Source organism: Ambystoma mexicanum, chromosome 6p (assembly GCF_040938575.1).
Source record: "Ambystoma mexicanum isolate Mex_15411 chromosome 6p, UKY_AmexF1_1, whole genome shotgun sequence".
NCBI classification, from domain to species: domain Eukaryota; kingdom Metazoa; phylum Chordata; class Amphibia; order Caudata; family Ambystomatidae; genus Ambystoma; species Ambystoma mexicanum.
The window spans coordinates 1,128,108,494-1,128,396,851 of NC_090935.1; the positions used below are offsets into that span (position 1 = coordinate 1,128,108,494).

A 288,358-nucleotide genomic window follows, 5' to 3' on the forward strand; every position below is an offset into this window, starting at 1 on the left:
TGCCCCAAGTGTTCCTGAACTATGTTGCGCATTTCTGCCTGACTCTGTTCCATCCGGTCCATATGATCCCATATGGCCTGGATTGTGGGGGCAGGCACTGGCAGTGGTGTAAGCCTTTCAACATGTTCCTCATGCTGGCCATGACGCTGAGCATGCCTGCCCTGATTGTCTTGTGAGTTGTCTGCATAGCGCAGGGCACGGCGGACATCTCGCTGGGATGGTGGTGTGTGCAATGGTGAGAGGCTGCACGGGGGGAGGACTCAGGGGAGACATTGCAGGCAGGGGAATGTAGGTGGCTGAATGCAGGGGAGGCACACTCATACTGATCTACATCTGTGCCTGCTTGGACTTGCTCTGATAGCTGACTTTCATCCTCACCCTGACCCACCTGTGCGTCGGTGGTCGGGACTCCTGTGGCACTGTCCTGGGCTCTTCTTGGTGGCACACATTGCACACCTGGGGTCTGTGCTTGCCCCATGGTCTTGTCTGTTGGGATGGCAGGTGTGTCTGTCGATGGCCTGGTGGACTGGTGCCTCTTCTTGGGTGGCACACTCCCACTCCCTGAACTGCCTTGGCCTGGCTGCTTGCTGCCAGTGGTTGTTGCTTGTGTCCTGGATGGTCCAGCCTCCGGGCCTTTCCTGGATGTCTTGGGTTCCTGTTGGGACAAATTGACATGTGCGTTAACACATTGTTGCTGATGAGCTTTGGAAAACAACATTCACTGTCACTTGTACATTGTCATCACTGTGTTGTGCCTCCTGGAGGAGTGGCATCATCTCTCGGCCACTGTGTACATGGCATCCATTGCATTTGGATGGTCAGGTGTGGGTTGGCCTGCTAGATTTGGAGGTGCATCAAAGGGATTAGTTGGTGTGCGTATGGACTCTTGGTGGCAGCTATCTGGTGGTGCTGTCAGGTGGGTGGAGTGCATTTGGTTGTGGGTGGACCAGGTGGGCATGTTGTCAGATGTGTACTCCTCAATGTCCCTCTACATGTGCCATGGTGGCCTGGGTGCATGTGGCTGGGACGCAACTATCAACAGTTGTGCATCTATGGGCAGTGACAAGTTGCATGATGGCTATGTTGGCAGTGCATGGGTCTCATCTGAGGGGGGCAGTGGTCAATGGTTGCTGTCAATGGGGCCTGGTGCCTCACACGGGTGGTGATTGCTTTCTGCCTGCCTGGTTGTGCAGTCACCATTGCATGTGTCACTGTGGTATTCACCACACTCCGCTTGGCTGCTGCCTCCTAGCTTGCCCTGCCCACGCCCTCAATCCCGACCATGTGCATGATGCCACTGACCATATCCTCCCATGGTATCAGTAGCAGGGGCACCACTGTGCCAACTCCAGTGGCAGTGGTCTCCCGGCGGTGATTGGCGATGAGGGTCCTGACCCTGGACTTGAGGTCATTCCACATCTTCTTCATGGCCTCTACGTCACGTTGGACGTGCCCTCGAGCCACCACATTGTACCTGATTTCTGCCTATATGTGGTTTTTGCACTGTTGGCAGGTCTTCCTGTGAAATGGCCCTTATAGCTCATCTGAGTTGGCAACCACTTTCTCTGCCAACACTGTGAGCTCCTGCTCGCTAAATTTTGGCTTCCATTGCCTCACATCAGGCACCCTGGATTTGCCCTTCCTTGTGGACATGTTTGCACTTAGTTGGGTGTCTGGATGGCACTCCTATCATGAGATATTTGACGGATTTCTTTTTTTTAATGGCCACCATGCAACTTCCTTTTATAGCAATGACGCATAATTACCACTGGTGGAATTTCCGCGGACCGGCATGGCGTTAACGCAAATTCTGCAGAATATAGACAGATTTATGTCGCACTACAGGGTTTTCGGTGGTAACTTTGCGATGTGGATTTACCGTTACCTGTCAGGTTGTAATTCGATGGAGTTGCCACCCCAATGCGTGGCAGTAGTGGTAAATCCGTATCAGCAGATTTACCACTGATTTTTCCCCAAACTTGTAATGAGGCCCTAAATATTTTAAATCTTCTTGTTATTGTCTAGATAGCTCTTGAGGAATGAATTCAAAGTTATCTATTTCTTTGGGTACCAAACAGCATAGTATTGTGGCTTTGGTCGGACTAAGGATTTTCCTTCCGCTCTTTTAAGAGATTTACGTGGTAGAGATGGGTCTTTTGTTTACTGTCAGGTTGTGCTACCTTATAGGTACATGTTCCTGTTCGTTCTAATATGTAATACGGCCCATGCCACTTACAGACAAGTTTGTTTTCCGAGGTGGATAAGAGGACTAATACTTTTTGCCCTAGGGAAAATGATCTTAGGTTTACCTTTTTGTCATAGGTGGACTTTTGTTGTACTTGAGCTTTTTCCATATGAGTATAGACTAGATTTCGAACAAGTTTCATATGCTCTGGCAATCTGGTAGCGATTTGCGAGAGGGGAATGGGTGCCTCCTCTCTTTCTTCCCAGGTCTCTTCGAGCATGTCCAGGACATTTCTAAGTTATCTACCATAAAGCAGTTAAAAAGAGGGAATCCAGTGGATGCTTGAGGGTTTTTTCTAACTGTAAATAGTGCAATGGGGATCATACGGTCCCAGTCCTTCCCGTCCTTATCTACAAACTTTCTTAGGATCCTTTTAAGGGTTTTATTGAGTCTCTCTACCAAACCATCTGTTTGGGGATGCTAAACTGAAGTTCGCATGGTAGTAATATGGAGCAGCTCCTTGACTTCACCCATGAGCTTGCTCATAAAATGTGATCCTTGAACTGTCAGGATTTCCTTAGGAAAGCCAACCCTGGAAAAATATGGTAGGAGGTGTTTTAGAATTTGCCGGGTGGTGTTGTTCCGCAAAGGGAATGCCTCAGGGTATCTGGTTGCGTAGTCAACAATTACGAGGACATATTTGTTACCCAGTCTAGACGTTTCTAAAGGTCCAATGATGTCCATCCCAATTCTTGAGAAAGGTACTTCTTTTATTGGTAATGGATTCAGTGGGGCAGGAAATGGGATGTGAGTACTGTTTTTCAGACATATTTCACACATCTCAATAAATGTTTTTATATCAGCATACCTGGCCAGTAAAACTTCCCACTGATGTGTGCCTGGGTTTTGGATTGTCCTGTGTCCCCCTGTCAGATGGGAATGCGCCATCGCTAGTACGATCTTCTGGTGGGTTTTGGGGATTACTAACTGAGCTTTACTTAAGCCTTCTGTGGATGTTTCTTTTCTATATAGACATCTCTGTTTTAAGAAGAAGAAAGGACTTCCCTTCTCTGTACCCTCTCCTTTGGGTACTGCTTGTAATAAAGCCTCAGCAAGGACTGGGTCATTTTGCTGGGTGATGGCCAAGTTGGGATAGATGGTAAGCTCTTATGCCTTTTTCTCTTCAGCGGTAGATGGTTCTTCAGCTTCCCCAAAGCCTAAGGTACCTCTCTCTGTTTCTTCTGGTTCACTTTCTTTAAAACGAGGAAACAGAGCCTTTTCAAGAATCCCTTGGGCAATTTTGTCCCCACAATGTACTTCCAATGGGATTTCAGCATGGTTATGTAAGTGAACCTTTATATCTCCCCGGAAGTCGGGATCAAGGACGCCTGCTAGAACGTCTATACTGAACTTCCAAGCCAGGCCAGATTTTGGGGCCAATCTTATATAACACCCAGGAAGGGGTATGTCTGTAGGAATCATTCCTCTTTTCCCAGGAGGGATAGTAGCCTCTCTGTTGCTACAGATATCAAAGCCTATTAATTATTTCACAGAAATCAAGGGGTTGGAGGCTCTAAGACTAAGCTTCTGGAATTGTAGGGTTCCCCATTTTGTTTCAATTGAGTCACATCCCAATGCTGACACCACATGTAATGAAGGCATGGCATCAACGGTAAGACAGATACAAGTGACCACAGTTCAAGTGTGTTTATTGAACTTCAAATAAGGATGAGATAAACACCTATCTAATCCTGAATCTACAGATGGGAGCAAGCTAAGACCATCAAATAATAATAATGCAGTCCTAGTGGTGTCTTGTCAAAAAGGGCCTATACTAAAAAACATATTGCCAATCCTTAACATTAAATACAAATTTAGTGGGAAATCTTGTTATAAAAAAGAAAGTAGTGTTCAAAAATTATATGTCAGGTTTTCAGGCTGTTTATTTTTAAATTTCTTTATTGGCATTTGTGATGAGTACAACAGCAGTGCATTACAAAATATATTGTCTGAGTATGCCGGTATTTCAATAAACAAAGGAAAGAAACACAATTATACATAAACCTTCAACAAAAACAACAAATGTCTCCAATTGTCCTGCAATGTACTTCTCTGAAGGGTAGAGGCGGGGAGGTAAGGAGGTAGGTGGGAAAGAAAGGAGGGAGGCCATGAAGAGGAAGAGGGGGGGCCCAAGCGCCACAAGGCGATAGTGTATATAAAGTTCGGCAATGGATAGGTTGACGAACTCGAGGGGGGATTTGTTCAAGGGGGTTTGTCGTTATTGGGAGGGTGGAGTAGTTCCCACGTGAGTGCCTTCCAAGCTTCAAGGGCCAAGCTCGCATTCTCAGGGGAATTGGCAATGCCTTCTTCCCAGGCCGAAGTCTCTGCCCCCACCCAGCGTTCCAGCTCGTTGCACCATACAAGGAAACGTGGTTCATCAGGTCGCTTCCAAGCCATGGCAATAGTTCTTTTGGTGAGGATGCAGGCCAAATCCATAAGCTTCACTGTATGCTTCAATTTAGCCAATCTGGGATAACTACCCAAAAGGCACTCTCCGGGAGTCCAGTCATATCTGGTCATGCCAACCCTCCTGCAGGTCTGCTCGACTGCGGCCCAGAGTTGTCAGGCCTTAGTGCACTCCCAAAACATGTGCATGAGGTCAGCATTATCTCTGTTGCACCAAGGGCAGTTATGTTGGGGTTGCTCATAAATCTGTGATATTCTATGCAGAGTTAGGTACGAGCGGTACAGTACATTGAGCTGAATCAATCTGAATCTGGAGTTCCTGGAAACCTCCTTGGGGAACGCCAGTGCCCTTTCCCATTCTCCATCTGACAACACTTGGCCCAGATCATTGTCCCATTTGAGTCTTAGGTCAGGACTGCGGGGGTTAGGTTTATCTGCAAGGTGTCGATATATTTGAGACACTAGTCGCTGCTCCCCATCCAAGTTATATAGAAGTGTCACGAAGGGGTTAGCTTCGGGCTCCTCAGGCCACACGTCCCACTTGGCACGCGCTAGTTTCCAGATTTTCAGATACCAAAGGAATTGGCCAGCGGGGACACCATCTTCCAATTGCAAGGAGGAAAAGTCACGAAAGGAGCCCTCGCTATACAAGTCCCCCCAGGTATATACTCCTAGCCGTTCCCAATATCTAATGGTTGCTAGATCAACTGTGTCTTGGCACAAGTCGGAGAGGAGTGGGATATCTGGGGTATATGCATTCTGCAGGTGGAAGAGCGACTTTGCTCTGTGCCATATCTGCCTTCCCAAGGTAGCCAAAAAGGGGGTCTTACCTATAAGATGCCGGTGAGTCCAAATGAGTTCGTTCAGTCGGATTGGGGTAATTGAGTGTTGCAGCAGGTCCGTTTCAGGGGTAACTTCGTCGGCCAACCACCTTGCTACGAAGCTAAGCTGGGCTGCCAAATAGTACCTCTCGAGGTCGGGGAGCTGGATGCTGCCCCGGCAGTATGGGAGGACTAACGTGGCTAATGCTAGTTTATGTCTGCCTTTCCCCCATAAGAAATCCTTGAGCAGCCTCTCCAGTAGTCGGAAAAAGGAAGCCTTGATATAGTAAAACACATTTTGAAACCCATAGAGAAATCTGGGGAGCACAATCATTTTGATGATGGAGGCCCTTCCCATCATGGAAAGGGGAAGTCGTGACCAAAACCCTATTGACTTGCGTAGAGGAGGCAATGCCGCCGCTGTGTTGTTCTCGTGCATGAGTTCCGGCGTGTGATAAATGTTGACTCCTAAATAGCGAAATGTGGTGGGGTGCCAGGTCACATTCAGTGATGGTAGGTCATCGAAGTGTATGTTCCTGAGGCCACTTAGAGGGAAGAGGCAGGATTTACTTCTGCTAAATTGTATGCCTGATACTTTGGCAAAATTGTTGAGGACGTCCATCATGGTCGGGACATTCATGTGGGGGTCTCTAATGTTAAGGAGGACATCGTCCGCATATAAAGATATTATGTGGTCGATTCCGTCTAGTCGAATGCCAGCATCAAAGAATTGGTTCCTGAAATACATGGCAATGGGCTCCAGCCCAAGAATGTAAAGCATGGGGAGAGTGGGCAACCCTGCCGAGTGCCCCTTTGTATGTCCCATGCTGCAGAGATAAGCCGTCCGGATTTCAATCTTGCCTTAGGTTTAGTATACAAGACCTTGACCCATCTGATGAATTTTTCTCTAAAGCCAAATTCCCTGAGCACTGCTAAGAGCCACTTCCAGTAGATAGAATCAAATGCCTTGATGGCATCCAGTGAAAGTAAAGCGTATGAGCCATTGTCCAGATTGGTTTGAGCCAAAACGTGTTGGAGCCTGCGCAGATTGGCAGTGGTGTTACAGCCCGGTACAAAGCCATTTTGATCAGGATGCAACAACTCCCCTATCATCCTGGCGAGCCGTTTGGCTAGGTTTTCAGGCTGTTGGCCTCCCTTCCCAAGGTTTTTAGCACGGGATAAGGCAGTTCATCCAAGCATAACACAGTCTCTTGCTTCGTTAGCACGAGGTTACAGTTCACTCATCAGCATCAGGGCCTCCGAAGCGTAAGTCTTCCTGCTTCTCAAAGTATCTTCACTTAAAGGGCCTGACGCAACCAAACAAAAAAAAATACTATTCTTTTCCTCCTTGGAATTTCACAAGTATTCACTTTTAGGTGATTCACTAATCACCCGGATCCCCCGAAGTTGGGCTAAGATTTTTTTAATGCAAACAGTTCCAAACAGACTTCCTCCTGCCGGGCTCGAGCCTGTCTTTTCACCTTTGACTTTTACACAATGTTTGTAGGTTCTTCCTTTTCGGGTGACTCGCGGTTCACCCCGGATGCCCCCCTGTCGGGCTCAGATCCCTTCTACACATTAGTCTCCCTCAGCCGGGCTCAGACCAATGTATACAATATGTATCAAAGACCTTCAAATGTGCAAGGGAGGGTCTTCCTGTTCGGGTGGAAATCTGACAGAGACCTTCGAATGAGCACCCATGTGATGCCAGACAACTCTGTCTACAGTATGGTATTTTAACTTCAAAGTTCATTCCTTCATCAGCTGTTTTAATAATCTTCTTCATACAATGTTGCTGCTCGCAACCTTGATTTCTGCACAGACCGGTGTGGTATCAGTCTCCCCAATTTACCGGCTATGCTGCTTTGATTTGGGAGCCAAGGGCTGTACCACAGCGACAACCACTTCACCTTCACTATCAGCGCGGGAGAGCCCTGGGTACCTTCAACACACAATGCAGAATTCTTTTGCTTCAATTCCGGGTCTTAGCTTTCTACTTTTGAAGGCTCATGAAACATGCGGTTTGTCGGTAAAAAGGTCAAGGGTATTTCCCTCCTTTCAATCCTCTTTCAATCATCTACGGTCTTGCCGCCTTCCACCTTATTTTAAACTGCCATCTTGGAACTGCTCCTTCCTTAAGTGTGCTTTCGCGCTCCCCCATTTATCTCTGTGGCTTAGTGTGACGGAGGTCAGTTGTGTTTAATGATCAGTAATTGCCTGACCTTGCCTGACCACTGTATTGGGACATGTAAGGCTCTGTTGTTAGTATGTTTTTGCTCACAGTGAGCTGTCCGTGAGGAAGTGTTCGTGTCGGGAAAGGGGGGAGGGGTTGAATGTCCTGGCCACCTGGATGACAGATCCCCGGGGACTATCGGGTGAGACATCTTCAGGTTTCTCACAGATGTGGCATAAGATTCTGGCTCATCAGGGAGAAAGTCAGTACACCAGCCAGGGAAAAAAACAAAAGGATTTCGATGGACGATGGATAAGTTCACTTTAGAAACCATTAAGAATTTTACCCACCTAGGCTTTACGATCTTTGGTAACGTGAATAAATCGGCCATGATGGCTTAGTCGCGAGCAGAATCAGATACCCTGATACCAAAAATGAAACAAATAGCAAATATGAGAGATATTTAATTCTACTAATCATTCACTTCTATAAGGCCAAAGTAGTATAAAAAAAAATGTATGGTATGGAAACTATACTCTCTTCTAATCCTAACAATCTGAAACTGTTGGAAGCTAGAATTTGGAGGGGTGTTTTGCACTTACCAAACTGTCTACATACATTAGTGATTCGCTTTGAACTTGGTCTGCTATCCTTGAAAGTTAGAGTAGAGTGGAGTATTTAGGAAAGTGTTACTCCAACCGCCTAATTCATTATTTGTAGAGATAAATACATTTTATTCGGAAAACAGATGCGATTACTTGAAAGGATGGGCATCAAAATGTATTTTTTTTTACTGGGAGAATTGGGTTTCACCCCAGAACAATTGGTGCAGACTTCATCCATGATAAAACAGAGACTATGGCATTACGACTTCATTATTACTTGTACTACAATCACTAAGTATAAACGCTATCTGGACTTGGCGCAGTAACCTAACAAAAGGGGAACCTTCCCTTCCTACTTGCTGAAATTTCCTAACGCAAAGTGGAGACATCTATTTATGAGACTTGGGTTCAACCTATTTTTAACTAAAGAACTCTTAAACTCAAGAAATAAGGTGGACCTCCCCGGTCTTTTGTGCCATTTCTGTAGTCAACCAGATGTAATTGAAACTTTGAAACACCTTTTTATACACTTCCCATCCCTCTATGGACCTTGCATCTTGTTTTTTGGAAAATGTATATATAATGACGATTTTGTTGAAACTGAATTGTTTTGGTCAAGTGTCCTTTCGGTGTAAATTTGAACAGATCTTATTGGTAAAGCCAAATGCCTCTTGATGTGAGGATGTGAACGACTCTTAAGATCAATGCTCTGATTGTTTTCAGGGCAGGGAAAAGGTATTGCTGTATTATGCTCTGATGATTAAAGATCTGCGCACTCATGAAACAATGCATGCAAATTCCACCCAAACGATGCAGGATGGTTTTAAAAAGAGCAATAATCCCAGGTGGGACTGATACTGGCAATTTCACCAAAGCCGATACCAAGTCAAGTCTATTTCATGCAAGAAATCAAAGAATGATCAGTCAGATATGTCAATGTTCGGCATGACCAAAGCATCCGTTACGTCAAAAAGTTTTCAATGGACCCGATTTCAAACCATCCAGCATCGTTTGGGTGGAATTTCCATGCATTGTTTCATGATTGCGCAGATCTTTAATCATCAGAGCGTAATACAGCAATACTTTTTCCCTGCCGTGCAAACAATCAGAGCATTGATCTTTAGAGTGGTTTACATCCTCACATCAAGAGGCATTTGGCTTTACCAATAAGATCTGTTCAAATTTGTATTGTTTGAGTGTTTTTGTGCCTTGATGAAGACCCAAAGGGTCGAAACACGTGTTGGCAGTGGCACCATTGCTCAGTTTTCTAGGGCACCTATGTGTATTAGCACTTTTACTCAGTGAATTAGACACTATCGGTGTTTGAACTGTTTGTATCAATAAATATTACCGATTAATACTACATTCCTTTCACCTTCATTACCAAATGTCAGCGCAATTTAGGTGATCCACGAGTCTCTCTTTCATTACACTAGTCCAGGGGGGCCTGGGGATTCACCTACTGCAGCAGACTAAGACCCATCTGTTAGAGTGCCCAATTCACCTGGTTACTCCTACTCTTATTTCCTTTTGGGTAAAACCGTGTGTTTGCCAATTGCGGTTTTAAGATTTTTGCAATATTTAAATCTGATTGATCTATGATTTGGGATGAGTGCAAGATGATCATGTGTAAGTGTGCCTGACCTTGCCTTGTATAACATTTATGAACTGTATTTAGCGATTTTACCTTTAGTACTATTTGTTCATGTTTTTACTCACTAAGACATTTTAAATTTGATATTGTATGAAATCACATTTTTATCAATATTTATACTTGTGAAAAGTGTAATACAAACCAATGCAGAATAAACAAAAGGCAGAGAACAACAAGAGGTACAATGTAGGTCTTTTGACCTCATAGCAGGTATCTTTAGTAAGCTTTCCTTGACCTCTCACAAGCATTTGATAAACGTTTTTCATGTAATGATCTTTCTGGAGGGTTCCCCTTTATCTGTTTGTTTTAATTGTAGAAACAAGTGAAATGGGGGACACAGAGGCAACTTACCCCATCAATTGCAGGTACTAAAGAAAGTTAGACATTGTTGTGAAGTAATTCGCGCACAGCCCATAAGTTCAATAATGAGATCTTCGTATACTTTGGTCATCATTAAAGTATGTCAACAGAGTTAATTCAAAGTTGTGCAAATTGGTTTATTCTTATGTTCAGCCGACACGTGTTTCGACGCTAGGTCGTTTTCAAGGCTGGACAACAGTAAATGAATTCCATTCGTGGAATTATCAGCATATATTACAAATACATACAAGTGTGATAGATTATGTCCACATGATTAGGTAAACAAGTGGAATAGTAAGTGATGGGTCTTGTTGTACTGCTCGTATCACGGATAATTATCTTGTAAGAGTACAATGCATATTGTAACTCGCTTTACTCAATTTAAGATTGCAGTAGTGGCTGCATCATTAGTTGCATGATCAAGTGTTTGCTAGACTTGTAAATGACTGAGCCATTAAATGGCTTCCCCATCTCGCTTACCAGATAAAGTCTGAATGTCCCTGGGTTGGATCCCTGGTCCCGCTCTTCTCGTTTCACGCGGAATCCATGTCAGGCTTGTGTTTATATTCAGTTTCACTCTGTCTTGCTCTTTTGACAGTAATGCCAGTGCATGTGATGTCACAATGTCGTGATGCGATACAATTGGCCTCATTATAAGTTTGCCGGTCCGGTACCAACAGTACCAGTAAGCTTGCCAGTGCCGTTGTTACCGGACTGGCAAACTACGAGTTCTGCTTGTCGGTGCCTTCTCGCCCGCCAGGTGTTATCTGGCGGGCATACCTGCACCCACGAGCAGAGAATGTTGCATGCACCAGCACCATTCACGAGTGGTGCCGGTGCATCCGACCTCCCCATTGGGGCTCAAATGGGAATGGGGAGCATTTTATTCCGGCGCTCGCAAATGGACAATAACCGGGTCTGGTGTGCCAGAAAAATTAGTAAGTTCGGCGGCAGCCTCTGTTATGACCCGGTCTGGGTCATAGTGATATAAACAGGATACAGTTGCAGGTATGCTTGATGGTTGCTTTATTCAGATTCTTCAGTTACAGGTACAAATCAGGTCTCATCAAGTCTATAAGGAGATAGGAGGAAATCATGAGAGAAACCCACTGGCTCCCACCACCCAGGCTTCCTTAGATCAACTGCCTGGGTTAGAACCCATTCATACACAAACACTCCAAGCTAGCTCATGCATTCCACAAATGACATCACCACATACATACAGCATTCAGAAGGTGAACCATAGAAAGGAAGGATAATCCTAACACCTCCTTCCCTTACAAACCATACAGGGGAAGGCTAATCCTAACACCTCCTTCCCTTACAATCCCAAACAAACCAGTCTCACGCCTCAAGCACACCGTGACCTAAAGCCGTCATCACACCTAACCATCAGAGGGGCCTCAAACACCAATACCCTGCCAGTCCCTCTAAAAGACCGAGAAATTAACAGCTGGACAAACAGGCGTAACTAACAATCCGGTAACGGCACCACACCAACTAAACAACAAAAACTTCTGTCCTTCAAGAAATCGCGCATCACCTTCCACCCGTCACCACCACCAACGGGTCACCAGCCTGCCACGCCGGAGCACAGACCTGCCCCTCTGGGCTACTAACCAACACTCCATACACAACCTGGGGAAAACAAGACACCTCCTGTCCACCACTGCCACTGGTAGACCTCAGGGCTGCCACACCTGAGCACAAACGGCCACCTATATGGGCTGGCACGAAGTCCGCTACACACCTACAAGGAACATGTCTAACCTACTACACCAGACCGTAGACTCATGGCAACTAAAGAGACAGGCGCCTCCAATCAACCAAAACACACTCACTTGACTCATCCTCAACCACTCAACATCCATAGCAACACGGAGGACAGAGGCAACCAGTGGAGAACCAGTCAACCATACCACCATACTTCCTCCAGGAGTTGGCCAGACACCTCGAGCCCTCATGGCTACTAAGAGCAACCAGGTAACCCCACTACCAAGATGTTCTGTTGCCATGCTCCCAGAACCACCCAGAACAAAATCCAGAATGACCCCAGAAGCAACACTTCAAGTAAAAACAATAATAATCAATCACTCACCATCATGGCTCAGCACAAGACACTATCCTGACTCCTCTGAGCCACACAAATCACTACCCTGACTCCTCTGAGCCACGCAATTTACCATCATGACCCCGCAAAGCCACACAAATTACTATCATGACTCCGCAGAGCCGCACAAATTACTAACATGACTCCACAGAGCCGCTTGACCAGACTACCACTAGTCACACAAATCACTAACATGACTCCGCAGAGCCGCTTGACCAGACTACCACTAGTCACACAATTCACTATCATGACTCCGCAGAGCCGCTTGACCAGAGTCCCATTAGTCACACAAATCACTATCAAGACTCCTCTGAGCCACTTGACTAGACTACCACTAGTCACACAAATCACTATCAAGACTCCTCTGAGCCACTTGACTAGACTACCATTAGTCACATACACAATGACTCTGCAGAGTCACTAGATTAGCCACAACCAGTCAGCGCACAGACACTTCACACTGGTTACATGCATGCCATGCATCTTCAAACAGTTTTGCAACATAACCACTCAACACTTAAGAAAAGACATGTTGATACTAACAGGTGGAAATAGTGGGGTGTGGGCAGGGCCCTACCCACACTCCACAGCAAAGAACATGTCCTTAAAATACTTTTGGCAAAACTAAACACATGAATATGACATTACTCAGAAATTATATCTATGGTGTCAAAATCTATAAGTCCATGTTGTCCATTGCAGGAAACAACGCTACAAGCTGCAAAATCCTCAAAATGGTTAAAAACTAGAGAGATCATGGAACATAGGATTAACAGACATGGATTGCAACATAACTCATTACTCACATACTGCATACTGCAAAATTCTCAACATTGTTATGAATGTTAGTGAGATATGTCAAACTAACTCTCCATGCCTAAAACTAAACAGTATTAATGCAACCTTTTCTGAAAAATTCCTGGTGACATATTAAAAGTTCACGTTGCCACCTTTGCCACGAATCCTAGCTGCAAAGCCTCAGAAACTGTTAAACTCATTCCACGTTAAACTACAGAGCTGTAAAACTTAAAAGGCATCCATCTCAGTCATGCACACAAGGCAACTCTAATAACATCCTTGCATTCCATAAGTAACGTTACATTGGAATTCCGGAAAGGTAAACAAACACTTCCGATCCGAGCTAACTGCATAGCGACTGAAAAACCATGTGCATGTCAACTATCTCACATGGCCACTCTCACTTGATCACGGAGCGGTTGGCAACTTTAACAGCCGCTCAACAACTGTACCTCACTGAATTCAGTTGTATCCTGGGAACACAGCCTCGAGGCACATACAACTCCAGCTGTTGTCCATTGCAGATTAATTGCGCCGCTAACCACAGACACGTCACCGTCTGTAGCTAAGAATGGACGACAACAGGATTGCTTCCTGAACAACGCCCATGGACGCTATGATTGGTCCACTGCTTGCTTCCTGGTCACGTAGGGACGCATATGGGTGCTTTATTCTGATAATCAATGCCGAAACACGGCAGCTCAAATGGTTTCGGAAGCGATCACCGGGTAAGCGCCCAACATTCCATGGTAAGGCCAGCTCGCGCAGAATGCCGCGAAGCCACACAATCAGAAAGTTCCAAACGATTGCTAGCTCCCACACCAGCTGCGCTGATGTCATCAGTCTCACTGAAGCGCAGAGCTGCTCTGAGCTCTGCTCACCAACCGTCACACAGCTGACGAAAAAACTGCTTTTACTGTGTCCAACTAATTTTATGAAAGTCTTAAACACGGGACTGATCTCTTTTCGCTCGGAGCTTGCTGAGGTTTCCTTGCTGAGGTCCTCCATTTCTCGTACCATTTTAAAGCGCTTTCATGACAGAACTGCGCCATTATCTTGGCTGCAAGCAGTCTACGACACCACGGGGAGCTGGGAACTCGCTCCCTCTCTTCTGTTTACCTCTTCAGCTTGCTAACCTGTCTCTGGCTAGTGGGCACATCCACTCACTGGCGCCGTGGGCAGATGGAGTTTAGCACTCTCTCTTATGTTTACCAACTAAAAACTGCCTCTGCAGCCCAGGCTTTATTCCCAGTGTATAAGAACAATCCATTTGCAGCTGGGTGCTTACTAGGGCCGCCTGCTTTACTCCGCCCAGGGTGCCTACCGGGACTTCCAGTACTTCTGAGCCCTGCTCAGTGCACAAACACTTCCTTAGCCCTGGGTGCCTGTCCTTGCGCCTACCAAGGCACTGTCACTTTCTCAGCCCTGGGTGCCTGTGTTTGCGCCTACCAAGGCACTGTCACTTTCTCAGCCCTGGGTGGTGGGACTCTTCCTGGACCGTGGGGGCAGTGGGTTCCCTCTCCTTGTACAGTCTCTCACTTGAGCTTCCCTCCTGCTCTGCACCCCCCGCAGCAGTATCTCCTTTCTCCTTATCCTGGACCACACACACAGGTACCTGTTGCCTTGTAGCCTTCAGGGTCCATCCAACCAGTCCTGTTGGAGACCAGTCCTCGTCGCCAATTGTTATGACCCGGTCTGGGTCATAGTGATATAAACAGGATACAGTTGCAGGTATGCTTGATGGTTGCTTTATTCAGATTCTTCAGTTACAGGTACAAATCAGGTCTCATCAAGTCTATAAGGAGATAGGAGGAAATCATGAGAGAAACCCACTGGCTCCCACCACCCAGGCTTCCTTAGATCAACTGCCTGGGTTAGAACCCATTCATACACAAACACTCCAAGCTAGCTCATGCATTCCACAAATGACATCACCACATACATACAGCATTCAGAAGGTGAACCATAGAAAGGAAGGATAATCCTAACAGCCTCCTGGGTTTTACCGGCAAGGCTACCGCCGAACATGGAATGAGGTCCAATGTGCGTAAAAGTGATGACGTTTACATTTGTTATGTGTAGTAATAGAACTAACAGATAGACTTGTGGACACGTTATACCCCCTGAACCAGTAATACTTGCATGATTGCAATAACGTCTGCCATAACACTTGTCTGATATAAGGAACGGATCACAGTGTATGGCCAATGTTGGCCGGTTGTTTGTACATGGGTCTGTGCCCGTGAGGTAATAATTCAACCGCTGCTATACCGCTGCTATGCCAGTGTGTCAGCCTTTCATTGGTGGCGTGGCTGTTGGTCATATGAATGTTTTCTCAGTAAAATTCTAAATGCACAGGTTTAATATAAAGTTAATATCCACTACACTTTCTCGTACTCTTACTCATTTAGCATTAACGTCAATGAGTGTGACGTCACAGTGCCATGATATAATACATATTGTTGCAGGAGTGGTGGGATTCTACCGCCCGGTGAAAGTAACACTGCCAGCCTAGCTAACAGATTAAAGGGCTTGAGCGCACCCACCTTACGGTGATACCCTTTCCTATGCTTAACCAGTTACTAAAGACGTTTGTAAGTTTGCCTGTTAGCCCTACTTTTTTGTTCTTTTGGCGGCAGTCATTTATAAAGTCCTGTCTGTGTTGGGAGGGTCATACCCAAATTAAGTGCGATTTCTTATCCATGGGCCTCATTACGACCCAGGCGGTAAGTTACACCATGGTGGATGGCGGATTTACCGCCCCATTCCAAGGTGAGTGGGGCGGTAAATCCCCATTTCCCATTTTACCCTTCCCCATTCCCATTTTTGCCCCATAGGGCATAATGGGAGTGGGGAAGGCGCTAATAACGCCACCGTAAATTACGGTGGCGTAATTAGCACCAAGGTCCCTTTGCGGCATGGGTTTTAACGCCTGCAAAAAGCAGGCGTTAAAATCACCATCCCGCAAAGGGACCTTGGAATCAGGCGTTAAGGGTCGGCGCCGTTTACGCTGCCGTAAACCCCTTAACGCCTGGGTCCTAATGAGGGCCATCATGTCTGCTATATGCTAACAATATGGCAAATTACAAGTATGCAGATGTGTCTTCTTGTGGTAGGCAGAACAAATTAGAATGTGCGCACAATTGCTTCCCCTCTCTTCGTTTGGCTTGCAACATGATGAAAACCCATGGAGTTGTATTTTTACAGGTGCAACGTTTGCTGTAATTTATGCATCAATGTTCTTATGGTAGGATATGGCGGGTGCCCACGTATACACAACATACACTTAATTTTATGTTCATGGTGGACCTAAATGAAGAGATCTGCCAGCTGTTAAGTGTTTTTAGAGGATTTTACCACATACATGGTGTTGAGATTCTTGATCCGTTGCTTGAAGTCGCTGTGTCAAAACAACCAGAATACGCTCTGCAAATCACCATTCACTGGAAACTCCCTTGAATAGATATCAAAGAACAGTACTCCATCAAGGGACATATTAAAACCCTGGCTGAAGCAGCACTTCCACCTTTTCTCTGCTTCCCAGCCACAAGGCCAGCACATGGATACACCAGCAGGTGTGGTCGTCATGCCACCAACTGCGTACTATAGGCATGATCGTCCTGGTTCCACCAGGTGCATTACCCGCTTTGGGTACATCAGTGGACAATTTGTCCACTGTGGGTGGCAGTGGACCCTCCTCCCACCTTCATGTGCCTGGCCTTCGGAGATCATAGACACCCCCAATGCTTGGCCATGGAAGCATAGCCAACGATGGGAATCGCTTTTGGTTCCCTAACGGATGGGAAGAGGGTGCAAGGGGGCTATCACCGGTCAGTAGTACAGCAGAGGTTTCCACTGCTCAGCTTCCTGAGGGCAAAACAGGGGTCATGACAGAGGCATGAGGCAGGTGGAGGTAGCCCCAGCAAAGCAAAGATGGAGATAGCTCCATCTCAGAATTAAGTGTTGCTGGTATTTTGTTGGGGAGTGCTGGTGGAACGAGGGAGTAGCCTCCTTCAATGTAACCATTAATCGGGGCCTCGATGCCTTAATGCTTGCTTCTTGTTCATGGGTTTTGCAATTTCGTAATTGCACACAGAAGTCTGAGGCACAAAACTAGTGTGCTAAGGACAGCAGGAGTTCTACACACACGGCTAGGGAAGTGATGAAGGACCTGTGCGACGCACACACAGCTCTTCTGGGTCTTGCATGACGGAGCAGGTGGCAGTACCCAACCACCAGAGTCAACCATCCCTTAGCTTCAGGGCTGTGACTCTGTCACAGAACCAAGGGCTGATACTTGGAAAAGGAACATACATGCGTGATGTTACATGAATAACTGATGGTCACTTTTGATCATGAACATTGTTTGATAATCACATTTATTTTGTTTCTTATAATGAAGAATTCGAAATAAGCATTTAGGTATTTAAAATGTACTGGAATTGAAATAAATAGTTAATGTTCATTATTATATGGATGTATTTTACAAGTTGTAACATGAATGGAAATTATACACATTGTAGTTATAACTAATTATATTCTCTGCCCTTTTTTCTCAAATAAAACCTTGCACATGGCCAATGATCGGATAGGACTTGAAGGTATGATGTAGAGATGTTCCACCTGTAAGCATCATATGCAGCAGTAATACAGCAGAAAAGACCCTGAGAAGTAGCATGGAATCCCTCGGACGCTAGGTGAAAGAAATCTTTTTTATGGGATTCTGTAGAGGGATAAAGTTATCGTTTAACTTTAGAAGATGCTAATTTGCAATACTAGTCAGTGCGTTTTGGGATGTGGTCCACACACTGGTAAGCTTCAAGTAATCTGGTTTAAATTACTCCAGAGATGTATTTTGAAAATGTCTGATAAACCGTTTCATCCTAAGGTTCTTGGGAACGGCTCTTTCCAACACAACATCCCAATGTGCCGAAGAATGTCACTAGTGTCTTTGTCTCGGGAGATGATGGGCAGGGCCGCCAGCACAGCACTGGGAAAACTTCTGCATGGCTCTTCCCGCAAAGTCCACTTTTCCTCTTTTCTTCCGTATTGTTGTGTACTCATAGGACTTCAGTTTAGTGTAGTAATCTGAGAATTTGTTGTAAAGTATTGAGATGGGCATTCCATTTAATATTATCCCAAAAGAAATGCAGAGGAATGCAAAGAGCCTGCCAAGGTGCGTCTCTGGGTATGTGTCGCCGTAGCCCACAGTAGAGATGCTGACCTGCAAGGAAACCAGAATTGAGATGTGTTACTCAGCCAGCAGAACAAAGACATGCCTTGTCAATCAACCACACTTTACAGTGGAAACAAAAGGCACAGCGTGTATGGGGATGCTGTTCTCCATTGGGTTCACCTCTGTAGTCAGTCTTTCCACTGAAGGCATATGTTTTCAAGCTGAACCTCTAACATTGCCAAATTTAAGACCTCAAATTCCTATTGCATTCAGGCCATTCTCCTGCATATCAAATAAAAATGGCTGCCACATGACCAGCTCCGGAGATGCTTTGTGGACAATTTTGTGCGTCATTTGCAATGGAGTGCTAATTTTTATTTTAATCATCTTTTATTTTTAAATGTTCAATTAACCTCAAACTTAGTATCAACTTGCTATATAATACCAAAGGTCTGCCTGTTAGGATCATTGTAGGCCACTATGCTCCAGTAGGCTTTAATAGCCCTTATTTTTAGTTTTGGCTATTGGGCTGCACTCTATCACCACATATAAGTCAAAACCATTGGCATAGGAGTACAGATAGGAGGGAGATGGTATTCGGGGTGGGGCACACAGACTGTGGGTGTTGTTTTGCTTTTCACCTTCCCATTGACCGCTCATGGCTGTACTAATTCCTTTGGCCATTCTGACCCACTACCATCCCTCCCAGCCCAAAACAGACACCCATGGAATCTCTTAGAGTTATCTCATTCACACCCCAAGATCAAACTAAGGGGTGCTATGGGGCTGACATTGTCATTTTAACTGAGACTTCTGAAAGTTAATGGTTGAATTGCAGATGTCAATCATGTCCTCTTGTAATAAAAATGTCTTAACCAAGTGTGCCTTCAGTCACTGGATTTAAGCAATGATCTCTTGGAGTAGTTTACATTTAATAAACCTCCAATGTTCTTTTATTGGATCGCAGCTGGCTACTGTTTAATGATAGAATACAGATGGTAGGCGGGCAGCTGTGGGACATGTGGATGTCATCTTCCACCACATAATAGTTTTATCTTTCACATAGGCCAATGACATTTGTTCAGCACATCTCACTACAAGACTTTCAGTTTCACATCCAAAGTTACTAACAAGTATACCTTATAACTGAGTTTAGACAGGTACGGAAGCAGCAACTTGAGAACATCAGCATTAACTGTCCATGTAAAGTCCACCAGCTACACTTGCTATTAATGTCTGTGGCTTCACGCAAAATGTGGCAAACGCTGTATGCACATACACGCACCGTTTAGCGGTAAGTGCTTAATGAAGCCATGACACACACATAGATGTTTCTGTTTCTTTTCCTCAGGTTTAAAGAGTTCTAAATGTGTAGGTGGGTCTTATTTTGCCACAGCTCTAAACACCCACATTGTGGACGATCAAAGCTCGAAGGTGGCCACCTGAGCCAGTCCATGCTTTTCAACCAACATCCCTTTGCATTCTGGGACTTGCAATTTAGTTATTTTCGTAATAAATGTGTGCCTACTCCCAGCATGTACAGCACTGTTGGCAAAAACGCCAGCACCGGTTTAAAGTGTCACGTGACTTGGGTCAACTTACCAGCCATCACAATATGAAAAACAGTTTTTAGTTTTTTCTAAGAACAGTGCTGTTCATACCGTTATTTCAAAAGAATTTGGCACAATGCCTGGCTCCACGGGGTCATTCTTTTCTGGGTTTAAACACAGCTTTAACATTGTCCCTTTGGGACAGAGAACGCTGCTCTGTGTTTGTCCTGTTCCCTTTACACAGAGTGACTCCGGGCAATAGGACTCTGCGTCCATACTATTCTTCTAGCATACCCATCCATTTATTTGGCAAACTCTTCTGCAGCCTTTTACTGTGTTGTGCACATTCTCCCTTCTCCTCCCAGCTCGGTCTCTCTTCCTCTTTTACCTCTCCTCTCTATCTTCTGGCCTCCTACCTCTCCCACCTTAACCCACATCTCCTCCCATGCCCTCCACCTTACACCTCTCTACTAGTGTTTGTCACTCAGAATCCTTATTGTCCGAAAAACATTTTTACGGCGGGTAAACCATCTATACATTGTCTGCAAATGGGAATTGGGTTGGGAGGCATGACTGCAATACACTGGTGTGCCATGTCTGTTGCTGTCAGACCGGTCACCCTTTTCTTACACATTTCACCGAATGTAAGAATGTTTACACTTTGCCTATTCTCTAGAGTCAAAGCGGGCTCTTGAAGTGATGTGCCAGACACGATTGCTCAACGGATTCTATGTCTATAGAATTCCGCCCTTCCTGGTCCACTAAGAATTCTGTGTTTCACTTTTAGACCAACATTAGAGTTTAGTCAAGGACACACGCAGCACCATAAGTGTGTCAGTGTTAACTGCTTGTGAAACCATCATCTACACTTTCTTATTAGTGCTCATACCTCTGGCCAAATGTGTGTACTTGCTGTATGAACACAGACATCATTTTAAAGGTTTACACAAAATTTAGCACCACAACTATAGCTTTCTCTGTTACTTTTTCTAATTATGTAGTGATCTAAATCTACATTTTATTTTGGAGGAAATACTTGGCAAGTGATCATCAAACCTGCAAAATGGCCAACCACAGGCTTTTTGCACTTGTACTTCATGCGGTATGCAGTAATAATATTGCGGCGAAATTTTGCCTGTGCTAAAAATCGTGGCAAAAATGCTGTGGTTTGACCTGGTAAAGGTTTACCCTGTTATATCATTTAAGGGGAACGGGGGTTGTGGGGTGTCCCCCACGCCCCTTAAATGGTATAATGGGTTTGGCGGTTGTGGGGTTGTCCCCCGCAACCTTTACATGGATTGCAGCGGCAAAACCACTGCCTTTTTGCAGCGCTTTCTTGTGTAAACGGCCATTTTTGCCGTGATTTTAACACATGGAACCCTTCGTGCATCCTCATAATAACTAGTATGTGGTGCGATGAAGCCCCCTGCCTGGCTCAGCAGACAGGTGGGCCACTGGCCTGCGGGTCCCTTCCTTTCGGAGCCAGCGGATGATGATTTTGGGTGTGGAATGTGGACTCAGTGTCCCGATTGCACAGCAGGGGTCGGTCATGATGACTTCCATACATCCTCCCTAATGTGGGCCAGACCTTACTGGGCTGCTTCTTCTCAACCGTCTCACTGACCCACCCACAAACACAGAGCAACATAAAATCTATCTTTGTGCATTTCATGAGTTTTGGGGACCCGTGCAAAATGTCAGTGAATCCACAAACCCACAAATAGAGCACAAACGCCCAATAAACGCAGGAACAGTGTGTGAAACACCATTGTGCTCCTAAAGTGTGCTTACATCCCCAAACTCCAAAATAGGCTGGTCCCAGGCACAGGCAGTTCTCCCTGACAAACTAGTTGCACACAAGAATTCCAAAATGCCCACCAGACTCTATATAGACTTATGCCGGTCCCCACAGTCTCATTCAGAAACACAATGTAAAGGACCACAGCCAATCACAGCACACAGCCCCTCAGTGGAAGTCCCATCCAATGGGAGGAGGGAGAACCCTATATAACCAGACAGCTCGGTGAGCTTTGCAGGAGCTAGAGGCTTGGGTTTGGTGAAGGCTCGAGACTGGAAAGCAGTTTTGTTTGGAGCAACTTTGGCAGAGACTGTTGAGTGGGAAGAGTTGGAGATGAAGGTGAACTGAGAAGTAGCGAGAGATGGAAAGATGGCGCCATGGCAGAAGGGGACAGTACATCTACAGGGGAGGAGGTGGTGGTAGGATTAGAAGGGGAAGAGGTGCTGAGACCAAAAGGGTGAAAGGTGTTGGTAGTAATCAGAGTGGCGAAGGAGCTAACAGCTGAGGAGGACATGGTTAAGGAGGTGGTAGTGAATATATTGGAGGGGAGCCTTCTTGGTAGACTCGAGATGGTGGTGAGGAGAAGTTCCTAATTGGTTGACATAAAGTGGTTATGAAGAGAACAGACCAAGGTGATAGGGAGGAGGTGGTGGCGAAGAGAACAATGCAAACTTGTAGAGATGAGATGGAGACAAGACGTGGCCAAAGTGGTAGAGCAGCATTGGTGGTGACAAGAACAACCCAAGGGGATAGAGAGAAGGTGTGGAGATAAGAGCCCAAGGTGGTATTGAGGTGGTGTTTCAGAGGTAGGCAGTGACAATGAGGTGATAACCCTGATGGAAGATAGGTGGGATACAGCTGAGAGTTAGGAAGAACAGTGCACATCCAAGAATAGCAGGCAGGTTGCAGTGAGCCAGGTCGGTTCTAGACAGGACCAGGAGGTGGGTGGAGGAACGTCATTGTGTCAGGGAGGGCAGAACAGGATTTGAGGGAAAAGTAGAAATAGGAGAAGGTCGGGAAAAAATCTCACCCATGGGACCTCTCCTTGTCTGCCTAGGTGTCACCACAAAGACTTCTTTCACTGACTAGGTGCTCATAGGATTTATTGATAAAACTGTCTTGGCGTTCGGGATTCTAGAAATGCAAAAAAACACCCATTGGAATAGGACAAATTCCTAAAGAAAATTTGCAGATGAAGGCAGAGGGCCACCGTCACACCACAAACTGAGCAAGAACCTTTTTGAGTGGGTCCCAAGATGGGAAAGCCTGATATCCTGAGGTGCTTGGGAGGACATCGTGGGACCATCCAGGACTGGAGAGAACCAGACAGAATCTGGGATAACCGTCCTGACATTTCTTTTGTTTGGTTGAGTTTGAGGCTGTTTAAAATGTGCCCCATTTTGTATCCACCACCTGAAGTAAAATCCTTGAAAGTGACTCTGAGCTCTTGGTGCCTTTCTTGATCCGTGTGGCAACCATGCCACCGCGCCTACAGTGGGTTTATGCATCTACTGAAGAGATCCGTGTGCACCAAAGGTCAGAACTTTGATTGAGCTACACGAGCAAAGCCTCTACCCGTCTTATTTGTGTAGTGTAACATGGCAGGCGTTCTCACATGCATTTATAGATCTAAGGCGTTATAAGGAACATTTCAAGGATCTACGAGGTTACTTTGAATTAAGGTTTCATCAACCTTTGAAATTTTATTTTCTGCACTGTTCTCTAACTCAGCATCTCTGCGCCTTTATGGGTAGGATGCCTCCATACACTCTCTGAACACCCCCTACTCCCACATCCTCTAGTTCTGACCCCAGACACCCATGTCATTTTTCCCCACTTTCGAACTTGGATGTAGTGGTACATTTTTGACATAAGAGAGTGTTTGCCCTAGCATTTCCAAAGAAACGATACATCACCATCCAATTCCTAATGCTCCATAACGCAACAGAGGTAGGTATCTGTTAATTGCTTGAAACGTGGGCACCCCACTGTTTACACTATATGCATATCTCCCCCAAATGTGGCAATAAGATTCATTGCCTTTTCGTCCCTCTTCCTCGTCACAGTCCTATATTCTTTGAGGGTGGGCGGCCGTGGACACACCCTACTTTGTTTATCCTTTTTACCTGATCCCACGACTCCCTCCCTGGGGCTGGACTATGAGGAATCCTCCCGGCTGGCAGCACTTCGTTTTCTTCTGTCTGTCTTATGGACATGACGCAGCAAGTATTGGGAGTAATCTTTTCCATGAAAGATAAGATTTGGAAAAGCACTCAGTGCTGAACTTGCACACATGCATAACTTTGTACTGGTGCGTCCTGAATAAAAGAAAGCACCCACAATACACTGCGACATGTGCCATCCTGTGAAAAGAATGCGGGAGACAAATGCAGATCGGCACATAAATGAATCCATATCAGGTAAGACTGCATTTCAGTTGAATTTACGATCTTTCCTGAAATGTAACTGTTGTGGCCTGAATGTAAGACAGGACGCGGTAGGGTTTCTAACAGTCTTTATTGACTGAGAACAAGGGAGAATGCCTTAAGGCGGACTGGTGGCGTAGGGCGCTTACTCACTGTTCGCTGACCAAGTCCTGTGCTTCCCCAGTTACTTCACTGTGGAAGGGTTGTGCTCACCGGTGGCACGCCGTAAGCTCATAGGGCCCCCATGAAGCCTCCAGTGGCTGTGGTGTTATGCCCTATGAGCTGTAGTGATGGTTCTGGAGTTGATTCTCCTTTTTCTGTAATCAGGAGCAGCGCTCCTGTACGACCGCTCTAGCTGGCAGGGCGCCAACTCTGAAGCGGGAACGTTTTCCCGCGGAGCGTGGGCTCGCGAGATCCCGTGTATCGAGATCTCGCGAGAACACGCTCCCGCGATCACGTGATGTCCCCACAGTAACCCGTGGGAAAACAAGTTTTCTGTGGACAAGGGAAAGGGAAAAAGAAGAGGAAACTACTTCAAAATTCCACTTCATATAGAAGTCAGAAACATAGACATGGCACCAATCCCCTGCAAGTCTACTACTGCCCATTCAACCCCGGATCCTGTTCCACACTTTCCTGTAACTCCAGCACTGTCCCTCCCTTCACTCTTGCACCCTTGCCATTAACTGGGGACCTTCTCCTGTGGCTCCAGCACCTCCTCCTGTGGCTCCAGCAGCTCTGATTCTGAGATTGCCAATGTTATAGCTCTCAACCTTTCCAGTCGGGTTGTTGAGAGTCCATTGAAGTTAATGGCCAGATAAGGAGCTTGGCGGGTGAGTGAACGCGTTTCCTTGCGGGCGACACCCGCTAAACGCGTGAGTTGAGAGGTATGCAATACCTGATTTCTAGAAACGACTCAAAAACACTTGCGAGAACGTCCTAAACCTTTCCAAGTGGCGACCGTGGTTGTAGAAGATGACGACCCAAAAGAGTTAACTGGGGAAATACATCAAATCTGTCCTTGCGGACTTCTGACCACACTTACAGGCCAACCCGAGTCTTGAAGATCGTGAAAAACCTTCCACATCCAATTGCATTTGCGTACACCAGATTCAGACACTAGTTATAGTAAAACTGTCCGTCATACAGGTCGTACATGACATCTTTACTAAAGTATTCCAAGAGCCAGACAAAACTGGGATTCCTATATATCCGACCAAAGTGTAACTGCTATAAAACTCCTTGCTTACTTCACTCATTCTCTACGCACAACCATGGTGACCTCAGAGGATGCCTCACCATTAGAGGTTGCAGTTAGAAAGCTGGAATCCTTTCTTCTATGTTTCTTTGCCTGAATATCTGCCACTCAAGCTACTTGCAAAGCGCACTCACTCCTGGAGGACGTCACTGCCATTTGAGCCATGGAAGATGATGGTTCAGATTGCGCTGATGGATCAGTGATGATGCACAAGCAAGTGCCGTTTCGCGCGGCGGTCATTTCCTATGGTGGACTAAAAGCAGCAGCATCTGCATCTTCTTCAGTAGGTGCTAGGAGACGAGGTTAGCTCTGCTAGCTGAAAACAGATGCTTGCCAGAAACCCTCCCTTCTGCAGGGACCATTTTCAGACCAGAAACTGTGTGGATGCGAACTGGGTGTGTCGAAGAAACAAGCGGCAGAAGGCAAAATTGTCTATCCCTGTTCAGCCTAGACTTTTAGTAGAATCTTGGAGACGACCTATGAAACAACGACTTAAAAGGACAATCATTTTTCAGTCAATATGGGCCTCTGTCGAGGGGCAGGGATAGAGGTAGACGGACCTGCACCAACTGCATGTAAACCGAACACACACCGTCCGCGGCAATCCAAACAATAGAGAGGGGCGCCTGCTACCTTTTTTGCATTTTGCAAGGAACTTGGGGTTGGTCACCCTAAATCATCTGGGGTAACCCAGACGTGGACACCTTGCTCACTGTGCTCAGGGAGGCACAGCTCCACCTCACTGATGAGGCCCAACAAAGCTGAAATACGTGTCTGGGGTTGCTGTTGGTACTCTTGTTCAAAGGAGGCTATCCTGGCATTTTGGTGCTGGACTGCCCTTGTGGGCGGGACAAAGACTGATATGCAAATGGATATTCCTCCTTTGTGAAAGGTACAGAGAGCAAAAAGCGATTCTCAAAGCGGGAAAAAAACACAGAACAGTTCTTTGTAGAAAAGGGTGCCTGCTACCTTTTTTGTAAATAACTGGGTGACATCCAGAACTGGAATGGAAGTTAAGGAGGCAGAATTCAGCTCTTTTTCTAAAAAATGGCAACAGTCGATCTCTGATCAATGGGTCCAGAACACTGTCAATCATGGTTATGCCACAGAATTCAGGAACATCCCTCCAACTCCTTCCCATTTGGATTGTCTATTGCCAGGAATTCAGCAAAAATCCTCAGCCTTGGTGTCACTCATACGGGTCCTACTGAGCTATCACTTAGGTTCCAGTGGAAGACCAACCCACAGGTTTATATTCCCTTCCCTTCTCTTGCTCGTGGCCAAAGTGTCAGCTGGTGTCCATCTTACACTATCTTGGACATCAAGAACATCAAAACGTATGTGATATCAGCATCCTTCAGGATAGAATCCATAACATCAGCATCTTCAAAGGCCCTTCATTGCCTCCCTGGACCTAGAAGGTGCATTCTTTCATATCCCTATCAGGTTGCCAGACTTGGCGGGTCTCCTCCATGATGACGAAGTCCAGTGGTATCCCTTCCTGGGCGACTGGCTGCTACATGATCAAACAGGTCATCTGCCTATCCAACAAGTTCAACCAGTTTGCTTCACCCTGGCAGAATATGCTCTGTCATGTTCTTCTATGGCCTGATAATCAACCTCTCAAAATCTCATCTGTCACCAGCTCAAGACCTCGACTCAAACAAGTGCAAGGAGACGTGGTGGCAAGCATAGTCTCAGTGCCAGGGCCAAGATCACATCCAATGTCCCCAGTTTGTCACGTTCTGAAGCACTGGCCACCGGACTTGGAATTCCAGAGCCCCAGTCACTACAAGAAAATCTCCACAGGTGGACTCAAGATGCGCATCCATTCAAGGGTAAAATCCTTCATGCCCAGAGGCCATTGGTCATCACAACTGGTACCAGCAATAAAGGCTTGGGAGCAACATTGGACGCAATATTATTTCAAGATTATTCGCCCCACCTTTAACCAAGTTGACCCTCGTTCTCTCCTCAAAGTAGGCAGCGCCAAAAATGTATTTCTGGACAGAATGTACGACTTCGAAAAGTTAAAGGCATTGTTTATCCTGTATTCCTCGAGCCAGAAAGGTCTCATCAACAGGTGGTTTAGGAAATGCATTGTTACAGTGCATGTAAAGCAGCAAATCCCTTTAACTTTCCAGGTTCTTCAACCAGCGCAGTGGCTATTTCTTGGGCAGATGGTAAAGATGCTTCTATCTCGGATATGTGTAGGTCTACAACGTGGGGTACCCCTTTCACATTTGCGATCCACTCCAAACTGAACGTTGACCCGCCTGCTGGATTCTGATCTGGTGGTCTTTTGCAATCAAATTACATTGTTTTTCGTTTTTTTCAAAGTCTGGTAGCTTGCTTTATATATCTTTAAAGAGTATTGAATTAATAAATACCGGGGTAACTTACTGATAATCATCATTATTCTGAGTCGTCCTCTTCCTCGTCACAGTCCTCCCGAGAATGGGACCCGATTTTGTATCTGTTGCCTTGGAATCACAGGTACAGGGAGTGCTGCTGGAGGGGAGGAGCAATGTGGGTAACGAGGACAAGCCAACAACTTAACCAAAATAGTGTCTCTACAGGGTCGCTCATCCTCAAAGAATATAGGACTGGGGTGTGGAAGAGTAGGACTCAATTAAGACCTGTAAATAATCCAGGCATTTTCGGGCAACAAAGCCATAAGGCCATGACCACTAATGGAGCCCTTATGGAATACACCCGGGCCACTTACTCAAAGAGAATACATTTTTCAGAAGCAATTGTAGATGGGGCATCCGTGATCAACTGTCAACCCCCAAAACGTGTCTCCACAACAAAAAAGCTGAATAGTGTATGCTAACAGTTATACTGTCTTTTGGTAGGAAGCAGTGTGGATTTGAAACAAGGGGTACTAATACAACCTGAACTAGGAAGCATGTACATAAGTATGTTGGGACAAGCCGCTGGCCTCTAGGTAAGTCCAGAATGGATTGTCGGATATCACACCTGCCTGCCAAGTTCAGGGGTCTTCCATCTCCACCCAGGCCCAGTTGAAATAGGACCAGTTATTGTGGGTTGTGCCAGGCACCTTCACAGCTGTCCAGAGTAATGGAAATATACTTTGTTTCCTCTGATTGTTCTGTTGCACTAATCTCCAATGTGGGAAGCATTTTTAGAATGGAAACCACTTTCCAGATGCTGTGGAATTATGCTGTATATGTGTTTCTCTCTCCTTGGTGCACGCCATCTCCTGCTCTACCAAACACCTGTCCGATTGTGTGTTATGTTTTGCGACAGAGTGTATGACTGCTGGTGGACGCAAAAGGCGGTCATATGGGCACCACAGGCTTCCCCCTCCGATAGAAAGATGTGATCATTCTGACAACTCATGTTAAACAGTCATGCCTTGGGTGAGTAATCACACAGTAATCATTCTTGCAGCAACATGTCAAGCCCCCTCCAACAGACACCGTTGTAGTAGTAAGTGCCATTGGCAGCCAGTGTCATAACACAAACATAACATATAATTTTAGGATTCCCAAGGCATTGATTGTCATGAAATACAACTGTTAAAGTGTGCTACAACCGCACCAAGTGCGCCCCGGAGTGTGACTCACAGCACACGCCTCTGCAGTGCTTATTCCTTTGCAGGAAACAAAATGGTGTAGGTTTGTATTAAAGCGCAAATGGAATTTAATTTTTCACCAATGACCATATTTCCCAATGGAGCAAAACATCTTGAAGCATTTCGGAGGAAAATCAAGCTCTTGTTTGAAGTTTTGAAAGGGTGGTCAGTTTAGATTTAGCCTTTGGCCCTGGCTACTGTATATTGTACAACATCACCAAGCCACTAACCATGGCCTTTGGCCGTGCCCACTGTAGGTCCACTGTATATTTTATAACATCACCAATCCACTAGCCATGGCGTCCTCTGTAGGAAACAAGATGGTGTAGGTTTGTATTAAAGCTCAAATGGAATAACATTTTCTCATTTTTCACCAATGATCATGTTTCACCAATGAAAGAAAAAAAAACAAGACTTGATAAGCACCTACATATTGGAATGCATCATGTTGGCAAGTATGCATGTACTGCCAACATATGAAACTTCTACGCACCAAGTGACACTTAAAATTGTTCTACAAATCTTTTCCATCTGCTTTTCTTTTTTTTAACAAAAAGTTAGACACAGTGCTGCCATAAATGCACATATGCATTTTTTTTAACTTTCATGAAAATGCTCCTAAAAAAATATTTTTTAAACGCTCAGCATTTTCCATTTTTCATTCCATATAAATGTCACACTTTCCAACCTCACTCATTACATCCCTTACACTGACACCATTCTCATCTGCTCACACATATGTGTATACCGCCAAAGTATCTATACACAGCACTACACCTTACATATAAAGTACTCTTCTTTACCAACCTCTACTATAAGACACCAAACACTGTTGCAACAACAATCCGCCATTGCATTAGCACTAGGCCACAGTTTGCCTATTCTTTATAATCAATGCAACACATTACAAATACACTGCACCACACACAGCACTTCTTTTATTAAAATCAGCTGCACAAAAATAACCTAGAAATGTTCTGACACCCATTTTTGCACTGTTCCTCCTAATGTCCCAAACAGCACTTCTCATACTCCAACTGTTCAAACGACATAGTTAACATACTTTAGTACACCACCCATAACACAACTTTATTAACTATTTTTCCCAACAACTCCTCCCTCCTTTATAAATAACAACCTCTCTTACTAAAAATAAACTTTTTTTTTATAATTACAGGAAAGAAGATTGCTGAATACAGCTACTGAAAAAAGAACTCTTCACTTCCAACAAAGTACATTAACATAGCATGTATATCTCTCCAATTGTAACAACGTACTTTCACTATATATTAGCCTAGATTATTATTTTTGAATCAACAACATTTATTTCATTCTTACTCATTATATTGCAACATTCATATTCTTTCTATTCCCGTCTAAACACTACCATTATAACGCCCACTGTTTTCCTCAAAATATCACATTTTCCCTACTGATTCAATCACATCACTACTCCCTTACTCACTAACCCAAGCCCATTACACCTGTACAGACTCTTATAACCTTCCCAACCACACCTATTATCCCACTACACAATCAAACAGCAATCTATTCATCTCTACAATCACACTCACACACCCATGCACAATACATGCATATACATTCCTCAACTTTCTAACTCAAACTTTCTTTTTTTTCAACAGACAGAACAGAATGCCTACTAAAAAGCAACTCTGCAGCAAACAAAGAAAAAATAGAGCAGATAAGAATAAAAGCAAGCCATATAGCCATACACCTCTAAAACAATGTATAGAGAACATTAAAACAAAAACCGCTAGTAACCTCACTCAACAAAATGAAACCACCCACCATTAAAAAAGTAAGGCCCCTCTTGTAAAAACTAAAAGTAAAAAAACATGTACAAACAAAAGCAGACCTACTAATGAACCTAAAACTATATCCACCAGTGTTAACGTAGCCACAGCAAAGCATTCCAAAACATTTCTTTTTTTTACAAAAACTGTTTCACCGTACAGTTCTTCACAAACTTATAAAGACAGCTAAAAAGTCACGATCCACCCTTAAAAACGACTGCAGAAGATTAATCCTGAAGTTCTAATTGACAGCACATTTCTACTAAAGAGAAAGTTGTTTATATTGATTTTAAACAGAATAAAACCGCTAACTAAATTAATTGATAAATTACAAAAAAAAGTACTTCTAAACATATGCAATGTCAATATAGATTTCTTTTCAAACTTCTGTGAAGATGAATGGATTCACACAAGCAGCACAGAAGCATATTTCAACAAAGAGGCTTGTAAACAAGAACAAAAAAAAACAATTGCCATAGACAGTAATGACCAGGGGTATGAAATAGTAGGAAATACCATTATGGCAAAAGAAACCCTTATAGAAAAACCTCCCCAACAAACTTTCAAGCAAATGTTCCTTTTACCCAAACAAACCGTCCATTGTACAAATGGACATGCAGCTCAATATGTAACATACGCCAACAATCCTTCAAATCATTACGACAATTCCTTGAACACTATGTAAAACTAAAAGACAAATGTAGAATGAAAACTTTACAAACCATAGAGACCTGCTCAGTGCACAGCCACACTGGACTGCAAAGACATTTATTTACCTGCATTTCAGGAACAACTTGCAAAAGCACCTTCCACCACATCAAAATATTAGTAATACACCATTCTGCCATACAAAATCTTATGCATAGATTGTACTATGCCAACATTTAAATAACATTCTCCTACATGGAACAGCCAAAGAACTCCTTTGAGAAATAGAGCACATCCAAAGTAAATATTATGGAACTGAAGTTGAGTTACAAAATTCAGTAACTTCAGAAAACATTAGCAAAAGCCTCACAAACTCCAACCTCCTCACAAGCACATACAAAAAAGAAACAGCTAAGTTTCAAAACACATCTGCTTAAATACCAGAACAAGTATGTGTCTGTTGTCAACAAACTTTTTGAAAAAGTCAAAAAAATAGTAGATAAGGCTTACAAAATAGAGGACAATGAGGAATCCCAATGTTTCCAATTAGCTTTATATCTAACAACAGACAATAAATACAAAATAACTGACCCCTCAATAGTTTGCACATGCTGCAATATAAAGCTTGACAATAACCAAATACCATCACATGCTGTTACTAACAACTTAGAAATCTTCCCACTCCCAAAGTCTCTCCAGCAACTTAACTTGTATGAGAGCATTATAATACAAACAGTACACCCATTTCAAGTTATAACATGCCTTCAACCGAAAATGGCCAAATTGCCTCCATCTGAGTTACTAAAAGAGATTTGTGCCAAAGTAGTATATTTGCCATTAGATCTTAATGAAACTGTAGAAACTCTAGGAGTACAACGGCCAATAGATCAATCATTGATTGCACTAGTTAATGGTGTACCAACAAAAGACAAAAAAAATATGTGGCAACAACTAGTCGATTTAAACAATGTTAGATAAGCTCTACAATATCTCGCAGAAAATAATGAATACTACAAATATATAAACATAGAGGATAACTTAAGCGAAACCACCCAAATAATTCAACATTCACCACCAACTGGCCAAATTGAACGTGTAGATCCTTTTACTGCAGCAAGCAGTTTAGACCAGTATACAATTCAACCACTACACTCCAAAGACACCATAGGAGATGCATTAGAAACATATCAAATGTGTCAAGTCAAAGGATCTTCTATAAGCATATGGTGGAAAAGTATAGAAGCACATTCTTTTCCTCTACTCTTTCCTATAGGAAAAGGAGGAAGATATGATGAAAGATCAATACAAACTAGTGCATCAGAATATCACTCTTTACGAATGTACCCCAGATTCAGATAAATGTAGAATACATTTTCCACCTCCTGTTCGAAAATGAACTAGCAACTCTATGTTATGGAGTTGCACACACATTAAAAACAGGCTCTAATTTTTTAAACATGTCCGCTACCCATCTGGTTCAAAAGATAAAAGACAAAGATGAAGTTTTGCAGTCAAGTATCACAAATCTCTCGGCAAACATGCGTGGTACAAAAGAATATTGGTTCTGATGTCATGCTGATGTACGTTTTATGCTAAGGGATCTAGGCCCACCCACATGGTTTGTTATTGTGCAGAATATGAATGGGATGACTTGCACAACTTCTTACGAACTGCAAACCAAAATAAAGTGGCAATAGATATAAAAACACCAGGAGAACTTTGTTCTCTTGACCCTGTCAATGTATCCAGGTACTTTCACCATCGCTTCATTGCCATGCTGCACTTCATCTGCAATAAAACTACTCCTCCACTCAGAGAAGTGGAACACTTCTTTTAGAGAAAAAAATATCAATCCAGAGGAGCACAATACATCCACATGCTTTTGTGGATAAAAGATGCTCCCAAATTTGGCCATGACAGTGATACAACTATTCTACAGTTTATTGAAAAATACATTACCTGTGACATCCCTTCAGAATCCACACATAGTGACCTACGTACACAAATCTTACACTTCCAAAAACATAAATGTGTCAAATACTGCCGACGTAGATATACAAACAAAGGTAAATGCTATACCAAAAGTACATCTATGATTACAATGCCATAATGTCCCTCATGTGGAATGCAAATATACACAAACAATACATTGCAGACATTTCCACTGCAGTTGCAAAATATGTCACAGCCTGTCTCACCAAAGCTGAGAAAGCTCTGGGATGACATATCATCTGACAAAACACTGTCACAAAAGTTGTACAGCTTTGGTATAAAAATGCTCTTGCATAGAAAATGCCTTATATGGCATATCTGAACACATTGGGCCTCATCACAGATCCGGCAGTAAGCCTGCCAACACTACTGGCGGGTTGCCGCCCGACCCGTAGAAAATGACAGGCGCCTGACTTCCCGGTGCCAACGGGCTATTACAGGTGTCCGGCAGCCGGGAATTCAGGCGCCAGTCATTTTGTCAATCTCCATTCCCATTGATTCCCATAGGACTCTATGGGAGTGGGGACATGGAAGCACTGGCCCTGTTGTTAACGGTGCTGGTGCTTCAGTGACGACATTGCCTACCATGACCGCTGTGCGCAGCAGGGTCAGACCTGTCGGGCACAGCGGCTCCTGCAGGCAAACCAGTAGTTTGCCGGTTTGGAAACAAGGGTGCCGGTGAGCTTACCGGCATCCTTATTTCCAGATTGGCAAACTCAGCATGAGGCTTATTGTCTGGCTAAACCTTGATCCAGCTTCATCCCGAAAAAGAGTACTAAAATCCTACCAAGAAATAGAAACAATAGCCGCAATTGATCCCAACAGTCAGGACATTTTGAAAAACACTTTAATGCACACATACTACCCAAACATAAGTACTGCTTTCGAAAACATGTGCCTTTAGACATAGCCCAAAACTACTCCTACAAAAACAATGTCACAGCAGATGAGACAACTGGCAAATATTCAGTCTCAACTTGTGAAGGAAGCCTAGTAAAACTTACGAAACCCAGCCTAATTAATCATATAAAGTTATCATTTAAATCTCTGCAACATCGAGCACTTTATTACATGGCCCTACTGCAACTTTTACTGCAAATTACTAGGTGACATAGGTGGTCAATCCAAGCTTGGTGCTAAGGGAACAACAATGCCGGTAAAGTAATACCGGCATTGATTTCCGCTACGGGCTATTCTTACCAGCCCGACCGCTATTAGCGGCATCGTAAAGTACGATGCCGTTAATAACGGTTTGGGCGCGGGCACTAGACCCACCATGCCAGCATTAGCGCCATGCCGTAAACTGGAGTAGATCACAAGTAAAGCGGACATGTAAATAACGGCTTCATGAAGGCGGAAAAAGTGGTTACCGGCATGCCGTAAATACTCAAATAGTAATAGCATAACTGGACCTGGAGGACATGCTTGCATTGCCACAGCATCAACAACAACAACAACAACAGCCGCCACCACAGAGGAGAAGGAGGGTGGGACAGGGCCAGCATGCCCAACCAGTGCAGCCACCGTTACCACGCCGGCAGCCCCCAATCCCTCGCATCAGAGCCATTCCTTTCAACCCAACCCCTGAGCAGATCCACACCCTGTACCGTCTGGACCGGGACACCATCACCACCATAGTGGACCTGATACACGACGACATAGTGAGCCTCATTGAAATACGCACCACCATCCCTCCTCTTCTGAAGGTGGTTTCTGTGCTCCACTTCCTTGCCACAGGCACCTACCAGCACACCGTGAGGCACATGCATGGCATATCACAACCCTTATTTTCCTGGATACTGACCCAAGTGCTGGATGCCCTCCTCAAGCACACAAGGGACTACATATCCCTACCACGGACTCCCCAGGACATATTTGATACAAAAGTTGGCTTCCATGCACTGGCAGGCATGCCAAATGGTGTAGGTGCCCTCGACTGCACCCACGTGGAGTTGGTGGTCCCGCATGCCATGGAGGTGGTGTACCGCAACTGCAAGCAATACCACTCTATCAATGTGCAGATGGTATGCGACGCCAGCAAGATCATCACACATTGTTGTGCCCGATATCTTGGATCAACTCATGACTCTATGGTCCTGCGGAACTCCACGCTACCACGCTTCATGGAGCGACATGCTGGACGACGTGCCTGGCTGCCTGGTAAGTTGCATGACTGGCACATGACATTGAACTGGGGGGAGAGATGCACACACCGCCATGCTGACAATGTTGATGTGACTGCACGATGTGCACATCACAGAACACTGTGCCCCAAAGCATCACAAACGGTACATGACACCCAAATCCCATAGGAATGAGGTAAGGTTGACACCTATCACTACATGACTAACAGGAAACTACCCCACATCCCACAACACGTGCACCACTCATCAGTGGCCCACACCCTCCGTAACGCCATCCTGCACCATGCAGTGCTTATGCACTATGTTGCTGTCTCCAGCATATCACCACACAAGACAAACATCCGTGTGAGTGTATCAAACTGAACCTACTAGGGAATCCACTGTCTGGCACAGGGCCCGCACACTCACAGGAGTGCTGCATGTCACCATGGGAATGATCAGCGCTGATTGCCCAATATTTGTAACGTTCACCTGGTATCCACGGGGACGTCACTCAGCCTGTTCTGACCTCTTACGACCTCAAACCCTTCCCTGGAGTCTACTCGACTGGAGACTGGGCCTGAAACACAGGATTGGTAGAGTTTAACTCCCTATTGTCTCTGTGTGCTTGAACCCCTTCTTCCCCGGGGTCTAACCCTTCCCTTTGATCCACAGCTCACCTTGTTTTTTTGGAAAGTGTGCTCTCCGTCCTGCTTTCAGCGCAGGGGCACGTTGATTGATGTGGGCTCGTTGCTGCCTAGTTACTTCACTGGCAAGCGTCCGACAGGTAAGTATAATGAGTCTTTTGAACAGTTCTCTAATTTCATTCCTTTCCTTCCTTAGATGATGGCCGGCGTCCGGGGATGGCGACATGCTGCTGAGATGAGTAGCGCTGAAGGTGAGTGAGAGCGCGATGAGTGATGCGACCCTTTCATATTTGTATTGAACTGAATTATTTTTCTGTGTCTTTTAGGTGCTGCAACGTTTTCAGCGTGGATGCCGGTTATGAAGAAGAAATGCAGTGAGTAAGCGCGTTATGCGGCACCTCTAGATGTTTCCACGCTAACCTGGAATGTCTTTTCCCTCTTGCAGATGGATGAGAAGTCCCAGAGACAGAGTTCCCCCAGAGCGGCTGGGATTCAGGTAAGCGTTTAAAGCTCGTAAAGTCTTTAAAAATAAGCAAAGATTTGCTGAATGCTTTCTATTGCCTTTTTTCTGTTCTTTTCCCTTTTCCTTAGGAAACGGCGTGCTGGGATGGGAATGACACCGCCGAAGATGCCCGCAGACAGAAGAAGCGATGAATGATGGGCAGAAGCGCCGCAAGGTAAGGCTGTTCCTAACGGTGTTCTTGTTCTTGCAGGAGCTGAGCACAGAAGGAAGATGCAGGCCTACTGGAGACCGATCCGAACACGGTGAGTGTCACGCTGCAGGTGCAGAAAACACAAAGCCTGTTTCTCAGCCTGGGCGTGGCTTAAATAGTCCCAGGTGTCTCTGGGTTGAACCACGCCCAAAAGACTAGACCGCACATGCAGTTCTGGGAACCAAAATATGTGGGGGCATCCATCTTGTCCCCATCAATGCACTACAAGTCCAATCCCCAATGTTATCCTATGGGAGTGAGTGAGTCTGGTGCCAGAAGCGCCAAGTCTGACTCCAAGTGGGTCTTTGGAGGGATGGAGAGGCCCTTGAGGGCCATGTAGGTGGTTGTGGCCTGGCTCCAGCCTTACATCTTGGAGGGCTGGGGACATGAGGGGCAGGAATCATGACAATATTGCACAGACTACTGCCAATGCTCCATCTAAGTAAATCTCACAGAACAAACACCTCACTAATTTGACACTAACACAGCTGTATGCGTACATGATGCATGTGCAACAAGATGTCAGTGCACACCATGTATCATCTTGAAGATGCAACCCACACCATCAGTCCATGGCACAGTACACATTGAGGGACTGAAAAAGGCGTCAATACATCCAGGGACATGTGCATGTGGCCAACGTAAACCTGCAGGCATTTGTGACTAGTACAGCTGCCCATCATGATTCACCTGACATTTACCTGTTGCCTCTCATGCAGGTGATAGTGGCTATCCCTTGAAGCCGTGGCTCCTCACCCCTGTCCGAAATCCACAGAACAGGCACGAGGTGGACTACAATCGTTGCCATACCCGTACCTGTGTGGTCATCGAGCAGACCTTTGGCCTGTTGAAGGCACGATTTTGCTGCCTCAGCCGGTCGGGTGGGGCACTCCTCTACAGGCATGAGAAGGTGGCCAAGATCATCATGCCATGTGTCATGCTGCACAATATGTGCATCCGCTGGAACGTGCCCCTGCCCCCTGACATTGAACTGCTACCACCTGGTGATGATGAAGGGGAAGAAGAAGATGTGGCTGGACATCATCGCGGTGCTGATGCACAGGAGGGACGTGCTGTGCGCCAGTCAGTGATTGCACAATATTACTGACACACATGGCAGCAGAGGGTGACATGATGGTTAGACAGAGGGCACTGGGTGTGGGGGTACATTTACGCTATGCACTGCAAATGAATCAATGATACATGCGCAATGATGAATATCCACTCAAATCTTGTTTTTCACACAACCGTGTATTCAATGTAACAATGTAAACGTAAGTGCAAAATCCCTCCACCACCCTCAATCCCCTCCCCCTCCCCCCACAACTCCCCCACACACCCTCACCCCTCTCCCCCTCCCCCCACAACTCCCCCACACACCCTCGCCCCCCCTCCACCTCCCCCCACAACCTCCCCCTCCTCCCCCTCCCCCCACAACTCCCCCACACATGTCCCATTGAGTCTCCAAAGCCTACATGAGGCTGCCCTGATGATTAATTGGCACTCCCTGGGCCAAGGGGTGGCATGTCTTGCCGGCGCAGGGTATGTGCCGACCTGCGGAGTGGGCTTGTTTGTGTAGAACTGGAGGAAGACGGTGTGGCTGCCTGCTGTGATTGTGTAGCGGGATGCCCTACCTCCATGGCATCCGCTATGCGGCCTAACACCTGCCGGAGGGCCGAGACCTCCTCGCAGAGGTGGCTGGTGTTGTCAGTGAATGATTTGGCCATGGAGGCAGTGTTGTCCGTGATGGACCTGCCTAGAGCGGCTACATCCTGACGCCACTCATGTCTGGCCAGTCTATTGTCCTGGTTAAACAACCGCACAGGGCAGTAAGCAGGTCAGACCGCTGCGGCCCTGTGGGTGCACCTGTGGAGGTAGTCGACCCCCGGCTGTCCTTCCCAGCCTGCTCAGCCTTCCTAGTTGTGAAAATTGGACTGAAGTGTCCCTCCGTCTGCTCCTGACCAGACTGCTCCGGGGTGGTGGCGTGCTCTGTATCGAGGGACAATGCTTGGGGGAATGCCGGTGGAGTTGGGGTATGGACCACTTCTGAAACATCGTCCTCCATGGGCACCCATATGTCGTCCTGTGTGTTCTCCACAGCCAGAGGTGCCGTGGCTGCCACCTCCTCAGCTAAACTCGACTCCTCGGATTGTCGTGCCTCGCATGAATCATCAGGATGGCCAATGGGTGGTGGTGGTGCTTCGCCCTCTACGGGCCTTGGTGGCACCAGTGTAATGGGTACCTGGGGTGGCTTGCCTGTTGGTACACAGCACCCCCTGGGTTGTCCCCTCGAGGTCGAAGGGTGGTTGTTGTCATCCCGGGACCTCTTCCGGGGTGTGGCCTGTGCAGAGGTTGCGTCCTGGCCATCGCTGTCATGGTCAGTGCCTGTGGGGGTCGGAGAGAGGGACGGCATAAGTGATGTTTTGATAGGCATCATACATAAATAAGGACAATTGCTCATCCACACAATTGGGGGTAATAGGCATTTGTGTTTGGATGAGCACGTTCTTTGATACATGGGTGGTTTATGCAGGCATACGTCAGCGTCACTCATGTTGCCCAAGAGCAGTGCTATCTGACATGCATAGTATTTTGGCCATGCACGCTGTGTGACTCATGGCATTTACATCTTTGTGTGGTATGTGTCATGTACGATATTGCCTTGCACCAGGCATCTGAATGTGTCTGTAATGCGTCAGCCTACTTTGCTGGGAGTGTGTGTGTGTATGGGACCATGGCTTGACTCTTTGAACTAACATATTGGTTGACTTTCATCAGATTTGCCATTGCAGTATTTACTTTGGACACTCACCTCCATCGCCTGATGTTGTGGCGCCACACTCCATCTCGCCAACACCTTCGATCCCTTCCATCCCTATCATGCTGGCGCAGATGTCCTCCCATGGGGTGAGCTTGATCGGGGAACTGGGACCTCCTCCTGTTCCAATGGCCTGGCTGCGGTTCACTGAGAGGATGTTTCGTACCCTTAGTCGCAGGTCGCCCCAGCGCTTGCAACAGTCCTTATTCATGCGTGGGGTGTTCCCCACAGCACTGATCTTCTGGGCAACAAGTGCCCAGGTCTGTTTCTTCTTAAGTACTCCCTCTATCTTCATGTTATTGAAAACACTATGGCAGCACCCTCCTGCAGTGTGTCTACCAACATCTGCAGCTCATCCTCATTGAACCTTTCTTTCCGCTGGCGGGCAGCTCCCTTCTTCAGGGCCTTCGGCATAGTGGTGTTAGAGGTGGATCTTTTCCAAAAATCAGCAAAGTCCCAGGGGTCCTCTGTGGTGAGGATGGCAATGGATTGCGTTTTGGCCACCGTGCTCCTTCCCGTTCCTGTGCGATGACGCTACTTCCGGTTCCGCGTATTAGCGGTGACCGTAAATAGTGGTGACCATTATTAGCGGTCACCGCTATTTACAGTCACTGCTAATGCCGCATTGGACAATGTCGGTAGTGTTATCTGTGCTATGCTTGATGCCGCTAAGGGCATTTTGGGTGCCTTTAATGGCATGGCGCAAATGACCTTACCGGCATGGCGTAAAGCTTGTGCCCGCAAAGTCATAATAGTCCTCTATTAGTGCACTGGTGACAGCCCGGACACGCTATTTACGCCATGCCGGTAAGGAACGTTACTTACTTCCAAACGCGGAATGAGGGCCACCGACTCATTTGAAGCTACATTCAAAGCAAATCAAAGCAGTTTAACAAATGTCAATTTCAAACAATACAAACAAATGTTGGACAATGAATATCAACAAGAGGAAGACATTGAAACTCTACTAGACACTCCTGAGGGCAGCCAACCTTCCCTTACAGGAAGCCAAGAACCACTCTTTCTAAATGAAGCAGAAATAGCCATGAATAAGGTAGAAAATACTATGCAGCTTTCTAAACAATCTGAAGAATACTTGACAGTGATCAAAACACAGCTAAATGATGAACAACTCACCATTTATCTTGAAGTCACAGAAGAAATTGAACATGGTTTTAAACATGAAACTAAAACTTGTAGCTGTAAAAATGATAAATGTCTGCTTCTTTATGTAAGCTAGTTCTGGTAAAATGTTCTTAATTGAATTAATCTGCAGATTTCTACAAGATTTAACAAACAACAACCTTTCAGCTGTTGTAAAAGCCCCCAAAGTTATAGCTGCCTACAGCATAGGAGGTGTAACTTTACACCGGCTACTGCTCCTCCCAGTAGAACACCAAAAATAAATTAGAATGCTACAAATTATCAGCAGAAGATGTTACTTAAGTATGCTGACTTCTGAAAGAAATGAAAGTGCTCTTGATAGATGAAGTAAGCATGGTTTCCAACCTCATGTTGGCTTCAATTCATCTCAGAATGTAAGACGTCCTCAAAACTGACTTGGAAGAATTGTTTGGAGGAAAACACGTTATTGTTTTCCGAGATCCTGCTACAGTTAACACCAGTAAAAGGTAAACCTATTTTCAAAACATTAGGACACAAACAATGCCATAACACACTCGGCAGCATTGGAAATGTAAATCTCTGGCAACATTTTTGCTGCAGAGAACTAATTCAAAACATGCATCAGTATGCAGATGTCATGATCTATGCTTCCAAAAGGTCAGGGTTTTCCCAACTCCCTTGGAAGCAGATCCATAACCCAGGTTCCGAGGGCCAACCAGTCCCAATTGGGACCTTTTGGACCCAGTCCTGGCGCCAGTGGCACCAGGCTCATAAATGTGCCCAGTCCCAGCGCTGGAAGCGCCGGGCTCATAATGCTTGGGTGGACTTACCTGTAGCAGACCATGCTGCTTACTTGCCTGCCAGCTGAGCCTCTGATCCTCTTCTGTTTGGAACTACTTTTCCTGTTGGGTGGGGCAGGAGCCACTCCCTAGATTCAGAACACTGGAACTCTTCTGGAAAGCAGGAACTCTTTTCTTACCTAGGCGTGGCTGTGGAAGGAGACACCTAAGCACTACAGGAGGCTATTTAAACCACACCCGGTGGATGAATCTTGCTTTGCGTTATTCTGCATCCTCTGAAGCAGAACGCTCATCGTGTCTTCTGCATCGGATCCTGGGCCTAAGGGAAAAGGCTTACCATCCTGAATCCAGTCTTCAGCAACACCTATAAAGACAAGAAAGAACAGGTTAGCATTCCGGCATCTGAAAGACAAAGGCTTACCTACTCTTCGTGCCTTCCGGAGGTCTTCACACTGCATTCCGGCATCTGAAAGACAAAAGTTTACCGACTCTTCGCACGCTCCGGAGGCCTTCGGCGCTGCATCCTGCATCTGAAAGACAAAACAAGGTGCGTTTAAAGACATTGGGGAACTTTGATACTCACGTGCCATTACTCCTTTCCACACCAACCCCAGTGGGTATTTCGGCACCCTGCAACCGCTCTGAACTCGTACCTGCAAAATAAAAGACAGTTAGAGCGCATCGTGAAGCAGGCAACAAGCGCTTACTTACGTGCTTCCAGGCGCTTCTATTCATCATACGGACTCCATCTTCAACTCACTTCAGCCCGTCATCCGCCATCGCCGGAACCTGCAAAACAAGAGACATCATTTCTAAAGACTTTAAAGACAATAGGATTACTCGAAACTTACCGTTCGTGCAGTAAACGACGGACAGCAGTCCTCTGAAGTCAAGAGGCCTGGGCTGCCGATCCAGTGAAGAAACTGGTTACAGCACCCTGCCCCGAGGCAGATGGAGAGCTCGGCATTCACTTACCTAAGGTGAGTGCGTTAACCTTTGGGGGTCTACAGGAGAGCAAAAAAGGGAAGAGATAGGGACACCCTAATAACCCCAGTTCATTAATCCCATATTTTCTGTCTGCAGACATCTTACTCTTGAAGTCAGGCATACAGTGCACAGAGGTCCAGCCCAAAGAGCCAACCGGGTGCTACACATCACCTTTGAAGATACGGTAGTCGCCCAGTCAAGACCGGCGCCTCTGCGAGAATCAGGTGAGCGTTACAGAACGCAAAGCCTACCGCAAAACTCTCGCCCAGGCGCTATGGAAACCTCGGATACTGACCACCTAGCCCGGTTACTTGGGGAACTAAGGGCAGAAGTGCATGCAGCTCGCCAGGAAACGAATGCTCTAAGAAGGGAACTAATTATTTCCAAGGAGAGAACAGACGGTCTTGCTAGACAATTGCTACAGTCACAAGCCGGACAAACCCCGTTACCCGCATCAGGGGCAAATCTTCCTTCAACATCCTCTATGAATCCAGTGCAGATCAACCTACCTGGGAATGTACCTCTGGCTCCACCCGAACGATTTTCTGGTGACCCAAAGATGTTTGCAGTATTTATCAATCAGTGCCGGTTGCACTTCTTATGCCGGCCAGCAGCCTTTCCAACTGATCAAGCTAAAGTAGCTTTTGTACTTTCGTACCTTAGTGGCAATGCGGCAGACTGGTCGATCCCTCTAGTTAATCAAGATGATCCGGTTCTCCATGATTTTCAAGCCTTTCAGCTTAGTATGGAAAAACTGTTCGCAAGACATTCACAGGGGCAGGCCTTGGACAATGAGCTTCTTTCGTTGCGACAGGGTAATCAAGACCTTTTGGCTTATATTGCATCTTTCAATAGACTAATAGTGGAAACTCAATGGCCTGAGGACAAAAGGATTACGCTGTTTTACAGAGGTCTATGTGGAGAGCTCAAAGACGTTTTAGCCCAAGTAGTGAACCCCCCACAAGACTGTTCGGATTATATAGACTTGGTCGTTCAAATAGATCATAGACTGCAGAACAGGAAGGCCGACCGTTCCAAGTTTGATGTTCGAGTATTTTCCAAACCGCCAACTCCTTCCAAAGGAGTAGACTCCGGGGAACCCATGCAAATCGGGGGTCTGAAAGGTCCTCTAACTCAAAAGGAGCGGGAAAGGAGAAAACAGTTGCAATTATGCCTATATTGCGGAAACTCAGGGCACTTTCTTCGAGACTGTCCGGTGAAACCTGCCAAGAAGGCAGTAGGAGCTGCAGTTACCAAAGTTACAAACTCTGAGCAGGGAAACGACCTCGCCCGACAAGAATAGAGGTCCTCTTGCCGAGCGTGAAAACCAGTTCCGTGACCTCGCATTTCGTGATACCTATGGTCCTCATTAGCCCTGATAATCCGGATCGATTACATGCAATTGAAGCTTACGTCGACAGCGGTGCCATCGGCAATTATGTGGATCATGAAATGGTTTTGAGGATGAATCTAACTCTTTGTCCCAAGGCTGTAAAGGACGTCATTACTACAGTGGATGGTACGGAGATAGCCTCCGGGCCAGTAACGCATACCACTCAAGCGGTGATGCTAGTAAGTCAAGATGGACACCATGAGAAGATCGTGTTCGATGTGATCAAGGCCCCTCAGTTTCAGATTATTCTAGGAATACCTTGGTTAGAGAAACACAATCCTCTGATCGATTGGCGAGCAAGAACGGTCCAGTTTCCAGAATGTGTCTCTACTTGTCACCCTCCACCTGGTGTTGCACTGGCAGCAATTTCTTCAGAGACTCCCCAGTTACCCCCCGAATACCTTGAATACCAAGATGTTTTCCGGAAGGATCAGGCTAACACTCTACCTCCTCATAGGTCTTATGACTGCCAGATAGACCTGATACCTGGATCTACTCCTCCTTGTAGTAGAATTTATGCCCTCACCGAGCCTGAGAACCTTCACCTTCGACAATACCTGGATCAATACCTGGCGAATGGGTTTATTCGTCCTTCCAAGTCCCCTGCTTCTTCAGCTTTGTTCTTCGTTCCAAAAAAGGAAGGAGACCTTAGAACTTGTATCGATTATCGCTCCCTGAACCAGATCACCGTTAAGAATAGATATCCGTTACCTTTGATCCCTGAACTCCTGGACCAAGTCAGAAAAGCATGCATATATACAAAGCTGGATCTTAGAGGAGCTTACCACTTGGTACGAGTAAAAGAGGGTGATGAATGGAAGACTGCCTTCCGCACCAAGTATGGGCTATTTGAATATCAGGTCATGCCCTTCGGACTTTGCAATGCCCCGGCCGCCTTTCAATATTTTATGAACGATGTCCTCAGAGAGCTCATAGATGTGTGTGTTGTTGTTTACATTGACGACATCCTCGTTTATTCTTCATCGGAATCTGAACATCGGAAACACGTGAAAATGGTCCTCGAAAGATTGCGTCAACACAAACTTTTCGCTAAGTTGGAAAAATGTGTTTTCAACGTGACTGCAGTTGAATTCTTGGGATTCATATTATCACCTGGCGGAGTGCGTATGGATTCAAAGAAGGTCGATGCAGTTCTCAAATGGCCATCACCATCCTCCGTAAAAGGTGTGCAAAGCATGTTAGGCTTCGCTAACTTTTACTGCAGGTTTATCCCTGAATTCTCTCGAATAGTCCAGCCCATCACTGCCTTGTTAAAGAAAAACAAACGTTTTGAATGGTCTACCGAGGCGGAACAAGCTTTCCAGGATTTGAAGACTAAATTTATCTCTGCACCAATCTTAAAACACCCTCGCCCCGAACTCCCCTACATCGTGGAAACTGATGCTTCAAGCCTTGCCATGGGGGCAGTTCTATCACAAAAGGACCCGGTAACCAATCAGTTGCATCCCGTGGCATTTTGGTCCCGCAAATTCTCGCCTCCTGAAATCAATTACACGATTACGGACAAGGAACTTCTGGCTATCAAGTCTGCCTTTAAGGCTTGGCGGCATTATCTGCTGGGGGCCCGACACACCGTTACTGTGATTACGGATCACCGAAACCTGCAATATTTGAAAACCGCAAAAGCCCAATCCTCTAGACAACTCCGTTGGGCATTATTCTTTGCCGAGTTTGACTTCATAATTACCTATCGACCTGGTACAAAGAACGGTAAAGCTGATGCCCTTTCTCGGATGGGAGTGGAAGAACACTTGATCAACCCTAAACCTGTACCAATCATTCCCGAACAAAGAATTCTGGGTGTAATCACCACAGAATCCATAGAGGAAGTTAAGGATAAAGCCAGGCAACTTGTAACTCCAGCAGACATACAGAATTGGCATCTGCAGGGAAAGGACTTTGCAGTAAAGGACAACTTATTGTATTTCCAAGAACGATTATACCTACCCAGCACAGATTTACAGAAAAAAGTAATCTCCTGTTATCACGATTCTTTAATCGAAGGTCATCCCGGTATGGCCAAGACCTCAGAAAAGATCAAGCGCTACTTCTGGTGGCCGTCTTGGAAAAAAGATATCAGAGACTTTATAATGTCTTGTGGAGTATGCGCCCAAAACAAGAGTCAAAAGGAAAGACCAGCAGGCCTCTTACGCCCTATTGACATCCCACCTCGCCCTTGGCATACGCTTTCTATGGACTTCATCACCGATCTACCTCCATGCTCCGGATACAATACGATTCTAGTAATCGTGGACTTATTCTCCAAGATGGCGCATTTCATTCCGCTCAAAGGCTTGCCAACAGCAGCAACTCTGGCCCGAGAATTTCTCGAAAACATCGTCCGACTACACGGTTTTCCTTCGGTTCTAATTTCGGATCGAGGTAGTCAATTTATTTCTCATTTTTGGCGAAGTTGCTGTCGGTCGGCTCAAATTGATGTGAGACTATCGACCAGTCACCACCCTCAGACCGACGGACAAACCGAGAGGACCAATCAAACTCTGGAACAGTATTTACGCTGCATGCTGCAACAAACTGAAAAAACTTGGAAAGACATCCTTTGGATAGCCGAATATGCCTACAATAACTCTGTCCATTCGGGAACTGGGAAAACACCGTTTTTTCTTTTGTACGGCAGTCACCCTCGAACCTCGGAGTTGGATCCCCTCCAAGATCTTGAAACACCAGCAGTAGACTACCTGCATTCTACAATCACCCAAGCCTTTAAGGAAGCTGTTTCTCACCTTCAAAGGGCTAAAGAACAATACAAGAAAGGAGCAGATCAACATCGGAAGGAAGCCCCTCAATATCAAGTAGGGGACCAAGTCTGGTTATCCACCAAATATCTACCTCTAAAAGGGCCACGCACATTCAACCCAAGATACCTTGGTCCCTATTCCATCACTACCATAGTAAACCCAGTAGCGGTCAAGTTGGACTTGCCACCTCACATGAAGATACATCCGGTCTTCCACGTCTCTCTATTAAAACCCGTGCAACCTCAAACCCGACTAACTAAATCTCCAAAACCCATCCTAGTTGATGGAGAACTCGAGTTTGAAGTCAAAAGCATTTTGGACTCCAAGATCTCCAAATCTAAACTATTTTACCTAATTGACTGGAAAGGCTACGGCCCCCAAGAGAGATCCTGGGAACCTGCTGAATATGTCCACGCTCCTCGCCTAATCAAAAGATTTCACCGAACATTTCCTGACAAGCCAAAGCCCCCGGAGAAGCCCGGTTTGGGAGGGGCCTTGAGGGGGGGTACTGTCATGATCTCTGCTTCCAAAAGGTCAGGGTTTTCCCAACTCCCTTGGAAGCAGATCCATAACCCAGGTTCCGAGGGCCAACCAGTCCCAATTGGGACCTTTTGGACCCAGTCCTGGCGCCAGTGGCACCAGGCTCATAAATGTGCCCAGTCCCAGCGCTGGAAGCGCCGGGCTCATAATGCTTGGGTGGACTTACCTGTAGCAGACCATGCTGCTTACTTGCCTGCCAGCTGAGCCTCTGATCCTCTTCTGTTTGGAACTACTTTTCCTGTTGGGTGGGGCAGGAGCCACTCCCTAGATTCAGAACACTGGAACTCTTCTGGAAAGCAGGAACTCTTTTCTTACCTAGGCGTGGCTGTGGAAGGAGACACCTAAGCACTACAGGAGGCTATTTAAACCACACCCGGTGGATGAATCTTGCTTTGCGTTATTCTGCATCCTCTGCAGCAGAACGCTCATCGTGTCTTCTGCATCGGATCCTGGGCCTAAGGGAAAAGGCTTACCATCCTGAATCCAGTCTTCAGCAACACCTATAAAGACAAGAAAGAACAGGTTAGCATTCCGGCATCTGAAAGACAAAGGCTTACCTACTCTTCGTGCCTTCCGGAGGTCTTCACACTGCATTCCGGCATCTGAAAGACAAAAGTTTACCGACTCTTCGCACGCTCCGGAGGCCTTCGGCGCTGCATCCTGCATCTGAAAGACAAAACAAGGTGCGTTTAAAGACATTGGGGAACTTTGATACTCACGTGCCATTACTCCTTTCCACACCAACCCCAGTGGATATTTCGGCACCCTGCAACCGCTCCGAACTCGTACCTGCAAAATAAAAGACAGTTAGAGCGCATCGTGAAGCAGGCAACAAGCGCTTACTTACGTGCTTCCAGGCGCTTCTATTCATCATACGGACTCCATCTTCAACTCACTTCAGCCCGTCATCCGCCATCGCCGGAACCTGCAAAACAAGAGACATCATTGCTAAAGACTTTAAAGACAATAGGATTACTCGAAACTTACCGTTCGTGCAGTAAACGACGGACAGCAGTCCTCTGAAGTCAAGAGGCCTGCGCTGCCGATCCAGTGAAGAAACTGGTTACAGCACCCTGCCCCGAGGCAGATGGAGAGCTCGGCATTCACTTACCTAAGGTGAGAGCGTTAACCTTTGGGGGTCTACAGGAGAGCAAAAAAGGGAAGAGATAGGGACACCCTAATAACCCCAGTTCATTAATCCCATATTTTCTGTCTGCAGACATCTTACTCTTGAAGTCAGGCATACAGTGCACAGAGGTCCAGCCCAAAGAGCCAACCGGGTGCTACACATCACCTTTGAAGATACGGTAGTCGCCCAGTCAAGACCGGCGCCTCTGCGAGAATCAGGTGAGCGTTACAGCAGATCTCACTTATGCTAGCATTTTAAAAAGCATTAGAACTGGTCTGCTTACTAAAGATGCAAAATCCATCTTAAATAGTAGATTAATCCATGAGCTATATGGACAAAACAAATCTGCTCCTGATGTCATGGACCAATTAATGCAGCAAAATATAACATGCATATCCTTAATGCCAACCCTTGCAAGCTGCAGTCAGTTCAATCATACAATGTTGAAAAAAGAAATGAAACCCATACTGCATGTCAGCTCCACAGACAAAATAGAAGTGCGCGGCATGACACACCCTATGTGTCAACAAGCAACAGCACAATTAAATAGCTTAAAATATGTATCTCCAACACAGCTGGATTAGAAAAAGTATTAGCTCTGTGTCTAAACTGCAGAGTAATTCTAAAACATAACCTTGCCGTAGAACAAGGTTTAGTAAATGGAACAATTAGTACAGTTGTTGGCTTCCAAACATATCCACATGACAACAACATTCAGTTTTTCAACATCCACTTTGACGAACTTTCAGAAGTTTAACAAATAGGCAGCACAATAGCATGTTTCCTTCTTTTCAAAGACAATTAGGTACACACAGTACAATTCTCTCTATCTCTTGGATATGCTGTCTCAATTCACAAATCGCAAGGTCTAACCCTAGATCACGCATTGATTGACATTGGCAGCACAGTCTTTAAAGAAGGTATGACTTACATAGCACTTTCCCACCTGCGCACACTCAATGGCCTATTCCTAGTTAACTTTGATGCAAACATTCCTTGCATCCTAGAATACAACAGGTTACATGCACCGTACACCCACTATCTAGATATGTACCCTGTACCTCAAAAAAGAAAACCTTTGAAATGAAAATGAATACAAACAGAACCTATACCAGATCTCCCAACAATACTGCTGAAGACACGAAGACCAACTGCTGCTCCATCAAATAATACAACCACAAAACTGTCCAGTACAAAATCAATTGCATGTCCATCAGAATACAAAGAGACAAACACATTTCTCATCTCAAAAAACAACTGCAGGCCCATGAAAGGATGCAGAGGCACACCTCTCTGGTCCATTTAAATTCAGCAACACAACTGGAGTAAATTGCTGTGGAAATGTAGCAATCAATCTTCTCTTCCAATTGCCACCAATTTTTCACAGCATTTACTTAAACAGCTTGGACCAATTGTGTTTGCAAATGCTCGTCCTGCATAGAAATGCCACAAATAATCCTGACAGCACTTAGTGTCTCAGGTATAAGGCAATAATTGGACTACTGTACGGGATTACAGGAATGGAAAAATTCACCATAAACATACAGGAATATCCACAGGAATTCCTAATGTACTTCATACAAGTACTGGAAACCAAAACATCCCTATAAATGAAATCTCCCAGATTTCATACACGTGGAAACATACATGCACTCTCTGAAACCATGTTTCACAAGAGCACATACCTGATGAACTATTTGTCTATGTATCCATACGAAATTCTGAATCCATTCCATTTCTCCAGCTTCTGCATAATGCAAATGATAGTATATTATGCCCTTTTTGTAATTCAGACAATGGGTCCAACATACAAATAAACTCACATGACCAATATGTAATACTAATTCTTCTAAGGTACAATGAAAATGATACCAAAAACAACTGTAAGCCTACTAGCTTCACACACGGCACAGTATCTCTTTGCAAGAAAACCTTCACAACAGTGGGCATAATCTACCACACTGGTACTACAACCACTTCTGGCTACTATACTGCACATGTCATAAGTGGTTGCTTTAAAAGTAACAACACTTCTATTACTCCAAAACATAGGTTACCAGCAAATCTAACAAATGCCTACTTAACATTCCTTCAACCCAAATGTAGTCACTAAACTGTAGTTTAGAGATATACTTTTGAAAAAACGTGTGTCTCACATTGCCAACAACCCAGAGACTGTGAACCCATATTGAAAGACTGATGTGGAGAATTTTGTAATCAATATTGCCATCAAGTTTGAAGTTAGTGGTATGAGTTTTCTCCCTGGCAGGCGAGTATACCAGGAAAGGGCTTATAGTGGTTAGTCCTAGCAGGCGAGTGGATCAGGAAAGAAGATTGTCGTTTGATATCTTTGTGGCAGAAAGATATTTGGCAAGAGCCTGTTTTGAATGAAGAGAATGAATGTAATGTATCATTTGTGTGACAGGCAGTAGCATCACTGAGACAAGATGCTTTTTGCTATCCTGACAAAAGTGTTTTATAAAGAGGAAGTATTGAGAAAGATTTAAGTGCTATCTTGACAAGAAGTAGTTTCTTTGAAGAAAGTGGTTCATGATAACGGAACAATTGTATTTGGTTTTGAACCTATGTTTTGGGGAGAAAATCAATCATCCTTTCAAGCGGGATATTGTGGAAGACATTGACTTGTTTTGAGTTATCAAGCAACTGTGGTGAAAACGACATTTGTGTTATCTCTGAGAAAGACAAAGTGGTAAAAAAAAAGACTTTTCTACATCCTTGAACAGAACTTTGTTGAATCAGAACTGTAATCTAAGTACTCCTGAATTGATCCAGGGGAAGGGAATAAAACCTGATTGCAAGGAGTGCTTTCAAGAACATTTGCGTTTGTATTACAAAACTGTTTTGTAGAGGCAAAGGTCAGCCATATTTTCCTTGTATAGTTTAATTGCATGTATTAGTGTGAGGGCCAAAGATATTTTGGACACTAGGTCTTTTTTCTTTAGTTTGAGTTTGTTAGGCAGTAATCTCTCTATTAGGATAGGGAAAGTTAGATGTTTATCCAAACCCTTTTTTTATTTTGAATAAATAGCAAACCTTGAGAAAACCTTACCTTTGTGTCTGTCTTGCATCTCTGACCCCTCATATATGGTGTCTGGCGTGGGATCGGATTCAATTTAAACTAATTGGGGAACCCTTACATTTGAGAAACTTAGTAGGAGAGCCTCCCATTCCACCTTTGCTACTGAACAATCTATCTGTTTTGATATATATAGTAGTAGAGGTAAATTGTTGCAACCCGGAGACAGAGCATTAATATCTACAGACTTGGTTCTCACCCCTCCGCCGATACCTACATCAGACTCACCTTTAAGTCAGGCCTAGCCTGGCACTATTGCTCAGACGTATTACCTTGAGTAATTGACTATGATTACAGGGAGACATCAAAGTATTAATGCATAATAATGGTAAAAAGCCATACCAAATTAAAGCAAGGGAAATGATAGCGGAAGGGATATTGGAGAAGGCTCTGCTCCCAAAACCTCAAGAAAATAAGACCCGTGATAACACTAAAAGAGGGAATCGAGGTTTTGGAGAAGCCGATGTAGAACTGCCCCCTGGCCCAGTAATAAAACCTAACCCTGCTTTTGGTGAAGAAACTGAGGTTACTGCAGACTTGGATTTTGCACAAAAAAATTATCCTTTGCTAACTGAACCTTTTCTTCATATATTATCAGAAGAGGTAGGTTGGGAAAAGGGTGGACCATTTTTTTCTAAAATCTGCACTATTATATCAGGGAGATGTAGGACTTAAGGGAACACCTACATCACAGTTCATGGTACCAAAAAGCCATGAAAATATTGTTCTAGAGATAGTTCACTCTCATTTAACAGGAGGCCATCTGGGAACCGCAAAAACTCAGGCGCAAATTGTGAACAGATTCTATTGGCCTGGAATGTATGCTCAGAAAACTAGTGCACACCTCCCTCCCAGTTCCTTTACAACCTTTCCCAATTATAGATGTTCCATTTACTCGCATAGGCATGCATATAGTGGGCCCTCTAGAAACTTAAAAATTAGGAAACCGGTATATTCTGGTAATCGTTGATTATGCCACCCGCTACCCAGAAACCTTTCCTTTAAGAAATAACATCTAACAGATCTTGAAACATTTACTCTTTATTTTGTAGAAGTAGATTCCCCCCAAAAATGTTGACAGACCAGGGATTTACGTTTGAGTAAACCTATGGCAGAGGTTAATATATTCTCCATATTAAAACTTTACGCACCTCTATTTATGATCCACAAACTGATGGTTTCGTAGAGCACTTTAATCAAACTCTGAAACATATCTTTAAGAATTGGTTGCAGCAGATGGAAAAAAATGTGATATCATGATACAGTGGGCCCTATTTGCCATTTGAAATATACCAATGTCGTCCTACTGGAGTATCCCCATTTGTACTCTTATATGGAAGGGAACCAAGAGATGTACTATATAGGTTGTGAGAAACTTGGGAGGAGAGAGAGAAAGCCACTCTACCAGTCTCTCAAACTGCTCAAAGATTAAAATAACACATGGTAGCAGTTTGAGCTATAGTGCAGATGAATATGGCTAAAACACAAGAACATCAGAAAAATAACTATGACAAAAGAGCTGTAAGGTAATTTATCTGGTAGGTCAAAAACTGTTGGTTTTACTCCCTTCCTCTGAGAACAAAATGCTTTCCGGATGGCATGGTCCTTATGAGATCATAGAGCAAACAGAACCTTCTAATTATCAAATCTACAACCTGATAGAAAGATTCAAACTCATATCTATCATATGAATCTTTTTAAATTGTGGAAAGAAAACTCTATTCAAAACACTTCAGTAATCTTATCCAGTTTATCAACTGATGAAAGTGATACCAACACATGAATATCTCCAGATTTGGCCCAAAATCAAAAACAGGATCTTATCGATCTCCTACAAAATGTCCCTGAAGTACTTAGAACTGAGCCAGGGAGAGTTAAGGGAGTATATCATTATATTTGCACACATCCAGGAAAGGTTGTACATCTGAAACCTTACAGAATCCCTGAGAGTAGAAAGAAGATAACTATAGAAGAGTTAAAAGCTATGTTAAATGCTGATATCATAGAATCGTCACAAAGTCCTTGGTCCTCTCCTATTGTGTTGGTTGCTAAACCTGATCAAACCTGGCAATTTTCTGTTGACTTTAGAAAGGTTAATGAAGTATCACAATTTGATAGCTATCCAATGCCTAGGATAGATGATCTTATTGATAGTCTAGGAAATGGTGTATACCTCTCTACTATAGATTCGACCAAAGGATATTGGCAACTCACAGGCAACCATGCTGATAAACCAAAGAAAGACTTTTCCACCACAATGGGTTTATTCCCATTTAAAGTTCTATCCTTTGGCTTACATGGAGCCCCCCCCACCTTCCAGAGATTGATGGACCACGTTCTTAGACCATATGCCTTTTTTTGCAGAGCCTATATTGATGATATTATCATCCACAGTAACTCATGTTAAGAACATATGCCCCATTTGTATATGGTGACTCGGGCTCTGACGAAAATTTGACTCACTGCCAATCCAAAGAAATGTCATCTAGACATATCTAGGCTTCTTTGTAGGAAATGGATTAGTCTAGCCTCAACCTGAGAAAGTTAGAGCCATTGAAGAAACTCAGGCTCCTAAGAGCAAGAAAGATTTTAGGGCTTTTTAAGGTTTAGTCAGTTATTACCGGCATTTCATTCCTAACTTTGCATCTATTACTTCCCCTTTAATGGATAAACTTAGAAATGCAGAACCTCAAAATTCAAGTGGTGCCCGGAAGATCAAGTATGTTTTGATATATTGAAACATATTCTATATAGCGAACATGTTTTGAAGGTGGCAGACTTCAACAGAGAGTTTGTTCTATAGGCTGATGCATCCAATACTGGTTTAAGGGTGGTACTCTCACAATGTCATGATGGTATACAATATCCCATCGTATATATTAGTCGGAAACCATTTCCTCGGGAGAAAAATTTTGCAATCCTTGAACTTGAAGCTTTGTCCATTAAGTGGGCCATAACCTACTTAAAATACTATCTGACAGGTAAAAATTTCGGACTTGTTACATCACGCCCCCCTAAAGTAGTTAAGCCTTTGGAAAGATACCAATGCTAGAGTCATGCGCTGGGTTTTGGATTTACAGCCCTACACGTCATCTTATATCAAGAGCTGAGCATGAAAGCGCATGTTAGCCATTTAGTCTCAAGCTTTACATACTATCTGAAGCTCTTAGCTCTTACTCAACCTTTTCTTAAGCCAAGCAGCTGTGCCACTGTGTCTCGTGCCATTATCGGGTCACGTCTCGACTACTGCTCAAGCCTACTACAGGGCCTGTTTCAGGAAGAACTTAATCGCCTCCAGGTGGTCCAAAACAATGCTGTCCCTATGGTTTGTGGATTTGGTTGCCTTGGTTGCAAATTGCATTTGGCTTTGAGCCTATGTTTTGGGGAGAAAATCATTCATCCTTTCAAGAGGGATATTGTGGAAAAAATTTACTTGTTTTGAGTTATCAACCAACTGTGGTAAAAAGGACATTTGTTCTCAGAGAAAGACACAGTGGTTGAAAAACACTTTCTACTTCCTTGAACAGAACTTCGTTGAATCCAAACTGTAATCTAATTACTCCTGAATTGATCCAGGGGAAGGGAATAAAACCCTGGTTGCAAGGAGTGCTTCCAAGAACATTTGAGTTTGAATTCTAATACTGTTTTGTTGAGCCAAAAGTCAGCCGTATTTTCCTTGCATAATTTTATTGTATCTTTTAGTGTGAGGTGTAAGGAACTCATGGTGGCAACAGTAAAGACAGACACAAGTGATCACAGTTCAAGGGTGTTTATTAAACAGTATGTAGGATGGAAAAAGACTGAATCTAAACCTAAATCTAAGATGGGAGCAAGCTTCGACCATCATAAGAAAAATAAGGCAGTCCTAGTGGCGTTGTGTCAAATAAAATTGCCTATACTGAAAAAAACCTATTGCCATTCCTTACGCTAATTACAAAAAGAGTGTGGGATAAGGTTTTCAGCAAAGAAAGAAGTGTTCATAAATGATAAGTAAGGCTTCCAGTTTTCTGTTTTTACTGATTTATATATAAATACAGATGGAAATCAATCTGCTTTCTGTCTGTATTTATCTATAAAAATAGAAACAACTTACAGAGGGCCAGAGATATTTTGGACAGTAGGTCATTTTTCTTTAGTTTTAGTTTGTTAGGCAGGAACCTCTCTATTAGGATCGGGAAAGTTAGGCGTTTATCAAAACCCCTTTTTATTTTGAGTAAATGGCAAACCTTGAGAAATCCTTACCTCTGTGTCCGTCTTGCATTTCTGAACCCTCACAATATATAAGTGGCAGTCTCTGAAAAGTGTTTCTGAGACTGGGCACTGCTAGGACTCTCTAAAGTCCCTTGATAGCCCCGGCCGATCAGGCTGGTAGAAGTGAAGGGCTTCTTTCTAAAGCCTGAAGCTGTCACGTATAAGTGTTCGCTTTAGGCTTTGGAAAAAAGGCCTTGGCTCCTAGTAGTCTTGCCTTCTCTTCCTTAATTGTGGCAGAAACCCCCGCCAGATATTCCTTTATCTAAGAAATGAAGGGATGATCACCTCACACCCCGGGTGAGGGGGTGGTGATCACTGAAAAGGGATGCCTGGCAGGGCTTGCCACACAATTAAGGATCAAAAGGGGAGGTGGAAAGCAACACTTACCTAAGTCGCATGCCACCCGTTAGGCCACACACCCTGTAACCCTTGTAAAAGCCCCCTCGATTTCACATGCCACTTAAAGCACTATTTACATGTATGATACAGAATGGGATATCCACATTAAGTAGTATACGTAGTAACTTAATAATGCATGTACAAAATGTAAGACAACATGTACAAAACATATTGATACCAATACCTTGTACAAAACCTAAATGGTATAGCAGCTCAAATTGAAATGCCTTCATTTTCCAGATATCAAATGGGGGATTTCCCATTTGTAGAACTTTACATGTTTTACGGTGTGCTCAATTGAGCAGAAGTGTTAAGGGTCAGTTACAATCCCGAGTCTACCTTCATCTTCAAGTTTGCGTCATCTGCCCCGCACCAGGTGCAGTTTGATTGCGTAGATTTGCTGAAAGTAGCTAGTTTGCTCGGGGTTAGGTAAGTGCGATACAGCACATTAATCTGTATAAATCGAAATCTGTGGTTCTGAGAAACCTCCTTGGGGAATGACAGTGCTCTATCCCATTCTTTGTCCGACACCTCCCGTCCTATGTCCGTTTCCCATTTATGTCTTAGTTCAGCACTTCGAGGGTTGAGAGTGTCAATTAAATGGCTTAATATTTGGGACACTGTCTTCCCTCCCTCTCCCAGATTATACAGCAGTGTTAGGAAAGGGTCTGCGTCCGGTTCCTCAGGCCAGGTGTCCCATTTTGTTTGTGCTATTTTGCGGATCTTTTGGTACCATAGAAATTGGCCAGTATGGATGTCTTCTTCTGCCTGCAACTCAGCAAACTCCCGGAAGGTTCCTTCGGCGTAGAGGTCACCCCAATATACACCCCTTTGTTTTCCCAGAGCCCGATATTATTCAGATTGGCATCATTTTTACTTAGCCCCGAAATTATTGGGACTTCTGGGGAGTATGGTTGCTTTAAGTGCATGATCATGTTGGTCCTATGCCATATTTTCCTGCCCAGGGTCGCCAGAAAGGGTGAATTGTGAAGCAGGTTTTGGGGGGCCCATATTAGCTCTTTTAGTTGTAACGGGGAGATCGAGGTCTGTAACAGAGGAGTCTCTGAAGTGGTCTTGTCTGCTAGCCACTTGGATACAAAGCCCAGCTGAGCAGCAAGGTAATATTTCTCAAAGTTTGGTAGTTGGATACCACCTTGGTTGCATGGTAAGACTAATGTGGATAGAGCCACCCGATGTCTGCCTTTTCCCCCACAAGAATTCCCGAATTAATGTATCGAATAGTTGGAAGAAAGGTTTTGTGATGTAAAAGTGCACATTTTGGAACCCATATAGGAATCTAGGGAGGATAATCATTTTAACTATGGAGGCCCTGCCCATCATGGGTAGAGGTAGTTTTGCCCAGAATCCCATAGATTTACGTGGTCAGGGAGTGCCGCCTTCGTGTTGTGCTCATGCATTAATTCCGGGGTATGCATTATCTGAATCCTGAGGTATCGGAATGAGGTGGTCTGCCATTTTATGCCCACCGAAGGGAGGTCGTCTGCATTCATATCTTTCAGGCCTGCTAGGGGGAACAAGCAGGATTTAGCTTTGTTGAATTGTATGCCAGACACCCTAGCATAGTTGTCGAGGACTTCCAACATTGTTGGCACGTTAAGATGAGGGTTACTGACATATATTAGTACATCGTTGGCATATAGTGAGATGATGTGATCCACTCCACCCAGCCGTATACCTGCATCAAAAAATTGCTGTCTAAAGTAGATAGCGATGGGCTCCAGTCCTAGTATATATAGCATGGGTGAGAGTGGGCATCCCTGTCTGGTTCCTCTGCAAATGTCCCATGCCTCCGACACATATTTCCCTGATTTCAGTCGTGCCCTTGGCTTGTTGTAGAGAATTTTGACCCATCTAACGAACCCCTGGCCAAATCCGAATCCCTCCAGCACCGCTACTAGCCACTCCCAATATATAGAATCAAATGCCTTGATGGCGTCCAGAGATAATAGCGCATACCGCTCCTCTCTTGTATCAGTCTGGGCTATTATGTGCTGAAGCGTGCGCAAATTCAAGGATGTGTTGCGACCAGGCACAAAACCGTTTTGGTCAGTGTGCACTATGTCACCTATTACTCTAGATAGCCTCTTCGCTAGGATTGTTGTTAATATTTTTACATCGTAATTAAGCATGGCGAGCGGGCCGTAAGAGTCGCACTTGTCTGCAGGTTTATTGGGCTTGAGCATTGGAACCACCAGGGTCTCTCTCATGCTTTCAGGTAGGATCCCTCTCTCATAAGTCTCCAAGAAGACTTCATGTAATAGAGGTGTCAGCGAAGATTCATTTGCCTTGTAAAATTCTGGGGGGAGCCCGTCGCTGCCTGGAGCCTTACAGGTGGCCAGGGATCGTATTGCTTCTGTTATGTCCTCAGGTGTGATGTCCATGTCTAAAGTTTCAGACTGGTCAGAAGATAATTTGGGCAGACCTATTTCTTCTAATGTGTCTACTATTTGTTCTTGGGGGACTCTATCTGCATGATAGTATAATTGCGCATGGAAGAACTTAAAGGTGTCATTGATGCTCTGTTGGGTTCTGTGCACCTCGCCAGTCTTATCTAGCAATGTAGTGGTTATGTGCCTGGGGTGTTCCTTTTTGCAGAGCCAAGCTAGTAACTGGCCAGGTTTATCAGCTTCTGTGTGTGTTCTGTTCGTTCTGGTGATGAAGTCGAATTTAGCCAGTTTACTCCAAGCCTCAGAGCAATTCTCTCTAAGAGTTCTGAGTTCTTCCTCCCTCTTTGGGGTGTCTATGGGGGCGGCCTCTAGTTTAGCAATGTCCTGCTCCTTCTGGTCTAATTCGCTGCGCAATAGTCTCCTGATGCCTCCAGCTTTTGCTATGACTTCTCCCTGTGTTACTACCTTTAGAGCATCCCAAAGTGTGCTTACATGTTCAACACTTCCAGTGTTTTCTGATATAAAATTATCTATGGAATCCTGCAGCCCCTCTTTGAATGTCGGATCCCTCAGGGCTTCCACAGGCATTCTCCACATGGTGATGGGAGGTCTGGGGCCGGTGTGGTTCCATTCTATCAGGAGTGGAGAGTGGTCTGAGATAGTTCTTCCCAGATATTGCACACCCTCTATCTGGGGCAGGTGCTCCCTACTTATAAAGAAATAATCTAGTCTTGTGTGAAGATCGTGTGGGGACGAGAAGCATGAGTAACCTCTTTCGACAGGGTGTAGTTCCCGCCATGTATCTGCCAAGACTAGCTCATCAACCATGGTGTTCAGGGACACAGAGGCCGCTGAAGGGCCTTTTGTCAGAGGCCAGGACCTATCTAGTTCTGGGTTGTGGACGCAGTTGAAATCTCCCCCCCCCACATAAAAAAGCCATTCTGGCATTGTAGCATTTTGGTGCCTAGCACCTTTAAATAAGCTGGGATGTTATTATTGGGGAAATATGAACTCACTATGCATATTTCAGTTTGTTCGAAAGTCCCCCATATTATCACATATCTGCCTTCTGGGTCTTTTTACATCTTAGTCAGGTGGAATGGTACTTGGGGATTGATCCAGGTGTAAAACCCTCTCGCGTATCTGGAGTAGGAGGCTTCAAAGCCCTGTCCCCCTCAGTGTTCCCTGAGTTTTGCCTCTAATTCAGTAGTGCAGTGTGTCTCCTGTAACAGAGCTATTTCCACTCTCTTCCTATGCAGGTAGGATTTAATTCTATTTCTGCGGAGGTAAGTTCCCAGGCCCCGGACATTCCATGTCATTATCTTTATTCGCGTAGCCAAGGTAGTTTTGTTGGGAATTTGTGGTACACCCGCCCCACTCCGAGGTTGTCTGCAATCATAGTTAAGTCTCTGCAAACTCCCCTTAGTTGCAAGTCCAGACCTCTCAGAGCCATTATTTCCGCCAGCCCAACCTTCGCCCTCTTATTGCCACTTAGAGATTGACCAAATTTTTTAACTTCCTTTCCGAGGAATGGATTAACCAGAAAAAACAACATAGCACTGCCCCTAGCAGTCGATTCAAACTCACAACGACTGAGGGCTCCCGAGCCTTTTGGGCCTCTCCAGGCCTTTCGGTACAGGTGGTGTGTAGGCATTCTGCCTGCACTGTTCCAGGTGGGGTGGGTTGTCGACAATCCTGTGTTTGGGCCTGCATGCTCCTGCCCAATTGCAACATCCACTCGTTGCGGCGTTAAATAGAGTTAGATAGACAGTAACGTGATTGCATGGTCTGGCGGTCATCTTCTTGTGCAGTGCCAGCCGTCCCTTCATCGTTTGTTTATTTTTATTGCTTCTTTGGCATCATCCACAAGGTTATTGTGTTCAAGCCACATGTTAGATGCAGCTGGAGTGTTTAGGAAGATTGTCTTTCCTTTGTAGAGTACCTTAGGTCTTGCCGGGTACAGCAGCATGTATTTAAGGTTAAGTTTCCGTAGTCTGGCTTTTATTGGTATGAAGGAGTTCCTTGCACGTTGCACCACGGGGGTGTAGTCAGGGTACATGACTATCTTAGAATCACTCCTTTTAATCTCTCCACCTTCCCTGGAGAACCGCAGTATCGTCTCTCTATCACAGAAGTTTAAATCTTTGCTATTATTGGACGCGGATACGACCCAGGCGGTGGTCATTTCTGGAGGGATCTATGGGCTCGCTCTACGGAGATCCCCTGTGTGAGTTTACCTGCTCCGATTTCCTGAAGCAGCATTGTTTCTATGAACTTGGTGGGGTTCGGGCCTTCCATGTCTTCCGGGATCCCGAGTATTCGGATATTATTTCGACGGGCACGACCTTTGGCATCTTCGGAGCGTGATTCTAGTCTAGCCACTATAGTTTCCAGTTCTTGGACTTTGGCTTTCAGCTCATGCGTGGTCTCATCGGTTTCTTGCAGGGAGGTTTCTGTTTTGGTCACTCTTTCCGTCAAATTGCGGGCGTCCTGCCTCATTAGTTGTATGTCTGATTTTATTTCACCAATCTTGTCTTCTACAGATGTTCGTAGTGCTGCAATAGCCTGCAGGATCTGGGCGTCTCAAGGGTCAACCGCCAGGGGCAGTGGCTCCACCATGGCAGTGACCTCCTGCAGTGGTTGTTGCTTTGGTTTAACTATAGTGAAAGAGTCCATTGTTGCAGATTTAGATCTATTTTTGGGAGGTGACATTTCCCCACTAGGGGGTTCCAGTTTTATGCAGTGGGCCGCGTGTTCTAGGCTTGCGGTCACTTTGGGAGTTCAGTGGTTTGCTGTAGGTAGTCCTTGTGTGGGCGTTATGCAGTTGTAGGTAACTTTTCTACTGGGTCTTATGTTCTGTCACGGGCCTCAAGCCTTCCAGCCTTCTGGCGTGTGTTCAACCCTCCGATTGGGGCAGGTGGGGCGAAAGCTTTATTTCTAGACACACCTGTGTCTGTCCAGTCTTCACCTGGTGATTCACCACTGCCTCCGTTGCCGCTGCCGATGGTCTCCTCCGACCCAAGTGTTCTCACTCACCGCGGGGCACTTGCTTGGTCCGCAGTGTCCCCGGAGGCGGTATTCAGTAAGGTGATGCGCTGTGTCTTGCTGTGTTTCGAGTTATTGATATTTTCGGGGGGGGGGGCCCAGGGTGGTGCGCTGCAGTGGGCCGGAATGAGCTGCTCTGGCCTCAACCCCCAGTTTCGGTGACCCGTGTGGCGTACCATGGTCACTGTTGGGCCTTGTTTGGGACTTTACACCCTGTGCCTCCCACTCGATGTTGGAACTCTGGGGTGTTACAGTTACGTCTTCCACCCGCAGCCGCTTATGGCACTCTGTGTGTGTGAACCAACTCCCGGTAGTTTCCCCCGTTCCAGCTCACCTCCTGCGCCTCCGCCAACAGATGCTTCGAGGGGGTGTCTTCAGCGGTCTTCCGTCCGTGACTGCGGTCTCGCGGTCGGGGCCGGTTTCAGGCGGTGCCGCTCCCTGGCACCGGGACTTCTTCCTGTTGTCCCGCGGGGGTTGGTAGCAGATGGCCTGTTCCGTCTCGGATCACCCACACTGTCCGAAGCCCTCTGCGTCCTCAATCGGGGATCCTCCTTCTCCGTATGGTGCTCTGTGTACGTTTTTGCGACATTAGGGCTCGGGGCAAGCCATAGGTCCCTACTCCAGGCAGCGGTGTCTAGCGTAGCGAACTCGCCCGGGAGTGCCCCCTGTAGTGGCGTTAGTTGTGGATCATCATAGGCAGCTCACGAAAGGGCGTCGATCAGCGGTCCCACTCAGCAGACCAGCCGGCACTCGGAACGAGCTCACTGTCGCGGCACACCGTTCGTTACTGCGGTGGAAGCTGCCATCTTGGGTGTCTTAGGGGAGCCTTTTCAAACACTCCTTTTACTGTGTTGCCAGTGCCGATTCCTTCTGTTGACTCGGTCGAGTTCAGTGAAAAGGTTCTTCTGTGCCTGTAGTTGTTTTTTACCGCTGCATTTTCAATTTAATTGCTGTATTATCGATTGTTGTAGGATCATGGGCAGGAGCACATCAGGATGTCGACGTTACTACATGCGTGCTGGCCACGCCCCCTCACCTCCCTGGCTTATGCTCCCTTACCTTAAGGGACGCAAGTATGACTTGCCTAGGGGAACATCTCCTGTACATCCCATCCTCTCCTCTTCAACTTCTCCATCAGTGCCCCCTCACTTCTCCTCCACATGCTTATACTGCCACTCTTCCAGACTTACAGAGGTTTTTCATCATACCATTAGGTTTGTGATGGCCATTCTCCCATGTGATTACATTGTGGTGTGTGCACAAATATAGACACTGCCAAATGTCCTGCTTACACCCCAATTACAAGGCTTAATGCTAAACAAGAACAAATGTGAATTCCTAAAGTCCAAAACATAATTCTTCCGCTCCATCTTCCAGGAATCTGAAATTGTGTCTTCCATTGGAACCAGGGAAAGTATTAGTGGTACAATCAATTCCGCAACAACAAATCCCTCAAAGATCTACAATTTGTAAGGTATGGTTACCTAAAGCATGCGTTTCATACACGATTTAGCAACTATCACTCCATAACTTGGCAAGAAAGGATTCGCCATAGGTGTCAACTCTGCCTTTCAAATTACCAACTCTGCAAACACTTGTGATACCAAAATGACATTCTTTGATTCTTCTGAATACACTAGGTGGCAGTTGACATGTGCCCAAATGACCTGGGCTGCGTGTTTCTGCAAAAGGACCATAATGGTGATGCTCATCTGATTGCATACGCAAACAGAGCTCAGACAGCCACAGAACAGAGATACTCAGACATTGAGCATGAGGCTCTGACAGTGTTGTGGGAATGTTGACATTTCTGTTTCCAATTAAGGGGGTAATTCATAGAATTTAGCGCACAAGTGGCTCACGCGGCTGGCGCACAGTGTGCGCGTGCAAATCTCTGCGCCAGCCGCGTGCACTAAAATCCATTTCCGCGCACAGCGTATTCATGGATTTTAGCTACCAAAACCAGCCGCGGCGCACAGTGGCACAGCGACCCTGCAGCAGCGCCAGTTACGACCCCAAGAATGCCCCTCACGCAGGGAAAAGCCATCAAAATCCCCAATCCAGTGCAAAGGGCTGCGCTAACCCTGTACCAGCACGGCAAGCGGGGAACGTGTATTACTGGGGTTCGCGGGAAGTTTCACACACGACTGGCCCTGTGCGAGTGGGGTACGTGTATTACTGGGGTTCGCGGGAGGTTTCACATGCGAAAGGGCCTGTGCAAGTGGGGTACATGTATTACTGGGGTTCGCGGGAAGTTTCACACACGACTGGCCCTGTGCGAGTGGGGTACGTGTATTACTGGGGTTCGCGGGAGGTTTCACATGCGAAAGGGCCTGTGCAAGTGGGGTACATGTATTACTGGGTTTCGCGGGAAGTTTCACACGCGATTGGCCCTGTGCGAGTGGGGTACGTGTATTACTGGGGTTTGCTGGAAGTTTCACACACGATTGGCCCTGTGCAAGTGGGGTACGTGTATTACTGGGGTTCGTGGGAAGTTTCACACGCAAAAGGGCCTGTGCGAGTGGGGTACGTGTATTACTGGGGTTCGCGGGAAGTTTCACACGCGATTGGCCCTGTGCCAGTGGGGTACGTGTATCACTGGGGTTCGTGGGAAGTTTCACACGCGATTGGCCCTGTGCAAGTGGGGTACGTGTATTACTGGGGTTCGCGGGAAGTTTCACACGCGATTGGCCCTGTGCGAGTGGGGTACGTGTATTACTGGAGTTCGCAGGAAGTTTCACACGCGAAAGGGCCTGTGCCAGTGGGGTACGTGTATTACTGGGGTTCGCGGGAAGTTTCACATGCGAAAGAGCCTGTGCGAGTGGGGTACGTGTATTACTGGGGTTCGCAGGAAGTTTCACACGCGAAAGAGCCTGTGCGAGTGGGGTACGTTTATTACTGGGGTTCGCGGGAAGTTACACACATGATTGGCCCTGTGCAAGTGGGGGACGTGTATTACTGGGATTTGCAGGAAGTTCCACACGAGATTGGCCCTGTGCGAGTGGGGTACTTGTATCAATGGGGTTTGTGGGAAGTTTGTGTCCTCCACCAGCCTGGCTGCAGGGTCAGAGGCAGCTCCACAGGGTACCTAGGTGATACATGGGTGGGAAGATGGCATGGAGGACTACTAGTGCATAGGGGGTTCAGGTGAGGAGGGGGTCGGAACAAGGCCCAGCAAACGGAGGAATCCAGCCCTGGTGAGCTGTCCCAGTGGGTCTACGCGGTCAACGAGGCATTCGAGATGACGTGCAGTGTCCTCACGAAAACACTGCAGGTCACCTTGCATGCCCTGTTGACGCAACGCCATCCCACTCAGGACAGGCTCAACCCGGTCCCGGATAGCCACGTCCGCAGGGAGAGGAAGGCCAGTTGTTGTAAGCGGATCCCCTCCCTGAAAACGGGTCTGGACGTAGGCATCCCTGCTGGTGCAGGATGATGCAGTCACAGGATCGGGGACAGGATTACACACAGGCACCTCCGCGGTGGCCTGTGCTGCCTCCTGTCCCTGCCCCTGCACTGCACCACTAGCACCAGTGGAATCCCCACCTCCAGACCCAGTGTCTGTCCCTTGCACGGCCTCCTCCTCCACCAAACCCCCCACCAACCTGGATGACTCCGTGCCATCTTCCTCCATCGGACTCTGTGGGGTCTCAGCTGCCCCTTCTGCTGCCGAGGAGTCCAACTCCGACCTCCGCCTCTTGGACCTACCCTCGGCAGCTGCGGCCTGGGACGTGGCACCAGACTCCTCACTCCCTGACGAGATGACAACCTGGGAGAGGAGCCGGGCCTTGCGTCTCCGGCTGGCGGTGCAATCCCTGCCGCTGTGCTCCACAGCACCCTCTCCGCCCTCTTCATCAGTTGACGCTGCAGACAGGGAGAGATAGGACATAGGCATCAGGGCACTGCATAATGGACTGAAACACACATGACAGTTGCACATGAGTGGCAGTGTCAAACTTCAGACATGGCATCACAATCCCCAACACACATGTCATTTCAACTCACACACATGAGCAATTCCACAGCCATATCACAACAGCAAGCACCATCCATACACATACAACAGCATGAGCATCCAAAGGTGAGCCAGACATCACATGAAACACAGGGAATGCAGTAGCAATGCACACACACCACTACACTTACATGCATGTCCACATCTCGTCCAACTGTTGCAGTGATGAGATTGCCATACATGTCAGATCTGCCATTCAGCCTTCTACATATCAGTGTCACATGCATCCATGTTGCATCACAGTTGCACACTTGTCAAGTACACACACATGCACATGTACACAGTGCAGATACATGCATTAGGAACCACCATCCATGCCACAACCATGCCAATGTACATACACAGAAATTCAAACATGTGTGCTCCCACACCTGCATTTGTCCAGCATGCTTACCAACACATACACCATCAATGTGTCTCACACATGAGAGGACACACATGTGGCAGCCTCACGCCCATGTTCATACACATCCCTACATGGCCCTACAAAAACACATGTGCAACCTGCACACTACTGGCACACCACGACACGCACGGCATCGAATCACTCTGCACGTACACTTTCCGCTTGACTCCAGACGGGTCTGCCTCTCAAGGATCTGGACGTAGAGCGCTGGGCATATGCGTTCCAGGACCCTCATTTGGTGGTCCGACAGCTGGCCACGGCGCCCCTCGGCATCCGCTGCCTTTGCGAGGCACCGCGCCTTGTTGAGGGTCCTGAACCTGAAGTCCTTCCAGCGCTTCTTGACATGATGTAAGTCGCAGACTGCCACCCCCTCCGCGTTGATGGCAGTCACGATGTCCATCCAGATCCTGGTCCATCCTTCATTGTCGGTGCGCGAACTTCCGAAGAGGGCATCATACTGCCTCAGGACTTGCTCCACCAGGACACCAACTTCCCTGGCACTGAAGCTGGTGGCCCTCTGCCTCTCTGGCTGGGGGTTGCCAGTGCTGCCCGATGGTGTTCTGCTGGACATGGCAACCCCAGAGGCAGGAGTGGGTGGGCAACTGGGTCCTGGGGCTGGTCTGTGGAGTGATGGAATCCCAGTCAGGAGTCTTCAGTTCCAGCAGGGGTGGTCACAGCAACTGCACCCCTGGCTGACATGCAGGCAGCAAATGGCAGGGCACGTGGGAAGCAGGCAGTCAGGCAGCAGCAGATTGCAGGTGGGAGCGTGCTCGGGGCTCTGGGGGGCAGTAATTCGGCCTTCTGGGCAGGAGCGTGGTCTTCCGTGTGTTTTCGCGTGGCCAGCTTGATACGGAGTGATTTGGCACGTGAAAAAATTGCACGTCAGCGTGTAATTCGAGGAAAGGGCCTTAGCGCGTAAGCGAGTCAGCACACGCACGCGATTTCATTGGACCAAAGGCCCTTAGCGCGTAAATTACATTACACGCGCGGGCGTTTCCCTCATAGCACGTGATGACAGAGCATACGTGGAAAAACTGCACGTCCGAGTGTCATCGCGTGTAATTGGAGGAAAGCGCCCGCGTACACGCGTATCTGATGTGTACAAATGCCATATCATCTCATATCATACGTGTGGGCCGGTTTAAAAGCTACGTGTAGGACGCCATTTCCTTGTACGTTCTTTTCGTGGAGAGCGAGTGGGTGAAATCTGTACTTCTTGTTGGTTCACACGCGATTACTTCACAGCGTTTCTAGTTCGTACTCCCTGTTACCTCTGACAGCTCTTTTCTGAATTTTTGTTGGGCCTGTTTCTTCAAACAGAGTTCACTTCTCCTTTTGTCCTGTCTCCTCAGACAGCGTACAATTCTGCTTTTGGCGGGGGTGTTGCCAACGCACACACGTGCATATTTTTCACATTCTTTTTCCAGGCAGACAGTGAGTTCCGCACTGTGCTTGCCCCGTGTGTCGCGTTCCCCTTCAGAGGTCATTGTAGGCTGCGTGTATTATGCATACGCTTAGTTTTGTGTTTCTGGGTGCCACAGCGTAGTGCGGGTTAATTTTTTTGCGCACGTGGTCTACGAGGGGTTGCGTGCACGTTCATTTTTGATTTTGGGCTACCTGTGCGTTGCGTGACCCATCATCTTCCCCCAGGGGTCACAGACAGCCTTGTTAGAGCACTAGGGTACGAATTCCATCTAGTATCCTACCCCTTTGACCCCCAATTGCCCAGGACAATAGTTTACTGCAATTCCCATACGCACAACAACATCAGTGCCATGGTTGGGAGGTGACCAAGCGGTAAGGGAGGCAAAGGTGGCCGACCTTCAAAAGGTGGACATGGTGGGCGCGGTAGGGGATGTGGCCGGGATTTGCAGGGTGCCCCTATACCCCCATGTGTGGAGGAACAATCAGGGACACCCATGCCCCCCCCCATGGTTGAGGGAAACGTGGCTGACACCATCCCAGCTCAGCCCCTGTTGGACCAGCCCGTTGTGGCACCTGACCTGGCACAGGATGACTCCCTGGCTGACTTCCAGGTCAGCAAGTCTAGGCCACGTGTGGTGGTGCAAGTTGTTGTCACCAAGCCACGTGGATCTGGGGCAGCTATGTCATCTGCTGCCCCAAGTATGCAGGGTGGGGAGGCTGCAGGGGCAGCTGTAGCTCCATCCGCCCCATCTCTGACTCTCCCAGCCAGGACAGTGTCAGTCCAGGTCCATCAAACTGACGTTCCCCCTGCCAACATTACCTTGCAACCAATGCCTGCATCAAGACCTATGGTCATTGTGCATTCCCACACTCCTACTACCCAGTCCACCGGTGATTCTGCCCCTACTGACCAGATCGGCGTAAGCCACTCTGGCTCTGCTCCACCTTTAAAGAAGAGGAAGAAGGGTGCTCTGGCACGACAGTCTGAGACCCCAGACACGGCTACACACTCCGGTACCTCAAGGAAGCCTAGCTTTAATGATCCGGAACTTGATGCACTTGTGGCCTATGTGTCAGCACATAGACGCGAAATGGTGGTGACTGCAGGGTGCAAGACCACACCTGGTCAACGTAGGGCACACTGGCAGACCATCGCGGACCGCATCAGTGCCCTTGGATTTGTGAGGCGCACAGCTGATGATTGCTACAAGCGGTGGAATGACCTGAAACGCAGACAAAGAACAAGCTGGCCTCAAATCATGCCGCTACTCTGGTGACTGGCGGTGGGTCTCCACAAGAGGACAACAAACTCACTGAACATGAGTCTGTTGCTGGGGCCTTCGTCACAGAGGAACAGATCCAAGGTGTGGGAAAACTACCCGATTATGATGCATTGCCCGGTGAGTGCACATGCATGTGTGTGTAATGCATGTGTATGTTGTTTGGGTGACGGGTTCTGATTGAGTGCCAGGTGAAGGTGTGTGTGCCTGAGTGGTATGGGTCACCCATGTGCTTCATCCAAAACATTCAGCGGCCTTGGATTTGGGTGTGACAGTATCCCTTCTGCCCACAGTAGTAATTTAGCGCAACATTACGGCAGTTGCCCTTGAAGTGGCATCTTGCAACAACATTGTTTGTATTTTTCAGTGTTCGTTCAGGCTAATTGTTTCAATTCTCCCACTTTTGCTACGCATTCCTCAGCCCTATTGTCACATTTGTGACATGCTTCTGTCATTGATGAACCCCACATTGGCCCACATGTGTTACCTTGTTAGGTGAATGATTTGACCATTCAGGCTGATTGAGTATTGGCCTGATCACATACATGTTTGGGGCCTGTTTGAATGTGGAACATGATAGTTGTTTCCTGTCATGTTGAAGTGCATAACCTTTGATGTGTACATCGGCCTGCAATCACTGTATTTTTGTACACTGGATGTGTTGCAGTGTGTGGCACATGCCTACTTTGTCACACTATGTAGCATTTTTCATCTCATCATGTCCATCTCACATGGATGGCTGACAGTATTCATTCACTGACATATGGATGTACTTGTGGAATGTACCATGGCTATGGTACATGCCATCTGTGTGATGGTATGTGTCATGTATGTGTATTGGACATGCCACTCACAGGCCAATGTGTGATGGCAGTGCTACCCAGCATGCAGCAAATGTGTTGCTCTTCCATCTTGGTGTCATCAGTGTCTGCCTTTTGCCTCCCCTTCCAACTCAGTGACAGTGCATGCATGGGAGGGTTATAGTCATGTGGGACGTGTTAATCATGTACTGGTTCTGTAGCTTGTCAGGCTTATTTGTGTGCTATGGTGCTAATGCCTGTTTCCATTTTTTGTCTTTCATGTTTTTTCAGGGGATGACGCACTTGATGCTGTTGAGGTTGAGGAGATGGTGCAGACCCATGAGGGATCTCAGGCACAACCGGGCACCAGTGGGGGACGTGGTGTGGTGGTGGGTGAGAACCAAATCTTGCTGCAGACCATTCTGTCCAGGGGTGTCTCTGGGTGCACCTCCCCAGACCTCTATTCAGGTGCTGATTCGGATGATAAGACCTATGTGCCGTCGCAGGTAAGTGTTTCTGGCAGGGATTCTGTTCTGTCCAACCCACCTGCACCAGGGGTAGAACCCTCTATGGGGATGTCATTGTTGGTAAGTCTGCCTTTGGCGGTTACGGATGCAGGGTCACACTCCACAACATCTGATCCTGTTCCCGGGCCAGCAGACCAGAGGGGGAATGCAGTCCTGCAGCCTCAGGCAGTGCCGGCACAGCAAGGCGCAGATCGCCTTGCCCCAAACAGGTGTGGTGCCCACCTATGCGGTGGCCGTACGCCACCAGGCAATACCGCATGGGAACAATCCATGTACGGTATGGCAACCCAACAGGCAGCATCAGTTGAGATGATGGCTCAAGCAATGGAGAGGGTGGCCACTTCCATTGTCCCCCCTGAAAGGCAGATGGAGCAACTACAGCAGGCAACAGACTCAATTTGCCAATCACACAGGGAGGACATGTTGGCGTCCAACAGGGACAGACGGGCGGCACTGGAGACTCTACGCCAATCGATATCAATAGAGTCCCAGGGCCACAGGGAAGCCCTGAGGGTAGAACTCCATCACCTCAGGGAGACTCTTGTTGACCTTGAGGCTTCCACTAACTTGAGGACAGAACAGCAGCTGGAGCGGCTCACATGTTCGCTCTCACCTGAGATGCAGGCAACTCAGGAGGAAATCCGGGCATCACGTCAGGTGGTGCATGGGGATCTTCCCACTATAATCCTCCAGAATGAGACCTTCCACACCCGCATGCTTGCTGCCATGGAGGACCATACCAGGGATTTGCATGGGCTGCCTCCCATAGCACCACCACCTCCTGTGGTAGCAGCAGAGGGTGATGAGAGCGACAGCAGCAGTTCTCCCACATTGGCATAGCCGTGCAGGCCATGAGCCCATGGAGGTGTTTTTTTCCCCCAACATCCACACAGGTGGCTGTTGGTGCGCACCCTGTCCTCGGACCTCCTGGGTGGCCTCCCCCCCAGCCCCCATATGGCCATTGTTTATTTTTTATTATTTTTTTTTTTACAGTGTGTTGCCTTGTGTGGCTCCCGTGGGCATCCACTGTATTCAGGCTGGGCACATGCAGGCTTGTCCTGAGTTTGGGTTAGATGCTTGGGTTCGTGAGACACACACCCCTCCTGCTTCCCGTTTCCATGGGCTTGCAAAGGGTGTGCCCAAGTGACAGTGACTTACACAGTGATGTTGGACTCCCATGAGCTGTGTGGGGAGTCTGTAGTCAATACTGTGTATACATTCCTAGTGGATATTGTTGTTGTATTGTACACTGCATGGTGTATTGATATGTGCTTGTGCATCCATGTCTTCCTCCTAATTTGCAGGTTCATTCCTCATGTCTTCACAAGGCCGTCTACTTTGGAGATGGAGTTCATGTTGTAAGCAGTGCACTTACACATTTGTGTGGCAGCAGCACTGTACAGTTGGAAGTGGTCGATGTGCTGGCATAATCAGGTTGTAAGACTACCACTACTTTAACTTAGTACTGTCATGTTTATGCTATGTTTGAGGTTGTGTAGCTGCATTGTATTGTTGGTAAGTATTTGGTCATGTGTGTTGTTAGTTCTACATTACTGGGAGCATATTGTGTGTGGCCAGTTTCCATTAGGGACACTGTACTTTGTGACACTTCTGTCATGTTTTGGGGATTGCTTTGTTTGCTCTCACATAGCATGACATGCCATAGTGTGTTGGGTGGCGGTGCTGGGGAGGGGTTGGGTGACATGGCACTGTTGTCATGTTGTATTTTGCAAGGGGGTAATGGATTTAGCAGCATAGAAGTGTGTCTTTTGATGACACAGCATTGGTGGTGTTTGTGTAGGTAGGGATGCACACAATGTAACACTTCCAGATGACCAATCTCAGGCTGGTATGGTTGTGACAGTTGACTGTCCCTTATGCCATCATTATTGATTGTCAGATGATATGTGCCAGGGCTGTGTGCACTCCACAGGGGTGTGATTTTAGGTGAAGTAATTAGCCACCAGCTGCGTATGGGCTGCCTCACCCCGTGGCCTTTCCCCTCCCATGCGCAGCAGGCGTGCATGTGGTTGGGGATGTGGGGGCACCACCATGTCCACGGGCAGGCCCCGGCGTGTTGAACGTTGTGCAGGACACATGCTGCCACTATGATCCTGCACACTACTGGGGGAGCGTATAACAGCTGCCCGCCAGAATGGTCAAGGGAGCGAAAGCGTGACTTGAGCACTCCGAATGTGCGCTCCACTATGCCCCGGCTTGCAATGTGGGCTGTGTTGTATCTTACCTCGGATGGCATAGTGGGGTTCCGAATTGGCGTCATCATGTGGGTGCTCATAGGGTAGGCACTGTCCCCTGAGGAGGTGGTGATGGGTATCATTAGTGGGGTTGTGACATTAATCAGTATCTGACATGCATGCATGTGCTGTGGCATTTATACTCACCGAGCAGCCATGTATCGCCATGCCGCCCAGCTTCTAGGTCCCAGTTTAGGGTTGACATTCTGTAAATAAAACTGTCGTGGGTGGACCCTGGATAGTTGGCATATACTGAGGTGATGATTCCCTTGGCATCACATACTACCTGGACGTTGATGGAATGCCAGTGCTTGCGGTTTCTATAGATGTGCTCTGATGCCCTGGGGGGACGTAGAGCCACATGGGTGCAATCAATGGCACCTAGGACTTTGGGGAATTGTGCCACCCCGTAGAAATCCTGGAGGTGTTCTGGGCAGGTATATGTGCCTGCGGACTGATAGGCGTGCAGTCATGATGGCCAAGACCTGGTGTAGGCAGCGTGACTGCGTGGCCTGTGACACCCCCCCACTATAGCACTTGTCCGCTGAAATGATCCAGTGGCCAAGAAGTGCAGTACATTGAGGACCTTCTCCAGGGGGCTGAGTGCTTGGGAGCACAGGGTGGGTGATGTGAGGTCATCCTCCCACTCACTCACCAGGTCGAGTATTATGTGAGGTGGAAACCTGTTCCTCCCATACACCTGGTCATCAGGCATCCCAAAAAGGCTGGTTCTGGGTGTGAAAATTCTGGGCCTGACTATCCTCCTCCTCCTCCTCCTGCGGTATCCCACGACCACTGCTGCTAGGAACGGTATATTTATCCTGGTATCTGAGCTTGCTTGTTGTTTGCCTCCTGCTGGCGTACGTGTTTCCGGATTAGCGTGTCTTTTTTGGCGCACCCGTTAGCCCCGTTCGAATCCATGAATATGTGTTTTGAACGTGCGTGTGGGCGTTCCGCGCATTTGCCTCCTGTACTTCCCCCGTGACGCCCACATTTTCACACGTTGTTCCCCATTCCGCGTGTCACGCCCTCTGTACCTCCGACTTTTGTTGTGCGCGCCGCACTATGTGCGATTTCGCTGTGCGGGTAGCGCACGCTGTTTGGAGACGTGTGCGCCAGCGTGCGCCACGCAGAATTTTGGCGCACATCCTGGGATTTACATGCGCACGGACTTCCATGAGTCACTGTGCGCGGGTTTCGCTGCGATTTTTGCACTGGCACTGCGATTCGCACGCTTTCGCACGCTTCTGCTGAAAATTTCAGCACACATTAATTCCATGAATCGGCCTGTAAATGGACATTCCCTAGTGGTGGTCACAGATCGCAAACCACTTCTCCTCATGATGGGGCTGGCACATAGGCCCCCATCCAGGGTAGGTGATATATCAATGTGGCATAGTTTTGCAGCTAGAGTATCATGATACATTAATATATCATATTACAAGTGTGTATATGTATACATTTTTCAGAAGCTAATCATACCCTTGATGATCTCAAGATTGCTGTACTCTGGGGTAATTTCAGGGCTGACAAAGCCAAGAAGACCTATGCACATTTTCAGTATACTGGCAGGGGTCTTGAACTGACATCACGGTTTCATGGGTCATTATTCTAACTAACAGACTTTCACTTTTCCATTCAGAGAGATACAGGAATCACAACATCCAGACCTGACACTTTCCATAATTTTTTTTAAAGCCGTTCACAGATATTCATTCAACTGCCACTGCTCCAGCCCCACCAGCCTCCCTTAGGCAAGAAATTGTTGCCACTGAACCGCCAACCCAGCACTATCTGCCCTCAAAAGGCCCCCATAGAAAAGCTTCCCAGAGAATTGTCAGGGCCCTTGTCCCTAGACAAACCCCACCCTTTCATTTTGATTGTGATGCAGCACAATCCCAATATGGTATTTGACACAAAGAAAGTTGCCACACTGCGCAATGGGTCACAAGCCTAACACATAAACTGGCTATGTATCCCCTCTTACAGACTTCTAGAGTCACAGCAGTGGTCGAAGTGGGTGGGAGCGGTCGGGAGCGGTGCTCCTCTACTTCTTTTAATTAAGTTTTACCGTTCCTATACTTTAATTTTTCAAAGAAACGGTTCCGGAACAGTTTCGTTTTAAAATAAGTGTAGGAAGAAGTTGAAACTTGCACTTTCAGTGCACTGAACAGGACGTTTCCTTAAAGACCAGGCACATGTTTTTTGGGGTTTTATTATGCATGGGAAGGGGCGCAGCGATGGGGTCTGTGGGGAGAGGTGCAGGCCAGTAGGGAACATAGTTCCACTACTTCTTTTCGTACACTTCGACCACTGAGTCACAGACCTGATATGTATATACGTGTGCTACCACTGATCTTGTAAAGGGACTGGCCTGACATACCAAGCTTCAACTGGAATACACATACAATGACTGACACCTAACCGACCCCTCATGCTTTCTTGAGAGCATGTTAGCAGAATGGGCTGTTTTTCTGTTTCTTTTCTCTGCTCTTCAGTTTAACTGACCCTTGCCCCACTTAACACAGTGTATCATATAGACCTTGAAGATCGCAATGTGTGGGGGAGTTGAACATCCAGCACATGCCTTTTGGAGCAAAACTACAAATCATGTACAGATAACACGGCAACTGGAGGAGGGGCTATGTAAGTTGTAATGTTGTTATGTTTAAAATGCTTCATTTCATCTCTGCCTTAGGAAATGGAGGCAATCCATGAAAGCTCGCAAATTTGTAATAAAATGACTTTGTTCATCTAATTAAGGTATTGACTCATTGTTTTCTTCTGGATCAACATTCTATTCAACTTTTGGCTAACATGGTACAAGTAAACTGAATATATATTACAATGTTATTTAGGCATACCAGTTTGATGGTGAGGGATGTTATGTCATAATGTTGTGTGTGATGATAAAACCTGCAATATCATGCATAAGAAATAATGGTTACTGCCCTGTGCATTTGCAGGTGAGTACCTGCTACCCACACATACTAACTCTGAGTTATTCTTGCAGTGGTGCCTGTAACTGCATCATCACTGCACACCTAACAGTACATAGCAGATTCTGAGAAGAAAGGTATGAAAGAAACTTACATTGCAATGATATGTTGATCATGGGGCATGTTTGTGGAGGAAGTGTTGCTCAGAGAAGCATTCTGAAGTCTGAAGACGCTAGGTAACCAAAACATTGCACTATGTGGAGGCATAAAAGTGGAAAATCTGTCTTCCTGCCTTTGCGGTGTGCTGTGGGTATTGTATCTGTGTTGAGTGGATTGTCTTTGGGGTGCAGAGAGGGTGTTCTGCTGCTGATTCTGAGTCAACACAGCATCCAAGCCGCGGCCTGCTGAATGTTTAAAGGTACATGGAGGTACCACCCACCCGAATTCACTATCAGAGCCCGGGCATCGTTACTATGAGGATGCCGCCACCCTGACAGCAGCCTCTTCATGGCCCGCCCCCTCTGCAATGTGTTGTAGCGATGCAGGAGGCGGGTCGCGTGTTCACTTGGGGCGCTCCGCTGGGCAACCCCTGACATTCTTTTTTACCCGGACCGCTCAACGGAGCAACCCAGAATTTCACCACCGCCTCTTCATCGCCCGGATGGGCCTGCCGAGGCCCTCCTGGGACTTGCATCTTCATGCTTCACCCTACGGGGGATGGAGCAGGCTTCCACTGTGCTCTCCTCATTCCATCCCGGGCTGCTTCTGACAAATGCAGCCCGGGAGGAGTTTTTCAATGACAGGCCCGCCTCTCTGGGCAGGAAGCAGGCCTTTCGGGGCACATCAGGGCAGCCTGGTCGGGGCCACCCCCCACTCGCGGTCCTTGCCGGGCTGTCCTTGATGGGCCCGGGAAGCCAATGACATGCTTCCTGGGCCATAAATGTCTCTGGGGCCTGTCCAGTCAGGCCCCCGGGAAGGCAGATAGGCACCAGGTCCCAGCGGCGGCCGAGCTGCCCTGACATAGCAGCTTGGCCCCCCTGCTTACAGTCTCTGTGGGGGCTCCCTGTTGTGCCACCTCATGCTTTTCAAAGGATAAATGCCCCAGGAAGCCATTCGAGGCAGGGACCCCCCCTCCCATAGGTAAGTCTCTCACTTTTTCTCTCCTTTTCCAACTGTCCATTTTATTCAACTGTTTTATTTTTGAAATCCCACTGGATTCTCTTCTCTCCCCTGCCCAGCCCATTCTTGGGCAGGGGAGTTCTTTTCTATTAATCTGTCTTTTACTTTTAAAATTACATCCAGCCCCATGGTGGACTGGATGGATTCTTCCAAAACACACGCACAGAACATATAAACGAACACTTACTACACTTAAATAAAACCTTTTATTATTACACCGGTGCCTGTGTCTTTTTTTCCTGTGTGTTCCCTCAAAGGACCAGCATGTAGCCCAACTAGCCGGGCCCTGTAGGGCCACGGGCTACATTAGTAATATCCTAGACAAGAACAGTTCAGGGCTTTATTGGACTGTGAGCTGCTAGACCGCTGTATGGACACATTACAGAGGACTGAATGGAGAGATTCCATATATGCTGATTTGTGTTTAGGTGTTTCCCTTGGGCAGGTGAGCTAGACCTTCCAGGTCCTCGCAGAGGACAAACCTCCAGGTAGGACCTAGAGGTTTACCTAATTCCATTTTGGATCTGCAAGTGCAAAGTGAATATTCTCGTGGTGAATGCTGTGATTTGTAAATACTATACATGAATTAATAAATAGTATGGTAAAGCCTCTGGCCACCTTTTGGCTGACTCCTCAGCTCTGGTTTCATCGAGTCCTGATGAGATGTGTTATATATCACAGGGGGAATGCAAGCCAAGTATAGTCTTGCTTACACAAATCATTCCAAGCTTGAAATTGATGCAAAGATCATTAGCCATGAGTGGAGGCTGGCCCTATAGGTACGTAGCTCTCACGTATTCAGAAGCACTTATCGTCATCCTTTCACTGACAAACCAGATACCGCAAAGGAACCAAGAATGACTGAAAACAGATCCATGAAAACCTTGCTCGCCAGTCACCCACAACTGTACTGTATGTATTTGATGCCCAGTTTAGCTTTGACTTAAATTAGATCAACAACATAGAGTTAGGGCAGGTTCCAAACGGCAACTTCCTGTTTTCTATCCAAATATAAGGCCGTTATTATGGCATTCAGGCCACTTTCGCTGCTTGCTATTTATAGACAGGCTGCTTTGTTCAAACCACTGCCTGTGGCATGTGCTTTTTGTGCATAAGCAAACTGAAGAGTGGGCGGCTGGCTGAATCCGTAAGGAGCGCGGGCAGGCAAGGGGGTGATTTCAGGGGTGGGGAAAGAATTGCTGGTGTGCAGTGCTAGGAATTGGTAGAGGGAATGGGGGGGTGGAGTGAATGAGCAGGGCAATAAACAGGGTTGCAATGGTTTGCCCATGAGGAGGGATTTGGGAGGAGAACAGCGATACTTGGGGACTGCGGGTGTGTACTCCTCATGATGGAACAGGCTTGGGGGAGCAGGTACAGCAAGGGTTTTTTCCCGCAGCACTGAAACCAGACTCGACAAATGGATATTCAGTGAAAAAGGCCTATGGTGAAAACTCATACATCCGAATATATGACCATTCCTTGTTCAATTTTTCCCGATTTTCATATGCATGTGGAAGCCTAATTGCACCCAGGATTACCTTAAGATCTTTCAAACCCAATATATCCTTTAGACTGTCCCAATGAAGAGTAATCTCTGGATGAGCACACAGCAGTGCCTCAAAAAGCGGAATTAAATGCAAAGTCCTCCATCCCCACACACATTTGATTGGAGTTGGGCTCCTGAAGATGTCTAAAAGGCACTTGAAGAAGCCATTTCCTGTCTGCACAACTCAACTTGAAGCCACAAGCATCAAGTATCAGCCTCATATAGACCGGCTGCCAGCACCTTATTGCTGGTACACCTCCATCAACTTGCTTTGGCTATTGACTACCTGCTTTGCTACAAGCCTTTTGTCTGTCATTATTTTTTTTTAAAAAAAGATATATATTTGAACGGGGCTATGGATGGTCCTTGGTTTTTTTGAAGTCTGATGAGCTACAATGTTAGCTCCTTGGCTTCCCGTCTTTCACCACCGATTCCCCATTTATATGATCCCAAACAGGAACATAATAGTGCTTTTTAACAGGAGTTACTACCACACATAATTAATGCAGTTTCTCCTCACCACTCGCAATGCAAACTTCCTAGACTTCATTTTGTTTGTGGTCCTGACACAGCTACATAAAAAGTTACACTAAACAGAAAATTGTGCCCTGTTTGTATCCAGGAGGATGTGGAAGAGCACGCATTTACCCTCTGAGTTCTGCTGGTTCTGTAAAAAGCATGGTGTTACAAATTCACATATGTTCTGGCAATGTGAAAAGGTTGAGATCTTCTTGTAGTAGAGAATTGTGTTGGGTATTCACACATAAATCCAAATAACTCCCTTGATATGGATCCTGGATAATTTCTTGTCTAAACTGTGCCTATCAGTGAACAAAATACATTGATTTACCAACCTTTTTTTACCGAGCTTTGATAAACTCTAAGAAGCAACAATTGAAGAATTAGAAATTGGAGGTACAGCAGCACGGCTTGTTGTCCCTTTCGGCAAAGGAGAAGGTGTTTACACCAATAACAGCATAATTGAGGCTTGTGAGCTATCCTGGGCACTGTCGAGTGTTCCGATGGATAAAACTATGTGGCGGAATCTGTTTCTCTAGTCTGTCTACACGAGTTGACACCTCCTGTACCTCCCCTTTCATTCTGTGGGACGCTCCAACGTGTATTGGTCAACTTAGAGCTGTAGATAGACAATTTAATTCTGAATCGATCATTTTTCCCCAAACTGTTGTATATGTAGCAACAGCAATATTTGTATGGAAAAATTCAATTCAAATTTAAAAAAGGTCTAACTTCTGTTAAAATGGGTACAAAGGATTAACCTTATCATACCTGAATTTGAACGTCAACCAGTGCCTTCCCAGTGATGTTTGGAAGTCATGATGCCCTCCCACCTACCAGGGGCCTCTCAAGTTTCAAAAAAGTAAAGAAAAAGGAAATAGTTCAAGGTCTTGGAACACGCACATGGCTGTAGCATGGATGCAGCTTTGGCAGGCTGCATTTATGACCCCTCCATATGTTTAAGGCTGCATTCATAAGCTTTATTCGACAAACAAGTCATAAAAGCACACATTAATTCACATATCGTCATTATACATAAAACCAGATAAAACATATGATGAAAATAATCCACATATAGAAAAAATACACAGACAGAAGTATTGAAATTGATATGTTTCATATACCTTGAAGTTTACTCATCCATATCCCCCAAACCCACTTCAGATATTGGCTTGTGGCATGCACTGCCGATTTATCAGCTGCATTTAGGCATATTGCCATTTCCCCTTCTGTGCATCTACATCCATGCCCCCGAAAGAGTGGTTTTAAAAAAAACGCCTCCTCAGTGGCATTGTCGCAGGACACAACAAAATCATATGCTTCAGATCCTCCATACCGCCTCTTCATAGGATACAGAAGGATGAGGCTTCGACATCCCATTTATGCATCAACTCTGCTGTGGGCAGGACCCCAAATCAAGATTTTGCATACAGGGACCTCTTGAGGTCAGAACTGATCAGATCTAGCTACAGATCAAACCTCTTCTCTGTCTTGATTGTGAGATAGTGTGCTAGGGATTCAGAAATTGTAGTTTTAGCCAGAATATCCTGCTGCATCAGAGCCAAATCTGCTGCTTTAACTCTAACTTTGCAGTGTATGGTAATGGCAGACTCCTCTTTACATGAACTGCCCACTTCAAATTCATACCCCGTTTCTGGGATAAGACATCCTGCAGGGCTTCTCTGTATTTTAGTAGCTTTTTGTTAGACCACAGCCGGACCCAATAAAAAGCTGGACGCAATTGGCAGGCAGATTGTTTTCCCTGCATGCCCGTCTCGAGACGCACCGGCAGGCTCGGGGAGCAGATGGGAACTCCCAGTAACTTCTTCAAATACTTATTTTCGACAACTGACAGTGTGTGTATGTTCTTCTGCCCCCACAACCCTGCTCCATACATCACTGCTTGCCGTGCCTGAGCAGTATATGCTTTGAGGGAAACACGCACAGGTTCGTTACTGTGCTCTGCAGTAAACTTGGCAAGTGCCCCACTATACCTCACTAGTGTTAGCCTGGCCTTCTCAAGCTGCCTCACCCAGCCAAAGGTTGCTATTACTCTTATCCCAAGATAGTCGTATGTAGCAACCTGTTCCATCACCCCTTCATGCAGGCCCAGATTTAATCCCTTTTGCTTCCTCCTGCTGTTAGTATTAAAAATCATGGCTTTTGTCTTTGTGACGTTCAGGACCAGGCCATTCCTTTTGCAGAAAGCAGTGAATATATCCAGCTGCTTGCGGACGTCCATGGGTGTCAGAGATAACAGTACCGCGTCATCAGCAAACAGTAGGGCCAGAATCCTTTCCCCTACAAATGTTGGGGCATCAGTCTGAACTGCCAACAATTCATTTATCACGCCATTAATAAACAAGCAAACAAGCATAGGAGCCAATACACATCCCTGACGGACACCCTTGGTTATTCTGATACTGTCGAAGGTTCTACCATCACTGACTCATCTGACCACTGAAGTATTGCCCATATATATAGACTCAGTTTTGCAGCCTACAAGGACCCGCAATACCCTGCTTCCTCAATATCTCCCAGAGATGCTCGCTAGGGACTGTATCAAAGGCAGTGCCCTGATCCATAAAGACTGCATACACACTAGTTTTTCTCAGGATGGCACACCAACCTTAATAGAAAAAAACCATGGTTGACTGTGTTCAGTCCTTCCAAAAACCCTGCCTGGCGGTGATTGATTATTGACCCGCTGCTTGCCCAGGAATCTAGATGTACTAACAGTGCCCTGGCAAACATTTTTCCCCTTGCATCCAGAAGTGAAATGGGGCTATAATTCAAAGGGTCATCTTTGAGTCCTTTTTTATAAATTGGGTCCGGCTCCGCTGTTCTCCAGGACCCTGGTACTGCGTTCATGCTCAGTGCTATGAAGAGGGAAAATCGAGATCAAACCCATGCCCCCTCACCCCAGGCGCATATACAGAAGAACAGCAGGAAGAACAAGGAGCGCACTTATCATTTGAACCAGGCCCCAGCGCACCCATGGGTGACAAATATGCTGAAACACACCCACTTCACCAACAGTGCAACTTCCATGCTACATTAGAATCAATGCTGCAATATCAGAATCTACAAACACAAAAATCCCTGTTTAAAGGCTTGCAAATGCCTATATGAATTAACATGGGGTAATTGCACAGTGTAAAGCCATGTTTCAGGAAAATTACAGCCAAGTTCATTTCTCTCACTGAACACTGGCTGCAGAAGCCTTCAGCAATGTTCCTCGCAAAACCCACGAGCAGCCAAGGTCGCGCAGCCAGATAACATTGCTTTCTGCAGACAAACATTTTTTAATTCTCCAATAATGCGAGTAAGCCACGGCAACCCAGTGTGTTTTTTTTTCTTTTCTTTCTGGGAAAGAAAGAAATTTTCGCAAAGACTCGCACAACATTTGAAACATAATTGTAACAAGAATGGCTCAGGCCTAGCCAATGAGCACTCAGAGCTCAGGTGCGAAATGCTTGCTTCAGCTAAAAAAGTTATGGAACAAATTCATAATGCAACAAGCTAGAATTAGGTAGTGGTGGGCTGGCACAGCTAAACCAACCCACTGACACAAAACTCCAATGTCCAATTATCAGGCTCTCTATAAGGGCTGCATAGGTAACCTATTACTTAGCAGCCAATAACAGGAGGAGATAGGTTTCTGGGAGCTGATCCAATTCTGTGAGTTCAGCCTGCAGTGTGATTACAAAGCTGGCTTGCAAGCCAGCCCCGGGGGAGACGGCGCCTGAACTCTCGATGTGCATGACGCTCTACGTGTTTTTTTCTTTTTTGCTGCCCAGGAATAAACGCAGTTTAGAACATGTGGATGCCTGCTGGGGTCTCTGTTGCATTTCTGGGGGCCATATGGGAGGTGTTGGGGTCTCCCATAGATGGTGAGGGTATGGCTGCTGGCCTCCCACTGCCCTGGTGGGGGTCCAGCTTCTCCCCAACAGCTACATTGAACAACCAGGTTAGATATGGCACCCAGACTACGTTCTCATTCCTATAAAAGTCGATGGGTACCCTATCTGGGCCAGGTGCCTTACCCAGCCTCTGACACATGAATGTATTCCCCACCTCCTCACATGTTAACCTCATTGGGGAATAATTCATAAAAGCTCTGCCCGCAGTGCATGCCTCGCCAGGGCTTGTCTTACCAGGCACGTCCCCCTCTGCCCCGTAGAGACTGCTATGGTGTTCCACCCAGGCTCGCTCTGTGATACAAGCTTGCAGCGTGTTAGGTCCCTTTCCCTTCCCCACCCTGAGTAAGCTCCAAAACCCCTTTGATTCCCCTCTTTGGATGGCATGCAGCAGCTCCCGCCAGATGTTCTTGTGCTAATCCCTCTTTTTCCCCCATCAGAACCCTGTGGTAATCTGCTCTGGCCAACCTTAACCCATTACCATGTACTATTTGTCTTGCTTCATCAATCAATCTGCTCTTAGCCAGCCTACAATCTTTATCATACCAGGGGTTTTAAACCTTCATGGATTTTTGCACTGCTTTTAGAGTTTTGGAAACGTGCCCCCCCACCTTTGCTATCATGTTTTCGTGTATCGTCACTATAGTGATCCCATCCGTGGGATCAACTGAGGCAAGATCGTCCAAGAACGGAACAATCTCCTGAAAGACCAGCGGCAGAGTTATTTCAAGGTCAAGCTAACGCCATCTTATATTGCGCCAGATTTAAATGCTGCCCTATTGTGGCCCTGACCGTACCACTAGCCGCTCTCTCGGCTACTGTTGCCCAGAAAGCCTCACTCATTTCCAGAAGCAGGGGTTAATGGTCACTTTCAAACCAATTTTAAATACAAAAGTAGAGCCCCAGGCCTAAATGTTTACCAGGATATAGTCAATACTACTATTGAACAACTTCTTAGCAAACATTGGGGAAGCTGGAGTATCCCCCATGAATTGGCCATAACAAGCTCTTAGGTTAGCTAACATGAAGATGATAGCAACCTCTTCTGCAAGTCTATGTTGCCTGGTTGGGAAGCTGGCATTAAGGGTCGCCAGCCACTATCCTCCTCCTCCAAAGTATCGGCCATACTGTGCAATGTCTCGTACTGGAGGTTGAGGTCCCCCACCACCAGGGTCTTCACAATCTCCATGCCAGGGTGATTTCTGCTATCATCCCTACCAGCTCTGCTCCCTTTACTTGGTTGATGTTATATAAAGTTAACAGTAGGATCTCAGAATTGTCCCTCAGCTTGATATGCAATTCCAGGAGATCTGGTGAACCGGTATCTGTTTGTTCGACATATTTAAACAGGGTGATGTTCACCCATATCAACAGGCTTCCACTTGGGCGGCCCTTCTCACCCTTATGTGCCGGAATGAAAAAGGTGGCATAACCTTGGATAATAGGTGGCACCAGAACCCAGGTTTCTTGCAGGCAAATCCCCCCACAATCTTGGACAAAAGAGAGCCAGTAATTGTCAAGCATATGTCTGTTAACCCCAGCGATGTTCCATGATAGAACCCGCACCCTGGCCCTGGGCTGGATTGGGCATACACTTTGGTGATAAATTAGCATATACGACCTCCGGCTCGGCTCCTGATCGCACTCCAAGGGAGCATAACTATGTCCCTGCCTGGGGTGCCCGATCCATCACCTCCTGGGAACCAAACCTTGACTCCCACTCATCTGGACCAGTCTCCTTTGAATCTCAGTCGGGTAATCATATGCATTACCGGGCCCCCCACCACGTTGCTCACCACCCAAGGGCATGTTGCCAAGTCTTGCTTGGTTATGGGCTTGCTGTCTCAAGTTATCCACTTTTGCTCCTTCCACCAATATACCCCTGGGACCCCGTTCACTCTCCCTACGTCCCCCGTCATTAGGAGCATCCTAGGCGGGAGCATCTTTATTCCAATAACCAAGTTGTTCCAACCATTGTTCCATTTCCAGTATACCCGTAACATGAGGGGCTCCATAAGATGGACTTTTATTGAATCGCTCCCAAAGGGGCCCGTTAGCCTCTCACAGGAAACTATGTTGCTGCGAATCACGGCGAGGTACTCTCTCTTGGCTCTCAGCCAATGTATAACTTTATTGATTAGACCTTCCCCCCGCTCAGATTTACTATCATGGGGCTTGGGCACATTCATTAGGTAAGAATTATCCATCCTATGAGTGCCATAATGTTTATCCCTGGGGGAGCAATTGGCACTGCTGCCAAATGGCTGCTTCCGACCCCCCTATTGGTGTCTATCTGTGGACCATCATTTCTGAGCCGCACATTTTCCAAAGGCCCAGTCCCCTGAGTACCACATGGCCTAGTAGACAAAGCTTTTTCACCTCCTGCCAGTCCAGGGGCTGATGCCTGCCTGTGTGGGGGCAGGACCCTGCAACACCAAACCCTCAACTATCTTAGCTAGCCTTCTCAGGTCATTTCTTAGGTCTTCATTCTCCTTGCGAATCAAGGCAATGATTTCCAAAGCACACCTGCAACGCTCACACCCTCTTGGCATAACCTGTGGAGAATCCGTGGCATGAGGACAGGGGGAAACATCTGCAGTACACAAGGTACTCAGTATCTGATATTTATTACAGGGAGTAACCCCAGAAGCATAGGTAGTAATGGGTTCAACCACTGTCACAGATGGAATTACACCCCCCTCCAATGCCATTGCTGCTATCGCCCTCCTTAGATTTTTATCCCGGTATGCGCAGGTTAACTTCCACTGGAACATTTTAAAGGGTCCCTTCATTAGCCGCTTATTGATTTAGAATTTGATAACCAGGGTGAATGTTGCCCACATCCACTAGTGTTGCCAGGCTTACCTTTTGGGAGCCCAAACTTTCCTTAGCTAATGTTTGCATTTCAGCAAGACTGAGCTTGCTCTCAGGGCTTTTCTGTCTCTATTGGACCTGACAAACTCTTCCTTCTCGACTGCCTCAATGAGGTCATTACTGCCCAACACACTACAGTTTGAGGTCATCCTTTTAGCGCAGTGTCCTTCCCTGCCAACTTCCGTCCCTCTGCTGGGTGGGTCAGTGTCTTTTAGAAGCCCAGCTTTCTCCTCGATCATGGAATTAGCTTCCTCAATGCGTTCCACAAATGTTGTGGTACGCTTTCTGGCAGAGCCATTGTGTAGGGGTTTAAGCGCCTTCCTTTGCTCATCCTACCAGCGGTTATCAAATAGATGTGCGATATGCGATAGTCAACCCAGGGGTAGTGTTTGCAGAAAAACCTGTGTACAACAGTCACAGGGTAATTTGTGAGTGCAGGGAGGGGAAATACTGTGCCTAGGAATTTACAGCCCCCGGGGTAACTAAGCAGACAATAAGAGGTCAAAAAGAGGATATCTGCCGTCTACAATAAATTCAATTCGAATTCACCTGTGGGGGATATAGAAGTTCAAAACAGTCTTCCTAGACCAGGAACGTTAAACGTTAAACATTTAAATCTTTTTTTCCATTAAAATATTGTACTCTGAAGAAAGTGTGCAAAATATTGTGCAAATAACACTGTAGAACAAGTAGTCCAATAATACAATAGTACCTAGTTCGGGAGCAGAAACTAATGAAGTTCCAAAAAATCAAGGACCATGTATAAGTGAATAAAACAGAGTTCTACAATTGTGAAAAATGAAAAAAAAAATAGAGATAGGATCAAGATCAGTCCAGTCTCAATGGCAACAACTGCTAAACAAGGCTGAACATGGCCAACGGGAGCTTGTTCTCCAGTCTCAATGTCTGATATTGGAGTGCAGACGAGAAGAAAGCAAGAACGACAGAAGTCACAGCCCCTCAAACTGCACAGGGGCTTTAGCAGCAACAATAACAATCACAGGATTACTGCATCGCAGGGTCAAAGCAGGCCACAGATTTCATAAACATCCACCTACGCTTCAATGGTCAGAGTGATAGCGGGGCGAGGTACGCCCGACGGCTTGGGAGGCTGACATAGTCCGCCTCCTCCCTCTCACTACCGTGCACACTGTACTTACTTGAGCCTCAACCTTTCCTCCGCGATACCTCCCTGCTGCAGGCTGGTGTCCAGTATGGGCCCTGCAGGTGATGCTGACGTACAGATGTGCAGAAGTAATGTTCCTGAAACTTGTTGAACTCCTGCGTCCTTTTTCCCGCACTTCTGCCCTGCGGGTGCCAGTGTGCGTGTTATAAAGTGGGGCGTGGCCAAGCACAGATTGTTGCATTCCTTCTCTCCTGGTCTCCCAAGACTCCCACGCCCTTTTTCCTGCAGGCTTGTGTGTGTTAGAAGGCAAGAGGGTGTGGCTAAGCACAGATCACTGCTTAAGGCTGTAAGGCTGTACTTTACTCCAGTCTTCACCCCCAAGTGTTTCCATTTTCACACCTTATCCCTAACAGACTAAGCCCCAGTATATTCCATGAACTAGTAAGTTTTTTTCCTTATTGCCATAATTAACTACCCACTCTCATCACTCTGTTTTTCCCCTGATGCTGACTTCCCTGACCACCCATTCTCCCCTATCAATATCGTATCCAATGTAATATGTGCAACCAGTTCTAGTCTTTCCTAGCCTCATAATTGACCACAGCTTATTAGCATTACGTCACTGCAGTGCGACACCAGGTGAAAACTGGAATTCTCAGTTCCAGGTGTCCGTCAATTATTCAGCTCTTATTCAAAGGGCTTAGCAAAGTGTTACGCTCACCTGATATCCCGGGGGCGACTGGAAGGCTCTGAGATCTGGAACACTGGATGCGTAATTGCCCAGTGCTGAATAATGAATCTTAGTTATTTGTAGGATGAGCTATCCGTCCTGCGTTTCTTGTGCAGGGGTGCTTGACGTTTGTTGGCGAGCTGCCCGAGTTGCTTCACTGGTGCAGTACGCCTTCCTTGAGCCCAGGCCTGCTGTGACACCGAATCTGCTAGTAGGCAGGTAGGTTTGTTAATTGTTAGTCTTTGTTCTGTTTTTGGTGGGAATTTGTTAATGTCTTTATCTCCTTCTTTTCAGGTGCGAAGGTCTTGATGCTGGCGTGCCGGATGGCGAGGCACATTTTCTATGTAAGAGAAAGCGCGAAGCGCAGAGCCTTTATTGTCTTTTAAAGCTAACCTGTGTTTTCTTCTTCTCCTCACAGGCCGCTGTGGTGCTGCGAGTGGATGAGAGCGCGATGAAAAAAAGGCCCCCGGAATCCGTTAAGGTAAGTACAGCGCTATGCGGTTGTTTAATATTGAAAGCTAACCTGAATGTCACTTTTCCGGATGGAAGCGTGGCATAGCGCGATGGAATTCAGGTAAGAGTGATGGAATTCGATGTTTTGGAAGCGCGCGTTCTAATATTGTTTTTCCCTTTCTCGTTATTGCAGGTGGCAATGTTTGAACAGCAGCTGTGGTAGCGGTTCGCCGGATGTCCTTAAACTAGTACTCACCGGTGAGTGATGTTTCTTCTCTCGGTTTCCACAGATTGCAGCCCAGTTGAGATGCTGAGTGCTGGATGGTGTTTTCTCAGTTAAGACAGAATAATCTTGTTCTTGCAGGATTACGGGAAGATGCTGAAGACCAGGAGCTGGACACGGTGAGCGTCACATTGCTGGTTTCAGAATAACACGAAGCGTGTTCTGCAGTCAGGGTGTGGTCTATATAGCCCAGATAAAGTAGTACCAGGGAAAGTAGTTCCAGGCCTGCCAAACCCAAAACATTGGACCGCATGGCTTGATTCTTAGAACTGGACTGTGTGGGTGCTTCCATGTTGGATTTAAAGGTCCATGTACATAAATGGGACCTAGTTTGAAAAGCCCACCTTTCCTACATATGAGCCTGGTGCCAAAGGCGCCAAGACTGGCTCCAGGAGCCCTTTTGCAGTGGTTTTAAGGCCCTCAGGGTTCTGGTGGGAGCCTGCTTGTGGCACAACTTGTGCCCCCTCACAGTGGTCATGACAGCACTCCCCCCCCCCAAGGCCCCTCTCATGGTATCCTTCCTGTCTGGTCCGGATTTGGTGGGGTTATCCAGGTGAAACCTCTTAATCAGATGTGGTGCGTGAATATGTTCACTTGGTTCCCAAGTTCTGTCTTGAGGCGCGTACCCTTTCCAGTTCACCTAATAGTATAGCTTAGATCTGGTACATTTCGAATCCAGGATGTTTTTAACTTCAAATTCAGGCTCTCCATCAACTAGCACAGGTTTTGGTGGTGTTAAGACTCGGGTTCCTGGTTGTACAGGTTTTACAAGTGACACATGGAACACCAGATGAATTTGCATGCTTGGTGGTAAGGCTAACTTAACGGCCACCGGATTTATCAACGATTCGATGGTATAGGGTCCTAGATATTTTGGATGAATGGTCCGGGTACCTTTTATGGGCACATGTTTTGATGCCAATCGGACTTCGTCTCCAACTTGGTAATCAGTACATTTTCCAGTGCCAGGATATCACTAAATATACTTAATATACTGGATCTATTAAGGATATAAGTCTGATGAGCACCCCCTCTACACTGTGGTATTAGAGTGTGATAAGTGCCAAAGCTATCCCGATTGTTATCCTCGCCCATAGGCATCCTCTTATCGTTACATAAAAATTGAGCATTATCATTGAGCGACATCGGTCTTGCCATATTTTCACCACAATCATGAACATGAAAGAGGGGCTTACTGGAAGTTGACCCTGACCTTGGAAGGCCATTAAAAACTTCAATCGAATTAGCTATTTAATTCCTCCTTTTTTCTAAAGTGCGAAACTGTGGTTCACCCATGAGACCCAGATCAGCAGAAACAAGGAGATTTCTTGCGATAGGACAGTCTCCGATAGGACAGTCTCTGGCTGCTAGAACTTCATGAGAGCCAGTTACTTGACTCATAGATTCGGCTGCAGAAATTTACTGGAGTGAAGGAGACGAGACTGAGTTGGTTAAGAAGGCCAAATTAGCTTTCTCCAAATTTTGTGAAATTTATGTCGATTTTGCATATTATTTATTAATTAGATTTTTTGCCATTGTCGTTTGTTTGTCGGCTATTGTTATAGATTGCATGAAGTTTCGTGACCTTGGAAAAGATGACTTAGATGGAGCCTTTTGATTTTTAGTTTTTTTGCACTATTGAATTGTCTGTGGTTTCGTATTAGCAAAGATAGTAAATGGCGGGCGGCTAGCACTAGAAACAATTTTTTTGATTGATTTAATAAGTCTTGGGTAGCATCAATAGCACCCTCCTGCATGCCATCTGACATTCTAGCATTAGTTATGGAAAAGCATCAGCTGTTTCCTTGTTGGACTTGAGTGTCAGAGACTGTCTCAGAGTCTTGCAAGTTGGTTATTATATTTGCAATATTCTTCTGTCAAACACACCCAGGAGCATTCTGTGTGACAATGCCTTTGTTCGTTGTATTTTCAGACATAAACTTTGCCAATAAATCATTCTGCATGCACAATTTAACATCCAATGATTCATAGAGTTTGACAAGACCTTCGTTCAATGCGTTTATAGAAGGGAGATCTACCAATAGGTCATTCTGTAAGTGTATTTTGGCATCAAAAGCTTCATATAGTTTAGCAAGTCTTGTTAGTGCTGTATTCATTGCACTCAAAGTCACCTCAGTAAAAGAAGAGGAGGGCTGGGTGGGTAAGAGGCTCTCCTCAGGGTGGATGTGTGCATGAGATTGATATGGGCGAGGAAGAAGCAGAGGAGTGTGAAAACATGACAGGTGACTGAGACAAGGCGGATGGAGGCAGCAGAGAGGGATGAATAACCGCAGATACCACATGAAAGTTAGAAGGCACCTCATTCTGCTCAATTGCAGTGTGGGGAGATGGGAGCGAGCCGGACTGGGAACCAGCTAACATTGTAGACGCCTCAGTTGCCACTCCATTCTGCTCATCCACAGACAACTGCGTTAACAGTGAATCAGTGAGCTCTATGGTGCAGGTGGCTAGTTGGGCCACAGTTGACGTGGTAGACACTGCAAAAGGCCGAACGCCCAAAGAGGCGTTAGTCATTAAATCAGGAAGCTGATAACTTATTTGGGATAGGTTACAAATTAAAGAACCCAATGCTCCTTCAAGAGTAGGCGGGTCTATAAGATTTGATCTGGAAGAGTGTTTTATGGTAGTACATTTGGCCGATAAATCAAAAGAACTACATGTGATTTTGTAGCGCAGAAATCTCTAATATCAGTTGTTAAAGATAATGCACGATTATGAACGCAAGATGAACCTTGTCGTGATGGTGATTTAACAAGTTTGTTTGCAGTCCGTTTTGTAGTGGAAGTAGTGGCACTAATAGCCAAAGTGTTAGTGGGCGGCATAGCTGATTTGAGGGTGTATAGATTAGTCATTTACAGCAAAACAAAAAAAGTTTGCGCTCAAAATAATAACAAACAGTATCCAATATTTGTACAGTTCTGTAAATAAAAATTAAGAACAAGAACAACAACTCGCAGCCCCATCCCGTGGTCCCCAGCCAAACTGCCCAAATGCACTTGTCAAAGCACTCTGCAAATGCATGTGTGCAACCGTTATTTTTATAGGCGATTGGGCATGGGAGGGCGCAGCAAAAAAGAAACACTAAATTAAGGGGCTGATTCATGGAATTATTTGCGCCGAAAAACAAATGTGCACAACCGTTGTTTTTAAAGTTGATTGGGCATAAGGGGTGCACAGCAAAAAAGAAACAATTTTGGGGTCGATTCATGAAACAAACGTGCGCCGAAAATCCCAGCGCAAGCAGGCGCAAGGTGGCGCAAGCGTGAGAAACCACGCGCACGCATGCGATTCAAGGAAGACGCTGCGCGTGTTTCCCGCTGTCCATGCGCCAAATCCTTGCATGGCGCACGCGGGCACACACTCCACCAAATGGCGTGCGCTACGTGCACAGCAAAAGCGCACATAGCACGGCGCACACAACCAAAGTGGGCGGAACAGTGAGCGTAACACACGGAATGGGGAATAACGCGTGAAAAAGAAGGCGTAACTGGGGAAGTACTGCAGGGAACTACACGTAACGCACGCACGCGAACAACCCGTATTCATGGATTCAAATACGGGAAACCCGCGCACGGCAAAAGACGCACACCGGCGTCAACGCGTCTGCCACACGAAGGCAGGCGGAAGCGTCCCCGCGCACAGTATAAAAGTGTGCACAAACAACAAACACGTATATACAGCTACGATGAATGCCCCATTTGTCGCAGCACTGATCGTGGGACACCGCAGGAGGAGGAGGAGAATAGCCAGGGCACGCATTTCCGCACCACGGACAAGCCTTTTTGGGATGCCTGATGCCAGGTCTACGGCAGGTATAGGTTTCCACCCCATATCATCCTAGACCTGGTCAGGGAGTGGGAAGATGACCTTACATCCCCCACCCTTTGCTCCCAAGCATTGAGCCCCTTGGAGAAGGTGCTCAATGTCCTGCATTTTTTGGTCACTGGGTCATTTCAGGGGACTACTGCCTTAGTGGGGGGGGGTCTCACAGGCCATGCAGTCACGCTGCCTACACCAGGTCTTGGCAATCATGACAGCGCGCCCCTCAGTCCGCAGGCACATATACATGCCCAGAACACCCGCAGAAAGGCAGGCCATTGTCCTGGATTTTTACAGGGTGGCACACTTCCCCAAAGTGCTCGGTGCCATAGATTGCACCCATGTGGCCCTACGTCCACCTAGGGCCACTGAGCACATCTACCGAAACCGCAAGCACTGGCATTCCATCAATGTACAGGTGGTATGCGATGCAAAGGGAATCATCACCTCTGTCTATGCAAACTACCCTGGCTCCACCCATGACAGTTTCATATACAGAATGTCTGTCCTGAGCCGGGCCCTGGAAGCTGGGCAGCATGGCGACATATGGCTCCTAGGTGAGTACAAATGCCCTTGCACATGCATGCATGTCACACACACACAAATACACAAACCCCAATAATCACAACCATTTACACCTCCCCAGGGGACAGTGCCTACCCTCTGAGCAACCACATGATGACGCCAATCCGGAACTCCACTACACCACCCCAGGTAAGATACAACGCCGCCCATATTGCAACCAGGGCCATAGTGGAGCGCACATTCGGAGTGCTCAAGTCACGCTTCAGCTCCCTTGACCGCTCTGGCGGGCCGCTACTCTATGCACCCCCAGTAGTGTGCAGGATCATTGTGGCAGTATGTGTCCTGCACAAAGTTGCAACACGGCAGGGCGTACTGGTGGACATGGTGGTGCCCCCACATCCCCAACCACAGGCACAGGCGCTGCCCATGGGAGGGGACAGGGCACGTGGCGAGGAAGCCAGGACCCTGCTTATGGCCACATTTTTCACCTAAACTCCCACCCCTGCGGAGTGCACACAGGCCTGGCACATACCAGGTGACAATCGATGATGACAAAGAGACAGTCAACTGTCACAACCATACCACCCTGAGATTGTTGCCATGGGAGTGCCACATTGTGTGCATCCCTAGCTACTTAAACACAAGCTATCCTGTGTGACCAAAAGGCACACATATGATATAGGATATGAGATGGTATGGCATTTGTAACGTGCCTATACACAAGTGTTTCAAGGTGCGACCAGGCAGGGAGGGGGGAACAAGGGAAGACAGACAACGATCCTACTAGGCCAGGTGTCATTTAGATTGCGCAGGTGCAGGGGTAGGGGGAAGGGAAAAGTGCAAGGGGAAGGGGAGGTGGGTGCAGTACAGGGTAAGTAGAATAAAAAATAAATAGGCCAGCTTGTGGCAAGTGCAAAGTTAAGTGCAGATAAGTGCTGGGAAGGGTGGGCTGTAGGGATAGAGAGACAGTCCCGCAGTGCAGGGGTTGCCAGGGAGGCAGTGCAAGTGGAGAGTGGCTGGGCCAGGGACCGAGGTTGGTGAGAGTGGCCCAGTTGCAGATTCAGTGCAGTTTCAGTGAAGAATTTAGCAAGGGAGAGGGAGAGAGAAAGCAGAAGCAAAGAGGAAGGTTTTGAGGTGCTTCCGGAACCGGAGATGGTTCTCCTCAAGTTCCAGGGAGGCAGGAAGGCTGTTCCAGAGGGAGGCCCCTGCCGCGGAGAGAGATCTACCCCCAGCACGTTGCTTCGAGAAGCGGCTGACCCTGACATGCAAGGTGTGAATCACATACACCTGCGAAACAGGCCATGACCATCACTGTTATGTCACTCAAACCCTCCCAAACCACAACATGACATGGCAAGCAATAGCCATACACCAACACAGTACCAATAAGGTACACATTGCCATGTGAAAAATGTACATTGGCATCAGACAATGATGCCTGACATTGAATCAGTTGAAATGACTGACCAACAACCTCCCCCCCAAAATAAGTCATTCCCAAATGCATTGCAAAAGTTGTAGCCGTAACATAACAATGAATGCCTGTCTACATGCACATTGTGCATTGCAAAATCAACACTGCAGCTTCTGTGTGCTGTGTCCAACTCCTGCAACACACTGCTCAGCGCACAGCACAGTGAACAGCCACTGTGTGTGATGCACACCCTAAGCATCACATCTAAGCGACAAACCACATCAAAAAGCAAATTAGGCATGTACAGGATCCATAATTGGTCATAGAACATGTGCTGCAGGGACACAGTGGGCAGCAGAAGGCAAACAGAGTGTACACGTGGATATCCAAGGGTGGTTGTACATGTAGTGCATCATAGTGTGAGTGTGTGGGTCAGTAAGGCATGCACTCAACATATGCATGTGCAATCAAGTGACCATCAGTGTCCTCTACACATCACTTGTGAACATTCACCATGTGTACACCCCATCATGTCAAACCACAACTATCCCCTCACACCTGAAAGCTAAACACAAGACATGAACAGGCATTGATCAGCAGAACATATCATGTACATAGGATACCACAATTACAATGTCAGGGTCCCCATCACACTGCAGGGCAAGGCAACTATCAACAACAAAACACCCCCCTCCCTCACAAATCACCATGACCCACTGAACAACTGCACCTGGGTCATGGAGCCTTCAACCCTCAATTTCACCTGGCCACAGGATCACCCTTCCCCTTCGTCACCATCTCCCACCTTGTGTGTAAAAAGCTGCCTGCACCCTCAGAGTCCACCTTGATTTGCAAAAACACAAAATCCAAGGCAGAAAAACGAACCAGAACAGCCTCCAGTAGATGAATTGAAGTAGCAGTACCTCACAAAGGCCAAGTACTACCACAATGATGTAACAACCAAGGTAGCACAGTAAAACAATGTCACAACAGGATGCGAACCATGTGTGGTACATAACATAGAATGATGCACCACGAACGGATGTGTACTGTCACAGCTCCCGTGTACAGGCGCAGGAGTGGCACGAACCAACCACCCCCACCGTGGCCCGGGTGCCTGCAAGGTCAAACTCACACAGGCCTCTGAGATCCTGGTGGGGAAGGAGGGTCAGGGATATGCAGTCGGGACAGGCGTTGGCATACTGCATAACTGGAATGAGTGGCAGGAGAGGGGTGGAGGAATGACATGTGAAAGTAGGGAATGCACGAAAGTGTACTACCTGCATTAACACATACACAATCCTAACAAACTTGTACATCATTGTCAGGGCTTTCCGGAGTCCAGGCTTATGAGTGGCACGAACCAACCACCCCCTCTAGGGTTTTGGCGCCTGCAAGCTTGGGGCTTACACAGGCATCCGCAACCCCAGCGGGGAAAGAGGGTTAGGGAACGTTGGTTGGATAGGTACGGGAAGCAGGAACACCGGGTAGAGGGTACAGGGTTTAGAATCGGATAGGACTCTGGGTGATTAGGGAAAAAAAACATACCAAATTGAATTACACATTCATCCATGCATTAGTGCACCCCCCAGCAAGCCTATGCAGAGCAGTTTGAAAGAAAAACAACAAGACACTCAGCTCTGGTTTTGAGTGCTGGCCTCCTGCCTGCACACTCTCAGGTCCGGTTACAGGAGCACTTCAATGCTGCAAAGAGAGTCACAGTTAATAATCTGTGCATGCCCATAACACACAAACACACCACCAAATATGCCCCATAGCAACAAACTACTCTACAAACAGACAATCTGGTGTGGATGCTTCGTACCCATATGTAACATTACCCCTTTGGTGGGTCAGAAACAGTCAATGCAGTAAGTCAGCCGCCGGTGGGTGCGTGGCAAATGGAACACCAATATGTCACGATTCACACAACATGCAATGTTCCCTGGGTAAGCAGACAGACGCATATTGCAAGGTATGACTTCAGAACAAGTCGTTTTCCACCATGACCGAAACAAAGTAGGCAGTGCATATTTCAAAATGTACATGGAAATGAAATGCACTGCACCCGAGTCTGTCCCTTGCTTTATGTCGCTGTGAGCTGCTCCTTTCCATGTCTCGGAAGGCTACATGGGTGATACAAGTGCCTCAATGGCCCATGGTGGACTGGAGGGTATGTGCCACTGCCCCTGAAGGTGCCCCAGACAACCTTACAATCAACTAGCCATCAGTCCACCAACACATCTGAGCTGTATTGTGCGCTTCAATGCCAATATACGTCCAAGCCCACCGTCAGTGCTGCTACTAAGCATGCATGTGCAACTGGCCTGGTGGAAGCTTTGCTGTGTTGTGGCCCCCCTGTGCTGCTCACCTTGCCTGGAGTCCCTTGAAACACGTCAGCAGTTCTAGGATGTATGTCTGCCTCTGCTTGCGCACACATGTGCATGTGGGCACCACCAAACGTGTCCAGAATCCAGATGTCCAATGGGCCATGTCTGCTGGCAAAGGTGGTCTGGAGGCTCATCCCCTGCAGAAAGGCCATGAAACACATGATTAATGCTTTAGAGTCATCTGTGTGTGTCTCTTCAGGCATCTCATTACTGGACCATGTCAGAGATGTACATCTGAAATCACACCATCAGTCCGTCTTTCACATTCAAAGTGTGGAACACACTATCTACGGCATGAATTGCAACAAGCACGTGTACAGTAAAGATAAGAAACATACTACACAATGCATAGCAATGAATGTACACATTAATCATGAAACACCCCATCTATCAAAAGCAGAACAGTGGTCAATAACACCGCAATCATCCCCACTAGGGGTGTTAACACAAGTTACAAAGCACCAGACATGCCACCGATATGACAGTCCAAAGCCCTTGTGTAATAGGCTGTTACACCGAACCATCCTTGCAAGCCCATGGATAAGGGAGGCAGGAGTGGCATATGTGAGTCAAGGACCCCAAGCAGCAAACACATACACAAGACAAGCCTGAAGAGCCCAGCTGGAACAGACAGTGGATGCTTTCAAAAGCCACAAAGCACCGCACCGTCACATGAAAGCACAATAGACAAGCAATTTTAAACTATATTAACTAATTACACTAACTATTAAAAACCTACATTACCTAATTAAACTAACTATCAAACAGAAACTTAACTAACTAAACTAAAAGAAAAATCAAAAATGGCCACATACGACCCGGGGGGAGGGGAGGCACCCAGGAGGGGGGAGGTACAGAGTGCTGCTCAACACCCACATGCGATGATGCTGAGCCAAAAAAGAAACCTCCATGGGCTCAACGCCTGCACAGCCCGACCTATGTGGGAGATAGATGGTCGCCTGAGTCTGGCTCATCCTGGAAAGGAGGACGTGGCACAGTAGCCTGGCCACGCCTAGCTGCAGCTTGCCCCTCGATGGCAGCAAGTCTGCCGGACGGGTGAGCCTGGTTCTGTGTGGCGATGTGACGTAGGTCTGCATGCAGAATCTCACGTCATAAATGTGCTTCCTCTTGCAAGGTAGCACGTGTAACACAGAGTTCCTCCTGCAAGGCCTGTCTGGACGACCGCTGCACCTCCCGGCAAGCCTGTAGCTCAGCCGAGATGGTACGCTCAAGCTGTGCAAACCTCTCCTCTGCCCGCTGCCTCTGGGACATCATAAGGACACCCAGAGTGGATTTGAGGGAAGCATACTCCTCCCGCAGGGCATCCATGTGCGCCTCTGCGTGAGCAGCAATTGCTTGACGCAGAGATGACATTTCAGCCTGGCATGCCCTGTCTGAGGCTGCCATGCCCAGCCTGAGCGAGCGGGCTGTGGACTGTGCCGCCTGCTGCTGGAGAAGCACCTGCCTAGCAGGGGGGAGCACAGATCGGGCCACACGCTCCATGCTCTCAGCGATGTTCTCCATTGCTGCCCTCTGCCGTTCTGAATTGGCAGTCATGTCTTGCTCCCACTCAGTATACTGCGGTTGCACGCGGCGACCGCGTTGCTGGGCTTGACCCCTGCGGGACCCAAGGACCGGGTGTCCTCGCTGTGTTGGCACCGCCCGCGGCTGCACGACTACATGCCCCCGTCAACGTGATGTCCCAGGCACATCAGTGACTGGTGTGGAGGGTGACCGTGCGTCCCGATCCACCACGGGCAGAGGAACCAAAACTGTCTGACGCCTCATTGCAGGTGTCGCGGACAGAGGAGTGTCCACATCAGAATCACTCACCCCTGACACATGGACTTGATGCTCATCCAACTCGACATGGACGTCAGAGTCGTCATCAGGGCTGGACTCATAGGCAGCCAGAGACAAGATGGACTGTAGCACTTGGGGGTTTTCGTGGCCTACCACCCCACGACCCCCACTTGTGCCGGGTTGATGTAGTGGTAACAACCCTGTGTCTGGCATGACAACACCATCCTCCGCCTCCATTGCGTCATCAACCGGAAAAATAGAGAGAAAAAAGGTCACTACACATGTTAGAAGCACACAACACACACACACACCAACAACAAACACATCAGGCAGACATGTGACACACAAAATAGAACCTGACATGCATGCTGGGTCAACTTTGAATTGCTTCTGTGATCAGACCTGTTGAAAGGTGGCAGTTTGCATAGAAGTGGGTCTATGCAGTGCAGAAAATGTGTATGTCACTCACTACCTACATGTACAAGGACTCCATGGTGTGTGACAGGAAATGTGAAGGCAGTGCAAGGTCAAATTCAGGCATCACGTGCACTGTGCATTCAATGGGTAGCATATCTACAAGCAAAGCACCCCTCCACCCAAGTACAAAAGGAGGGATGCCTAGCATGGTATCATAAGGCTGACCATAGACCTGTGTATTGACAGGCAGTGTTGACTGGCATCAACAGCTTAATGTGATTCAAGTGACAACACTGAAAATGATGATGGGACAGTGCGCAGGACACATGATGAAAACTCTGGAGGCCGCCCACGTGTGAAGAAGACACTACAACAGTCGGACAGAGTCATTGGCCATTAAACAGGCTGAGGCCTGTGACCCACACAGATTGTCAGACCCTAAGCATGTGTGCAACGCAGTACTGAGCCACAGTTGACATGGGAAGGCTGATGAGATGCCATGCAATGTATGTCACCCAGGACTTGTATTACAGTGATCATCCAGTCACGAACACATAGGGGCATGTGTGCAATGCACATGGAGCATGAATGGGCACTCATGTCCCTGCGGGGCATCTGACCTATGCACAGTACAAGTGAGATACCCTGCATCAGGTACTAAGGCTGTACCACACAGCATATGTCTGGCAGATTGTACGCTGGAAGTTAGCATGTACACAGGACGCATGAACAGGAAAGTACACAATGGCAAGATTGAAGCAGACCGGTGCAAGGGTGGAACTGGGGTGCAGAGTGGCGGAGGAGGAGCATGGGAGCATGCCTTCATGCAGTACCCGCATGCAGGAAGATGACACATGCATGTCAGTCATGCTATGACATTGTGCCTGGGCTGAGAGGAAGGTCACCCCACGCCACATGCAGAAGGGCCAGTGAGCTGGAACATGGACCGGAGGGGTATACCGGTAACCAGCATGTGAGTAGGGTGCAATAGTGGTGATGCGGACAGTCCCCGCCTGCTCCACATGTCCACCATCCTGCAGAGCAGACATGCATCATGGAAGCATTGCATTACTTACACATCAGAACCATGTACACGTCACATGTAATGGCAATCATGCACAACACATCCCACAAGTAAAACACACACGTCCTCAACAAACACGCATCAACACTCACTGGACTGGGCATCAAAGTCCAGCATCTCTCCCACTCCTTCGACCGATTCAGGTGGTATGAACTCCGCAACGAGTGACTCATGCGGAGTGAGCTCTTCCTCCTCTGGTGCAGGCCCACCGCCAGTCACCAGAGTCAAGTTGTAATTTGAGGCACGCTTAGCCTTAGCGCTGCATTTGAGGTCCTTCCAACGCTTTTTGCACTCTTGCGCCGTGCGCACCTCATGGCCGAATGAACTGACATGTTCCGCAACATGCTTCCAGTGGGTGTCACAGTGTGCAGCCTTAGTCTGACTATTGGCACCCATTACCATGTCACGGCTGTGGCCCGCACGTAGTCCACGAGGAAGTCCAGTTCCAGCTTGCAGAAAGGCTTCTTCCTCGACGTGCAGGAGGTTGTGGCTGTGTGTGGGGTCCCAGCCTGTGCTGCAGGTGCAACCTTCCTCCTCTTGGACTGTGGCGCCGACCCTGGCTGGCTAATGCTGCCCTGACCAGTATGGCCAGTGGATTCGGTGGATTGAGCCAAGGGAGTGGCAGGTGGAGGGACGACCAAAGGCCTGACTTGTGTCAGTGGCAGCTGGGTGCCCTCTAATGGACCCTGCGCAGCAACATCCGCTGTGACAGGGTCATTGACCGCAACGGTCCTGGTTGGCAGACTCACAACCGGGGTGTTGTTGGGTGCATCTGCCCCTGCACTTGCCAACACCCGGCTGTTCGGGGCAGCAGATGACATAACTGCCCCAGGGACACGTGTCTTGGTCAGAGCAGCCCTGCGTGCCCCTACGGTTTCCCTCCTGGCCTGTTGGAAATCTTCCAAAGGCTCCTCAAGTGCCAACGCAGCCTGCCCTGGCAGACCCTGAGCCTGGGTGGCGGTGTCCACAGCTGCACCTGCAGCTACCACTACCCTTGGGCCCGTGGCAGTTGATGGAACGGACTGCCGGGTCACACGGGCGCCAGTGCCAGATGCAGAAGCTGCATCCCCTGGAACCACAGGGGGTGGTGGCATGACTGCACCAACACATGGCACAACATTGTGCTCAAGTGGCGCACCCCTGCCTCTTCCCCCTCTGTGGCCGCCCTGGACACCCTGGAGTCCCCCTACTACCTGGTCACCGCGGCCACGTCCCCGACCGCCACGAGGAGTACGCCCAGCTGAGGCGCCCCTCACCTTTGGTGGCCTCCCAACCATGGCACAGATGTAGGTGTGCCGGCACAGATGTAGTAGTGCCAATGGGAGGTGTACACCACAATTGACCTGGGCAATTAGGGTGAAGGGGGTGGGAAGCAAGATGTTAACAGCCCCCCTGCACCTGCAAGGCTGTATGTGACCCCGGTGATGTAGTGACGGGTCACGCAACGCTCAGGCACCCCAAAACTGCAGTAAAACTGTGCATGCAACCCTGCAGCCTACGTGCCTGGAATCAACCTCCCGCAGTACGCGGTGGCACCTAGTAACACGAATAACGCATACGCGTGGGACACGCAGGCTACTATGACCTCAAAAATGGGTGCGATACACAGGGGCACCCGCAGTGGGAAAAATAGCATGTGCGACTCACCGTCTGACTAGCGCGATGAAGAAAAACACGCGTAGCCAATACTCCTGCCAAAAGAAGAGATCCGTCCTTGATAGCTGTGAAGTTGTGATGGTGCGCGACACAACAGGAAGCAGCAACACACGTCCGTCTCCACGAAAGGCACGTACAGGGAACTGCTGCCCCCGCTCACCTTTAACCCATGCTGAGGGAAACGCCCACGCGCGTCACATCACTTACGCGCATGGGCCCTTTCCTCGGAATACACGCATTCACACGCGGATGTGCAGTTTTTCACGCGTGCTGAATAACGTCACGAGGGAAACGCCCGCGCACGCCCGCGCATGTCACGTCACAGAGGCGCTTACGCTTGAAGGGCCTTTGGTCCAATGAAAGCGCGTACGAGTGCTGATGCACTTACGCGCTAGGGGCCTTTCCTCGAATCACACGCTGAAGTGCTAATTTTTCACGTGGCAAATCACTCCGTATCAAGCTGGCCACGCGAAAACACGCAGAAGACCACGCTCCTGCCCAAAAGGCCGTATCACTGCCCCCCAGAGCCCCGAGCACGCTCCCACCTGCCATCTGCTGCTGCCTGACTGCCTGCTGCCCACGTGCCTTGCTAGTTGCTGCCTGCACATCAGCCAGGGGTGCAGTTGCTGTGACCACCCCTGCTGGAACTGAAGACTCCCGACTGGGATAACATCGCTCCACAGCCCAGCCCCAGGACCCAGTTGCCCAGCCACTCCTCCTTCTGGGGTTGCCATGTCGGGCAGTACACCATCAGGCACCACTGGCAACCCCCAGCCAGAGAGGCAGAGGGCCACCAGCTTCACTGCCACCGAAGTTGGTGTCCTGGTGGAGCAAGTCCTTGGGCAGTATGATGCCCTCTTCGGAAGTTCCCGCGCCGACAAGGAAGGACGGACTCGGATCTGGACGGACATCATGACTGCCATCAACGTGGAGGGGGTGGCAGTCCGCGACTTCCAACACGTCAAGAAGCGCTGGGAGGACTTCAGGTCCAGGATCCTCAACAAGGCCCGACGCCTCTTGAAGGCAGCGGATGCTAAGGGGCGCCGGGGCCACCTGTCGGAACATCAGATGAGGGTCCTGGAACGCATATGCCCAGCGCTCCACGTCCAGGTCCTTGAGAGGCAGACCCGTCTGGAGTCGAGCGGAGAGTGTAAATGCATACTGATTGGAAGCTGTGCGTGTGGTGGTGTGCCAGTAGTGTGCAGGTTGTACCTGTGTTTTTATAGGGCCATGTATGGATGTGTATGTACAGGGCTGTGAGGCAGACACATGCAAGTCCTTTCATGTGTGAGACACATGGCTGGTGTATGTGTGGGTAAGCATGCAAGCCAAATGCAGATGTGTGAGCACACATGTTTGGATTACTGTGTATGTCAGTTGGCATGGTTGTGGTGTCACACATGGATGTTGGTTCCAGCTGCATGTATGTGCACCGTGTACATGTGCATGTGTGTCTATATGACAAGGGTGCGACAGTGATGAAACATGGATGCATGTGACACTGATATGTGGAAAACAGATTTGCAGATGACATGGATGCCGATCTCAACACTGCGACAGTTGGCGGAGGTGTACACATGCATGTAAGTGTGTTGGCGTGTGTGCATGTGTAGTGCACTCCCTGTGTTTCATGTGATGTCTGGCTCACCTTTGGCTGCTCATGCTGTTGTATGTGTATGGATGGTGCTGGCTGTTGCAATATGGCTGTGGAATAGCTCATGTGTGTGAGTCAAAATGACATGTGTGTTGGGGATTGTGATGCCATGTCTGAAGTTTGACAATGCCACTCATGTGGAACTGTCATGTGTGTATGAGCCCATTGTACAGTGCCCTGATGCCTGTGTTTTATTTCTCCCTGTCTGCAGCGTCAACTGATGAAGAGGGCGGAGAAGGTGCTGTGGAGCACAGCGGCAGGGATCGCACCGCCAGCCGGAGACGCAAGGCCCGGCTCCCCTCCCAGGTTGTCATCTCATCGGGGAGTGAGGAGTCCGGTGCCGCGTCCCAGGCCGCAGCTGCCGAGGGGAGGTCCAAGAGGCGGAGGTCGGAGTTGGACTCCTCGGCAGCAGAAGGGGCAGCTGAGACCCCACAGGGCCCAACGGAGGAAGATGGCATGGAGTCATCCAGGTTGGTGGGGGGTTTGGTGGAGGAGGAGGCCGTGCAAGGGACAGAGACAGGGTCTGGAGGTGGGGATTCCACTGGTGCTAGTGGTGCAGTGCAGAACAGGGACAGGATGCAGCACAGGCCGCCGCGGAGGTGCCTGTGTGCAATCCTGTCACTGCATCATCTTGCACCAGCAGGGATGCCTACGTCCAGACCCGTTCTCAGGGAGGGGATTGGCTTACACCAACTGGCCTTCCTCTCCCTGCGGATGTGGCTATCCGGCACCAGGTTGAGCCTGTCCTGGGTGGGGTGGCGTTGCGTCAATGTGCCATGCGAGGTGACCTGCAGTCTTTTCATGTGGAGACTGCACGTCTTCTCGCATGGCTCGTTGTCCGCGGTGACCCACTGAGACAGCTCACCAGGGCCGGATTCCTCCGTTCCTGGACCTTGCTCCGACCCCCTCCTCAACTGAACCCCTTATACCCCAGTCGTCCTCCATGCCATCTTCCCACCCATGTATCACCTGGGTGCCCTGTGGAGCTGCCTCTGACCCTGCGGCCAGGCTGGTGAACAACAGATCCCTGCCACAGTCGGGAGTCTGACGTCCAGCAGGGGTGGTCACCTCCACAACTGCACCCCAGCTGGAGGAGGATGTGCAGGCAGCAGGAGCCAGGGCACAGGCAGCAGCAAAGCAGCAGCAGCAACAAGGTGGGAGCCATGATGACTCGGAGCCTTCATCATCGGAGGGGCAGGCATCGGCCAGAGGGCAGGAGGACCCTGGACGGGAAGTGTCTTCCGTGTGGCAGCGGTTGGGCCATGCAATGGATGCGGAGCGGCAGTGGGCGGAAGAGGCACTGCTCACGATGGTCAGGGCGGAGGACTCCATGCGGAGGGCCCTGAGGCGGGCCGAGTGCCTTGAGGCCATTCGCAGGGACCTGGAGTTCCAGATGACATCGTCCCTGCAAACCCTCGGGGCCATGGAAGAGGACCGCCTCCGGGACATCGAGCAGGAGTTCGATGATGCCCTGGCCCGGGACATCCAAAAGTGAGCCGTCGGACTAGCCCTCTGCCCTTGTAAATAGTTATGTAGTTAGTGTTAGGTTTCCTTTGCTTTTTTATTTATTTTGGACCTTTTGGACAATATACCACATTTTTGTATATAGTTCTTTTATTAGGTAGTAGTTTTAGATAGGTTTCATTTCTTCAGTTGGGATCATGGACCCTGGATTGTTTATCTGTATATAGTTGACTGTTGGATTATACTTTTTTTTTGGATTTACCCATGGAGCAATGGTTTTCAGTTTTGTTTTTCCCTTGGATTTACTTTTTTGAACTGTGACTTTGGACACCTTTCCTTTGGATTATGATTTGTTGTTTTTCATTATTTTACGGACATTTTCGTTTTTAATTCCCATTGTCGTTTGTTTATTTTTAATTCCATTTATGTTGCTTTTAATACATTTTCTTCATCAAACTTCAATGTGTAGTATCATCTCATTGGTTTCATGCATGTCATGATATGGGTTTTGACATTCACTTACACCCATTGTGGGTATGTGAGGGACGTGTTCATTTACATACTTGCCATTGGGGTTGTATCATGTAATTGGCATTTCTAAGTGGGTGGATGCAATACTTGGGTGGGTGTTTGGCATGTGGAGGCTGCCCATAAGGGCCAGGGATCTAGATTGTGATGACGTGTTGGCTGGGGGACATGTGTCAGGGCCTGCTGGCAGGTGCCCCTGACTGCTGGGAGGTGGGGGTGCAGGGGGACATGAGTGGGACATGAGTGGGGGCCTGCTGGCAGGTGCCCCGCACTGCTGGGGGGTGGGGGTGCAAGGAGACATGAGTCGGGGCCTGCTGGCAGGTGCCCCGCACTGCTGGGGGGTGGGGGTGCAAGGGGACATGAGTGGGGGCCTGCTGACAGGTGCCCTGCACTGCTGGGGGTGGGGGTGCAAGGGGACATGAGTGGGGGCCTGCTGGCAGGTGCCCCGCAATGCTGGGGGGTGGGGGTGCAAAGGGACATGAGTGGGACATGAGTGGGGGCCTGCTGGCAGGTGCCCCGCACTGCTGGGGGGTGGGGGTGCAAGGGGACATGAGTGGGGGCCTGCTGGCAAGTGCCCCGCACTGCTGGGGGGTGGGGGTGCAAACGGACATGAGTTGGTGATCAGTAGTGCAAGGAGACATGTGCCTTTGCTGGGGGGCATGCCCATGTTGGGTGGGCTGCCTGCGGGACATGACCAGGGGTGCAGGGTAGTCCCCTGTGGTGTTGGCTGCCTGTAGGGGCTGTGGAGGGTGTACAGGGAACACCTGGGAGGACCCACACTGCCAAATCACGTGTAGGACTCCCCGGCACCCCTGAAATACACGTACCCTGCTGAAATCGCGTGTGAAACTTCCCGCGCACCCCAGTAATACACGTACCCCGCTTGCACAGGGCCAATTGCGTGTGAAACTTCCCGCCAACCCCAGTAATACACGTACCCTGCTGAAATCGCGTGTGAAACTTCCCGCGCACCCCAGTATTACACGTACCTCGCTCGCACAGGGCCAATCGCGTGTGAAACTTCCCGCTCACCCCTGAAATACACATACCCTGCTGAAATTGTGTGTGAAACTTCCCGCTCACCCCTGAAATACACATACCCTGCTGAAATCGCGTGTGAAACTTCCCGCGCACCCCAGTAATACACGTACCCCGCTCGCACAGGGCCAATCGCGTGTGAAACTTCCCGCAATCCCCAGTAATACACGCACCCTGCTGAAATTGCGTGTGAAACTTCCCGCGCACCCCTGAAATACACGTACCCTGCTGAAATTGCGTGTGAAACTTCCCGCGCACCCCAGTAATACACGTACCCCGCTCGCACAGGGCCAATCACGTGTGAAACTTCCCGCGAACCCCAGTAATACACGTTCCCCGCTTGCCGTGCTGGTACAGGGTTAGGGCAGCCCTTCGCGCTGGATTGGGGATTTTGATGGCTTTTCCCTGCGCGAGGGGCGTTCTTGGGGGCGTAACTGGTGCTGCTGCAGGGTCGCTACGCCACTGTGCCGCACTGCTGGGGGGTGGGGGTGCAAGCAGACATGAGTTGGTGATCAGTAGTGCAAGGAGACATGTGCCTTTGCTGGGGGGCATGCCCATGTTGGGTGGGCTGCCTGCGGGACATGACCAGGGGTGCAGGGTAGTCCCCTGTGGTGTGGGCTGCCTGCAGGGGCCGTGGAGGGTGTACAGGGAACACCTGGGAGGACCCACGCTGCCAAATCACGTGTAGGACTCCCCGGCACCCCCGGAATACACGTACCTTGCTGAAATCGCGTGTGAAACTTCCCGCGCACCCCTGAAATACACGTACCCTGCTGAAATCGCGTGTGAAACTTCCCGCGCACCCCAGTAATACACGTACCCCGCTTGCACAGGGCCAATTGCGTGTGAAACTTCCCGCCAACCCCAGTAATACACGTACCCTGCTGAAATCGCGTGTGAAACTTCCCGCGCACCCCAGTATTACACATACCTCGCTCGCACAGGGCCAATCGCGTGTGAAACTTCCCGCGAACCCCAGTAATACACATACCCTGCTGAAATCGCGTGTGAAACTTCCCGCTCACCCCTGAAATACACATACCCTGCTGAAATTGCGTGTGAAACTTCCCGCGCACCCCAGTAATACACGTACCCCGCTCGCACAGGGCCAATCGCATGTGAAACTTCCCACAATCCCCAGTAATACACGCACCCTGCTGAAATTGCGTGTGAAACTTCCCGCGCACCCCTGAAATACACGTACCCTGCTGAAATCGCGTGTGAAACTTCCCGCGCACCCCAGTAATACACGTATCCCGCTCGCACAGGGCCAATCGCGTGTGAAACTTCCCACAATCCCCAGTAATACACGCACCCTGCTGAAATTGCGTGTGAAACTTCCCGCGCACCCCTGAAATACACGTACCCTGCTGAAATCGCGTGTGAAACTTCCCGCGAACCCCAGTAATACACGTTCCCCGCTTGCCGTGCTGGTACAGGGTTAGCGCAACTCTTTGCGCTGGATTGGGGATTTTGATGGCTTTTCCCTGCGCGAGGGGCGTTCTTGGGGGCGTAGCTGGCGCTGCTGCAGGGTCACTGTGCCACTGTGCGCCACGGCTGGTTTTGGTAGCTGAAATCCATGAATACGCTGTGCGCGGAAATGGATTTTAGCGCACGCGGCTGGCGCAGAGATTCGCACGCGCACACTGTGCGCCAGCCGCGTGCGCCACTTGTGCGCTAAATTCTATGAATTACCCCCTAAGTGTTTACACAAGTCACAGAGTGTTGAAATAAATCCAAATTCACTCGTAGTTAACACTGTTGTGAAGACAAAAGGGACATCATGTTACAACAGAATTCTGACAGAGGCACTGATCATTGAATGTAAAATCAATCCGTCCGACGTACCAAGGGAATTTATTGTATGTCCTGCCCAAATTCACTCGCCAAAGCACTCTGCAAATGCGTGCGCACAAATGCGCACAACTGTTGATTTTATAGGTGATTGGGAATAGGAGGGCAGGGCAAAAAAGAAATACTAAATTAATTGTTTACACAAGTCACAGAGTGTTCATATAAATCCAAATCCACTTGTAGTTAACACAAGGGAATTCGCCAGTATGTCCTGTCCAACTGTACTCGCCAAGGCACTCTGCAAATGTGCAAATGAGGATTTATGTACTCTTGGTAGCACCAGTCAGATTTGAACCTGCATGTAAAATCCACTCGAAATTTGGAATTGAGACAAGAGGGAGTTGTGGCACAGATGCCTTCTTGAGGGGAAACAGGCGACCTTCAAGAAGATTCTGGCATGGATGTTGAATCAGTGGGTTTACTTCCGCAAATGAGCGGTGTGACCAAACCACCTGCCCCAGTGATTAACCCTCCGACTGCATGACGTATTACCTATAGCTGGGCGGGAGTAAATTTAGGCCAACCCAAAAGAATCAAAAGAGCTTAATGGAGCCATCGGATCAGCTGGCATGCACCAATAGATGAAACTCAGAAGAGGAAATAATAGATTGTAATGAACATAAAGAAAGTTATATTATGTTTGGATACTTTGACAAATGATTTTACATGTGGAGAGAAACACAATATACCAAGAGACAAAAAAGAACCTTCACGCAAGAAAACTGAAGAAAATAGATTTTAGTGGTATTGCACGTGAGGAAATCAAATGCCACCCAGAACTTGATCCTCCAAAGTAGCACTTTAGAAGACCGTGTTAGCAGGAGGTAAACAGGAACAGTCAAGAACTAATGCAGTGCTGTAATAATAACACGTTATTGACCACAGCTTTCTTCTTGGAGTTTGGGGGATAAGCATCTCTGCAACCAGATCCCCCAGATGCTCCATGTTAAGATTTAGCCACAAGAGAGATGGGCTTGACCTCTTTGGCACATCAATGGCATGGAGAGAGGTACTGATTCAGAATCTCCAATATACTTTAGCTGAGAGCATGCAATCATCCTGATAGTTTGTTAACCAAGCTAATAAATGTCCATCCATGCCCACCAGTTGAGTGCACAGTGATTGTGTTGTGAGCCGTGGATAGGCCAGCCGGTGCACGGAGACAGGCACACCATCACCAAGCAGCCAGTTCAAATCATGCACCTGTAATGTTGTCATCTGGGTAGTGCAGCCATAGGGATAGCCAGATTTATAATGGCCAGGGTGGTATTGCTGAGCCGATAATTGTTTAATTCTACTGAGACAACCCCGTGGTGCAAGGGTGCCAACATAAGACCGGTGGCCGATTCAGGCCACAAAGCCCTTTCTCCAGCTCTCGAAACACAACACATATTGGAGAAGAATGTGCCCTGGCAGAGGAGACCAAACACAAGGCTCCTCAGCTCCAGCGGCTTCAGTTTCATTAACATTAGAGAAAGGCACTGACACCAGTTGCTGATTCTCTGCAGAGGCTGTGGTAAAATAGCTTAAAAGAGCGGGAAATCGATGCAAGGTAAACAATGCATTCATGAATTAAAATGTAACCAATGAAATAAACACGTAGACACAACCAGTCACCTTCCCACTAAACAGCTCTTTTCTTTCAAATGAAATTTTTAAAAAAATGGTATGCAGCCACCTCCCTTTGCAATCAAAGAATAATCATTAGTCAGAGCTTAACAAGCTACACATAAATGCCCGATCGAACCATCACTAGTGCCCGGGAGATACTATAACCAAGAAGGATAGCCTGACACCCGGTCATTATCCAAAATAAATACATTATTAAACCACCAGCTCACGTTCCTTTAGGAGTCCACCTCGACCTCACTGTGCAGCTTGATTGAGAATCCTGTAGCAAAAAGGCGCCCAGGTAGGCTGCCTTACATGAAAAGCTCAAATTGGAAAGTTATATCCCAGAATTAAAATGAATTAAAGCTGCAGCCTGCAATACAGCTCTTCCGGGTACTTTGAAATTTTAAACTGATGTTAGTTCTACTTCTGCTGGCATGAACTTTACTAATGGGTATCGTTCCCCAATGTGTTAGTTGGAACTACTAGGTTTTTGCTTCAGTGATATAAGAAATCTATATTCGTGTACTGTACATCCATTGTTTCTATGGGGTGCACAGGTTTTCTGATGGGTACATTGACAACCACATGATGTGCTGCAGTAATATGCTCCTGGGTACTCTTGGTGAACCAGCACCTGAAGTATTGGAATATTTAATGTGATCCCCTATAACACTGTCTGTAAACCCTATGGCTTTTTATCCAATTTCTACTAAAAGTGTCACCATATTGACTAATTATTTAAAAAATACAATCTTGATTGGGAAACCCCATCATTCCTTTTGAGTAGTTTAAGAAGTCATGGAAGATGCTGGATGGACAGGGGGTGAGGGGCGGGGGCCGGAGGGTGGCATTGATGACCAACAACCAGAAATCAACAAATAAAGGCCATTTCTTTTTGCTCATAGATCTCGGAGAGGCGCCCCTCATATTTACTAGTGTATATATCGGAATTTGGAACTGAACGTTCTAAATCAATCAACAGGATTCAATTCTCACCAAATGCAGACAGATTTCAGCAAAAGGCAGAGTCAGGAACCAGAACAGTGAGGAATGTCATCTCTGATGGAAAAGTGTGTTTAAAAAGGTGCAAAGTCAGAAGATCAGATGCTGTTTTGGAGGTAGCTTGGTAGCTTTAGCTTTTCAAGTTTGTTTAATAGTTTCCAAGAAGGAAAATAAATACTTAGATTCATTTCTACAGGATTTAGAAGGAAGGATTGGAAGGTTTAAGAGGTTTAAGTGTCTCTGGTATACAAGAAGGATGGTCTAATCAGAGTGCCTTAACAGTTAAGCCGCCCAATTTAAAAAATAATGCGAGAATTCAGGCGAAGTCAGTGTAATTATTATTTTTAAATGGGTGTATCAGAATCGACCTGTGATAAATTTATCAGCTGTATTAAAAGCTATTTTTAGAGGCCTTAGAGTAAATTCCTGGACCCCAATCAATATTGCGTTCCCTCCATCAACGTGTGATAAAACTAAAGATTGAATAAGAGGACGCAAACAGTTACAGGGAAGGAACGGCTTGATTCTGCAAAGCAGAGAAATTTGATGGTAGATTATTTGGACGCTCCTATTATCATGCGTTGTTTAAAGACAGTTTTGACTCGTAGGTATAATTTCGTGTCATCTGGACAGTGATAGAGAAAAAAACACCTTAATTAGCCACAAAGCTATAGCTGCCTCACTGAAAGCCGGCTCAATACAGCTGGGGGTTCCATCAGAAAAATACCATCCAGCAGTGCCGGCGGGGGGACTGCAGCTCTTCCCACCCTCTTTGCAAGAGCGTCAGTCCCCAGCCAGCCAATGGAAACACACCCACTTTCTATGGGCAGGCACTCCACGAGCAGTGCTTTTGGTAAAGCAGGAGGTGGGGTACGATGAGCCCAGTCAGAGGGCTACAGATAAAGCGAGCTGGCTAAACTAGAGGAAGCAGGCAAGATGGTGGCCACTCTTGGCTTTCAATCGGGTCGTGCCTGGTGCATCTGGCAAAGGGGAGCGCGCTCTTTTCTGACGACCTTGGTTGGAACCAGCAAATATGAATTGAGGAACACCCGCGGGGGCATGTGGTGGTGGAACCTCTTCATTGGTCTTAGGTGCAAGGTTCGTAGTTAAGCTGGAGCAAATAAAGCCAAAATAGCTCTTCCTTTTTGGTGGCCAAATGGAAAAAGTCCTAGTTTTAGCAGCCAGGTCTATAGTTAGGAGATTATTAGGTACATGTTGGCAAAGGTCTTTGTCTCTCATCTCACAATGAGAGACACGCATTTTGAAGAAGCGGAGTCTGCTCTTCATCATCAGGTCCCTAATGAAGATGCAAAGCCATTATTAACCCAATTTATAAGGACCGCGTAGGATCTTTATCACCGTGGTGTGGGACCGAAATCCTCAGCAGACCTTTAAATGGACCAAACTCTTTATTTCTCAACTTTTTTGAGATCATAATTTTTACGCCCCCGTACAAGTTCTATGTAAATCTACAGGGCATCAGCAAAGCCTCATGGTTAGGGTTGCATGCAGATAGGATCCAAGAGGGATGCACGCATGATTTTGCGCATCGTTTGTACAAAGGTTACGTTATGGCCAGGGGCTAACGGTTGTACGGCTAGGCCAATGTTTTTCATTACTTTTGAATCAGGGATCTGCACAACTGCTTGCACCAGAGCCTTCTTGCTTGCTAAATGCTTAGCTTGCAATTGGATGCATTTTTGCATGTACACAAAACTAGCAATTCCTGGTAAATTGATATTTATACAAAGAAAAATTGCAAATGTGCAAGCCATGACCGCAGCACTACTGCACTTATTTTATGAACCTGGCATTGTGCCTACAAAAACTGAAAAGAAACAACATTCTTGTCTCACAAAAGGAGTAAGAACATTTAATTGAAAAGGCTGGATTAAAACCTTTTTATACTCTCCAGGTGTTAAATTTCGTTTTTGAGCACAGCACTTGGCCACTGGCCAACAGAATGTTTACATGAGAAATTCCAAATACATGTAGAGACGTGTCCGAAGGCTTGAGGCTACGCCTTGTAACCACTACTGGAGATGTACCCTCTGCACGCTGCCCATGGACTCAATCTATCCCTCAGAAGAAGCCTGAAGAGGCAGCAACTCCTCTCGGTTTGCTTGCTCCGCCATGTAGAGTGTGTGGCATAAGATGTCAGCCATGACGTCCCCATTTGGAAAGAAGGGGCACTGCTTCGATAGATTTTTTAAGAACTCGAAACACTTTGAAACAAATGGGATTCTAATCAACATCTTGGGAACGTAGCTGTGCTTTCATGACAGGGCCTCGGGCAGGTAGCCCACATTCCTAAAACACTATCTCCAACCAGTCAGGAGGGTAAGTGCGAAATCGTGGAAAAGTGGAATCGTGAGTGCCAGGGGCCACCATCCGCTAAGTGAAGCAAAACTCGGAGGGCAAAATGGGTGGGCCTCCCAGGTCTGCCAGCCCATTAGCAGCCTAAGGGAATGATAGGTTTGTATCAGATACTTAAGGGTTCCAAGGGGGAGAGGTGACAGAGTTCAGAAAAATCCTCAAATAACTCCTTTCCTGCCATCAGGGTTTCTAAAACGTATGGTGCCTATGGCCAGAAGCAATCAGTCTGTTGATTGTTGGGAAGCGCCAGAACCCGTGGGGTTTGCTCGCCCTATCGATCGTCCATACCTTTTTCTTAATGAACTTCATCTACCAACCAAAGTCCCTATGTGCCCAGTACCCTATTGGTTGCTAGAGTCCCCAGGAGCATTGCTGCCCCTTGGCTCAGGGAAGACCTGGGACACGACGCATTGTTTCACGTCCCTGACCAGGTTTTGGAGGCCACCGTCCTTGTACACAGGAGAATCACCTCAGAACAGCAGCACTTGTGAGAGAATCATTGGCAGCGTGGTTCCGCTATTTACAGCTAGCAGATTACATCACTGGTTTAGATCCGGTGGACTGTGAGCTCTCAGAGAATCCACCCATGATTTAGAGAAGCGAGATCAATGTGGCTCTGAGCAGTAAGCTCCACAGAGCCGCGGTAACGATCATGAACAAATCACAATATCTATTAAACTGGATCTCGATTTCAAGAACCAGTCACGAAGTGGTGTGAGCCGAGCACCACAGCTTAAGGCAGTGCGGCAATCACAAACCCGAGAGACAGATCCACGTGAGCATAAAGTGCAGCAGCAACATGAGCTAGATGTGGTGGGTGTTAAAAGGTGCATAGCATTAGCAGCACAAAGTGAAGATCACAACCTGACAGAAGGCGAAGAGCAGTGAAAGTAGGAGGGAGCAGCAGAAGCCGGGAGTGTCAGAAGAGAAGAAAGTGTGGGAGGAGGAAGATGAGAAAAGAAAAGTGCTGGAGAGGAGAGAAGTGAGCAAAAGGGGTCGAATAAACAAGAAGGGGAAGCAACATAGACCAGAAAGATCTTGGAAAGGGAAACAGTTAGTGGAGGAGGTTGTGCCAAGCAGAGTGATCTGATTCGAGTACTGAGTATCAGTGGGGGGCAAATAGAGGAAGAAATGGAGGATAAACACAATGGTGAAAAGAGAGAATCACCCAGGTGAGAAGCAGAGAAGCTAAAGGGGGAGGCGTAGAGGGCCTGGTCATTGAAGTGTGTGGAGAGGTGTAGGATAGAGCCGCTATGAAAGTGACTAGACAAGGAGCTTGACAAAGGGAATAGAAAGGTCCTGTAAAAAGAACACCTGCACATCCTGTGTGGGCAACGGCTGCGGTGGTTGCCAGACTTCCGCATGAATACTTGTAGCTCCCTGTACCCAATGAGAGCTGTCAGGACGTTGCACAGGTGTGTCAAGACTGGAGGCAAGACAGGACCCCATGAGTTTGGCAGGTGGGTTGACCCACTTAGAGGGACATCAGCATCCTGGCTCCATCAATGCCAGTGGAGCAGTGGTAGAAGTGTACCAAAGAAAGTAGTAGAACTGTGACCCGGTGGGGAGCCACATGCAACACATTTTTAAGGGTTGCAGCCATGCTGCTTGACAGCCAATTGAGTTGAAACAGATTTCCGTTTAGCTGTAACTGCTACTGGGTGGCAAAGAACAGTTCTGGAATGGTGAAAATGGTTGCAAAAAGTAGTGGAACTGATAACAGTAACAAATAAAAGTAGTAGAACTCCACTGCCGACCGTTCTCGCTCCCTTCGACCACTGCAGCGGAGTAGGTGTGCCTCTCAAGGAAGAAGTGCAAACGGCATTTGAAACACCATTGACACCAAGGGACCTTTGTATGATTACTATGAGGCAAAGCACCAGGGAAGTGATGGACGGACTGACTGAAAAGGACCAATTCCAGCTTGTTTGTGGATCATAATCAATTTCCTTGGAAAACTCCTCACTCACTTACCAAGTCCATCCAAAGCCCCGCGTCTATTGCTGATGTCAAAAAATCAGTTAGGACCTTATTTCGTGAGTCTCCAGTTCTCTGTCGACCCCTTGGCTTTGACCCCCGTATATCTCCAAAGTTCCCCTAATAGCTGATCCTGTCTCCAATGCTATTCAGTCCATACATGGAGCTTCTGCAAGTTCTATTCGAGCAAAGAGGAATCTGGTTCCCCCAATAAGTACATGGAACCCAATCATATCTTAGGGTGTCATCCATGGTGAGAGTACTCGATACTTGGAGAGTTAGAGGTGGTTTAGTTCATGAACTCAGTGTATATATGTGACCACTCTCACTGACTCATGGAAGGCAATTGGTTGTCTGATAGACACCTCTCAACACAGGAATGCTGATCCCCTGTATCCAGCATGGCAATGACCAATTGGCATGCGTGGATGATAAGCATCAGAGATTCTTTGGGTGTAGTGAGAAGGATGGATTGTGCTGGAAAATAAGGGTTGTCGCGTGATATTTTAGGTGTGTGGTAGTCGGAGGTTCGCGAGAGTAAGGCGATGGAATGGGTTGAAGATGGATGATTGTGTATGCATGCCCATGGCTGTTTTCTGATGGTGAACACTGTTAATATAGGCTTGTCGGGGCATTGAGAGGAGTCAATGAAGGTATGAGCTCTCATAGATTGACTGCCCACTGTTTTTATACCGTCTGCACCTGCATAGTCTTCAAGATAAAATAAGGAGTCAATCACACAGGAATGTCAGAAGGAATGTTCTGCAGCGTAATTTGGGTAAGATGATCCATTTGCAGTAAGAACAAGTTGTTTTATTTTAAGCATAAACTTTTGAGTCTGCCGGGGCCTCCACTCGCTTGCTCTGCTTTGTCCCGCAGCTTGCTACGCTTCTCGCAAATGTCCACAAATCTCTCTCCGTCAAGTGCTGGGCTCTCCAATGTGAGGGGCTGGGTGGGGAGTACGCAAAGGAGGAGCTGGGCACGATGGGAAAATGGAGCAATGGTAGTATACTATACCTTTAGCTTCCCTTAGAGATGGTAGTTACTTGATTTCAAAGTCATTAAATCTAGATGGGAGTTTCTTTATCAAGGTGTGTGTTTACAAACAACAATGAACGCAAGGGTTACTCTGTTCTCGAGTACCTTCGTCTTCTGTATGTCTGTTGGCGCGGGCACAGGCAGTGCACCCTATCAATAGCTTTTCTGTTGCTATTAATCGAAAGTCTTAGAAAATTGAAGCTGCCGGGTGATGATCGCTTCGGTGGATGCAATGTACCTGGGTGGAGGATCCTTTGCTTTGATCTTGAGTAGTATTTGGTCCTGGCCTCCCCCCAACACAGCGTTATTCTTCACAGCATGATCGACGTTAAACCTCACTGCACATTCCTGAAGCGGCCTGCGCACGTTCTGTCCCCCATTCTCTAAGTCTGCTCTGAGTCACACATCTCGGGCATGTGCGCAGGGGGTTGAGTTTAGTGTTAGCTTGGTGACTTCTCTATAATATGCATGGTGTAACGCCAGTGGCATGTGCCAACTGGAGAATTCCCTTCATACATCAATTCACCGCAGCAGCAGCGCTCTATGCTTTCCTGATGAAGAAACAAGGCTATTTCCTTGAATGTGGACTGAACCTTATTGTCCAACACCAAGTATTGGGGGTTGTGTTCCCTCTTAACCTTTTTACTCAGCATTTCCATGGTGGTGGACTTGGTGATTACCTGAAGAATGCATTCTTCATTCGACTTCATGTAACCCATGAGTACTGCGGCATAGAGTGTGTCACACAACATTAAGTCCATCAAGCCAATGAAGTCTACGCCGACTTTCTCCCACACTTTCCCAGACCATTCAACGCTCGTCATCCAAGTCGTAACAGCAACCAGTGTTTTATCTCTATCAAAACCCGTGGCAATGCAGTGTTCAATGTCACCATCCATGGGATGTTGTGGTAATGCCTCTTCCGTGGAGAGATCACAACCTCATTGCCAACTCCTCTTGGATAGTGATATTACCGCATTGAATAATAGGTTCAAGTTGTGTGGTCACAAAGTCATCTATGGGTACCTCAGCAGATTGCAGTCAAATATAACACTGCTGTTGCTCCTGGGCTATGTTCACATTGCTGAATTATCCTAGAACACATCTTTGGAGTGTGATTGTCAGCACTCCCAATGGGTGGTGTGATGGCACACAGCCTCTGGCCCACAGTGCCATGTCTGCTGTTCAATAGGAAACCCTGGATCATTGTTGGTATCCAAATGCATCACACGCATCAATGTGACCATGTGAGCAGATCCACCACAAAGTCAGCGCGCTCAGCCTCACATCTTGCGCCACTTCTCACTCTTGGTCAGAAGTCTCGCTCCTTCGAGCGCTGGTCTCTAGACCAAAAGTAGCACAGAGTAGTATGTATGCCTCACCATGCATATTGCCCACATGATCAAAAATGTGCAAGTTGGCTTCCATCAAGATCAATGGACACAGCCTCTTATTTCATTGCACACTCCAGCTCAGCAGGCCCTTGTGGTGTCATCATTTGATGCCAGAAGCACAGCTCTTCTCCCCTGGGACCATCATCTAGTATATATCTAATGATTCATCTGGGAGGCCCATCTGCTACTTCACGGGGTGGTGGGCCCAACCCCGGGTATTCACGCTGCGACTAGGGAGTGTTGCATGGCACCCCTGCAAGGGGCCATGGTATCGTCCAGTGTGCTGTGTATGGTCACATGGTTACCCATGTGACCAACTTAATAAAAGGTCCGAGCCGCTTCCGGCTCGGCAGTCCTACCAACGAGACTCCGTGGTGTGTGTGGGTTTGTGTTCGCACCATGCGGGTGCCTCGCCACGTGGGCTGGGCCCAAGGATGAGGCCCAGCTCCAGGACGGTGCCCCTGCCGGGCAACGCTGTCCCTGTGTGTTGCCCTGGCCCTGTGAGGCGGGCCATGATGGCGACCCCGGCCTGGGTGCCCCCAGAACCGGGGCTGCGGTAAACCAGTTGCCAACCGGCCCCTGTGTGGAGCTCCGGTGTCCCCGAAGCCGGTGGGATGAACCCCCACCCTTCGTCCAGCGGCGTGATCGCTGCACCTCTGTGTGTGTGCCGTCGGGTGCTACCCGACACAAGTGTGGGGCTGCCGGGTGGACCAGAGCAGCCCCCAACAATGGCGACAAGGGTACGGGCCCCGTGTGCCCCAAAGGAGATCTGGTGTGGCGGGCCCATTTCCAACTGGGCCCGTGAAAGGAGAACAACGGTGGCGAGCTGCATGCCCGTCCCCTGAGGGGGACGGAAGAGATCCGCGCCATGCCGCACCAGTGTGCAGTGGCCCGCGGGAGGGTGGGTCTGTGCCCCCCGTGGAGAAGAGATATGCTGGTGGCTATGCCGCACGTGGGCGCTGCCCCCTCCCCCCAACCATGAGCCGCAAGTGAAAGGGGCTGCGCAGCGGCCTCGGCCGCAACGAGAGGTAAGGAGGAGGATGTGCTTGCGGCCCGCGCCGCAGTGAAGACGATGCTGCCCCTCGCCCTTTCGGAGCGGCTAGGCATGCTGTATCAACGGTGGCGAGCTGCATGCCCGTCCCCTGAGGGGGACGGAAGAGATCCGCGCCATGCCGCACCAGTGTGCAGTGGCCCGCGGGAGGGTGGGTCTGTGCCCCCCGTTGAGAAGAGATATGCTGGTGGCTATGCCGCACGTGGGCGCTGCGCCCTCCCCCCAACCATGAGCCGCAAGTGAAAGGGGGCTGCGCAGCGGCCTCGGCCGCAACGAGAGGTAAGGAGGAGGATGTGCTTGCGGCCCGCGCCGCAGTGAAGACGATGCTGCCCCTCGCCCTTTCGGAGCGGCTAGGCATGCTGTATCAGCCGCTGCCTCCCGAAAGGGAAAAACTACCGGGCGGCGCAGTCATCGCCGCTGAGCAGATGGATGGGGATGCATGGGCGTGCACTGCCCCGGCCGCGGCTCTCATCAAAGAGGGTGCTCGTTCGGCCGGGGGTGGTGTGTGTTGGCACCTGCCATGTCAAGGTGCGCAGCGTCCTGCGTACAAAAGGGAAGGACTGCGAGCCCCTCCCAACATCAAGGTCGGGTGATTCCCAGAGGAGGGAGATGTGTTGCGGCCCCACAAAAAAGAAACAACAACAAAGGAGAGCAGCATTGGCCGTGTGAGCCGCTGCTGTCCCTCACTGGAGGAGGGGAACTGCGCTGCCCCGACCTGCGCCACAATGGGGAGGCGCCGCCCCACCCGCGAGCTGCGAAAGTGAGGGCCCATCATCACCTGGGGCCGCAATCCAGGAAAGTAGGAAAGTGGGGAACAGTCAAAGAATGGTGGTTCTCCAAACAGCCTGCCCCCCTTCCTGCAGGTGTAGGGACGGCTCCGTGCCGGAGTGTGATGTGAGGAGAGGTGCGCCCACAAGATGGACCAGAGGCCCGTGGTGGCCCATCAAGAACCCGGGCCCAGTGGTGGTTAAGGTGGTGTTTCCGCAGGGAGGGCTGCGGCTCTCACAAGTGCTTGTGTGCCCTCCTGGCCCATTCTCCCCAAACGTCCTGTTACCAGTGTCGCCCTGCCTGCTGCCCCAGGTGAAAGGGAGGGAGTGGGTGTGAATCCCCGGTGCAGTTGTGCTGGCACCCCCTTTTTGAACGCTCAGCCTGCCCACGGGGGAGAAGAAGCGGAGCAACGGGCCTGCTGCCAAGGTGCCGGTCGATCATCTCAGGTGCTCCAGACTATGGACTTGGCCGATGTGGCCCCTGGGCCTCTCCAGGTGCGGCTTTGCCGGTGTTTGTGTGACTGTGTTGTAACTGTCCTAAATGAACTCTGGTGAGGGTGCGAGCTGGTTTCCGGCGACTCCATGCGGAAGATGGACATCATGAGTGACATTCCCCGGAAGACTGTGAGCCGGCAGACACGGACTTGCTTAAAATGGCCCGGTTAGTGGGCAATGTTGTGTGGTGCACACCTGTAGACTCGGAGTGCTTTATGTGGTGCCAGTAGCCCCCAGCGGTGCCGTTTAGTGACATGAGAGCCACTCACCCAGGTTAATAAAGGGTGTGCAAAGTAGTAGAGCGTCTCAAATAGTAGTAGTTGTGGTTAGGTCGGGATTTTGGGGTTTTCGGTTTGTTGTTATGAAAAAGGAGGAGTGTTGCATGGCACCCCTGCAAGGGGCCATGGTATCGTCCAGTGTGCTGTGGTATGGTCACATGGTTACCCATGTGACCAACTTAATAAAAGGTCCGAGCCGCTTCCGGCTCGGCAGTCCTACCAACGAGACTCTGTGGTGTGTGTGGGTTTGTGTTCGCACCATGCGGGTGCCTCGCCACGTGGGCTGGGCCCAAGGATGAGGCCCAGCTCCAGGACGGTGCCCCTGCCGGGCAACACCGTCCGGACGGTGCCCCTGCCGGGCAACGCCGTCCCTGTGTGTTGCCCTGGCCCTGTGAGGCGGGCCATGATGGCGACCCCGGCCTGGGTGCCCCCAGAGCCGGGGCCGCAGTAAGGCGGTTGCCAACCAGCCCCTGTGTGGAGCTCCGGTGTCCCCGGAGCCGGTGGGATGAACCCCCACCCTTCATCCAGCGGCGTGATCGCCGCACCTCTGTGTGTGTGCCGTCGGGTGCTACCTGACACAAGTGTGGGGCTGCCCAGTGGACCGGAGCAGCCCCCAACAGGGAGGGTGTTTGAGAAATGATAGTGCACTTGGACCCCTCCTGCAACTGCACAGACGTCGTTTATTGGACATTCCGTGTCTCCCCTGAGCCAGCTAATTGGTTGTTTCCGTCTGACTGTCAGTCAGGATGTGACACGTGAGCAGAGGCCACGTGAGGAATTCTGGAACCTTTCTTTTTATAGGAAGCTAAGGAGGATTACACACGGCGAGCGTAGACGACCAACGCGGCGTGGGTGCGCCCATCACAAGGGAGAATCGGCACCAGAAACTAACTCGCACTGTATGTTTCTACAAGAATGATTTTAAAAAAACTTACGTAAGTGACACAATGGTTGTGTGCGAAATGACAGAGGTGCTATCCTTACGAGAATATTTTAATTTAATGTAATGTATGTACATGTATTCAAACATTACATAATTATTAAATTAATTCAACCAACGTTAGTCCTAGAGTGCTATTTAAGTAGTATGACATTTTACGTTCGTCAAAAAGATTTTGAATTTTATTTACAGCACTTCAAAATTATAGTGCAACTAAAAAAAGGCCAAGATGTGTTTGAGTTAAAAAGATTTTTGGTGCACTTATTATAGCGGCTAAGATAGTTCCGTTGTTGTTCAATAAACCGTATGGCAACCTGTAATCACTGGTTCGAATCCCAAAGGGACCATCTCCGACTACTTCCATCCTTCAGGGTTTACTAAACTGAGTAATTATAGCCCCCACTATCAGAACATGGAACGTCTGATGAATATGTTGTGAAGCACGATATGTTACATAATATAGCCTTATAGACTGAGGGAGGCGACCTTTTCACGAGACAACGACCCGCCAACCTTTGCAGGGTCATTATCCCATGATAATGACCCCTCCCAAGGTCTATAAGGCTAATAGCACACGGTACTAGTAGCAATACATGTTTTGGAGTTTTCATGGTGAAGTTAAGATTGGTGCTTTAAGAGGGAGTAAAGTCAATAGACAAAGTGAGTTACTAAATTAAATCCTTTATTTTGTAGTATTTAGATAACCCGGTTGTCTTCATAAGTTAAGCATTTTGATTGAAACTTGGTTAAACTGGAACAGGTTTACATGAGCATGACTTAGGTGTCATGGAAAGGTTAACGGTTTCTCTATAAGAAAGGGAAAACAGTTTCCAATGTTTTCTCTTTCTCTTTCATGTGTTAAACATGTTGAGGCAAAGAAAAGGTCCTCCCAGCGAGGAATTGTCTTGTTGAAACGAATTCTTACCTGGAAATTACATTGTTGTTTCCCTGTCTGCTACTGATGACAGAATGTTTAGAATGCAGTCAATATCAGTAGTTACTGACTGCACTCTAAACATCCTGATTGGCTAATAGGCTGTCAATAACGATTCCCATGTGCTAATAAGACAGTTTTTACTATTATTATGAATAATCGTTCAATCAAATCTTTTTTTTATTGAGGAGAGAAACAGCCACAGAGTATACTTGTGGTTACCGTATCGCAACAGCGTAATGAGTCTGGGTTCAACAGCAGAGTGAACAGGGATGAAAATATACATTGCAATATTCCAAGACATGTCTATGAATTACTCCTCGCAAAACAGAGTTGTGCAAATAGACAGGTCAGTGGTTAGAGAACCAGAGGAAGGTGGGTAGTTTTCATACTACCCCAGGGAACTGCTCTGCATAATCCAGGAAGGGAGACCATATACTCTGAAATGTTCTCAATAGGTCCAGGCTCGTAGCAGTGATTTTCTCTGCAGCAACTGTTTCCCAGCACTTGACCCACCACATCATAAGTATGGGCCCCTCAGGATTTTTCCATAGGTTGACTATTGCGATCTTTTCTGCCGTTAACAGGAGGGTAATTAGCACAGCCACAGAACTCGACATAGGGCACACTCCATCTCCCCAACAGGGCAATACCGGGGTCCCAAGGAATAGTTAGCCCAGTAATATGTTTAATTTGTGCCAACAATTCCTTCCAGAAGATGGAGGACTTCCCACAGGCCCAGAATAGGTGAACGAGGGAACCCAAAGCGGAGCAACCCCATCAACATAATGGGGAGAGGGAGGGTTGATTTTACGTAACTTTCCCCGCGTAACATACATACTATCTGTAGAATACCTTCACTGCACGTTCCTTGTTTGTTAGACATCTCGAGCACCCAAAAGTACGAACCCAGACTCGATTCCACCTATACACTTCAAATTCTCTCGCCATATCCATTTTCCATTTTTTCAGGATCAAATCTATCCAACAATTTGTATAGGGCCGAAATGTGCCCCCTGGGTGTGAATGCTGTTAAGGTTAGCTTTAATGCAGTGAGTTCCATGCCCCTGTGAGTTCTCTTAGTTGGATGAGACATCCAATGTCTGAGCTGGGGGCGTATTGGAAGCATTCCACCTCTGGAACCCGGTATTTGTCATTGCAATCGTCAAAGGACAGGGGATTTCCATTTATGTAAAAGTCGCGAAGAAGTGTTAAGCCCCCACTCCCTCCATCGCCGGTATCTGAGTAAGTCGCACCCGGTAGAAAATCCGGATTGCTCCAGATTGCTGAGAGAGGCTCCAAAATGGATCTGATGCCCATTCTGTTCGGCGCCCTTTTCCAGTAATAAATGGTAGTGGTGGTGGATGTGAGCGGCCTGGCACCCAGAAATTTGAGGGCAGCTTTCAGGTGGGGAAGGAGTGATAGTGGGTCGAAGCCCAGGTTTCTTCTGTTGGTTTCCATTTGGGAGATTCCTTTATCGCTAGCCATGTGAACATGTGAGATAATTGAGCATCAAGGTTGTATCTGAAAATGTCAGTGACACCAAGACCCCCACGTTTGACCCCTGGAGCATCATCTTCCTGGAGATACAGGGCTTTTTTCTTGACCCATATAAAAGCCATGATCCCCTTCTTCAATTTCCCCAGATCTGCATCAGGTATTTTGACTGGCAAGTCGAGACCGTGATAAAGGAGTCTAGGAATGAGATTCATTTTGACAGACGTGATCCTACCAAACCAGGAAACCTTCTGTTTGTGCCAGCGATCCACATCCTCCAACAGGACTTGAAATAATTGTGGGTAATTGCATTGGTATAGACGCATAGATTTATTCAGAATGTGGACTCCCAAGTAAGTGATACTCGGATTGCCCATGATATAGGACTCACTCTCGCTAATTTCCCCTAGGTGTCGTTTTGACACGTGAACACCCATGGCGCTCGATTTAGCGTAGTTCACCACAAACCCATCGGCCTGGCCACATTGTTTTATTTCACTCAGGGCTTTTTTAAGGAAAGAGCTGACATGTTTGAGTGAGACCAATACGGCGCAACATTTTCTAAGTTTTGCCTCCCAACTAGATCCCCTGAATTTATTTATTGGAACCAATTTTGGTGGCAAATGGCTCCTTAGAAAAAGCAAATAAGAGGGGAGTAGGGGACAGCCCTAACCCGTACCCCGGGAGATCCCAATTTTCAGAGACATCACCCCATTAATTCTAAGTGGCGTAGAGGGATGCTGATAGTTGGCTAACACCCACCTCTTAAAATTAGGACCCTCTCCATAGTGTGTGAGAACCTTCCCAATGTAGCCCCAGTCCACTAAATCAACGCCTTGTGCCCATCAAGGGAAATGATGCCCAGTCTGTGTTCGTTATGGAGGCCGTTTCAATAAGATTCAGGACCCGCCTCATGTTATCATGAGTGCTCCGGCTGGTTACGAACCCAGTCTGATCTGCATCCACTAACAGACGCAGTATCTCCATGAACCTGAGGGCTAGAATTTGAGAAATTGTTTGCATCGTTATTCCGGATTGTTGTAGGCCTACACGCGCTACAATCCGTGTGGTCTTTCCCTGGCTTGTGGATAAAGACTGTGAGGGATTCTTTATGGGGGAGTGCGCCATCTTGCTTTTCCGCAATGCCATCTTTGGTTGCCCAATTCTCACTGGAGATGGTGAAACCTCCTCCGGTAACTCATGTGGGCCTCACCCGGTCCACCCCGTGGCCGAGGGCGCACCACTCTCATAAGCAGTAGATTCAGGGCATAGTCGCTGGGCCCAAGCCGGGAGCAACCACAGAGCCATCCACCACGCTCTGGCTCCAAGCTACGCTCATGAATAATAATCTAAGCACATGTCAGAGGGAAAGTGGAGCCTACCAACCAATCTGGAAGCTCAAAAGGTGGGCTATGCTACATGTAGTTCCCTCCTCCTTCTGTCCATGGTTGCCATTTTGTCCTATAGTTTTTTAAAGTGGAGAAACGCCAATCACACCGTTTCTCAAAGCTTTAGTGGGTGCTAATAGGACTACGCCTCTGCGTGGCCGGACATTTCCAGCTCTGGTAATTGTCTGTGGCTCAGGTTAAGGCCTAATGCCGGCACACGTTGTGGAAATTACTTAAAGGAAACCCATTCAAAACGTTGATTTTGTTTTGTTCACGAGAAAGATCGAGCTTCATGTGTTCAGTAGTTTGATGATACTATTCACTGCTGAGGTTTAATGCCTCCACATGCTCTCCACGTGTGAAAACAAACCTGGAAAAGGCCATTAAAAGAACTACACATATCTGCAAAGAAAACCAAAGACAAACGTGTTTGTTTCTGTAGCGTGCAATTGTTTTCTGTGTTAGCAGCAATTCCCCCATATGCCCAGATATTCCAATCACATGCAAGATATTGACATCAAACGGCCATATTCGAGCATTGAAGAATGCTCGGGTACTCATATCATATGTCTACAAGTCCTATTAAATGCCAAGCTCCTTACATGTTATGCCAGGTATGCCTATACACCGTCGAGGTGCACGCACTACTTTTATTGGGATGTAAAATCGAGGGGGACTCTAACAAGGGCGTACGGTATTTTGCACAGAGATGAACGTCGAAGGCTAGCGCTTAACTCGCAATGCTACAAGGTGTGTTTTCCAAGGCTTTTCAAGTTATGCAACAATGCTGTGACTTTGCCTATGTGTTGGCATGGTGGAAGCGGCCAGCCAATTTCTTTACTTTATAAGCGTGTAGGGGTTTGGGGCAGGGTTTATTTACGGAGCACTGTACTAAATGTTACATACGTTAATACCCAGACCACTTATTAACCACGGAAATGCCACGTCGGGCCTGGCGTGAGTCGAAGATGCGACTACACCAGGATTACAGAGGCATGTGTTTATTACTTCCTAGACCACCTTACACAGGAGCCCTAAAACCTCAAGCTGCTCTATGACGCATGGAGCAACGCTGTGACCCCTGTCACGTGTGCGCTTGGAGAGCAGGCCTTTCCGGGTTGGAGGTGTATTTTGTTTTGGTTTCGGATATTTGGTTTTAGATATTTCTTACGCGCACCAAACAGACTTAACTACATTCGGGCGCAGATGGTAACTATAGTTATTGTGGTAATTACATAATAATTCATTTATTATTTTATTTGCGTGCCTAACCTAGCTTGTATTTACCTTTGCAAGCTCACACAGTGCCAGGGCAGCAGGGTTGATCCTTTCACTGATGGGCTTACGGGGGTTCAGACTTGCATTTCCAAAGGATATGCCTTGGCTGCAGGGTTGGGCAGGCCTAGAACTACAATGAATGGACATGTCGCTGTGGGTCTGTGTGCCACGGACCTCTCTTCTGTGGGTACCCTGGTTGTCTGCGCCTCCCACCCTCTGTCCCAGGGACCCTGCCCATTCATTCCCTCTCTCATCTCCAACATCCCTTTGAAGTACAGATGTGGTTATGAAGCTTTCAGTATGTTATTCTCCACTCATCAGAAATGTTATATATTCGTTTTGTTTTATGTTTAACTACTTTTTAATCCCTGTGTAGGTGCAAATGTGCTTTAAAATTCACTATTTCCTTTGGAAGAATCCCCCATGCCCCTCAACCATGCCTAAGGAGGGTGGGCTTGCTCACACAGTGCAAGATGGGGTCACTTTGAAAGGTAGTACCCAAATTGATCGTTTCCAATTGACCGTATAGTACATCTGGCCGATTCGGCCAGTACCATTCGATCGTTTGGAAACAATCAATTTGGGTAATCACTACCAAACACGGGGAGCCGGGGTATCCCCCACTCCCCATGTTTGGTAGTGATGGCCTTTGGGGGTAGCAGGGGTGTTCTCCGCTTCCGGAGGATTGTAGGCAGGGGATGGAAAGAAAAGAAAGAAAAGCGGACCCTGCGGCTTTGGATCCGACCCACATAGGAGGGACCGATCCGACGCCGCAGGGTCAGAAGATGAGAGGACGCCTAAAAGGTAAGAAGGGGGTGGGTTTCAGTTCGGCCAGATTTGGCCGCAGCAAAATTGGCTTTGTGGCCGAAAAATTGTTCCACGGCCAAACCATATACATCCCTTTGAAAAACATTTCCAGGGCCAGTCTTGACTCCCTACCCCCTCCTTTTGACAGGGGTCCCTGGGAGTTGAGGGGCACACTTATCACCTTCCTCATCCCCTCAAATTACAACACACATATATGTGCCACGTGGAAAATCTAACTGTTTATTCTTGGCCTACGTGGGCATCTTCAGTTAAGCCTGCCAAAGATCACAATACATGTCTTGTGTACGAGCGTTCAAAGGAGGACAGTGTAGCACCACGAAGAGCCTTGATTTTTGAAGCACAACATAAAAATGTAATCTACCTTATTATTCAAAGCATTGGTAATCCATGTAGCAGCACCCTTAGAAGAATAGCTGTACATTCGTGTTCACATTCATTCTAATCAATTTAGTAACTTGGGAAAGCTGAGGGGCTGAGTAGGCCTGCCGAGGTTCCAGACTGTGCCTGCAGGTTGCACGGAGTACGAGGTAAGCACTTTACTGTCTAAGTACATTTCAACACCAGCCTAGGCCTTCTGTTATTCCTGTGCATTACGACTACGCAGCAAGGCTGTGCCTTTCAGTGTGACACTGCTCCTGGACTGCGCTGAGTGCCAATGGGGTATGTGCAACGCTAGCCCGGCAGCAAAACAATGTATAAATACCGTTAATAAAACTATGACCAAGGTATGGATACAAACGTCCCCTAGCTTTGCATCAGAGTGTGCGACATGTGCTCAGAAACAAAGAGGAAGCAATAGGAAGCAAGATTCTTTCATTTCAGCCTTAGGTGGTTTTCAGAGATCAGGCTATAGAAAATGTTATTGCAGAAAGTTGAAAGGGCTGTATAAATTGAATTATGCATTAATTGAAATAAAATCCAGTGCAATCTTAGAATACGAAATACTGTGGGAATGCCTCTTTTTTCATTTATCTGAGAAATAAGTGTCTGGACCGGTGCATACACTTTAGTTAAAGTAAAAATTAAAAATGCTAACTTTAGCTTGCCTCCTTAAACCAAATTGCACCCTGCCTTGAGTGTTTAGTGGATTGTGTGTCTGTCACCTACCCAGAACTCAACCCTGCGACGAAGTTGAGTCGCCTTCCACGTCTTTAGATTCGTTTTGGCTCACACTTTACCAAGGCACTATTTCTCCCAACCGTCTCTAATCCGCTTAATACCCTGGATTCAGTCAAGGCCAGCAACTCTTCGTATGCAGAGAGGTTTCTCACGGACGTTTAAAATTAATCTTTGAGCCTCAGCCCTTTGTAGAAGATGTAACATTTCATTGATTTCGTTTGAGAATTTCGGATTCGTAAAACAAAACATAACACAACAGCATCAAAAGCAGCAACAATCAAATCCCGGGTCGAATAAAACCCAACAAGTTGCAAAATCCCCAAACCGTTGTCCTAAAATGATAATTAATACACACCACCGGCAGATGAAAGGAAGGTCTTCTTTTCCAGGCGCTTTCTATGTAGAATGCACATGTAAAGGAGCTGGTAGCATCTGGTGAACTTGATAGTAACATGGAAGCAGGTTTCCAGCAATTAAAACCAAGTCCCAGTTCAGAGATATTGTTTACACAAGTCATTATAAAGGGGACAAAAAGTGTGCCAAAGATTCTATGGTACCAGAAAAAAAGCAGATTTTGTTTGCGAACCCCATGCCAGACCAGTTGCCAGTCACTGCTTTAACATGTAGGGCCTTTGGTCTGCCTCGGTTCTGTAGAGCAAAAACACTAGAATGGCGACTCCAGGCCAAGTGTATCCACGGCCGTGCCTGGGAAGAAGAAGTGTATAAAAAACAACTAGGAGGCCGGGATAAGCAAACTTATTTAGGTGAAAGGCAGGACAGGAAAAATGACTTAATACAACCTGTTATCAGCACAACATCACTCAATGGGAGGTGAAAGGATTCAATTCACATCCATAAACATATTAGTAAAATAAATGTATTCATTTATTAAAATATACCATAACGATTATAAAATCTCATAATGTATCAAAAAATAGAAAAAATAGAAAAAAGGATAAACCACAATAAGATGCAATGCACCTAATAATTCATATTGACATGATAATTCATAATAGCATTCACCACACATAGTGGAACAGACCCAGAACCACTCACATCACCAACTACTCCATCCATACTACACTCATACACACCTAAAATACAATGGTTGTCAAAGAAATACATAAACATAAGCATAAAAATGTTCTATCACACATTTTTTTAGCACCATTCACAGAATCTAGCCAGTGACAAACAGCACTGTACTGCTAAATATGAAGTTTCCCAAAACTAGAAAACTTGACTTGTCACATTAATTAATAATACATCAGGACAGAAATCAAAAGACCAATCGAAAGACTGACATGTTTCTTTTCATCTTCATTATTGAACTATTTATGTGGAAATTCATCAGGGATAAAGAAGGTCTGAAGTCTTCGGAGCCGAATGGTACTGGATTGTCGCAATACACTGTGTACAACTGCCTTAGCCTGACACCTAAATAAGAAAGCAAAAGTTACTGATCTCATACCAAATAAATTTAACGAGTTCAGTATGTATCTACTGCGCTCTATAAATGAGCGAGCTACAAAGGTCAAATGACCTAACAAAGCACACATTCACCTGAATATGGTCACGAAAAAGATTGGTCGGACCAACAGAGCTCAGAACTATATACATTTTGTTCTCGCCCAATGTACTGTGCACAAGAGTGAAAAGAAATATCCCTAAAGATGGTGTAAAATATCACTAGGTGTACTAGCTAGTTACACCGATAGTTGGAAGTCACTCGAGATGTAAGAGTGACAGACTACCTTCGGTTTAGATAGGTAACAAATTTCTACTTCATATATATAAAATGATGAAACATAGATGAGATGAAGCAAACAAGGACTGCTGATAAATACCCTGTAGTGATGGACATCCTCATCCATATAGCAAAAATAAAGATAAAAGAACGTAGACGGTGTGTAGCTGTACTAAATCTGCTCACTAAAGTAATTCAAAAGCTCAATTTACACTGCTGCAGGACGAATACTGGTCAGTAGGATGGTATGGATAATCGAAAGCAATGTACCATACACAAGAGATATCAAATACTGACAATAGAAGTGCACCCTGCAAGAAAGGAACAGAAAAAGTGTGTGTATAGCAAGTGTGACTCAATTGGGACATTCGCTGGTAAGGACCGCCACAACTTCTACCAAAAGTAGGCAGAAGAGAGAATGACAAATGGAGTACAAAAAGGCACTTACTTGTCTTAACAATATAAGCAAAACGCTTGTTTGCATTTGGGCATAGCCGTGCTGAGTCGAGCGGAGTTAAGAGAAATCAAATGCGCGGTGATGATTGCTGCGAATGTGCCTCCTCGGCGACGTTAATTGGTGCCTATGAAGTTAGCAAACAAACGCGATAAGTATCCATGAAAGAGTGGGCGGCAACACAGTATACAACAAAACTGGAGAGAAGTAACTCTGAAAAAATGTCTGAAAAGCGTCCTGATGTCGTCAATGCAATAAACGCCCAAATCTCTTATAACATGTCGTGTCTCGTGAAATAGTGTAGTATACCAAAGATTCAAACACTAAACGCTGTGACTGTGTGCCGCTGACGGCTGCACACACAATCTATAATCACAAAGTGACTCAACGGTCGTACCAATTAGGGCTCGTAAAGCTGATAAATCAGACAGCCTATAAATAGCCCCAATACCATTAGTAACACACAGTACTCACCGGGAGCAAATCGCAGGACCAGTGTCCGTAGTCAGAGCAAAGGGTTCCTCTAAAAAATAGTGGAAGGACTAATGAAAGTGCGTGTGGCTGTTCTATATATATGGTCAGGGACCAAAGCTCATGTCACATGATGCAGCAGGATAATGGCTTGTTCGAGCTGCCATATTGGAGTAACTGAAGAAATATGGTAAGTGCACAGTGGAGCGGAGCATAAAACGCACAATGAGAACACGGCCAATACACATAACGGACTGTTTTAAAACTGGTTAAAGTCCCAATCGGAAAAAGAGCAGGAGATGATAATAAAGGTAACACTTTACTCGATCTGCAAACTGTAGTTACAAGACCAAATCAAACTGCTCGTTAAGACCAATCTGATGACTGTTGGCTAGAAATATTAACCTAATTTCTTCTCTCACCAGAATACTTCTGCTCGTATTGCAACCATTAGCAGTCCGTACTTTCTTCAAAATTGTCCATTTTAAATCTTCACAATCATGGTTATTAGCCACAAAATGCCCGGACATGGGGCTGTAACATTTGTATTCCTGATGCAGCTCTTGTGCTCAGTTATTCATGTCTTCACTTTTCGTTCAGTCTGTCCAATGTACAATTTTGGGCAGGAACACCAAATGGCATATATAACGCCACTGGTGTTGCAATTGGTGAACGACTTCTGTTGCCAAAGTTTAGTTAAGCCTATTTCCACAAACGTACTACGTTTAGTGGAGGAACAACACTTGCACATGCCACACGGGGCATGGCCGCTCGGTCTATCTAAGCCCCGTTGTTCAGTAATGGCTTTTTGAGAAGCCGACTGGTCGCTGATATCTTTCCTTGTTATCAATTCTTTTAGATTGCGTCCACGTTTAAACGCACATCTAGGAGCAGGAATAGGATTATTGCCTTTTGATAGAATATGCCAATTCTTCCTGATGATTCTTACAATCGTGTGAGACAATGGACTGTAAGTACTCACAAACACTAATCCATCCGGATCAGATGAGGGTGATTTTTTCTTATACTCCAATAGAGTTTGTCGATGGTTATTAGAGGCCCTTTTCAAAGACCGCTTAACAATCCTCTGGGGTTACCCCCTTTGGATGAGGTTCTCACTCAGAATCCCAGCTTCCTCCCGAAATATGCCAGGGTTGGTGCTGTTTCTCTTCAACCTCAAAAATTGGCCAAAGGGCAGGTTGTCACAAAGTGTTTTAGGGTGGAAACTGTCAAATCTTAATAGAGAATTACGATCAGTTGGTTTATGGAAAGGTTTGACTTGTAGAGTATTATTGATGTTATTCACTGCGATCATTAAGTCTAAGAAGTCAATCTTGTGCCTGTCGTGATGGATGGTAAACTGTAAGAACGGATTCATACCGTTAAGCCAATCAAAAAATGTCAACAGTTGTTGTTCATCTCTGTGCCAGATCATCAACACATCATCGATGTACCTTTTCCATAAAATCTGATGATGGCGGAAGGTATTATCCTCACTATAAATGCTTTGTTGTTCAACTGAATCAACATAAAGATTAGCCAAAGTGGGGGCCACCGCTGATGCCATGGCCATGCCATGGATCTGTTGAAAATAATCATTGTTGAATTTAAAGTAATTCTCTGTTAAAGCTAATGAGGTACACCAAAGTATAAAAGAATTGGGAGTAATACGTGGTGTGGGTTTAGCAAGCAATAGTTCTTCAATCATGTCGAGAGTAGATGACTGTGGAATCTTCGTATATAAAGAAACAATGTCCAAAGTGACCAATATGTCTTCACTACTGTTAAATGGAAAGTGTTCAATGAGGTAGATGACACTGGTTGAGTCTTGTATAAACAAGTGCATCTCTGTCACATAACCCTTCAAAAAGGAATCTGCAAATTTTGCTAGAGGTTCCAATAGAGAATTAGTCCTCGATACGATCGGTCTTCCAGGTGGATTAACCAATGTCTTGTGAACCTTGGGTAAAATATAAAATTCTGGGACACTGGGATTGCTTTTGACCAGAAATACAGCTTCTTTGTTAGTAATCCATTTTCTGTCTCTTGCCTTCTCTACCTTCATGGTGATCAATGATTTTAATCGTGCAGTGGGGTCAGTAGTAAGTGGCCTATAAAAGCTGGTATCTGCCAGCTGTCTGTTGCATTCAGAAATGTAATCAACATGGTCAAGCAAAACGATAGCATCGCCTTTATCGGCATTTTGAATTACAACTGACTTGTTGTTTTTAAGTGCAATAATGGCTTGACGTTGTAAATGAGAGCAATTTTGGAAAGTGTGTGCTATTTCTGACCCGTCTAAGCGATCCAGTTCGGACGGCCGTGCCTGGCCAATACTCTCCGTTCAAAGACCAACGACTCTGGACTATGGCTAGAGATAGGGGGGCAGAAAGTAGAAGGGTTGTGAAGACCACTAGTAACCTGGTCCATCTCAAACGGATTATCCTTGAAGTATTGTTCCAAGTGTATTTTCCTGAAAAGACTCTGTACTTCAAGGCGTGAGTTGAAACGGTCATAGGTGGCAGTAGGAGCAAACCCAAATCCTTTTTCCAGCACTGTTTTCTCAACCTCAGTAGGTGTATATGAGGGGAGATTTATTAATAGGCTGTGTTGCTCCTGGTCACCCTGGGTTCGTAATCCCATGTCGACATGTCCTGGTCTAAAAAATCAGCAGAGGGACCACGTCCTTGTTGTGTTGGGAGGAAATTCTGAGCTCTACGTCTGTTGTTGCCACCTCTGCCGGAGCCTCGTCTTTAAAATCTATAATTGGGATCCTGTTGGAAACCATCCTCATCTGAGCTATGTGAACTGTAATATGTATTGGCAAATCAAACGTTTTTCTTGTTTGTTCTCTGAGCTCCATCATATTGTTGGTCAGGGACATAGCGTTCTTGTGTGTAACGGAAGGCTTTCTCATGTTTGTTATCGGCTATGTCCTTTTTTAGTCTTCTAATCCTATCCCTCACCGTGGATTCTTTAAAATCATTCATCTCTTTGATGATTTGATCGAGTCTCTTGGTGAAGGCCTCTATAGAGACTAACTTTTTAATTTCTTCTTACAATTTAGCCAGTTCTACAGTTTGTTTTTCGGTCATCTCTTTGGCTGTATCTATTATTAAAATCAGCCAATCACGCCCACATTTGTTCGCAATGTAGCTCCATCTGACAATGAACTCCTTATTATCTAAGATCAATCTGGGCTCGTTTCTCACAATGAGTCCTTGTGGTAATACTCCATTCCTCAGATATTCTAACATAATTGTGCTGTGGAGTTCTGTACGTATCAATCGTTTCTTCATTTGGAACAACTCGTCCCAATTACTGATGTTGGTTAGGGGGGAACTCTCACCCTCATTAGAAAACAAAGAAGACCTAGCTAGTAGATCGGTGACATATTTATCATCGTAGCTGCATCTTTTGTCTGCTGCCATATTGCAATAATATGGGGGAAAGACTGAGCTATAAACTCAGACAGATATGTAACACCATATAATAGGGATAATTCACTCTTTAACAATCAGACATGTAACGGCGAATATAATGTCCTACGACTGATAGCCGTGTTAAAAAGCAAAAACACTAGAATGGGGACTCCAGGCCAAGTGTATCCACGGCCGTACCTGGAAAGAAGAAGTGTATAAAAAACAACTAGGAGGCCGGGATAAGCAAACTTATTTAGGTGAAAGACAGGACAGAACACATTTCTTAATACAATCTGTTATCAACACAACTAAGTACACACATCACTCAATGGGAAGTGAAAGGATTCAATTCACATCCAGAAACATATTAGTCAAATACATTTATTCATTTATTAAAAAATACCATAAGGATTATAAAATTTCATAATCTATCCAAAAATAGAAAAAATAGAAAAAAGGATAAACCACAATAAGATGCAATGCACCTAATAATTCATATTGACATGATAATTCATAATAGCATTCACCACACATAGTGGAACAGACCCAGAACCACTCACATCACCAACTACTCCATCCATACTACACTCATACACACCTAAAATACAATGGTTGTCAAAGAAATACATAAACATAAGCATAAAAATGTTCTATCACACATTTCTTTTTAGCACCATTCACAGAATCTAGCCAGTGACAAACAGCACTGTACTGCTAAATATGAAGTTTCCCAAAACTAGAAAACTTGACTTGTCACATTAATTAGTAATATATCAGGACAAAAATCAAAAGACCAATCAAAAGACGGACATGTTTCTTTCCATCTTCATTATTGAACTATTTATGTGAAAATTCATCAGGGATAAAGAAGGTCTGAAGTCTTCGGAGCAGAATGGTACCGTATTGTCGCAATACATTGTGTACAACTGCCTTAGCCTGACACCTAAATAAGAAAGCAAAAGTTACTGATCTCATACCAAATAAATTTAACGAGTTCAGTATGTATCTACTACGCTCTATAAATGAGCGAGCTACAAAGGTCAAATGACCTAACAAAGCACACATTCACCTGAATACGGTCACAAAAAAGTTTGGTCGGACCAACAGAGCTCAGAACTATATAAATTTTGTTCTCGCCCAATGTACTGTGCACAAGAGTGAAAAGAAATATCCCTAAAGATGGTGTAAAATATCATTAGGTGTACTAGCTAGTTACACCGATAGTTGGAAGTCACTCGAGATGTAAGAGTGACAGACTACCTTCGGTTTAGATAGGTAACAAATTTCTACTTCATATATATAAAATGATGAAACATAGATGAGATGAAGCAAACAAGGACTGCTGATAAAGACCCTGTAGTGATGGACATCCTCACCCATATAGCAAAAATAAAGATAAAAGAACGTAGACGGTGTGTAGCTGTACTAAATCTGCTCACTAAAGTAATTCAAAAGCTCAATTTACACTGCTGCAGGACGAATACTGGTCAGTAGGATGGTATGGATAATCGAAAGCAATGACCATACACAAGCGATATCAAATACTGACAATAGAAGTGCACCCTGCAAGAAAGGAACAGAAAAAGTGTGTGTATAGCAAGTTTGACTCAATTGGGACATTCACTGGTAAGGACCGCCACAACTTCTACCAAAAGTAGGCAGAAGAGAGAATGACAAATGGAGTACAAAAAGGCACTTACTTGTCTTAACAATATAAGCAAAACGCTTGTTTGCATTTGGGCATAGCCGTGCTGAGTCGAGCGGAGTTAAGAGAAATCAAATGTGCGGTGATGATTGCTGCGAATGTGCCTCCTCGCCGGCGTTAATTGGTGCCTATGAAGTTAGCAAACAAACGTAGCAAACAAACGCGATAAATATCTATGAAAGAGTGGGCGGCAACACAGTATACAACAAAACCGGACAGAAGTAACTCCGAAAAATGTCTGAAAAGCGTCTTGATGTCATCAATGCAATAAATGCCCAAAACGCCCAAAACTCTTATAACATGTTGCGTCGCGTGAAACAGTGTAGTATACCAAAGATTCTGTAGAGACCAATGGTAAATATCAGTTACCAGAACAAGGTACCTGGCCATCCCGACAAAGGGAGATATTTCCTTACAGAAGACTTCAAAATAGCGAGATCCCCCTCTTACTGCCCCAGAGCATCAGGAACCTATGTTTTAATACTTTCACTGGAGCTGCGGCACTACTAGGTGGGTTTATGAAACCATCTTGCTAGCCCACCCTTCCAAGCGACATTTGACTCATGGTGGTTACCCAAAGACAGCACATGTTTAATCAAAAAATGAGGTTAAATTATCCCCTTGGCCTGACCACAGAGAAAATAAAAACAGAATGGGACTAAGCAGCAACATGTCGAAATTGTCCGCCTTTGAATGGTTAGGTTATCCTTCCAAGTTAAGCGACTTTTGAAAGCTATTTCTAAATACTCGAAGCTCTAGAATACTTTAATCTTTGACCATCTAAAAGGGTAAGTGGGCCATTAGGTCGGTCAGTCATAAAGCACATTTCGTAACATTGATATAACATTTTATCAATTTTATCTCATCTTTTTTGTTGGGCAAAAGCTTTCTGTCCCTTTGCTAGTTTATTAATTTCATTAGAGAATTTGTTTCATCACTTTCTAGGGAGATTTTCATTTTGTCCACCTTAATTGAAAACCCCCTTGGTTCCCCTTCACGTTGGTCATTTGATTTTAACCCTGTGAGTGTTTTATCTACGGAATCTAGCATCCTCTTCCGCTCTTAGGGATGTAGGCGCAGGGCTTTTAGGCACGGCTTTATATATTAAGCCATTTAAGTCTAGCACCATCAGTCTGATTGCAGGAAAATTAAACCATCAACGTTACGGTTCCAGAGAACCATTTGAGTGCATCAGAATATTTCAGCGTTGATATTGGAAAGTCTTTTGGATTCAATACAATTTGATGTATATCTCTTCTGAAGAGTATTGTGCCAAATTTAGTTTTGTGTTTCCCATTAGGTGTTTTTAAACAGGTAAACATGTGTTCACTGGCTAACCCATATGAATGCTAATTCGCTATTGATTTCATTATGCTGAGAAGCCTTTTTCATCTAGTGTTTATATTCTAGATATGTACACCTACATTCTTATGTAGAACAGTGCAGTCCCTCTTGTTCCTTATCTCGGGAGGATAGCTCAGCGGCAACGTGCTCACCTTGGAAGCAACACATGTTCGATCCCCGAGTCTGAGCTTAGAACCCTCTGGGTATTAAGCGTGTTATAAATAACCTATCATATCATTCCCTCAGTAGAGAGTGCTTTTTATCTCTATGCCTAACTTTGAAGGTATTTCTAATTAGACATCTGTTGGTACCAGAGGGAGATGTATTATTTCCTTTGAGTGGGCGGGCTTGCTTTATGTCTATAGGGTAACAATCAATTGGCTCAATTCACAGAGGGTACCAAGACGTGTATTTTAACCTTGGTGATCTTTGACCTCTTAAACTGAAGAAAGGGACTCCCTCCAGTTTGAAGATTACAAAGAATTCTTAATTACAAAGGCTTCTCATTCAGATTTCTCCCTTCCTGGCTATTATGAAAACTCAGTTTTGAGGAAAAGTCTTCTCAAGGGTTATAATGCAAAACTCTGCTAATCCAATTGACAAAAACAGAGAAATTGAGTATGTGATCAATTAGTCTATGCACTCCTTCCCTCAAAGTATCCTTTACTATGCTCTAGCCCTACACACCAGGCTGTTCGAATGGTTTGAAGGTAGAACAACACATTTTTTTGTTTGAAAGGAAATGGGTTGACGCTGTTTTACTGAATCTTTACCGCAAAATATGGGGGAAACGCCCCACACCCTTCCTCTCTCCTACCCCCATCTCCTTACTATATACTAACCCCAAACCTGCCATATACATATTTGTGGTAAAAAATGACTAAAAGGTTTTTCAACCTTTTTAATTAATTAATTAATTTTACTTTTGGTCAAAAAGGTGAGTACCATTTGAATAAATGGGGCAAGTGAGACTCTTAATCATTGTATCATGAGCACATATTTTCTTTGTATATTATTGCTTAACAAATAATAATATGCATTCAACTCTTTGTCAAGTCTCTTAGAGCATGAAGGTGTCAGCAAAACACAATGTCGATATCTTTTAATTATTTATTGAAAAGCAGTTTAGTTCAATTTAGCAGTTTAAGCATTACTATTCACTAAAATCAAATGATGCCATTCATCAATGCTTGGTTATTCTTTCCACTAATGTGATTAGCATTGTTGCTCGGTATTTCACTAAATACTAGCACTGATTTCTAAAACAATGGTATTGCAATTTGTGATCAACTCAACAGAACATTCTTGCAGGCTACTACAAAACCCAATTTAGTTGCTTCTAAAATGTAAAATATTTCTGATAATGAATTTTATCCACAAAATGTGTGTTTCTCTCTGTTCAGATTCCCCTAACTGGTCATTTTATTAATATAACTATGCTAATTGTTACGTATTTTGTGCAGGCATTACACTAGTTGTCTCCCAGCTCAGCTTAGATAAATACTTTTACAAATTAAAATGGGCTCTTCTGATTCAAATTTAAGAAACCAGAATATTTTGTTTATGCTTTGCCTTTCAATAGCTTTGTAATAAAAATTTGAAGTAAACAATGTTCTAATTCAGCTGCATGTGACATACCGAATTTGTAGGTAAGACCGGAGTTCTCCCTGGAGCTGCTAGCTACTGTATTCATCATTTAATCTCAGTTGCTCTTCTAAAGGCGCTCTCTCTGCCTGCCACTGCATTGTGGAACCCAGCATCTTTTTTCTTCTGCTTTCTTATCAGGGTCTGCTCTGTGACTTATGTTTGTTAAATCACTATACTATCTTATCAGGGCAGATGTATTTTAACTATCAGATTAAAAACATTGTTGTTGTTGATTATATCGTGTTCACTTCATACAACGTTAATTTAACTCAAATTGCTAATCTGCATTGTTTACATTTGTGATATCATATTGTGAACAGGTGTGAAGGTTGGTTAAAACATTTCTACTTATTAACTCTGGTAGCATATCACCAAAATCGGATGTATGGGCCATCTGATTTAAAACATATTTTTTATTATGTTTGAGAGCTTGGCAATGCTACTTTTCAATTTTGTAGTTTATCTTAAGCGCTTATGTACATGCAAATTAACTTGATGGCTTTTCCCTTCGCAGTTCATTAAAATCTTCTGTCTGGCTGTTTGAAGTGTGCACAGGGGTTGTTTAACTCTGCAAGTTTGTTTATATTTAAGCTGTGACCTTCGATTCTCTGACGCAGGATAAAAATTAGCTGAATGTTGCAGCCCCTGACTGCCATAGTGGCTGATTTATATTTGCATCTATAGTTTTATTACCATTAAGTGTTATGAAAAGTGCTAATTAAATTAACTTTATGTTTCCCAATTGACATAATGTATCCAATGGGTCTTGTTAGTTCATTCATGTGAAATGTGCACAAGATCACACATATACGCTTTATTTAGTCCCCACCCAGATACTTCCTATACCCCTTTGCTTTGTGAAAGCCGGTATGTAGGGGAAACAATGGCTTGTATTAATCACAAGAATAGATTTATTCATGACAGTTTTGCCTCACATTGGCAGAGGCAGTCATATTATCTTGCTTATGACCAGTTTGCATTGGCAACAAAGAAATCCTACATTTAGCATATTGAAATGTGCTGCAAAGCATATCAAATAACACTTAAAACAAGCATTGACAAATAAAAACAGCTTTGTGTAGACATGGTACCAGCATCTTCCAGGCACTGCCATAACAATATAACCTTGCTGTAAGATGGCAACAGATGTCAACTGCTGTTAGAATCTCTGCATATTATGGCGGTCGTAGCAAATGCCTTTCTAATGCCTATACAAGAGCCACAACTCTTGGCTTTGCCGATGTGTGTTTAGTAATTGGTGCAACATAGACAGTTACCATGGTTGATGACCATGGTCATATAGCATTGTGGGGTGAAATGAGCCCTGGATGCCATGAATAAAAGGCCGGAGTCAGTTATGAGGGCTCCCCAAAAGGAAAGGCCTGACTTGAACTAATGTGGAAATAAGGCCCTGCACTTTCAAAGCAAACAGGAGTGAATTCGGGCCTCAAAAACAGGAGAGTTATACAAATGTCACTTGCCCAGCTAAGGGAAAGACATGAGACACAAGTGGCCAAATTATGGAAAAGCAAATCCTCAGAAATTACAGTCTACAGAACCCTGAATGGGATTTCAGCATTGTGAGCTACAGTGAGTCAGATAGCATTTTGGCAGAAGCATTAAAGACAATGTGTAAATCCATTTTTCCCTTTAAATTAAAGACATGCTCATGAAAATGTGTACAAGATTTGTAATATAAGAACTGGGTTCTGTCCATCATGAGCCTATCACAGAGGAAACAATTCACAGAATCTACAAAGCGATGTTGAATTGCAGCAGAATAAAGACTTTTTCACGGCTGAAAGTTCACTAAGTGCCATTGCAATTGTGCCTTTAAAATGGCACTCTGAGCATTCAGATGTACAACTAAAGTCTCTAAATATATAATTATGTTGCCCTTCTGAAACCACTGTGTGCAGGGAACTACTTTGCAAGGGTTTTGCATGTTAAAATTGTGTGCATTTACAAGGGTTTATTTAAAAGTAAAATGCTTTCAGTAGGGGGCAGGCCTAATCTTGGTTTCGTTTCTCTGCTGTGTTTTCAAATGTGAAACTAGATTCTAAAGCCTGTTCTCATGGGGATGTGTGTCTGGTTTCCCTTCAAGCATGAGTGCTTCTCTTAGAAATATAACCTTGAATCCAGAAGAGATCAGAATTGTGGTGGAGGCAACATAGGGCAGCTCTGCTCTCCAGCAGTTTATGACCCAACCCCCTTAGGCTGCAATAAAACTGGCCGTAGCTGGCAAATGAGCTTTTGAAGCCCTGGGCTAATCTAAACACAGGACCACCCTCTTGACATCACAGCCAGGAACAGACCCATCCCAAGGGTGGGGGCCAGGGTTAAGGAGCGGCTTCACTCCCATTGTGCAAAATGGGAGATATGCTTTTTATTGTATAACTTTGGCAATATTGGTCGAAACAATAATTAGGGTAGGATTTTGGAAAAAGTGAAAGTTGACTGCTTCTGGTCAACCAAAAACGATTTTGGTGGGGCCTACCCTATCCAAGTTATTTAGGAAAACATCATGGGGCACTCATGGTGTGGTTGAGAGATATGAAAATTGGAGGAAACCTGCAAAATATGATTCATATTCTGCCCACAGAGCGCCATATTTTTCACGGATATAGTTTGGGAGTAAATGAGGGAAAACCGTAGCTCTGAAATGGAATAACCTACAAACTTTTAAGTAGGGTCATTTGATTCACCGAAAAATGTAGTGTTAAAAAATGCTGTCATATGTGTTGAAATGTAAAGAGTAAGGGCACTTGTCAGACAGCGAGATTTCTATGTCCGCAAGCCAGACCGAGCCCTCCTGTCAGAGTAAGATGAGAAACGAGTCTCCTCCCCTGGTTTCCAAAAACACTCCTATATTTTCTGGACCTATCAACCCATAGATGGGAGTGAACTTTTGAACAGTGCCCAATCCATTCTGCGAGAACTATGACACACTAGTGATGTCACTCGCCTTATAAATAACTCCCTCTGCCTCAAATCAAGGCTCTTCCTACTAAATCCTGAGGTGTGCTGCTTCTAAAATCTGGAACCATCCAAGCAGTGAGGCCTAAATCTTTCAGAGGTACCAGGAGGTCTAGTAGCTAGGAGGACAGAAGGAATCATTGACTGACCCCTTGACTGTCCCAACAGTGGTGTGCTGGCGCTTCCTGGTATCCCATCCAGCCCTCTCTTGTAAGTATAAATACTCCAAGCCATAGATTGAATAAGCCACATATTCTTACAGCACTGCCCTAAAGCTTACCCCATAGAAAAGCCACATTGAAAAAAAACAAGTGCCTGTGCATTTAAGTAATTTTCCCCTTGAAGAATCCTTTGTTTGTCTGTGCATTTAAGACATTTTCCTATTGAAGAATTCTTTATTTGTCTGTGTATTTAAGTCATTTTCCCATTGAAGAAATCTTTTTTTGCCTGTGCATTTTAGTAATTTCCCACTGAAGAATCCCCAGTTGCCTGTGTAGATCCTTAGTATATTTTTACAAGTAAATCAATTAATTTCTCGCTTTATTTCACGGGATCTGTATCGTGGAAATTCAAAATCCACCATCTCTTCCCAGTGCCTTGCGAATGGTTATAGGCATAAAAGTGTTGCCCAAAAGAATCAATCCCATTGTGAGCTGAAAAACAAATGTGTCCCTGTGTTTAATTGTGCCCTACAAAATGAATTTCCATCTACAACTGTATTTTCTCCTGGCTCTGCCATCCTAATCCGAAAACCAATTTTCCTGCATCTGTCATTTTAACTAAAAAAACGATTTTCCTATTGAAAGTTCCGCATTGCCCAGAGCGTGACTGTCATTTGCATCCTCAGTAAAAACGAATTCCATTTGCATTTTCTTTTCCATTGAAATTGAGCTTCACCTCCTAAAAACCGTTTTTCTATTCTGTTCCTCTTTCCCTATTGTGTTGTGAAAACGAATTCCATTTGCATTCTCTTTCCATTGTCCATGTGTTGCATATCCTAAAATTGATTTTCCCTGTGTGTGCTAGCCAGTATTCTCTAAAGCCTTGCCTGTCTTCTAAGTATAAGCAGTACGAAGTCCTTTCTGTCTGACCCATAGCAGTTGTGCCAAATAATTAAAAACAAATTGTCCCATTCATTGCTGGCTCCCCATATGGTTTCTGCAAGCACTCCTCAAAATCCGATTTTAACCTTTGTGTTCCCATTCCTTGCCACTGCCTTCCACTCAAAACTGACAAGCCTAGTGGAGGTCTTGGGGAGACGGGGACGGGTGGAGAGGGTTGCTGGGACTCAAGTACCATTTTCTCTGTATTTTGAACTGTTCATTGATGATAGTGGTGAAAGAAATAAAGTCAATTCTTGTGCTCTATATATTTGAGTTGTCTCACTGTGCCGCTTGACCAAAAAGGACTCTGCAATTTGTGTTGCCACACCTTGGTGGCTGTCATAATTGTTTATTCTAATTTCCCATAAAATCATAAATTAATAAAATATTAATTGATAACACACCGGCCTGGTTCCATGTCTACTGTGACACGGGGTGCTTGTGGAGGTTGGGTGCGAGACGAGTTGAAGGCCTCCTTAAGAAAGAATCTATGTTGTAAAAATAAAAAGTGGTTTTATTGTGCGCCACATTCATTGTAGGGGACAGAGATCCCTGACTTGCTTGTGCTGTATAATATATCGAGGCAGCATTAAAGAAATCTTGAAATTCAGTGAAAAAACTTTAGTTAAGACAGAGTTAAGATGATATGATTCATCGCAACAAACCCAGCAAATCTGGCAGGTGGGGAAAGTGATAACAGTCTTAACTCTGAGTCTCCGCATTGCTCAACCCATGAGCATATCCGTGATATCACAGCAAGGCATCAACAATGAGATAAAATTTGACATTATGGGGGGCATCTATGGGGAGTGGACAATGTGAAAAATGATTGTCATTTGCAGATCCTTCCACCTTAAGTCCTTTATTGTAAAGCCTTTTTGTTCAATAAACTCAAATCCAATCTGTTGCATATAAAGCTCACATCTTGCCCCGAAATTGTTGATCGCTTAATAGTTGCTTCTTTTATGAGCCAAAATAGGATATTCGTTTCTTCAAAACAATACAACAGAAAATTTGGAGGATCATCTTTCACCTGGCACCAATAACCTGGAATGAGCTACCAAAAAATATACGCAACACAAGAGATCATCTTCAATTCAGAAAACTACTCAAAACTTGCCTCTTTGCCCCAGAACCATAAGGAAATGACTAGGAATCATATATGCAGCAGGAAACTTCAATCCCACAGAGGGAACCCATCCTCCTTATCTTATCTTCCCTAACCGGAGGGCGGGGGGAGGATGCCATTACCGCACACCATTATGCCAAAGAGGCAACGTAGGTAGGTTAGTATATCACTTCGGAATGGGTAATGAGGTACCAGAAGGGCCGGGGGAGGACGCCAAATCCACATACTGCTAGTCCACAGAGGAAACATAGGCAGGTAAGGACTAACCAACACAGAAATGGCAGGAAGGGAGCTGAATCCTGTAAACTATAAATCGCAAACACCAGGGTGGAGGAACAAGTCTGCTTCAGCCAGGTACACAAACCACTAAAGTAGTAGAGGAAAATTGCCTCCCAATCATACCTGCCAACTAAACGGACAAACTACAATACCAAACACAGAGGATAACTATAGATGTGGAACAAAGAAATGCAAAGACTAAGCAGTAAGAAAAATAAAAAACACTAACCCCAGAAAACCTCAACGTTCGCCATACACATCTCACACAGAAACCCACACAACCACTTCCCCACACAGCAATCCGCACGTGCTTCACCACAACAACAGACAAACACATAACCCGTATCAATAGCACATGGGAACTCTCACCAATCCGATAACCGTACTCAAGCTCAGCGCACAGTGAAAACCGAACTGAAGCTGCCAACAGGACATCGCAGTTCTCACTCTCATACTCCCACTACACCCTACTAACCGCCCAACCCATCCTCTTTCAGATCTGCCAGAGCACCTGGGAACCACTTCCGGTGGTGACAGTGTGCGGTACAAATACCTTTAACATTAACAAACCTGATTTAAAAAAACAAGAACAGTCTTCCTAACATAGCACAGGTATATAATGGAGTTAACCCTAAATCAGTTTTTATTACTTGCATAGGAAAGATTTGTGACAAATCAAGAAGCTGTCTCCAAACTCGACCTTCTTCTAACTGGTTTCACCCGTCTGCCGCCATGGACGACATTACTTCGTAATCATAAAGAACGGTAGATAGAAAGTATTGCTTGTGTAGCACTGTTACTGGTTTCATCTACTACCCTCCATGCTCTCTGTGAAATGTTTTCCTTTTTGCAACTAATGGTAAAACCTTATTAGATATTCTATTATGCTTAATTGTATTTGCAATGGTATGTTACCTGCTACTTCTCTAAAGGAGATGTATTAATTTACCATCAAACATTTTTATGTCTAACTTGATTTCATGTAACTTTTATTCGATACAATTTGGTTGTATTTATCAACAGGCTATTTTTGAAAGAATACTTCCAAATCTCATTTAAACTACCCCAATCCCAACAGGGGTACAAACAAAAATTCAAGCTCATCAGCATACACTCACCAGGTACGTTTTCTGGAACCTCTTTTAACTTGAAATGTATTCACATTGTCCAAAGTATTAGACACATCTATAATAAGCAAGTTAAACACTGTCCCCTACCTGTATGAATGCATTGTTAGAAATGACCTCCATACCTTAGTCTGTCATTGATTTCTGTGTTAGTATGCGATAATATGAATAGTTTCAGGAGACATTTTGGAATACCACAATGAGGTATTTTGTCCCACCTAATCAAAGTCAGCTGTATAGTCCAGGTCCTTCATCACATCAGTTGGCATATCTGCCTTACTTTGAGTCTGATAATTAATTCTATTAAAACGAAAACATTTTAAGGTGGTTCCTAATCCCCTTCCTAAAACCTGCTAGAAAAATAGGCAACATGTTAGTTTTCTGAGCCTAATTTGAGTAACAGTGACGAAAAGAGCTTGATAGCTCATGAAGGCATGCTATCTGTTTATAGCAGGGGTGCACAACTGATTTTGACAGAGGGCCGAAAGTACCTTACATGATGGCTATAGTGGGCCAAAAAGTAAATGTGGGTGAGGCGGTAGGCGCGGTGGGGCGTGGTGTGGCAGGAGGTTTTTTCAACCCCCAATTTTTTATTAAACACCATGCCCCATAGCCCCCACCCCTCAAACAAACACTATGCCCCATGGCTCCCACCCCCAAACACTATGCCCCAAGATACCCACCCCTCATGCAAACACTATGCCCCAAGGCACCCACCCCTCAAGCAAACACTATGCCCCATGGCCCCCACCACTCATGCAAACACTATGCCCCAAGACACCCACCCCTCAAGCAAACATTATGCCCCATGGCCCCCACCCCTCAAGCAAACACTATGCCCCATGGCTCCCACCCCCAAACACTATGCCCCATGATACCCACCCCTCATGCAAACACTATGCCCCAAGGCACCCACCCCTCAAGCAAACACTATGCCCCATGGCTCCCAACCCTCAACCAAACACTATGCCCCATGACACCCACCCCTCATGCAAACACTATGCCCCAAGGCACCCACCCCTCAAGCAAACACTATGCCCCATGGCCCCCACCCCTCATGCAAACACTATGCCCCAAGACACCCACCCCTCATGCAAACACTATGCCCCAAGACACCCACCCCTCATGCAAACACTATGCCCCAAGATACCCACCCCTCAAGCAAACACTATGCCCAATGGCTCCCAACCCTCAACTAAACACTATGCCCCATGACACCCACCCCTCATGCAAACACTATGCCCCAAGACACCCACCCCTCAACCAAACACTATGCCCCATGACACAGACCCCTCATGCAAACACTATGCCCCAAGACACCCACCCCTCAAGCAAACACTATGCCCCAAGACACCCACCCCTCAAGCAAACACTATGCCCCATGGCCCCCACCCCTCATGCAAACACTATGCCCCAAGACACCCACCCCTCATGCACACTATGCCCCAAGACACCCACCCCTCATGCAAACACTATGCCCCAAGATACCCACCCCTCGAGCAAACACTATGCCCAATGGCTCCCAACCCTCAACTAAACACTATGCCCCATGACACCCACCCCTCATGCAAACACTATGCCCCAAGACACCCACCCCTCAACCAAACACTATGCCCCATGACACTGACCCCTCATGCAAACACTATGCCCCAAGACACCCACCCCTCAAGCAAACACTATGCCCCAAGACACCCACCCCTCATGCAAGCACTATGCCCCAAGACACCCACCCCTCATGCAAACACTATGCCCCATGCCACCAAGCATGCACCATGCATACATACTCATACAGACTCCACCCCCCCACCCCTGCATGCAAACTAACAAGTATACACCATGCACCCATACAGACCCGAACCCCCACCCCCCAACTCAGCACACAAACTCACAAGCATACACCATGCAACCATACAAACTCGAGCCCCCCAACTCAGCATACAAACCCAAAAGCATACACCATGCACCCATACAGACCAGAACCCCCCGCCCCCAACTCAGCACACAAACCCACAAGCATACACCATGCACCCATACAAACTCGAGCCCCCCCAACTCAGCACACAACCCACAAGCATACACCAAGCACCCATACAGACCCGAACCCCCCACCCCCAACTCAGCACACAACCCACAAGCATACACTATGCATGGATACAGACCCGGACCCCCCACATCTCAACATACACTGAACGTGCACACAACAACAACAACAAACATTCAGGCAGACCCGACCCCCCCCCACCCTCCCAGCATCTCAACATACACTGCACTTGCACACAAACACATTCAGGCAGACCAGACCCCACCACCCCCCCACATCTCAACATACACTGCACTTGCACACAAACACATTCAGGCAGACCCGACACTCACCCCACCCCCGTATCTGAACATAAACTGAACTTGCACACAAACACAACCATTCAGGCAGACACGACACACACCCCACACCCGCATCTCAACATGCACTTTCACACAACAACAAACATTCAGGCAGACCCGACACACACCACCCGTCCGCATCTCAACACACAATCCACCTGCACACAAACACATTCAGGCAGACCCGACACACACCCCACCCCCGCATCTCAACATACACTGAACTTGCACACAAACACATTCAGGCAGACCCGACACACACCCCACCCCCGCATCTCAACATACACTGCACTTGCACACAAACACATGCAAGCAGACCCGACACACACCCCACCCCCGCATCTCAACATACACTGCAGACATACAAATACAAACACACCCATACACACCCCCCACCTCTGCATCTCAACATACAATGCAGACATACAAATACAAACGCACCCATACAAACCCGACACACCCCCCCACCTCTGCATCTCAACATACAATGCAGACATACAAATACAAACACACCCATACACACCCGACACACTCCCCCACCTCTGCATCTCAACATACATACAAAAACAAAAAACACAGTCAGGACGGAGCCGAGACAGACACACACACAAATATACAGCCCCCCCCCCCCACCATGCACTTACCCAGACATGCTGGAACGCTGGCGAGGCTTCTGGCACTGCCCAAATCGTTTTGGGTTGGGTGTACCTCTACATCTGTGCACTCCGGTGCACAGATGTAGAAGTATACCCAACCCAAAACGATTTTTAGAAATGGAGGGACAGATGCAAAACAAGAGCCTCTTGCTTTGCATCCGTCCCTCCATTTCTAAACATCGTTTTTCCCCCGGCTTTTACCCGGGCCGCCAGAAAGAGACAGTATGGATGGAACAAAGGGCCATCCATACTGCCTCTCTTCTGTGCGGCCCGTGGGGGGGTGCGGTGGGCTCCGCCACGACTTCATTCTGCCGGGGCATTGGGGGGGAGGAGGGCCCCGCAGCCCCTGTACTCTGCACCCCTGCCAGGGCAGATTAGGTCACTGAGCAGCCCCAGCTTCCCCCGGCAGCATACACACACACTACGTGACTCACGGCCCGGCAAGGAAAACAAAGACTTTCTTAATGGAGGGCGACCTTTGCTGCTTGCGGGCCGCCTTCCATTAGGAAAGTCTTCAACCCTGCCGGGCCGCATCCAGCAGCATCACAGGCGGCACTTGGCCCGCGGGCCGTATGTTGTGCACCCATGGTCTATAGGTATTATGGTTTTCTCTTCATCCCCTTTCAAAAACACGAAGGAAAGGAAATTGGCCCATGTGGATGGTAATCAGCTTATCACATGACTCTCAGCTTGTCACATGGCTCTCAGCACGGCACTCCCTCATCGTGGGAGCGCCGGGCTGAGAAATATGTGGCCATGGTTGTCAACGTCGCACTAACTCTTCAATGGAGCGCTGCACTGAAAGCCATGCTGTCAGTGCAGCCTTCCACATTGCCCAGGCCGCACCTGACAGGCTCGGCACGGGGACTCAATATGATCCACCCCCTACCTCCACTGCTTACCTTCTTTGGGAGGGGTGCGGAGGCCCTCCTTCCAGTTCTTCTTTCATCCTGCTGGGGCCGCAACTCACATGCCTGGATATGTAAAAATCAACCACCCCCTCTCCACACTACCTACCTTGTTAGGGTGACGAGGTGGATGGCCATCCCCCAGTTGCTTTCAGCTTTAGCTGGGCCACACCTGCCAGACATAGCCCAGCTGCTAATTAAGCCATGCCCCTCCTCTCTCATCACGTTTGAACGTGGTTGCTGGGAACTATGCAGTTCTCAGCAACCACTCCAGGTGGATTTCCATTTTCAAAACATTTTTTGTTTTGTTTTGGGGGACATAATAGCTTTACAGACAACACCCTCAGGGCATACTGGGAGTTTTGGGCCCTGAAGACACATTAAATGCTGGGCCCTTTAACTTAGTCATCATGGTCCATAGCTCCTGGTACGGCCCTCTGGTATGGTCTATAAAGCTATTATGTCCCTAATTCCTTATTCCCAGTGCAAAAAAATAAAAACATTCTGCTTCGTCAGTTCTCTAGAAACAATAGACAGTTGCCAGCAGGAACCAGCAATGAAAAGCAACAGAATGGTAGCTCAGCTTACTGCTTGGAACTTGAACTCCTTTGGTGAATAAAATATGCATTTCAAAATCCATTGTATTGCCTTACTCCATAAAGGAGGTAAAGTATAGAAAATACTGCTTATCCCAGCAGTGCATATTCAAGACAAATGGATCCACATAGATATGCATGGAATGCAAAGACTGCTAGCATTTTGCTACTATTCATTTATCGCTAAATCACCTAAATGTAGACTGAACACATCTGTACTAAAAGATGAAAAATTATGTTTTTCTTTTTTTTCTTTTTTTCTTAGTATTTGTTTTTGGTATGCATGTACCTTTACAAATTTCACAGCACAAAAATCACTACGCGTTGCATCTCATATCAGATTAACCCAATAGCAAAAGGAAAAGAATTTTAAATGAGAATATTACTTCAAACTTCACATCTTAAACACACATGGTTACACACATTCAAGTAACACAGCAAGAAAGCTTGTAACCAGCCAATCTAAAAAAGAGAGACTAAAATAAAATAAGTCCCCCTGGAAAAACAAAAAGTGTAAACCTCTATAAAATAGGTAAAAAATAACCACCTCATTAAAAGTTACAAGACCACACCTAGTCTAGGAAAAGAAATAAACATTTGTGAGGAAGAATATACAGCAACTTAATCATAAATTGTCAAAACAGTATAACATGTATGAATGCTTAGTCACAAAAAGGATATAATCAAATACATGTATTGCTCTAAGGGCTACAGACATTCTTGCTATAAGTGAAATTAGAGACAAGTAAATCTCTTGACCATGACCTGTGAGTTAAATATATCACAACCGTCATATACATATAAGGCGTCAACACGATTCAAGCATGTCATCATACACAAATTAGAACTAAAAACAGACTCATTTGAGTTCAATTAACTTTTGGACTGACACACAATAGATTTCTGCCCTTTGGCGCCTACAAAGAAAAGGCGTTTAAAGTGGGGTTTCATTCTTTTTCCTTAAGTTGTTATTCAATATAAGTCACAGTTCGAACTGTGGCGAATATGATGGTGTGACTTTGACCCCACATGCATCTCATCCAAGTGAGATTATGCAAGTTTATTGATGTATCCTTAATGTACAGACCTAAAAAGAGCATTCTATGCTGTTCAAAATATGGACAGAACAAAAAAAGGTGTTTCAATGTTTCAAGTACGTCCTGGCCAACACAAAAGCGACAAACACGTTCTGGTTTGACAGCATGTATCATTTTCCAATTTTTGGTTCGGTAACCCGTGTGAATCAGGTCTAGTCTAAACTTCATATAGACATTTCTAACTTTATTAGAAGGAAAGCAGGTAATGTAGGATCTGCGTAGGTCTTGTGCATGTCTAAACTCAGCATATTCTTTGAGAGAGGAATATTCAGCAATTGCATCACATACAGCAGCCCATGCATTTAAAAAGAATCTCTTTTTAACTGCAGCCGGTCGCTCAAGAAGATCGCAGGTCTCCATGTTGAGGGGGGCCAATATATTCTTCATCCGAGTATGAAATTGTGCAATCGAAGCAGGACAAGATTTGACACGCATTGCGTGAAGATCTTCATACAGAGAATTAACTGGCAGAAAAGACATCTTGGTAAAATTGCTTAACAATCTCCAGGCAAATTTAGAAGCAAGAGAGGAAAGACCTAGTTCATGTATAAGAATGGAATTAGGTAGATACATGGGCAGACCCAGCACCAATTTCCATGTTTTCCCCTGTATTGTATTCAGGATAGGACCTATTTCTAAAAGACAAAGGTCCAAGCCATACAAAATTATGGCTTCGACATTCAATTGATAGAAATCAATGAGCGGCTGAATCGAGAATTTACAATGGCAGTGGACAATTAATTTCATCTGGGCAGTAAGATGCAGGACTTTTGTGTTCAAAAACGCTTGCCACTTAGCTAGAGAGTTGGAATTAGATAGAAAGTAGCACAGATAAATCATTACAGTTGAGACAGGAAGGAGATTGGAGTCAATATGCCATTTAAAGCTACAGATTCTTTTCTTAGCAGGAAAAAACAAAATATTACATTTGGCAAAATTGATGGTGAAATTGTTTTCCAAACAATACTTTTGAAAGTAATTCAGCTTATTTTGAAGGCCAAATGGTGTGTGATTGAATAAGATGACATTGTCTGCAAAGGCTAGCCAATTTAGACGAAGACCGCCCAATTTCACTGGAAAAATATCTACAGCATCCCATAAAGAGTCGATGTCTGCCAGATATAAATTAAAAAGATAGCAGGCCAGCACAATGAATACGTACCCTGTAAGAAGTATTTGGATGGAGTAGCGCAATGAACGCAACAGATGTGGGAGGGATACCATAAACCAACATTTTATTCCACAAACAATTTCTGATGACACTATCAAAAGCCGAGGATAAGTCTAAAGAAGCCATATAGATAGGGCCATTAGATATGCGGTGGGATGACACTAATAAATGCGATAGTATAGTGGCATTAAGTTGGGTTCCCATCGCCTTTCTGAATCCTACCTGGGCTTGCGAGAGAATGTGGTTCCTAGCAATAAAGGATTCCAGCTCATTGAGCATGAGAAGAGCAAAGATCTTGGCTGCAACATCAATTAGGGCTATCGGCCTAAAATTCGCCAGATCATTCATAGGACCCTTTTTATACACCTGAATAATAATTGCAGAGAGCCACAATGGAGGAATGGTTCTAGATTGAAAAATGATCTGGAAACGAATGAGCAAGAATTTAGCCCAGAAGGTGTGGACGTCTTTAATTACACAGGGAGGTAAGCCATCAGGACCAGCTGATTTCGAAAGTTTTAGCTTCTAAATGGCCCATATTATGTCCTCCAAACGCCCAGGACATTGATGGAGAATGCTGCTAGTTGTTGTTGGCGTGTCAGATGATATGTATCGTGCCAGTAAAGTGTATTTGTTCTTAAAGTACTTACACCATGTGGCTCCAATTATAGCAGATTCAAAACGAGGAGTCACGTTGAAAATGGGATTTCGCAAAATGGCCCACATGTCTCTGGTGTTCTGTTTGCATAAAAGGTGCACCATGTTTTGGTTGTCAACGAGATGCCACGCAAAACAAATGTTTTTAAGATTAATTTTGTATCTTGATATAATCCTTTTTGTAGTCACACAATTATAGAGTGGAGATAGGCCATTCCAGAAGACCCCCTTAAGTTCTTGGTTCTTTGTACTTTTTAGTTGGGCAATGGCTGCTGAAAATGTGTTCGGATGAGTCGAGCAAGCTACCCTAGATTGAGACGCAGTGAGAGTAAGAAGATGAGAGTGGATCATCATAAGATTCCATGACTTGACCTTTGCTAAGTAGCTAGGTGATACTGGACCCTCCAATACCACCCATAGATCACGATTTACCCATGAAACCAATGTACTACATACAGCCACATTCCAGTGCACAAAATGTGCATATTTATCGGTCTGTACTAAAGACATAAGAGGTACGATGGAAAAACTCTTGAAATTCAATTGCAATATTGCATTCAGAATACAATGGTCACCTAACTGGGGATTCAACGTATTGGCAGGTTCAAAGTAACCGGACACAAAGCTAGAGGCAGCGATGTAGTCAATATGGGAACATGCGCTACCTCTCTGACATGTTACCTTTGTGCAGTGCGCAGCAAGGGGAACTATGTAAATTTCCCATTCCTTCAAAAATTGCACCCAAACCTGGCCACGTGAGTAAGCTTGCAGAGTGTAAGAAGACAGAACATTCCTAGCTTGCGGAGTAAGGACCTTAGCTAGACAGGAATTGAAATCCCCACCTATTATAATCTCATAATTCGAATTATGAAGAATGGAATTGGCAAGTGCTGTATTTAGAGTGTCAAGAATACTAAGGATGTTGCAAGTGGATTGCAATAGAGTGAAATGAGCAAAAGATTTGTACAAGTGAATCCCTCTAGTTCCAACTCAATGATATGAAAGGAATCAAAGGCCTGTACACATTTTGCAGAAAATCTAAGGCTGTTCTGAATCAAGATCGCTAACCCACCAATAGGTCGACCTGCGACACCACGCTTGGCGCTACAACAGAAGGAAGAAAAACCATCTATATGGAAATCTGTCATGGACATGGTTTCTTGCAGAAAAATGATTGCATGTAGTTAAACTTGAGATAGAGAGTTATACCAGCAACAGACATGTTTTAGTCCACAACAGTTCCACAAGCAAATAGTAAGAGACCTCAGTTATGAGGTCTTTGATACCTCACTACCATTTGCTGCAGCTTTGATAAGAGGTTCAAGCCAGGATAGGCCTTTAATCGCAGTGGCAAAGGAAGCTAATTGAGTTAAAATGTCATTATTGGTGGCAGAAGCAGTATGCACAGACTGGCCAGAAGGGCCGCGTTCTTGTGAAGAGGGTGTAACGAATTCAAGAAAGGTCCATGCGTCGTCCATAGATGGAAAGACCTGAAGTTGCAGGCCTAGTAGCACAATATCGGATCTGTGGTCCCAGATTAGGTAGAAAAAAATGGTGGAGTTGTGACTGCATAAGGATGGTAGCCTGGTCGTTACTTTGTAATAAAGCAGTTGTGGGATGAGGCAACTGACTCTGTTTGTGAGGTAAGGGAGACGTAGAGATAGTTGGGATGCTCTAAAGGGAACTTTTGAAATCATCAAGTATGTCGGCCACAGAAAGAAGGAATCGGGCAAGGACCTAACGGGTACCATGAGTCCAATTAAACTGGTTGAGCAGCAATTACAAATAGATAGTTCCCAGGCAACCATTCAAAAATGTATGAAACTAAAAATTAGAGTATAATAAAAAAGTGCACTCTGGCTGCCAACATAACTCTATTAAATTGTGCTCCTCATAGAGCTCTCTTGATCCCACTGAAACTATTAAGGCAGAGGCCAAAGAAAACTAGGAGCACAGGAGATACGATGGTGAAAGGTTACAAAGGAACACTAAAAGTTACGTTATTTGCCTGCTCTGAGATGCAAATCTTCTGGTCTCAAGTCTTTGACTGTATATGTAAAAATCAGAACCTCAGAACCAAAATATCTCTTAAAATCATAATGATAAAATGTTTAAAAGGCACTGCTTCACTTTCACCTTACTCAGTTGGGAATTTAGATAGAATTTTGGCAACTGCTATACAGAGAATCGCCAGTAATCTAACACAATGGCCCTCATTACGACCCTGGCGGAAAGGTGAAAACGATGGCGGAAATGCAATTCCGCCATCGAATAGCGCTCGTTGCGACTATGACCCGTCACCGGAAAGTACGAAGCCATTAGCGACACCGTAGTGAACGCCAACGCTAACTGCACCAAGCACGCGCGCGCGCGCCATGCCAAACCGCAAACACCACCATGGCGCAAGGGTACGCCAATTCCGACCCTAGCGGACATGTACCTAACGCCATCAGGCATGGCGTAATGTACCATTCCGCCATGGCGAGAAGTACGGCATCGCGAATCAACCGTAAACGGCCCCACTGAGTGCCTGTACACCGCTCCCTGCCCACAAAGTACAACTCCCCGTAGGTGCAATGAAGTCACAATGCAACCATTGAAATGCACAAGTCACCCCTGCATGGCAACGAACAAAAGAAACACAAGAGGGGCCAATGGGAGCTGCAGGGCACAGATGGCACGAATACAGAAGCCATCCCAATGGACATGACCACAGTCCCCCACCAAGAAACGCACGCAAACACAGACACCTGTGACCAGCAATATTCCGAAAAACTCATCATTCCACCAGTCCACCTGGCTGACCGGCATCTGTTACCCAAAACCCAATCCCCCGCCCCTGAGCATGACAACATTCAAACAGTCATATTGGCAGCCCCCATCCCTGACCTCACTGTGCTACGTAGGCAAACGCGCCCAGCACAGTACCACGCAACTAAACCCCGAAGCTGGAACCCAATGCAGATCTCCTCACAATACATCGCCCCCCAAATAGGCATATGCCACATCACTTGCAAAGAAAAAAGCTACACGGGCCAAATCAGAATTGAAATTTAATGCACATCAAAGTCACCAAGCCCATACAGCCATCAGGCCATGAACTACAAAACACAAATCACCATTGTGGGCTGCATCCGCAAGAAATGACCAGCCACTACCTGAGTGTCGCCCTGTTCCCCCATGGTACACAGAGCCACATTCACGTATGAAAAGGCAACATGGAAGCGCACAGAACCGCAGGGCCGACCCAATGGGGAGGTACTAGTCCAGCTGAAAGGCCGAAATGTTGCTCCGAGCCACCAGTACTGCGTAAGGGCATGTGGGCCACTGGCGATCGTCCCATAAGATCGTAATGCTGCTCCACCGATTAACACGAAGCAGCAGGTGTCGGGAGTAAAATCCATCTGCAGGAGTGGCATACAGATGGCAGTGGCAAAAGGGGAGGAGATACCTGTCAACCAAAAGAAAAGAACAAGAACAGAATGGCCATCAGAACTGCATTCGAACAACTCACTTCAATGATCACACGAAATCCACAGCCATATGCATGCTAGCCCACTCCAAAGGATCATCACCACCCCAAAGCCACTTGCGACTCATAACCATCTATATCGAGGTGTAAACACCATCACGAACGAGTGTACCTGTGCATGCGTCTGTCAAAACAGAATCCATCAGATGGGAATGTTAACGTGCATGGACACAAGTGTCTGAGGGCGCGTCGAGACAGGGAGGGCTCAACAAGGCCAGATAGACGATGGTCCCACTATGGCAGCCCTGCATCACATAGCGTAGGGGAGGCGGATAGATCCCAAGAAGCCCTGTACATGGCAAACTCTGTATCAAATCACCTGCCCATGCATCCATTCATCATTCCCTCATCCCGGGATCAAAACGCCTGAATAATTACTCACATGACATTAGAAACATCCATTGAGTCTGTGCGTAATGCAGCCTGCTAAATCCACAGTGCCCCAGCCCGTAAATCCAGTGTTGTGAAGTAACATGTATTTGGGAATGGCCGGCCTCATCGCCCACGTAGCTATTGCGCATCCCAAACTATTCATATCAATCATTGCTCCCTCGCCATGGGCCCTGTCTCAAGGACATAGAACAATAGAACGTTATATTTGCAGTCAGACCTGTGGGCATCTCCTCGCCGCTAGCTGGAAACCGAAAGCGCCGCCCTTCGAATTCCTCATTTGCAACATCACGTCGAGAAGGCATCTGTGGCCGTTTGAGATCACTAATTATTCCATCGAGTGCGGCTGTGTGTGAAAATGGCAACTGCCTTCACCCACAAATGGGAAGCCACGCCCGTCGTTGCAACTCGGTACAGTGATGCATGAGGGCCCACCGTTACTCGAGTACTACGTTCCACTGACCCTTCACAAGTCCGTTCGCGACTGCACAGATAGTACGGGAAACAATGGGACCACAGCAGAATGAACATATCAACCAATCTTACACGCCCATCGGGTACAAATACATGATTGCAATAGCAAGATACCATTACCCGATTTGCAGCGTTGTGCGCGGGACGTGCTCGGCCAAAGGGGAGAGCAGTTTGCACAGGTGGAATCAATCACCACAGGTGGAGGCCATACAGCCTGGAAACACATAAATTGCACACCCAGTCTCCTCCCACAACCACAGCGAAATGCTACCGGCAGGACTCGCGATGTTGGCCCTGGGGGACCTGATAGCACTGCAAGTGCTCCGACTCCAAGAAGAAGACGAACAACAACTACAACCAGCCGCACGGAGGAGACGCAGGAGGAGGAGGAGGCCAAGGCAGGGCCAGCAAGGCCCAGCAGCACAGCCACTACCACCACGCAGGCAGCCCGCAATCCCACGCCTCCGAGCACATCCGTTCAACCTCACTGATGAGCAGATCCACACCCTCTACCGTCTGGACCGGGACACCATAGCCGCCATTGTGGACATGACACAGGCTGACCTAGTCAGCATGATAGATAGCCCAACCGCCATCCCACCCCTACTGAAGGTGGTGTCTGTACTCCACTTCCTGGCCACAGGCACCTACCAGCACACAGTCGGACAGTTGCATGGCATTTCTCAGCCACTGTTCTCACGGACACTATTCCAAGTGCTCGATGCCCTCCTGCAGCACGCAGACGACTACATCTCTCTACCACGCTCGGAGCAGGAAATAACCAACACAAAAGTGGGATTCCATGCACTTGCCGGCATACCGGGTTGCATTGGTGCCATCGACTGCACCCATGTTGAATTGGTCGTCCCACATGCCATGGAGGCCCAGTACCGCAACCGAAAACAATTTCATTCCCTGAATGTACAAATGGTGTGTGACTCCAACAGGATCTTTACGCATTGTTGTGCCCGATTCCCTGGATCAACCCATGATTCCATGGTCTTGAGGAACTCTACAATACCACGCTACATGGAGCGACACGCAGGGAACAGATCCTGGCTACTCGGTGAGTCTCATTACATGCATGATGATGTGGGGTATGTGATTTGGCAATGTACTGGCAGGAAGGGGGGGGTGTGCGTACGTATCAATGGCATTCCACATCATACGTTTCTCGTCCACATACAGGTGATGCTGGATATCCACTGAAGAGATGGCTCCTCACACCAGTCCGGAACCCACGGGACCAGCATGAGGAGGACTACAACCATGCCCACTCACGTACCCGTGTAGTCATTGAGCAGGCATTCGGCCTACTGAAGGGCCGTTTCCGCTGCCTCAGCAGGTCTGGCGGGGCACTCCTGTACCGCCATGAGAAGGTTGCAAAGATGGTGATGGCATGTGTCATGCTCCACAACATGTGCGTACGTAGAAATGTGCCCATGCCCCCTGACGCAGAACTGCAAGCACCTGATGATGGTCATGATGAGGGTGGGGATGTGGCAGCACCTCATGGAGTCTGCGAGCCACCGGAGGACCGTGACATTCGTCAGCATCTCATTGATGTATGCTTCTAGCACTCACGCCTGGTGGCTGATACATGGACACGGGACTCGTGGCACTGTGTGTGTCTGGAACATGCACAATATGGACTGTACGCCTATGATGGCCTAGTACACAAAGATCAATGTCCACACATCTCATTGGTTGATCGTGCACTGTTTATGGCATATGTGATATAATGTTGAACACCGTATCGACCCGCCACCCAAGTGAGCCCAACACACCCCCTCCACCCTCCTACCTCCCACCCGAACACCAGTGTCCAAAGATGCTCATTGTCAGTGGGCTGTCGCTATTGCAAGCCCCCTCTGCGGGTATCAGGGGCACCCCTGCCTGTGGAGCGCAGGTTCCTTCCAGATCTACGTTGGGGGCTGCCCTGGACGGAACTTGCAACGGATGATGTGTCTGCCTGCTCACGTCCATGCATGTCCCTAAGGGTTTGCGAGAGCTCAGTGAGCACACGGCGCACTGCGGCAAGTTCGGCACATACGTCTTTGGACGTCGCATGCAGTTCCCCCCTCAGGCTCTCGGTGCTTCTCTCAATTTGTGCCCTTAGCGTCTCTGTGCCTCTCTCCATTTCTGCCCTAAGTGTCTCAGTTGATGTTTCTATGTCTGCCTTGGTGCCCCCACATTCATCGGCATGGTCCTTGAGGAGTGTGGCCAGTTGCTGCTGTTGTTCGATCAACTGGTCGAGGGACTGTTGCCTCTGCTGGGCCATGGCCATTTGCGGGGGTGTCGCAGAGGGGCTGTTGACCTCATGTTGCCTTGCCACAGGGCTTGGGGGGGATGGCCAGTCGTCGTCTTGTGGGTGCCCCTGCGTGGTATCCTCATGTTGTACGGGATGGGACAGACAGGGGGATTGGGACAGGTCATGGATGGATCTGACTTCGGCATCCCCGTTTTCTGTGTCGGAGCATGCTGCCATCAATGGGGTGTCGCCTATGGTGCTGCTGCCACCTGAGGCAGTGCCTTCTGTGGCATCCATTGGGGGGACCTGTGGTGGTGGTGTTGTGGGCATGCTGGCTGCTGGGGTGCCTGTTGATGTTCCCTCCTCTGTGCTGCCACCTGATTTGTGCTGCTGCCGTGTCTTGATGCGTGCAGCTGAGGTGGAGGGTGTCTGGCCGTTGGTCTTGGCCCTCTTTGCAGGTGTGCTGGTAGGGGTGTCCTGTGGCTCGTCGTTTGGATCGGACCCTGTGGTGGAGTAAAGGAGGGCGAGGGTTATTGATGGGTCTGTGGGAATTGGAATTGCATTGTATCACATGCATTGGGGTGGTACCTGAGGGTGATTTGGGTCGGGGCCTTGGAGGTGCTTTGATTAGTGTGTGGAGTGAGGGTGCAGTTGTTTGGCAGCCTGCAGTTAGGGTGTGCCTGCTGCACGTGTAGTGCGTGTTTTAGGGGTTTTTAATTATTTATGTATTTATTGTGGGTTTTAACGTGCGCTATCAGGCCGATGTGTGTGGCCGTTCTCCTGGACATGTGTTTCTGTTGCACTATGTGGACGCATGGTACTTCACATGGATGGACTGTGTGGATTTGGCATTGTTTGATCTGGTACACCTACCTGAATCTTCGGATGTCTGCACTCCTTTCTCCATCCCTCCGACTCCCTCTATGCTCTCCATTCCGATGGTGGAGGCACAGATTTCTTCCCAGGGGGTCAACTTGATGGGTGATTCAGGACCTCCCCCGGTGGCTGTGGCAATGTTGCGGTTGGCAGAGAGTATGCTGCGGACGCGTATCCGCAGGTCGTCCCATCGCTTGCGGCATTGCTGTGGGGTGCGGGGTGCGGTCCCCTCCGCACTTACCCGCTGTGCCACCAGTGCCCATATGGCCTTCTTGTTTGCAAGTGCCGTCCTGGTCATTTGCGTGGAGAAGACGACGGCAGCATTCTCCTGGAGGGTCTCTGTTAGCACGGTGAGTTCCTCACGGGAGAAGTGGACCTGCCGCTTGCGGTCGCATGCTTTCTTCGCTACTTTTCCCATTTTTCTTGGTTTCGCTAGGGTGGTTGACGGGTTGGGGTGTGTTTCAGGGTGGTGATTTTAGTGGTTGTGTGGTTTTAGTGGTTTTATAGGTGTACGCCGGGATGTTTCCCGTTCCGGGCCCATGTTTTAACTTCCGTTTCCGTATATTTCCGGTCACCGTACTTTCCGGTAGGCGCACACTGCGGTGACTGCTGAGAGGGGTGGCGGTATTGCACCTAGGGCGCCGTACGGCGGCGGTGTGGGCCGTTTTGGGGTCATTTCCGCCATCGCGGACTTTGCATTTCCGCCGTGGCGTGGTGCTCGTGCCCGATGGGTCGGAATGGGCCGCACTTTGCTCCTTCGTGCAATGGCGGAAACGCTATTTACGCTGTGGCGCTCCGGTCAGTCGATTTCCGCAAGGGTCGTAATGAGGGCCAATGTGTTCCTCCAGCCTTCAAATTATGTTCGACTGCCATTTGCTTCACCCTTAAACTGGAAAGACATGTACTCATTCATCCAAATTCATTTATATTCACTTATATGTTTCTTCAAAACGTGGTCCTTTGTATGAAACCTTCATCCACAAGGAGACTTTGACTTCATACTATGAACCTTCAGGGGTACGACCCCCAAACCCTTTGAATCAACTGCCTGGATTGAAGTTAAAAATTACCCTTGATGATGATCCATGATTCAAGCCACAATGTCACAGGAGCTCTCACATCTCCCACTTCCACTGCCTTCACCAACATCAAGCTTACGGTCAGATTTAATCAGACAGCAGAGCCCTATCCATGGCACAAATACTAGCATTAAAACTCTTATTACCTCAAACAAGCGTGACCTGTGCAAAAAAAACACAACCATTCACAACATAGATTTCCTGAATAATTATGCTCAAATGTACCGCCACTCATTTAAGTCAGCCACACCCGAGTCGGCTACCTTTAGCTCGGTTGTTAAAGAAGTTCTTTTTCCACCTTTTCTTTCTTCTTCTACCTTGCCTTCTAACTTAAAATAAATCTTTACATATTACTAGGATCTACATCTGCAAATATGCAAGCAAGTTCTGACTAGAATCATATTGAGCAGGCTATGTGTTGAATGCAATTTTGATGTACCAAATGATATCCCAATCTCCAACGGCTATGTACAACCAAGCACTGTGGCTATCTTGTATTAAGGATGTTGTGTTTTGGATCAACAACGGTACTCATTTTATACATTGACTCCATTACCTGTATTTCATTGATGCCTTTATAATTGCTCTCTGCACTTCTTTATATCTTTGATTCTCAATAAAAAAAAAGAGTAAACAGAAAAATAAATGATGAGAGTGAACTAATGTTGATGTTGTTAAGAAGATCTTATCAGATATAGGGAATAGATGGAACTAAGGTTTTGTAAAATAACAAAATGATGACTGATCAGTGGAAGGGAAATGCTAAAATGTCTGACCATATAAATTGGTTTAGGAAGTGTGTGAGGGAAGGCCCAAAGATCCAAAAGGTTACATTGTGCCCGATGTTGCTGGGGAAGGAGGCAAGAAAAAAATTATTATCTAGGAGAAATGTGGGTACTAATTCTAGTGGTGTCTCACAGTCAACCTGCCCAAATAAGGGGAAAACAAATGTTTGGTTTGCTTGCACTACATAATAGGGTCCAGGCACATTTCCCTGCTTAATGTATAAAATAGTGCCCTGGATAATTGGATAATTGGAGAGACAAGAAGAACACAGCAGAGACGTTTTTGACATTTTGAATTCAGTAGTGGAACCAGCGTTTTCAGTATTTAATGTGTGTTATTTGTTCCAGCCATGCAGGATAACTTTTCTGTACCTAATGGCTGGTCTTGCTATGTTAAACAGTTTTGGGGGATTGTTCAATAGCTACTCTAAGCACTTGAAAAACTGGCATGGCAGAAGAATTATTTATAACTTGATTTCAGTCAACGTACATCTACCTGCAGCACATTCAATGGTTAATCACAAAGCGTGCAGAGTTGTTGAACTCATCTGTAAATTAAGTATAGGCTTCCCAAAGAACTGTGGTTTACATCATGGAGACTTTAAGACTTTCCTCTGCCAAACTTAACTAAGAGATGTAGGATTTTAGATAGAAAATGGTGCACTGAACATTCAAACAGCATAATTCTTGAGTTATAAAGGTTACCAAGGGGGATCTTAATATGAGTTATATCACCAAAGGAAGGGAGGCCCCCTCCATTCCCTGATGAGGGGGCCCTACCACAAACTACTCGATTAAGTGGTTTCTGCAATACAGACTCTCTGTACCACCATTCATGCCCAACAATTTTGATGATCATCCTGCCGGAGCAGCGTGATGCAGACTGCACTAGGTGGAATCCAAGTGTTCATGTTACATCTAAAATAAAAACAAGAGAGGTGGCGCCTAGCCCCTGACCCCCAAATGCTCCAGCCACCACTGTATGAGCACACTAACATTATGTGCATGGCATTAGCAGAGACAGCTTTTGGTGCCAGGGAGTCGGTGGCTACTGAGGTTGCATTGGCATTGTAAACAATTTAAGGTCAGTGGCAGCAGGTAAATATCTTTAGTTCCGGGGCATTAACATCTTTCACAAATACGCTTAAGAGAGTCCTAAGGAATGTACGGTGAATCAGGTGTTTCTCCCAAGAACATTTTTAAAATAATCTGTTGAAAGGGTGCGTTTTAAAAAGCCATACAGGTTACCATTGGTTCTCTAGGGTAACACATGTCAAATCTGGTAGATACCATGTCACCATCAGTACACAGGAGCATTTGACACATGTTCATGATGCTTGAATTTACAACATATGTCAGCATTAACATTGGAAGTTATTTTATGCATCTGTTCCCATGGTATACCCCACATTGCCAGTGTAAATCAATTAAGGAAGTTGAGTCTACAATAAATGCCAGCATTCCTAGTTTATATAATTTTGATTTTGTGCCACACTGTATGCCATTACCATTTCTGCTAATAACTTTTATGAAGCTATGAAGCTGGAAAACAATCTAGGCTTGTATGCCCACTGTAAATCAATTTGTGAAGCTGCGCCCACCATCTATACTAGTATGGTCACTGTAAATCACAGCAATGAAGTTGAAGCCACAATCTATTCCAAAATTCTCAATATAGCAAAATAGACGATGTTGCACAAGAGGTTATTCAGGAAGGAGCTCAAGATACTCCTCATCAAGGATTGACTTCAACTAACACCTAGGCCACAACACCCTCCACACCCACCAGAATAGAGGGTCAGTAGGTTACGCCTCACGTTTCTTGCCCCTGTTGCTTGTAGATCCCTTGCTGCCAAATTGCCGCCCCCCCATTTCCCCATTGTTCGCTCCCCACTGCCTTGTATTGATCCCTTGTAATCTGCCTCCCTCAGTCTACTTCCCCCTATGACTTGTTAAGTGCTCTGTAGCTTCTAGAAGCTTAGTGCGTACTCACTAAAGACCCTAATATTATTATGAGATACTGCAAACATGCATTTTGGGTTGCTGTAATGCTTTTAAAACATGGCACCTGTGTGCAGTGCATTTTGGGTACTCCCAGAACCTTAATCAAATAGTGACATATAATATCACTTAAGGCAACATGTGCTATCGTATGACCTGTGAACCAGAAGAGGTCGGCCAATGTCAAAAACTGAACGAGACCAAAAATAAAAACTAAACTGTGTTTGAAAAACAGTTATATTCAAGTGCTTAACGCGCATGCACCAATGTCAAAAATACCTTGCTGTGTAATCATACAGTTGTAGCTGCTAGCCACCTAAACCATGTGAAACTTCCGACAGGATGGCTGTTTCCATGTGGCAACACTACATATACATACATTCCAACTAATGTTTCCGGAGGACCGTGTGCTTTAATACGGCTTGGTTGAATGATGTTTCCTTTGCAATTACCATCACATGAAATGAAAAGATCTACTTTTGAATCTATAGGGCTTCAAATGTTCACCTGTGATCTGAAGCGGAAGTCTTAGCTATTGTATATTCATTGGTGGGAGTACGGGGATCTGCTTCTCGGGGCTATAAATGATTAATTAAGCTAGCATGTTTAGTGATAAAAGGAATTAACCATACCTCTCAAGCTTTAGAGGAACTGCTTCTAGTTAACCAAACTATTAGAAAAGCAACCTTGCAAAATAGAGTGGTTATTGATTATTTGTTGTTGAAACATTACCTGGGTTGTAACGCATTTGAAAGTATGGGTTATTTTAATATAAGGGACCATTCCCAGTCTACCAAAAATCACATTTAAAGTGTAAAAAACTTAATGGAGCAGGTAACCCAATATCATACTGGGAATTGGTGGGATTGGTTCTTTTTCTTGGATTCCAGATGTGGGAGGAACTCTGCACTATGCCTTTGCTTGTATTTCTGTGATGGTTATTATTATAAGTGTTGGTTGTTGTGGTATTCAATGCATTTCTAACTTAGTTATGATGTTTCATCTGTTTCAGTAGCTGACTTTTATTGCCAATGAGTTATGGAATTCAAATGCCCAAGGGTGGATTGTAATGCTTTTAAAACATGGCATCTGTGTGCAGTGGATTTTGGGTACTCCCAGAATCATAATGGACATTTTCTCCAGGCCCCAGTGAAATCTGCACTTTTGGTTTAGGCCTCAGTAGAAGCTGCACTTGTTGTGAACTCTTTTTCATTTTATTTCATTGGTAAACATGTGTTCAGTGCAGCCTGGTGTTTGATAATCTGCATTGCTCCAAGGGCACGTTGGCGAGAAGATGCACATATAAGCTGAGCCAGGTGCCAGCTGGTATTTGATAATACTGTTATTGAATTTGCTCTTCTTTCATGAGAAAGGGAAACGTTTTACCTTTTTGGCGTTGCTATGGGTCACTCCGGCCGGGGGCCCATGGGCACATTTGAATTGGCAGAGACTTGGAAAAAGCCAGAACGTTTTGGAAAATGCCATCATGCATTTGCAATAGCTTAAAAAGGTGGGGGCATACTAGCAGTCAGATAGAGAAAGCTTCGCTGGTAGATGGACACATTGTTCCAGGCCCTTTGATATCAAGATCTCTCTGCCTGCCTGTGGGGGATGTTTACAGTGCAGTTTTTATGGCAAAATGAAGGCATTCTTTCAAGCTGTGTCAACAGTGATGTATTTTACTTAGACCTCTTTTCATGTATCCATTTATTATTCTTGTTGCATTTATTTGTTTGTGTATGTTTTTGGTGAATAGAAGAGCCATTGTATAATTTAGCTAAGTGTATGTATGTGTGAATATGTGTCCTTCAGCATCCAAAGCTTTTAATTCAGTGTATTGGGGAGGAAAATATAAATATATCTGTGCACTTAGTTTTGGAAAAGCAAAAGGTTGCTCAGCAGGATCTTGGGTGGTATTGTTTGCATCCAATCTGCCTATTGTAAATACATTTCTCTGGCTCAGTTTGTAAATAACTCACTGTTTATCAATAAAATATGCTCTCAATCAGTATCTTAGCAATTCAGTAAGTGAGTAAATCTCACTCATTCTGTAACTGCATCTCTTGTAGGAAGGTATATGGGACTTAATGGCATAATAGTTCCTGGCTGCTTTGCACAAAATGTCGGAAGCGGCTGTTAGCATCTCTCAGAACAGTGCGGCTTGACATATGCGGCTTGACACGTCTCTCGCTCCTTTCCTCTAGTGACCTCTCGGCGGTGATTCCTCTGCGTTTGGTGTGTTTGGAGCGAAGTAAAGTTGAGCAGCGCCGTATCGAGAGATGTTGAAGATGCAGCGGTGTGGGTTCACGGAGCCCGATAGCCCGACAGCCTGTAAATCCATGAGCCGGAGCCTCAGTGCTGTGCCTCACAATCTATTTTACATAGGGGTACGGGTAAGGGCTGAATAGGCACCTGAATAAGCACCGAAAAGGGGGTAGTAAATAAGCTGGCTCATAGAGCTTTCCTTATTTTTACCTTGCCCCTCTCCCCACCACTGTTTTGTCTTGTTTTACTTACCTTTTACCTAACTTTGACCATATAAGTGCCAGCCTGTTGTGTTTAAGCGCACAAGCCCCTTATTGCCAATTTCGTTATATTGGAATAGTGGCTTAGAAAAACAACGGCACTTTAAGTATTTTGTGAAGCTGCCTTATAACCATCAGCAACTCAGTGGGCGGCTCGTACATTTGCTGGAGTGACTGTCGACCCGAGAAAGCTTGGGGGCTTGGCTGCATTGCTTGTGAAGTCTCCACAACACCAGGTAATTACTCTGTGCCGAAGTGACTGCGGGCTTCAGGAAGCCTTTGAGCTTCGTTGCACAGCCGTCTGTTTCACTTCTGACAATTGGATACTGCTCTGTGCTCGAGTGACTCTGGGCTAGTAAAGCCTTTGAGCTCTGAGGCACTGCCTGTGAACTACTATGACAGTTGTTCAGTGTTGAGAGCCGTAGAGTTTGTGCTCCTGAGAATCTCTCAAGCTCTGACTTATGGATTTTTGAACCACCACTGAATGTTTATTTAGCATTACGCCGGAGTGACTGTCAGCTGGAGAAAGCCACGGAGCTTTGACAAATTGAACGAAGGAACTGTCACCATCTCATGGCGCTAATGCTGGATGGAATGTTTATACGTTTATGAACTCCTATGATTGCCGATGCTTAGAGCGTAGGATTATTAAGCATTACACTGTATCTAGTGCTTTTTAAGGCTGATTGTGTCCTTTTTATTTGTTTGGGGTCTCCGTTTTAGCAGCTTTATGGCTAGTGTAGGGCTGTCTACCTTTCACATAGGCTCAGTTGGGGGAGTCTTACTGAGGTTGTTCTCCCCTTTGAGTTTGAATAAACAGAGCAAGATTTTATATGCTGTTATACAGCCATATTAATTAGATGGCTTTATATTTCAACAGACTTTAGAGAATTGCACTAATTGTGTAAAAACATCTTTGGGGAAGGAATTTTAAATATTTAATCTGCTGGCTCTAAGCTATACTAGGCGCTATGTTGAAAGTATCCTAGTATAAGAACAACAGGTGCCTAAGATCTATTCAATGTCTGTATAGTATCGTCGCTGTTGTCTTCCTTTTTAACACTCTCGTGTGGAGTGGATCTTAGAGTTCTGAAAAGTTTTTGTTGTTGGTTTTATGTAAACATTGTCTATTTTAACTGTAAAACCATACTCTCCCTGTTTTGTCTTCCCTTTTGGTGGAAAGGCTGTGGATCGAGGATGTGTATGTGTCCTTGAGTAGGCGTTTGGCCTCTGGGATTTCTAGTACATATCCTTTCTAGATCTTGCCATGCGTGAATTGAGGAGTGGGAAAAGTTATACTCTGTACATGGCTAAACCTCAGTATATCACAGACTCTTTGATGTTATTGGCCACATCAATGACCCTCCCCTTATCCCCTGATTGGGCTTTGGATTTAAGTACACAAAACTCCTTACGGGGCTCACCTCCTACTCAAGTGAGTACTTTGGGAGCAGAGCTCTATAACGCCCACTGGCCAATATCATTTCCCCTAAGCCATTAACGGAAGGGGGAAAAAGGGGTAGTTGATAACCTCATTCATCTTTCCAAAGGAGGGGTCGATGGGGTTAACTGGCACAGATATTACACCAAAGGGTCCTCCAATAGAAAATATAATACATTCTAAAGGAGTACTCCATCCGTCACCCATCTCAGAAGAAAATGTCTCTGTGTATGATATATCCTCTCGAGAACCCATTGCTAATAATCAGACGGTGGGGTATATAGATAAAGGGTTGACAGAGATTCATACATCTTTTTTTATTTCCCCCCCACCCTTCGAACTTTTCAGGCGTCCTTCTCTTTCCAATTCGGCTAAGAATTTTCATTGGTAGGCTCTGACGAATCAGACAAGTTTTGTGTACCTTAGTTTCGCTGTATGAGGGGTTGAAAGAAGACATGAGAAAAAAACAAATTTTCTTACAGTCATTGGTGTAAAGGATTGAGACTATGAAGCCGGTCCAGAATCACAAAGCGAAATTGTCCCAATCTGAAGCCACGATAGCAAGTATGGCTGGGAGGGAAGGTAAGGGGGTTAAAACTTGTGTACATGATTCTCTAGTAACGGAGAAGGATGACATAATTGATTTGAAGGTGTGGCAACAGAGTGTAAATCAGGATGGAGTGGAAGATGTAATTCCCAGGCGGGGTGGAATTCAGGATCCCGAAATTATGAGTAGGGACTCATTAGGCAAGCAATCAGTTATTGATATTCCCAGCGGTAGGACAGAATCTGCAGGGATGCCAAAGATAGTAACCTATATGTCCAAAAAAAGGAAATTAAAGGAGTCACAGGGAGATCCCACTATGAAGAAATTCAAGAATTTGCCACCTCCTAAACCTTGTGGGGAGGGTCTAAATATTTCATGTCCACTTTCTTTAACCAACCAGATGTATTCTTCCCTTCCTCTCCTTCCCCCAGAAGCTCACTGTCTCCCGAGCCCTGGTTCTCTCGAAGCTGGACTACTGTAACAGCCTCTATCTTAATTTGCCTGCCTCCACTCTCCGCCCTCTGCAACTCATCCAGAACAGAACTGCGAGACTTGTCCTTGGCCTCAAGCCCAGGGACCGTATCTCTCCAGGACTGAAATCTCTACATTGGCTCCCAGTGGCTGTGAGGATTAAGTTAAAAACCCTCTGCATTGTCCACAAGGCCTTCTGGGGCCTGGGGCCTAAATACCTTCAACTCTCTCTTCCTAAATATCTTCCTTCCCGAGCCCTTCGCTCATCCGTCTCCAACTCCCTCAGGGTCAGCCGCTTCTCAAAGCAACGAGCTGGGGTAGATCCCTCTCCGCGGCAGGGGCCTCTCTCTGGAACAGCCTTCCTGCCTCCCTGAAATTTGAGGAGAACCATCTTCGGTTCCGGAAGCACCTCAAAACCTTCCTCTTTGCTTCTGCTTTCTCTGTCCCTCTCCCCTGCTAAATTCTTCATTGAAATTGCACTGAATCTGCAACTGGCCCACTCTCACCGACCTCGGTCCTGGGCCCAGTCACTCTCCACTTGCACTGCCTCCCTGGCAACCCTGCACTGCGGGACTGTCTCTGTATCCCTACAGCCCCCCCTTCCCAGCACTTCTGCACTTACCTTGCACTTGCCACCAGCTGGCCCTATTTATTTATTTTTTTTTTATATATATATATATTTTTATTCTACTTACTTGTACTGCACTTCCCCCCTCCCCTTCCCCTTGCACTTTTCCCTTCACCTACCCCTGCACTTGCGCGGTCTGAATGATACCTGCCTAGTAGGATCGTTGTCTGTCTTCCCCTTGTTCCCCCCTCCCTGCCTCGTCGCGCCTTGAAACACCTGTGTATAGGCGCATTACAAATGCCATATCATAACCACTAGTAAGGGGCATGTTATTTAAAGATGCCCCAAAAACCTTGGAACCTCCTGTGGGGATTTCGGTGTCAAAGTCTTTAGCCTCCTTTTGTAGATATATCAAATGATACTACTGAACATGGAAAATCTAAGCAAAAGAAATAGTTGGTCAGTCCGGCTGAGGATTTGGAAAAAGCTCTAGATTTGGGAAGCTATGAGTCAGACCGAGTAATAATAAATGTCCCTTCCCTGCCCTCTGAAGACTTGCCTGATCAGAGGGGTGTAAACTGGGGTAAAGGTGTTGGGGGTGAGAACAAGTTAATGTTATCATCAAATTAGACAAGGAAAAGTGTACAATTCCATTCACCCAAACGATACCTGTGTTACCTACACCACCCTTACCGAAACTCATAGAGAAACCGAGCAATGAGTATAAAATATCTGGACCAGGAAAAAATGTGACGCTCTTAACCCCTCTGGATATTGGAATGGACCCGTGTAATAATAACATATGTAATTGCCATCATTCCAGTGTTAAGGGCTGATCACCGCAAAAGTCTCAATTGGAACTCTGTTTGATTGAGGGAAGTCTGATTGCTGAAAAACCTTAGTGGGCTATTAGGTCTAAAGGCCCTATAATAGGAAAGAAAGAATGAATGGGGTCCTCATATGATGACCACTCTAAGAATGGTAACCATAAAAGTGATCTTGCCCCAGGTGTCACTAAAACAAACTGTACTTTGGTTTTGAAAGTGTACCACCGGAGAATAAAACAGTTGTTCTCCAGCACTCCACTATTTTACATCTAATCTCCCAGATTCGGAACCTTGCAGGTATCGCAACCACTGACATTTCGAAGGGGGGTTTTCACGACCGACAAAGCCTGGCATGTTGAGTGGTTCTTTTAAACTCAAGTTTGGTAGCAGATACTATTCAGAAGAAAGGTGATGGTATCAGAGTGCAGGGGTTTGATGTATCCAAAGTGATTGAGAGGTTACAGACTCCTTGTGATAAATTGAGCTTCTCGAGGGATTCTACTGCCCAAGCATTGATTCAGGATCTCCAACAGAAGATGGTTCACTTGGAGACATCTAATGATTGGTAAGTAAACATGTGGAGAGCACCTCAGAGTCCTCGTGATAAATTGAGCTTCTCGAGGGATCCTACTGCCCAAGCATTGATTCAGGATCTCCAAGAGAAGATGGTTCACTTGGAGACATCTAATGATTGATCCTCATTGATAAACGGGTTAAATGGTAAGTAAACATGTGGAGAGCACCTCAGAGTAGATCCATCTAAGAAGAAGTTACTGAACTTAGTCAGTTGGAATATAAGAGGTCTTGGGAACCTTTTTTCTTCAGTTAAGGTTATGAACTGGCTGAGTACATGTTCTATAATTACCCTGCAAGAAACTTGGTTGATGCAGCTTCCCACGCTTGAGGGCTACTTGGTGACAGTTCAATCAGCCACCAAGGGTCAAAAGGGTCGTTCCTCAGGTGGACTTCTCACATTGATAAAGGCGTCCCCTGCACTTAAATTCATAGGTTCTACCGACATCTGTCAAGGTGCTCTAGCTACCACTATTGTAATTATCGCTACAGAAGGCCGTTGGGAGTTGTTGATAATTAATGTTTATTGGCATGATAGGTTGGTAGAATTGGAAGAATTTCTGCAGCGTATAGAAGAATTTGTTTTGGCACGGTGTACTACTCCATCTGGGAGGCATTTATCTTAGTAGGGGATCTAACCTCCATCTGTTTTTATATGGTCAATGGGAACGTTTCAGCCGACTATGACTTAGGCAGCATGAACAAAAAAAACAATAATGGAAGGTTTTGGTCTGTATGTTTGGAGGGCCTTTGCCTATACTTATTAAACAATCAGGAAGCGACTTTTGCTCCTACATGGACCAACGGTCTCTCCACGTCAGTATTGGATTATGTTTTCACTGATGATTGGCTGTCTCTTAGATGCATACATTTTGAAACTCATTTTACTGCCTATAGTGACCAGGCTTTGGTGGAAACAGTCTTTCAGATTGAGCTTATTTATGGGCAAGTGCAGCCCACGTTAGCCGTCTCGAAAGAGCTTGTTGTTAACAACAGTGGGAATAGGATCTCATGGAATGGGGGCTCTGTGGTGAGGTAAAATCAGTTACTATCTAGCTATTTGAACTTGAATTCAGAAGCATGGAGATATGTTTTTACAGCTGTGAATTCTGGGAAATTTGTAACTTCACTGCTGACAGAGGGTGGACATTTGAAGAGTGGCCATTGGAGAGACAGACATAGCCATCATATTCACGCACATAATTAAGATGTAGTGGCCCACAAGAAATGAATGAGGCAAATGATTAGATATTATAAAAAAAAGCACCTTTGATCACTAAATTGGACAGGGTAAAATGAATTTGCTGGGCTCAATAATCGTATAAAAATTGGCTCTACCAGACTAGAAACAAAGGGAATGCAGGATGATGCTCTGTTGTCTTAAGGATAAAGATGCTAGAGCTTTCTGGCAGATTATAAATGCGGTTGATAACATCCAACCAGAGTTTCAGCTGAACGGAGTGGATGAGGCAACGTGGGTTCCCCATTTTTCGCAGGGGGTCCAGGTGGTTGACGGGAGGTACTTGAATAGTGTGATAATGAAGATGATTTAAACATGGATGACTTTAGCAAAGAAAAAGTTTTACAGTGTTTGCGCAAAATAAGTTCCTGTCATGCCCCATGGCCGAATGGGCTTTCAAACTTCTATTTAGGGGGATCCCCACTTATGGACAGAGGCCCACTCCTCTCTTTTTACGAATATTGTAAAGAAGGGGGTGTTTCCTTCTACATGGTCAACTGCATATGTGGTCCCCATTTTTAAAAGGAGCGATAGGTCAAATCCCCTGAACTACTGCCTGATCGTGATCCTAAATGCAGATAGTAAGGTGTTTTCATCTATCCTGCGATCGCACCAAAGTCGTGGCTGGAGGTATCGGTAAAACTCGAGAAGTGGCAGACTGGTTTCAGGCATAATATGGGTACATCCCTTAATGGAACCATAGTGAACTGTCTCCCATCGTTGGCAAGGAACAATACATATGAGAGCGTGTATGTGGCGTCTCTTGACCTTACGGCTGCATTTGACGTGGTCGACAGGGGTCTGCTTTGGTGCAAACTAGCATTTGAGGGATACTGAGGGGTCTGCTGAGATTGATAATGGCTTTGTACTCAGATACTACATTAAAGGTAAGTTTAAACCACTCAGGGTCCCTTTCTGAAAGTATTCCAGTGCGCAGGGGTGTACGATAAGGGTGCATGTTAGCACCCATGCTCTTCAACTTGTACCTAGCAGACGTAGGAGAACACATATCATCTGCAGGCTTAGTCCCTCCCAAATTACTAGGGTTTAGACTAAAATGGCTGGCTTACGCGGTTGATTTTCTTTTGTTTGACGTGACTGCAATTGGCTTACAGAGACTAATTTAGTATTTGTTAAACATATGAAAGATCTGTCACTGATAGTTAACCCCAAAAAGATCAAAATCATTCAGTTGACAAAGTCAAGGAAATGATTTAAGCATAGATGGTTCATTGGAAAAACGGAAATCCAGAAGGTCAACTCCCTACCATATCTGGGATTTATGGTGAATGCTGGTCCAAGCATCTCTTGTATATCCTCCTGATTTAAATCCTGAGCTTCTGCTTTGGAAAACCAACTGACTAGAGTGGACGCAAAATTTTGGAAATGTTTTATTAAACCAGCAGTTCGTTATTATGAAGCAAAAGTGGTCCCCGAAATTGTTATATGGAGTTGAGGTGTGCCAAACAAGGATTTGGGAATGTTTTCCTTTTTTAGAAGGAAAAATATGGAAAAGACTACTGTAAGCTCCAAAGTCTCTTCCATTGCCACTAATAAGGTATGAGTTGGGGATTGTTTCCCTTAAAACGAGAGCATTCTGGAAGATTCTTTCCTTAGTAAGACAGCTTCTCTGTCCACCTGGGAACTCCATATTTGTGGATCTAAATAAGATTTATATAAATCAGGGAGTAGTACACCTGAAGGAAATCTACACTTTGTGTGGAGGCATTTTGGAAGACACAGGAAGCACGACTCTGTAAAGATCCCATGAAAACAAAATTTAGACTGTTCCATTGGGATTGGGTTAGAACGCGGGAATCTGTATGTATAGTTCCCTCCAACATCTGCATGGTGAACATAAAGATCTGGGTACGTCAGCTCCCTTTCTTAGTATTTAAACAGCTAGAGGTACTCGGTTGAGCTTCCTTCATTTTCAGTGGATCACTATACGGACTAAGAGTTTTCTTTTGTCCCTCCCCACTGCCCCTCCCCGACTTTCTCTATGCAACTCCTGTCATATTCTACAAGGATGACTTGCACAAGTCACAGACAGGGCACATGTGTGTCCTCGGCCTATTTACGTCCCCTTTCTGGGTTAGGCGTGTGGCTGTGTGCCGAGCGGGACAGCCACATTGAAAGCCACCTTGGGCTGCTCTGTACGGAACTCGCAGGCGTTGTACTTGTGGATGGTGCGTGGGGGGTTCCATGGGCCGTCGTCTGGAGAAACATAGCCATTGTCTCAGCTATAGATGACATTACACTGTTGCCCTCCGAACCCTCCTGACATCTGTACTATGGTTTGTGTACAATGGCCAAGTGCACAGGCATTACAACACCCACTAGCCTGGACGCTCTCACGCATCAGATGCACCTCCTTTAGGTGCTGCTGCACCTCAGCTGTCAAGGCATCCTAGCGTTGTTCCATGTGGCTAGGTCTGCCTGCTATGTCCTCTACAATGCACACGTGTACATGTGCATGTGGCTGCGGTGGTGGCAGTGGTACTGCGACAGCTGGGGCTGCCTGGGCGGGTGCAGCTTGTGGGACCGGTGGTGGCTCAATAGGTTGAGCTTGTGGGACCGGTGGTGGCTCAATGGGTTGAGCTTGTGGGACCATTGGTGGATCGACAGGTGCAACTGGGGTGGCAGTGACAGTTGTGCCTGATGAGGCTGTGGAGTCATGGGTGGAGGTGGTGGTCCGTTGGGTCAGGCGGCATCGACGATTGGTGCCCCTTGAAGTGCTTGGATGGGCCACTTCATTGTCAGATGATGTCTCTGAGGGAGTCAGAAGGGCAGGTTGTCAGTGAACAGTGTGGATTGATGAGGTAGAGATTCATGCATTATCTTGTTTGTGCCTGTGCTGTATCAGGGCCATTTCGGGGGACATGGCATGGTGCACACATGCTTGTGTCATGCGTACTGTGCGGGTGGATGTGTGATGTCCGGTCATGGAAGGGTGGTGTGCCGGAGATACTGTCGTGGTGTACTGACAATTGCTGGGTACATTGTTAGGGGTGTGGCCTTCACGCTGTGTAATGTTGGGTTGGAGAGGGGTGTGCCATGGATGGGGTTGCCATGTGCCTGGTGCCTGAAGCACTTAAAAGGATAGGTGGCCATTTGTGCTCATGGATTGGGCTGGCTGGGACGAGGGAGTCACATGTTTCCTTGTGTGTGACGCTGGTCATTTGTGGGTGGAGAAGGGGCTTTGCACTGATGTGATTTTGTGCCAGGGGAAGCACGGCAGGCACACGCAAATTAAGCTGTGGCAGGGGGATGTGTGTCTGGGTGGCAGCAGAAGCATGTTCTGTTGGCAGTACAGGGTGGCTGTGCTCTGTTCTAGGTGTATTAGTCGTATATGAGTGATGTTTTGGGGGAGGGTATATGTCAGTGTGTGAACCCCGGTTGCTGGTCTCTTGGGTGGGGGCATGCAGGTCTTTATCGGTGTTGTGGACGATGCACTTGACATTTATGTCATATGTTGATACAGTAGTGGGTAAATGGTGGACAGGGAGGTTGATATTACATTGGGGTTACGTGTACTCACCAGCCTCTTCAGGTGTCCTGGCTCCGGTCTCTGCAGCACCAACCCCTTCAATGGGCTTGAGGTGCAGCAGACTGCTGCACGTCTCCTCCCAGGCAGCAGGCGTATTGGGGATGCGCCCCCACCACCTGTGGCCATGCCCTGTCTGCACTGAGCCGAAAGGAGGTTGCACACCGTCAAGCGCAGGTCGTCCCACCTCTTGTCGCAGTCACTCACTGGTTGGGGGGTTGTGCCGACTGCAGAGACTTTCTGGGCAACCTCCTCCCAGATGCTCTTCTTGTGCAGCTGGGCCTGCCTGCGCTGGTCGTTTGCAAAGAGCTCTGCAGCATGCTGGACTATGGTGTCTGATAACATGTTCAGCTTTGCCTCACTGAAGCGTGGCTTGTGCCTCTGGGTGTCACAAATTCTTAATGCCATGGTAAGGGTGAAGTTTCTGTGGTGAGGAGTGGTGGAAGTCGCCTGTGCTTTCAGGATTGCAATGCATTGTGTTTTAGTAATGGCCGCTGGACGATTTCCTGTTCCGGCGATCACTGTATTTCTGGTCACGGTATTTGCAGCACTGCTGTTACCGGTGCTGGTGGCTCGGGGACCGTGTTGCTGGATTCGGAGTCACTGGCACCGAGGACGACGGTGTTATCATTTTGGGGGGGTTTTGATGGTGTGTCAGGCATGCCGGAATGCACGTGCACATCAACACAGAATCATCCGGAGATTCCGGCATCACGGTTTGCCAGACATGGTGGCACCGGCATGCCAGAAAATTGGATTTCGTAATGGCAGACTTGTAATGAGGCCCTATGTTGCGCAAACTACTGGTGGTAGGGTGCCAGAGCCATAAACACAACATAAGCTCCTGCAGACCAAAAACCCCATGCTGGATGAAACCATAGTAGTCACCCAGAGTGTAGATGAAGTGGTCGTGCACCAAAAGAAAGATAACAGAAATCTCCCTGAAGCGGAACCACTGAGAATTGACAAAGTAATAAGAAAACATAGTGAAACACGCAGGGAAGCACTGGGAAAAGCAAGGGAAAGATGGTGCAAAAAGTGGTGTTTTGCCCTTGTTTCTGGCATCAGAGATTGGCCAGCATTTGGAACGTGTATCAGAACTGCCAGGAAATAGGTCTGCACAGGTAGTAAGCTCAGGAGCAAGGCGCTCGTCTTGGAAGCAACACAGATTCGGTCCCAGGTCCACGCTTAGAAACCTCCTCGGTATTAAGCGCATTATAAATAACTTATTATTATAATTATAGATCACTTAGCAAGAGTATGGAAAAGTACAGCAGTTAAAAAACTAGATGACAGAAGTAGCAGCAATAGCCACTGACAGAGTTAAGCAATCAATCCCTACATCTCAGAGTACTACGTATAAAGGATTGGGAAGCAAAACGAAGCCACAAGTCGATGTGTTTTATAAAGGTAGATGGGAAGGAAATAAAAGTGATGGCCAACTGAGGCTCTAGTGTCACGACAATCTAAAAAGCAACATTCAGGGAATAGTGTGGAAGCAAGAAACTGCTCATCAAGCCCAGTGTGTACAAAGATGTTCTTGTGTTCTTAAGATATACTCTGCAGTTCAAAAGCAGAATCAATAGAGGGAAAGTGTCTGCGACAACAAATGGGAAGGCAGTCCTTGGTTAGATTGGCTGCACAAAGCCAAACTGGACCCTAAACAAGTAATGTCAGTCACGTTCAGCAGTCTAGACGACATCCTGAACAAACATCACATGGTCTTCAAGCCCACAATAAATACATTAAGAGGGTGAAAGCGGGTGCCTTACCAATAAAACAGAAGGTGAGATCAATACCTAAAACAGGGAAGGAGGAACTAGAACAATTATTAGCTGGACACACAAAATACGTTATCATAGAGGCCAAAGTTGCCACAGAACGGCTCAGCCTTCTAGTCATAACAAGAAAACAAACCTACAAGAAATGAAGAAGCTGCGTAGAGCTGCACAGCTTAAATCAAGAGGAGATAAGTGACAACATCCTGCTACTGAACATAACGGAGGGAAATCATCCTCTTCTTGCATGATGACTCCATCTTCTCTAAGGTGCACATCAAATGCGCAAACCATCAAGTGATACTGCGATTTAGATGCGTCTCAGCAGCTCCTTTGTTTCATATTATAAGGACAAATGGGATGAAGAACATCAAATACCTCCCAGGCAAAATATTTGTTGCTGTACGGCACAACCTAGCATAAGATGAAGCACTGGCAAGAAAGTACAAATGTGGATTCCATATTAAAAGGCACACATGTGCGTTCCAACAACCAAAATGTGGCTTCCTGGCATATTTCATATCAACCACAGGCATCACACCCAAAGAGAACCTGGTGAAGGTATCCAGGGAGTGCCAGAACCTGACAACAAAAACAACCTAAAATCCTTTATGAGAGTGGCCGAATATTATCCCAAATGTGTTCCAAACTTCCCAATGAAGACCAAGTGCTTAAGATTCTTGTTGAGAAAAGGTGTACACTATGTGTGGTATGACCAATGCCAACAACTATTTAACCAAATAAAGAGTGACATAACCAACGCTCCCTAATTAAAACCTTCTGATGCCACAAGAGACAAAGTATTACCAAATTATACCACCATGTATGTGCTAGGCATGGCTCTCTTACAAAAGAGACATTGCCATATGAATCCAGTTGTGTTTACATCAAAAGCGCTGATATCTCCACCAGACTGACAGAAGGACACAACCCAGCCTTTCAGTGCCAGATCCTGGCGTGCACCTGGAAAGCAAATCACTTTTGACAGTACCTTTGGGCAATAAATTCAGACTGTAGACAAACCACAAATCCCTCCTGAACAAGAAGTAGGGGCACTCAGATGCCACACCTTGCAAGGCTAGTGTCAAAATTATAAGAGTACAGTTATTTAATAAACACATCCATGAGATAGCAGAACCAGCAGGCAGTCTGCTTATCCAGACAAACGATCAATGTTGATACAGACGTGAGCATTGTTTCATTGCTTACTGGTCCTGAACACTATGTTACCTTATGCTGATTTATACCGCACACCGCTACCGTTTGCATGGTCTCCAGGCCCTCACGTGCTTCTGGAAGAAAGTGGGTGGGATAGGTTAGTGAGGGCAGAGGGATAGGATAGCGGTTGTGCTCTTCTGTTGTTGCTTGAAAAACCAGGAGAAACTGGCATGTGTGTGTGTGTCGGCTTTCTGAGTGTGCGTTGATTGTGTGCACTGGGCTTTTTGTGTGCTAAAGAGTAATGTGAAGTGTCTGGATTGTTTGTGGTCTGCAGCTGTTTGCTCATGTGACGGACGTGTGTTTTTGGGTGTAGTATGGCTAGTCTGTTGGGCATGTGTGGCACGTGGGAGGTATGCTGAAGAGGAGCAGGGGTGGTTAGTAGGTTAGTAAGTAGCTGGGCATCAGGATTTAAAGTCTTGGCAAGATTCAAAAGGCAGCAGGATTCAAACAGTAGCAAACGTCAGACCGCAGCAGGATCTAAAGTAGTGGCATACTTCACAGGGCAGCTAGATTCAACACAGTGGTAAACTGTGAAGGGCAGCAGGATTTAAATGGCTGCAAAATTCAAAAGGCAGCAGGATTCCAAACAGTGGCAACCTTCACAGGGCAGATAGATTCAACACAGTGGCAAACTTTGAAGGGTAGCATGATTTAAACTAGTGGCAAGCAGTGGTCGAAGTGTACGACAAGAAGTAGTGGAACTATGTTCCCTGAAGGCCAGCCCCTGGTCCCCACAAACCCCATTGACACAACCCCTCCCACACACAATACACCCCGCAAACACTTGCACCTGCTGTTTAAGGGAACGTGCAGTGCACTGAAAGTGAATGTTTCAAATTCTTCCTACACTTTTATTTTAAAACAAAACCATTCTGGAACGGTTTCTTTTTAAAATAAAAGTATAGGAGCTGTACAAGGTAATTTAAAAAAGTATAGGAGCACCGCTCCCGACCGCTCCCTTCGACCACTGGTGGCAAGATTGAAAAGGCAGCAGGGTTCAAACAGTGTCAAACTGCAGAGCACAGCGGGGATTAAAGCAGTGGCAAACTTCACAGGGTAACTAGATTCAACACAGTGGCAAACGTTGAAGCGCAGCAGGATTTAAAATAGTGACAAACTTCACAGGGCAGCTAGATTCAACACAATGTCAAACTTCACCGGGAAGCTAGATTCAACACAGTAGTAAACTTCTGAGCACAGCAGGAATTAAAACAGTGGCAGACCTTCATAGGGCAGCTAGATTCAACACAGAGGTAAACGTCTGAGGGCAGCAGGGTTTAAAGCAGTGGTGAACTTCTGAATGCAGCAGGATCTAAAGCAGTGGCAAACTTCTGAGCTCAGCGGGATTTAAAGCAGTGGTGAACTTCTGAGTGCAGCAGGATTTAAAGCAGTGGCAAACCTCTGAGCGCAGGAGGATTTAAACCAGTGGCAAACTTCCCAGGGCAACTAGATTCAACACAGTGGTAAAGTTCTGAGCGCATCAGGTTTGAAAGCAGTGGGAAACTTCACAGGGCAACTAGATTCAACATAGTGGTAAACCTCTGAATGCAGCAGGATTTAAAGCAGTGGTGAAAAGCAAACCGAGTTGATGAAACCAGGTGGGTGCTCCTGCACAGAACATGGCCAGGAAATGAGAGGCCTGGGTGCTGGGAATCCAAGTGAAGCACAGTCAGCTGACCTGCTTCAGGTCAACCAATCCCAGTGGAGGGGGGCAGGCAGTGGGAGGGATGGATGGAGGGCTGGTGAAGAAGAGGGAGGCCCAGAATCAAGCCTGGTGGCATTCAGAGGGAAGGAGAAATAAATCAAGGCCTGTACAGGGCTGCTCACTGAGTTGATTAAACCAGGTGGGAGCTCGTACACAGAGCGTGGCGGGAATATGCCCTATTCTCAGAGGTCCAATCCCTATGAAGAGTGGGGCCTTCTGCCAAAAAGAGAGCACACTCTTGTATGAGAATGGCAAAGTCCTTAGCAGAGTTAGGACCCACACACTGGACAGGTGGCCGGAGAAACATACTTTTCATTCCCAGGCAGACCGGAGAGCAAGACACATTGACTTTGGGCATGAAGGCAAAGCAAGAATGACACTAACCAAAAGAATGCATAAGAGAAGGTTTTTGGTGGCCATACACAGACTCAGATATAGAGATGCAAATAGAAAGATGCCTCACATGTTGGGACATCAGGAAAAGGTTCTAGACAAGAGCAGCACCCTTTCATTCAGTGAATTGGAGTCCACACATCTGGCGTAAAGTGGGAGTCAACTTCATCAGCCAAATGGTATACATGGGCCCCAGTGAGAAATACACCATTGTTCCAGAAGACTACTCGTACAAATGGAGAATAAAATTCCTAAAAGACATCCCAACAAGAAATACCATTGTCTTCTTTATAGAAGTTTTTGGAAGACAGGGGACCCACACAACAATTGTAACTGACAACGGCGTACAGTTCATGATGACAAAGGTACACAAGAGCAGGCAGGCATAGAAGTTCATAAATCTTCTCTCTGCCACCCATAATGCCATGGACAAGAAAAAAGGGTCCACAATTATGTATTGAGCATCCTACAAGTGGTGGTCGCAGAAGGACTGCAGAACACAGAAGAAGCCCATAAGGCCATCACAGGTCATTAGGTGACCCCCAACAGCATCACTTGAGTTTCCCTATTTTCACTGGTTTGCAGAAGATCTGCAAACACATCACTGAGATAGGTAAACAAACAAAACAGGAACAAAAACGTAGAACCCAAACAGATTCAGCATCAAGTGAGAGAAGCAAGGGACAAGAGGAAGGCCATGCACGATGCCAGGACATCGCCAATGGGCAATAATAAAGCGAATGACTGGGTAAGAATAAATTTGCCACACAAGCACATGCTCACCCAATCGAAGTTAAGCAACCCCATCCAAGCGCATAAGGCTACGGAGATGTATAGCAAGATGACTGACGGGAAAACATGGGACATGGAGAGGGCAGCGCTCAACCAAAGAAAACCAACTGAGACGGGAGAAGGAAGGCGAAGAGTGACATGGCATTGTTGAGGAACATCACCCAAAGGTCGGCCCGACCAAGAAGAATCCCAGCAATGAGACTGATCCTGCAGGTTCAGAGAAAAAGAGGCTGAGCTTGCAAAAACTCTGCTTCTCCTTATGGAGACATTAAAAGGCATCTCTTGAGACCCAGGCGAGAAAAGACACTATCTCACCGTCTCAAGGACTATGCCATTTACTGATGTACTAATTCTTAAAATTAGGAGATAATGTAGGGTTCCTTTAACTCGTTACGCTCCGTAAGCCCCCTCGCCCCTGCGCAGAGTTTCTCATACTCAAAAGAACTGGAAGCACGGGAACAGGGTAGAAGACATCAAGCGAACAGGAGCTTCTAGCAGAGCTCCACGCTATCATTTCTATAGAGCACTGTACGCTCTGTGTATCTAAATACAGCAGTTAAAAGTACCACTAATTTGAGATAAAAAAAACATCTCTACACTCACCTTGGGAATACTTCAAACGTTCAGATTTAACTGAGGCAGGAGTAGCAATAATTCATAAAACATCAGCACTGTGCTTCTGTTTTAGCTTGGCGCCTTGGGTGCAGTTGCGCGCTGTTGGCAGGATCTGTCAGCCCGTATGATCCTTTAAATATATTGTCATCACGAACACTAAATGTAGTGGTTAGGGTGACAGTGTATTTAAGGAATACATGGCATTCATAGAAAATGAACACTCCATTCACATTAGCTGAACACTGCATTCACATATTAGTTGCTGTGTCCCGCATGCCATAACGAGTGGAGTTTTAATTTGAAGTGCAGTTCTATTTGCTGAGTGTGCCGCGCATTCTGGCGACACATCGCTGCATGAGGAGCAGCGGGCTGTCGTGCTCGTCTGATCCTGAAGAGGCCGGGGGTCTGCTGAGGACGTACACCGCTGCAGAGTCGGAGCCAGGGACAGCAAGGAGGCAGGCTCCGACTCACAGCAGATGGTGGCGTGAAGCGGAGTGCCATCTCGGTGGGCAAGGATAATCGTGGGTGGGGCAGTACTGTGAGGAGGTATCCTGCTACCGGCTGCTGTGGCCATCAGGGAGACAGCTGATGACAGCTGTGGTACTGCTGGGCGGTGGGGGAGCAGACCGGCGGAGCCGTGAGTTGGAGCCCATGGAGGAGCGGAGGTGGGCTGTGCTTACTTGCTGGAGCGTGGCGTTGTTTGCATTCTGCTGCTGCTCCTGGTCCCTGCTACAGCGAGGGAGCCGAAAGGTCCGTGGAGGGGGCACGATAATGCAAAGCGAGGAGAGTCTGCTGTTGCAGTGCATGGCCACAATAAAACAAATTTTCTTGCCAACCTGCAGCGGTTTGTTCCTCGTTTTTGGATATGCTTTACTTATTTTGTTAACAGTGATGAAGGTGGCAGATGTCGGCGTGCAAGCAGTCTAGTGCTTCATAGCTGACTATATTTGCACAGGGCTCTTGAAACGATATTATTCTCATTTGTCTCAGTAACTGTCTGTCAGCAAGCAAAACCCATTACCCCGTTCCTTATTGGGGGCAGATTCTACCTTTGCTATAGAAGCGGCCGCTTGCTCATGAACGGAGTAAATTAAGCTGAGAGGGGGGCCACTCCGTCCTAGACATCCTTCCAGTGTTTGGTGTTTCCTGGAGTCTGCATCTTTCTGCTATAGGGACTTCCCATCAGAACTGTCCTTGAGATTGGGCTGGTGCAGAGGGTTGGCTGCAAGCCCTGATCTGCTGAAGTACCGACTCCAGTGGTCTGTGGTGAAGACAGGAGGAGGGCACCGTTGTGGGGTTATTGCTACACCGGATGGCAAAGAGGAATAAAAAGCAGGGCTGCCTGCAATTTACACAGAGAGAGGGCCTAGCATTGCACACGGGAACATGGCACCCCCTATGCCTGGGGAGGAGACTGGACTGTGAGTGTGTTGCCAGAGGCACTCCATGGCACGCAGTCTGGTGTAAGCGGCCAACCATCCGAGCTTAGTCTGGTTCTTGCTGAAATGAAGAGTGGCTTTTCAGCAGTGAACACGAAACCGGACAGTATGGAGTACAAGATGGACAGAATGCAGGAAAGGTCAGACAAGGAAAGGTTCCATCTTCGTGAAGCAGAGCACAGAGTGGGGTGCTGGAAGATACCAGTTATTAAGTTACCGAGATCCTCCGTGGCCTGCAAAGAGAAGTTAAGGAGATCCGGGAGAAGAATAAAGACTTGGAGGCATGTTCTAGATGGAACAACATCAGAGTGGTGGGGATACCGGAGTCAGTCCCAGGAAGCAATATGGAACAATTTATGGAAGCATTTATCAAGGAGGTGCTGCAGGAACCCCCACTTTCTCCCCAATTCATGGTAGAAAGAGAACATTGTATATCGGGACAGGTCCCGCGACGGGCCAGAATCCCCACTCGGTTATTATGAGAGTGTTGAACTACCGAGACCGGGATGTAATCCTACGCAGGGCCTGTGAACTAGAGGCATCTGCATTATAACAAGGGTCTCTTTCTTTCAAGACTTTACCCCATCATTGCAAAAAGCAAGGTTGACATTTCTGGTGGCCAAGCGTATGCTGCGCGAAAAACAAATACAGTATGCAATGCTGTACCCTTCAAAACTGAGAGTCGTCCACAATAACAGGACAATTTCTTTCACAAACCCAGCGGAGGCCGTTGCATTTGTTGAATCCATGCCTGCACCTTGACGGGGGCGGTGAGGTTCCGTGGGTGGAATTCTCGAGCTGATGCTTCTTGAAGATCCTTTTTGTTGTTTGATGGATGGCTGCACATGTGGTTGCATAGCTGGGCATGCCGGTTTATGGGCAGGCAAGTGGACAACTACTGTAATGAAAGGGGCCATTTGCTAATTATAGTGTTTAAGTGGGCCCTCTCCCCTGAGGGGTGGAGCTGATGAGGATCAAGTGGGCTAGGTTGCTGTGTGCGGTGCCCCATGTATTAGCCCGGCAGATTGGGTTTGGGCGGGAAGGGTTGGGGGGGGGCATGTCCCTGCCAGGGGATAATGGGCAGTGTGGGTGGGGGAGATCTGGGGGTTGGGTGGAGAGCGGTTTGAGGGTCATAAGGAGTTGGAGGGTGGGGGAGGCACAGGGGAGTTGAGGGTATGTTTTTGTTCAAAAAATGATTGACGTCTTTTGTTGGTGGGGAGATGCACCACATCAATTCAGATACTATGGGAGCCATGCTAGAATGTAATATTATAAACTGGAATGTACGGGGATGGAATATCCAGTGTAAGACCAGGAAGGTCGTCAATTATTGTGAGCGACATGGCGCCTAAGTGATTATGCTACAGGAGGCTCACCTGGTGGGAACAGCTATTGAAGGAGTGTCTAAATCCTGGGGCTCAAATAGATATTACACATCGTACTCTAACTGATATGCAGGGGTCATGACATTGTTGCATAAATCCTTACGGTTTCAGCTGCTGGACAAAGTGGTAGCTTAGATCCGAGCGGTAGATTTGTTATTGTGTCAAGGAGCTGGGCGCACTCGTTGGTGACGTTTGTTAACATATACATTTCGAATGTGGACGATCTAGGCTTTTTTGAATTCCTGCTCTCTAGTTGCTTGAAGTACATGCATACTAACATTGTTTGGGCGGGAGACTTGAATGTCGTATTGGGAGCTCAGCTGGACAGGTAAGGGGAGAAGGCTCACCAGGTCTCTCAGGCAACGGACCAGGTATGCAAGAATATGCAGGCGTTAGGCCTGGTAGATGTGTGGCACGCGCTGTATCCAGATTAGACAGAATTCCATTATTATTTAACTGTCCATGGTATGTCGTCCAGGCTGGACTACGTGCTGGTAAACCCATACCTGATGAGATTGATGATGGATTGTGTGTTACTACCTAGAACGTTATCAGATCACTAACCAGTGTTGTGGTCCCCGGATGGGAGGAGGGAAGTGGCACCCAGACCCTAGTGGAGGTTCAAGGCAGATGTAGTGTTCCATAGAGAGGTCAAGGAGGTTGTGCGCTTATATTTTGAGGAAAATGTGGTCTACATAGATTCAATGTTGTGTGTCTGGGAGGCTTTCAAGGTGGCGTTTCACAGGAAATATATGTCCTTCTCCTTATTTACGGACAACACAATATTATATTTTAAAGATCCCGACACAAACCTGCTTATCCTGGCACATGAAGTTACGGAATTTGGGCGGTATGCAGGCCTCCGGGTGAACTGGTCTAAGTCCATCCTGTTTCCCCTTAATGAGGTGACAGTGAGACCTTCGGAACTAGGCAGATTTAGGTGGGAACAGGCCACCATTAAATGTTTGGGTGTGAAGGTCAGTAGCAACCACTGGTCTCTTCTGGTGGACAATCACTTATCGCACCTGGAAGTCTTGAGGCATAAGGTGGAGAAGTGGTGTGAGCAGCCCTTGTCTTTGTTGGGGCGGGTCGCCATAGCCAAGATGGTTGTGGTGCCCAAAATACTGTATGGCCCTCATTCCGAGGTTGGTGCTAGTCATGGTGCTATTAGCGCCATGACTAGCACCATTACCGGTACCGTGTCCACCCTCGTTCAATGGGGACTTACCGGTCTAGTCCGACCTTTGCGGGACAGGTAAGTCCCCATTGAAAATGTCAATCCCCATTCCCATTTGAGCCCTTATAGTGCTCAATGGGAATGGGGAAGGTGCTAATAACGATACCGTAAATTACGGTACCGTTATTAGCTCTGAAGTCCCTTTGCGGATCCCGTCCATAATGCCTGGTAAAAGCAGGCGTTAAGGACGGGGCCGCAAAGGGATCTCGTAGTAGGGCTCCAAGGGTTTACCAGCACTGATGTCCTTAACGGTGCCCGGTATCCCTTTGCGCCCTACTCAGAATGACCCCCTATATGTTTTAGAGCATACCGGTGTGGCCGGGAGTTTCCTTCTTTAATTACTTGAGGTCGTTGATAGTGAAGTTGGCATGGCACCCCAACCCCCCTCGGATAAGCTGGAACACTCTTGTTCTCCCCTGGGAACAGGGTGGCATATGTGCACCGGATATGGAACTATACTTTTTGGCTGCGCAGCTACATTTTGCCTCATACTGGATGCCGGGTTCACTGCAGTACCCATATGTGCGAATTGAGAAGGGCTCCGTATGGCCTTATGCTTTGTAGGGAATCCTGGTGTCAAGGAAAGTGTCCTATAGCTGCAAGTTTGATCCTGTTGCTTGAACGGTGCATGCTTGGGATAGGGTACTGGGGAGGTTGGGAGTGGACTTTCCGTTTGCCCGAGGGCTCCCTCTCTGGAGGATTGAGTGCCTTGGCCCGATGTGTGAGAGGGCGCTGGAACTTGAGTGGAGGGGGCAGGGGATAGGCACCATGGCGGACTTATACCCGGAGGGGAAGTTTGTGTCACAGGAGGTATTTTGTCTAAAATGGGGGATGGCCTGCAAATGAGTCTTCAGTATTTCATTATGAGAACGCCCTTTAAAGCATGGTCTCCATCTTTTTCCAACCCACCTCCACCCCTCCTGCTCCTTCAGTATCTCGGCTACGGCTAAACGGCTGGTCTCCTCCATTTATGGCTTGATTCAACGAGACTCCCCAAGAGAGCTATAGAAATGTAGGAGTGGGTGGGAGAGGGATTCAGGAGTTCCAATAACTGATAGGCAGTGGGCACTCTTGTGCTCAAGATCCCATAACGGGCGTTTAATACTGGTTTACAACTGATACAGCTTAAAACCCTGCATAGAGTCTACCTGACACCTGCGCGCCACGCCAGTTTGACCCATTTAAGTGCGGTAACTGCCCGAGATGCCAGGTGCCATTCGCTGATACACCCCATATGTTATGGCCATGCCCGAAGCTGAGGGAGTACTGGGAAGGGGTGGTGAGTATTTTAATGGAAGTGCTACACTATGATGTCCCCTGCAAGCTAATATGCTGTATGTTTGGCTGGTTCCAGGGGGCCCCGTCTACAGGTCCTAAGCTGTTGACCACAAGCATGATAGTGTCCAGGAAATGTATACTGTTGCGATGGACTAGCCGATACCCCCCTGACACCAGCATGTGGATGGACAGTCTGATTAAGTTGATCGATCTCAACAAGGAGTATGTGATGCCCTGTGGTTCAGGAACAGAACCAAAGGATATATGGGGCCCTCTTGTGGAGTACCTTTGGGCACAGTGCCCAGCCGAGGCAGCAGAGACCCCATTGCTGTAGGGTCTGTCGGCATGATGATAAGCAATGATGTTCTGCTCAGAAACAAATGCAGATTTGTATTTATGTCTCAGGTTTTCTGGTGGAATGCCAGTCTGTTCTCAGGTTTTCTGGTGGAATGTCAGGCTGTTCTCAGGTGTTCTGGTGGGATGCCAGGCCGTTCTCAGGTTTTCTGGTCGAATGCCAGGCCGTTCTCAGGTTTTCTGGTAGAATGCCAGGCCACTCTCAGTTCTTCTGGTGGAAGGCAAGGCGGTTCTCAGGTTTTCTGGTCGAATGCCAGGCTGCTCTCAGTTCTTCTGGTGGAAGGCAAGGCGGTTCTCAGGTTTTCTGGTCGAATGCCGGGATGTTCCGAGGTTTTCTGGTCGAATGCAAGGCTGTTCTCAGATTTTCTAGTGGAATGCCAGGCTGTTCTCAGGTTTTCTGGTGGAATGCAAGGTGGTTCTCAGGTTTTCTGATCGAATGCCAGGATGTTCCAAGGTTTTCTGGTCGAATGCAAGGCTGTTCTCTACCCTGTGCCCCTTCTTGAAAGGGACATGCCACAGAATGAAGAATACCAATAATTAGAAAGTGAATTGAGAAAGAAAAGAAACTCCCTCATCAGTCATCAATAAGTAAGGAACCCGGATCAAAGAATTGATTTGAATGGTTGGAAGTGTGGTGTTGGGAAAGGATTGCTCCATTGGAATTTGTGGGAGTGGGGTTCGGTAAAGCCCACCCAGAACAACACTTTTTTTTTTGCATTCACTTTACTTTTTTTCTTGCCAGGTGTGGCTCGGTCCATGCTTTCCCCAGGCCATGTCTTGAAACTCAGTCGGTCCTGAGTAAACCACCTGGACCGGGTCAGCTCAAGTTCCACCTGGCTCCCCCGTCTCCAGTGAACGGGTGTCTTGGTGCTACAAGCAAGGGGAATGAATGTGCAGGGCATGGGTGGGCCTGTGGGGGGACCTCCCTGTCTAAACAGGAGGAAAAAGCAAAAGGTCAAAATAGACCAAAAGAGAAAAGGCACCAGGGACAAAGGCCTAAAGGCAGAGGTGTGAAGTGAAAGCATGACACAGGGACGGGAGCAGCAAGACTTAAGTTGGGACAGGTAGAAAGGAAGATGGTCTGCTGGGGAGAAGTAGACAGGGAGCAGAGCTTGGGGGAGTTGTCAAGGGGTACACACGACTTGCAGGGTGTCAGCAGAAAGAAAAGGACATGAATTGTTAAAAAAAATGAGTATGCGAAACTTACATAGCACCAAGTGGAGACTCTTCATTCACAATGAACACATATAGCGGTCTACAGCTGGGATCCATTTCAGACTATTGTTTAATTTGTATCTCTCAGACATACCTTAGTTCAGGGAAATCATGGCCTCCTTGATTAGAAAATGTTCCCAAGCCGGTTGCAGTTTTCGTAGATATCAGCATTACCCCCCAAGTCCCTCTTCCTCCCCCCAACATTTACCTTTGAGGCCACGTCTCCCTCACAGGAGCCATCTTTGTTCTTCTGGAGGTATGTAACCTCCCACTTACCCACAATCCAGTGTTAAAAAGCATTTGCAATGCCAACAGTTTTGTGTAGGCACAGGAAAGATATTAAACAAAAAACAAGGAAAACGTTCCCAATTAGGGAACTCGCGTACCCTGCACACTATCCTTTGTCTGGAAGACCAGACCAACAATTTGTATTGTTTAAAAATGGTTAGTCATTCAGAGTAGTCAGTAATATATAATACATAGAATAGTAATTGAACAATTTTCAAAAAATGCTAGTGCAGTCAGATATTGATCACAAGAAAAGTCTTCATTTTATTCATGATGATGATACCGAGGGGGGCCCAAAGCGTTTCGAGTGTTTCACACTCTTCATCAGGGGCATTTGAAATTCTGGGAAAGAAAGTATGTAAAATATTCCGTTAGGATCAGCAGAGACTGTTAGTTGCAGTATAAAAAATACAATGTCCAGAAAATCTGGACTAAATAGTTAGCTTATGTTAATTACTCTTTTATACATGGATCCCCAAGTGTTTTATCTATTCCATGGAATCATGGAGCAACATAAAGAAAAACTCAATCAGAGCCATCTCTAAAACAAAAAACAAAAAGGTCACATGAACTCAAGAAATAGCGTTTTGTGTGTAGTCAACTCAATGAGCTCGTTTCCTATGTGTTGACACCTAATACAGTTTTGGAAGCATTCATAACCAAGAGATAGTGTGCAAAATATCTAACCTTGTGATCCTATGTTTTCTTAATGAATCATTCGAGTGGCTATCGGTCACTCCATGTTGAAATTTTCAATTTGCTGCAACTATTATGAGTCTTGCTAGTAAAGAAGGCCACTTAAAGCACCAATGCCGGAAACAGTGACCTGTGTAATAAATCAGAGTATGGAAATGACTGCGGGGACACAAATCAAACGATATCCCGTGCAACCGAATGGGAGGTATAAGGAAAGACATTTGCACTGCTGTAGTGGTAATAGCTGACCATTGATGGTAGCAGCTACAAAATGGTGTGAGTACCTCGGTATATAATAGCAGTGCCTGGAAAATGCCTAATCCTTATACACAAGCAAAAACTGTTGGCTTTGCCCATGCTTGTTTTAAACAGGACCTCGGTAAAGGACACACATATTGATTATAAATCGAGTGGCTGAAAGCAGGCCTGGTTAAGACATTTTTATTACACCAGTAGTGCCTTAACAGTTCTGATTAAGTCATTAACTTTCAGAAGACTGCTTTGAAATAACAATGGCAAGCACTTTGAGCTCAAAGTTTGATTGTAGGGCTTGATTATCCTAGCTCAAAGAGATCCTAGGAGGATCTGTTTTGGGAGGGGAGGTGCAGTAAGTGGGTGGGAATAGCCATTTTAACATGGCCATGGGCAGTCAATGGGTGGGTAAATAACCAAACAACACCTACAAGCTTTTTATCCCTCCTCATATGACATTTCTCCCTAACAGTACTGTAAGGCAATAGTTTCATCTTATAGGTGGTGCTGAAGCACCACCTAATAGCCAACACTAAAACATGGGGGAACAACAGCGCAGGCCTCCCTCGTTCCTCTTCCAGTGGTACAGAGGTAGGGCACGAGCATTGGCATGTTCTTGGACCCACTGTGGGGCAAGGGCAGAGGTAGGGCAAGAATAATCGTCTGCTCTTGGACGCTATGCGGGGCAAGTAGGGTCCAATGGAGCAGAAATCGCAGGCCAGGGACTGGGCAGAGGCATCGAGCCACGCACTCAAACCCTTTTTATAAGTGCAGGGGTTTCTCCAAGCCTGGAAGGTCGAAAACTTCCAGGCGTAATCAATAATCCGGTCAACCATAGGAGGCCGCCGGGTGGGACATTCAAGCCAGGGGGAAGGTTTCTGAAAACGACTGAGCAAATTGGACTGTTTGAGGGATTGGGGCAGGAGAGAGTTGACCCCTGTGGTGCAATCGAACATGTCCATTACTCTTACACCAAAATGCAGGCTCAGGAATAAAGTCTTGAATGTTTATGTAAAGCAGAGAAAACTCAAAATGGAAACCCTGCAGACGATCATCCCTTTCGTTGCAAAATGGGGATTGCCTTTATCATTAGCCTGGCAGAAAGGCTATTATCATGTGCCAATCAGCCCCTCACCCCCAGCAGAGGTTGCCTAGGTCTACAGTGGGAGGGTGGCATTATTGATTCAATGCCCCCCCCCCGGATTAAATTCAATCCTAAGGCTTTACAAAGCTGGTGGCTCCATTGGTTGACCGTCTCCATCTCTATGGGATTCAGAAATTACCCTACCTGAACGATTGTTTGATAAAAGATGTGCAGAGGGAGCTGCACAATCTCATCTTCTCCAAGAGTGCAAGATATTACAGGATTGCGGTGTCTGCGGCACAAGCTGAAATCGCATCAAACTTCATAGGGGCTCTATTCTACTCTATGGCTGGGGAAAGTATTCCTCTGGAAAGGGTCACACGCCTGCAGGCAGCTCTTACCAAGGTTCAGAGGAAACGAATGGGCATCTCCCCTAGAGCTTTAGGGTCACATGACATCTTGTGTATATCCTGGTTCTCTGGGCACGCCTTCTCCTCCACCCCTTTGTTCTAAACTTCTAAGTAACCGTTGCCTGGACTCCTGGTGGCTTAAGGCCTTTATTCTTGGGCTTCAGAAGATTCAGGGAGGGCTGGATTGATGATTAGAATTCTACAGCCACCCCACAATGAATGTGCCCAATCCCGCCTGATCTCTGATACTAAGAAGAATAGGAGAAGGGATTTGATCTGGGCTCCCCTTTCAGGACCATTCTTTCCATGGATGTTGGCATCCTGCAATACGGTGCCACTCTGCGGTCCAAGTGTAGTTCAGGGGAAAAAGACTCAGGAGCATCTATGAATTATTCCAAATTGGAGGGCTTCTCTGCCATTGGCAAAACTCCTAAAGTGTGCCTGTGGAGGTTGTAGGGCAAATTAGTGTTGGGCAGGAAATACACCTAATTGGCCATGACATATATCGACCATTTTGGGGGATTAGGATCAGCATCCCTGAACACTTTGGCAGGTGCAATAAGCTCCTGGGCTGTAGCTGTACTGAAGTTCCTGGAGGCAGTCAACATCCACAGGGAATTGAAAATGACAAGGCAGACAGGCTCTGCAGGGTCTGCCCAAGTTCTGGAGTTATCATGGTTGGATAGATCGTTTAGGGGCTCTGTGGACGGTTTCTGAACTCCCTTGATAGACCTGCTTCTCTCTCCAACATCGGCAAAGGTCACTCTGCTGATTGAGGGTTTCAGATGGAAGGGCCTTGTGTGTACTCACAGTATACCTGGAATGGCATTAGGACTCCTTTTTGCTCCCATGATTCTTCTGACTATAAGGGTGATACTGGGAATCGGGGAGAGCGGGTCTCAAAGGCTTCTGGTATTTCCTTATTGGTAGCGATGAGCTGCTTCGCCTCTCACAGAACTCCAGTCTCAGGACAAGTGGAGGTTTTGGAGATGGCCCTGATCTCTGCTAGCAAGTCAAGAGCCAATGGTCAGGCTGGAAGCTGACAGGGGCAGGTTGCTAGCCTTGGATGGCAGAGACTATTCCCCATTCAATTTGCTTGGCTTCCTTAAATGTCTATGATAGGCATTGAGTACATTTCTTGAATGCTGTGTGAGGTCCGGTAGCCCAGTTCAATGCCATTTTGCAGTTCTCCCAATATGGTTTCATAAAGGGTTAGCAGTGTTTACCCTACAAGCTCGGTGAGCAGCACTGACAGCTCTACAGGGTAGACCAGTGAACATCTTGGCAAGAGAAGCTCAAGTCAGTAAATTCCAGAAAGCTTGGTCTCTACTAGAGTCCTCCCATACAAAGGCTCCCCTCCAGGGGATCTGCCCCTGGTACTGTAATTTCTGAGGCGCCCTCCCTTTGAATCAATTGTCTCAGACTGACATCAGATTTCTATTAAAGAAAGCTTTGTTCATAGCTGTTTCATCAGTACATAGATTTGGGAAATGAGGGCCTGGTGTATGTACAGACCCCCATTCCATTTTGGGTCGCCTGGGGGTTTTAAGGAAATGTGATCTTAGTTTTCTCTCGAATATGGTGTCCACGTTGCAGTAACAACGTGGTTCTCCCTGTTTTCTTTTAGGATCCTAAAATGGCAGGAGTTTGGCACTCTATAAACGTCAGAGGAGCGGTTGTGTATTATCTGGTCGAAACTGTGTTTTTCAGCAGTTTTGTCTGTCCGTGTGACGTTTGTGGTCTCAGTGGTAACTTTCAGTCCTCGGATCCTGGTTGATATCTCGCAGGCATTGGAGGAGTCTGGTTATCCCACTCCTTTACACGCACAGGGCCAGTCAGCTTTGGGCTATCCCAGCTTCACTGCAGGAGATAGGTAGAGTGGCTTCCTGGCTGACCCAAATGCATTCAGTCATTATTGACTGACCGTGACAATCATAGGGATGGAGTTTTTGGGGTTGGTGTTCTCACAGCTAGACTAGAGCGATTCCCATTGGGGAAGTTTGTATTAAATGTGGATGGGAGGCAGCCAGCCAGCGCTCAGTCCCCGGTAGTAGTTTGCAGGATCCTTTCTACAAAGTACAGCTTTGGTATGTCTCAAAGGTAAGTACTGGGACAAGGCAGAGGGATGTGGAGTTAATGCCCGATTACTTAGCAGTAATGTTCATTACTCCTAGACCTCCTCTTCCTCATCACAGTACTGTCGACCCTCCTCACCTGCCCTGCCTGTGGATTGTGGGTAAGTGGGAGGTTATATACCTCCAGAAGAAAAAAGGTGGATTGTGTGAGGGGGGCAGGGCCTCAAAGGTATGTAATGTGACTAGGAGTAATGAATATTCCAGGTAAGTAATCAGAGCATTTCGTCTATCTGACTCCAGCTGAGTTTCAGCAACCCTCCCCTGTTGAAATATTGCTTCCTTAATGAATTAAGAATAAAAGATTATGAAACAACATTTCTGGCAAATGGAAACTAGGTTTACATTGGTTACAGACTGTGATATTTTAGGGCATGTTGATACCCCTTATCCGTGGCGTACTTTCGATGATCAAACCACTGCTTAAAGTTAATCGTATTTGTGCTCCCTGCCCATAAAATGGCTGGAAAGCTTTCAAATGCAACAAGGAATAATTTCTCCTAAAAGCACCGCTTGAGGTCTGTTATCCCAGGCCTTCCCATGACTTTTTTCTGGAGCCAGAAAGTGCTTATTAGGATTCAGCAGTGGCCGTGAAGTCTAAACCAGAATCTGTTCCAGACCTCGTCATAGGCTATTCGTAGTATCCAATGAGTTATGCATGTACAGTACACGGCCAGATATACACCCTGCTTCTATCTGTTCATGGTCAAAGTTTGCCAATTCTTGACCCAAGGGGTATGGCTGAGTAATCCTTGAGATGGACAAACTCTTAGAATGGGTGCAAAGGCCACAATCGCAAGACCATAGTTTGCGAATTTGTTCAGAGCATATCAAAGATATTCCAAAGCTTTATTCTTTACACTTTAAATAGTAGAATGGCAATGTATGCTCGGAGGTGCCAGTTAAAAACTTTCTGTAATGATCGGGGCCTGCACTTATGGAACCCCTGGACCATAGACTCAAGCCCTGCAATACTCCTCCATGCATCAAACCTTCCTGCTAGCCGCTGTCCTGAATTTCTTTATGCATTTATTTGTGAATTGCAAGATGCGCGTGCTGCTTATATCAGAGCGAGAATAAGACGCAGAGGGAGGGAAGAAGTGGGGCCCGCAGCCTATTTGTGAATGCATGTAAACGTTCATGACTAGGCCTCGTTGTGAGACTGGCGGTGCTGATAATGCATGCAGTAGTCGGAAAAGAGTCATGGGCCTGCCTGACTCTGAATCATGCAGATGTTTGCTGCTGCTGCATGCTTGCCGCATGCGGTAATGATACATGCTTTTGGCATACTGCAGACCTCGTAAAGGGAGGAAGCCTAAGCATAAAGGCTGCACTCCGGTTCCAGGGAAGGAAAAAGGCAAGAAAAGAAATAGTGAGTAGATTCAGGGAGAGGCAGCACAAGGGAGAAAAATTGAAGCGTAGATGCAGATATTTCAAGGGTCTCTGTGGAAACAATAGTCAGAGCCTCAAGGAGGTGTTTAAACAGCTATGTCATTCAAAGTGGTACGTCTTTGGCGGAATAGACCTTACTGCCTTATTTGCAGAATTTACAGCGGTCTTGTTGCGATCTCCCTGTGGTGTTCAGTGCATTCCAAGATCTGGGAGCATTCAAGATGAGCTCCCAGGTTGCCGCAGCACTTCCTATGGAAGCGCACAGGATTTTTTTCCTGGGATTACTGCATGGCGGAATCCCAGGAATCCTTCGCATTGTTACGATTTACCCTGTGGGTCTGCCACAGGGTTCGTAGTGTTTCCCCACTCAGTGCCTCACACCTTACAGAGGACGCGCATAATGGAGTAAAGTTTCAAATGTTTATTCATCAGCTGGCTGCTGAGACTCCCCGTTCCCCACGTCACTTCCCATCCTTCCTCCTTCATAAAACCGCCCCGTCGTCAACGACTAGACGTCCATCCAGACACCACAACCTTGCCTTCCTTTAAACTGATGGCCCACTTATCCCATTTCTTCAATGAGTCAGTGAGGTCATACTCACGCCCTGTGTGGCCTCTCTTGACAGACTCCATCTTGCGACTCTGGGTGACTCCCAGCAGGGCTTTCCCTTGCGTCACTCTTTGAATTCTCAGAATCTCCTTGATACGAAACATCTGACAGATGAGGGTCCTCTACACTATTGTCTTGCACCTTGTTCCTTCACTCTTCTCCTCGTACCTACTTGAAGTGTAAGTAATTTCTCGTCACCTGCCGATGGTCTCCTTCAAAAGTTATCATCTATCCTTACTTCTCAATAATCACCAAGTGGTCCTCATGAAATGCTGTTGTGTGTTTGTGTGTTTGGGGTTGCCGCACTACTACCACATCACCACCCTCTAAGCTTGATTCCTTGGCTCATTGCTTAGTATTTGCATACCTCTTAATTTTCTTTTTCGTTTCTCAATCTCTACTTCTCATGTTCTCATCGTTTTGATAGGTTTCAAAAAGCTCCCGGTGTAGGATATCCGAGTTCATATGTTATGTCCGAACATTATTTCCGAGGGAAATTTCCCTGTCATGCTATGTGGCGTGCTTTTATAGTCATGCAACAGTTGATATAATAATTGTTCAAACGGATTGCATGTAAAATGTGCTATTTGTAAGGCTCATTTTAGATTTGCCATGAATCTCTCCATGGTCTAATTGGCCTGAGGCCATTGAGGCATCGCCTGTTGGTGCCTGAATCCCATGCACTGCGCAAAGTCTTGTCCTGTGAACTAAGGATGTAACGGTATTACGGTATACCGTTAAAGATACCGTGAACCACTTAATTGAACAATAATAACCGTCACATTGTTTATACCGGTATACCATTCATACCGTTAAGTGTGCTTTTCAATCTGATTTGGAAAGGCTGCAGTAAGCAAGTGCTGCACAGTCTTGGTATTGCACTGTTGGATGTGCCGTCTGCCAAGTAGTTTCAGTTGGAGCAGTTTTTAATGCCATTCCATAAACCACACGTGCCTGACACAAAATCAATATGTTAGCAATAGGAAGAATAAATACAGTGCCAAGAAGGAAAAGTGTTTACTTTGGGTTAGCGGTTTGGGGTATATATATTTATAATGGATAATGTTTTCTAAACATATGACAATGGGGGATTTCCCTGGTTCCATCATTGAATTTACATATAATAAGTCACAGTGCGAAATGTACTCACCTCTGTGGGTATTCTCTGCCAAAGTGTAACATGTCCGTGATTACTGAACAACTTTTGGCCCGCAAGTAAACTGAAGGCTGTAATGTAAAGAGAGAGTGCGTGTGTGTGTGTATGCGGACAAGCATATACTACCATCAGACTCCATTGATCTGTGGCATGCAGGTTATCAAGATAGCAACATGTTCATCTTCACCAGTAGCCAGTGGGGGGGGGGGGGGCTAAAAGCCAAAATGACCACTTAAGAAAAGCTATTCAGTTTGCTTTGCCAGTCGCAGCAGGGCTCCCCTCCGCCTCTCCTCTCCACACGTGTGTTTGTCTCCTCTCCACACGTGTGTTTGTGTTTGGTGGAAGCAAGGGGTGGCATTTCAATGGAGAGTATGTTGAAAAGCCCAATTCTGGCCCTGGGTGCCTGGTTTTGTTTGTGATGATAAATCTGACAATTTATGACCTTTTAGAAAATATTTGTTAAGATTAGTTAACTCCACCTGCTATACCGCGATAACCATGATATACCGTCATTTGGCAAGAAGGTTATTGTACCGTCATAAAACTAATACCGTGGCACCCCTACTGTGAACTGGGGCCCGTTGCGCGACTTGACCACCTGGGGAATGCCATATGCTGTAAACATCCCGTCTAGGGTAGGGATGACCTGGTGAGCTGCTGGTGATCCCAATACTTGGGCTTCCGTGAATCTTGAATATTCATTTATGGTGTCCGGTCAAAGATCCGAATCCAAAAGGATAGAATGCCATAGGATCGAGTCAATTTGACCTAAAACAAAAAAACAAAAGGGTTGACATTTTTTTTTTACATATTTTTTTTGGGGGTTTCCGTTTCGGAAAAAAAGTTGTTTTTACCATAAAAAAAGGGGATTGAGGGCCCCCCCCCCCAAAAAAAAAAGTTTAGGTCCTTTTGATTCAACCCTTTTGTCATTCAATCCTTTGCATTCTAATCTTTGACAAATAACCTTCATTTATAGCCACCAATACATACGGGCCACCATCTATAGAAAATCAATTTCCATGACTTGAGACATTTTCAAGTGACACGGAAGGCCCTATCCTGTTCAGTCTTCCGTAGTATTCGTAGACTATCCACACCCTTTGGAGCGCCTGCTGTACTACATAATGAATGTACTTGTCAGCCTCCAATGGTCTGGAATTTCTGATTCCATCAGATGTCTGGAGAGGAAGTGAGCTGGGTTCTCTTCTTTTCCTGGCCGATGTATGATGTTAAATGTGTAGTTTGGCAACCGCAAACCCCACCGTGCAATTCATGGGGGCATTCTCGCCTGAGGACTGCCATAAATGAACAGTAATGCCTGATGATCTTTTATTATAGTGAAAGTCTTTCCGTACAGGAACAGGTGGAAGTGTTCACATGCCCATAGTACAGCCAGACTTTCCTTTTCAGCTCGGGAGTACACTAGTTCAATCTTTGACAGACTCCTACTTGCATATGATACTATGTGACATTGGTGCAAAGCGTCATCATCCACTTGTGCCGATATAGCCCCTAGTCCCATCGGACTTGCATCCACCGTCAATTCAGTGTTTTCGCGTCATGTCAAAATAGGCCATGTTTTGAGCAGTTGATAGTCTCTGGCAGATGCTCTCAAAGCCTCTTGACATCTAGCTGACCATTGATAAAGAGTGTGTTTAGCAAGCTCCCTCAACAGCTCGCTGATGGTCGCAAAGTCCTTGATATACCACGTACAGTAGCTTGCAAGGCCTAGAAAGGATCCCAGCTCCGAGACATTTGTTGGTGGAGGAGTTTCATCCCGGGCAGCAACTTTCTCTGGGTCCGGCATCATCCCTGTGCTGAGAAGACATGCCCAAAAAACCTCAGGGTTCTTTTTCGGAACTTGAATTCATCCTTGTTGAGGGTGATGACAATCTCAGTAACAGATGCAGATGTTTGGAAATGCTGTATGCAGTATTTCCATAAGTCCCTGTTCTCTATGTTTGCTATTTTGTTTATCCATTTCCACCATCATTTTGAGGATGGAAATGGACTGTATGCAGTACTGGGTCATGCTGCTACTGTGTATATTGTTTGCAGACACACAACTGACAATACTGACTCTTTTGTGCATTAAACGACAAAACTGGTCAGACGGTGGGTATTTATTTTATTTATTTATAACGCACCGGTAGCACGCCGGCATCGGGGCACACATTAACACATTATTGACAAAATAAATAAGAAAGGGACAAGCCATAACCCGGTGAATAGAAAAGAAAAGGGAAGAGTACTCTGCTCGAATAAAAATGTTTTGAGGGACAGAGGAAGGGCAGTTGGGTTTTGCTCTTGTCTAATACTCAGTGGAAGCGAGTTGCAGACATTTGCCGCACAGATTGGAAAGGAGCTGCCCAGTGCATTCTTGCATTTGAATCCTCCACATTTAACCAGAAACAGCTCAGAAGAGCAGAGGGTTCTGGCTGGGATATAGCTTGACACTAATGATTTAAGGTAAAATGGATTTGTGCATGGACTGGGAGCCTGTGTAAATCTCTCCTGTGGAAATATGCTCTCTCCTCTGTATTCCTTTAAAGGAATGGTTCGGTCAACATTTTTTATTGCCCCTACGGGTCGGCCATGTGTTTTTAAGCCTAAATCGCTCGATTTTAGAAAAATGTCCTATGGACCTTACCCGAGTTTTCGTTCATTAAACGCATGCGAAAACAAGCATCAGGGAGCCGCCATTTTGTGATAATCCTATCATTTCCCCCATCACCCTGGCTGACCTGCTTTTGCGGCACTAAATCATATCCCCCGCCCCTGAGCCTGTCATCAGCAGACGCGTACCGCCCATTTCACAACGCCAAAGCACGTCTCGTGTCAACATTCGCTGCGCTTCAGCTAATGACGTGTCGCCATGGAAATGGCAGGACGCCTCTTTCCTCAATAAGTATAAACAGACCATTTCACAACACACAGCAGCAGATTTTCGATTCCATTCCTCTCTCTGTGTTACTTTGAGTATTCTGTGACTCGTTTCTGTGCTCTGGTCAGCTACCTTCATTGCTGGTAGCCCGTGTGAACAGATACCAGTACCATCGTTATAAATTATTTTAGTTTGTTTAACACACAATGGATACAATAATGCCCTACATGTAGGAGCCCGAGCATACCGAGGAGGAACTACTGGAAAGGGAAACACGCGAAAACAATGGGTCTTCGGACGGCAGTTGGGAAGACGATTCAACAGCTGAAGAGCCTGGACCTAGTCACATGGACGGTGTTTCCACCTGGTGCACATGCAATCGGTTCAAGCTAATGCCAACCGAGGACGGGAACTGCTGCTGCTGTGAAAATCCGGGATGCGTGGCCTTCATTTTGGAAGGCGAGCCACGACCGCAATGCATCACCGAGCTGCCAGACTTCAGGGCAGCCTGCCTCACACGGTCCGTGTTGAGGATAATGATGGTGCTCATGCACGAACTTCGCAAAACTGTTCGTCCTCGTAATCCGAGTAACGAGTAAGTATATTCTGCTTGTCATGCCACTCCTATTTCATGGTCGTTTACTATATCCAAAATTACATATACATATCATTGTAACGCATGAAAGTCGTTCAATAGTGTGCAGTGTCTAGATAGCATTTGTCCGAGCAGAATGCCATTAGTTACAAGAATTGTCATTGACAACCAACGTTTATTAAACTTATCTTGGTCATTTAAAAACAGTTTGTTTCATTCCTTTTCACAGGTGGTACAGGCTGGTGGCCTAGCGTTCCTTTACATGGTGGCTTCACGGGCGGTTTGGACACCGCGTTCGAAGAGTAATACCCGCCTGTGCCGTTCGTGCCATAAGAGAAATGTTCCAGAGTGACAGCGGTCAGTACAGGGGATTTTCTCTCACTGTGCTGCAATCTGACCTGTACAATGTGTAAAGTCTTGTATTTTTGTGTCATCAAAATAAGATACAAAATAAAACACCACATATATTTTAACAACGGTTGTTTCGATTTTTTTAATGAATCAAGTGCCTCTCCATTCAATGATGGACGTCAGACATCTGTGCTCCGAATGGGTGAAGGTCAGGCTGCTGTGAAGCAGGGTGGTCACTATCTAAGCTAACATAATATATTCTCAATAATGCATGCAGGTATTGAGGACACATTTGTGGAGATGAACGAGCTATGTGCTTAGTTCAGGCTGGTTCACATGCAGGACAGTGATTGAAGAGGAACAGTGATGTGTTACATTTATTAGCTATTGCAAATACTTCTGGAGTTTTCCAGTCAGAGTGGGAACGAGGGTGGGGGCCATGTGCTGTGTGCAGTGAGGCCTGGTCACCAGGATGGATTGGAAAGGGGGTACAAAAATGGATGCACCGTGTCCTGCTCAGTGGTCCCATCTACGCGAATGTCAACCAAAGTTAACATCACATAAGGGCAAGGGGCGAACCCACTACTGGAGGCACGTGGTCCGAATTTCTACTGAGAAGTAAAGGATGAGAGGGGCCTGATGGCCCCTCGCTCCCACACACTTGCCTGCATGCCCACCGGCCCATCCATTCCACCCCCTCTATCAAAGGCAGTCGGTTCGCACCCGGGGATGAGCGCTGGCATGGGGGGCTGTCACGGGCACAAACGGCCAAGGTGCCAAACAGCATGTACACTTCAAAAGGTATCCCACGCCCAGGGGCCATCGCTAACATGGCCTCCTCAGACCCCGTGTCTCCAGGCAGGCCTCCCCTGAGGCAGGCCGCCCCCCCTGCAATCCACATAAGTGTGTCTCCATTCAGCAGTCTTCCTGTGCCTTATCTGCACGCCCCAGGCCCATCCATCCCACCCCCTCTGTCAAAGGCGGTTGGTTCGCACCCGGGGATGAGCGCTGGCATGGGGGGCTGTCACGGGCGCAAACGGCCAAGGTGCAAAACAGCATGTACACTTCAAAAGGTATCCCACGCCCATTGGCCATCGCTCACATGGCCTCCTCAGACCCCATGTCTCCAGGCAGGCCTCCCCTGAGGCAGGCCGCCCCCCTGCAATCCACATAAGTGTGTCTCCATTCAGCAGTCTTCCTGTGCCTTATCTGCACGCCCCAGGCCCATCCATCCCACCCCCTCTATCAAAGGCGGTTGGCTCGCACCCGGGGATGAGCGCTGGCATGGGGGGCTGTCACGGGCGCAAACGGCGAAGGTGCCAAACAGCATGTACACTTCAAAAGGTATCCCACGCCCATTGGCCATCGCTCACATGGCCTCCTCAGAACCCATGTCTCCAGGCAGGCCTCCCCTGAGGCAGGCCACCCCCCTGCAATCCACATAAGTGTGTCTCCATGCACGCCCCAGGCACATCCATCCCACCCTCTCTATCAAAGGCAGTCGGTTCACACCCGGGGATGAGCGCTGGCATGGGGGGCTGTTACGGGCGCAAACGGCCAAGGTGCCAAACAGCATGTACACTTCAAAAGGTATCCCACGCCCAGGGGCCATCGCTAACATGGCCTCCTCAGACCCCGTGTCTCCAGGCAGGCCTCCCCTGAGGCAGGCCGCCCCCCCTGCAATCCACATAAGTGTGTCTCCATTCAGCAGTCTTCCTGTGCCTTATCTGCACGCCCCAGGCCCATCCATCCCACCCCCTCTGTCAAAGGCGGTTGGTTCGCACCCGGGGATGAGCGCTGGCATGGGGGGCTGTCACGGGCGCAAACGGCCAAGGTGCAAAACAGCATGTACACTTCAAAAGGTATCCCACGCCCATTGGCCATCGCTCACATGGCCTCCTCAGACCCCATGTCTCCAGGCAGGCCTCCCCTGAGGCAGGCCGCCCCCCTGCAATCCACATAAGTGTGTCTCCATTCAGCAGTCTTCCTGTGCCTTATCTGCACGCCCCAGGCCCATCCATCCCACCCCCTCTATCAAAGGCGGTTGGCTCGCACCCGGGGATGAGCGCTGGCATGGGGGGCTGTCACGGGCGCAAACGGCGAAGGTGCCAAACAGCATGTACACTTCAAAAGGTATCCCACGCCCATTGGCCATCGCTCACATGGCCTCCTCAGAACCCATGTCTCCAGGCAGGCCTCCCCTGAGGCAGGTCACCCCCCTGCAATCCACATAAGTGTGTCTCCATGCACGCCCCAGGCACATCCATCCCACCTTCTCTATCAAAGGCAGTCGGTTCACACCCGGGGATGAGCGCTGGCATGGGGGGCTGTTACGGGCGCAAACGGCCAAGGTGCCAAACAGCATGTACACTTCAAAAGGTATCCCACGCCCAGGGGCCATTGCTCACATGGCCTCCTCAGACCCCGTGTCTCCAGTCAGGCCTCCCCTGAGGCAGGCCGCCCCCCTGCAATCCACATAAGTGTGTCTCCATTCAGCAGTCTTCCTGTGCCTTATCTGCACGCCCCAGGCCCATCCATCCCACCCCCTCTATCAAAGGCGGTCGGTCCGCACCCGGGGATGAGCGCTGGCATGGGGTGCTTTCACAGGCGCAAACGGCCAAGGTGCCAAACAGCATGTACACTTCAAAAGGTATCCCACGTCTAGGGGCCATCGCTCACATGGCCTCCTCAGACCCTGTGTCTCCAGGCAGGCCTCCCCTGAAGCAGGCTGCCCCCCTGCAATCCAATCCACATAAGTATGTCTCCATTCAGCAGTCTTCCTGTGCCTTGTCTGCACGCCCACCATCCCATCCATCCATCCACCCCCCATCAAAGGCAGTTCGCACCCGGGGATGACCGCTGCCATTGGGGGCTGTCAGGGGCGCAAACGGCCAAGGTGCCAAACACCATGTACACTTCAAAAGGTATCCCACGCCCAGGAGCCATCGCTCAGATGGCCTCCTCAGACCCCGTGTCTCCAGGCAGGGCTCCCCTTGAAGCAGGCCGCCCCCTGCAATCCACATAAGTGTGTCTCCATTCAGCAGTCTTCCTGTGCCTTGTCTGCACGCCCACCGGCCCATCCATCCATCCACCCCCCATCAAAGGCAGTTCGCAGCCGGGGATGAGCGCTGCCATTGGGGGCTTTCAGGGGCGCAAACAGCCAAGGTGCCAAACACCATGTACACTTCAAAAGGTATCCCACGCCCAGGGGCCATCTATCACATGGCCTCCTCAGACCCCGTGTCTCCAGGTAGGTCCCGCCACCCTCACGCTGGCCGGCCCCCGGCAAACCACATAATGCCACGACATACACACGTCGTTCATTCACAAACACACCCCTGTTTCTAATACTTTATAAACCACTTGATATGTCTCATGAGAACATATTTGTGCTTTGCAAGTCAACTCCTGAACGTGCTACCTGAGAACCACTAAGATCTATGCTAATCTGCTCATCGTCGTGCTATCAGTGAACTTCTGTGACCGCTTCGAGCAAACTCGTCAGTGTGCTACCTGTGGCCATCTGCCTGTTCTCCTGCAACATACTGCTCGGCTTGCTGAATCCAACTGTTTGTTGGTCAAGGTAAGGCCATGTATCCTAGTCATATTTCGTTGATTTTTAAATGTCTATCTATTTGCAAGTAGAGTACTCAATAGTGCTATGTTCATTGGTCTCATTGCTATTGACTTGAGTTTCAATTGTTATGCTATCAATAGATCTATTTATTTTCATCTGTGTCAATTGTCATCGAATTGCATCCTTCGGGGGTCCAGTTTATAATGTAAGCATGTTTCCTTCTCGTGCAAGAAAGAACATCCTAAGGGACGAGTCACATGTTCAGAGTTTAGTCACATCATTTATAAATTTCTGCAACTTATGCAAATACTAAGCTGCACATGATGAACTGGTATAGTTCCGGCGACCAAAACAAACCTTACATTGAACATTGTATGGTTCATTTACTTTTGTATCACATGTTTATTCATCAAGATTGTATAATAATGTCGATATTTACTTTTCAGAATTTTCACCAATGCCTGCATGTTCGATTAGCGGTTGCCCTTCGAAGACCATACTAAATCTGAAGGCACCACAATGCATGTATTCCCGAAACTATTGATCGAATAAGAGAATGGGTCAGACATTGCGGATTTCCACTGGTTAAGCTGGAAAGTAGAGTCCAACAAGTCTTAGAGGACAAGAGGGGTGATCGATACCGCATCTGCAGCCGGCACTTTTCCCCGAACATGTACGCCACATCTTGGGTAACAAAAAAGAATAAACGGCGAACGACACGAAAATTGCTCGCAAATGCTATTCCCACTCTATTCGTCCACATTCCGCCACTGGTGAGTCAAGTGTCCGGATTTAGCTTTAGGCCTTTTAGCTTTAGGCCTTGCGGTAGTGTGTAGGTAGCCGAATGGATTAATTGATATTTTCGGTGTTGTGTCCCTTGTAATACTTTCGACATTGATATGAGTGTATAGCTTTTTGAATAATGACATTTATCAATATATTCTTTTTCGATTTTATAACCCACAAACGAAATCTATATATGGGCACAGGGAACTGTGCTATATTGCGCATTTTCAATAGCATTACTCTCAAGTATTCTGTCTCCTTACATGGCAATTTTTAATATTGGCATTTCATTATCAAACAATAATTTACCTTTACAACTGCTTGACTATCCCTTGAATCTGAAGCAAGAACATTCAACATCCGTGACGTGCTTGCAGTTATCAACCACTTCTAGCACATATCAGGTAATCTTACTTGGCTATTCCGCTACAGACTTGTTTTATGCATGTCAAGTAATAGTTTTCATGTATCGTGTGATTTTTTTACCAATTGTTTGGTTAGTGCTTTCCAATTGATATACACCTTAGTTGTCGTCCCCTGATGTTTGTTTTCAGTTATAAATAGTGTTATCCATACTAATGCAAGTACTGTCTTTCAGGGAGATGCTGAAGCGTCCACCACATTGCCAACAGCCCCAGATGTTCTTCTGCAGCACGAGGTATGGATATTGACAGCTCCATCGACCGTGATCATCAGGACTGGAACACTTGTCGTTTGATTGTTCTACATAATGTTTCATTCATGGTTAGCCGTTGATATGTACCTGTGCGGTCGACCCCAAGTGTGTTTTGTGTTTTCAATATTGTAATCCTTGCTAATGCAAGTACTATGTTTCAGGCAGTAGATGGAGCGTCAACCCCTGCACTTCATGCGGAGCCTGACATTGGAGTAATTCCAGGGGAAGTGGAAGCGGTACCTTGCGTATACGAATCGGCGCAACAGCTTTCGGAAGTGCGCACTAAATTTACAACATCCCTAGATATTCTTCAGCAGTACAAGGTATGGATACTGACAGCTCCATTAAGCGTGATCATATAACGTGATTCCATTTGCTATACTTTCTTCCTTATTAACGCAAGTATTGCGTTTCAGGGAGACGACGGAGCTTCCTCTACAATCACAACCTCCCGTTTAGATGATGCAGATGTAAATAAATCTGAGAAATAGGTCGATGAAATGTGATCATATTTAGATATTCCTTGATTCTTTTAGACAATGCATCATTTGTGGTTATCTCTATATATGTACCTGTGCCGTCGACCTCAAGTGTGTGTTATGTTTACAATATTGGAAACCATACTAATGCAAGTACTGTGTTTCAGGGAGACGATGGAGCTTCCTCTACAATGACAACATTCCTTGTAGGTGATGCAGATGTAAAGAAATCGGAGAAATAAGTCGATGAAATCTCATCATATTTAGATATTCCTTGATTCTTTTAGACAATGCATCATTTGTGGTTATCTCTTTATATGTACCTGTGCCGTCGACCCCAAGTGTGTGTTATGTTTACAATATTGAAAACCATACTAATGCAAGTACTGAGTTTCAGAGAGTTGCTGATGCCTCCTCTCCAATACAATCATTCATGGAAGTCCATTCGGAGCCAGAGGTATGGATACTGACAGTGCCATCGAACTGGATCATCAGAGCTGGAATACCTGTCGATTGATTGTTCTACACAATGTTTAATTCGCGTTTAGCTATTGAGATGTACCTGTGTGTTCGTCCTCACGTGTGTTTTATGTTTTCAATATTGTGATACATAGTAATGAAAGTACTATGTTTCAGGGAGTCGATGGAGCGTCATTCCGTGCTGTCTATGCGGATCCAGAAAATATAGCCATTGCAGTGCAAGAGGAAGGGAAGACATGCGGAAAATGAATCGGAGCAACAACGTGCAGATCTTAAAGTTCGAGTCAAGAAAGTTGCAAAGAAAAGAAACAAAAATAACGTTAGTTACAAACAGTTCATAACTTTAGAAATTATTTTGTGCTGGGGACTATTTTATGTTTTTTTCCAGTCAATTTTACTATACTTTATCTTGTGTTTAAACTGAACATCCCTTTTCCAATCTGTCCTCTAGTTACCCGTAGGTGTCCGAACTATACATACACAGTCAGTGAAGCGAATGAGAGATGTTGCTTGCCAGACCATTTACACTATGGAGGAACTATTAATTCAGACGCCGCGTGTTGAGACTAGAGATGCTCATGTCCAGTGGCCAGAACATGAAATGAATGTGTCCGGAGAATCCAGTAAAGTTGTAAAGGACCATTGCTATAGTGCGACCGCACCACCACAACAACATGATACTGGATGCATTGAAGATAGCTCTGAAGTAGTCGCAGATCAATTCACACAATCTACACCTGCCAAAAAATTGCCACCAAAAAAGCTGTCGACATTGTTGTGTTCTCCCATCAATGTTGAAGTAGCAAATGTTGAAATGACAGAGAATGAACCAGCAGCAGCATTCACCGACGCATCAGAACTTGATAGCAGCGATATTTCTTTCAAATGTGGTGATATATCCTCAACGTCACAGGCCGAAACAACTTTGACGCAGAATGACAGTCTAATGAAAGAGGGCAAACACATAGTATTCGACAGTTGTTTGATGGATATTATAAGTATGCCGAAATGTGGGCATTCCGTCAGAGGGAAAGTATGTGGGAAGCCATTGATTCATGTGACTCGTCAAAAACAAGGCAGTAACGTCACAATACATGCCGCCTGTAGATTACATCATACGTTCTCATGGTCTGCACAACCAATGCTGGGGAAACTGCCAGCAGGCAATCTACTTTGTGCAGCTGCATCACTTTTTAGTGGCTCCAGTTTTAGAAAGTTAGAGTCTTTCTTTCAGTTTGTGGGACTCCATTTCATTTAAAAAACGCAGTACTACAAATACCAACATGATTATCTGTTTCCGGCCATTAGTCATGCTTGGAAAATTGAACAATTGTCTCTAGCAAGTACATTCAAAGGCAAACGATTCAGGCTAGCCGGCGATGGACAGTGCGACAGCCCTGGATTTTCTGCCAAGTACTGCACCTACCACTTTCAGGAAAGGATAGTAAGAAAATTGTGAGTTCGGTGGTCGTGCAGGTAACACAATGTACATCCTCAGTGGCCATGGAGAAACTAGGATTTATAAAATCAGTGGAATATCTACAATCGAGGGGAATGCGCATCGACCTCATAGCCACGGGCAGACACGTTTCAATTGCCAAGACAATGAGAGAGCAGTTCCCACATATTAAACATCAATTTGACGTATGGCATCTTGCTAAATCAATCAATAAGAAAATCTCGGCTGCAGGGAAAAAAAAAGGTTTGGAAAGTATTTCAGAGTGGTCCCAGTTTATCAGCAACCATCTTTGGTGGAGCTCCAAAACTTGTGAAGGGTCAGTGGAAATACTACTTGAAAAATGGCAGTCACTGATGCACCACTGTACCAACGTGCACCGCTGGTCAGAAAACCTACATTTCCACCAATGTGAACATGGCCCTTTGTCCCCAGCGGAGGCACGGAAGAAGAAGTGGTTGAATCCATCTTCACCGACACACAAAGCCATTGAGAAGATTGTTTTCGATAAAACTCTATCAAGAGATTTGAGGGGACTGACAGAATTCTGTCACACAGGAGGTTTGGAGGTGTTCCACAATATGTGCCTAAAGTACAGGCCAAAGCGCTTGCATTTCAGCATACAGGGCATGAGACATAGGACTCTACTTGCCGTCTTGGCCCATAACGAGAATCTCGGCCGTGAACAATCTAGGACTACGGGTAATGTAAGGATGCCTCGCAGGCCTTTTCAAAAAGAAATAAGCAATGGGTGATCAAACCAGTCTATGAGGAAATGGAGTTTGACTTTGTCAAAAGCCTTATTGTTGCTGTGTTAGAGAAGCACAGATATGGAATTTTGAACATTTCTGTCCAGAGCACTGATCCATTGCCACCCAACATTGCCACTGTGCCATGTCCACCCAAAGGAGAGCTACAAATCCCGGTTTAAATAATTGTAATACGATTGTCTTTTTGTAAATAAACGTTATTGTACAGTGTACATACAAAGTACGCTAACCCTAACCCCTACCTTCACCATCCTGGGTAGCGAACAACCTGGGTGTCATCTTAGAATTCTCTCTATATTCACCTCATATTGCTGACCTTGTCTATATGTGTATGTATATATTTTTGTTGATGTAACTCATTTTCGCAATCTCATGTAAATGCTGCGCACTGTTAACCGAGGGGAGGCTTGCATATTGCAAATAATTTTTAAAAAAAAACAATAAACCTCACATTCAACTCAACTCCTCGGGTACTTTATACTTTCCCAGACCTTCCCCAAAAAATTAAAAGTCTCAATAGTTATGGTTCTTTGGGGCTTCAAAGCTCGCAGACAACGAGGACAAAATTGGGGGCCTTAGAACGCGCCAAGCGAGCCGTTGCAGATGGGAGAGAAGCCAGTTCGCATTTGAACATTGAGGCGCAGTACATAGTTGGATTCGAAACTTCAAGTTCTCACAGATGGCTTTACTACGGGATGTTGCAAAGAAAGAATGTATGCTCATTTCTAGTGAAGGTCTGCGGCTTTGATTTTCAGCTCGCGCCCTGAAGAGACCCACAACTCGCACTAGCAGTAAAAGACTCTATTGTTTTTTGACCTTGGGAGACAGGGACCATGCCGAAAGAACTTCATTTGAAGGGGGGGGGTGCAATAACGTAAGAGACGATAAGGCAGAAATTTCTGAAACTAGACCGCGTTTCATGTTAATTCAGTATACGAAAAATCGTTGTCAAGAGCACAGTGGGATTTACGGACTGCATTACGCAGAGACACAATGGAAATTGCAAATATAATGTAAGTAACTCTTTAGACGCTTTTATATCGTAATGAAGAATTAATGAATGGATGCATGAATAAATGAGTGAATGAAGAGCTAGGAAAACGTTTGTGGGATCGTCCTTGTAGCGGGCACATGGCCATGCAGGTCCACATTCCACACGCATGTAGACAAAAAGTCGTTTCTCATTGTGTACTAACCTCGATTTATTTCGTTACTTTTCGCATTGATTTTAGAGCCGAACATACTCCACTGCACTATCCTTGAAAGCAAATAGTTTCAGCTTGGCGTAATAAATAAAATGAATAATATTAATAAAGATCGGCTGGCGAGACTAATTATACATTTTATGTTTTCAAAACAGGTATATCATTTCCTACTGCTACTGCCACCAGTTTCAGACCCCGGCAGATGGTTTTTTCAACCGCCAACTGCAGCTTCTTGTAAACAACTGCACCACTTTGATGATTTTATGGGACGATCGCCAAGGGCCCATATGCCCTTAGGCGGTACTAGCGGCTAGAAGCAACATATCAACCTTTACGCTGGCCTAGTGCCTACTTGATGGAACAGCCTTGCGGTTCAACGTGCGACCAAAGTGCTTCTTTTAATGAAAACTAACACCCTGTGTACCATAAAGGAACAGCGCGTGACTCACGATAAACTTTTACGGATTTGCGGATAAAGATAAAAGAAAATAAATGGCATTCGGAGTTCATATGGCAATTGCTGAATATTCTATAAACATTTAATGTCAAATAAATGTACTTTACCAAATGTACCGTGTTGCTGTTTGTTTTTAAAGTAGTTTCATATTCCGAAATGTGGCGCGCTGTGTTGTGAGTTGATCTGTGTTGGTTTCCGGGTTCTGTGTGAAGTCGCGTAGAAGACGACTGGGCGCGTTTGCCTACGCAGCACAGAAACGTCACGGAGAGAGGCGCGGAAAATTAATGTTTTGATAATGTCAGGCTCAGGGGCGGGGGATATGATTTAGTGCCGCAAAAGCAGGTCAGCCAGGGCGATGGGGGAAATTATAGGATTATCACAAAATGGCGCTCCCTGATGCCTGTTTTCACGTGCGTTTAATGGACGAAAAATCGGGTAAGGTCCATAGGAAATGTTTCTAAAATCGAGTGACTTAGGCTTAAAAACACATGGCCGACCGATAGGGGCAATAAAGAATGTTGACCGAACCATTCCTTTAATAATGCGAACTGCATCGTTCTGGATGATCTGGCATCTCTGAAGACAGGACTTATTTCCTCCAATCAGCAGGGCATTACAATAGTCAAGTCTGAATAAGATGGTGGCCCTTGCTTTTGTGGCAGATTCTCAAAAAGAAAGGGGCGGATGTTACATAGGAGCCTAAGATGGTAGGCCTAGGTCCTAGCAATTTGTGTGACTTGAGTCTCTTCACTTAGTGAGGCCTCTAAGCCTACGCCAAGTGTTTTAACCTTATCAAGGACAAGGATCTCGTTATTCAGGATCTTAAAGCTTTGATAATCCTGATGCAGTTTAGATCTCGCTTGGCTAGATCCGAAGATCCAAAGTTCTGTTTTGTTCCCGTTTAGACAAAGCCAGTTGTCGTTCGTTCGTAGGCTTTATTTCCAGAACACAAGAAATGAAAGCAACAGTTCATAAAAGCAACAAGCACAAGGCCAGTTGTTTGTCATTCATGATTCTACCAGGTGATATATGTCTTCCACATTGGCTTTGTCAGACTCGTAACTTCCACTGAGCTCAACTTCGAGTGGCTGAGCATAGTTTGTAAAGAAAAACCCATTTTCCTTTAGTAGTGTACAAAGAGGTTTGATGTAAATATTAAAAAGGGTCAGAGACTTACAAGCACACCTGGGGGCGCGTCAACTGATGGATTCTGGTGGTGATGAAGAGTTCCAACAGTGAATGCTGGATTTGCGATGAGATAGAAAAGATTTAACCCAGGCCATTGCATCATTGCTGCAGTTGCCCAGACCTCCTAAGGTGTTAATCAGGCGTTCGTGGTCTAAGAGATCAAACGTCGCCTATAGATTGAGTAAAAGTCGGAGGCCAGTCTTCCCTTTGTCAAAGATGCTTAGCATGTGTAGGGGAGGAATGGCCACGAGGCCCTCCTCACCTACAGCTCCCTCCCCAGGTGAGGACCATGGCTCGGTGGGCGCACCCTCATGCCACCCGGGCCCAGGTGGAGGAGGGTTCACCCGCCGACGACATTGCCCACACGCACCCTGTCTTTGCAGTTACCAAAAATTAAGTTAGGCCTAGACGCCATCTTGCATAGCAAACATGGTGTGAGTTCAGCACACTGTAACGAGGCCCCCACCTTTGGAGGGCCTTTCATGCATCTCTGCCGCCTCAGCAGCCCTGGCAGATCCGTTGCAAGCGCGTTCCCATGAGAAAGTCGGAGATGAGCTAAACCCGAGATGCCAACACGGCAACATTATATTAGTAACAATGTGATATTGCACCCCGTATGACCCGGACCGCAAGGCCGGGGTAACGGGGAAAAAGCTGAAGCGTCACTATCTGAAGAAGGTGGAAAATAATTCAAGTATTGGTATTAATGAACTACCTCTGTTTAAAATGTGAATAAACCATAAAAATGTAACGTTATATGATATCCCTCCAGGTCTGGACTAATGCTGCTATAACCACGGAGAAAGATGTTGACTAAACGTGTAACCTCTATTTTGTAAAAGTGTTTTTCAATAGTATGTAGAAACTTGAACTCATATATGTTTTTGAATCACCCAAAGCGGCGAGCATCAATCTCTGTAGGCCATAACCTAGATATCCCTCGTATAACGTCTAATGTACATACAATACGCACACAATGTAGTGAATATAATGTCAGGTAATGAAAAGGTACTGGAACCGACTGTATTAAAGAAATGTGTAACGAAATTGAAATATATATGTGTGTCTAAATAACGTCAAAATAAGGCAGAACAGTATAGAACTTCTGCATTTACTGATCAGCAACGCACGAGGAAAATACCTTTGTGGATATATGCAAGGCCATTCCCTCTCCCACCCCACCAAGCCTGCCAGATAAAAAAGCTAAGACTTGTGCCGCGCTCCCTCACCTCCCCCAACCAAGCTGGCGTTACTTCAGAGAGTCAGAGGCCCCGGCACCGCAACCAAGGCCACAGCCCACCACCTGTGTTATTTACAGCACGGTAATAAACCCACGGTTGAACCCACTGATCTACCAGCACCCTCTCATAAATCCCACGAACCCCCCAAGAATCCTGACCCCGTGTAAGGACGACCCCCATCATTGGGACAGGACACAGAGACCCATCTATATAATAACTTCTAACGCAGCAGACACGCATGTATCACTCGGCCCAGGCCCCAGAGCCCCGTCCCGTGACCTAAAATACCGGTCAATAAGACACAGGTAAATCTCACCCCAACCGACAACCACCAGACCTCTCACGAGGTGCATTCCTCATGTGTTGTGTTTATTTTATAAGATAAGCTGTTGAAGCGATTTATTAATGAACTTAAATGTCATTTTCTGAATAACTGCAGTGTGCATGGCCTAGGGCAAATAAGACAGGAAAGGTATTCGTCATTGTCACAGGCTGCCCCAGCACATCAACACCGTACAGATGACCTCAAGCCGGCCTGCCAGGCCCAACCCAACCCACGAGGCTGACCAGTGACGTCGTCACGCCAGGACCAACCCCGCGGCAGCAACACCTATAGTTAGTCGACGCCACCCAATCCCAATCGACTTGTGCCCCCTATAGTGTTTAGGTGTTGATGACGTTTTTTGTATTAGAAATACGCCTGTCTTTGCTATTGTCAGACAGAGCGCTCTCGTAGGTTGCAGAGTTCTTTGCATGCCTTATCCTTGGATAAACTCCCACTTACGCTCACCCGCACTCTGTCTTGGTCTTATTCCCACTACGGGAGAGTCCCTTATTGTCTCTCATTGCGGGGAGGATCGTGCTGAATTGGGGGCGCTTCCCTTCAGTGGTGACCCCGATAGCGTGATATCTCCAAACTATTTTTCCTAACTCCTTCTTAAACGACCCCCTTGTGGCACGAGAATCTCCGGTTGAGAAGGGATACGCACGGTGAGCCGTCTCCGGGAGGCCGCCCGCCAACGGCGACCGGCACAATAAGAAGTGCGCACTCAATGAGAAAGGGTACGGGATCCCGATTGGAAAAAAATCCCCTTTGAGTGCCGCTCGCCGGAGCCAGGGGCTGACCGTTGAGTTACCGGTAACGCCGCCTGGACGGACCCAGTTTCGGAGAGTATCGGTTCAAGACGGGCACGTGAGTACCGAGTGCGAGTGATCGTCAAGGGGAGAAGAAGGGGAATTGGGAATAAAAGAACGGGGACAGGTAGAGGAGAAGAATATCGGGGGTCTACTAGAGACGGGTCTTGAAACTTTCTTTATTATTTCTTTGCATATGGCCATTAGGAGTAAGAAATAAGTGACGTGGTAGAAGTGACGGAAACCTAGCTCCGAAAGGGGGTGGAAGGCGGCGCCGCATAGTGCTATCTAAACTAGTACTGGGAATATATGAAGAAGTGAGAAATAAGTTATTGGTGTCTAGCAAAAGGAGACACCGGGAATATTTTTAGCGATTGTGCTCTCTCTCTCTATTTCTTTTTTTCCATTTCCACGGGGCAGGGGGGGGAAAATGAGAAGGGTATAAAGTAGTTAGAACATCTTAAAAAGTGGGGACTCAGTAGTGGCACGTACAGACGTGAACACAGTAACCTTAGCAGGGAAACAGGGACAGCTGGCCAGGGAGGAAAGGGAGGAAAAAGACAAAAGTGTGAGTGGAAAGTATTGTGAAGGGTGCGCGCACCGTACGAGTGTTGGAGACGAACGGGTGGCCGCGAGGTGGTGCCAGAGAGTGTGGCCATAACCATTACTTGATCAATTGCAAGTGAGATTACATAAGAGTGCCTGGGAATGGGAAGGAGATGAGATATGGTGAGTGAGAAAAGATTTGTACAGTGAATAACAGTGGGTGATAATTTTGAGAGGTCCGCTCTTGTCTGTGCCGTAAAGGTATACATACGCATATCTACACCTAATCAAAAGTAACGAAGGCGAACGCGGTAGCGCTAGCGATTTAGAGGATGGGGGCTGAAACTCCCTTGTCACACATTTGTAAGAGCTTGCCGGGATATGCTGAACGCATAAATAAATATCATGATCAATGGTTAACAGAATTGAAAGGGGAGGGGTTGCCCCAGATTTGGCCAGAAGGAGGGTCTTTTGACAAAAGCGTTCTTGATATGGTATGTACATGTATTCGCCTCAAGTATAAGGGGAAACAATGGCAGAATAGGAAGGAGATATTAGATCTCTGGAGATTGTTTGAGGAAGTACCCCCACCCAAAGCTCCAACACCAAATATTGATTTACCTTCCACCACAGATAATCCACTGATGATCCCGCGGGAGGAAAAGGAACAGCTAAGTACAGAACAACCGGTGGAGGTGATTAAGTTGTACCCAATATTACCTAAACCAGCCCCTGCAGCAGGATATAGCGACCCGATTTATGTGCCTCCCCCTTCGACCAGCACACCACAAAGACCAACTGCACCCCCACCATACGAAAACACCAGAGAGCGCGCCCAGGGAGGCACACAGAGGGTGGACATAGAGAAGTTAACGAGTGACTTAGAGTCGAGGCTTACAGTGGCAAGAGATGAACTCTCAAGAATAAAAGACATATGTGAACGCACAGCATGCGCCCCCACACAATCTGGACGCACGTCTAGAGCGTCGAGCGAAAGTAGACAAATTGAGGAGGGATGGAAAAAGGGGGAAATACTGTTCAGAATTGAGGAAGAACCGACCAGGATAATAGAAGTGGGGGCAGCAGAAGGAAGCATTGGTGACGTCTCGCGAGAGAGAGGGATCAGAGAGGATTTGTTATGTGATGTCAGAGGAGGGGGGGATGAGAGTGATAGATTGAGCATGGCAATAGGAGGAGAAGGCGAGGAACTAGATGGTGCATGTTCACTGGGGACTATAGAAGATGAATGGATGGGACGACTAAGAAATAGGGTGGGGAAGATGGCGTCATTAGAGTCAGCAGTGACTAAGGAAAAGGAAGCTGCAACGGCAAAAGGGAAATTACAACTCCCATTACTCCACAGGGGGGGCGGGAGGCCAAACTATATACCGTGGGCTCAGATGGACAAGGCTAATTTAATGAAATTACTACCACAGCTGTCGGGAGGGGCAAGCAAGTGGATATATGCATTTGAGAAACATACCGCTGGTATACCGCTGGCAGTAGGCGATGTGAAAAGCCTACTAGTGTCCGCAGTAGGGGATCAGGCAGACAGAGTATGGGCTAAAGCGGGTTTTCCAGCTGTAACTTTAGAGTGTGATCGCCATGATGGGGCTTCTTTTAACACCGTGCGAGCAAGGGTGTGGGACGCACTGCGGGAAACCTTCCCAGATACCCCTGATTTGCAGTCAGTAATGCAATGTACCATGAATGACGGGGAGGACGCTATGGATTACATTCTCCGGGTGCAGGAGATGTGGAGAGCGGAAACGGGTACGCCCTGGCACCAATCCACGTCTCTATTTTACTTCATTATTAAGAGAGGGCTCCCAAAGGAAGTGCAAAAGGCACTAGATAAAATAGCAGGTGTCGAGGCAAAAGGCTGGCCGGAGATCCAAAGCATAATAGTACACCATTGTAAACGGATCAAAGAAAGAGAGAGGGAAGTAGCACAGAAAAGGTTGGCGGACGAGGCGAAGTTGGTGCAATCAAAATTGGTGAAGGTCGCAGCCGCGGTAGCGGGACTCCCACTCATACGGGAGGGAGAGGAAGGAGAGGAGGGGCAAATAGCTATACAAGGAAGAATAGCAGCGAATTGGGCAGGACAAGGGCAACGACAGTGGACAGAGCAGGAGCAGAACGGAGGTCCAACGTGGCAAGAGTGGGCCCCAAGAGGAGGAAGAGGTGGGTACAGGGGTCGAAGAGGAGGACAAGGGTATGGAGGAATGGGAGGAAATGGGTGGCAGGGTCCCAGAGGTCCACAGGGGAGCTGTTGGAATTGTGGGAGATGGGGGCATTACTCAAGAGAATGCAGGAGCAGACAAAACAACGGTTTCCAAGAGATAGAACAGTATGGACACCCCCATCCAGGAAGCCCCTACGGCCTCCCTATGGGACAATACCAGCAACCAGACAATGTAGTACAAAGGAGTAACGCACAACTACACGGACATCAGTACCGAACACAAACCAACCCACAGAATAATGACAATGTGCACTACACGCCTGGTAACACTTTCGCCACAGTAGCTAATGGGGCACCCGCCCCCGCACCTTACAGTGGAGTGTCAGTAGTTTCGGGGAACATTTTCGATCAAGGGGGGGCAATGAGACACCCCGCATAGGACAGCCCACAGAGAGCACTTGCGTGTCCAGTACTGTCTACGACCCACAATGCATCAGAGGAACCATTGATAGGAGCGCAGATAGGAGACAAGCAATTCATATTCATGGTGGATTCGGGAGCGGAGAAATCATGCATTAGAGAGGGCCGGTTCCCGTTATCTAATAGAACGTTAGAGACGCAGGGGTTCTCTGGGGCTGTAATTGAAGTTCCTTACACAGAGGTATTGGATGTGACAGTGGGGGGTAAAACAGTGAAAGCACCCTTACTGTACTATGAAAACTCTCCCATCAACTTACTGGGGAGAGATCTCTTGAGCAAACTAAACATGACCATATCATTCACAGGGAGCGGCATCGTATGTTCAACGCCAGGCATATGCCCCCTCCGTATATTAGCAGTAATACACGGCCACACAATAATAAAAGAGATCAGAGGGGTACCAAGAAATGAGGAGATGTTTGTCGAAGGCATGAGAACATTGGCTCTCATAGTACCAGAACTAAAAAGGGTGGAGTGGAGGATCCCAGCAGAATTCCTTTTTCGTCCCATAGCAAGCCCTGACACTGCTCTTGGGGCAGTACTATCGTTGGATTTGCATGCAATACATGTATCAACAAACAGAATATGTGTGATTGGTATTGACATGGAAGGATGTGAGTGGCGGACAGTATTGTGTACAAATGTAAATATCCCGCTGAGAGAGCTCTCGGACGAGGAGCTATTTTCTGACACTGAGGGAGATGGTGAAATAGTGATGGAACTGGCAATGCCCTGCGACATTGTAGTTACAGCCAGACAAACTAAGGTTGAACTAATGGCGGTAGTAGGAGCACCGCACACATTTTTTGATGAGGACATGAGTTCAGTACCCACTAACTTATGGACTAATGGCCCCCACGATGTAGGGTTGCTGCATGAAGTTCAGCCTGTGGTGATAAAAGTAAAACAGGGAGCAATACTACCCCGGGTGAAACAATATCCACTGTCGCGAGAAGCAGAAGAAGGGATCAGAGAGACAATCGATGCACTGCTAGCACAGGGTATAATAGTGCCCTCAAACTCCCCATGCAACACATGCATTTACCCAATCAAAAAGGCGAAGGGGGGTTCGTGGAGGATGATACAAGATTTACGCCCACTGAACGATGTGGTAATGAAGGAGTTCCCTTTAGTCCCGAACCCGGCGACAATACTGTGCAACATTCCAAAAGTAGCATCACACTTCACAGTAATTGACTTAAAAAATGCATTTTTCTCGATTCCCTTAGCGGAAGAGAGCAGGTACTTGACAGCATTTACATTGGGAGGAAGGAGGTTCGAACATTGCAGACTACCACAAGGATATTGCGAGAGCCCAAGCATATTTAACAGGGTACTACATGAAGATCTGGGGAATTTGTCTGTAGAAAGCACAGTGATTCAGTATGTTGATGATTTATTGGTTTGTGCACAGGCGGAGGAAGAGTGCCGACAGGACTCAATAACACTTTTGACTTTATTGGCCAATAAAGGATACAAGGTGGACAAGGGGAAGTTACAGTACTGTCTGACAGAGGTCCTATACTTGGGTCAACTGATATCGAAGGATGGCAAGCGAATTATACCAGACAGGGCACAGGCGATTAGAACAATTGGAGAGCCCAAAACAGTAAAAGAGATGCAGAAATTTTTGGGTATGTGTAACTATTGCCGAGCATGGATATTGGACTATGCGGCGTACACAAGGCCCTTGTTACAGGCACTGAAAGAAGCACAACAAGAACACAAACACATAGAATGGACAGAGGAGATGAACACAGCATTTAACTCACTAAAAGAGCTGATATCAAGCGCTCCAGTACTAGCAAATCCAGATTATGGGCGCGAATTTTTCTTATTTTCACATTGCAAAGGAACACTGATGACAGCAGTATTGACGCAGAAAACATCTTTAGGGCACAAACCACTTGCTTACTATAGCGGCACCCTAGACGCAGTAATGCAAGGTCATTTCGCGTGCGAGCAATCCCTAGCTGCAGCCGCGTTCGCAATTGAAAAAAGTGCCACGATAGTGATGGGCTGCCCGGTGACACTGTTTGTGGAACACTCACTTTTTGCAATATTAGAGCGAACAAAGAGCACATTGACAACACAACGCGCCACAGCATATGAGATAATACTGTCCAGCGCTAACATCCATATAGTAAGATGTAAAACAGTGAACCCAGCCACATTCATCACAGAGGCATGCACCGTAGAGGACATGCAAAACCACAACTGCGCCACGTACACAGGTGACGAAAGTAAGGATCCAGTGATTTTTGAAAATGCCCTGACCGAGGGTGAGGTGTATTTTGTGGACGGGTCAGCATCAATAGACATGGAGACAGGAGAAAAGCATGTAGGTATGGCAGTGGTACGATTAGAGGAAGATGAATATGAGATACTAGTACAACACCGCCTCCCATCACACTATTCAGCGCAAGCAGCAGAACTAATAGCGCTAATAGAAGCATTGCATGCCGCCAAGGGGTGCGCAGTGACCATATATACAGACTCAGCATACATGACAACAACAGTTCACGGTGGGTTGGCCCGGTGGGGGCGGAGGGGGTTTCGGCGAGCAGACGGAACGCCAGTCCAGCATGCAGAATTATTGAAAGAACTGGTTGAGGCCCTGCAAGACCCCACGGCAGTGGCCATCGTAAAATGTCAAGCTCATACCGCAAATACAGATTTTATATCTTTGGGGAACGCGGCAGCAGACGCCGCTGCCAAAGCAGCTTCATATTTACAGAAAGGTGAAATAGGAGAGTACATGTTGCACCACACAGCAAGCCAAGAGGTCCCCACAGGATACAACATGATGTCCACACAGGAGATAATAGAGCTGCAAGAGGGAGCTAGTGCAGAGGAAAAATTGCTGTGGACTAAGAGAGGATGCAGCAAATCACCGACTGATTTATTGTGGCGACAAGAGAGTTCAGGAAAAGTGGTAATGCCAATTACGCTGCTAGAAATAGCATTTCAACAACTACACTTTCCCGCACACAACACAAAGAAACACATAATGGCAGAGATACAAGAAGATTGGTTTGCACCTTGCCTCCAGGAACACGTCACAAGGTTAGCTCTAGAATGCACGACATGTCAAATTTACAACTCAGGTATGACATTGCGTACACTAAGGGGTACGATACCAAAACCAAGTGGCCCATTCAGAGAGCTCCACATTGATTATGTAGATATGGGAGAAAGGTGTAACGGGGCTCGATACATGATTGTGGTTGTATGTCCATTTTCGAGGTGGGTGGAGGCAGGCCCATGTGCCCGCCCTGACGCGAAGGGCGCCGCAAAGTTCCTAGTGCGGGAAGTGTTTCCGCGCTGGGGAATTTGCGACGTTATTCGCTCAGATAACGGGACGCATTTTGTTAATGAATTATTTAAAGAAGTGACTACATTATTGGGAATAAAGCACAAATTATGTTCGATTTATCATCCTCAAAGTAATGGCGTCGTGGAAAAGATAAATGGCCTGTTAAAAAGCAGATTATCAAAACTTTGTTTTTCCCTTAAAAAGACTTGGATGTACTGCCTGCCTTTGGCCTTGTTTGAACTACGAAACCAGCCCAGTAAGGATCACCATTTGTCCCCACACGAGATCGTCACGGGAAGAAGAATGCACACAGCGCATTCGCCTCTCCGTGAACGTTCTGATGCACATAGAAGCGCAGCTATATTGGGGGAGGAGTTCACAGAATACCTGCGAAAATTGACACGGGCAGCGCGCGTAATTGCAAAGCAACTAGCCCCCCCCTCGACAAGAGAGGAGGGGAACGCAACTGAACAAACCGGTTTGCCTGAAAAACCACTACAGCTAATGCCTGGTGACCTTATATATGTTAGAAGTTTTGTGCGGAGGTGGAACGCACCACGCTTTCATGGCCCCTATGAGGTAGTGTTTTGCACGCCTACAGCAGTAAAGGTTAAGGGCCTGCGATATTGGGTGCATTTGACAGATGTACGTAAAGCTTACAGCGCTGCGGAGAGTGAGGTGCAGGATGAGGCACAGGCAACAGCGGACGATGAAGTTGTGCGGAATGAATGATTGGAATTTTGTGTGCTTCATGAAATGGACGGTGAACACAAGCAGCGCGCAACAAATGTCCTGGACTAAAACACGTACACATGTATATGTAAATTTTCTTTTTTTTACAATTTTTGAAAGTTTTGCGTGGGGTTCTTTTTTTTTTCCCCTCCTGTGCTCTTTAAGATGTTTTTTATTATTATTGTTGTTTTTAAAATGTGATGTTTTTTTTATTATTATTATTTATATATATATATAGTAAGGTACGAATAATGATGACTGAAAGCTACCTTGTCTGTCAACAAACCCCCTCCCTCACCCAACCCTATATTTTATCACCGAAACGTTACAACGTGGAAATGCTTACATGTTTGTATTTAATGAACTTTTGTGTCTCAAACAGGATTTATAATGGCATCGAATGGGCAGCCTGCAACTAATAGATATGTTAGATTTAGAGAAATGTTAGTGGCTAGGTTAACATATTCATTTGAATGTGGTTTATCAATATGTGCTATCGTGTTCTTCATCTCAATGTTTTGTCTGGTGTTACACTGGATTATAGCGTTCATCTCTACCGAGATGAACGAGGGGGGAGGGGGGAACAACACCACCCTTGCTTCTGGAGCGAAAACAATTCCGACTGTAGGTATCAAAGAAGGTGATTTCTTGATCTGGGATGGATCACACTTTGTGTGGGGATACTATACTACACCACCCACTGCTGTCCTCTCACAATGGAGAACCAAAAATGTAGATAATGACACAATGTCCCAACCTGGAACATACAACAACCACACGATCCCTCCCGCCCCAATTCCAAACAACGATCTCTTGTTTATTAAGGAGGATGGAAAAGTGATTATGATGACAGAACACAAGTCCCTATATGAAGAATTAGAAAAGGGGGGTGGGAGGGAGGAAGGGGGGCCTGGTTCTTCACCTCCTATAACGAGAAGGTACAGAAGAAGGGAGAAAAGTAGGCGGAGGAGAGAGACTGGTGGAAAAGGGTATGATGAGTATTATGGGCTAGGGTTAGACAAAATGGAAGACCCACGACACCCCCACCAAGCAAATAAATGGTATGCAGACATGAGCACAACAGCCAAGCAAACAACCAATGAGAGCTGTTATGTCTGCTCACTTATCCCCCATGCATCAGGCACACCTAAAGTATTGTTGCCACGAGAATTGCCCATTGTGGATGCCCAATGTCTCCTTCATCTCACGCTGTGTAGAATAAAGAACACTTTCCAAGCACACGATGTCTCTTTCAGAATGTTACAGAACAACAAAACGTGCTATTCGCAAGCGTCTGGAGTAGTCTGCCCTAAAGAACCTTTCTTTGCAATACAAGGGACACTGTTTTCCGAAAACAAATGGAAAGACGAAGAAGTGCTGTGCAAGGCAGAAGCACTGAAGGGTGTCCAACCGGAAAAGCTGCGGTGGATGGAAAGAACGTGCTTGCCAATATGGAAAGAACACATCCCTAAATTAACATGGGTAACAGCGATGGAGAAACCCTTCAAGCTACAAAGTGAAATACAAAACGAACTATGTTTCCAGGGAGAAGGGAAAATGGCAATAGGAACGAACAAGAACTGTAACAAAACTCTCACCATCCCAGATATGAAAAAAGGAACAGCAGCACTAATGGACACCTACTGGGTATGCGGAAACAAGGCGTACCTGCACCTTCCCCAATCATGGAGTGGTAGCTGCTCAATGGCCACTTTGCATTCAACACTAATGGTGATTCCCGAAAGCCATATTGACATAAGTAACATGATGAACGGAGGCTTGAACCAGAATGCAGCGTCTCCAACTACACAAGCGCACCTTTATGTCCTGTCCTCCGGAGGGAAAGGAGAAGAGCTCTCAAGGAACAAGCGAGCCTCGAATTATATATCACAAGCATCATCTGATTTATTGGCACAGATCCCAGACAAGTATCGCCTGTTCAGCTCCGTGGAAACATTCTTTGCTTCGCTAGTATCAAGTGTCCAAGCAAGAGCAAATGCAAAATGGCTCCAGATCACACGGTGGGAACTGATCCAGTTGGCCAATGACACTGAAGAAGGGTTTAACATAATAAAGGTGGAACTACGAGCTCTGCGATTAATGACCATGCAGAACAGGTATGTTCTAGACCTGTTAACAGCTATCGATGGAGGTGTTTGCCGAAAAATAGGAAGTGCGTGCTGCACGTTCGTACCGTCTGAAGACGCAGAAAATGGGTCCCTGTCCCACGTTATTGAAGCAGTACATAACCTGGGCGAGAAGATGAAAATTGAAGGTGGAGCTGAGGATAGCTCGTGGTTCGACAATATCTTCTCTTGGGTTCCCTCATGGCTTGGAGTGACAATGAAGTTCCTGATACCAATAGTGGTGATCATCCTTGTGATGTTCTGCCTGTGCCAGGTGGGCCTCCGATGTTGTGCTAACGCAGTTCCTAACGGTGCAATGATGATGGTGACAATGGGCAACTCCGGTGGTACAATTAAAGCAACACAAGAAGTACATGTGCAGACAGGAGCAGATAACACCCCCAGGTACCAGTTAGTGCCTATGTGCCGTGATAAGTACATAGTAGATAAACTATGGCACACCACTATCAAAGAACCACGAGACGTAGAACTGGAATGGTATGAGGAGGTCTGGGTAGATCTGGAAGAAACTGGCGACTGTATATATTTAACATGTACACCAGACGAGTATGCTAGGAGAGGTGAGAGCTTAAGGGGGGTGTGCAGAGCATGGATGCCTATAAAAGGAACCCCTGCATGGGATGGTGCAGTGTTAGAGGAACAAGAATGTAGAAGATTAGAAGAGCTAAAGAAATTCGTTACTTTAAGTAACGAAAGGGGGGAAATGTAGGGGAGGAATGGCCACGAGGCCCTCCTCACCTACAGCTCCCTCCCCAGGTGAGGACCATGGCTCGGTGGGCGCACCCTCATGCCACCCGGGCCCAGGTGGAGGAGGGTTCACCCGCCGACGACATTGCCCACACGCACCCTGTCTTTGCAGTTACCAAAAATTAAGTTAGGCCTAGACGCCATCTTGCATAGCAAACATGGTGTGAGTTCAGCACACTGTAACGAGGCCCCCACCTTTGGAGGGCCTTTCATGCATCTCTGCCGCCTCAGCAGCCCTGGCAGATCCGTTGCAAGCGCGTTCCCATGAGAAAGTCGGAGATGAGCTAAACCCGAGATGCCAACACGGCAACATTATATTAGTAACAATGTGATATTGCACCCCGTATGACCCGGACCGCAAGGCCGGGGTAACGGGGAAAAAGCTGAAGCGTCACTATCTGAAGAAGGTGGAAAATAATTCAAGTATTGGTATTAATGAACTACCTCTGTTTAAAATGTGAATAAACCATAAAAATGTAACGTTATATGATATCCCTCCAGGTCTGGACTAATGCTGCTATAACCACGGAGAAAGATGTTGACTAAACGTGTAACCTCTATTTTGTAAAAGTGTTTTTCAATAGTATGTAGAAACTTGAACTCATATATGTTTTTGAATCACCCAAAGCGGCGAGCATCAATCTCTGTAGGCCATAACCTAGATATCCCTCGTATAACGTCTAATGTACATACAATACGCACACAATGTAGTGAATATAATGTCAGGTAATGAAAAGGTACTGGAACCGACTGTATTAAAGAAATGTGTAACGAAATTGAAATATATATGTGTGTCTAAATAACGTCAAAATAAGGCAGAACAGTATAGAACTTCTGCATTTACTGATCAGCAACGCACGAGGAAAATACCTTTGTGGATATATGCAAGGCCATTCCCTCTCCCACCCCACCAAGCCTGCCAGATAAAAAAGCTAAGACTTGTGCCGCGCTCCCTCACCTCCCCCAACCAAGCTGGCGTTACTTCAGAGAGTCAGAGGCCCCGGCACCGCAACCAAGGCCACAGCCCACCACCTGTGTTATTTACAGCACGGTAATAAACCCACGGTTGAACCCACTGATCTACCAGCACCCTCTCATAAATCCCACGAACCCCCCAAGAATCCTGACCCCGTGTAAGGACGACCCCCATCATTGGGACAGGACACAGAGACCCATCTATATAATAACTTCTAACGCAGCAGACACGCATGTATCACTCGGCCCAGGCCCCAGAGCCCCGTCCCGTGACCTAAAATACCGGTCAATAAGACACAGGTAAATCTCACCCCAACCGACAACCACCAGACCTCTCACGAGGTGCATTCCTCATGTGTTGTGTTTATTTTATAAGATAAGCTGTTGAAGCGATTTATTAATGAACTTAAATGTCATTTTCTGAATAACTGCAGTGTGCATGGCCTAGGGCAAATAAGACAGGAAAGGTATTCGTCATTGTCACAGGCTGCCCCAGCACATCAACACCGTACAGATGACCTCAAGCCGGCCTGCCAGGCCCAACCCAACCCACGAGGCTGACCAGTGACGTCGTCACGCCAGGACCAACCCCGCGGCAGCAACACCTATAGTTAGTCGACGCCACCCAATCCCAATCGACTTGTGCCCCCTATAGTGTTTAGGTGTTGATGACGTTTTTTGTATTAGAAATACGCCTGTCTTTGCTATTGTCAGACAGAGCGCTCTCGTAGGTTGCAGAGTTCTTTGCATGCCTTATCCTTGGATAAACTCCCACTTACGCTCACCCGCACTCTGTCTTGGTCTTATTCCCACTACGGGAGAGTCCCTTATTGTCTCTCATTGCGGGGAGGATCGTGCTGAATTGGGGGCGCTTCCCTTCACATGTGAGTTTGCAAGTCAATTAGAGTGCTTTCAGTACTACACACTGGTCTAAAATCTGACTGTCGGCTGTGAAGGAGCATGATTTCCTCTATAAATAGTTGGAACTGAGAGGTGGCCACTTTGTCCAGAGTCTTCAGAAGAAAGTTGCATTTAATAATGGGCCAAAGGTTTGAGGCCCCTTTTGGGTCTAAGCCAGGTTTTTTAGCCAGAGGGTGACTGAAACGAACTTGATGGCCACAGGCACGTGATTGTCTCAAAAGGATGCACTGACCAGGTGAGCCAGGAATGGGGTAAAGACTTTTTTATGATCTAAAATAAGTTTCGGGGGTGGGGAGTGGATGTTTCCTACACAGAAAGCTGGGCGCAAAGGCTCACGTTTTCTTTCCATGTCGGCAAGAGAAATGGAGGAGAACCTGAATTTGGGAAGATCCAGTTTTATGGAATAGAGATCAACCAGATTAGTTCTAGCAGGCGAGGCAGCTTGGTCATTTTTGATCTTATCACGTGCTTTTGCCACTTTGGAGGCAAAGGCTGTTTGTACATTCACAGTCTTAGAGATGCCCACGTTTTCACTCTCTTTGATTGTACCAATACAAAAAAAAGTTGTTGCATTGTAGGGAAGGGCTTGTGCTTCCCCTCACCACAGGTGAAAAAAAAAGTTTACAAAACCTCTGGGGAGTTTTTAAACTGTTTTCCTCCAGCTCCTGGTCTGAGGTTAAACACGTTCTAACATAGGAGGCATTTGAAATCATAAGGTGGCAGTAGTTATGGCACATATCAATACCTCTGATTTGGTCCCTTTGAGGCATGCATTGAGCGATTTAATCCATTTTTGTATCTGGATGTAGTGAGATGGGATATCAGGCAACGGATCAGTTAACTTTTACCTAAGCAGAACAAGATCTATGAATCATCAGCATACATTTGAAAAGGCATCTCTAAGCATCCTGAGTGGCCAATGGGTGAAAGGGCTGATCTTTGCATGATGTGTTTCATTTTGCATGAATGATGCAATCCATTCACAATGTGTCCCCATAAAGGGCTCCGGGGTTAACAGATGACTCAAAACCACCTTGAATTTTTCTATTACTTGAGTTACTATCACAAGAGGGGTTAGGGAAAGCAGAACCAACAGTGATGTGGTTAGAAATGGTATAATAGTCTTCCTGGCACTCAACCAGATTCTTACAGCCTGATTCATGGAATTATTTGCGTGAAAACGCAAATTTGCGCGCCTTTTTGCCCGAAAATCCCTGTTTGAAGAATGGGGATTTTCGGGCAGAAAGGCGCGCAAATCTGCGTTTTTCACGCAAATAATTCCATGAATCAGGCAGTTAACCTCCTTAAGGACCGTGGTCTCAATCCTTCCCACTCTCGCTCAGTTCAAGGCCGCTTATAGTCGCATTATAAATGGCGTATCCTATCATTATCATATCTCTCAGGTGGTTCAAATAATCACTGAGACCCGCTTTGTTTTTAAAGTGTCCCAAGCAGTTCTTTCTTGACTTGTGTCTCTTTATTGACTGGTGCAGTGGCCGACAGGTTCTTGCTTTGTTCCTCTTGGACTCAACTAGCAAGCACAAAAACCCAGCAACCTTAGTTTGCCCGACTGGGGTCAGGCATTTGACACAGCATAGACAGTTGGACCTCAGGGCACTTCTGTCTTTACTGATAGGTTCAACACAGTGGCCTCAAAAATACTTCAAAATAACACACAACAGGGAAACACACGTAACAGAAATGTGGACGTCATCCACCAAATATCAATCATAGAGCACACAAGGTTGAACCGGTCTCAAAAAGTTAAACACTCCCCAAGTTAAACTACCACTCTCCCTCAAGAAGGACTGAACTCTCCTTAAAGTGGTGTGGCCCTGGGGAACGCTGATGGGCAACGTGTCTAAAAGGGCCACAGCAAGGAAAATGGCCCTCTGCTAAACTATATCTGATTAAAACAGGAACATGGCTGCCCAAGAGCACAATCCTCTGAGGATGAAAGTCTTGAAATCTAAGTGTGTCTTCACCCTATCCAATAAGGGGTGCTCTCCTCTACTCCATGTGTGGGCGCTCTGCTCTACTCCATAAGTGACCCTCAATTGGAGTGTGCTCACAGAACAGATTGACCAGGCATATGACCTAAAAATGGAAAAAACTCAGTTACATTCGGGTAATGATTTTCCTCATTATTTATTCCACCCTGCCCCAAGTGTGTAGCCGGCATTCCATATTGCACTTTGTTCAGTGCTCTATTCAGTAACACCCTAAAAGACATCCAATAGTCACACAGAAGTTCGCAACTCTGAAGCGTTCAGCGGAAGCCCTCTTTCCTAATCTCCCCGGAAGTTTATGCAGGACAGGATTTCAGAAGCAAGTCCCACCGCACGATCCAGGGAAATGCACGCAGTGTTGAAATGTTTTCCATATCAAAACATAATGCAATTCAATAGTTCCTAGGGTTTGCAGAGATGCGCCATCCATAATCGTTAGAGTTGAGCCAATCTCATGTTACTAGGATAGTTTATAGGGAGCTTAGTTTTGGCCTGCGGACAAGGAAGAGGTCTTTCAGTTCCCTCTACCAGCATTTACCAGAGCACCTGTGCTGCGATATCCAGGTAGCAGGAAGCTTTCCTCTGGACTCAGAAACTTCAGACTTTGGGGGTCATTAGCGCCATGGCTGCCTCCAAACCCGGGTCCGGGTCCGGTCTGGTTGAATGGGGACTTACCGGGACATTCCGACCTGTGCGGACCCGGTAAGTCCCCATTCAACCAACCATTCCCCATTCCCATTTGAGCCCCCATAGGGCTCAATGGGAATGGGGAAGGTGCTAATTACAGGCCTGCAAATAGCGGCCCGTTATTAGCGCCCTGGTCCCTTAGAGGGACCCGCAAAGGACGTGTGGTCAGACCACACGTCCATTGCGGGTCCCGCTAAGGGAACTCGGAATTATGTGGTAATGGTTTACCGGCACCGGGTTCCTTACCGGTGACCGTTAACCATTACCGCCCAACTCGGAATGAGGCCCTTTGTTTCAAGCTGATGCTTCTTCTTACAGATTGTAATTATGTGGTATTTGAAAGGGAATTGCTGGCTATTAATGACCGCTCCAAAGAGTGCGTTTCAGTGCACGGTTATACAACCCACGGTTAGACAACCCACATCTTCAGGTGTTGGCCCCTCCTGAATTATCTTAGCTGTATGGAGTCTCTGTTGGCCTTCCTGTAGGGCTGACAATGGAAGTAAGACAATTCCACTCTGTGTGGTAGCTCCCTGTGAGGCTGGGTGACGTTTGCATGTGGTGTAATGCTTATGTCTGTCTGAAGAAGTCTGTCTGGAGGAATTCGAAAAGCCTTTTTACCCCATATAAGATCTTTGTTCCCTACACAGAAGGCGTCAAACATTTGAGCTTAGGTCAGGTCGTGCCTTTCTCACAGTTATGATATGATAAGTCATTTATAACGCGCCTGTACACAAGTTTTTCTAGGCGCGATAAGATAAGGAAGCGAAGACAAAAAGTGGATGAAACAACGATCTTACTAGGCCTTGTGTCAATCAGCTCTTGCGAGTGTGGGGGGAGGGAGGAGGAGAAGTGCCAGGGGTAGGGGAGAGTGCAAAGGAATACAAAAGTGCTGCCAGGGAGGTGGCTCGTAAGTGCAGAGAGTGAGGGGACTGTAGGGTTGCAGAAAAGAAAACACTTTTTTGCTGTATTTTTCGTGTTGGGATGAAATGGGGCCTGCTACCCATGTTTTCATTTATTTGTTTGAGTGATTTAGAAGTCCAGTCTACAGTAGCCAAATCCACTCAATGTTTTAAGATCTCAGCAGAACATACATGTGAAGACAGCCAATCAAAATAGGAGATCATTACATAGTGAGTGGTTATCCAGAAAAACTGGTGAGGTTGGGGCTCTCAAAGACTGGACTTGACGTTACCTTTTCAGAAATACCAGAGAATGGGAAGGATGTACCTTGCTTGCCAAGAAGAGAACAGAAGGCACCATCTTGTGCCGCATGGACGTCCATCCTCCCAGCTACACAGATATCGGTCAACATTTCTACTGGGGACCAACCTCATTTTGAGATCAGTAGCAACCGCCTGATGAAGGGGAATCATATGCAACAGTGGTGAAAGCAGGTCTACATGTGCGATGGAGTCAGATGCCCAAGCAGCCAGAGTGTTCACCATGGCCTTCATGGTCCTGGAGACGTAGTGCCTGAGCCTTTAGAGGAACTAATGGAAAGAAGCTCATAACCATGGAGATGCTGAGAGTAAGTTGCAGGTTCCAGGGATGCCTGTGATTTCCGGTGTTTCTTAGTCTAGTTTTGTAAAATCGCACTGGATATGGGATTGTCCCGTACTTTTTCTGTGGTGTGCTATTGATGTTATAATCCAGCAACCGGTGTGAATGAACCAAAAGGCATCAGAGGTTGATAAGCTTGCAGTGCTGCGAATGTGTCTATTTCAGACTTCTCTGCACCTTTTCATCTCTGATAGAATGTTATTCTTAAAGAAAGAAGAACTACTTTGAAGGTACTTCTGAACTAAAATGGTCTGAAAACAGAAAAGGGAGGGGGAGGTTTTAGTCGGAAGCCTGCAGATGCGTCCACAATGGAAGTTTTTCAGTGAGAACTACCAGTGAAGTCCTATGCTCTTGAGACAGACTAAGTGGCTAGGAAAACCAAGGGAAGAAGTGAATCCCTCCTCTGGCTACCTGTGGCTGCAAGGATCCCCTCTGCATCGCCCACAAGGCTTTCTGGGGCCGGGGACCACACTAATCCAACTTTCTCTTCCTAAGCATCTTCCTTCTCGAGCCCTCCCCGCTCATCCACCTCCAACTCTCTGAGGGTCAGACGCTTCTCCAGGCATAGATTGGGGCGTAGATCGCAGTCCTCGGCTGGGGCTTCCCTCTGGATCAGCCTCCCTGCCTCTCTCAAACTTGAGCATGACCACCTAAGGTTCAGGAAGCAACTCAAGACCTTCCTTTTCGCTTCTGCTTTCTCTCTCCCTCTCCCTTGCTGATGTCCCTGTCTGCTGCGCATACTGGTTACGTGACCACCCACTGAACCTACGGGACCAGGCTCCTGCACAACCAGTTGCCCTTGCACTGCCTACAGACCTCCCAACCACTTAGGGACTGTATCTGCAACCCTACAGTCCCTTCACTCTCTGCACTTATGTCCCACCTCCCTGGCAGCACTTTTGAATTCCTTTGCACTCTCCCCTCCCCCTGGCACTTCTCCTCCTCCCTCCCACCACACTCGCGAGAGCTGATTGACACAAGGCCTAGTAAGATTGTTGTTTCATCCACTTTTTGTCTTCGCTTCCTTATCTTATCGCGCCTAGAAACACTTGTGTACAGGCACGTTATAAATGACTTATCATATTATAACTGTGAGAAAGGCACAACCTGACCTAAGCTCAAAGGTTTGACGCCTTCTGTGTAGGGAACAAAGATCTTATATGGGGTAAAAAGGCTTTTTCGAATTCCTCCAGACAGACTTCTTCAGACAGACATAAGCATTACACCACATGCAAACGGCACTCAGCCTCACAGGGAGCTACCACACAGAGTGGATTGTCTTACTTCCATTGTCAGCCCTACAGGAAGGCCACCAGAGACTCCATACAGCTAAGATAATTCAGGAGGGGCCAACACCTGAAGATGTGGGTTGGACAAGAGGAGGAGGTAATTAGCATGCTGTGGAACCCTAAGAGGGGCAGCTGGACACTCTGTATACAGGAAACAGAAAAACACCGGCTTCTGCCCGGACTGCCCCTTTTGGGGTGGGACCAAGCCTGATTTGCATATGGTTTTTCCCCTTCTGTAATGGCTTGGCAGGTGAAAGAATGGTGTGGAGGGTTGCTCATAGCAATGCCAGTGGTTAAGATTAATTCTAAACCTTCCAACCATCACCTCTTTGTTTTTGCTTTGTCACCCCGAGTGGGACGGGTATGCCCAGACAGACGTGGGTCCCATGCCTGCTGGGCCTAGAGACCCAAGCTACTCCTCACTGATGAGGCCCAACAAGGCCAAAACATGTTTGGGGATGCTTGTGGTCTCTTGCAGAAGGGAAGTGACCTAGCAGTTCGGGCTGGACTGCCTCTTTTGGGGTGGGACCAAGCCTGATTTGCATATGGTCTTTCCCCTTCTGTAATGGCTTGGGAGGCGAAGAACGATGGTCTGGAGGGTTGCCCAGAGCAATGCCAGTGGTTAAGATCAATTCTAAACCTTCCAGCCATCACCTCTTTGTTTTTGCCAGGCCCCAGACAGCCTTATGAAGAGATTTTAGGGCTAGCGAGATACAGTCCCTGGGCTTTAGGCCAAGGATAAGCCCTGCAGCCCTATTCTGGATTAGATGGAGCGGTGGAGAGAGGAGGAGGGTAGATTAAGGAAGAGGCTATTGCAATAGTTCATCCTAGAGAGTACCAGAGCTTCTGGGGAAAACTGAGGAAAGGGAGGATACTTCTGAGGAGGTGGAGTTGGAAATGGTCCTTCTTGGAAAGGTCCAGGATGTGAGGAAGGAAGGAGAGCGAGGAGTCGAAGATGACTCCAAGCTTTCTGGCTTCAGAGGAAGCAGAGTGGGGACAGCCCTTAGAGGGTGGCCAGAGTGAAGGGAGGAAAAAAGGAACAGGAGTCACAATAGGAACAATCTCAGTCTTGCTGGCATTGTGACAGAGATCATTAGTTGCACATCAAGACTGGATGGTGACAGGCAGTCGGGAATAGTAGAAGCAGTAGGAAGAGATTCAGAGGGAAGTTTGAAAAAGAGTTGGATGTCATCTGCATAACACTGGAAGTGCGGGGAGAAAGTGGAGATAAGTTGATCAAGCAGCGTGATAGATGTTAAAGAGCCAGGGTGAAAGGGTAGACCCCTGTGGAACGCTTTTGGGGGAGTTTTCTTGAAGTCCCACTTGGTAGTAAGACTTCAGTAAGCTATCCCAGTGGTTTGTAGATCCCCATCCCTTAGTATCAGTCTGTACTACTGCTGATTATCTTGGTAGAGTGGCAGAGCAGTCAGGCTTATCTTATGAGGAAGATGTGAGCTGTAGGTAAGTACACTGAACCCAGTTAGACATGCACAGCAAAGAAACTCTTACACATATAAGTTATATAAACGTATATATGTATTATATTTATACCAGAATCACCTTAAATACTTTATACGTTAACACTAGAACACTTCTGAACATGTTTAGAATACACTTCAAAGTACACTTTCACTTTTATGACCGTTCGCGGTTACATTTGTTGCAATGTTAGAAAGGGAAGAGGCAAGGCTATCATATTATCGGTAAATACACGCACTCACAGTTCTTAGTAGATATATGGTAAGACATTTACTCTGCACACACATGAAAGCAAGTGACTTTAAGGCAGTTAAATGCTTTGTTAGTGTATGGCTAGCAAGGTTCAGGGTCTAGAGAGGAGTCCTTCGCTCAGCAAGTCTTTTAAGTCCAAACACGCAACCCTAGCTAAAGGCAGTTCGGAGAGGGGTCAAAATCTTGGCAGGCTGTAGAACACAAAGAGTTCTGTGGATTTCTTCCATTCTCTAATCTTTATATTATTGGATGATTAAAAGTGTATAAAGTATATGCAAGGTAGAGTGAGCAAGTTCCTAGAGGCCAAGGGGAGCAACAACACCCTGCATGCTTAAATCAATTAGCAGTAAATAAGTGTCTGAAATTGACACATGTGTGGTCTCTTCACATGTGACTCAGAAGTCAAGCCAAAGGCTATTCCTTAGAGCCTCAGACGAAGTGGGTGGTGTGCTCGCACTCCATTGAATGTTCCAGGACGGTGAGCAGGCCACAAGGTCAACTACAGATGGAAAACTTTGGCTTATGGCCGACCGATGAGAGATGATGGCCTTTCTATCTTCGGGTTGGGGCCTCCCTCTGGAACATCCTCCCTGCCACTCTAAAACTTCAGGAGAACCATCTCCGGTTCTGGAAGCACCTCAAGACCTTCCTCTTTGCTTCTGCCTTCTCTCCCCCTCTTGTCTGCTGACCCGCTCTCTCTTGGCACTGTCCACCTGGCCACCCTCTATCCCCTGGGTCCAGGCACCTACTCAGCCTGCTGCCCTCCTGTACTGCCTCCTGGCCACCCCTTGCACTGGTGGACTGTATCTGTACCCATACAGCCCCACACCCCATTTTCTTCTTTTCTGCACTTATCATACATATCCAGTCTTTCGCCATAAACACAGCACTTGCCACTTGCTGGTTGCATTATCACTGTTTATTGCCTCCATTCTATTTTTTCTATTTATGTATTATTTATTTATCTACTCTCCTCTGCTCTGCACTTTCCACTCTCCCCCTTCCATGCACTTTTTCCCTTTTCCCCTTCCCATGCACTTGCACGTTCTCAATGTCACTGGGCCTAGTAAGATCGTTGTTTTGTGTTCTCCCCTGGTTCCCCTACCTTGCCTAGTCGCGCTCTGAAACACCTGTGTACGAGCGCGATACAAATAAAATATCATATCATATAATCGGGAACACAGGGAGTAGTCTGACGGTATTCAAACACCTGAGTTTCCTTTCACGTACAGGCTTCTAGAAAGCCGAAAGTCCAAGGGCGGGGTAGCATGCCACCTACTGAGTGGGTTTGAGGGGCAACCTAACATCCAATGTTGCATAGACCAATTCACTGCCGTTTTGTCCTCTGTAATCAGTACTATACTTATTTAGAGGTAGAGCAAGGTGTGCCCTGCAGATAAGGGGTAGACAATGAAGCACTTATCTGTATATGTTCTACATGTAGACAGGTTCCCTTAAACCAAACCCGTCCCTTGATATGTTTTATGATTTGCCACGTAGAGTGACGTCATAGATGATGCATATTGGGGTATAAGACCTCTAATCTAATCAAGTTTCACTCTGCTTTATTAAGTGAGAATAAAGTAGTACTTTGTTGCATTCTTTGAGTCTGTCTGGTTATTTGGTCTGAGATCATTCGTGTAATTCCATCTAGCACAAAAGATGCTTCAGGGTGCTGGTGCACACAGGATTTGCCCCAATATGAATTAGCTCAAAAACGTTTCACTGGGAAAATGTAGTAGCACATTTATTGTTATACTGCACAGGAAACCTATTATAAAAACAGTGTGGTTCCTTTTGGGCCTAGTGGAGCAGTGGTTAGATATTATAGTTTGGGACAAGACCTGTTTGCTCCTTCCCCCATCAGTTAAGCAGCGAAACTAGGGCAAAATGCATTTCCTGCATTTTTTTGCAATGGTGACAATGTTAGATAATCTGGCCCCTAACATAATACAATACACTAAATTTCAGCCAAGATGACTTCCGGGTTACCTTGAGGGCAAACCATTTTGCTGGCACTCGGCAAGGTGGTCCGTGGTTTTTCTTCCCGAGGAAAGAGACCATTTCTTTGCGCTCTTATCTTTCAAAAACAGTAGTAGTACAGATGTTGTGGCCTACAACCTTTTTCTATGTTTTAATGCAAATTTTATTTCTAAATATAACCAGGCAAAATGAAAACTCTGCTGAATTAGAGGCACTGCAGCAGAAACAATAGAAATATTCTCCTAGGTGGCACCCGCATGCCATGCAATGCGTTGCCACACGTCATATTGCAATGTAAGCACATAACTACTAGTGCACGAGTTTATGAGGCTGATCCATAGAGTGTACTCATAGAGTGTGCAGCACATCCTGCATCTTAAAGACACAACCAGCAAAGATACCCCACCCTTTTAATACTGGGCCTGTCCGCTCAGTCGTCCCTTCCCTGTGTAAAATCTTAAGTTTAACACCTAGTTTGAACCCTGCCTTGAATGTAATGCCACTTCAGAAATGTGAAATGCTGCATAACTCAGAGCGCCCGATAAGCCACTGCAGTTGGTTCAGCCGAGTCAGTCAAACAGGCCACTGGCACACAAATGCAAAGACTTACCGCAGCCCACCACCAAGCATGCGGGATGCTGGTGAAATTGGTGCCCGAGACATCATGTTCCACGGTGTAGACCATGGCGGAAAAGGAGAAGATGCCCATGGCGATGAAGAGAAACAGGCAGCCCACCTGCTGGTAGCACTGGCGCAACGTGAAGCCAAACGCGCGCAGGCCCGTGGAGTGGCGCGCCAGCTTCAGAATGCGGAAGATGCGCATGAGCCGCATTATGCGCAGCACCTGCCCCACTTTGCCCACGCGCCCCACAGCCTCGATCTCGTGCTCGTGCGCGGAGCTCTTGCCTCCCTGGTTCTCGTCGCTGGCGAAGCACTCAATAACGAGCTGCAGGTAGAGGGGCAGGATGGCGATGAGGTCCACGGCGTTGAGCATGCTGCGCACAAAGCGCCTGGGGTCGGGCGTCGAGACGAGGCGCATGATGTATTCTAGAGTGAAGAACGCGATGCACAGAGTCTCCACGTGCTCTAGATAGGGCCGGCCCGGAGGCTCCCCGGGGCGGCCGTAATGTTGCATCTCCTCCACCGTGTTTAAAGTCATGGCTACTATGGAGATGAGCACGAAGAAGCTGGAGGCCACAGCCATGAGCTTGGCCGTGACGGAGGAGAAGGGCTTCTCCATCAGGTTCCAGAGGCGGCGGCGCTGCGGCCCGTAGCTCATGTCGCGGAACAGCTCCTCGCTCTCGTCCTCCATCTCGGCGCGCAGCTCCCGCTGGATCTTCAGCTGCTCCGCCAGCTCGTCCTGGCGCTCCTCGAACGAGATGCGGCAGCAGCGCGGCGTGTGCTTGATGCGCACCCCCCAGTAGTTGATCTCCTCCATGAAGCTGCGCGGGCACAGCTCGTCGCGGATGTACAGCACGCCCGTGCGGTAGAAGTTGTAGATGTGGTGGAAGACGGCGGGGTCCCGGTCGAAGAAGTACTCGTCCGCCGGGGCGGCGTAGTCATCGCACAAGTCCAGCTTGCGCTTGTGGTCGGTGTACGTGGCCAGGCGTCCAATGCGCGTCTTTGGGTGGTTGGCCGCCACCACGTAGGCAATTTGGTAGCTGGTGCCACCCACGTTGATGTTCAACATGTGACCCGTGGGCATTAAGGGGCACGCGATGGCCAGTAAGAACATCCGGCTGTCCTGCCAGGAAGTTTTCTCCTCTTCTTCCCTTTCCTCTTCTTCCTCTTCCTCTTCATCCTCAATGTAATAGTTGAAGTTGCCCTCCATACCCAAGGCTTGCGTAGAACCCCATCGGGATCCGAAGCTGCCATCAGACGCCCGCCGGACTCCTGAGGGCTCTCTGCGGTAGGAGAAGGGGTAATGCCCTCGCTGCCTGAATTTCAACATTTTGCAGTTCCCTCTACGGACCTTAAGCCTTTATGTTTTTTCTGGAGGCTATTCCACTGCCTGAAAGACACCGGAGCAGAAGGCCGAGCTCCTCATACCTCCAGTTGTCTAATCTCACACTGTGCGGAATGCAGGCCTCCTAGATGGACGCTGCTGCTGAGCAGCTTAATCTTGCTGACAGGAAGATCTGAGCGCTTACACTGGGATTTGGAAGCTATTATCCTGTTTCAGGCTGCCAGACACGGAAGCTTGTGACCTCCATTCTAGCATATTCACACATACGGAGATCTGCCAGCAAGGGCAACCATTTCTGCTCACGGCGGAGAGGCAAGTCTGCAGAGTTGGAAGTGAAAGAGGTCAGGTGGATGTCCCATGACAGGACCGCCTCTACGAAGGCCTTGTTCGCCCACACATTTTCCTCTAATGGCAAAAATGAAAATATGAGCCCTTCAATATTTTCATTTCTCTTTAGTAGAATATGTGAATCGATGTTTCTTGAACCTTTGAATTCAGCCTCCCTTAAACACTAGTACTGTTAACAATGACTCTTATTTTAAAATAACGTCCACTGTAAATCCACCCAAGATGCTGAAAGTGGGAATATTGTTCACAGAGTGTCTTTTCCACCCTGCAGTCAGAGCGCGCGCATTCCACGGCTGAGAACAGCCCAACGGTCGACCTTTCCACAACACATTTTTTCCGGCAATGTATTTTTAATCTCAACATATTAGACGGACGCGTGCTTCTGTGTAACTCAAAGGACAGTGCCATGTTTGAAGGAGTATTTCCCTGATTCGTTGAACTGTTGCCTGGCATTTCAAATGTACAGCGTCCTAGAAAATAAATACAGCGTTTGGAATTAAATCGTCACGGTGTTCGACAGACTGTTGTGCAGCATGGGAACTGATCATAAACCGTTTATGTTCCAGGCGAAGTGGAGGGGAATCGCGAAAAGGCTTGGATTACGCAGCACGTCAGCTCTTGCTGTGAACTAGTCACAGCTGTGTGCTCAGTGGACAGCTCGACGTGCGATATTCTGATAGCTGTTGAAGCCGTTACATTGCTGGAGTGCAAAACTGGGACCATAGGAACCAAACCAAAATACGCTTTTTCAGCGGCGCTGGCTCTGATATTGGAAGCCACAGACGCATAAGAGAAAAAAACGAAGGGCCAGGTGTTCACAAAATGGCGCAAGGCTACAGGGAGCCAGGTTCACCTCATTAGATTAAGGGAAAGGGCACAAGGTCTAATGTAGAGGTCAAGCAACCGAGCGTTGTCAGGAGTCAATAACACCCTGTCCCTCATTATCTAAATAGGGCTCAACAGACTTAAGGACTTGTGTTCTTTAAAGATAATTTGAGGTTGTCTGGGATTTAAATCAATTTAACGGTAGCACAACTTTATTAGAACACCATATTAGCAAATTGACTTAATTTATATATAATTAGTAATTTTCATTTGTGTACAGTCAGTTCCTAACTACCCTTTCAGTGGGCCAGTAAATATGCCAGCCTACTGCATAAACCATGCACTTTAAACATCCAGCGTCGGGGCCTTTCAATCTTTTGGGGAGAAATGGACGTGAGCCTCAGGCGGTCCCCAGCGGCAACCTCGTGTTAGTAGTCTAATACACACCAGAATTTTCTTTAAATTAGGATATTAACTGTGCACTTTGCGGCAAATGTTCCAGGCTGTGCTGCCTGCTGCCTTCACGCTGTCACCTTCCTCGGCCTCTTGTGGTACCCAGCCTGCAACATTATCACTTTGTTGCCTTTGCTCTCCCATTTCATCTGATTCATTGCTCTTTGCCAACAAGGTGCTAAATGGCTTTTCAGTGCTCATTACCTGGCCGATCCATGGAATTATTTGCGTGGAAAATTGTGGATTTACATTCCAGCACGCGTACGAACCCCCGTTCATCGATTCATGGAATCAACTGCGCTGCACTTCTTTGTAACTTGCAGGGACTTTGCGCAGGCTCGGCACATCTCTGCAAGTGGTCGAATGCCTTGCTCGAGACACGACACAGAGCGTGGGTGAAGCCTGCACAGAGGGCAGAGTAGGGGGCGGAACTCAGAAAATGAGGAGAACAAGGGAAAAAGTGGGCATTACGAGGACCGGGCCGTAGCCTGATCATAGCACACCCACAAATGCACACAACAAAGCGTATTCATGGATGTGACCACGCAACCTCTCACCTGCGAAATGCCCATGCAAACCCCTCAATCTCTCTGACACTCGAAGCCAGGTGTAAGTACACTTGCGCATATGAATCACAGCATGGAGGTGGGTTTGCATGTCGGATTTAGGGGTGCGTGTACGCAGCAGTGGATCCGATCGGACTTAGGGGTGCGCATACGCAGTGGATTTTGGTGCAGCAACGGTTTATGGGTGCTTGCACGCAGAGTTCCAGAGTTTTACCTGAGTTCCGATACATCGTACACATGTTGTCAGGGTGCCGGTAACAGTAACAGGGGACCCTCTGCAGGGTCCCCAAGATGCAGGCCCACTTGCAAGGGACATCACGCACTGTTTGAAGTGTGTGTATATTCGCGCGTGGGGGAATATGCAAAGGTAGCTGTTCTGGCTGTTTTTCCTTTGCGTGGGGGTGTGTCAGGGGAGTTTCAGCTCATGACTTGCATATACGGTTACTTTGCGCAGAAAATTCATTGAATACGTGGGCCCCCATTTTTTATTCTGTGCACAGGCTCACAAAGTTTCTGTCTCGGCACACAGCTTTTGCAGGAAAACTTTGCACTTCTCCATGAATCAGGCCCTTAGTGTTTCAGCTCCCTATGGCTGCCTGTTCCGGCATAATCTGATGCTGTTAACCCACTGCCTCTTTCCTCTGTCTCCATTTTAATGTAATGAAGCCCCATCTCCCGAGTGCATCAGACTCTTTTTCCAAGCTGTGGGCAGGAGCCCCCAATCATAATGTGAAAATGGGTCCCCAACAGCCGTGACACACCTGCAGCAGCCCTGCCATTGCAGGGCTTTCACATTTCCTGTGGCCATGGGTGAAAAGGCTACCCAGCCCTGTTTTTGCTTGAAGTGGTGGGACTTGTAGTTTTCCTAAGTTTCAAATTGGAAAGAAAAAGCTACAAGTCCCAGAATCCAAAGCAGGACTCAATCACCTTCTCACGCATGGCCATGGGAAACCCAGGAGCTATGCCATTGGGAATCTGCAAAGGAAATTGTAGGTAAAGACTGCATGGAAGGAAATTGAAGGTAAAGACGACATGGTGGCTCGAGGCGAATAGTGTTTGTCCATGTCCTCTCTGTCTCAGAACTTGGCAATGACATCACTCCCCTAGCAACATCCTTTCCACTGCAGTGTTCCTGCTAGAAAGAGAGGCGGCAGGATAGTGCAGCTTGTTCCAGAAGATAGCTGGTTTACCTGCCTACCCAGTATAGTGTTATATATGTATATATATATATATATGGCAACTCTATCAACATCGTCTACACAAGGCCTACTGGCTTAGGGAGATCAGAGTCATCTGTGAACTGACCAAAGATCCATCACCAAAGAACCACATCAGGTAAACAAATCAGCAATACAGATATGACTCAGATGACCACGTTGTAAAAAAATCAATTCTTTTTGATTAAAAATCATCAATAAAATATATATTATACTTTGTGAAAGGGACACCATCGTTAAGTTGCACTAATAAAAATGCAACAAATTCAGTGGAAAAAGTTTGTTAAAAGGATGTTATTGTTACAAGTAAAACCGAAAAGCACCAGAAATTCGCCAGTTATGGTAAGGTAAGCAACTATAACTTACACCACCACTGTGCACTGCTAAGACTAACACGCAGGACATCAAAAAAAAGAGGCTATCTGAAAAACGTATCTCAATACCGCAAAGACACTGTTTCCGTGGTATTCACACTCGCATTGCCTAATTATGTAGGGCCTCATTACGACTTTGGAGGTAGCCATGCCCTTAATAAGGGCATGGCGGAGGCCACCAGGGGGCGCACAGGCTATGGCAGCCTGAGGTCTGAGCTCCTGCCGAAGCTGGGCTAATTTGTGGGATTGAGCCCCCCCGGAGTCCCCACACCAGGATATTTTGAGTCCGGCGAGGCGGTGAACCCCCGGGGGCCCCCCGGTCGAAGGGGAGACGTCTGCAGACCCCCGGGTGACGGAGAACGAGTTCGGAGCGGCTTCGGGGCGGAGAGGGGAGCCACAGTACACCGGGGCCGTGAGAGCCCGCCTGCCCAACCACCCCTTCTCCCCGGCCCCTTCATGGTGGATACCAGAGGACCGGTGGGGGGTCCATTCGAGGAGGCCCGCAACGCTGGTGGACAGTGCTGGAGTGTGTTCAGAGCCCCCCCCCTCGGAGGAAATCCTCACCTGAGGCCCGGGCCTGTCGGTGGCGAGGCCGCCTCCCCCCGGGCCTGGGCGCAGAGACATGCAGGGGGAGTGCCGGGGCCCCAACCCACGGATTCTTGAAAGGCCGTCAGAGTGGAGGCACCGCAGGCCTAGGCTCGCAAGCCCATTAGGGCATTCATTGCTGCGAAGGGGGTGGGGGATTAACTGCCAACCCCCACACTGGTGCGGCCCTAATAGAGGATACCTGGGGCGCTTGGTGTTTTGCCCAGAACAGGAGAGACCGCAGCATGGCTCCTCATCTACCGGGGTCGTGGCCCACCCCCCCTTGAGGTGCTTGGTGAAAAGTGAGCGCCGTAATCAACGTGAGATACAAAGTGGAGAGGCGGGGTCCCTGCGCCCGGACTCCGCGTAGGTGGTGGCCCCGGGTCCTGCGCCCAGGGCGTGTGCCCGCCTACCAGTAATCGAGGGGGAGCCTTGTCAGCTGGAAAAGTCTGGAGGGCACGACCATTGGGCCCCCCTGAGTGAGCACCCCGTGGTTCTACCCACATGGACCCCAGCGACCGTACCACCCCCCTTAGGAGTGCAAGGAGGACCCGGAGGGACACGGGGAGAATGGCCAGGGTGTGAGCCCCCCCCTGAGGCTGGTGGGGCGTGTGCCCGCCCAGAGGTGGTCCTTCCGAGGCAGATAAGACAGAAGGAAAGGGGGCAAAACTCTAATTCGGTCCCCCCTGTCCTCCCCTGACTGGACTTGTCTGGAGAGCGGGAACCGGGGATGGGGAGGGTCCCCCCGATCCCCCTCGGGACAGCGGCAGACTCCACGGTGGGGTGGAGGGGGTGGCCCGATGAGCTGGTGAAAAATCCTGCAAGAATACCGATACCAGGAGGCAAGAAGCGAAAATTGCGGCCTGGCCCGAGAGAGTGGAATCGCCCAGTCGGAGACTCCGTCCCTGTCCACCACAGCAATGGAAAAAGGTTTCGCCTCAGTCCTGCAGGAAATTAGGGACATGCGAGCGGACATTGCCCAGAAATTGGAAAAAATGGATCAAAGGGTGGACAAGGTTGAGGACAGGCTGTTACAGCTAGATACCAACCAATCGTCGTCAGCGACCCAAGAGATGCAAACAGACTTGAGACTGTTGGCCCTGGAGAAAAGGGATGAGGAAAGGGCCAGGCAAATGGACGATTTTGAAAATAGGGAACGGAGGAACAACCTCAGATTTTTTGGGGTCCCGGAGATGGAGGGAGAAACGGAGAAAGATTTGGTCCGGGTGGTGAGAGAAATTATCACTCTCCTTTTCGCGGAGGAGATGACGACTGAACCAACGTTTGATCGGGTGCACAGAGCGGGGGGGCCCCAGTCTATCTTGGTCCAGTTCCACTATTTCACGGAAAAGGCAAAGGTGCTGGAAGAGGCCAGGAAGGCTCGGGAGATCACATACAACAATGCTCAGGTGTCCATTTTCCAAGATCTCTCTTCGTACACTCTGGACAAATGCAGAATGTGCTGCCCCCTAACGCAGTTGCTAACGGGGAAGGGGGTGGGGCTACCCCTTCTCCCTCGCGTTTGAGTATATGGGTCAGCGGACGACCCTGGTCACGGAGGAGGACATAAGGGGAGGCATCCGAGACTATGTGACGGATCCGATCCCCCGGAGGGGTCCTACAGGGATGGCTGTGGAAAGCGCAGGCGGTCACGCGTCACAGGTAGACAGGAGAAGGAAGACTAGCTCAAGGAAATTCAAAAAATTGAACACGCCGTCTCCAACAAAGGACAGAGAGCAAAATGACCTTGATTAAGGAAGAGTGGGCCAACTCGGCCTACAAGGGAGTGGGAGTTGAAGATCTTGGGGTCCAACAGCAAGCACGGTCCCCTTGATCAGCAAGTATAAGGGGAATTCTGGGGGTGCGATTTGTTGGGGGAGGCTCAAAGAGCGGTGTATCTCGATAACAGCCCAGCGAGGGCGGCAAGCTGGTGGTCCGGCCAATTGCCAGTGATGGTGGAACTATTTGGCTGGACGCCGGGGTGGGGGGAGGGGGGAATGGGGAAAGTTGGGGTTGTTAAATTTGAGGTTGGGAACGGGGGGCAGTTGGGGAAAAGTTTAATGCCCACCCAGGGGAGGGAGGGGGGGTAAAGGGGAGCATAGCATAAATCAAACAGAGCTGGAGGGGTGCGGTGCTGGGAGGTGGCTGACCAAGAGAAAAGGAAACCTAGATAATGGCTGAAAATCTGCCTGCCCTGGGAGTGGGTTCCCTCAATGTGCGGGGTCTGAACACCCCCACCAAGAGGTCCTTGGTCTGTAGGAAATTTAGAAGAGCTAAACTTGACCTACACTTCCTACAAGAGACACACTGGGCACGGGGGGGAGGGAACCAAAAATGTGGGGGGGTGGGATCAAAGAGGTATTCAGTGCATCGCACAAGACGAAAAAAAGGGGGTGGCCATATTGCTGGCAAGGGAGGTGGGTTTTGAAAAGGAGGCCATCCTGAATGATCCAGAGGGCCGTTATCTGCTAGTGAAAGGCTCCCTGCAGGGCTCCCCTCTGACTCTTACGGTGGTGTATAGCCCAAATGAAGGCCAAGCTCAATTCTGGGAAGAAATGAGGGACAGGCTGAAACTTTTTGTTCATGGCGTAATGGTGGTGGGGGTGATTTCAACATGGTTATGGACCCAGTCATTGATAGGAAACCCATGGGACCCCAGCCCACTAGGGCCGTGGACGAAGCCTTGGCACAAAACTTCCAGAAGGTCAACGTGGAACTGGGCCTGGTGGACACAATCCCGAGCCCCAGGACGGGAGAACCTTCCTTTACATTCTACTCTGCAATCCATGTTTCGTACTCTTGAATAGATTACATCTTAGTAGATGAGCCCTTGCTCCCATATGTTTCTGGCCACAGGGTTGACCCAGTCCCCTGGTTCGACCATGATTTGGTCCGTGCCACCATAGCGGGGGATGATATGATATAATATGATATGGCATTTGTAACGCGCCTATACACAAGTGTTTCAAGGCGCGACGAGGCAGTGGGTTGGGGGGACAAGGGGAGACAGACAACGATCCTACTAGGCCAGGTGTCATTCAGATCGCGCGAGTGTAAGGGTAGCGGGACTGGGAAAAGTGCAAGGGGAAGGGGAGAGGAGAAATTGCAGTACATGGTTAGTAGAATACAAGATAAATAATAGGGCCAGCTGGTGGCAAGTGCAAGGAAAGTGCAGTACATGGTTAGTAGAATACAAGATAAATAATAGGGCCAGCTGGTGGCAAGTGCAAGGTAAGTGCCGGGAGAAGGGGCTGTAGGGTACAGAGACAGTCCCGTAGTGCAGGTAGGCAGTGCAGGGAAGAGTGGCTGGGCCAAGGACCGAGATCAGTGAGTGGCCCAGTTGCAGATTCAGTGCAGGTTCAGTGATTTTAGCAGAGGAGAAAGGGAGAGAAAGCAGAGGCAAAGAGGAGGTTTTGAGGTGCTTCCGGAACCGGAGATGGTTCTCCTCAAGTTTCAGGGAGGCAGGAAGGCTGTTCCAGAGGGAGGCACCTGCTGCAGAGAGAGATCTACCCCCAGCTCGTTGCTTGGAGAAGCGGCTGACCCTGAGGTAGTTGGAGGTGGATGAGCGAAGAGCTCGAGAAGGAAGATATTTAGGAAGAGAGAGTTGAAAGTATTTTGGCCCAAGGCCCCAGAAGGCCTTGTAGACAATGCAGAGGGTTTTGAACTTAATCCTAGCAGCCACTGGGAGCCAGTGTAGCGATTTCAGTCCTGGAGAGATACGGTCTCTGGGCTTGAGGCCAAGGACAAGTCTCGCAGTCCTGTTCTGGATGAGTTGCAAAGGGCGGAGAGTAGAGGCAGGAAGATTTAGATAGAGGCTGTTACAGTAGTCCAGCTTCGAGAGAACCAGGGCTCTGGAGACAGTGAGCTTCTGGGGGAAGGAGAGGAAAGGAAGGATACCTCTGAGGAGGTGTAGCTGGTAGTGTGACTTCTTAGAGACATCAGATATGTGAGGAAAGAAAGAGAGTGTGGAGTCGAAGATGACCCCGAGGTTTTTTGCCTTGCAGGTAGGAGCAGGAAGAGGGCCAAGGGAAGCCGGCCAGAGAGCTGCAGGGAAGGAGGGAGTGGGTGTGCCGATAAGTAGAATCTCAGTCTTTCTGGCATTAAGGCAGAGGTCGTTGGCGGCACACCATTCCTGGATAGCAGAAAGACAGTCAGATATGAGGGAAGGGGAAGAGGAGGCCGAGGGTGGCCTGAAAATGAGCTGGGTATCATCCGCATAGCACTGAAAGTTGGGACAGAGAGCGGCGATGCGGTGAGCAAGAAGTGCCAGATACTGGTTGAACAGCCAGGGGGAGAGGTTAGATCCCTGGGGGACACCACAGGTAGAGAAAAAGATGTCAGAGAGGAAGGAACCCATTTGGACCTGGGAGGGTCCATTGGAGAGGAAGGAGGTCAGCCACGCCAGAGCTTGACCAGTGATACCCAGGTTATCACGGAGACGGTTGAGCAGGATGGTGTGGTTGACACTGTCAAAGGCAGAAGAGAGGTCGAGCAAAATGAGAACACAATGGGTGTTAGAGTCAAGGTTTGAGAGCAGGTCCTCACGGATGTTCAGGAGAGCAGTTTCCGTGCTTCTGGCAGCTCTGAAGCCAGACTGATGGTAATGAAGACTACCAACAGATTCAGCATGGAGATTAAGCTGGGAGATGGCCAGTTTCTCCAGGAGCTTGCCCAGGAAGGGAGTGATAGAGATTGGGCGATAGTTAGCTGGGCAGGAGGGGTCGGAAGAGGGTTTCTTAAGAAGGGGGTGCACAAGGGAGTGCTTGAGGGGGGATGGGAAGACTCCAGAGGCGAAGGAGTGATTGCAGAAGTCAGCCAGGGCAGGCGCCAGGGAGTCGATGTGGTCCTTGATAGTTTTGGAGGAACAGGGGTGGACCTGTTTTGAAGAGACTTTCATAGATCGGACTTGTCGCGAAACCTCGTCAGCAGAAAAAAGGGGAAAGGCACAGAAGGAGGGAGGAGGGGTGGCTGCAGAAGGGCCAGAGGGAGAGCAGGGAATAGAGGAGGGGAGGTGATAGGAGGAGAATGAGGACAGGATGTCCTGAGTTTTTGAAATGAAGTGAGAGGCGAGTGCAGTGCAGAGGGCCTGGGAGGAGACAGGAGAGGTGGAGACTGCAGCAGGGTTGGCCAGCTCCTTGCAGATTTTAAAGAGTTCGGCCGAATTGTTAGATGCCGCAGAGATGCGGGCTTGGATAAGGGCTCTCTTCTTAGTGAGAACGGAGACCCGGTATTGCCTTTGGAGCAGGCGGCAGGCCAGTTTGTCAGAGGATGGACATGAAGCACGCCATTTCCTCTCTGCCACCCTGCACTTGCGTTTAAGGGTGACGAGATCCGAGTCATACCAGGAGTTACATTTGGCTTTGGGCTTCAGGCGGATTCTCATGACAGGGGAAAGGATATCAAGGGTATCAGATGTAGCAGAGTGGAGAGGGCTGTGTCAGGGTGGGAGTCAGCCGAAGGGAGAGGGGGGGCGAGAAGGTGGTAGCGAAACCCTCAACTGACACGCGCTTCATGGGTCAGATGACCGCAAAGGTGGGTGGCAGTGATGAGGGTGGCTTTGCCTGTGGGGTAGGGAAGGTGAGGTGGGAGGATAGGAGAAAGTGATCACTCCAGGAGAGAGGAGTGGAGAGAGGGACAGAGAGGGGAAGGTCAGAAGAGATCAGAGTATCAAGAGTGTGCCCTGCAGAATGGGTCGGCCAAGACGGGCTAATAGAGAGTGAGAGAGAGTCGCAGAGGTCTCGAAAGAGTCCAGAGGGAGGATAGGAGGCATCAAGGTGGATATTGAAGTCTCCAAGAAAGAGGAGTTGAGTGGTTGAGGACAGGAGTGAGGAGGAGAGGTCAGCCCACTCAGAGAGGAAGGAGGAAATTTGACCAGGTGGCCGATAGATAGTAGCCACGGTAAGGGAATGGCTAGGAGAGAGAGAGAGTCGGCAGATAAGGCATTCAAAGGAGGAGTAGGTCTGCGTAGGAGTTGCAGTGGCAGGAATCCACTCAGGGAAGATAAGGGCCACACCCCCCCAGCACGGTTGGGCCTGGGCAAGGAGAGGATCTTGTAACCGTCAGGTAGGAGTGTGTCAAAGCTGGTGACAGAGCTGGCCGTGAACCATGTCTCAGTGAGACTGAGGATGTCAAGGTCCAGTTCCTCAAGAAGGCGACAGATATCAGAGGAATGTTTGACGGCAGAGCGAGAGTTGAGAGTGGCAATGTGGAGAAGGTTGCCATCCTTGAAGGACTTCCGGGGAGGGGTACAGATCAGAGGTACGCCCTGTGGAGGTGAAGAAGAAGGAGCCAGAGAGAGGGCAGGGTGAGAGGGTGGAGGCAAGGTAGCCGAGGACAGAGAAGAGGGGACAGCAGGAGAGGAAAGGAAGTTGATGAGGCGCGGGAAGCGCTTATCAAAGAGGTGGAGGTTGGCCTGAGGGCCTTGGACCAAGACGGTCCCATTAGCGTAGACATTAATGATGGCCTTAGAGGAGCGGAAGGGGGCAAAGAGGACATCCCAACGGGTGCCACCATTAATGGGAGAAGAGGAGAAGGGAGAGAGCACAGAGACCATATGAAGGGTCCATTGGTCAGGGGAAGGCACGAAAAAGAGGATGTCAGTAAGAGTTTCCTTGGAGGAGGCACTAGTGTAGGTGTCAGCGATAGGGAGGCCTAGGTTGGAGACCAGGATATCCTTTTTAAACTTTTTCCTACCAGATTTAGTAAGGAGAGCAGGATAGTCAATGGAGAAACAGTTAGAGAAGATAGGAGAGATAGAGAGCACCATGGAATAAGGAGGGAGTGGGGGGGAAGACAGACAAGAGCAAGTGGACAGGAATGAAGCGGCAAGCCCTAGTTTACCACATTTCAGAGCAACAGTAACACAGTCAATTCGAATTAGGTACCCAGTGTAGAGGCCACCTAAGTTTGATAGTCCTGCGAGGGGAGAAAAAGCCCTAGTTTACCACAATTACAGAGCAACAGTAACACAGTAAATACGAATTAGGTACCCAGTGTAGAGGCCACCTAAGTTTGAGAGTCCTGCGAGGTGAGAAAAAGCCCTAGTTTACCACAATTACAGAGCAACAGTAACACAGTAAATTCGATTTAGGTCCCCAGTGTAGAGGCCACCTAAGTTTGAGAGTCCTGCGAGGGGAGAAAAGCAGACCTAGTTTACCACAATTAGCGGTACACACTGAAGTGTAGAAACCATGTGAATGAAAAGGAAAGGAAAGGTGTAGGTTGTTGGGCTGGCGAGCAGGTGGAGCTAACCAGAAAGAATGGGGATGTGACCTCGGAGGGCGTGGGAAATGAAATGATTCCCTGTTGAAAGATGATGCCCTGGCACAGGAGGTGTTGGACGCCATAACGGAGCATTTCGAGGCGACTATGCGTGGTGTCCTTATTAAAATGGGAGCCCAGAAAAAAAGGGAGAGGGAAGCACAGGAGAGGCCCCTGAGAGAGAAAATAGCCCAATTCCAACCAAGAGGTCCCCCAGAGGAGCCCCTAGAGCGAGAGCGGATGTCCACCTTGGAGGGCTACAGGCTCCAGTTGAAGAACCTCCTGCTACATAAGACCGAGAGGAGTCTGCAGCTGGTGAAACAAAAATATTACGAGAAGGGGGATAGAGCGGATAGAATGTTAGCCTGAAAGCTGAGGGAGGTTCAGAGAAGTAGGATGGTGAAGGCGGCAAGGAATGAATGGGGGCAGTTGGGTTATGACACTCCAACCAGAGGAGCGGCCTTCTGCCGATACTATGAACAGTTGTACTCGTCAGAATACGACGGGGACGACGCCCAGATTGAGGACTTTCTGAACTCCATTCAGGTTCCGGCCCTGACAAGAGAAATGGCGGAGGGAATGGAGGGACCAGTGATGGAAGATGAGGTGGAGCAGGTGATTAGTGGGATGAAAGTGGGGACGTCCCTTGGTGAGGACAGCTTCTCTGTGTACTTTTACAAAAGGTTTCGCTCCACCCTTGCTCTGCACCTGGTGAGGGTGTTCAATGCGGTGTTGGAGGGGGGAACCCTGCCGGAATCTATGATGGGGGCTATAATAGTGGTGTTGTCTAAGGAGAGTAAAGACCCGATGGAATGCTACTCCTACCGCCCGTTATCTCTTCTCAATATAGACTTCAAGATTCTGGCCAAGGTGGTGGGAAGGCGAATGGAAGGGATAATGGCAAGTCTGGTTCACGGGGATCAGGTGGGTTTCATAAGGGAAAGGCAAGGCTCGGATAACATCCGAAAGACGATAGACCTGGTTCATTATTCCCAAGAGTCAGACCTCGAGTCAGCCTGCTTTCTCTAGACTCTGAGAAAGCTTTTGACAGGGTCGAGTGGAGATATATGGAACTCCTCCTCCAAAAAATGGGTTTCAGGGTACACATTAGGAACTGGGTGTGCGCGCTATATAAAGCTCCAACGGCGAGGGTGCAGGTGAATGGGTAGTTGTCAGAATCTTTCTCCCTTTCGTGGGGGGACAAGGCAGGGATGCCCACTCTCCCCTTTGATATATGTCCTTACGATTGAACCCCTAGCTATAGCGGTGAGAGCCCACCCTGAGATCAAAGGGATGAAAAGAGGTGAGGTGGAGTTCAAGCTCCTCCCTCTCCTGTCTTTGATGACAACCTTTGGGCAGTTTTCGGGGTTAAAAATAAACACGTCAAAGTCCGTGCTTCTCCCCATGAGGGCACGGGACCCGAGGCTGGACCCCTTGGACAGGTATAAGGGGATTGTTGTGGGGAAAGACTCCATTCGATACCTGGGTGTCCTCCTCACCAGGGACCTATCAAAGCTAGCCGCAACTAACTATGGCCCCGAAATGGCAGGGATTGCATCGGATCTTAGGAGATGGGGGGGGGTGATCCTGTCCTGGTATGGTCACATGACGGCGGTAAAAATGAATATCCTACCGAGATTGTTGTACCTCTTTACAGCACTTCCATCAAGCATCCCCAACCAAACCTTTCGGGATTTACAGAAAGCAGTGCGAGAGTTCATATGACAGGGGAGGACCCCGAGGATAGGGAGAGCTACGCTAACTCTACCCAGGGAGCAGGGGGGTTTCGGGTTTCCAGATTTTCTTCTCTATTTCCGGGCTGCCCAGTTGCACGTTCTTCTGGAACATATGAAAGAGGGGATGGGTACCTAGTGGTCCTACCTAGAGGATATGGACGCCCACCCTCTTAAAGTATGTGACCTTTTGTGGATGCCACGCAAGTTTATCCCGAGCAGATTGAAGGTCCATCCAACCTTGGGGGTATTCTGGGGGATTTGGAAAGAGGGGCCCACCACCGCACACCTCACGTCATGGCCATCCCCGATGTCCTCACTCTGGGGTCACCCGCTCAAACTTGGTAGTAGGGTGTTCAGGAATGCCCAATCCTGGTCAGACATGGGAATGGAATGGGCGGGACAAATGTTTAAAGAGGGCGAGTTCCTCGCATATGAGGAAATGAGTGAGGCTCTTGGGCGGGGTTCGCTTTCCGTTTTTGAATACCTTCGCCTAAAGGGCATTCTCTGTGACCAGTCATGGGGCCAAAACCTGAGGAGACAGCTGACCCCCTTTGAAAAATTATTGGACACGGCGACAACAAGGAAGGGGACAGTGTCCAAGATGTACAGAATATTGAACACTGACAATTTAGCAGTGAGGAGGGGATTCCGCAAGTTCTGGAATGAGCTGGCAGGGGAGGTCCTCTCGGAGGACGCTTGGTCCAGGATATTCAAAATAGCATTTCACAGGAACTTATTTACGTCAGATATGGAGCACAATTTCAAGATCCTGCAGGGGTGGCATAGGGGCCCATTGAAACTGTCAAAGATGTTCCCAGGGGTGTCACCTAGATGTCCAAGGGGATGCGGCCAGGTGGGAACGAGGGGTCACATGTGTTGGCACTGTCCTAAGGTTCAGGGGTTTTGGGAGAGCGTAAGGGGATGGATCGCAGAAGTCACTGAAGCATTACTCCCACAAGACCCGTTGACGATACTGTTGGGCCTCCCCCCGGAGGAGACGGAAATATATAGGTACCCAAGAATGTGGGAAACAATGTTGAGGGCGGGTAGGGTAGCCCTGGCACAGAAATGGAGGAGCCCTGTGACTCCTCCCAAGGAGGATTGGTTAAAAAAATTAAAGAACATGTTCCTCATGGACATATTGATTCCGACACATTCCTAGTGAATTGGCACGGTGTGCGACAGGCATGGGGTTGGGACGCCCATTGACACCAAGCAGCCTCTCTGGTTTGGGGAGGACGGGAAGGGGAATGTGTGGGATCTATTGTGTGTTGGGGGCCTACGGCCCGGGGGACAGCAGATGCAACATAGCCAACACAGATGTCAACGAATAGTTCAGCTCCCAGGCACTGAGATGAAGTGGACATATGGAAGCTCCTGTGGTTAAATCTCCGTTTGGACTTTCTATGGGGGGGGAGGAATGGAGTTGGGGCGGGGGGGTGGGGAGGAGGAAGGGGTTGGGTTTTAGGGTTTGATGAAGGTGTTACATCTGAATCCACAATGAACCCGTTTGTTACATTAAGAAAATGCGAATAAAACTAAAGTTTAAAACAAAATAATAAGGACATGGCTGCCTCCAAAATCGAGTCTGGGTCCGAGTTCCATGAATTGGGAATTACTGGGCCATTCCGAGTTTGGAGGGCCCGGTAATTCCTCCTTCAGGGAACCCGAGCCCGGACCTTCCCCATTCCCATTTGAGCCCCCATAGGGCTCAATGTGAATGGGTGCCGGAGCTAACAACGGGCCGATTACGACCGGCCCGTTGTTAGCTCCCTGGTCCCCTCGCGGGACCCGCTCTGGACGTCTGGTAAAACCAGACGTCCACATCGGGTCCCGCGAGGGAACCTCGTAATAGTGCGGAATGCGTTTAACGGCACCGCACCATTACCAGTGCCGTTAAACGCATCCCGCACAGGTCGTAATGAGGCCCATAGTGTCTATATATCTTGTTTAACATGCATCTCAATGTACTGGACCTGTGGCACTATGTTATGTTTTCTATATGGGACCTAAACTGTTTCCTTTAGTAATGATTAAATGTGAATCAAATGGTGTAGATTGACGAAAATGTTTGGTATATTTCTCATTACTCAAGAATAGACAGCCACCACAAGAGTACCACTAACAAAATTCTATTACTAGCATGCACTTTGTTTCCATTTAGTTGTATTTTTGATTGTTTTTCCTTTAAAATGCATCTGGACAACCAGAACATTAGAGAGAGAGAGAGTCGTTATACGTCCTCAACACAATATTAAAATGTAACAATCAGTGTGCTATTGACACACACAGACAATTACATCAACACCAACTTTGTTGAGTTCCCACTCATGGCTGATACACATGATGTAAACACATCACTGTAAATGCATAAATCATTACGATACAAAGTATATAATTGCTATAAAATATTGACGTGCAGGCCTGCTTTGACGACCTGCAGGAAATAATGCATATGGCGTAATGGATAGCGAGAGAGCGCATCTTGACATTGATATGTGATAGAAAACACAACATAGGGCCACAGATCCAGTACATTGAGACGCAAGTTTAACAAGATATACATACAGTACATAATTAGGCAATGCAAGTGTGAATACCAAAGAATCAGTATGTAACACAGGATTCTACCTAAAAGGCTACTTTAGTGATATACACTACAATTTGATCACTGGCATAGCAAGTGTAAACCTCATATATCGATACACAGAACACTGTACAACATTGATCTTTAATAGATTGAAACCATTCCAAGATGGCTGCTGCTTTCTAAGCGTGACAGCCATGTTGTTGCCCTTGCCATGGCAACAGAGGCGTTTTTGTACGAACCAGCACGGCAGCTCAAGCTTTCACTGCTGTGGCTGTCGTACATTAAGCAGAGAGGATTGTATGATCACAGTAAGTGCAGATGAAGCATACCATATATTGTTCATAGATGAGTTCATAGAGATGGTTTTAACACTGATGTTCTCCTACAGATCCAATCACACGCAGTAGCACACTATACACAGAGCGCACAGTGCTTGAAAGGTCAATGTCTTCGCGATATTGAGATACGTTTTTCAGCTATCCCCTTTTTTACATAATATAATTAAAAGATCAGAAGTCTTTATAATGCACACACCTTTCCAAGTGCACGTACATGCACAAATATGCTGCTCAGTGCGAACACGCTAAATCATACATGCCAACATTCCGACGCAGCTAGGAGGGAGTTTTGAGAGAGAAAATCGGGAGACGTAGTTTTCCCCATAGAAATGTATTGGCGCTGGAATTATCTTAGGCGGGAGAACGTGAAAACAAGGATGTAAACACAATGTAAGTTATTTACTCTTTAGTAGCGGGTCTGAAAAGAACCTTCTTTTTGTTGTATTTGATTTTTTGTGGGGGCTTTTCAGATTTATTTTCCCACACCTACTCACATGCACTGTAAATCATTTTAACAAGAACTTTGTGAGTGCATTTTGAATATTGTCAAGAAAGATTGCATTGCCACAATCAGTAGAAGTGATGCCATCACTGAACAAATTATGTCCACCATCCACCAGAATGTTTTCATTTGGGAAGGATTCCATTCCAACACCATACAAAAATGAACATACCCCTTTGTTAACAAGACACCTTCCTGTGTCTTGTTGAAGACAAAAGACATTGGGGCATATCCATAGTGTCCTAGGAGGTATATGATAATATTGCCTTGCCACATGAAAACAGTTTCAATTGGTGCCATCAAAAATTATTTCACTGCAATCTGCAAACCTATTGCACTGATATACCACAAACAATGTCCTCCACAATGCACCACAATGACATATGGACATTGGAAAAGAGACATATTTTTGCAATGTGCAAATAAACTCTTCCAGTTTTGCCCAGGCACACCACACCAAAAAGCCTCCACTCCCTCCAATCCAAGGTTAGCTGCAATGCCACACATGTATGTGTACCTTTTCAAATTCACCATGAAAAAATCTCCCACCATCCACACAGTAATCCTTATCATCTGTACAACCACAGCCACCTTCCCTACACACAGCAATGAAAAGAACTGTCACCCTCTTTTCCTATAAAGCACAATCAGAAGACCCCATTGGCTAATCCCCATAATCCCCTTTGCATGACAGGCAACCTTAAAAGACCCGGATGTGACACAGCCTGTGCGCGGACTACCGCGCTATCCGCGGGCACCGTAACACAGAGCAGCTTTTCTTCCCTTTCTACGTCAATCTTTGTAGCACTCCCTCATTGGCTACTTTCAAGCAGTCACACACCCATCCACCAATCACATTAAAAAACTCTACATCTAGCTCTGTCATCTCAGTTCAACACTTCAGATGTACTGTTGAACACTCAGAATACATGTCTCCTGTTACTTCCAAGCACATGCATCAAAAACTACTGTACAAATAACCAAGATTTCTATTTGCAGATTCAACCACATCTGCATCTATCAACACAAAGTACAGGTATGCATATATTTTTAAAATTACATTTACAACTCTTCTACAAATGCATATAAACAGGGTTCCAACCCCACTTACCCTGCATTAACCTACTCAACAATCATACTCTCATTTGTTCCACCTCCCGACATCAACTGGCAATTATATAAAATGCTGTGTGGTTACAAAATTTTATTTTAAAGAGCATTTTCATTACAATTTCAAAACACTTATTTGCAATTTCAGCAGCACTCTCTGTGTCTTTTTTGGAAAGAAAAGAAAACCACATTTAAAACATTTCCACAGCATGTTTAAGTGCCAGATCCTGTGTCAAAGTTTATTATATTACCAGTACATGCATACTTGCCAATATGACCCATTACAATCTACCAAGTGTTATATTTTGCATTCATTCTGTCACTTTCAATACCACTTCTCGCACTAACAAAGTGAAACTAAAACTTCCATAATGCCAACTCAGAATTAAAACTGCACATATGGTACCAAAGCATGGCATGTTCATGGAATGAAAAATGGCAAAATGCAATGCGTTTACAAATATTTATTTCAGCACCATTTCAAGTAAAACAAATAAATGCATGTATACATTTACAGCAGCGCTGTGTGTAATTGTTAATAAGTAAATGAAAGAGAATGGAAATGATTTCTCCAACATATTGAAATAACACTCAGCGCGTGCAATTTCATTAACTTTGCCACACATGCATACTTGCTAACATTCCCCTTTCTAATCGGTACATGCTTATTGGCTTCTCAATTTTTCTCTGCATTCTGGGACTTGCGGTGCATTTTTACTAATGCAAATAGTACAACCACAACTCCCCCAATACAAACAAAAGAACCATCATTTAATAAGCAACTACACATTACAATACATCCCATTTGCAAGTATGCATGTACTGACAACATAACAAACCTTCACACAAGTACCACTTAAAAATGTTCTACAAATATTTTCCATCTCCATTTCTTTTATTTAGAAAAAAGTTACGCAGAGTGCTGCTATAAATCCACAAAACCATTTTTTTACTTTCATGTGCAGCCTCCCAAAAAGGACAGCTTTAGAAATGCTGAGCATTTTCCATTTTGAATTGTATAAAAATGTCACACCTTCTTTCTACGGCCCCATTGGGCATACTTATCACAGGACCAATGGCCTCATTAGCAATTCTGCCAGTTCTCCTGTGTCCCCATTCCTGTAGAGTCCGATGCAACTTCACAGAAATAGGGACTAACATTTTCCGGCACCTGACTTTCCATGCCAACAGGACCTTTGATGTCCAGGTGCCACTGGGAAGCTAGCTGACAAACAATTATTAGGAATCTGGTTGTAAACCGTCTGCAGCAACGGCAGGATTACCACCATACTCATAATGAGGACCAATGTTACTAACTCTTCTTCTCAAAAACGCCTCCTACATTCCAAAATAATGTCTTCTTTTACTAGAATGACTTCACCATTACCATGCATACCCACTAATTTTCTTCTTTCCCAATTCCAGTGAAGAACAACCTCCTGGAAGACAACAACCTGAAGAAAACTACTCTTCATAACCTACAAAGTAAGTGTACTAGTGCAGTAGTATTATTTCTGTTACTCATACAGTACAGTAACGCTGCATACTAGCCTACACAATTCTTTTCAAACCAACAACATTTACTTCACTCTTATTCATTGCACCTCAGCAGGTACGCTCTTTGTATTCTCATCTGAACACCATTATCATAACACCCACTATTATTGTGAAAACATTGTAATGTCCTTACTTATTCATTCAAAGTAGCACTCTAATATGCACTAAACCAAGCCCTTCACACATCTACACACATAGCTACTCTTACAACCCTACCAACCAGAACTAGCAGCCCATTGCACAATCATACAGCCCTCTATTTATGTGTGTCCTCATATTCACACACTCATTCACAATGCATGCAAATATATTTCACAACTTTCAAACCCACAATTTCCTTTTTTCTCCAACAGACAAAACAGAATGCCTACTAAAAAGCAACTCCGTGGAAAATAAAGAAAAAATAGAGCAGATACAAATAAATGCATGCAAAATACTCATCCACATCCAGCAGAATTTATAGAAAATATTCAAACAAAACTGCTAATACAGTTAGTCAACAAAACTGAACCAGCTAGCACTAAAAAAATGAGGGGCCCTCCTTCAAAAAGTAACAAAAAAATGTATAAAGAAGAATACAACTGCTAATAACCCTACCACTATATCTACCAATGTTAACGTAGCCTCAGTTAACCATTCCAAAACATTTATTTTACAACATTTTTTCCACTGCAGAGTACTTCACAATCTTATGAAAACAGCAGAAAAGTCACGTTGCACCCTTAAAAATTACAGCAGGAGACTAATCCTGGAAGCCCTCATTGACAGAGCAATTCTCCGCAAAAGAAAATTTTTATATTAATTTTAACCAGACTGAAACCACTAACAAAATTAATCATTAAACTACAAAAAGTACTTCTAAGCATGCGCAATGTCAACATAGATACCTTTGCAAACTTCTGTGAAGGTGAATGGATTCACACAAGTATCACATAACCATATTTCAATGAAGAGGCTTGTAAACAAGAACAGAAAAACCCAATGCCACACATAGTAATAGGCAAGTCTAGAAAACCCTGTTATGGCACAAGAAACCCTTATTGAAAAAACATCCCTAACAAACTTGGAATCAACTGTCCCTTCCACCTAACCAATCCTTCCAGTCTACAAATGGCCATGCAGCTCAATGTGTGACATACGAAACAATTCTTCAAATCTTTATGACAATTCCTCAATCACTATGTGAAAGTAAAAAACAAAATTAGAGTAACATTTTTACAAACCATTGACTCCTGTCAGTGCGCTATTACACTGTACTGCAAGGCCATTCATTAGCCTGTATTTTCACGACCTACTTGCAAAAGCACCTTCCAGCACATCAAAATGTTAGCAACACACCATTCTACTATACAGAATCTTCTCCAGAGACTGTACTATGTAAAAAGTTCTGCCTGCTTTACAACTGCAACATTTCAATAACATTCTCCTTCATGGGACAGCCAAAGAACTCCTTCAACAAATAGACCACCCCCAAAGTAAATGTTTTTGAATTGAAGATGACGTATAAAATTCATTAACTTTAGAGAACATTAGCGAAAATATATAGCAACATTTAAAAGCACATCTGCTGAAGTACCAAACCAAGTATGTGTGTGTTGTTGCAGAACATTTTTATAAAAAAGAGCACGCAAATTGTAGCTATGACTTAAAAAATAGAAGACAATGAAGAATCCCAATGGTTCCAATTAGCTCTATATCTTATAAAAGAAAACAAATACAAAATAATTGACCCCTCAATTATTTGCACATACTGAAATACAAAGCTTGATTATAACAAAATGCCCAAACCTCTCCAGCAGCTTGCTTTGTATGAGAGGATTATAATCCAAACAGTACACCCATTTAAAGCAATAATAAACCTTCAAACCCAAAACAGCCAAATTGCCTTCTTCTGAATTACTGAAAAGGCATTTGTGGCAAAGTAGTTTATTTGCCATTAGATCTTAACGAAAATGTAGAAACTCTAGGAGTGCAACAGCCAATATATCAACCTTTGATTATCCTATCCTAGTACCAACGAAAGACAAAACTATTTGGCAACAACTAGTAGACTTAAACAAAATTAGAAAAGCCCTACAATGTTTAAAAGAAAACAATGACTACTACAAATATATAAACATTGAACAAAACCTAAGGGAAACCACCCAAATAATTCAGAATTCCTCACCAATTGGTCAATTTGAACTTGTAGATCCTATTACGGCATCCAATATTTGAACTTGTAGATCCTATTACGGCATCCAATATTTTAGACTAGTACACAATTCACCCCCTGCAAAGACACCATAGATGATACATTAGAAACATTTGAAATGCGTCAAGCCAAAGGATCTCCAGTTAGCCTAGGGGAGAAAAGTTTAGAAGCACAAACTTTCCTCTACTACCGGAAAAGAGGGAAGATATGATGAAAGATCCACACAAATAACAGCTTCAGAATACTGCTCTCTACGAATGCATTCCGAAGACCCCAGATTTCACCTCCTGTTTGAAAGTGAACTAGCAATGTTACAGAGTTCCACACACATTGATAACAGGCTCCAATTTTGTAAACATGTCTGATACCCAACTATTTCAAACGATAAAAGACAAAGATTAAGTTTTGCAGTCAAGTATCACAAATCTCTTGGCAAACATGCATGGTACAAAAGAATACTGGTTCCAACGTCACACTGATGTACGGTGTATGCTAAGGAACCTCGGCCCACCCACATGGTTTGTGACTTTAAGTTGTGAAGAATATGCATGAGATGATTTGCACAACTTCCTACACAAAATAAAGAGGGTATAGGTATAAAAACGCCAGGTGAACTCTGTTATCTTGACCCTATAAATGTATCAAGATACTTTCACCACCGCTTTATTGCCATGCTGCACTTCATCTGTAATACAAACATTCATCCCCTCGGAGAAGTGGAACACTTCTCTTGGAGAAAAGAATATCAATCGAGAGGAGCAGCACACATCCACATGCTTTTGTGGATAAAAGATGCTCCTAAATTTGGTCATGACAGTGATGCCACTGTTTTTCAGTTTATTCACAAATACATAACCTGCAAGATTCCTTCAGAAACCACACATACCAAACTACATACACAGATTTTACGTTTCCAAAAACATAAGTGTAGCAAATACTGCCAATTCGGATCTAAAAACAAAGATAAATACTACACCAAATACTGCTTTGGTTTCCCTAGACCAGTTTCAGCAAAAGGACAAGTAGACGATTTTGTGTTTTCTGTTAGACACAGTGTGAAAGGCAAATTGCCTAAAAACACATACAGCATTAAAAGAAACAAAGCTTCAAAGTACATCAATGTTTACAATGCAATCATTGCCCTCTTGTGGAATGCAAACAGAGATATACAATACATTTTTTTAATTAATTTTTTTATTTGCATATAATTGAAGCATTTTTTAGCAAAACAAATCACATCTTGCAAGACTTGCTTCCAAATAAAATACAGTGAAAGAGAGAAATGAACATTTTCGCCCAAAAGAACAGTCAAAATAAAAAAACTTGCTCATGAACATCATGCAGCAAACAATGACTCAAAGAATTTGACCATAGAGATCATGTTGCTTGTCCTATTCTCTGCGGTCAGCAATGACCAACATTCCACTTTTGAAAGACAGAGAATAGATGACTGAAGTGTTAAGTGCGTCTTTCTGTGAGTCCCGGCAACTGATGAGCTAGTGCTTTAATCATTCCACTACTGAAGCAGCCCTGCAGAAACGACAATTGCCACTTTCTCAGAGTCCATGAATGGCTTTAATTTCATTGATGGGCTGTAAGTTCAGGTGAATCCGCAGGAATTGATCTCTTAAATATTTGTCCATAAATTGGTTTAAATAGGCACAGACAGTGTCGAGTTTTTGGCATTCTTGTGAAATATGGTCGACTGATTGATAACTACTCGCAGATTCCAAGGTGTTGGTCCAATCAAGCTCCCTTAGCTTCTTCTTGATCCACAATGGGTTATCTAGTAGCACCTTAAGCGAGCCTCCAACCTCTTCCTGTGAACAACACATTTTATGTCTCCACTTTAATAACATTGAGTTTTGAGATGCCATAAGTTCTTTGCGTAGCATCTCCAGGATTTCTGGTCATGCAGGCGAAAAACATTTCGTGAAAAAACTTAAACCTTTCCGCAAGACGATTGATTTCAAGGAGGAAAGGCCCAACTGCTGTATGATCTGAATTGGTATGGATTGGGGAAGGCCCAAAACGTTCTTCCAAAAAAGGTCTTTCAACTGGGGCCAGGTCATTTCAAGAATGTTCGGCATTGTGTCTGCCCCAAGTTATCATTGGAACAACTTTTGAACTATAAAAAGTCAAGACTGGTGAAATGGAGAAGTGCCCGTACTTTTGGTTTAGAGCACGGGCTTGGCTAGACAAGGCCGAGGTTGTTGCTCTTAAAAAGGAAACCATTGGCGCCTCAGAAACTGTATCACTGAGCAAGACCCCCAAGTACTTAAAGGAGGTCACTTGCTCAATGGGTTGGTCATCAAGTTTCAAAGAGTAGGTGTTTTTGCCTCTGTTACTGTTCCCAAATGTCAAGATCTTAGTCTTCTACTTATTTATCTCCAGACCATTTGAGTCAATAAAGGACTGCAAGCTGTTAAGTTTCTGTTGGAGCCCCACCACCAAGACTATATCATCAGCATACAACAATCTCGGTAGTGAGACTCCCCCCACCTTCGGTGGAAAAGTTCTGATGTGAGGGTCAGAATCTTTCATATCAGCAATAAAAAAGTTGAACACTGCCGGAGCCATCAGGCAGCACCCTGCTTGACATCCCCTGGCTGTAGAAATTTCATCAGATAGTAGACCTGATTTATTCAGACAGACTCCCAATGAGGTAGCTTAGTGCAGTGCCTTAAACAGCTCCAGAATGGGCCCAGGGCAGCTCCTCACCTCCAATTTGGCCCACAGCTTCTGATGATCAATCTGGTCGCTGATGTTCCAATACCCCTAACAAAACCAGTTTTCAGTGGGTCATTTGCCCCTGGATCTGCACTCCAAGTGCCAAAATGGTCCAGAATGACAGCACCATACAGTTTTCCAATGACGTCCAAGACGATAGCTTTTGGGTTGTCCCGGTTCCCCATTTTAAAAATGGGGACCACAGTCGCCCTCTTCCAGGAAGTTGGTCATCTCTGGAGTATGGAGATCAGGGAAAAAGAGCAAGAATAAAGGTTGCCCACTCAGCCGGGTGTTCTTTCAGCATGAGGTTAGTTAGACTGTCCGATCCTGGTGCCGTGGAGTTATTTAGCTGAATGATGCATTTGAAGATGTCATCAGCACTCGACGAAGAGACCCAAAGCACCCCTCCGTTCTGAGGACTATTGCTTATCATAGACAATTCTCCCGCGGCATAACGTTTTTTAAAGTGCAGGATTCAGTTGGCTTCACTAACCAGGTTTGATAGCTCATCGTTTGGCTGCATTCCCACTGATTATATGAGAAATACCATTTTTTTTCCTACAAGGGTCCTCAACATAGCTTCTGAATCGAGTTGGTACAAGGATCGTCTGATGGAATACATCCAATTCCTGAAATTCCACCTTCCTGTTTGAAGATTTCCGTGGTCGACTACTGCTTCTGTTTTTTTTGCAATTCTGGCAAGCCTCCCTATCACCTTTCTTCGCACGACCAGTTCTTGGTTGTAAACATGAATGTGAGTAGAAAATGGGCTTCGTCTCTTACTAACTTCACTGAGGTATGGTTCCAGTAGGGGGGTGTATTCCACTGATTGACCTCCTGCTCCAAGATTGGTCGAGAGTTGCATTATACTTGTATGCAATATATTGCAGACAATTCCACTGCTGTTGCAAGATATGTCACAGCCTACCTAACCAAAGCTGAGAAAACAGAGCTAAAAGACCTCTGGGATGACATATCATCTGACAAAACACTGTCACAAACATTTTACAGCTTTAGCATAAAAAACTCTCGTACAGAGAATGTGTACGCTACGAAGCTGCAGAACGTTTAACAGGCACAGCCTTATAGGGCAAATCTGAACACATAGGGAGTCATTCTGGTTTGGAAGCAGCCATGGTGCTGCTAGCACCATGGCTGCCTCCAAACTCGGGTCCGGGTCCGTGGTGTCGGAATGGGGATTTACCGGGACATTCCGACCTATGCGGATCCGGTAAGTCCCCATTTTGAAAACCATTCCCCGTTCCCATTGAGTCCCCATAGGGCTCAATGGGAATGGGGAAGGAGCTAATAACGGGCACACAAATTGCGGGCCCGTTATTAGCTCCATGGTCCCTTAACGGGTCCAGCTAAGGCCGGCTGGTAAAAACCAGCCGGTCCTGGTGGGACCCGCTAAGGAACCTCGTAATAGGGCGGTAGGGGTTTCACGGCACGGTTACCAGTGCCATTAACCCCCTATCGCCAGGGTCTGAATGACCCCCATAGTCTGGCTAAGGCTTAGTCCAGCTGCATCCAGAAAAAGAGTGGTGAAATCGTAGAAACAATAGCCAAAACTGATCTCAACAGCCAGGACATTTTAAAAAAAACTATTTATTAGACACATACTACCCAAACAGATGTACTGCTTTGGAAAACATGTGCCTGTACTAAATAGCCCAACATTTCTTCTACAAAAATAATGTTAAACCTGATGAAAAATGTGGAAAATACGTGGTCTGAGCTTGTGAGGGAAGCCTCTTCAAACTTTCCAAATCCAGCCTAATTAATCATATGAAGTTATCATTTAAAATTCCTCTACATAGAGAACTTTACTACATGGCCCTACTGCAACTTTTTAAACCACGGAGAAAAGAAGAGGATTTATTGGCAACCATGGCTCATTTGAAGCTGCATTCAATGCAAATGAAAGCAGTATAACAAATTTCAAATTCAAGCAATGCAAAAACATGTTGGACAATGAACGCCCACAAGAGGAAGAAGTTGAAGAACAACTAAATGAAGACACTCCTGAGGGCAGTCAACCATCTGTTACAGGAACCCAAGAACCACTTGGAGAGGCACTCATAGTAAATGAATCAGAATTAGCCATGACTGAAGTAGAGAAAACCATGTATCGATATGAGCAATCAGAAGAAAACTTGGCAGTGCTGAAATAGCAGCTACATAATGTTAGCATTTTCATAGAAGTGACTAAAGAAATTGGACATGGTTTGAAGCATGAAAGTAAAACTTGTAGCTGTCAAAATTATAAACCTCTACTCCTCTATGTAAGTGGTGAAGCTGTTTCTGGAAAAACATTCTTAATACAAAAAATCGTCAGTGAATTCCTACAACAGTTAACAAACAACCCCTTTCAGCTGTTGTAACAGCCCCACAGGTTTAGCTGCTGTCATGATCTCTGCTTCCAAAAGGTCAGGGTTTTCCCAACTCCCTTGGAAGCAGATCCATAACCCAGGTTCCGAGTGCCAACCAGTCCCAATTGGGACCTTTTGGACCCAGTCCTGGCGCCAGTGGCACCAGGCTCATAAATATGCCCAGTCCCAGCGCTGGAAGCGCCGGGCTCATAATGCTTGGGTGGACTTACCTGCAGCAGACCATGCTGCTTACTTGCCTGCCAGTTGAGCATCTGATCCTCTTCTGTTTGGAACTACCTTTCCTGTTGGGTGGGGCAGGAGCCACTCCCTAGGTTCAGAACACTGGAACACTTCTGGAAAGCAGGAACTCTTTTCTTACCTAGGCGTGGCTGTGGAAGGAGACACCTAAGCACTACAGGAGGCTATTTAAACCACACCCGATGGATGAATCTTGCTTTGCGTTATTCTGCATCCTCTGCAGCAGAACGCTCATCCTGTCTTCTGCATCTGATCCTGGGCCTAAGGAAAAAGGCTTACCATCCTGAATCCAGTCTTCAGCAACACCTATAAAGACAAGAAAGAACAGGTTAGCATTACGGTCTTCAGTGACAGGGCTTCACTTACCTGGTCCATCGCTTATCACCAACCCCTCGCGCTGCATTCCGGCATCTGAAAGACAAAGGCTTACCTACTCTTCGTGCGCTCCGGAGGTCTTCGCACTGCATTCCGGCATCTGAAAGACAAAAGCTTACCAACTCTTCGCACGCTCCGGAGGCCTTCGGCGCTGCATCCCGCATCTGAAAGACAAAACAAGGTGCGTTTAAAGACATTGGGGAACTTTAATACTCACGTGCCATTACTCCTTTCCACATCTAACCCAGTGGGTATTCCGGCACCCTGCAGCCGCTCCGAACTTGTACCTGCAAAATAAAAAGACAGTTAGAGCGCATCATGAAGCAGGCAACAAGCGCTTACTTACGTGCTTCCAGGCGCTTCTATTCATCACACGGGCTCCATCTTCAACTCACTTCAGCCCGTCATCCGCCATCGCCGGAACCCTGCAAAACAAGAGACATCATTACTAAAGACTTTTAAAGACATTAGGATTACTCGAAACTTACCGTTCGTGCAGTAAACGACGGGCAGCAGTCCTCTGAAGTCAAGAGGCCTGCTCCCCTTATCCAGTGAAGAAACTGGTTACAGCACCCTGCCCCAAGGCAGATGGAGAGCACGGCGTTCACTTACCTAAGGTGAGAGCGTTAACCTTGGGGGTTCTACAGGAGAAGAGAAAGGGAAGAAGAGAGAGACATTCAATAATCCAGTTCATTAATCCCATATTTTCTATCTGCAGACATCTTACCCTTCGAGTCAGACATACAGTGCACAGAGGTCCAGCCCAAAGAGTCAGTCGTGTGTTACACATCACCTTTGAAGATACGGTATACGCCCAGTCAATACCGGCGTCTCTACGGGAATCAGGTGAGCGTTACAGAACGCAAAGCCTACCGCAAAACTCCCGTCCAGGCGCTATGGAAACCTCGGATACCGACCAGCTAGCCCAGTTACTTGGGGAACTAAGGGCAGAAGTGCATGCAGCCCGTCAGGAAACAAACGCTCTAAGAAGGGAACTGATTATTTCCAAGGAGCGAACAGATGATCTCGCTAGACAATTGCTACAGTCACAAGCCGGACAGACCCCGTTACCCGTATCTGGGGGAAATCTTCCTTCTACATCCTCTATGAATCCAGTGCAGATCAACCTACCTGGGAATGTACCTCTGGCTCCGCCCGAACGATTTTCTGGTGACCCAAAGAGGTTTGCAGTATTTATCAATCAGTGCCGGTTGCATTTCTTATGCCGGCCAGCAGCCTTTCCAACTGATCAAGCTAAAGTAGGTTTCGTGCTTTCGTACCTTAGTGGCAATGCGGCAGACTGGTCGATCCCTCTAGTAAATCAAGATGATCCGGTCCTCCATGATTTTCAAGCTTTTCAGCTCAGTATGGAAAAACTGTTCGCAAGACATTCACAGGGGCAGGCCTTGGACAATGAGCTTCTTTCGTTGCGACAAGGTAATCAAGACCTTTTGGCTTATATTGCGTCTTTCAACAGACTGATAGTGGAAACTCAATGGCCTGAGGACAAAAGGATTACGCTGTTTTATAGAGGTCTACGTGGAGAGCTCAAAGATGTGTTAGCCCAAGTAGTGAATCCCCCACAAGATTGTTCGGACTATATAGACTTAGTCGTTCAAATAGATCACAGACTGCAGAACAGGAAGGCCGATCGTTCCAAGTTTGATGCTCGAGTATTTTCCAAACCGCCAACTCCTTCCAAAGGAGTAGACTCCGGGGAACCCATGCAAATAGGGGGCCTGAAAGGTCCTCTAACACAAAAGGAGCGGGAAAGGAGAAAACAGTTGCAATTATGCCTCTATTGTGGAAACTCAGGGCACTTTCTTCGAGACTGTCCGGTGAAACCTGCCAAGAAGGCAGTAGGTGCTGCAGTTACCAAAGTTACAAACTCTGAGCAGGGAAACGACCTCGCCCGACAAGAATAGAGGTCCTCTTGCCGAGCGTGAAAACCAGTTCCGTGACCTCGCATTTCGTGATACCTATGGTCCTCATTAGCCCTGATAATCCGGATCGATTACATGCAATTGAAGCTTACGTCGACAGCGGTGCCATCGGCAATTATGTGGATCATGAAATGGTTTTGAGGATGAATCTAACTCTTTGTCCCAAGGCTGTAAAGGACGTCATTACTACGGTGGATGGAACGGAGATAGCCTCCGGACCAGTAACGCATACCACTCAAGAAGTGACGCTAGTAAGTCAAGATGGACACCATGAGAAGATCGTGTTCGATGTGATCAAGGCTCCTCAGTTTCAGATTATTCTAGGAATACCTTGATTAGAGAAACACAATCCTCTGATCGATTGGCGAGCAAGAACGGTCCAGTTTCCAGAATGTGTCTCTACTTGTCACCCTCCACCTGGTGTTGCACTGGCAGCAATTTCTTCAGAGACTCCCCAGTTACCTCCCGAATACCTAGAATACCAAGATGTTTTCCGGAAGGATCAGGCTAACTCTCTACCTCCTCGTAGGTCTTATGACTGCCAGATAGACCTGATACCTGGATCTACTCCTCCTTGTAGTAGAATTTATGCCCTCACCGAGCCTGAGAACCTTCACCTTCGACAATACCTGGATCAATACCTGGCAAATGGGTTTATTCGTCCTTCCAAGTCCCCTGCTTCTTCAGCTTTGTTCTTCGTTCCAAAAAAGGAAGGAGACCTTAGAACTTGTATAGATTATCGCTCCCTGAACCAGATCACCGTCAAGAATAGATATCCGTTACCTTTGATCCCTGAACTCCTGGACCAAGTCAGAAAAGCATGCATATATACAAAGCTGGATCTTAGAGGAGCCTACCACTTGGTACGTGTAAAAGAGGGCGATGAATGGAAGATGGCCTTCCGCACCAAATATGGGCTATTTGAATATCAGGTCATGCCCTTCGGACTTTGCAATGCCCCGGCCGCCTTTCAATATTTTATGAACAATGTCCTCAGAGAGCTCATAGATGTGTGTGTGTTGTTGTTTACATTGACGACATCCTCGTTTATTCTTCTTCGGAATCTGAACATCGGAAACACGTGAAAATGGTCCTCGAAAGATTGCGTCAACACAAACTTTTCGCTAAGTTGGAAAAATGTGTTTTCAACGTGACTGAAGTTGAATTCTTGGGATTCATATTATCACCTAGCGGAGTGCGTATGGATTCAAAGAAGGTCGATGCAGTTCTCAAATGGCCATCACCATCCTCCGTAAAAGGTGTGCAAAGCATGTTAGGCTTCGCTAACTTTTACCGCAGGTTTATCCCCGAATTTTCTCGAATAGTCCAGCCCATCACTGCCTTGTTAAAGAAAAACAAACGTTTTGAATGGTCTACCGAGGCGGAACAAGCTTTCCAGGATTTGAAGACTAAATTTATCTCTGCACCAATCTTAAAACACCCACGCCCCGAACTCCCCGACATCGTGGAAACTGATGCTTCAAGCCTTGCCATGGGGGCAGTTCTATCACAAAAGGACCCGGTAACCAATCAGTTGCATCCCGTGGCATTTTGGTCCCGCAAATTCTCGCCTCCTGAAATCAATTACACGATTACTGACAAGGAACATCTGGCTATCAAGTCTGCCTTTAAGGCTTGGCGGCATTATCTGCTGGGGGCCCGACACACCGTTACTGTGATTACGGATCACCGAAACCTGCAATATTTGAAGACCGCAAAAGCCCAATCCTCTAGACAACTCCGTTGGGCATTATTCTTTGCCGAGTTTGACTTCATAATTACCTATCGACCTGGTACAAAAAACGGTAAAGCTGATGCCCTTTCTCGGATGGGAGTGGAAGAACACTTGATCAACCCTAAACCTGTACCAATCATTCCCGAACAAAGAATTCTGGGGGTAATCGCCACACAATCCATAGAGGAAGTTAAGGATAAAGCCAGGCAACTTGTAACTCCAGCAGACATACAGAATTGGCATATGCAGGGAAAGGACTTTGCAGTAAAGGACAACTTATTGTATTTCCAAGAACGATTATACCTGCCCAGCACAGATTTACAGAAAAAAGTAATCTCTTGTTATCACGATTCTTTAATGGAAGGACATCCCGGTATGGCCAAGACCTCAGAAAAGATCAAGCGCTACTTCTGGTGGCCGACTTGGAAAAAAGATATCAGAGACTTTATAATGTCCTGTGGAGTATGCGCCCAAAACAAGAGTCAAAAGGAAAGACCAGCAGGCCTCTTACGCCCTATTGACATCCCACCTCGCCCTTGGCATACGCTTTCTATGGACTTCATCACCGATCTACCTCCATGCTCCGGATACAATACGATTCTAGTAATCGTGGACTTATTCTCCAAGATGGCGCATTTCACTCCGCTCAAAGGCTTGCCAACAGCAGCAACTCTGGCCCGAGAATTTCTCAAAAACATCGTCCGACTGCACGGTTTTCCTTCGGTTCTAATTTCGGATCGAGGTAGTCAATTTATTTCTCATTTTTGGCGAAGTTGCTGTCGGTCTGCTCAAATTGATGTGAGACTATCGACCAGTCACCACCCTCAGACCGACGGACAAACCGAGAGGACCAATCAAACTCTGGAACAGTATTTACGCTGCATGCTGCAACAAACTGAAAAAACTTGGAAAGACATCCTTTGGATAGCCGAATATGCCTACAATAACTCTGTCCATTCGGGAACTGGGAAAACCCCGTTTTTTCTTTTATACGGCAGTCACCCTCGAACCTCGGAGTTGGATCCCCTCCAAGATCTTGAAACACCAGCAGTAGACTACCTGCATTCTACAATCACCCAAGCCTTTAAGGAAGCTGTTTCTCACCTTCAAAGGGCTAAAGAACAATACAAGAAAGGAGCAGATCAACATCGGAAGGAAGCCCCTCAATATCAAGTAGGGGATCAAGTCTGGTTATCCACCAAATATCTACCTCTAAAAGGGCCATGCACATTCAACCCAAGATACCTTGGTCCCTATTCCATCACTACCATAGTAAACCCAGTAGCGGTCAAGTTGGACTTGCCCCCGCACATGAAGATACATCCGGTCTTCCACGTCTCTCTATTAAAACCCGTGCAACCTCAAACCCGACTAACTAACTCTCCAAAACCCATCCTAGTTGATGGAGAACTCGAGTTTGAAGTCAAAAGCATTCTGGACTCCAAGATCTCCAAATCTAAACTATTTTACCTAATTGACTGGAAAGGCTACGGCCCCCAAGAGAGATCCTGGGAACCTGCTGAATATGTCCACGCTCCTCGCCTAATCAAAAGATTTCACCGAACATTTCCTGACAAGCCAAAACCCCCGGAGAAGCCCGGTTTGGGAGGGGCCTTGAGGGGGGGTACTGTCATGATCTCTGCTTCCAAAAGGTCAGGGTTTTCCCAACTCCCTTGGAAGCAGATCCATAACCCAGGTTCCGAGTGCCAACCAGTCCCAATTGGGACCTTTTGGACCCAGTCCTGGCGCCAGTGGCACCAGGCTCATAAATATGCCCAGTCCCAGCGCTGGAAGCGCCGGGCTCATAATGCTTGGGTGGACTTACCTGCAGCAGACCATGCTGCTTACTTGCCTGCCAGTTGAGCCTCTGATCCTCTTCTGTTTGGAACTACTTTTCCTGTTGGGTGGGGCAGGAGCCACTCCCTAGGTTCAGAACACTGGAACTCTTCTGGAAAGCAGGAACTCTTTTCTTACCTAGGCGTGGCTGTGGAAGGAGACACCTAAGCACTACAGGAGGCTATTTAAACCACACCCGATGGATGAATCTTGCTTTGCGTTATTCTGCATCCTCTGCAGCAGAACGCTCATCGTGTCTTCTGCATCTGATCCTGGGCCTAAGGAAAAAGGCTTACCATCCTGAATCCAGTCTTCAGCAACACCTATAAAGACAAGAAAGAACAGGTTAGCATTACGGTCTTCAGTGACAGGGCTTCACTTACCTGGTCCATCGGCTGTCACCAACGCCTCGCGCTGCATTCCGGCATCTGAAAGACAAAGGCTTACCTACTCTTCGTGCGCTCCGGAGGTCTTCGCACTGCATTCCGGCATCTGAAAGACAAAAGCTTACCAACTCTTCGCACGCTCCGGAGGCCTTTGGCGCTGCATCCCGCATCTGAAAGACAAAACAAGGTGCGTTTAAAGACATTGGGGAACTTTAATACTCACGTGCCATTACTCCTTTCCACATCTAACCCAGTGGGTATTCCGGCACCCTGCAGCCGCTCCGAACTTGTACCTGCAAAATAAAAAGACAGTTAGAGCGCATCGTGAAGCAGGCAACAAGCGCTTACTTACGTGCTTCCAGGCGCTTCTATTCATCACACGGGCTCCATCTTCAACTCACTTAAGCCTGTCATCCGCCATCGCCGGAACCCTGCAAAACAAGAGACATCATTACTAAAGACTTTTAAAGACATTAGAATTACTCAAAACTTACCGTTCGTGCAGTAAACGACGGACAGCAGTCCTCTGAAGTCAAGAGGCCTGCTCCCCTTATCCAGTGAAGAAACTGGTTACAGCACCCTGCCCCGAGGCAGATGGAGAGCACGGCGTTCACTTACCTAAGGTGAGAGCGTTAACCTTGGGGGTTCTACAGGAGAAGAGAAAGAGAAGAAGAGAGAGACATTCAATAACCCAGTTCATTAATCCCATATTTTCTATCTGCAGACATCTTACCCTTCGAGTCAGACATACAGTGCACAGAGGTCCAGCCCAAAGAGTCAGTCGTGTGTTACACATCACCTTTGAAGATACGGTATACGCCCAGTCAATACCGGCGTCTCTACGGGAATCAGGTGAGCGTTACAGCTGCCTACAACATAGGAAGTGTTACTTTACACCAACTACTGCTCCTTCCAGTGGAACACCAAAACAAATTAGAGTACTATAAACTATCAACTGAAGCTGCTACTGAAGTACACAGAATTCTGAAACAAATGAATATGCTCCTAATAGATGAGGTAAGCATGGTCTCCAACCTAATGTTGGCTTTAATTCACCTCAGATTATAAGAAGTCCTTAAATGGACTACAAAGAACTATTTGGAGGAAAACGCATTATTGCTTTGGGAGATCTCTTACAATTAACACCAATGAAAGGTGAACATATTTTTAAAACCTTAGGACACAAACAGCGCCGCAACACACTTGGCAGCATAAGAAATATAAATCTCTGGCTACATTTCCAATACAGAGAACTAACTCAAAACATGCATCATTCTGCAGTCCTCACCTATGCTATATTTTAAAAAGCATTAGGACTGGTCTTCTTTCTAAAGATGCACACTCTATCTTAAATAGTAGACTCATCCATGAACTATATGGGCAGGACACATGTGCTCCTGATGTCATGAAACAATTAGCACAACAAAAATTTAAAATGTATGTCCTTAATGCCAACCCTAGCAAGCTATACGCAATTCAATTAGACAATGTTCAAAAAAATAAATGCAACCAATAGTGCCTATTAGCTCCCCAGACAGAAGGGAAGTGCACACCATGACACTCCCTATGTGTCAACAAGCAAAAGAACAACTAAATAGCTTGGAAAAATGTATCTCCAACACAGTTGGTTTGAAGAAAATGTTAATGTTGTGTTTAAACTGCAGAGTAATTCTGAAACTGTCATGGCCACAGGCCCCAGAACACAAAAATCATACCATCTAGTGATGGGGCAATGGGTCACTTGACTCACTTATGTCCCTTTGGGACCTATAAACACAGGGGCCCTGGCTGGACTCAGTCCTGGCGCCTTTGGTGCCAGGCTCATATAGAGATGTGAGCAGGAACACTTTATTTAAGTGCAGGAGTACTTTTTTTTACAAGAACTTTCCAGGAGCTGAAAGCCTTTATTCCAGAGGACATCCTCATGTGCTGACTCATCGGGTGTGGCTCCCTAGGCCTGGTCTTCATGTGCTGACTCATCAGTTGTGGCAGGGTGTGGCAGGCAGGCTGAACCTGGTGGGCGTGGCTTCAGAAGCTCAGCTATATAAGCTGCTCCATCCTTAAGGCTGGTGCTTCACGATACTGTGCACTCGCGTGCAACGTGGTGCTCACCGCCGTTTGGACCAGTTTACTTATCTTTGAAACCAGGCGTTCTACTGCATATTCACCTCCAGGAAACCAGTGCTTCATCACTTCATCTGCAGAATCATCTCCTGACAGCCAGTGATCTTGATCCCGATGCTGCAGCACCGCACTCCGCATCCATGAACTCAGACCCTGTGAAGAAGAAGTAAGACAAGGTTAGAACATCCGTCCTAGGGCCGCACTGCATTCATTTGAACCCCACCCGCCCCCTAGTTAACAATTTACCAGCTACTATACCGCTGCAGCTTCATTCCTCATTCCCTCTGGCTGTTGCCTCGAGCTCCGCAGCTGCTGCAGGGCTGGCAACATCACCTGCAAGGGAAGAAAGCAAAAGAGCAAACATCAAAAGTGGAACGGACAGCAATACAAAACAACAAACTTTACAATACAACAAAAACAGATGAGTTAAGAGAAAGGCAAACAGGAACACTTACTTGAAGTATAATGGCTTAGTCGCAGCAGGACTGGACTATCACGTGCAAGGGACCAGTGAAGGAACTCAGTCCAGATCATACAAGCGCCCCTGCCAGAAGCAGCAGGATGGAGTGCTCGCCAAAATGAAACAGGTGAGCTTTCCAGGGACAGCGCCTCCCACGGGTACCACAGTTTGGGAGAAGGGGTCTGGAAGGAGATCAGGCACACAAGCTGGCATACTCACACCCCCTATACTCCATGCAGGAGCAGTCCCGAGCAGCATCACCTATTACCACCAGTCACCACATAAGCACAGACGGCGAAGTCAGACCCGAACTACCTCACCCCCGGGAGCGCTGCAACCATGCCCCAACGCCTCCGCAGAGACCAGGTAAGCATAACAGAAACATAACCTTGACGTCGAGCACGGCTTAGTCAATGGAGCAATTGGTACAGTTGTTGGCTTCCAGACGTATCCACATGACAACAACATTCAGTTTGTCAACATCCACTTTGACAAACTTTCAGAAGTCAAAGGCACAGGATGCTCAACAACACGATTCCTTCTTTTCAAAGACATGTATGTACACAGAGAGCAATTCTCTCTGTCTCTTGCATATGCAGTCACTATTCACAAATCACAAGGTCTAACCCTAGATCAGGCATTGATTGACATTGGCAGCACAGTCTTACATTCCTTGCATCCTAGAGTATAACAGACTACGTGCACCCTACGCACCCTATCTCGATATGTACCCTGTTCCTGAAAAAGGTAAACTTTTAACAAGAAAATTAATGCAAACAGAATTTATAAGAGATCTCCCAACAATACCACCAAAGAAACTAAAAACAACTTCTATTCCATCAAGTAGTACAACCACAAAACTATCCAGTGCAAACGCAAGTGCACATCCATCAGCAGATATAAAGATAAATATTTCTTCTAAAAAAACAAGTGGCAGTCCAGCAAATGACATAGAGACAGAACTCTCTAGACTATTTAAATTTTCCAACACAACTCGTGTAAATTGCTATGCAAATGTAGCAATCAATCTTCTGTTCCAATTGCCACCAATTGTTCAAAATATTTACTTGAACGGCGCAGACCAGTTTTGTTTACAAATGCTCATCCTTCATAGAAATGCCACAAATAATCCTGACAACACTTACATTGTCTCAGGAATAAGGCAATAATTTGTCTACTGTGTAGGAATGGTAAGATTCACCATAAGCACACAGGAAGATGGAATTTCTAATACACTTACTGCAAGTACTGGAAAGCAAAAACATACCTACAAAATGAAATCTTCCCGATTTCATACACATGGAAACATACATGCACTCTGTGCAACCATGTTGCACAAGAGCACATCCCAAATGAACGATTTGTGTATGTATCTGTAGAGGAGGTCCCAGACATGGCCTGCACCCCTGCCCCTCATTTCGAGGTACCAGGAACGGACTCGCCAAGGTATGTGACGTATGAGGAGCAGATGAACCAACAAAGAACTGCACTGGGACTCTGCCCAGTGTACATTAGAAGATCCATACCGGTAGAAGCGCCCATAACCAGACAGCCCTGGGCAGCACGGTACTCTATCAGACAGCCGTATCAGCCGCTGAGACGAAATGAAGAGTACCTACAGATGGTCCATGAAGAGACTCAAAGAGCTGTAATGGAAGGCCAGTGGAAATGACACAAGGGCCTGGACAGACTCGCGAATGAACGAAAACAGCTATCGAAGATAGCACGCCAGTGCGAGTAGCTATGAAAATGGATGTAATGGACGTAGGAAAGAGACGATGTTAAAACGTGAGGAAAAGTTGCTATGAGACAAGATGGAAGTAACCAACCAGTTAAATGCGTGTAAATAGGCTTGGAACGCAAGACGCTAAGAAAACGATACTGCTTGCAATGCTTAGTAGAAGAATAGAGCGGCAAGCGCCAACTATATCTACCTCAATAAGTCATGCTATACAAGTGCGACTCCATTTTGTAAAAGCAGAAGTATGCCCAGGCGGCCAAAGGCCTAACAGGCCTGGTTTCATATCCCAGCCAAAGCCAGGAGAAGGAGCGGAATCGAAACTCAACAAAGAGCAGCTCATGCCTGGGAAATCAAGGTCAACCAGAGGAGGGGAGGAGAGCATCAGCTAACAGGAATCGAAACTTCAGAGCATACCAGCCTGCCCCGTGAAGGTCAAAATAAGGGAGGCCCAAGGAGTTGGCGAGGCCGAAAACAGAATTAAATACACTAAAAGCTGGAAAGTGAAGCATATTCTCGGTGAACAGACATGTGACCAAGACAGGCGCAAAGAATTACCAACGTCTGATGTCACCCAGATCCAAGGGTGCCATAACTTCTCCAGATAAGAGGCTACAGTTTCGAGGCCATGCCCAGCCAACTAATTGACACATAGCCCCCAGATACTGATTGGTGGAAGGGAGGCAGGGTTAAACTTGGGATACCAGGCACCTGGGTGTCCATTCTGCATGCTGCTAATTAAAAGTGGAAATTTATGTCTAGGGGTGTATCCTGCCCAATCACAATGGACCAAGTTATCTAGGGTCCTATATATCGTAGAACCAATGAGACGTCATACTTGTAGTGACGTCTATCACATATGATGTAAAGGGAGGGGTGTAGACGCCCACCCGATAAGAGTTATCCAATCCGCATGCTCCATTATCATATACAGATATAACACCTATATTTAAGTTACCTTTCCTAACCAATTATATTGCATGACAAGTTTTTTAGAATTAGAAGTCAATGATGACGCGTTTTGTGTATAAAAATTACTGTTCAACTGAAGTTCGGGGAAGTCGGAGCGAGACAGGTGATCGCAACGATGCTGATTCCCAACTGCTTCCCTGTTTGATGTACTTGTCATTAAACGGACTTCCCTTTGCCAAATTACTGAGTCCTCATCATTGAGTCGTGTTAGAGTAAGTGAATCCTGCACCCCCATCCCTCACGTGGTGCAGCTATCTTGTCTTACAAGTACTAGAGGGTGAGCACTGACCTATGGGCCCGTCAGTGGATATCTCGTCCTCTTTTACACTTGGTAGCGTGAGGATGGTTTCGGCCATCGATTATGGATTATTGATTAATATACTTATAAAACACCTATAGACCGACGGCATGAAGTAACTCTAGGCCTTCGGCAATATCACAAGTCCTTTCGCCATTCCGGCTGAGTAGGCTGAGAAGCTTCCCGTGGACAATGATAGTGTAAGTCCATAAAAATCTGCAGTGGGTCTGAAGGAACCCACCTTTCCAAGCATAACCCTTCTCATTCCCATGGGCAGCCAATCGGACGAAAAGACCGCAAGAGGCTGCAGAGGAAGGGGCGGTGTTACTAACTCGAGTATAAAAGAGAAAAATGTAAGGATTGTGGGGGGTAAGGGGGGGTGCACCGAGAGAAAAATGTAAGGATACTGGGGGGGCACCCAAGAGAAAAACGTAAGGTTACCGGGGGGGGCACCTGAAAGAAAAATGTAAGGATACCGGGGGGGCACCCGAGAGAAAAATGTAAGGATACTGGGGGGGCACCTGAGAGAAAAACGTAAGGATACTGGGGGGGCACCCGAGAGAAAAACATAAGGTTACCGGGGGGGCACCTGAGAGAAAAATGTAAGGATACCGGGGGGCACCCGAGAGAAAAACGTAAGGATACCGGGGGGGGGCACCTGAGAAAAAAATGTAAGGATTCGCCTTGTTCCTGCGCTTTCATACAGCGGTCAGAAGAAACGTGAACTCGTAGCCCATATAATAAGGGACAATTAGACTACGATGAAGTTTAAAGACGCATTAAAGGAGTTTGTTTAAACTCCATGATGGGGTATTGATTAGAAGGCAGGTATATGTATGACCAGCTGGTGTCCGTCTAGTCTGTCAAGTGTCTGTCCTATGTGTTCTGTTGTGGGTTGAATGTAAGAGAACCGAATTGTTGATTGTTTGAGATGAAATTGGGTTTTACGCGATTCTGTGAAGAAGAGGGAATGGCCAATGAATTGAAGGTTTTGAGTTAAGTGATAGTATACATTTCGGCAGGAAAAGATTGGATTGGAGCTTGCGTATCTGGTGCTCGCTCATACTAGTAGAAGGATAACAAACTGTATAAATATTGTTGGTAACGGAATTGAAAATGGAGGAGGTCACCTCACTTGCGCATCTATGCAAGCAACTACCTAAGCATGAACCTAAATTAAAAAAATATAGCCCAGAGTGGGTTAAGGGTACCGCCCACAAGATGTTTATGCACTGGCCACAGAATGTGTCCTTATCAAAAGCCATCTTACAGCACATGATGACTTTTCTACATGCCACATATACAGGCAAGAAGCTAGAGAAACGTCTTGCTGTTCTAGAACCATGGAAGATGTTTGAGCAGACTAAGGAGGAAGAGCCTCCTGCAGATTGAATATTAAACATATGAACGGAGGGGGGTGAGAAGCCTACCGCGCCACTAGCCCCGCCTGAGCCAGCAATCGAGGCAAGTAAGGCAGAGGGGCTCTACCCGTTCAGAGAACTAAAGGCAGCCACATGGTATAGCAACCCCGCATATGAGTCGCCTACGTATAGTAACAACGACAATAAAGAAAAGGACCAGGAAATTAATCTTGCCTCCGCAGTCCCGAGGGACAAGGAGAGACGCAATGACGAAGGAAAGGATCAGGCACAGAGTTGTGCATCTCTCGTTAGGGAGAGAGAGGGAAAGAAAGGGAAAGGAAGTGAAGGTAGAACTGATGAGATAACATTCGCAAAAGCCGAAAAACGAAAAACAGCTCCCAGGGGACCAAGGGATACGGTGGTCAGACGCTAGCGAGTCCGCAAGTAGGACACCGAAGGCTGCCGCGCAGTCCGGCCGACATGAAGGAACACCCCACGGTCAGAGGGGGGTGTCAGCACCTGCCTATGCAGATAGATTAAGGGCATTGCCAGGGAGACAGCAAGGCAGAAATGCCACCCCAGCAGTAGACAGGAGAGCTATGGGGAAAGAAAAGGAAGACTGCACATTCCAAGTCCCGCTGCTAGAAAAGGGGGTAGCAAGACCACAATATATTCCATGGCCACACATGGACCGAGAGAACCTAAAAAATAAGCTTCCAATGCTTTCATCGGGAGCCAGGAAGTGGATACATGAGTTAGAGAAAATGACGGGGGTGTCACCATAGCTATAGGGGTCATTAAGGGCCTCCTAATCGCCATACTTGGTGAAAGAGCGGACAATGTATGGAAACGGGCAGGCTACCCTAGGGTAACCCAAATTAACACCTCCCATGACGGAGCACCATTTAATAATTGTAGAGCAGCAGTGTGGAAAGCGCTGCAAACGCTATATCCAGACACTTCCGATATGGGAGCTATCATGACACAGAAAATGAAAGAGTCAGAGGATCCGATGATTTATATCCAGAATTTTCAGGATGCGTGGGTGCTCGAAACGCATGAGTCTTGGACAAAATCTATCCCTGTATTCTACCATATATTATGCCAAGGGTTGCCCGAGCCAGTGCAAAAACAACTCAAGAAATTGGTAGGAATAGAAGCCAAACCATGGGCTGAAATACAGTTGACAATTGCACATTACTGTAGATTGTTGCAAGAAAAGAATCGAAAAAAGGAGGCAACTCGTAAGGGTGAGGATGCGAAGCTGGTGCAAAAGAAACTCTCAAAGTATGCTCTCGAAGGAGCCATGCTGACAAGCCCAGCTGAACCACATGCACAGCAAGCGACTAACCCATCGCTGAATAATCAGGGTAGCACAGGATTTTACCCAAGGGGAAGGGGTTTTGGAGGAAGAGGATGGCAGAGTAATCAGGATGGGTTTAGAGGTAACCAGGGTGGCTTTCGGAATAATCAAGGTGGCTTTCAGAACGCGCAGATGGGCAGTCCAGCTACGCCAGATGGACGGATGGCCCGACCCCCGCCAGTGTGTTGGCTGTGTGGAATGACAGGACATGTGGCGCGCATGTGTGGAAGCCAAGGCATGTGGCAAAGCGGCCAAGGAATGGGAATACGAATGGTGAATCAGCCTACCGTCCCATACCAGGGCAGTGCACAAAATCACACAGTGCAGCAGCAGCCATCAGGCTTGCAGCAAGGTGCGCAGCAAGTGGTTCAACCCTCGCACATTGGAAACTTACCGCATGGACAATCCCAGCAGGCAACACCGCAAATGTCGCAGGGCACAAGCTCTGGAGGGGGCGTCAACCCTGGAAATGGGGGAAATCAGCAAGTATACAGTGACCCAAACTTATATATGAAGTAGGACAGCTCACATGGGACTCTGATGTGTTCTATCCTATCAGCAACACCAGACCCTAATAGGGAACCTAGGATGAATGGCGTCATAGGGGATAAAGAATATTCCTTCTTAGTTGACACAGGTGTGATGCGCTCATGCATACGAGAAGGCAGGTTTTCCTTGTCCGGCGAGGCCATAGATACTCAGAGTTTCACGGGAGCTCACAGTAGAGTTCCCTTTTCAGACGCGCTCCCAGTCTCTGTGTCGGAGAGCGCAAAATGAATGTACCCTTATTATATTCACAGTAAATATCCTGGGTCGGGACTTTCCTGTACCCATGTAATCTCAGTGCATTCTCTTGCGATTATGTAATTTACTCTGTATATACTGATGTGTTATTATATATGTCGGCCTGTTGGCCATGTAACTAAGTTTAACATATCCTTACTGCTGCGCTCTGTTGCTCCTGGGTCTGGTGCGCATTATAAATAATAAACTAAACTAAACTAAACTAAACTTAATGATTAAGTTGAATATGACAATCTCGTTTACCGAGAATGGTATAGTGTGCTCCACTCCAGGAATACATTATTCGAACGTGTGCGAAATGATCAGAGCATACTCAGGACGTATATCCATGAGAGCTATACCATTAGAGCCTGAAGTCTTCGCATATGGCGTGCGGGTGCTCATGGCGGGATTGCCGGGCCTCGCTGATAGAACTATGAGGACACCTGATGAGTTCCTATTCAGACCAAGAATACCTATGCATGAAGAAGAGGGACAAGTATTTCCCTTAAAGATACAATCTGCCGCAGTACGAGGGAAAGTGGTATTGGTCGAAGGATATGACGACAAAGGCAGACAATGGTGTGCAATTATCGCCATCGAAGAAGGCTATCGAGTGACTGACGTCACCGATGACGATCTGTTCGAAGAACACCCTGACCTAGAAGAGACAAGAGTGGAAGTGAGTCTCATATTTGGGTCAAAATGATCAAACGGGAGGTGCCACAGAGAATGATGTTGGCGCTGATACGTTCAGAATACTTTGATGATGACATGGCCCAAGTGCCTGTCGCTGTATGGACTACAGGGCCCTATGACGTAGGCCTCCTGAAGGGGGCAGGTGAAGTGAAAATTAAACTGAAACCAGAAGCAATTTTACCAAGAGCACGACAATATCCTATGTCCAGAGAGGCAGATGAAGGGATAGCGAAGACAATTTCCGCCATAATGGAGCAGGGCATCCTAGTGACGTCAGAATCACCTTGCAATACAGTGATTTACCCTGTCAAGAAATCAAAGGCAGGGTCTTAGTGTTTAATCCAAGATTTAAGAGCATTAAACGATATAGTTGAAGCCGAGTTCCCTCTAGTCCCTAATCCATCCACAATTCTATGCAACATACCCACTGAGGCAAAATATTTCACGGTGATTGACTTGAAAAATGCTTTTTTCTCAATTCCGTTGCACCTTGACTCACAAGACCTGACATCATTTACTTTCAGGCAAATGCGCCTGAAAAGCATGAGACTGCCACAGGGGTACTGTGAGTCTCCATCCATATTCAACAGAGTCCTGCAGATGGACCGAAGCAATATTGCAGTAGACATTGTTGTTTTGCAGTATGTGGATGACATTCTGATCTGCAGAGTCACTGAGGAACAATGCAGGCGCGACTCGGTCCAGCTACTGACTATCCTGGCTGAGAAAGGATATATAGTTGACAAGGAAAAGCTACAATAGTGTCATCGAGAGATGCTGTACATAGGCCAGCTAATCTCACACGAAGGGAAAAAGGTAACCCCAGAAAGGACTGAAGTTATCATGAACACGGCTAAACTGCTCACGATAAAACAAATGCAAAGCTTCTTAGGCCTGTGCAATTATGTCAGAGCATGGGTCTTCGACTATAGATCTAATACCAAGCCCTTGTTTCAGGCCCTAAAGAAGGCCTAGGCGACAAGGGAAAAAATCGAATGGACCAAGACAATGGAAAAGGGGTTTGCAGAACTCAAGGGGGCGATTTGTAAGGCCCCAGTCTCGGGATTCCTAATTATGCAGAGGAATTCTACCTGTTCTCACATACCGATGGCAATTTTATGACGGCAGTGCTTGCTCAGCGAACCTCACTGGGGTACAAGCCCCTAGCATATTACAGCGGGAGTCTCGAACCGGTCATGAAGGGCCACTTCCCATGCAAACAAAATCTAGCCGCTGCTATAGTCGAATGATATGTATAATATGTTGGCCAAAGCAAATCGCATCATGTGACAAACATTGCAATCCAAGAATCATCAATGTAACCAAAGGGCGTCCATTTTGTGAAATGTCGGCCATTTGCTTTTTGTTTCTTTTCTGTCAAAACGCTTTGCAAATGTATTCTATGCTTTAGACTCGCACACTGTGCGAGGCCACGGCTTGAACACTGAAATCCTAACACAGACAGGAATGTCAAACTGTGCAGAAATACATTGTTTTCCTCTCTCACTAAGTCCTTGAAGTCGAGCAGAAGCAGCATCTAATCAGTAGTCCAGGTGCTGGTTTGTCTTGCAAGCGCTGTTGTAAAAGGCAGTTAAACATGAATTATATTCTCCTAGCGGTGCTCCTTCACAGAGAGTGGTATTTTCTGCTTCAGAACTACCTGAGCCTTAGCTCATGACCCGAAACACACAGATAACGTAGTAAGGAATATTTCCCTGCTAAGAACACGATATCCTTGCCGAGCCAGAGCTCCATGTTCCCCATAACAGAAAGCTGTCTCTGCTGTCTTTGCTAAAATAACTATGTTTAGGCTGAATGAAGCCTTGTCATAACGTGTCATAATTGTCATGATTGTCAATCACTGAACCCTAGCCTGTATGATATGTATGTGGGCGGGTTGAATTGCTTTAACAAAGGATATGTCTAATGTATATATATTGCTGCTTGAGTGCTGCTCGCTCTCTCGCATCTCACAGTGTTTGGGAACACACATCGTGAGGCATTGAGAACCAGTCGGCCGAAATAAACCAGACTTGTTTGGAAAATGAACCTTGTGTCTGACGTGTCATTATGGTCTATGGTTATTTTGCCTTAGTTTCCATATGTGGTCTTTATGGCCTAGCAAATATGTTGCCCGAATAGGGACCCTCCCACTAATGCTCCATCGCATGAGTTCAAGTTGAAGGAAGGCAAAAACGAGTTGAGGACAAAGCTGTCGAACCGGGATCGGAAGGTGTTCGGGGTGCCCCTGTAGAAGTGATGAGAGACTCCTCCACAGATCTGTACACAGCCGATCCCTGATCGAGGAGCAGCTCCCAGAGAGCATCAAGGCGAGGGTCCTGGAACGAGGCAGTTTGAGCCAGACACGCAGTCACGACGATTCTTGGTTGTGTCTGTATACGGGCGAATTGCGTCCTGAGTGACGAATTGGTTGATCAGGTGAGTCCTGCCCCGATTCATAAACATCCTGATATTGATAGAGAGTTGCACTTGCAAGTTCAAATGCCCAGCGTAAGAAAAGGGTAAGAATTTACCATGCCTGGGAAATTGTCTTCCTGTTTAGTGAGTTTTTTTCACTGCGGTAGACAATCTTTGGAAACTGGCCAGGTCGCGGCACCCTAAGGGTCGCCGGCACATGAAATGTATATCAAGTATGGTATAGGGGCAATAGTGTTTAATGCGATTTGGCATAGGCAGACCAGACGTGTATCAGACCTTCAGTGGCCTAATAAGGGGAGCTTTGAATTAGCACGTATAGAACACATAGGCCCTCATTACGAGTTCGGCGGTAGCTATGCCGCTACTGGCGGCATGGCTGCTGCCAAAATCGCGTCCAGGTCCGGATCCTCAGAATGAGGAATAACCGATCCATTCCGAGTTCGGAAGGCCCGGTAATTCCTCCCTCCAAGGACCCGGACCCGGTCCTTCCCCATTCCCAATTCAGCCCCCATAGGGCTGAATGGGAATGGGAGAGGGAGCAAACAACGGGCCATTACGAGTTGGCCCGTTGTTTGCTCTCTCTTCCCCTCGCGGGACCCGGTAAGCACGCCTGGTTTGACCAGGCGTTGCTTCCTGGGTCCCGCGAGGGGACCTCATAATGAGGCGGTACGGGGTAAACGGTGCCGTACCTTTTACGGCGCCGTTTACCCCGTAACGCCAGGGTCGTAATGAGGCCCATAGAATCAGTATTGCTATGCAAAAAGGCCTGATCTGCAGCGTTCGACGTTGTAAGAGACTGTAGGAAGGAAGCTAATCTCTGTTTGAGAAGTAGGGAGAAACACGCACGCAGACATAAAACAAATGTAGAGAAAGCGCTAGAGCATGATCAGCATCAGCAGACAGAAGCCATTAGGAACATGGATAGGGCTTTCCAATTAGATGTACAGAAAATATATCCCCAGCAAGATTTGCATACATCAGATGAACTAATAAACAAAATATTAAATGAGCGAAGAAATGAACATCAAAGTACTGACCCAGTTGCACCTCCTCCTTATGTACCTCCCATTCCCATTATTCCATCTGCACCTGCAGTAAGCAGTTCCTCTCCCCCTGTGCCTGTGACATAATTTCCTCCACCGCCTTCAGAGCATGAGTTAGCCGCTTTAGCAGGCAGTTCGACAGAGATGGGGCCTGCGCAAGGAAGCATTAGACAGACTCGTACTATGATTAGCAAAGGAAGGAAAGAAGAACTGAAAGAATGGGACGAAACGTATATTGATGATGACAATGAAGCGGCTGTGCAATGTTCCATATGTGATCATAGAGGCCTTGGTGAACAACAGGTATTGTTAGAATGCATGGGGAATTATCTTGTGAAAATATGGAGTGATTTGACCAATACAGTGGTACCGCAAGAATTGCGTGATTTGGTTGTTCTTTCGAATTTGCGAGATAATGCGACGGAAGTACGAGATAAGGCCGAATATTTGTGTTTAAGTAAGAACTTGATTGATTGCATAAAGAATTATTGAAAAAAGATAAACTGCATATTTTGGATGTTCAGCAATGGTTTTTACCACCGTTGAAACCTGTTAGTGAAGAGATGCGAATTTGTACGCGAGATGCGCTTAGATAGATTACGGATGCCGCCATTTCCCCAATTAAAGTGCATGATACGTTTAGTCAGTATACACCAGAAATGCAGAGAAAAGTATTACAGGTTATGGTAGAGTACCTACAGGATGAATGTATGAAGAATAAGATATGTTGTCCCGCTGATCTAAATTTATAGTAGTGAAATTGAAAGCTTTAGTGCCCGAGAAGAGAATAGTTCGGGATAAATTGACTGCTTGTTTACAGGGCAAAGAGGAAGGAGCGACGGACAGCGCCGTCACGAGCAGGGTGCAGGGGGGGCAAACTGCCCCAGGCCTCGCGCTCAGGGGGGGCCTCGAGGCCACCTGAATGAGATTTCATCTTTGGAGCTGCGAGGTGTCATTAAGATAGAAAAAAAGGAAAAAAAAAAAGTTACACGACCACACAGCATGGGGGGTGGGGCGGGGAGGGCCATCGCCCACGGGGGATATAGTGGGCAATGGGCAGGTGGCGCCGGCGGCACTGTACAATGTAACAGTTTGCCGGCGCCCGGTCCCAGCATCATTCTACGTTGTTTGCTGACCTCGCATTTTGCAGACGACGCAGGCGTTGGAGTCAGAGATAAAGTAGTTAAGTGAAATTACTTCAGTGCCTGGACTCCAGCGCTTGCGCAGCACTTGTGTTGGATTTCGTTGTGGCCTGGTCCAGGGGTCCTTGGATGATCACAGCAGCGCCTGCAGGGGCCTATAGGCTGCAGCAGCAGGTAAGGTATCCGAATTTGGTGAATCCAGGGGTCAAGTGCCAGAAATTAAGGAGGGGGGACTCATCAACAATCACAATGGGATGTGTCGCCATAGATTAACGTATGAAGGTCAAATATGCACATTTCATTAAATTGGCTTTGCATAACCACTGAAGTTGCACAGGACGAATGGATTTGCCTTTCACAAAATCAACAAACACACAAAAAAGAGAGGATATTTTCATCTAATAGTGTTTTTGAAAATGATAAAAGGTGTGCACATTTTAAACTCCAAAACCAATACAAATGCTTTCCCTGGAAGTTTCAGCACTGAAATGGGACATTTCACCTTTAGTTGTTAGCTATTTTTCATCAGGTTATATAGTGCAGTAGTGAAGTGTCCGGCCTACAAACCTGATGACATAAATTCAAAGAGGACATTCAATGTTTCTCATTTTAGATGGGGGGGGCAGAGTCCACCCTCTTAAAAAAGTGGGTGGACTGCGTCCACCCATATGTACCCTCGACTTGAGCCCTGGGTGAATCAATGGCAACCCGTGTGTGTGGTCAGTACCGTCAGCGTGTAAACTATAAGTCCCAGAATGCAACACAAAGATAGATATGCATATTCGTTGTCCCAAACTTCCAGCTGATAGTTACATAGCTCTCAACCTTACCAAGGTGGGTGAAAACACCAGATTTCTTTTTTGTGGACGGGGTGAGAGTCCAATGAAGTGAATGGGCTTATAGGGGGCTTGGCTAGTGAGGCAGATGACTGTAAGGAGGGTGACACCCTGAAAAAGCATGCGAGTTTAGAGCTATGATAACGCCTATGCAGCCTTCTGTTTTTCTAATACATTGGGTTGGTATCTATTAGATTTTGTTCGCTTTTAACACCGCTTTCAGTTTATTAACTGTAAGATCATTAGATTCACTTTTCTCATAATATGTATAATTATGTGGATCCGCCACATGCACAGATGGTCCGATGCCAGCTGAAAACCACCACTCGGAGCCTTTTAGGCATTATTATGGTGGAAATGAAACAAACACCATATCTAGGTGTGCTCCATCAAGCTGCAATTGATGGACCCCTTCCGGCCTTCACTTCCCTGGGGTACATAGAAGTGTTATCACCTTGTTGCCTTTTGACACCAGTTCCTCCTCATCACCCACTTGCTGACAAAGTAGGATTTAAACATTTTCAGTGGGCATTTAGTGTTTCGCCCCCCTGCTAGCTGGCTGTCTTCGGTTGAAAGTGGCTTCGGGGGACCGCAGCAAATGCCCCCATGTTGCCAGTCAGCAATTTTCTAACATGGCAATATATTCCTTTCTATATTCCTTTTGTTCTGAGGCTTAGAATGAGCGTTTTCAAATGCTCGTCTTACAGGTGCGTTTGCTGGAGGTATACAGAATTGTTATCTCCACATTGCCTTTTAACACCGGTTCCCCGACATCAGCCAACTTCTGACAAAGGGGGATTTTAAGATTTTCAGTGGGCATTTAGTGTTTCAGCTCCCTGCTGGCTAGCCGTCTTTTGTTAATCAGTGGCTATTAACTCTGGCTGTTTTTCTTTGTCTCCATTATAATGTATGCACCCAACGGTGGCCTGAGACAGTTTTCCGCTCTAAGCAATGGGGGACCCCAACTGTCATGTTGCAATGGGCCCCAACTCATCTTCAGCCAGTCCTAGGTGAAGAAAACATAAGTGTTATCAGGTGGCCACACTGGTTTACATTAAATATTGGACAGTCTAGCCAGCAATAACACTCATGGTGCACAGCAGGGCTGGTCTGTATATACGTTCCGTGGCATGTTTTTTTTACTGGCTGTGAGTCCTTATATGGTAATGCTGGCCCAGATGCCTTTGGGTTCGGCGCGCTTCACAAATGCCAAATAAATAAATAAATACAATATATTGATTCAGCCTGCATGGACATGTATGGGAACAGCCAGCATGAACATATTTTCATTCTGGCACATGATGTGGGCAAAGGCATCAATAAATGCAATGGAAAATGCTCCTCTGCATGTTTCGTGACTTACATCTACTGTGTGTGTCCGTGGGCTACCATACAAAACCAATTGCAAACTCTATAGCTTTTCACCCTAATTTATAAACAATTTTAATTTGCTTCAAAACAATTATGGGGGCAGGAAACCTTCTCATGCACCCCTTGTTTGGGCTCCCTCACTCCCACATAATTGGTGCACACATTTAAGCTTCTCAAGTTCAAAAATTCATCAGCTGCCACTGAACATCATCTACCTGTCACTGTGTATGATGTGTGTTTCAATGCACACAAAGAGGCAGGGCGCTCCTCCCTAAAGCTGGCGTCACGCACCACCCGCCGTCATGCCATCCTATATATATTTATGCATATGGCAAAATTGTTATTCTGGAGGGAACTTGTCTTCAGTACAGAAACATAACTTTGCTGTAGTTGAGTTGCTGTCATAATAATGAACCATATTTGGGTTGCTCCACACAAACTCAATGGGAGATTTATTGCATCTCCTGTTTGCGGCAGCAACGCTGGCCCAGTGCAAAAAATTATAAGGGGGCCTCACCAAACGTTTTGCCCCGGGCCTCACCACACATTGTGACAGCCCTGGCGACGGATTATTTTAATCGGTTTGAAGAAGTATTTGCAGATTTTAGTGGTCAAGATCTAAGTACTGAACCCGGGAAGAGATTGTTTGTTGATAAATTTGTGCGAGGGTTATTACCGAAAATCCAAAGTTTAATAATGACATCTGAAAGTGCATGGCAAGCAAAAACACAAAGTGAAGTATTACATATGGCCCAATATTATGAGAACAGAGTAAATTCAGAAAAGGATAAGGAACTAAGGGACAAAGGGAATTTGAAAACAAGAGTATTGTTACAGCAAGTAGCA

At 46.6% G+C, this 288,358-nt stretch overlaps 1 protein-coding gene and 1 long non-coding RNA gene across 2 annotated transcripts; both read right to left on the minus strand.

Moving 5' to 3' along the window:
- Positions 1–17,530: 17,530 nt before the first annotated feature.
- On the minus strand, positions 17,531–237,714 carry KCNV2 (potassium voltage-gated channel modifier subfamily V member 2). Its single transcript, XM_069625742.1, has 2 exons — positions 236,238–237,714; positions 17,531–18,396 (listed from the first exon to the last, which is right to left on the minus strand). Exons 1-2 carry the CDS (start codon positions 237,576–237,578, stop codon positions 18,115–18,117), a joined length of 1,623 nt encoding a protein of 540 aa, XP_069481843.1. The 5' UTR covers positions 237,579–237,714; the 3' UTR covers positions 17,531–18,114.
- On the minus strand, positions 128,517–130,343 carry LOC138510232 (uncharacterized). The gene is made up of 3 exons (XR_011280347.1): positions 130,286–130,343; positions 129,806–129,938; positions 128,517–129,047 (listed from the first exon to the last, which is right to left on the minus strand). It is a non-coding gene; the product is annotated as an uncharacterized lncRNA (long non-coding RNA).
- Positions 237,715–288,358: the final 50,644 nt, after the last annotated feature.

What these genes read in the sequence shown, in the direction of transcription:
- KCNV2 (XM_069625742.1), bottom strand. Translation starts at nt 237,578, where the DNA reads ATGTTGAAATTCAGGCAGCGAGGGCATTACCCCTTCTCCTACCGCAGA. An exon ending in ATGCTTGGTGGTGGGCTGCG is followed by an intron (nt 18,397 to 236,237) that starts GTAAGTCTTTGC and finishes GTTTCCTTGCAG; the next exon opens with GTCAGCATCTCTACTGTGGG.